We start from the raw sequence: 288,358 nt of genomic DNA on the forward strand, positions 1-288,358 counted from the left end.
TTAACTCAGTTGGCTGAAGGAAACAGCGCAGGAGGCCAAACCATGGCAGAGTGTTGAAGGACAAGTGCAGAAGAAGGAACAAGAGAGGATCAGTCCGCACCTGAAGATGTTCACGCTGTATTATATGGAGTGCAAGGTGCAGCACATCTGGTGCAGCAAGCCAAACTGCTGAATAGGTGACGAGAAAACAGAAGAACGTTTCTTTTTTTTTTGTAAAGATTGAAAGTTGCCATTTGCTGCAACAATTGTTTAAAACAAGTTAAAAAGTCCAAAAAAAGCACAACACCCCAAAAAACAATTTGTCAATCTGTATAACGGTTAAAAAGCACAACCACACAGCGTAGAATGCATCCTCGCCTCCCTCCTGCATACTGCATTCAGTAATATGCCTCGATCAGAACCCCACTCTCAATATTGTCATTTTGTACAGCACGTCAAGGTTGAAGTGTTAAACAAACACCACGTTGTTATTAATGAGCTGCTAATTAGTTATGAAATTCTGCTTCGCTCCCCTCCAGGTTTTAGGGTGGCTCAGATTTGGTGGTGGCATTGGAAACCTAAATGGTAAACTTAAGACAGCCACACGCCATATGGTTGTGCCATTCTGGAATGGTACACATCAAATACAATATAAAGACTTCAATTCAACTGGTGGCAGTATGACGAGTGGACGATGAAGGAAAGGGACAAGAGTTGCAGCACAGAGTTGACTTCCGTCCTTTTTCATACACGGATCTCATGGTGATAAGTGCTGCAGAGGTGTGCATGAAAAGTAGCCACACTTTGAGATTGACTTGATAGGACCAACACAACATGGCCCCTGTTCAGTTTTCATCACTGGTGTTGGGTGCATTTGTAGATAGATATTTTACTTTAAGTTTTAGTATTAATGGCTGGAGTTCTAGTGGGTGATGTATAAGGCGGGTACTTGGTTGGAAACAGGCTAGGTTGTTAAAGAAAGATTCAACATTTCTGGATGCGGAAGTATTGTGAAATCATTATTGCATAATTTTACACCCTACGTGTCAACTGTCAGAACGACCGTCGCATTTCAGTTATCAATGAGGTACTGTTAGAATTAGCATGGACTATAAACATACACATGGTTATTTCTTCATAAATCTAGGGTTGCTTTCCAATGAACATAAACTGATACCACAGATTGAAATGCATGTACTCTTTAGACTAAATGGCTATCTATGTAACTCTGTATAACAAACTTAGCTCCACAATTACAGGCCGTAAAAAATTGCTTTACTGGCATGGCAGCTAGACTACATACTGCAGCATAAGCTATTATCCATCTACATACAAACATTACTAACAGAATGAAACATCTCATCAACGCAGGTATCTATAATTAGCATCACATCTGGAAAACTGTATAATCCTACAATAATCTGAATGAGAACAAGCATGGGCAAAGCCAATAGGTCTCGCCTATGCTAGAGTTATTGGCTTTGCCAATATGTTTTAGCCATGTTGTACACCAATGTGGCTGCTGTTCAACATGGCTAAAAGTTAGTGGGGTGAAGGAGAATGGCGTGACGTGAGTGGAGTGTTATGGAACGGTTTAGAGAGTTGTAGAGTGGTGTAGAGTGTTGTGGAGTGTGAGTAGAGTGGAGTGGCACAGATTGTTGTGGCGCGGCGTAGAGTGCAGCGGCGTAGAGTGGTGAAGCGTAGAGTGGAGAAGCGTAGAGTGGAGTAGTGTGTTGTAGAATAGAGGAGAAAAGTGGCATGGAGTGTCATAGAGGAAGTTGCGTAGAGCATCGTATAGTGGCATAGTGGCGTTGAGTGGCACAGACTTGAGAAGAGTGTTGTAGAGTGGAGTGTCATAGTGGAATACAGTTTAATGTAGTAGAGAGTCACAGAGTGGAGTATTGTGTAGTGTAGTGTCACAGGGTAGAGTAGAGTGGTCAAGAGTGAAGTGGGGTACAGTACAGTGGTGCAGAGTAGATTGCCGTAGAGTACAATGATTTTGAGTAAAGTGTTGTAGAGTGCATTGGCGTATAGTAGAGTGGCACAGCGTAGACTGACTGGCAGAGTGGAATAGAATCGCATAGAGTGCAGTGGCATAGAGTAGATTATTTCAGAGTATAGTGAAGTGGTGCAAAGCGGGGTGGTGTAGTGTACAGTGGAGTGGCACAGCGTACATTGCAGTACTGCATAGTGAAGTAGCATAGAGTAGAATGGCATAGAGAGCAACGGCGTGAGTGTAGTGGTGCAGTGTAGATTAGAGTGGTGTAGAGTGAAGTGGAGTAGCATGGAGTGATGCAATGCAAAGTGGTGTAGAGTGCAGTGGAGAGTGCGATAGTGTAGAGTGAGTCGAGTGATGCTGGGTAGAGTGCAGTATTGCAGAGCAGAATGTTGTAGAGTGCATTGGTGTAGAGTGGTGCAGAATAGAGTGATGCAGAGTAGAGCATAGAGCACAGTGGCACAGAGTAGAAGAGTGGCGTAGCATGCAGTGCGTAAAGTGCAGTGGTATAGTGTTGCAGAGTAGAGTATAGTGGCATAGAGCGCAGAGTACTTGGCGTAGAGTACACTGGTTTTGAGTAAAGTGGGGTAGAATGCATTAGTGTAGAGTGCAGTGGTTTAGAGTAGAGTGGTGCTGTATAGATTGCAGTGGTGCAGAGTGGAATATAGTGTAGTGGCACAGAGTGCACTGGCGTAGAGTGGAGTGGTAAAGAGTAGAGTGCAGTGGCGTAGAGTGCAGTGTTGCAGAGTAGAATGGCAGAGTGAGTGGCGTATAGCGGAGGTGTAAAGAGTAGAGTGGCCTTGATTGGAATGGTGTAGTGCAGTGGTGCATAGCAGAGTGGGATAGAGTGCACTGGGATAGAGTAGTGTAATGTAGAGTAGAGTGGCATAGAGTGCAGTCGTACCCAGTAGATTAGAGTGGCGTACAGTGCACTTGTGCAGAGTGCATTGGTGTAGAGTGCAGTAGAGTAGAATGCAGTGCCACAGAATAGAGTGGCGTAGAGTTCAGAGGTAGAGAGTGCAGCATTGCAGAATAGAGTGGAATAGAGTGCAGTGGTGTAGAGTGGGATAGAGAGCATTGGTGTGCAGTGCAGTGGCATACAGTGGGGCAGAGTAAAGTGGCAGAGTACAGTGGTGCAAAGTAGAATAGTGGCATAGAGTTCAGTGGTGTAGAGTGTTGCAGAGTAGAGTATAGTGGCGTACAGTGCAGTGGTGAAGAGCATATTGGTTTTGAGTAACGTGGCGTAGAGTGCAATGGCGTAGAGTGCAGCTGCATAGAACGGCAGAGTGGTGCAGAGAAGAATGGAGTGGGGCAGGGTAGAATGCAGTGGCACATGGTGGAAGGGCGCATAGTGTAATAGAGTGGCGCAGAGTGTAGTAGCTTAGAATAGATTGTTTCAGAGTAGAGTAAAGTGTCAGAGTGTAGTGGATTACAGTGGCTTAGTGTGAATTGGCATAGAGTGCAGTGGTGTCGAGTGGAGCAATGCATATTAGAGTGTATTGGTGTATAATGCATTGGTACAGAGTGCAGTAGAGTGGCACAGGGTAGAGTGGAGTGGCATAGAGTGCAGTGATGCAGAGTAGAGTGGTGTAGAGTACAGTGGCATATAGTAGAGTGGCGTAGAGTATAGCGGTGCAGAGTAGAGGGGCACAGAGAGCAGTGGCATAGAATACAGTGGTAGAGAGTAGAATAGAGTAGCGGTGACAGAATGTTGCAGAATGCAGTATAGTGGTGTAGAGTACAGTGGTGCACAGTAGACTAGCATACAGAGCATTGGTTTTGAGTAACGTGGTGTAGAGTGCAGTGGTTAGTGTAGAGTGCAGCAGCCTAGAGTACAGTGGTGCAGAGTAGAGTGTTGTGGTGCTGAGTGGAGTGGAGCGGTGCAGTGTGAAGTGGCGTAATGATGGAGTGGGGCAGAGTGGTGTGGAGTGGCGCAGAATGCAGTGGCGTAGAGTAGATTGTTTCACAGTAGTGTTAAGTGGCAGAGTGGAGTGGTGCACGCTAGAGTGGAGTGATGAAGGGTGGAGTGCAGAGGCGAAGCGCAGAGTGGAGTAGAGAGAATTGGTGCAGAGTAGATTAGAATGACGTTGAGTGGAGTAGTAAAGAGTAGAGAGAATTGGCGTAGAGTGCAGTGACATACAGTGCAGTGTTGTAGAGTGGAATGGCATAGAGTGAACTGGTCAAGAGTGGAGTGGCCTAGACTGGAGTGGTGCATAGTAGAGGGCATTGGTACAGGGTAAAGTGGGGCAGAGTAGAGAGGCATGGAGTGGTGCAGAGTAGAGTGCAGTGAAGCAGTGTGGAGTGGCGTAGAGTAGACTGGTATTGTGTGGAGTGGTGCAGGGTAGAGTGGAGTGGGGTAAAGTGGAGTATGCAGGGTGTAGTAGCGCACTGCCATTACAGACAACAGATATTCAACTGAAATGACCATTACATTTGCTCAGACATACAATTTTACTGATAAAAGTAAACAGTGCACAAATGATAATGTATGGAAATGTCATCACCTAGTATATTGATTTGTTTTGATCATATTAGAATATTTGTTTCTATCAAACTTCAGAATTACAAATGCAAGTGCTTTGTTTGTGCTTTCCTAATTCTGATATATTCTGAAATATCTGCATAGTTCATTTACAGATATTTAAATTTTGTTGTGTGCTAGGAAACAAAAATAACATCATAGGCTTCCTCCAACACACCCCCAGTAGTCAGCATGATTGTCACATAAATCCTCTCACATTGAAGTCAGACAAAGAAAAGTAAACACCAAGCTCCCTCGGACGACAGAGCTTGACATTTGACCTCTGTCTTTGAATGCATAGCAAATGTGACAAGATATGAACAGGATTTAAAGGCAAATACTGGCAGAAGAATACAGTAAATGAGGTATGGGCTGGACAGCCTAAATCTAAAACAAATAAAACCAGCAAATAGAAAGCAAGAAAATGTGAGTTACAAACCACAAAGCCAATAGGAAGCAATGAGTGGAATGCATTCCTAGGGAAGCACTCCACATGCCCCAAGATGTCATTAGCAAGTCAGAAAGCTGTTCTTTCTGCTAGGCTTCAACCTAAAAACATAGAAAATTGCATTACATGAAATAGAAATAGCATAACTAACTAGAACCCTTATAATAGACTAGGGGCCTTATTTAGATTCTGGAGAGTGGTAGTCCGTCAGTCAGGATGATCGAGGACATTACTTCTGCCACCCGAAAAGACTGCTGGCCTAGCTGTGGCCTCTGTACCTTCAAAGGAAGTGCAGTCAGGGTAGAAACATTGTGATAGACGGCTGGCGCTAGTTTGTTTACTCAAAAACAAACATCAAAAACTGTGTTTGTTTCTGAAAAACAAATAAATAGTGACCTCTACCGCACAGGGAGTCTTTTTCCCTGGGTGTGAGGGATCATACTTTTTATCTGTCTGTAACTGCCAGGATTTTTCCTGGTAGTGACGGGCAGAAAAACAAGCCATTGCATCGTCATCCCAAAATAAGGTGAGAATCTGATGACCCCTACTCCATCGGAGTACATGCTCTGATGGCCCTTAGTCCATCTGATTATGGTTTCTGACAGTGGAGCCAAATGGAACGGTTATTGTAAACTGATGGTTCACCTGACTCAGAACTGAGCAGGGCGGACTGAGGGTTTGGTGGAAAGCGTATTACTTGGTCACATTGGGAATTTGTTTTTTAAAAACAAAAAATGCTTGGTTGAAAGCCATCAAACCGATGGTGGCCTTCCACCAGACAAACATGATAGCGTACCGGACAGACTGTCAGTTTTCCAACAGCATTGCCCCCGTTGGCACTGCCATCAGAAAACTTACTCCAACGATCAAAAAAACACTGGAAGTCACAGACAGAAAAAACAATAATGACCAACGAAACCCAGGGATGTCGGGAGGTCAATATTTATTTGATTTTCTAAAACATACTTTGGGGTGATCGTGGTTTGTCTGAAGGTACGGAGATAACCATTGGGCCTGCAGTGATCTCTAAATTTGGAAGGTGGCAGTCTGTCAGAGGGGTGGATGTAATGTCCTTTGCCACTCTGATGGAAAGACTACCGCCTACCAAACTCTAACTTTGGCCCAACATCTATGTCCTCTATTCTACAAAATCTGTACAAAATCCACCCCCATGGTCATCACCAAATACTAAATCCAAAATCCACATGCCTCATGTTGCGTGCTTCTTACAAACTGCAGAAAATCTAAATTATATGCTTCTCACACACTACGTTATCTACAGACTATGCTATGTACATGCATTTTACTGAACCCGTTTCCTACTGTCTTCAGACATGGTAATAAATCCTCAACCACGGTCTTCTGCACATTGTCCTACATTCATTAACCTTATTATTCACATTCTCCTACATTCACATCCTAATTCCCTAAAACACTTTATTAAATCCGTGTTCTATGTTCCTACACAGACTTATCAAATTCACACCCAGTGCTTCTTCCTCATTTTACAGCTTATGACACATTGAAATGCTTTTTTTAAATTCAAGTATTTATTGACTACAAATCCAATTCGACTTTGCTGAATGAATTCTAAGATGTGAGATATTGTGAGATTGATGAAACCTTTTTCTGCTATAAAACAGAGACTTGGTTAGAAATTGACACGTATTTCTTGTTTTCACATTGATCTATGTGCCTGTTGTGGGCAGACCCTAAAAGATAAATGATCATTGAGTAATATAGTTAAATATCATTTAAAAAACATCTGAAAGAGAGGCTCCACTACATCAGTTCTGTAAGGTGTCCCTTACTGAGGGTTAGTTGTGTTACTAGGTTCTCTGGATGGTAGATAGGTTCTGTAAAAAATGCATTGTAGTAAGTGTCTATAATGTATTCTCTATGCTAGGTCAAGTATTCACTTTGAATGAGGTATTTACTATGAATGAGGTGTTGTAGGTCAACAAATGGTTCTATAAGATGTCTATAAGATGTATGCAAATCAAGTCTTGGTTCTGAGAAGTGAGTGCTGGACGATGGGTTAGTTTTTTTTTAAAGATGTATAATGGGTTAAGGGCCAGTTTGTTAGAGATGTATAAGGCCAGGGGTTAACTCTCAGGGGTGCACTCTAGTTGTTTCTTAAGAAGCGGTGCGTGCCAAAATGTTGGTTATTAAGACCTGCCTGGTGAGGGGTTGTTTCAGCAAGAGGTGTCCAGGCAGGGGTCTGTTTGTCTAAGATAAGTACTGGTTTAAGGCTGCTTCTGAAAGAGGTCTGCAGGGTCACAGATTTATATATGAGGTGTTGTAGGTGTAAGTGAATTTCTGGACCATGGATTACTTCTGTAAGAAAATGTATTTTTTAAAATATGCTGGGACTTGAGTTGGTGCTGAAAAAGGTACTCTTGGCTCGGACTTAGTCCTGAAAGAGGTACGATGAGGGAAAGGCAACCTCTGTTAGATATGGGCTGGAACAATGGTTGGTTCTGTAAGATGAGTGCTTGGTAGAGGATTGGTTGCAAAAAATGCATAACAGGTGAAAGAGTTCTGTTAGATGTGTGCTGGAACCAAGGTTTGTTCTGGAAGAGGTGGTCTTGTTGGAAGACTAATGCTGTAAGAAATACGATAGGTTCAGAGTCAGTTCTATCACAGAGGTGCTCTGCCCATGCTTGGTTCTACTAGGGTGAAAGGTTGTTTGTATACAATGGATCAAGGTCTGGTTCTTCAACAGTTCATGAGGTGATGGATGAAGTGGTGTTTGTGTGAGTGATTTGCTGTACCATGGGTTAGTTTATATAAGGAAAGATGTGCTGGACCGTATGTTTTGTGCTGCAAAGAGCGTGCAGGGTATAGAGTTGTTTCTCTCAGAGGTGTATTGATTCATGGTTGTTCTGTAAGAATGTTTAGCTCTTTATGTGCTGCCGTGTACCACAGGTTGGTTCTGTCAGAGGTGCATCATAACAATGGTTGGTTCTTTAAATGAATCTGTTGAGGCTTAGAGAGTTCAAATTCAGAATTCTTAGAATGTCTTTGCTTTCAATGTTCTTAAAAGACCTCTCAATGCAGATCCGATTCCTTTTGTTTGGCCAGATTCTCACTGCTTTATCCGCTGAAGAATGACATCCACAGCTTCCGCCAGATTATTCACATAACCATCTGCTGTCACCTCAGGGTGATGCTCATCAGAGGGTCTGAAGAGACAAAATGAACAAAGGTGACAATCTGGGGTTAACTCCACAGATTATTAATGACATCACAGTATACGCCATAAAATCAACCAGTTCAATCTAGGATACATTGTATGAAGTGTGCCCTAGAGCTCCTGTTTCACCTGATATGCCAACTTGGCAGGCAGTATTTAAATCCACATAGTTAATACAAAAACTGAATTCAGGCTTACTGGGTCAGTTATGGGAGAAATGCAACATTTCTAATATATGCCAACCGGTACTCGGAGGACACTGACTAGGCTACTGCCCCCACCAGCTGGATTGCTTCCTGCATGCAGCATTGCTTTCTTGTCCTTTATGTCTCATCACTTTTCAACTTGGTTGATTACAGCCCAAGCAGCATGCACAACAAACATTAAATAATAGAAATCGTGACTCCGTCTCATACACTGTCTCAGTGATATGTGAAATGCTTCCAGATCTGTACTATGATCTTTGTTGTTAAAATGTTGGGCCCCTAGTGGGCAGACTAAGTGCTGGGCGACTAAACTGAGCTGATATTGTTGGTAAACAGGCTGTAAGTTTATGGAATTTTATCTCTGCTCTGCTGGGACTTTTCCCAAGGAGCTGCCAAAGCCTAAAATCCAAAAGGCTGTGCTACTTCCGAGTTTTTTGCCTTATTGCTTGACATCAAACAAACAACCTACTTTTCTCAGTTAAAGCAGTATTTCCCTTTTCACAATTAGTTCCCTTTTTCTATGGAAGAAAATTTAGGGATTATCACACTTAATCCCTAAATTCTTCATATTAAGGTTTTGCAGCCTCTGGCATTGACAGAAACCAGCAAACCATCTTTGACAAGCCCAACGTACTTCCGAATTATGAACACTAAACTTACTTGTAGATATTTTACTGTGATGTATTTAGGGTTTGAGGTTGTACGTGGACAACGTAATCTGGAATAACAGTAGTTGAAAACGTTAACATAAATCCTCAATGTGGAATAAAGCAGGCATTTAATTGATCTGACTGCCATGATTAGAATCATCTGTTTGATGAGAGATGGCAGGCCTGGAGGATCCCCTCCTTCCATCAGTTCTCCCTTCATCAAAAAATTATAACCATCTTACTCTTTGCCTCAGATATTTACAAGAACATGGTATTCTATAGTAAATATAACTTTCCCTATGACAAACCTTATGTGGATTTGGGACTGGAAATTGGTGAGGTAATCTTGAGTTTGATGTGTGGATACAAAATTGTTTGTGAGTAAACAGAGTTTGTCCAATGGCGGTATTATGGAGCGGGACGGCTTTAGCACTAGTGGCGGCCAGAGCAAGAGTCTTTTTTGCGTGCCCCCACCAGTGACCCCCCTGCTCCACAGATCTCTCACTACCACCCTGCAGCAGTGCCGCTCATCTCTCCATAGCCCCTCTCTCACATACATTTTTTTATAAACAATTTTATTGAATTTAGATCAAAAGAAAGTGCAAGACCAGCAGTACGATACAGCACATTGATAATCAAGTCTCACAATTCTCTCACATACATTTAAATTGTTTTATAGCACTGGTCATACTAGCATAGGGTGTCAGAGCACTTTACATCACACACATATTATACAGAGACAATGAATCATACATGTGTAAATTAGTCTATAGTAAATATTGCATATCACAATGAGGATTACAAAGGGTAGGAATCATGTCATCCACTCTAGTAGGCAGTATATTTTAAAAGCGTTTGGTCTGGAAAAGCACAAACACAGGATTTAAAATGTAACTCAATGGTTGAGGTTGGCTTCAGTAACAAGAATGTATTCTACCCAAACAAACCCTTTTCAGCAACATTAGGATAATGAAAGACTGGGGGGGAAAACATAACATTCTAACTTACATTATGTAGTTTGCGTGTAGCTCTTTGATGACACTCCATAGGCCACTGTGCTATATTAGGAATGTACCTTATGAACTACAAGTAACAAAAGGATCTCTGTGACAAAAGAAGTAAACCACTGAGCTATCCGCATAAAATACATTTCTGTGGTCTGCATGGTACACGTTCTTTGCAGCAGGCATATGGACCCTATGTGCTACTTTATGAGGAGTCAAAAATGCCAATAGATCTTTCCAGCATGTATATTAATTACCAGAGTTATTTTTGACATTTTTATTGTTGCCTGAAAGCTGCTGGACACACAAGGAACTCTGCAGCAGGTGCTGTTAAACCCATAAGTTAATTCTAAATGCAGTGCCCCCCTTTGAGCTCAGTGCCAGGTGCGGCTGCACCAGTCACACCACCCTAAAGGCAGCCCTGCATTGACTGAATGCTTGCCTATGACCAGTACAGTGCTCCGCTTACTTTTAGCTAGGCTTATACTACTTAAATACCACATACGTACCCCTGCTTCACAGATCCTTTACTAAAATGGAGCATAATGTCTCACATCCTTTTACATAGCAATACAAGATAAACTTCAAGCACTAACCGCTGATGCACACTGGGACTTTCGAATGAGAGATACTGTGTAGTAAGGTGTGAGACACACAGCCAGTAGGAGGGCCCATGCAGAAGGTGTGAGATTGACACAGAGGCAGAGACTGTGCAGCAAAGATCATAATAAGCCTCCTACCTGAAGCAATCTGCTGAGAGCAGAGCTCACTGCAACATTATCACAGAGGTCGAAGTGGGCAGGATCTTTGAGGAATGATGTGACCACGCTTTTTACATTTTATAAAAACAGTTCCCGTACTTTATGTTAAAGAACTTTGTCCCCTAGGCGGTTGATGCCGACCTTGAAATACCTCCAACTGAAAAGGAAAGGAGGAGGGTCTCCTTTGCTGAGAAGCCAAGGGAGGGCCACAGAGCATAAGGAAAAACAAACCTCCCCAGGGTGCCCGCGACCCGAATAAATGTAAATGTGCGCAATTGGTTAATAAGCAAATCTTAGTCCTGCTTTTTTTTTTTTTTGATGGAGTTCAATATAGTGCGAACTTGACTCGAAGGTATCGGGTATCAGGTCGCTTTATACGAGCACCAGTTGCGCTACATGAGGACACATTCATTTTTAGGTCTCGCCTAACCCAGCGCATGCGCTGGTCTGGCGAGACTTATTGAGAGGGCTCCAAAAAGTGCTACCAGGCCAGCCTAGAGCCACGGTGCATGTGCGCGGGCGCCGCTTTTACCGCGATTACTTTCACTTTCGCGGCCGCACGGCCGCTTGGCATACACAATAGGTCTTGCCTTTGGGACCTTATAAGTGTTTAGTTATGCAACTGTTGCATGGCTAAACACTTATAAATTCCCAAAGGCGAGACCTATTGGCTATGCCAATGCTTGTTTTGTTAGGCACGAGGAGATTAAGTGATTTGCCCAGAATCACAGGATGTTGCACGTCCTTGCCGAGACTCGCACCCTGTTCCCCAGATTTGAGGTCGGGCGCCCTAGCTGTTAGGCCAACTCCTCTCCCCTTGCGAACCACTATATGATTTAACTTATGGAGTCACATGAAGCTTCTTGGTGACAAGTTATTAATTTTAAGACTTAAATGTAAGGGTGCTATCAGCGGAGTACTGGATTGTGCCCTTTTAAAGGACTCAAAAAATATTTGCACTAGATGCAGTCTGATTGCATAATACTAAAATATATATGTTGAAAGTACCTGTTGTTTCTTAAACACCGAATATTTTTGACCATTTTCTGCAGGCTTTCATATGATGTGTATAAAACAATTTTACAATAATGACTTGCATAGTCACAGTGCTTCTGCCACACTTATTTGGTAACCAGCGCGGATTGCAACACTGCCTACTCACCTCTGATTAATTAAAAAATGTGTTAATATCATTAATATCAACAATGAGCCATGTGTCTCCAACTTTAAGTGTGACAAGGGCATTAGATATTCATTAGTAAGGATCTATCGTTTCTGTCGATTTTTATGATGGATATTTTGTATTCTACTGTCGATAGCAGAAATAAATTTCAGGACGCAAACTTCTATTGGCATTTGGGAGGTCGCTTTCATTGAAATGCTTTTTAAAGTAAGGGAGGCAAAACTTGATGTCAACCTTGCACGCCATTGATCAAAACAGAAAAAAGTTACTTTTTTTGTTGCTATTATGAAATTGCAATCTTCCTGTTTTATGTAACTTTGAAGCACAGGTTTATAATTTTACAACATGCAGCAAATCAGAAACCTGCAAGTAAAATGTTACTTTCTATGTAGCTTGTTTCGAGTTGACTTTCAAGTGCAAATTTTTTAAATGGTGTTAAAAAAGAACCAGTTGGATGTCATGTAAAAATCTCTGATGGGACATTTAACATGCCCGAACTGAATGAATGAATGAATGAATTTAACATTTATATAGCGCATGTCTACCGTGAGGCCTCCCAGCGCTGCAGACGTGCAAATAAGGATAGTGAACAGAGAGCTTAGGAGGAGTTTTCAAGCACTGCCTAGAGCGGAGCTCACTTTGTGAGCAAGTGCTATCTAATAACGGAAAGGAGCATAGCTTTTATTTGTCTCTTGAACGGCTCCGATGAGGCAGGTCTTCTGAGAATGCACGGCAGTGTGGAGCGCGGGCTGTCAATAATAGCCATCCAGGATGGCGTCAACACCGTAGTCCCTCTTTTACTTCCATGAGGACCAACGTTGTGAAAATAAAAGAGGGACAACAGTGCAGAAAGCAGGCTTTTAGGTGATGTGAACGGTGCCGAATTTATGAGAACAAATGGCACCCCCGAGCTTGGCGTCTGGTGTAGTGGCATTGTCCGCACTGCCCTAAACTGGTTCTAAAAAGGACAAACTATCCCAGTTTGTGCCATTGCGCACCTTCAAAAGGGCCTGCCGGGAACAAACAGAACAGTGCGCCCTATTACAGATAATGTGCTGCCCCCATTGCAGATGCAAACTCATGGATGACATTAGTGAATGTCAGCAGCTTTTTCAACGGTAGTTCCTATGGCAGGAGGCACCTGACCTTCACCTAAAGGAGAACAGAGATCCTCTCTTGCAGGCAGGTGCAGTAAGGAACAGCACCCATCAGCGGGGGAGGCTTGGGTGTCCATGGGACCACCTTTCCTCCCTTGCAGAGGTTAACCTTGGCAGGGAGGGGGTGGTCACTGACTGATTGCCAACTCTTGTGGCACACAACCAGTATGCCTTCTGATGGCCACTTTGCCCATATCCATAATACGGCCCAGGCACATAGGCAAAGTGTTTTTCCTTCATTATCATAGTGCCACACCCCCACACAAATGAAGGAATGCCACCTTTAGGATAGCACCGGCAATACATGTGCCCCGGCACTATCTGTATTATAGAAGAAGCGCTGCAAGTGTCTGCATTCCCTTCTGTAATTCCAAAGTGCCCCAGGGTGCCACACACCCCTGGTTACTTTATGTTATACGGGTCCAGTCGCTAACCTCAAATTCATACAGCAAAAAACACTGTGGAATTCATGGTAGTCTTCAGCAAAATATTCATGAATTACATCTGTATTGTTAGAAATTGGGTTCCTGGTTGACTGGGGTGTGAGGCCTGGTCAGGCAGTAACCACAATCCTAGTCAGGGTAAGGATCCAGCAACCCCCAAATTAACCTCTGGCCGCTTGGCACTGAGCAGTCAGGCTTAATTTAAAGGCAATATGTAAAGTATTTGTGCAACACTTTAAACAAAAGAAACAGTGAAAATACTGCACAAAAAGATCCTATAACAGTTAGAAAAAGAAAGTATATTTTCAAGACCAAAAAGACAAAAATCCAATCAGGGAAACCAGGGATATTGAATTCTAAAGATTTAAGTTAAAATAGCATCAAAAAGCACAAAGCGCCAACAAGGGATATTTGGTCGTGCCAGACCGGGACAGAGTCACAAGTTCCGGCTGACCGCGATGGAGTGTGGGCCGGCTACAGGGACCGGGTAAAGCCCACTGAACAAAGTACCTTAAATCCTGTTGAGGAGGTTTACGTGGATCCGAGGGAGGTTTACGTGGATCCAGGCAGGAGCGTCAAGCAGTCGAAGTGGTGCATCGGTTCCGAGATGCGCAAGACTGCTTTGTGAGGGCCTGTGCGTCATCGTTAAGGATCCAGTCGCCGGGGGCTTGCGATGCGAAGTCTGGCCATGGAAGATGTGGTGCACAGCTAGGGCGATGCGTCAGTTCTGCTGAGCTGTGAGGCTGCAAGAGGAGGCTGGTGTCGCTGTCAATTGCCATCAATGAGGGATGCGAGGACTTTGGTAGGGAATGTGACATGCCATCAGCAATGCACTGGTACTGAAGATGCGAAGGGCGCTGCGGACCTTCTGCGCCGGGTCCAATCCAATTAATAGCAGTGATGCTTTGGTTTGCCCCATGATGTCCCTCTCAGCAGAGAAGATGCGTCGGTTCTGCTGGTAAGAACCTTAGGCCCAACTCCAAGGGTCCAGGACTGGGGTGAGGTGGCACCACTTGGTGGGGTAGAAGCACAGATAGCAGAGTCCAGGTGCAGATGCAAAGTTGCTGAAGCCTGTTATGTCCCTGAGGCTTCAGATCATGAGGCCAGCCAACTAGCCCCTGGAGTCACTCTGGGTTCTGGGCTCAGAGATGCAGGTTTGGTCCATCTTACACAATCAAGAGGGCAGAAGGCAGCATGTCAGAACAGCGAAGCAGGAGTCAGGCAAAGTAGCAGTCCAGCAGAGTGACCGTCCTTTCAGCAGCACAGCGGTCCTTCTCCCTGGCATAGTATCCACAGGTTCAAAAGCGTACTGAAGTGGTGGTGTCTGAGGTCCGGTAATTATACCAAGTGGTGCCTTTGAACTGGAAAAGACTTCAAAGACATGCCTCTGAAGTTAACAGAGGTCCTCCCTTCCTGCCCTGGCTATAGCCTCGCTACAGGAGGGTATACAGCCATTTGTGTGGGGACAGGACACATCCTATTCAGGCATATGTGAGGCTGTGTCTGGCTCTCCCTTCCTTCCTGCCAAATTGGCCCATCCAGTCACACCTAAACTCCCACTGTGTGTGTCTGTTTAGGGGGAATAAACAAAGCCCAGCTGTCAGCCACCCCAGAAATGTGATCAGAGACAGGCAGCAGGCACCAAATTGCTAAAGTAAGAAAATGTCAACTATATTTCAGAATTGCAATTTAAAATCGGACTTCACAATAAGTTTGGATTTTAAATTGTGATTCCAGAGACAACAGACTTGAAGGGTTTCTCTCTTCCTAATTGGGAATTCCACTGTTAGAATGCAATAAAGTAATCTCAATGTTATCTTATTAGATGGATAGGCCTTGCTGCAGTGAAAAATGAATTTGAGAGTTTTTCACTAACAGGACATGCAAAACTTAAAAGTACTAGCCCTGCCATTTAACTACATAGCACCCTGCCCTCTGGGTTGTCCAGGGCCTACCTTAGGGGTGATTTATGTGTATAAAAGAGGATGATTTGGGCCTGGCAAAAGGGTTTATTTTGCCAGGTCAAAATGGCAGTGTGACTGCATACACAGGCTATGCAATGGTAGGCCTGAGGCATGGTTAAAAGGCTTGTTAAGTGGGTGGCACATTAAGTGTTTCAGGTATTTAATTTACAGGTCCTGGGCACATGTAATGCACTTTACTAGGGACTTGTAAGTAAATTAAATATGCCAGTTGGGGTTAAGCCAATGTTATCATGTTTTAGGGAGAGAGGACATGCACTTTAGCACTGGTTAGCAGCGGTATAGTGCTGAGAGTCCTAAGGTCAACAAAAATCAATAAAGCAAAAAGTAGGAGGAGGAAGGCAAAAGGTTTGGGGGTGATCCTGCAGAAGGGGCCATTCTCCAAACTGTATGATAATGATTGTTGCTGGAAAGCTGCAGCTCTATACCATGCTCTACACCACATACCTATTTGTGTCCCATAGTGTATTATTTTTGGGAGAGGATTGACATTGTAAACATGATTGCTTGACTGAGCTTGTAACCGGGCAAAAAACATTACTTTGCTTAATGATATTGGATCAAAAACTCTGCAATCAACGGAAATGGGTATAGGGATTATTAGAGCTATTAAGGTGGAAAAATTGACACAAATTGGAAAAATATGTTTTTAAATTGCTTTATACGGCAGAGTTTCTTTTTAATGGACTGGGTTGCCGACTAATGTTCCAGATTCACAGGTTCTGTACAATGTGGGAACGGTACAAATGTGCTGTGTTGCTACATGTGGTACGGTATCTGTGTCTGTATATGGTATTTAAACAGCACAAACCTAGTTGAAAGGCAGAGAAGTGCTGTGATGGGTCAAAGGCAAATCTACTGCCAATGAGTGAATGGATGGGTAGCGGGGTTTTGCGACTGGAAGTTGGCTCTTACTGCATATTGATGTAATGTTTTTTGAAGAGGTGTGTGTTCAGCACTTTCCTAAGCTGGATAAGAGTTGTAGCGGTCCCGATGGATACAGGGAAGACGTTTTAGACCCTGGGTGCACAGCCTGAGAAGGCCTGCTGCCTTGTTATGTAATTTGTGCACTTCTTTGCCATCAATCTGATGGTGATTCGGCTGCAGGTGTTCCGAGAGCCACTAAAGTGGTGAGCTTGTTGGCCAAATAGGTGAGAGTGCCTCTTGTGATAGGTTTGTAGAGGATGCTCCTGGTTTTGAAGCTTGGGTGGGTGGTCGAGTTCCATAAGGACTGGGGATAATGTGGTCATATGTCTTTGGCTCTTGAAGAGGCGTGCTATGGTGGGTAGAATGCCAGTGTAGAGTCTGGGAGGTTGTGAAGCAAGGTGTTTCCACCATCCAATATGAGAGCACGACTCTTCGAAAGGCAATTCTAGAATACATTTTCTGTAAGAAATTGTTTCACTTTTTGTAGTAGAGAGAGCTGGGACCAGCTTCTTTTTTTCTTAGTGATGTGTTTCTCAAGGGCATCGTTGGCATCCAGCTTGAATCTCATGGTGTTGGGTGTGTCCAGGATCATGCAGTTGAGCCAACTTTTGACTAGTTGTTGATACCAGGTTCGGACGGGTAACGGTGAATGGAACAAAGGAGCTGCTCATACACAAGGTTGACGCTAAATGTGTCAAGTGAAGGTCAAAAGGTACAGAGTGCAGCCAGGAATGTCATGGTGCTGGTCACATGACCAGAGGGCCAATACAGCCCCACAATCTAGAATCAAATATATTTGTAAAAATTATAAAGATACCATATTTACAAAATATATATTGTGTTATTGCTTGTTTAACTGCAAATGAGCACCCCTTTACCGTCTCTTCTTCCTACATTTTTTGGTAGATAACTATATTCTGGCAGGCTCAACCTGAAGGGTGTGATTTTTCTGGGAGAACTAGGGAGGGCTGAATTAAAAAGTGAAGGTGACTTGGGAAGCAGGAGTACGAAAGAGGGCACCACATTAGACCCAAAAGCTTCCCGGCATAGGAGGGCAGAACTCACCTGTACTTTCCAGTGCGCACCTGCAGCGCTCTCATGCCGCACTGCTGGGCTCCTCCCACATCATTAACAATGTCATCACCAATCATGAGGGCCTATCAATGGAAGAGAAAATAGGATGATATTTTTGAGTAGGAGAGAGGAAACGGGCACACAGACCTTGACACCCTTAAAATACCAACCTTATATCCTCACAAAGGGTAATGTGAGGCTGTTTCCACTCTCTCCCCGGAGAGAAATGGAGCACAGTCATTACAGAACTTGAAAGGGTATAGCATGAACAGTGATAAGCAGGTTGTGGGACAGAAATCCTATATCAGAATGTAACTAAACCAGTTAGGATACTGATGTACAACTCCTCTAGAACTCTTAATCCACATACTCTAGAACCAACTCTTCCCAGTTAAAACTCACCTCCTCACATCCCATAAGGACTCTGACATCTGCTCTCCTCTCCTCCTCCTCCTATTAGAATGCATTATTGTATTTCTCTTGTTCTTTGTACATCACTGAACGGACTCTTGATAAAGTCTGTGCTTTAGCAGTATTCACATGAATCCCAAAGAGATAGAGGGCTATTAGAGGCAGTAAAGAAAGATGATGGATGCACAATTGCATGTGTGAAGGTGATTAGGCAGTGACACGGTTTATGCTGGGACCTGGCTGTGTCACAGCCCGATGGTACCACAGTCTACCCCCAGGAGGGATTCTGGACGTGGACAACCAGAGGAAGGGAGGGATTTGTCTATTGGTAGGTTATAGGGCTATGCTACAGGGCTGCCCTGAAGAACCCATACAAGTTGACCCTAGCTGTACACTGGACTCACAATGTTTGTGATATATTGATGTTCTAATTCCCACTCCCTTGAACCTAATAGTGTTTTGGGGGTTACTCTGTGCATTTGTTGAACTGACTGTATGCCTGCATAGAGGTAGCAAGTATTGGTGGTGTTGTGGAGTGCGACATATAAAAGGAGCTGCTCTTCACCTAAAACTTGGAAAATACACAGAGTTCCCTATCCATATTTTGCTTAATGTATGTGTGACTGAGCCTGAAATGGCATTTATACTGAGTACTTTCTTGTGTCTGGACAAAGCTATGCTTCTCTGACGAGCTCTAAGAAGAGTGCAGCGCATGTATTTGGAGCTGCTTTTACTTATTCCAGGTTGGCTTGGATGGCATTTTATCGATCCAAAGCTGTTGTACGGTGCCTGGAGCAGTAAAATACATTTACTATTTGTTTGGGCTCGGCATGGATAGTACTTACTAATCCTTAACTTAAACACATTGCCAAAAAATTGCACTTTTCTTGCTTGGCTTGGATGGCATTAAGCTTATTATGTGCTTAAATATTCTGCTATAAAAACAGGTATCTGAGGTGAGCAGAATCAGAGTGTCAGTGGTGATGTAAAGCACTTAGTATAAAAGAGTTGCTCCTCATCTACAACTTATGAACCATCCAGAGTTCCCTGTTCCTTTTCAGGATATGCAACCTGATTGCTGGTAAGGTGTTTGTGTCTTCGTCTCATGGACCCAAGCCGAAGGTGCGCTCATAGCATATGCCAATGTTTGTTTTGAGGGACTCTTTGTTTACAACCTGTTTTATTTCTGCTCCTATCCTGAGTCTTGTCACTATTGATGACTATGTCACACACTGCCTTCAGTTAGATCAATGTTGCATTGTAGTAATTGACAGATTCAATATCCCACTTTATTTTTAGGTCTCGCGTGCGTTGCAGGGCAGAGCCCTGCTCTGCCCCGCGAGAGAATTTGTAGGAGAGGATTTTCAGAAGAGGGCTTTAAGCCCCGCCCCTCATTCCCATTGGCCGGCGTCACCGTTTATGTTAAACATTGGCCTGCCATTGGAAATTAGGTGTTTTGGTTGCCTCCCTTTGGACTTGGTGGCCTGCTTCACGGCTGTCATGAAGCACTTTCTTATCTTTATGGGGCCATGTGTTTAAACACATGGCCCCATAAAGATAAGAGATCCCCATTCTCCGGCACGAGCTTGTCTTACTGGAGAAAGCTTGCGCCGAGACATTCCACATCCAACTTTCCTCTTAAATAATGCTTGTTTTAGGAGTTTTTGGAAGGGCTATTTGGAGAGAACGCTTCTGTGCAGAGAGATTAAAAAACATGACTGCAGATTAAAACAAGCGCCTGGTTGTTTCTCGCGCACAAGCACGTCTTCAGAAGCGCGCGGCAGGCCTTGCGAAACAAGGGTCAGTTGTGCTTGGCTCGGATGGCAGCATGCCCCCTACAAGGCGCTTCCTTTCATCCAGCCTGCAGATTTCCAAAGACCTTGGAGCTCGCGCCGAGCTGTCTTTTTATATTAAACATTTTGTGACACTCATATTCCCACGATGTTAGCCATCGTCCTGCGCCTGAAAAGCCATGGCAACTGAGCTGGCTTCAGAGAATCCAAATCTTTATTTTTTTTATCTCCGAAAAGACCTAGGTACACACGCAGGGAACGTTTTCTTCTAGACAGATCGAACATTTTTTAAAGTATTATAAATCAGAGTTTTTTGGGGGGGTCAAGGATTTATGATTTTGATTATTTAATGCTACACAATAGCCCCGTAAAGGTTTTTTTTACTTTTCATCGAGGAAGGTTCTTTATTTTGGCAAAAATATAGTCACGTAATTGTATGGAGTTCAGTATAGCGTGAAAGGAATCCCAAATAGAACGCCCCTACGTCCGTCGCGAAATGTTTGGAGACTATAGAGTGCTGGAAATCGGGGATTATTTGACAAGCACTGGCACCATGTGCGATTCCGCGGCAACTACGGGTGTTAGTGCAGTTCAACTCCCGTAACCCCTCGCAATCGAACAGTTCCATGTCAGCATTTCTACGAAACTTTATAGAGTCATATTTCTGAATGTGTGGGCAATCGTTACTGTTAGATTTCAGCATCTTTGAGAAACAGGTGCTGTCCGATGTCTGCATCTGGGAGCAACATCACAATTAAATTAATTCCTGTGACTCCCACAACGTAGCCAGATTTCTGCTTCCAGGGCATTGCTAGTACACTGCTTAATACGTAAAAGCAAAATAAAAATTAAAAAAAACAAGTGCAGGGAGTGGCACTGCCCACTCCCCCACTGGCACAGGCCACTCTTCTTCAAACACTTAACCCACACAGTGCTTGTATGTAGCTCAAGTTGAACTATAGCGAGCAAGCACGTATTGTCTAAAAAGAGGGCCGAGAGAGTCCCTCCCCAGAAAAGATTGTGAAAAACAAAAATAGCTAAAATGGTGCATTTTACATCCTCATTTCCACTTCGGTTTACAGCGAGCAAGCACGTATTGTCTAAAAAGAGGGCTGAGAGAGTCCCTCCCCAGAAAAGATTGTGAAAAATAAAAATAGCTAAAATGGTGCATTTTACATCCTCATTTCCACTTCAGTTTTCTGCGCAGCCATATGCTCTGAACGGGTACTCAAAAAGACACGCAATACAATTGGCCCATACGTGACCAGACATCTGTAAAGCGGCTGAGGATTGGGTGACCATGTGTTGTTTCAACAACTTATGACCGGGGCCAGTGGAATTATGCGGCAAGGGAGCACCAAACAACGCTGCAATAAAGGTCAAATTATGTGACATGATTTATCACATTTTTGGATAGTATTACTTCATTATTTTGTACTTTTTACACGCTACTACTATCTGAGTAAAGATTTCACCTTATTAGTACCAGTTTAACAACCAAATACAGAAATAGGCAACTGAAAGATGACCAGCTAACCTTTGCGAAGGGGTTTCCATTGCACGTGACTACGTCGCCACATTTTTTGTAACTTATGATTTGTTTGAGTTAGAAACAAATTCTTTCTTTTATAACATCTGCAGATTATGCAGTAGAAGATGGTTTGTGTGGCAAATGTTGCAAATACATAATTATGCAAAAAATGGCACCGGCCACAGAATCACATAAATCCAGTGGTCCTTCTTATGACCCACTGACAAGCATAGAGAAAACTCACACTGCCTTCAGCCTCAGCTCCAGAGGTCTCAATTGTGCCCTCGCAAACCCTGAAGTTACTCAGATACCTGAAAGCAGGGCACTCAAATGATGCTATTCTTTGGCCAGGATGTTTTCCGCATAATTATAGATTTGCAGCACGTCACATAATCCATTATCATCATAATTTACAGATTTTAACAAATAAGGGTTTTTTTGCTACCTCAAATAGCTCCAAATTTACATAAACCGTTAATGTGCTACTGCCGCATAATTTGATCCAAGCGCCATGCGGATGATATCACCACTGAGATTCGCCTGTGCCCAGGGGCTAAAGTGGGGTGAAAAAACTGGGGGGGGGGGGGGGGTCTCTCAAAGGGGCTTGGTCAATGTAATTAAGGGCATGGCTTAAAATCGCCTAAGCTAAAAACATGTGCTTTGCATAGTGTGCCGCCCGACTAAAATGCTGCTGCTTCTGTCATTGCATCCACATATATAATACACCACGTTACATTACACCTACAAGCCAGCACTATTGGCTTTGTCATTGGTTATTATCCGCATAAGATAAATAAGCAACAACTATGGCTTAGTTGTATATAATATTGAAAATGCTGCAGTTCTGAAATGGGACTGTGAAAGAACTAAAGCGAGGCTCTTTGAAGTTACATCAAAGGCAGTGAAGGATGGTACTGATGCAGAGTTGATTTTCTTTTTTCATCCTGAGGGTAAGGTCAAAAATGGAGAGCCTGATAGGGACCAATCTCTGCAACTGCTTTTTAGAACTGCCGGTGCGGTGCTAAGCACCGGCAGGACCAGGCCCACTTAAAGCCCTGCCTCTGCCACACAATAAAATGTCCGGGCTTGTACAGGCAGTCAGTCGGCGGCAGTCATTAAGAGGAAAGAGCAGGCACATTGAGGCCTACTGCTTTTCGTATGTCTTTAAAATAAGTCTGGGCAAGCTAGTGGGAATTTGCTCATTGGAAAGGGCAGCAGAAAAATAAGTGCCGGTTGGGCCAAGGCACTTATTTTTCATATCAAACTTTGACCCAGAGCAAGACAAAGAGAGGAAAAAAAGACAAAAGAAGAAATGTGACAAAGTTAGAACCTTCCAGATGGAGCCATGGAGCGATGAAGTAGGGTGTTGGAAGAGAGGTATGTGGTGGAAATAGACTAGGCAGGCAGCCTTGGTAACCGGCAACCCTGGCATTCGGCAGCAGCAGTGGTGGGCTCTTGAGATACACTGTAGCCCCTCACACTTATTTGTTTTTTTTAAACAAATTGAGCACAAAAGACGACTTCCCTCGGTTTCCCCTGCTGCCTAGACGTGGGTTCTTAGTTGCACAGCGCATCAACCTAACAACAGGCAACCAAGCGGTGGCCGGCATATACAGAACAAGCATTGAAAATGCAATAGGTCTCGCCTTTGATTAAGTTAAAGCCATTTGCTTTTCTAATGGTATTGTATAGCAAAGCATATGGCTTTAACTTAATGAAAGGCGAGACCTATTGCATTTTTAATGCTTGTTCTCATTAGAAGTGGGCCAACTTGTAGAGTGTTTTGAAAATGTTGTAGTAGCTTCCTGACCTACCACATTTAATGTGTCTATTCAGGTCGCTTGAAAGAGGTCAGGAAACACTTCCCTACATGTTTTCCAATCTTAATTTAGAATTCCTAAACATTATAGGCATAGTTATCAAATGTACATAGTAGTCCGTTAACAGTCCCAAAGTCAGTTTCCACTCCTTCCAGATCTTAACACATTAGTTCCCAGTACGGCAATGACTTATTTACTATGTTTTCTACATGGATCATCAGATATCAAAATTATCACTTTGTTCCATACACAACTGCCGAAAAAGAAATTGTTACATGAGAGGATCTTCGTTCCCCAAAGCCCCAACCTGTACCCAGCTACTTCCTGCTGTCCCTTGGGCCCAGCCCAGCAAAGACCACCGCTTCCATCCACTTAAGGCCATTCATCCCTCAGCACTCATAGCCATAGCCAATGCTGCTCATAATTTGTTTCCCTTCAACATACAATGTGAATGGAATGAATGAATGAATGGAAGATTTATATAGCGCATAGTTACCCCTCGGGCATCCCAGTGCTTTCTCCAGAGTGACCAACAAAAAGAAGCTGACAGTTCGACCGCTTTAAGCCGGAAAGAGATAAGTTTTCAGAGGTTTCCGGAAACGTAAGAAACACGTCTCTGTGCGCAAACACAGGGGAAGATTGTTCCACAGGATGGCTATATTAACTGAATATCTCCGCCCCCCGGCCCGAGCCCTTCTAACTCTAGGAACTTGAAGAAGATGTTTTTAGTCCGAACGAAGGGCCCTGTTAGCTTTATAAGGCACAGACAAATTCTGCAGGATAGGAGGTCCCTTCCCCTGAAGAATTTTGTGCGCAGTACAAAGAGCCTCAAATTTGACCCTTTCGCGCACCGGAAGCCAGTGCAAGGCTATCAGAGCAGGTCTGGCTGATTGCGTCCTAGGTGTATTCATAAGAAGCCTAGCCGCACCATTTTGTACTTGCTGAAGTTTATTAAACGTGACTTCAGGGGCACCTAAAAAGATGATATTACTGTAGTCTAATCTAGATACAATAAGCCCCTGAACAAGTAGTTTCCTAGACGGCCAAGGTAACAGGGGGAGAACTTTCCGAGCTGCACGGAGAAGACTAAAGCACACTCCTGCCGTTTTTTTTGCCTGAGTCCTAAAGGACAGGTCACGTTCCAGCCAAAAACCCAAACTTTTAATCTCTTCTTTAGGGCTCGGCAAAGCTCTCATGCAACTGGGCCAGCTGGACAGAGGAAGAGAGGGGGTTTTGCGTCCGAGCAGAATTAGTTCGGTCTTTGAACCATTCAGCTTCAACGCTGAATCGCACATCCAGGTGTGAACCTTAGACATGCAGGAATGCAGCGAGTCGGGATTCTCCACCAGTTGGGATAGGGTGACCACCAACTGCGTGTCGTCGGTATAGCTGACGATCTTAATGCCAAATGGGGCCACCACATCTTCCAGGGGGGCCATGTATACATTAAATAATGTGGGGCTCAGAGAGGAGCCCTGAGGCACGCCACAATGGAGGGGGGTGGAGGCCGAACGTTCGCCACCTTCCCAGACCTGATACGTCCGGTCGCAAAGAAATGACTTGAGCCACTTCAATGCCTCACCTGCCACCCCTATATCTGCCAGCCGTTGGATCAACACTTGATGGTTCACCATGTCGAAAGCAGCACTGAGGTCCAGGAGGATCACTGCCACTGACCCTCCCGAATCTAAAATGCTCCTCGCTTCCTCAACGACTGCCAGAAGAGCAGTGTCAGTGTCAGTGCCCTGCCCTAGCCGGAAGCCGGTTTGGGAACCTCGTAACAAGCCATTCGCCTCCAGGAAGTATGACAGCTGCCGGTTCGCTAGTCTTTCGGCAATCTTACTAAGACCAGGGAGGAGGCAAATAGGCCTGAAATTTTCCAAATCAGACGAATCTAGATTCGGTTTTTTCAACAAAGCCTTTACCACTGCCCTTTTCCAGCTCGATGGTACCAAACCCTGCACAAAGGAGGCATTGATAAGGTCCGCAACTGGGGCTGCGATGGTAGTTGCTACCAATTTCAAAAATCTCATAGGGACCGAGTCCCTAGGAGAACCACTTTTCAACGAACCCAACTCGTTGCGAACTTCATCCACTGAAACTGGCCCGAAAGTATCCAGGTAACCATGGGCACCTCGAGATTGGTTATCTATAAGTGTGGTTCGGGCAACCTGTGGAAGGGTGCTAAGAATATTAACTATTTTCATATTAAAATAGTTTGCAAGCTCCTTACATTTCTCGCCAGGGCTATCAAGGGTTGCCAACGGCTCGGGAACTTTAAGAAGTTCATTTACCACCTTAAAAGTTTCTCTGGAGGAATTAGCAGAACTATATATTCTCTCCTCAAAAAATTGGGCCTTCGCAAGACGAAGAGCAGCTTTATACGCCCTCATTGCCGTGCGATAATCCTTTCGCCTCGCCTCTACCCCCTCCTTTCTCCATGCCCTCTCCAGCCTCTTACAGCCCCTCCTGAGTGATCTCAAGTCGGGCGTATACCATAGAGCCGAAACCGCCCTCTTCTCCCTTATTAACATTCTTTTCCTAGGAATGATAACATCAAGAGAGCTGGTCAGCCACTGGTTGATATTTGCATCTGCGCATACCGGGTCCGCAACATACGAAGGGCGCAAGCCTTCCAAAACATTAGCCCAGCTGTCAGCCGACAGCCTAGACCAGGCTCTCTCCAAAGAATGAGCCTTTGGGAGAGGGATCGTAGCCCGCTTAATATGCCAGGTAAAAGGCACCAGAAAATGATCTGACCACGGAAGGGGCAAAGGAGACATGGTTTTAAGAAAGGGCATGTTAGAAAAGATAGGATCCAACAAATGACCCTTAACATGCGTAGCTCCCAAGTTGGAGAGATTCAGCTCAAAGGCTTTAAAATCGCTCAACAGGTCTACCGCTGTAAGATCATCGGGATCGTTAAAATGGAGGTTGAAGTCTCCTAACGCTAGAAAGTTGGCTGTGGAGGCAGCTAAAGGCATAGCAGTCTCCATCAGCGAACTCACGAAGTTACCCACACACCCTGGGGGGCAGTAGACCAATAGACCTGCCACCGACAGCGTAGATGAAATCCGCAGAGAGAACTGACAGCTCTCACAGTCTAGAACTCCTCCGGGCTGCGCCCTACACACAAAACTGTCTCTATAGATAATGGCAAAGCCGCCCCCTCGCCCCACCGGTCTATCCAGATGGTATACAAGGAAGCCTGGGGGGGAGAGCTTGGACTATGTCAGCTCCAGCACTCGTTGTAATCCAAGTTTCAGTCAAAAACAGGACATCTAAGTTCAGGTCCTGTATCAGAAAGTTAATCTCTAAAGAATTGCTAGGAAGAGATCTACAATTCAGGAGTGCCATAGCTAGGTCATTCCTACGCTTTCCTGACTCAGTTGACTGACAACTCCTACAACCCAGAAACGGTTTGACACATGAGTGCATGTACTTACATAATACATCTTTAGGGGGGCGCAAAGAAAGGAGATCCTCGCCAGAGTAAGTAATCCTTATGGCATGTGCTTTTGCCAAGAGGTCTGGCCCTGAGCCCGGCTGGGCCCGGACGGGCACGACTCTGGCGTGACTCCGGCGGTGCTCCGGCGTACCCGCTGCGCGTAACCGCTGCGCGTCCGCATGGCCTCCTTAAAAGGGGTCAAGCATCCTTGTGATGCTCCCCCGACCAATCCGCTGTCGCCTCCCGCAGTCTAGCAGTCCTATACTGCTCTAAGATGGCCGCCAAAGTTCCCAAATGACGTGGAAAGGACCCGCAAAAGCGCGGTGCAAAAACAATTATAGTGCAGGTGAGTGGGCCGATTTTAAAAACAGGGGAAAAGGCAAAGCAACCTCAAATTAAATATAGCAACAAGGACAGTGTTTAAAACGCCTCTCAACCAGCGAAAAAAGCAGCAAATAGCGCAGCGCGCTCTGACCGCTCCAGGGAGTCAGTCACTCCACCAGCAAGGCTTGACCCTCAGATTTGCCCTCCTTAAAAGGGGTCAAGCGTCCTTGTGACGCTCCCCCGACCAATCCGCTGTCGCCTCCCGCAGTCTAGCAGTCCTATACTGCTCTAAGATGGCCGCCAAAGTTCCCAAATGACGTGGAAAGGACCCGCCAAAGCGCGGTGCAAAAACAATTATAGTGCAGGTGAGTCATGATACAACAGTGTCGTTCTACGAGTCAACTATGGACAGGTGTACGTCCCATCCCCACCCAGACTGCACAGTTCTGAGAGACCAAAAGTACATACGTTCTCATCAGTGCAGCAGAGTAATTTTCGTTAACGTTGCTTAGAACTGCATTTGAAACAGCAAATCGCTATCAATCCTTATCAGACCGTTAACCGCCTATGTCTTGTTGGATTTTAAGTCTTGTGCCGTCCACCAAACAAACATCCACACTCTCCAGAATGAGAACCCTAGAATGTAGGAAAAATTGTTTATAAATATTTTAAAACTCTCAACCCAACTCACCTGATGAGGCTCCACTCCCATGTCTGCCAACGCAGAGAGGAAAAACATTCTTGATGGCTTCCCAACCACCTCCGCTTCGATGTCACATGCGTACTGAGGGCATGGAATGAAAGAAAAGAAATGTGACCATGAGAACTCAAACAGAAGTATACTCCAACGAGCAAACAGCAAGACAGGTCAGTTATTTATACAGTACTTGTGAAAACGATAAGATATCTCACCCAATCACCCACACACTGATTTGTCCAAATTCAGGATCTGTTCATCAATATCTCACACATCATCAATCTGCCACATTCGTGAGAAATGAAAAAACAAAAAACAAAAAACAAGGGGCAATGTCTCCTGCCTATCATGATATAGCACAAGTCTAAAAATACACTGCACGTGCCAGAACATTTCAGCCAATTAAAAATGTCAGCAGCCGTGGTACTGTAAACTCAGTCTTAGAAATATTACAAATTGCATTGCAGTGTCTTCTGGCCCGTCTGTGGTTGTACTGCATTGGAAATACTCCATGAGAACCATTACCAACATATATCTGTGCTGTTGTGCACTGCACATAAATTACATTGTATGTGGGAAATACCTTTTGCACACATACTGAGGCGGCACTGAGACAAGAACTGCTCTGGTGGAAACCAGCCTGCATTCAAATGTGGTCACCTGGGAGCAGAGTACAGCTCTCTGCCCACGAGTGATGTTCGTATGGCAGCAGAAGTTGCACGGCCAGGGGAATGGCATGGCAGAGAGTGCTTGCCCAGATGTTAAGCACAGCAGAAATTGTTTGGTAGGATAGAAAGAGGCTGCAGGTCTGGTCTGTAGCTTTTAAAAGATTGACCGCTGCAGTTCCCACATCTTTTACCTACTCAAGAGCACACACTGGTGTGGTCCCAGATATTCCTCTTTGTCTAGAATACCTTCCCAAGTGTGATGGAAGTGGTTAGGGTGCACGTGGTATAAATGTACAAAATCCCACAGAAACATGTGGTTGTGCTGGGTAGAGTTTGTGCTTGTGCAAATGTTGAGACAGAATAGCGTTTCAAACACTATACAACTCTTTGAACCCAAACCTATATTGGTGGACCTGGCAAGTGTGTGACAATTCTGTAAGCCAATTTAGGGGCCGCACCTGCTGAGCATCAGCATGTAGCTATTTGACTGGAGTACCACCAATCATGATAAAACCTTTATATTAAGTAAGGAAAAACAATGGGGTGTGTTTTGACTATTGATGCTTCAGTTTCACTTTAAGATGTCATTATTCAGCGAACCTCGCTTAGACTCTACTCCCAGGCAGTGGTATCCACGGTTGTAACATTCCAAGGTTGTTTCGAAGAAATGGCAACTTTGACTGCACGTCCGGCACCTACCTAAATGAGCATAAATGTGTCTAAGTATCCTTTTTCTATTGCCTCACACTGCCATATAACCTCCACTGTCCCAGGGGATAGACTGTCTTGCAACTTCGACTTTCCCAGAATGCGACCTGATTCTGGAAACCCCAATGTTGCCATTCCTTCCACTGGTTTGAAATCCGAGCTATCTGATTGTAGCTTTAGTGTCCCTTATTGGTAAAGTTTTGTATAGCGCGAGCAAGACCCTAGAGGGTATCATAGCGCTTTACAGAGGGATGCAACACATATGAGGGAGGGGCAATCGTGGAAGAATCATAGCAATAGACAAATAACAATAGTTACATGACGACATGGTAGTCGAAAAATAGCAATAGATACATAGCGACTTAAATAGTGGGCAAAAAGAAATAGTCAGTCAGTAGGAGAAGGCGAGAGAGTCATCAGCGTGATACAAGATGCGGTGACTCAGGCCCCCATTGGACTTCAGGATAGGCAAGTGTTCATCAGTAGCACTTTCATTTCCTTTTTGAAGGACACTGTTGATGGAATCAGTCTCATTTCCGTTGGAAATGAGTTCCAGATTCTTGGGGCGATTCCTGAGAAAGAATGGTTATAGGTTTTTGTTTTTTTGAATTTCTTTGGTTTAAGGACAAGGGTGCTGGAGCTCGCCATGTGAGCATCACACTGGGAAAATATCCAGTTACATAAACAATAGGAGTGCCATACTCTGGTGTTTATTTACACATTGTCATGTACTTACTAGCAGGGCGAAATGCAACCATTGACAACCCCATGACCGTACAGAAGGTCGGCTAACATCCAGACTCTTGCAAGGAACAAACAAACACAGTGGTCCTTGTTACATGAGTCAGCATGCGTGCACACATACACACACTTGCTCTCCTATGTGAGTTATACACCCCTTCAAGGCTCCATCATGGGCAAGGGCACCGCCCCCCACCCTTGCGATGCCTACTTTAAAGCATCCTACAACAACTCAGGGGTGGTAGCACAAATATTAGAGAGGTGTCACAAACTACAAGTGAGCAGCTTTGAGGTCAGTCCCTCATGTGTATCATCCGGGTTACCTAAATTACATCTAAGTCTTAAATTCCTGTCCTGATGACCTGAGACTGGTTGGCCAAAAGTCTATGAGCATATGGAATGGAGCCCATGACTTGTGACTAGCTAGAAGGGCCTGGGAATAGGCAATGTGCCAGTGATTAGCTGCCTGTGCTGCTACTCTTTTCCCTGCTGCGTCAATATGCTTATTCTCCTTTTCAGGAGGTGGGGTATCGCCAGTTGCTTGGTTGTTGGCTCTTTTACGAGCAGTAGTGGCAACCATGGAGTCTGGTGGTACCGGACTCCGTATGAAGATGGGGTCTGACGAAGCCGTTTGTATTTTTTTATCTACAAGTGGGGTAATAACTCTGGCATGGACTGGCTCTTTGAAGAGGTCGACAGCGTGTCGTAACATGGCAGGAAGCATGGGCAAAATCTATATCTTTGTGGGTGGATGAGAGGGTATCGAAGAGGAAGTCTTGTTCCAAAGACTGCTTGTGTCGCATAACCCCATGATAAGTAGCTGCTCTGGCAATGACCTGTTGAAAAGAACTAACATATTCGGGAGAGGAGGGGCAGGCTGGATAAAGATCCGGATCATTTGGCATCAGGGGATCTGTATCATATGTATCCCATGGGTCAAGATCCTCTAATGGCTCTCCCAATCCCCCAGTGTTTGAGCTTGGTGACCTAGTTGTACCATCGAGAGGGTTGTGATGTGGAGATGTAGTGGAAGGAGGAGGGCATGATGGAGGAGGTGGAGGAGGAGGTGGTAGGACAGGTAGTTTTGTCCTTTGTTCTCTTTTTGGAAAGAACAGGTGTCCAATGCATCCTCAAAGGTTAATTACCTCTTTGGTGGAGGAGAGGCCATTATTTGCTCAGTGCCTTCTTGAATTTGTATCTTCCGTTGTTGAATGTCCATTGTTTCAAGGATAGGCTCGACAGGAGACATGGAAACCGAGGAAGGCTTTGAGGTTCTGGTCTCCGAGAGATTGGAACCGAGGGTTTCAAAACGGATGAATGTTTATTGATCGGCACTAAGGTAGATGGGGTCGGTTGCTGAGTCGGTCCCAAAGATTGGGTGGGGACCGAAGCATGCACTTGATCCCAAGAGGTGGACACCGAGGGCTTAGCCTTGGTGGAAACTTTCAGTGCCGGGCCCAGGGGCGGGGCATCTGAAGGTTTTTTTTTTATCCAGCAGTGGCAGTCCTGCGACCTCTAGTATTGGGAAGGGCGATTGTTTTAAGGTCTGTTTGGGTTGTGGAGCAGGGTCTGGGGCAATAGTACTCACACGCTGCCAGGGTGTACTTCAATTCCTCCTCCACATAAGAGCCGGAGAATTCTTCTAGGGAGAAAGACCCTTCTTCCTCTTCCTCAGGAGGCTCCTCCTGGGTGTTCTCTCTTCCAAAAATGTCACAACTGTCATCTTCACTCTGACAATACATCTCCAACCAATGAGCCCATCGGTAAGGGAGAGTCTTTTTGGAACGGAAAGACTTCCAGGCGTCACAGTCGGCCTTGCAGTGGTCGGGTGAGAGGCAGAGGTTGCACAACGGGTTCTGATCAGTGTGCGGATATTTGGAGTGACACTGCAGGCAAAATCGAAAAGGTGTTTGTTCCATCAGGAACACAACTTCTGCAAAGGGCGATCAGTCAGTGCCTGAACCGATGGAGTTTTAAAGCGGTACAGAATTGGGTAAGTGCTATCGAGACAAACTATACCGTTGAAGTCAGGATAGGACCGAAGACTCATACAGAACAGAGTTGAACATGGAGGAGAGGCACACATGTCCGAACCCGACGGCAAAGAGAAACAATCTAACAAAGGAGTTTGATGCCCATGCGCAGTATCACCAAGAAGAGGAGTCACTCTACCTCGTGACTCGAAAAACTTCTTCGAAGAAAAACAACTTGCACAGCTCCGAACCCAACACTAGATGACAGGAGTAAGCAAGCATGTGTATCTACAGCCACACATGCCATCAAACATAATATTCCTAACAGCATAATTCTTACACAGAGCATAATTACATTTATCTCATATAGACTGTACTCTTCTTGATTTACGCAGGCCTTGGATTGGGAAGAGAGGGCTCTGATGGGTTGTCCTGAGAAATGAAGGACTGTTGGTGTATCCTAGTGTTTTCAATCAAACATATATAATCCGAAAAATAAAAATAAAAGTCCCAGAAAGGAAACTCATGTTAGCAACATGGTATGGGGTAGAGTGAGGCACTGTTGTCTGCCTCAAATACATCAGGAATGGTTCAACTGTGACCTTCCTGGAATGGCTTGTGTGATGTAGATCACCCCTGACATGCAAGTAATGGATTCACTCTGCTGAGCAGGACAAAAACGTTAATTATCGCTATTACACCAGCAGCCTGACACATAGCAACACCAGAAAGGAAGGCGGTAATGAGTCCTAGAGTGGGATCTATTGCCAGGTCTTGGTGTTCCAAATAGAGGCTTCTTCAGGACACAAGGTTCAGTGTATACTCCACAAACACCAGATTCCAGAGTTCATGCGGATTGTCGGACTTCAAGAGGATAATGGTGGTGGTTGTATCATGTCACAGTGCCATTAGCAGAGGAGGAGGGCTGGAGAAACTACAGTGGTTTCTTCCAAATCATTCCATGACCACCTCCAGCCAGGCTCATAACTTTAAGGCAACTGTGCCCTCTAAGAGCATCAGAGAGGGACAGACTGATCTGTAAAAGCAGAGGATGTCATGAAATAGCAGCATTTGCAAACTTGAATGGTCAGACCAGTTATCCAATCGCAGTCTCTTCTGCAGATGGGAATTATTTTAGAACCTTCTCTACAGCGATTTCGTTTCCTCCTCTGGTCTTGTTTTTACCACAGGATTCCAAACCGCCCACCTCCTTTGAGTGTACTGCATGATTATACCATGGGTGTCCCGTGGATGTCTCAAGTCCATGTTTGTCTAGATTACCTTCCAGGGTTGATTCACTTTTCCGTGCTGCTGAGACGCCATCAGGAATGGCTCATCCTAAATCTTCTGTTCTTATGAGACTATTGAGAACGCTCCTGTTTATAATTTCTGCTTTCTTGTCATCCCTGAACCTCCTGCCAAAGTTTGGTATTAGCATCACGCCTCGGTGAAATGAGCCATGAAGGGTGGCCTTCTCAAGACAGACAGTAGTTTTGCAATAAACAGCTTCCCCAGCTGTTCTCTATTGCTCAAAAACTTAAGTAGTAGGTGCACGGACATTATATATTCAATGTATAGCAGGGTCTCCGAAGTAGACGTGGTCTTGGCATTTCCCTTGTTTTTACAGGGCTGGCATCTTCCTCCTATATGAACAGCAAGGTCTTTTTAGAGAGAGACAGAAGATTTCAGTTCCAGAAAGCAGAAAATAAAGTTTCATTAAAAGCCCTTTGGTGTGTTTTACTGGATTATAGCGGTTACTCCTGTGCAATTTCTGATCTCTGGATATTTTTCCTCTCAACCACCGAATATTCCCATCACTGCCTCCTCGAAGATTTTCGGTGCTGAACACCAACTCAACAGTGTCACAAACACAGCGAAGTACTTCTCCCTGTTTAGTTTCAATGCTGTGGCGTTACATCCCCTGGAAGCACTACACATTCCGCAGTCAGGACCCGGAGCAAAATATTGGTGTGTAGATGAAAACCTCCGATCACACCCTGTGTGGAAAGATCGTACATGAAATATTCTCCTTACGTTGATAACGGAAACTTCTTGTGAACATTGAAAAATGTCTAAAGTAGCAAACCTGATCACGTGCCACGATTCGAGAGTGCAATGCTTATCAAGGTAACTCCTCAGCCTTAACCATCATCTGCATCTGGCTGGTGTGAAGTTACCGTAAAAGGCTTTTCCCATTTCCCCTTCTGCCAGATGTGCGCACCCATTTCCTGTGCCGCTTCATAGTCAAAGGCCCCATCAAAGTGCAAACCGCTCTACTCTGAGCTAGTAAGAGCCACAGCTAAAACATTAATCCAACTAGAGGACGGTTTTGCATCATCTACAGCATCTAAGGCCCAGAATGTGTGCAACGACTACAGACTGGCCAAATGAAGTCAACAATAACTCGCACCAACATGCTTAATGTTTTTTTTATATTATGGGATTTTAGGTAGTACCCCTGTGTCGGGGGGCTCCCGGGATGACTGACTCAGGCTCTCATTGACTCGGATGTCCTGCTGCTACAGGTTCAAGAGCACGGCAGGCCCTTTAATTCCCCCTGGACTCGGGGAAGAACCTGCGTGCGTGACGTCTACTCCGGAACACCGATTAGCGAGCAGCTGTGGGGAGAAGAAGGAAGTGCCCGGTCATCCTGGCGCGCACGCCGAGGAGCGAAAGGAAGTAGCCGCGGAGGAGAAGACACTAGAAGAAGACACTGGAGACGTTGCAAAGGCAGCTACGACCAAGGTTCCTGCTTGTGGAGAGTTACCCGGAGGAGGACGGCACCGCGATTCGCCCCACCATGCTCCAGGAGGAGGGTGGCTGGAGCAGGTACGCTACCGCATCCGGGGGCTCACACAGTCACGGGGAGGGTACGGGTAGTTTGTGGGTGGTCACCGCACAGCACTTCTTCTCTGGTCTCCACCTTTCTGTTTTGCCGTTGGTGATCCCTCACGCTCCCCTTCCCTGTGTTTTCAAGATTGACCAACGTCCAATGATCTGTGGCCTATTTTTCTTTTCTTTTATTTCCTGCCATGTCCTGGATGACAGCGGAGGAGAATTAGGAAGCTCCTACCTCCCGACATTCCTGGTACCGGTGAAGAGGAACTGCTCCTGGAACTTGACTCCCTTGGGACTCTTTCTTTATTTTTATTTCTGTGAATAAACGAACCCCAACTTGAGTGTTAAAACGCCTCCTCGCTTCCTTTATGGGCATGCTCCTTCTACCTTTCCCCCTTGCATCCGACACCCTGTGAAATTCCCAAAAACGTAGGTGACATACAAACTGCTGAAGATATAAACAACAGCCAAACAAATTAAACATTCAAAGACTAAGAATAACAAAAAGAACTTACTTGTACTGAATTATCAAACTGCATTTAAATCCCACGATAAAGTTCATAAATTGCAAGGGGAAAGCGTTACAATAAACATCCAGTCTAATGAACAAATCAGTCAGGGAATCACATGTTGGTGGTTTGTTTCAATTAGGCACTGTCACATGATTTCAGAGTCATCTGCACATTGTAGTCAGATATTCAAGAAATGGGGACTGTGTAGGAAATGTACCTTCTTGCACAAAATTAAAATGTCATTTGTCGCCAACAGACACTTGAATGGAGTACGTCACCATTCCAAACATGCATAGTATCACAGTGATGTAACACAAAATGATTGGACCCCGGCACAATAGAGTTACCCATAACTCACAAATATCCATTGGTCTTGGGCTGAATGGAGCCCTCTTAAAGGGTTAGGGGGTCTGAAAGGTCCCACCCCCAAAAGCCGCAGGGGCCTAGACTATGCCCCAGGCTATCAAAGACAGACACTTGTCCCATTCTCCTGCATAGAAACAATTGCATCGTTGGCCCTTTCTGCAGGGTTATACCAAACTTATTGCCTTCCTCCGCCAATTTTTCTGTTTGTTGGCTTTCAGACTCTGGGCACTTTACTACTGCTAATCAGTGCTAAAGTGCATGTGCTCTCTCCTCTAAACAAGATAAGATTGGTTTCCATCTGTTTGGCATATTTGATTCACTTAGAAGCATCTCCTTAAATGGTATACAATATACAGAGGGCCTGTAAATTAAACGCTACCAGTGGGTCCTGCAGCACTGTTTGTGGCACCCACAGAAGTAGCCTTGCAAATCTGAACAGGCCTGTCACCGCAGGGACTGTGTGTGCAGTTCACTGCCACCTTAACTTGGCATTTAAAACAAGGTTTTTTTTTACCACAATTAGGATCCAAGGGAGAGCAACTGGGAACATACCCCTCCCTAACTTAATCTGAAACTCACTCAAGATATGTTCTACCAAACTGGGGATTGGGATGTTGTGTGAGTGGAGATGCAAGGTCCTTAACGGACATGAGCCCTCACTCACCCGAAGGTGACATGCTTCATCATTGGGCTCCCTCCGCACATCGGGGCCAGTCGGTCCCCAATGCGGGCTACAACTCCCCACCTGGTGTAGTTGTGTGGGGAGGAGCTGAGGTGTTTTAAGGTAAAGGGATACCAAAAAGAAGTAAATGGTGAGTGAGGACAGAGTGCTGTGAATCAAGTGTTTAAAAGAGGATTAAAAGAGCAGAGGACAGAGGGGTTCATAACAAATATTCCCCTATGCAGGTCCACTTAATTTAAAACTAGTTGCCAAGTCTTAAACTTCCCTTTTATTACACATAGGGTCACCCTTAAAAGAGGCCCTAGGTTGCCCTACAGGCAAGGTGCTGGGTAAGTAAAAGGTAGGACACATGCCTTAATGTGTGGCATGTACTGGTAGTGACAAACAGCCTATTTTGTTTCTCACTGCTGTGAGGCCTACTCCTGTCATAGGCTAGCGGCTAGCATTGGGAATTCCCTTATATATACTTAAGTGGCAATTGCTGTTCTAAGAGGAGTGACACTGCCATGTTTGGTATGCTTAGAATGGCAGAGATAAATCCTACTTACTGGTGTAGTTAAATTGTACATTACTATATTAGAAATGCCACTTTTAGAAAGTGGGCATTTCTTTGTACTTATGACTCTTTGTGCTTTGCAGCCTGACTACAATCCATGTCTAGGGCTGGGTGACAGCTACACTTAGTGCATACCTTCCAGACAGCCACAACACAGGAAGGGCTGGGTGTGAAATGGGTTTCATCTGCATTCACTGCATACTGATGGTCTTCTTGGGCTGGGAGAGGTCGTTCACACTTTACATTTGTATAAGCTGAGTCCTGCCCTCACACAAAGGGTTGATTGCACCCCTACTTACATCCTAAGCCAGGGCTGGATTGAAAGGGGATTGATGTGCACTTGAAAGGGATCCTTTGAAGACATTTTGGAGTATAAGAACATGGGGCTCTGACCCTATGTTTTTTTAAACACTTTTGGATCTGGAACTGAACCTCTGTCAGAAGGATTGCTGCGCTGCTGAAATGATTCAGCTGGACTGCTTTTCTGTTTGTTGCCCTGCTAACTGCTGTGCTATTTAAATGACTTAACTGGACTGCTCCCTGACTCTGGTCTAACCAGACACTGTGTGGGACTTGAAACCAGACGTTGCTGACTCTACAATCTGCACATTGCCAGAGGGCTGCAGTGCTGCCGGGAGAAGCCGCCATTGTTGTTAAACTGACTCCCGGCCTGCTGCCCGCTACCTCCTTTTGTGCCTTGCATCAAGTGTCCCAGGGCTTGTTGGCTTGCATCCCCCCTCCCTGTTCTGCTAAATCTCAAGGCTAGAAAAGGATTACCTGTCAGTCCTGACAAAGTGGGACTACCTTTTGGGAGTCCAGCAGCCACTGGCTCGTTAAGGAGATGGAATCCACTACTCCTTACTTTACATGCAAAAACTAGCATGTGGTGAGCCCTGCTCCACGTCCACAAGGAAGCAGTTTGCCTCTTTAAGAGAAGCGTGTGCTGAGCACTTTGCTCGGTTTGTGCTCCATGCATCCTGGGAGTGAGACTGGCTACCCCGGTTTCAAATGCGGCGCAATGGTAGCGCGGGCACAATCAACAAGTTGCCTTCTATTTTCGTGTGTTGACTGGATAAAAGGGATTATGGCAACCCCATGTGTCTCACCCACCTGGTTTAGGACGTTGGCTGATCAGAGCTCTGAAACACGAGTCCCGCTCCAGAGAACCGCCGCCATTTCCTACTGTTGAGAGCTGTGAAGAGGCGCCTCTGGCCACCACGTGGCGATGCCGCCACTGCCTCTTCGCAGGTATTGATTGGCTGAGGAGCGGCCCATGGGGTCATGGAGCCTGAGATGCGCTCCTTGCAGCCGGACACCTCGGCTTTTGCTTTAACAAAGAGCCAGCCAGTGGGGTCTTGGAGACTGCTGCGCTCAACGCCACCGACTGCACATGTTTGGCTGGATCAATAACTGGACCTAAGCGGTCCTTCAGATTGGGCGGCTCTGGGGGTATACAAAGGAAGCAGCACTGTGGTTCAGGCAGCTGCACCGCGCACTTGCAGTCAGCTGCATGTGAATGAATGAATGGATTTATTTGTGTGATTACTTAAAACCATTACAGTATGCAACATTAAAACTTGTAGCAAAAAAAAGGGAGCAAATCATTATTAAAATCAAAATTTTAAGTTATGTGTGCACAGGCTGTATAGTCATAATGTTTTAAAAAGAGGAACGTCGGAACAGGATTAAAACACGAAGGATCCCATGATGAATCAACTGTTCAGGGGTAGACTGATCCCAGGGAGGGAGACCCCGGTGTTTTGGAGCCTGTGCAGACATGTCCTTCAAAAGTGTGTGAGTATGGTGTACAAATTTGCCAAAGTTGGCCATGTTCTTCGCGATGTCCAAGGTATAGCGTTGATGAACGGCCTCCTTTGCTGTGCGAGTGCCCAATTGAAGAAGTAAATTCTGCGGACTTGCCGCAAGGCTGCACAGCATAATAAGATGTGAGCCAAAGACACTCTTTTAGAATTGCAAAGACGACACTCTGTAATGCCCGACCGGGTTTTCCAAGATGGAAATAGTTCTTAAGGGGAGTGGATGTAGTCTTGCTGCTAAAATCCGATGTAATGCTCGTCTCCCATGGTCTGCGAAAGGTGGGGCTTGTGAGTGAGCAAAATTTAAGAGAGACAAAGTTTCATGAAAGACTCTGGCTGCATAGGATTCCATGTCCAAATTGCGAGAGCATAAGCGTACTTGCCTTTTTATTGTTGTGTTAATGGTAGCGTAGTTAAATACACTGGGATCTTCGCTAATTGGAGTAGATCTTTGGCTGAGGTGAGACTGGCAGACCAAAGGTTGCTTGGTTGTAAAAAGATGGGTTTTATGAGGGCCTTCATGGAATTATCAGGCGCTGTAGTTATTAAGTAAACGTATTTTGTCATGGCGGCCAGTTCTTCTAGTTTTTGTTGGTTGAGGTCAAATTCAAGGCAGATCAAGGTGTTTCTTGTACAGACTGGCAAGTGAAATATATTTTTGTACGCTGAAACATGTATGGATGTCCAAGAAAAGCTAACCTTGAGGTACAAAAAAGAATAATACTGAGTGCAGACCACTGCTTAGCATTTTTAGGTCTACATGAAGCCAATGCATAATTGTATTGTTTAGTAAATGATGGATGAGTGATAAAACACCCATTTGGTACTGCGTATAAATGAGAAGCCCTGCTGAAGTGAGGCTGAGCTCTACCAGTATCTTCCCTGTAGTAGCTGAATGTTGTAGCTACACTGTGAACACCTAGGCCATACTGAAGAAACGTAGCCGACGCCATCTTTTTTAGCTCATGTGCTACCACCATTACTGGTCTCCACATTTCCACTCCTTGATGAGGGTATATCTGACCATGCTTAGGGATGAACTTCTAGACATGCGGTAGCCGAAGCTAGCTTATGTTGTCCTTTCAGCTGGAATAAATGCTTCGTTCTTGCAGAATCTCCTGCTTTTAGTTAACCACTCTTTCACAAAATTAGGAGCTTCAGAATCGACCCCTCAATACCATCTACTTAACAATGGCTGACCTTGAACCAAATTGGAGACCATACATTAAAGCCTGGATGGCCTTGGTAGTGTATGTAGTGACACCTTGAAAAGAAGCTTCTGTGTTGACTATGACACTTAGATTGATTCTTATAAGGCACGGGAAAGTCACCTTGCTGTAGTAAATGGGACTCCAAGATCGCTTCCTGTTAAAAATGGTTCCAAAGTATCAGTAAGATGCTACTCAAGTTATGTGACTATTTTAATGAGCAAAGCCCCTTAAAAGCAGCATTACAAAAGAGGAAAGGCTGGCTGGTGGCCGGGACTATCTGTTACACTTGAGTAGAAGAATGAAGAAATTAAGCAATTATTAAATGTGATGTCAACTACTACGTTATCCAACATACTGTGTAACACATCTCTCATACTCATGTACATACTGTGGTATTGAAAATACATTAACAATGACAAACCCAGTTTTCATGTACAACATGTCCTCTTCTGCAAACCGATGCATACAATCATCTAGGGTCTTACATGAACTCTGACACACAAAGTAACAAACCTCCAGTGGCAATGTATACAAATACATACTTCAAGTGCTTTCATATACACTCCAACATCGAGCTTCAATCCGTCGGTTTCTTTATAATAGCGTCTGAGAACAGAAAATGCATGTCAGTACCAGACCTTGAGGTTCTAAATGAAGTGTACAGATGAGATTATGCTCAGAGGAAATACCATATATCACAAGGTCCCCGCCGAAAGATCCTAAAAGAGCTTTTTCATTGCTTAATAATGTCCAGTCCATGCACCGCAGAGGCCTCCATTCATCCGATACCAAGAATGGACCTCAATCACGCAATCAATGTGAGGGCGAAATATGTAAATTGCAAAACGTTCCAGTTCCTGGAACTTTTATTTTCTTCTGTTTTATCTATGAAGGCAGAATTGACATTTAAATTGATTATATAGCGTGTGAGCTTGAGATATAATTTCTCTACTTGCTTGTTTAGACTAATCTTAACAGGCAGCGCAAATATCTTCCAGGCTTCTTCTGGGCTGAAACTGCATACCAGTGATACATACCCTTTTAATCACTTTCTAACAAACGAATACGATAAAGGGGTGCCATCTGTATATCGCAATTAAGAGAGCCTCTAAATCTAGAAACTAAAAAAATATCTACCGGTTCAGGTGCTTTTGAAATTTTCCTCATTCATTTATTTCACAACAGTGCCTTTTTACACAGTTTTGCAGTGGGCAAAAGTTTAGATAAAAGGAGCGAAATCACCTGTTCCATGCCGGTACCATCCTTGGCTAGTTTTATATGGATACCTATTATCTATATGCACATAGTTAAAATCATGCTAAATATGAACTTGTTGTCATTGGACATATCAGTTTAGAAATCCTGTTTTGATGGCAGAGGCTCATGTTTCCGTGGTATACAGGTGCCCCATTTTGTCTTTCAGTGTCTCTTTTTACATGTTCATCCCCATTTTGTATGGGCAGATGCTGCTATTAATGTAACCTCTACACACTGGGACATTGCTGTCCAGTCCCCAGTGAATCTGCCTGACCCCTTAAACATGGTCAAATTGTCTAACTCCTAAAAAAGTGAAAAAGTTACATGTCAACTGTTGACTGAAGCACATGTTGTGCTATCCACTAGGTTGAGAAGGAAAGCATGTATTCAAGCCTACCTGTGCTGCCTGCCTCATGCAGCTTTTGAACCTTCAGACAAACCTGTCAAAATAACCCTTTTTGACAGCAAATAAGACACCCTAGTTCGGCCTAGTAGCACACAAGTTAGGGTACCTAGTATTTTCAAAATGGTGCATGCAAGAGTTTAGTGTTGGCATGTACCTACTTCATGTACCTTTGGTTCAGGACCTGGTACCAGCATGATTCACACACTATGTGTAATATTTATTACAAATCCAATTCAGTGGTGAAGTCAGATTTTTAATAAATATTTAGAAACAGTGACTTTAAAAAGTTAGACTATCTGCCTGAACCTCCAGTGGGCTAATTACCATTAGTCTGCCAGAAGCAGACTCCTTTCAATGCTTTCCCTAATGAGGTGTAAAAACTACCCCCAAACCAGAAACAATGGCTAAGGCCTATGGTCAGGAAGATATGGGTTTGAGATATGAGACTCATTTCAGCTAAAGTAGGACAGCTGGAGCGGGTTCAGGAACTTAATTTACTTGAAAGGGACCAGGGGGATGCCTCTCCATTCGTAGTTATGTGTAAAAGGCGACCTGGGTGAAGAGAAGCCTTTTGTTCACCGATGGTCTCTGTAGCCAGCTTGGCACCAGCCTAGTGGGAGGGGGAGCTGGTCCCAGAACAAGTTGGGAGTAGTTGAGGAGGCAGGGACTACTCACTTACCTAAACACATTCCTGGCTGGCACAGCAGCTGCTCCAATGGCAGAAAGATGCTGCCATCTTGGATTTGTCTTACAGTAGTGTACTGTTTGATGTAAGGCTGCGAAAGTGCTAAGGTCGGCACATAGGAACTTTTTTTCTCATTGATTAGGGAGTGTCCACAAGTCACTCCCACCGACTCAGTAATGAGTCTGACAAAAGTGGCCCCTTACCCACAGTTTATCAGAACATATCTGAATCTGTGAAAGAACATAAGAGGACTGGGCCTACACTCTGTGACCTGTGTGGACACCTAAAAGGCTGGATGTGCTTCACTTGTGCCCAGGACTGAGAAGTGGACTCCAAGGGTCAGTTGGGTGACTTCTTATATGGCTATAGGGACACAACAAGCTACAGGAGCCCTTTAGTCCTGGACAGTCCAGCTGACCAGTAGCAACTGAACTGAATCCTACTGGTGGTATCAGCTGGAGTGAGTCCTGGCCCTAAGTGATGTCACAGAGTCCTAGGAGCTTTAGAAGTGATAAAGAGGAGTTACCCCACAAAGTCTGAAAAGTTGGGGCTTAGAAAATGTTTGAACTTCCAAGGCCTTTGAAGCAATGGGGAAACTTTTCTTGCTCCAAATGTGTACTATTGCGAGTAGGTTTCGTTGATACAGCTTCAGGCTTGCCTTACTGGAGGATTTTCAGCTCCATAAAAAAGATGCATGTCCGAATGCAGAAATCTTGACCAGGTGAAGGTGCAAGGAGTATCCGTCCAGCGTGAGGATTTTGGCGGTTGCAAAACTGGAATTTTTCCCACTCTGAGCTTTTCCCGCCAAACCGACAGCTTAACTGGGACCTCATCTTATGGCTATCTGGCTTCGAGAGAACTTCATCGGATACATTCTGCAACCTTGCCTCACTGGAGGATTTCGATTTTCATTTCCGAGACTAAGTCACAAAGTAAAATCTTGGAAAGTGATGAACCGCTTGGTGTCATTGTGCCCATTACATTTGTCTCTATGTTTAGAAACTGGTGTTGCAATTTGTATTGTGATGTTATTTGACTTTTTAAATCTTTTGTTACTGCTAAAGACTTTACATATTTCCCTAAGTCAAGCCGGTCTGCTCTGGACCATATCTATAAGGGCATTGAGCCCATGTTTAAATTACTGAACCCTGACAAGTCTGTGGCCTTATTCCTTGTGGTGGGCTCACATCCACGTCAATTAATAACCCACTTTATTTATTACAGTATCAATGTGTACAACTGCAGCCTTGAAGAAGTCTGAAGAACAAAGTGCATGTTGACTGACAAACAGAGACTGATGTGATAAATACTGTGCATTAATGAATGCAAATAGCAGAACTGATTGGATGAAACAACACAGTATGATTGTAAACAAAAATGCTATATACACGACCGAGAATAAGGACTGATGTTAAGATACTTTATGCTATCAAATTCAAAGAGAAATATTAACTGGACAAACTAAACAGATATGTCATTATAAAGAGTTTTATGTACACACTAAAATGAGTCTGGTATTTTCACTATAAAGGGATTCTTCTCTTGCAACGTATTGTGGTGTACAACCCTTAATGATAAATGTTTAATGAGTACTCCGTCTATATATTTCCTGGCTGGCATCTATGGATAACATAAGCTTTCCAACTAGTATTGAAATCGCTCATTGCAGATGTGCAGTTCACTTGCCCACAATTGCCAGATTATATAGACTACGTATTACCACTTGTGGGGAGTAAACTCTAATGACTGACTGGGGAGCAAACACTCACTGTCGCAAGTGGATATGAACACTCACCATTGGACTCTGGATGAATGCTCTTACCTTTTCCCGCAGGACGTGAACACGCGCTATTACCTGCAGGATGTGCACACTCACCCTCGTCCCAAGGAGATCAGGAGTGGCTTTTGCAATCCCACCAGAACCTGGAAAGCTTTGTTCATGTTACTGTAGGTGAAATTCTCTGCAGCATCCCCAATTACCACGCAGTTTGGGTTCGTCTTATCAATTCGATCAAACTCTGGAATGAGATCTGCAAAGAAAGGAATACAAAGCGTGTTAATTGTGCCAACGACACAGACTACTGCAAGTACTTCGACCCCAATCACATGCCTCCATTTAATGCACCCACCCTCCTACTTACCCCACTCTCTTCCAGCCTGCATACTCTTTCATACATCATCTTCAACTCTCCTTGTACTTCCCTTGCTCCTTCAGGTACCCTGCCCCAACACTTTTTCACATACTCTGCTTACTCCTGCCTTTACTCCACATGTGCAGGCTTTACAGCTACTATGCCCAGTCATCGTAGTATTTCGCCCACTCCTCCAAATATTCTACCCACACTTCTCCAGATACCCTGCTCAGTCCTTCAGGCACTCCACCTACTCTTACAGGTACTCCACTCTTCCAATCCTGCATACTTTCCTGGAGCTATGGCCTGTCCTCGTAGTACCTCACCGACTCCTATTTACTCTCACTGCACTTCTGAAGGTACTCTGCTCATTCCTCCGGGCACTACGCCTACATTACACACTTCTTTCTCCCAGGAACTCTTCCTTGAACTCCCTCCAGACCTCTGACTGCTCTTGCATGTATACTCCACCCACTACTCCAAATGCTCTGTTCACTTCCTCAGAGTTTCACCCACTTTACCTAGTCCCATGTTTTATTCACCAACATACAGAAAATGTATCCTAAGTGCAACTGTTATACATATTCTCAACCAACAGTTACCGAAGTCCCATTTACTCAAGGATTGCGGAGTTTTCCCTTTGCTTTACATGTCCACCTTGAGTAACTCCTTAAGCACCGCGTAGAGTTTGCAAATGGGTGGGCTCTGTTGTATACTGTAAGTGGATTCTTGGATTGTGAGTTATGGCAGTGCAGCTATTTAGATGAAAATTCCATTCTGTTCTGCTGTGACTCATAGGGGCCAAATTCATGGCCAAAGGAAGAATAAATCTTGCTTAATTGTGACACAGCCTAGTACCCTGGATCTCTCTGTCTTGGATAAAGAACTTTAAATTAAAGTTGCCAACCCTAGGGAGCTCACTGGGGTTGCATGCTAGAATTAGGCTGAAAGACATTAGTCACAATATCAGCCCTCTCGCCCAACATGTTCTCCTCGATTCAAGAAAAATGTGAGTTGTGAAACCAACTCTAACATTAGAATGTAGGAGAGATACTCTATAAAGGAAAGCATCAAGAGTCTAAGAAAAGTTGGGTTCACCATTCTCCAGCAGCAATTACAAGGAGAAAGCGTAGCAAGATCCCAAATCAGTTAAAACTTGACCCACGGAAATACTGTGGAGGAGGGGATGCCTCAGCCTGAAGTGATTTCAGTCCACTGAAGGAAGCTGAAAGCAGGTCCAGTCAAATACAGGGATAGCAAATGATAACATATAAAACTAAGAACACCCACTACAAATGATGATCCAAAAAATTAATTGAACTCAGGGAAGAAATATTGAAAACAACCTTTAAAACATGAAAAACACCAACTGGTACACCTAAAATAGAGTCAACTGAAGCTGGTACAAGATCAGCAATTGCAGATGAAATACCTGTTCGTTCCATCCCAGACCAAAGAGAAAAACCTATAAACAGTGACTCAATGGTAGAGCGGGTCAATGGAGAAAAAAATGTAAAACCGTAGCAGTGAAAAGAAAGGTAATCAAATATACAGAGACCCAAAGCACTCTTTCCCTGTGGAAGGAACAAAAAAGTAGCGGCTCAAGGCAGTCCGTGTTTCCTAATACCGGTTGGTCATTGTTGTTCATCACTGCTGTCCCAGCGCCTCAGGTACCACCACTGAGTGCCAGCGGGATAACCAGGTTACTTCCTGTATGTAAGTGAGTATCCAAGGCCAGTGAGTTGAGAGGTCAAGTCTTGTACCAGGAGGTGGTAGGTGGCTTTGAACAAACCTAGATATACTCCAAAAGCAATCACACTCCGAGAAATCAATGTTAAGTCACAGGCACATCTTCGAAAAATAACAGGCCTGTTATGTTAGGCCTGTTATGTTAGGTAGGAAAGCAGGCTAGTTGAGTTAATAAACAGCATAAAAGCAGATGTCCCAATATCACCTTCAGGGGCTGAGATCTGGTGACAAACACCATTGTTGCATGTATAAAGTCCTATAGTACTGACGCCATTGGGCCATGCAACCAATGTTTCCGTGTGGGAAAGGGTATGTGTGTCCTCGGTAGTCTTTGTGAACACTCGGGTTTCCCAAGGGCTTACTTTACGTAGCCAGGCATTAGGCAAAGATGGGGTTCAGACAGAATCCTACAATGTATCAATTTAGACCAGATTAGAGTTTACTTTTGTCAGTGTTTACGTTTTGTAAAATCCCACTTTTCCCCCGGTTTCCCCATTGAGCACACTTCATTGTTTACATAGTCTAACACACAAAGTACAAACAGGAAGGTAGAGTGTTTTTGAGAGTTTACTGAAGATTTGCTGGTGCAAAACGCATTGGGTTTATTTTATTGGGAGTTAAGTGCAAAACAACAGCAACACACACCATAAATCCACACAGTGAGTTGACTGTACCGTGGTTTACAGATGCTAAAAAATATATATTAGTATCAGTGAGACAGTCAGTCAACCACGCAAAATAATACAATTACTATGCATAAAAAAACATCAATAGCATTTGTTAATTTTTTTTTAATAAGAACATTTTTTGTTGATATGAGTGAACATTCAATACTGAGGTTTGTTCATTAAGTATAGCGATCAATCACCAGATACCTCTGTGATTGCCCTAAATATGTGTTTACAATAAACAATCAGAAAGTTTTCTGGTAGCTACATCACCAATGTTGGCACTGAAGCACATCATTTCCAATTACAATTTTATCTCAATCTTGAGCTGTAGCTATGACATGAGAGCATGCCAGACACCTGAAAGACCTAGAAGAAGAAAAGAAGAATCAACAAGCAGTGCCAGGGATTTTTGGTTCCAGTCATTCGGGTGTATCTCTCGTCCCATAACAGCTTTTCAAAGCATTCAAAGTCACCATTTCTAATCCTATAACAGGTCTTTCAGTAGCTAGGTCTGCTGGCCAAGAAGAGAAACTCAATGGATTGGAGCTTAAATGTAGTTTGAATTGAGAAAAAAAGACATTTATATGATCTGAACTGGGGCCTTCCCACCCAATTGGAGAACTATTTTGAGTGGAACTGGAAGGTGGACTCACTAATTAAATGTCGAGTTTATTTGTGCGGGGGCCTTACTCTCAACAGAGGTAAGATGCAGTCTTTGGCTCCAGTGTTTTGCATTAAAGTCCACAATAGTTGGGCAAGACCATCTTTTCCAATTTGACTTGGTTAAACCAACATGAATTTTCCTTGGCACGCTGGCAATGAAACACAAATATCTTAGTTTTCAAACTGTTAACCACTATCTTGTTTACTGATCTGTACTCTTCAAGTGTCTGTAGAGCCCACTGCGGGTCTATACTTGTCCGGTTCAACATAATAGTGTTGTCGGCATACTGCAGAAATAACAGGTGTGTCGCTCCACGTTCTCAGGGAAAAATTAACGTATTGTATAACCCTAAGCCATGGTCAGTTGTATATAAGTTAAAAAAGCAAATATGTGCCCTTACTTTAAGAACAGGGCCTGATTTACATCTCAGCAGACGGCCTACTCCTTCAGAACTGACGAATAACCCGTCTGCCAAAATATAAATGCCGTTATATCCTATGGGATTTATATTTTGGTGGACGGGATATCCGTCACTGTTGTGATGGAGTAACCTGTCCGCCAAGATCTAAATCAGGCCCTTAGTTGGTATAAATCCCATTCAAGAGGCATGATTTCCAGCCAACACAACGCAGACCCAAGTATAGGTGTGCAATGGGTGAATGAAGTGAAGCAAGCCTTAGGGAATGCCACAGTCATTCTTTTCCATAATAAACCCCATCTACATTGAATAAGGCTGCTCCATAGTGTGGAAAATATGCACACGGGATGGCCTTTGTACTGCTCAAGGGATGATCTACCCAGTTGAGACTGCCAAAATGTTGTCGCTGGTGGAACAACTGTGGAAAAATAATTAATGAGGATATGGTAAAAGCTGGACTCTTATGACTCGTTCCACCAGCTCCCCGGGTAGGATACGGGCAAATGATTTCTCTTCACTAACTAGCAACACAATAAGCCGATTTGGTTAAAATTCTTCTTTAGAACAAAGAGGGAGGCGAGAACCTTGCCAAGATTCTGGCACTTCAGAGGAATTTACACATGTATAGAAAAGAGGACTGTTGTCCCCCATTGTCTTGTAGGAGCGATGATCTGAGGTAAAGCATTTAACCTTGAAGTTACCTTCCACGAAATGGGTAACATCTGCAACATATTCACCTCTTGCAATGCTGGATCAGCATATTACCTTACCTCTCTACACGACTAATCTTGTAGTGTGAGGGGAAAAAAACAAAGGTTAAAGTAACGTTATAGTTAGGAGAATATGTCAGAGACAAAATTCACCTGTGGGACCCTGCTTTGGGCAAATACATGTTTTCCAGTGTATATGGGGCTGGAATTTCTGGATCCTCAGAGTGTTCTTCCCAATTATTGCAGGCCATTACACACCAGACCTGGACCTTGATGAGGAGCTGTATGGGATGTGAGCAGTTATTGTCCCCCTCCTGCCCTCTTACCCCAGCAAGGGAAAATAAGAAAAACGCCCCGCCCCTAGCAGAAGTAAAAAACAGAAACCCTGAGCTGCTGTGTTTCCATATCTCCTCGACCCTCCTGGGCTAAGAATAAAAGCACCCTGTAAATTTACCACCTGCACTTGGCAGGTGGTAAATGTCTGTGGATTTGGGATGTTATTTTCTCTTGCTAAAAATAAAACACAACAGGTCGAGAAGCATGAAGTTCAACTAACGTTTAATGCAAAATAGCAAACAACACAGCAAAATGTCAAGGACAACTGTCACTTGAATTGGCCAGAGGTATCACCGGAAAAAGGTCAGTAGGAGCAAACAGCTAAAATTCATAGAAAATCAAACTAGTATATATAGGTTTTCTCTCAAAACAAGTCAATGACGCCTACTCATGTGACAGATATACGATACTTTCAGCGAAAACGTATCTTATGTGGAGGTCGCAGGATCTTCCCCTAAGGAAGCGCTGAACAGCTTTGCGAGGAAGAGATCATTCATATACACATTACTTACTGCCTCCTATTATTCTCACAAACTCCTGCTTCCACTTGCCAGGTTTGAAACCGAGGTTACACTCATAAGAAATGTTCATGGTACAACCAGGAGCCCTGTAGTTAATACTACATACATTAGGGGATATATGTGTAGATATTATCACAACATTATATGAGAATATATCAGCAAACAAGATTTTAATTTCATTAGTGTTGTGAAAGACAGTCAGCAGCCTTGGCTCTTGTTGAAAGAAAATACTTCTGAGAAGTCACAACCACATTTCGTTGACGTCACAGCATCTGAAAGGGTGTACTTTTAAAGAATGAATAGACTGGATGTCGTGCAAGCAATTTGTTAGTTTTGGAATGTGACAGACATTATTATAACTTGCTCTACAGGATGAGGCACAGCCCATGCTATAAGCTGCTGTGCTGGCTGTGCTAAAAAGAAACATCTCCCTGCAAAATACAAATATGAATGGACCCTGGTTTAATATATTACCATATTACCAGCAGTTGCTCTTTGCTTCAATCTGCTCTCCTGTCCTTCTCTGTCATGTCCTCCCTTTTGTAATCAATCCTCTAATCTATTTTCCTACCATACAAATTTCGAAGGGTGGGAAATCTGAGCTTGAGCTGCTACAAAAAGGCATTTCTCTACGGCTCTGCCTGCAAGGTATTTTGTTTAATTTATCAATGTGAAACAGCCTTTGTACTCACAAAACAATGAAAAAGCCAATTTCTTAAGCAGTTTTAAACAAATAAATGCAGGGGTACCTTTCTTAGTCTCAATGATGATACACTATATACCCTAACCCTAGACAGGAACCCAAGTCAAAAACCTCAGAACTAACAGAGCCAACCATCTATAACCCAGCCCCGCACCCAACAAGCTCCCATAGCATTACTTTGCCTCTAGAGACAGCCTAAGATTTTCCCAGATGTTTAATTTTCCTTCCACTCTTCATTAGCAAGTTGGAATCCTCTTCCAATGTAACCTTTTTAATTATGTGCCCATCTTGATGGGTCACTTCATACACCTGTTGGCATCTAATTAGATGCATTTTTAAAGCCATGGCTTGCTGGATGTGATCAATAAACATAATTCAACATCAAGATCTAAGCACACTACAAACAAGCACTGGCAAAGCCAAAAGGTCTGGGGCTGGCTTTGGCAATTCTTGTTTTGTTCTGTCATGGTATTTGTAAAATGTTATTGTTGGGGAATAAACATTGGCTAAAGGCAAAAATATGATTTTGGTCTACAAAAAGCACGCATTACTATAGTAGTACCTGGCACCAAAGAGAACTACTTTGTGTGTGGATGTACTCCTTGTGAAAAAGCAGCATGCTGTAACTTACGTGAAGTAAGCCAATGGCTGAAGGGGGCTGACCCATGGCCCTATGAAGCATGCTGGAGAGAGTGGAAGAAAAATGGGAATGACAACTACAAACTAATGGATAAACTCTAGCTGAAACCCCCCTACAACTAAGTATGCTAAAAAATATAATTGTAGTGAAATCTAAAGGTCTTGCCTAACATCGGACAAAAGCCAATCGATCTGGCTTTGGTTACTAGCCTCACACCTTTGTTAATGCTTATTGTGATTTTTCTATAAATCTTTATTACAAATAGATACAGAGGGTTGAAAAGATGGATAAATAGAAAGGTGTGCAAAGACAGAGAGGTTTGTACAGAGAGATAGTGCTGTATAGCTAGCTACACTGACAGGCCTACAGATAGATAGACACAGATAGACAAATCGACTGTTAACTAGATAGGGATTGTTGCATAGCTAGATAGAGAGGATTGCATATGCAGAGAAGGTTGAAAAGATTAATGGATGGATGGATAGAGTTGCAAAGAGAGATATGGATAGATATGGTTGCCCAGATGAATAAAAACAGACAGTGCTGCTAGGAGATAGGCAGACAGACAGACAGATAGACTGGTTGAAAGACAGAGAGAGGTAGACAGACAGATAGCTTGACAGACATACAAGCTGGCAGATAGACAGATAGGTGACAGGCAGACTGAGACGTAGGTAGATAGACAGATATCTAGGCAGACAGACAGGTAGACAGACAGATAGGGTTGCAAACTAAATAGATAGATAAATAGATAGATCAAAAAAATTGAATAAACAGCAAAGCTTCAATTAGTACTAACACAGTTAAACGTACATAGGCATGACTTACAAGAGAACTTAAAGCAAACTAGAAAGCCATACAAGCAGGACATACAGGCTAAATTGGTATAAAATATACCTATATTCCGTCAATTAAAATACATATCAGCATGACATACAGGAATGCAGTCATTGTGTGCATAGTAAACAGAGGATACGTTTATAAAGAACAGTTGCAAAATGACAGAATTTGGGATGCTCTGAAATTGGAGCCTGATACCACAAGGCCACTCCAAAATGAATTTAAAACAGCATTAGCAGGAGACAGGAACTGATAATCTGGAATGTGTGCCCTGTGCTCATGTCAAAAGTGTCCTGCTTTTACAACAGGATTTTAACACAAATGCAACACTAAAGTAATAATAATATGTTTAAAAAAAACACTGCCACTGAAGGGAACTATCTTGCATGTGGATGTGTTTCTTGTGAAAGAGCAAAATGCAGTCCCTCACAGTGAAGTTAGTCAGTGGCTGATCCACTGCCCCACACTAGATGCTGGAGTGGGCTGAAGAAAAAAGTGAATGGCACAACAATGGACTAATTGATGAAGAGAGCTGGCTTACAGCCCTTTCAAATAAGGGTTTTATACAATTTTAGAAAAATCAAATGGTCTTGGCTAACGGCAGACCTAAAATGTGGCCCAGACAAGACTGTAAAACACAGCACCACAGCCCTAGATGAGGAATAACTGGGGAAAGAAATAGGGACAGTTCTCAAAAGAACATCCCCTAGATTATCCCTTCTTTGCACCGGAAAGGTGAGTGAGCAACGCCCAACAATAGAACTATCTGTAGAGGCCTGGGATTTAGGTTGAAAATTAAAAAGCTTGGATTGCACACATTGAATTTCTGGTATTTGCTATACACTGCAATTTAATATTGTTCATCAGGATGCAAAAATAAGACAGAAAGAAATACCTTCATCTCCAATAAAATCCAAACCTGAGAAATCTGAAATTCCAGCACTGGAACATTTGATACTGTTAAAAAGACCTATTAAGGCAACATTTGTATCATCCAGAATGAGGTGAGAACATTGTGTGTACATGTTACCTATTTAATCATATAAATAAATAAATAATGTTGCCTACATTAATACTGATATATTGCGTGACTTAAAATTGTGTTTTTTTAGAACAGTAACAAACAGTATATATAACCTCTGGATGTTGGAGTTGCCACAGGAAGGAGAGGAAGTTTAATAATTTCGGTGTTTTCTGCACTTAAATATGTCTACGTTTTACTAATTAAGCAAATAGCTCCTCAATGATTATCTATGAATGAAAATGCAGTTTATCACAATATTCTAACGGTGGGCCGGCTGAGCACATTTCTCAAATATTTAAAGAAGTGAGACTTAATACAAATGTTTTACTCTACTATTAAAAATCACTACGAGTCTGCAAAGGAGAAAGTAGCTGTCAGAAAAGAGTTTCCAAGTTCATGCCCTTGACTAAAGTCTTTGGGATATATGTATTGGCTTTTGTGTCAGTTATAAAGGTTACTTTCGACAATCTAATCAAAACATTTTAGAGTCTTAATGACTTTCAAAGATATTTTGATTGGAACCACTTATTAAGCATATTTATGTTTTATTCTGTTTCTTTTATTTGCCAGTTAATGTGATTTTGTGACTTACATTTACATGTTAAATTCAATTCCTCCAGGAATTGAGTCATTATTGTACAGGGTTGTCCTTATTCGTAGATTATGGGCATATTTGAATGCTTTTCCATTTAGTGATGGCTTTGGTTGGATGCTTGGATTTCTCAGAAGTTTTTTGTGCAGTTTACTTAGACTCCTTTATCACATTTTGTGCTCCCTTTGGTATGGTTATGACTAGCTGTTGTACCTGGCCCTTTTTGCCCAGCTTTTTGCCTTCTGTTGCTGAACCCGTTGTTATTGGCATTATGATTGTTTTCCCTGCTAACCAGTGATAAGATCTTGTGCTCTCTACCTAAAACATGGTACCATTGGCATATATCTGATTGGTATATTTAACTGACATGTAAGTGCCTAGTAAATTGTACTACATGTATGCAGGGACTGTAAATTAACGACTACTAGTGAGTCTGCAGTGCTCATTATGCCACACACTAAAGTAGCATTTTAAAACACGTCTCAGGCCTCCCACTGCTGTCTGTAATTTAGTTTTAAACTAGCATTTCGACCTAGCAAAATAAACCTTTTGCCAGGACTAAATGTTTATTTTTAATACTTATAAGTCACCCTTAAGGAAGGCCCTAAAGGCTAATGGGGCAGGGTTCATTGTATTTAAAAGGTAGGGCATGTGTACTTAATTGTTACATGTCCTAGCAGTGAAAAACTCCTAAAGTCATATTTCATGTAAGGTCTATCTTTTCCATTGACTAACACTGGGTTACCTTATTACATTTAATAAATGATAACTTTGGATTGGGAGCAGATATAAATATGCTGTTTACACTCAAATACATTGAAATGGAAAGTCCGCTTTAATGGAAAAGTTGGATTTGAAGTCACACTTCTGAAAATGCCACTTTTAGAAAGTTGGCGTTTTCTTGTCCTAACCACTTGTGCCTTCTGCCAGTGTCCTCTATCACACTACTCTGAATGGCTCTGCTGTTGGACTTTGTGTATTCCTCTTGGACAGTGACACAAAAGGGGATTAGGTGTGGACTGGATGAACCATCCTGCCAGGATGGTTGTGGGTGGAGCTGTACCCAGCCCCACTTATCTTTCAAAGAGCTTTGCCTCCTGCACACACAAAGGAACCTGACACTAGTCTTTTGTCACCCCGGACTTCTTGGAGCATTGACAGGGGAAGGGTAGAACTTTCCACAATCAGATGTGGTGACAGTATAGAGAAGCCCCCCCACCCCTCTTCAAAGGCTGGTACCAAGTATAAGTATTGAACCACCAGTGCCACTATTCAGTACACTCCTGGACCTGTGGACATTATAGAAGAAGGACTGCCTTGTTTACTCAGAGGACTTCCATGCTGCTTGATGCCCCCCCTTGTTCCCCCAGGACTACCCTACTGCTTGAGGACTGTCTTGACCCCCCCCCCCCAGAGATTCTGTCATGCCGCTTGAGGCCTACTCTTCTTGCTGAGAAGGAAGACTGAACCTGCTTTCATCTTCCCAGGCTACCTAAGTGGCTCCAGGGGTCAGCTGGTTGACCTCCTGTCTACGATACAGGCACACAACATGCTCCTGAGGCCTATGCAACTGTTCAGCTAACCTGGTGCAACTGGACCTGCCTGGATCTGCAACTGGACCGTCTGAGCCCTACTGCCCTTTGCTAAAGTGAGTCTCTGATCCCCAAGAGGTGCCTCCCCAGGTTCTGCGCCTTTGTTGGCATCAGAGTGAACTCCTCTTCAAGAAAAATCCTGATGTTTTGAGCTCTTTGTGACCCCGAACAGGTCTGTTTTCACTGAGACTCTGCTGTATATTGCAACCACCAATGTGAACCTTTGGTGAACCCGTCTCTTTGAGCTACAGTGACTGACAGCAATGACCGGCAACACGAAATCTACATTTCGCGCTACAGCAAAGCCTGAGGAGACCACCAACGCAAAGCTCCAGCAACGGCCGTCCACAAAGCCCGAATGGCTCTTCACACTACAGCAACTAAACTTTGCTATTGTTTGTGTGCTGCATACATACTTTACACAGTGCCTCTAGGATAAGCCCAACTGCTTTCTGCCAAGCAATCAGAAGTTTAAGCATGTGCTAATTTAGTGGAATTTGTGGTTCACTCTGGCTATGATTGTTGTTGTTGCTTGATCGGGGCTTCCACCCTTCTCAACCAATAACCCAATTTCTTACACTGCCCTTTTGTTTTAAAATTGCTGTTTTGCATTAATATTTTTGTACACACTTTATTAAATTCTTGTTTACTGTGTGATATGGCAGGAATTCATTGGGTTGTACAAATAAAAATCGGATGGTAACAATTGATAATATAAAATTATTTCATTTAGTGTTAAATACACTGACGCCCATAAAAAAAACTATTGGAATTATTTGAAGCTTTAGAGGAATGCTGTAGGCATGACAGAAGATAACATGGATGAAGGGCAATTATCTTCATAGTTTAATGCCTGCTCTACTAGCGATGTATATAATAGAGCACAGTATTGGGGTTTAGTTGCTGGCCCAGTGCCCCTGTGATAGGGTGATCAGATTTTGACAAACCAAAAACCGTGACATTACACAAATACAGAAATTGGACTACAATTTTGCACCGGGCAGAGAATAACTAAATTAACAGTTCTCACCAACAAGCAAAAAACCCCACATATAATTAAATGCAACTTTTACACACAGTCTCGTCTATGTTGAGTAAGTTGCTTTTGTTTTTTTTTTTTACTATTTTTTTTATTTCAAGTCAGATATGTTCCATGCATAATCAAAATATTCAGATATCCAGACAAAGAAAAGAGAAAAAAAAAACACAAATGAGAAAGAAAAAAATGGAAAAAGAAAGAAAAAAAAGAAAAACAGTTCAACCTACAGAATTTAGAATATAGTCTACAGTATGAAAATCAAGGAAGAGAGCATAATTATGCCCATAATCGACTAATAAACACAGATTCAATCAACATTGTAGTTTAAGAAATCCCAGCTGAGAGCTGCCCAAATTTGATCAAACTTATTCAGGAAGGAAAGACCTCTAGCTTTGGCCAAGGCCAGTTCAGACTCATAAATTTGTCGTAACGAAGCCCATCATTCAGCTGCCTTTGGGGGGGGGAGTGGCAGAAACCCATGACCTAGCAATATACAACTGAGCACAGACTATCATTATTGACATCAAACACTTGATACCCCATCATACTCAAATTTCACTCCCATCAGAATCTCTTAAGGAGATAATGAAACTTAAAAGCCTAAACAAGATGACATTAACTTGTTTGCACCAGCCCATAATCCCTGTAGGGCGGGGCACGTGGCAAACAAGTGTACAATATCCACAGGTAGCAGACCGCATTTAGGGTATTTAGTCTTATCAGTAGCAACATTCGCACCCCATTTAGAGATTTTCTCCGGTGGGTAATACAAAAGGCATACAGCCTAAAGCTGTTGTAATTTCAGCTTGATAGAGTGTACTGAAAAGTCCAAAATCTCCAATGTCCTCTGAATGGATTTCAAAATGAAGCAACTGGCGGCTCGTTTCTGCCAACAATGCACTGTCATTGTGCACATACTGACAGAAGTCTTGATACAACATACTTATCGAAGGGCTTCCTACCTGGCTTATATAAATGTGATATTAACTCAGTGCCTTCAAGATCGATCAAATATTTGCATCCTGAAAAAAATAATCCCTCACTTCTAAGTACTTAAAAAAATGATTGGGAAGATCATAAGTAGCCTGTAACCCAGCAAATGAACAGAAGCCATTTAAATCGTACAACTGCCCCAAGTCCTGCCAGTTGGATCGTGGAATACTGGTGGGAAGGCCGGATTATCCCAGAGCGGTGTATCTTTGTTTAACACTGCTATTGAATATCTAATGCACATGTCCTGCCAAACACGGATGACATCCCTAGCCACCTTAAAACGCACCCACTTGTAGTAATTGCTTTCTGGTAATGGATACTAAGTAATCATGCTTTGGAACACATGAAAACTTGCCCTCCTCTGTGTTCAGTCAACCATCTCTGAAAACAGGTACATGCGCTACATTTACTGAAATCTCTTGGGGCAGATGCTGAAAACTCAGGACCAATCTGGCAATCTGGGAGGCATGGTCATCTTACTCTATGAGCCCCATCCTGCCTGCAGCAGCTTTTCTCAACAGATGACAGCTGAAGCAAAACAAATGCATGCCTTTATGTATAGCACCTACTGTAGCTGTTGCTTACTTTCAGCACCCACAAAGGTAAGTAACGAAGGGGAAAAGGCTCAAACTTTGTAGGAAGCCCAGGGCAGCATTATATTACCAGACCCCTTGAGAAATGCCACTCCCTCTCTCAGAGGCTGCACTCAGGGAATGACTGCTACAGAACATACAGCACACAACTGTGTGCAGACCTTTCTTCAACTCTCATACAGTGATGGCAGTCACCATGGAAGGGTGAAGTAGCATGGTATTCACAGAGAGCAGCAAGTCATGTAAATCATCTCACTGCCCCAAAGCATTCCCAACCCCTTAATTTACCCAATACTAAGAAAGGAAAGAATTGAAAATGCAACACGTGACCTGTCCATAACCTGGCTACCTCTCCTACCACTCAATGACTTTATGCTTGTCTTTGGCCCTGTTCAGTTCTCTGTAAACATGTGGCTACATTTGCGCTATAAAAATACGTCAAAAGAGAAGGGTACGAAGTTCCTTGGTGGTATATTAACCACCCTGTATATGTACTCTACGTAGTGAGGAGGTGGGGTATTCATCCTATCGGAACTAGGGCCCTCACACACCCAGCAAGCTAGATGTCATGCTTCATCATATGGGCCTGCTCCTCGTCGGGCCGGCGCTGCAATGCCTGACGGGCACCCATAGTGGGGCTCTTCATCGGAGATGTTCTGTTCCTTGCTGTATAGGTGCCGTGGGTGTGAGGGACCTAAGTGAGTGTAGATGTGAAAAGTGAGTATTAAAACAGATGAGGGAGTCCGCTATGGTAAACTTTATTCTGAGAGGCTGTTTTGTTATAATGTGACAAAAATTGCGCTCATCCCCCAGATGGTCAACATGTTTCTCGCCTCAGGTTGTCAAAAGTGATCAATGGCGATTCTTCAGGACCGAGTGAATGATAAAGACTATCTACAATGGGTGGCAAGGTGCAACGCTACCTACCACTTACTGTTCCCACGGGACAGTTACCCGAAGAGAAGGAAGCAACCTATTGAAGATATCTAGTTGTGCCTCATAGGTAGCAGCGAAGTGTTAAGACACAGAATGTAGTGTCTCTGCTCCCGCTCGGAGCCTCGTGGCAGACCTACCCGCTCAGCTGCTACTGATGAGGCACAACTAGATACCTTGAATAGGTTGGCTTCCTTCCCTTCGGGTAACTAGGGCCCTAGTTCCGATAGGAGGAATTCCCCACCTCCTCACTACCGAGAGTACATATACAGGGTGGTTAATATACTATCAAGGAACTTCGTACCCTTCTCTTTTGACTTAACTTAGGGCATGTACGTTGGACCTTTATAAGCCCTATTCGTCCCCTCTCTTGTTGACACGCTATAACTAGGCCCTGTGATTCTTTAAATAGGTTCACGATCCCATCTGTCCCTAAACAGCCTGTAGTAGCTCAGCTGGATAGGCCACAGATAGAGGAGATTGCTGTGAGGGATAACTACATTCCGAAGCAGAAATATATGAACTCGCAGATTTCATTAATAAATACATCTACCACCCTTGATTTACCACCAGCGGTGACCCCCTATACAATTATCTTGGCCAATGTACCAGTTTTAGAAGCACAGAAGAATGAAACATGGGAGGCCTTGAGGAATAAGTCACTCTTTTGGCTGGGCGCAAAAACTGGATTAACCGAACCTTTGTTTGCTAAATTTCAAATAGTTAGAAGGGTGTCTTGGGTTGGTCGGGATAAAAAAAAGTTTGCAGGCGACTGTATAGTCCTAACACTTAGTGACCTGTATTTAATACAGGCTATCTTAAGTAGAGCCGGAAGTACAAATATATCATATATGGGTAGTAACATTCTGCCTCTAGGATTTTTTTTTACCAACCTCGTGTGGTTTTCCAACAAAGATACCAAAATATGCCTCCCCAGGACAGTTCAACTTTTGCCTATGAGGACGAGGACTCCAGGTCCCAGAAAGCCTGTGCAGACACCACCTGACGCGCTGCACGTCTATATAGCGCCTTGCCGCACCTGCATCGTGGGTGCCGCTGCGGGAGTTTGAACTTTGCCGCTCAATCCATCACTGACCTGGAACGAGGACTCCAGGTCCCAGAAAGCCTGTGCAGACACCACCTGACGCGCTGCACGTCTATATAGCGCCTTGCCACACCAGCTTCGCGGGTGCCGCTGCGGGAGTTTGAACTTTGCCGCTCAATCCATCACTGACCTGGGACGAGGACTCCAGGTCCCAGAAAGCCTGTGCAGACACCACCTGACGCGCTGCACGTCTATATAGCGCCTTGCCGCACCCGCTTCGTGGGTGCCGCTGCGGGAGTTTGAACTTTGCCGCTCAATCCATCACTGACCTGGGACGAGGACTCCAGGTCCCAGAAAGCCTGTGCAGACACCACCTGACGCGCTGCTCGTCTATATAGCGCCTTGCCGCAGCCGCTTCGCGGGTGCCGCTGCAGGAGTTTGAACTTTGTCGCACAATCCATCACTGACCTGGGACGAGGACTCCAGGTCCCAGAAAGCCTGTGCAGACACCACCTGACGCGCTGCTTGTCTATATAGCGCCTTGCCGCACCCGCTTCGCGGGACGCGTGCGCGCGCGTCAGGCGAAGCCCGGGCCAAGGGCGGGCCCGTCCTTGTCAGTCACAGGCCGGAGGAGGCTGGGCTGGGCCCACTCCCTAACTTTCCACTCTTGGGACTTACAAGTAAGGTATTGCGGCTGAGACCCCAGACTGATGCGTCCCTGGAACTGTGCCCGTTAGATCATCATTTCCCAAGGGGGCCCCCATATTTGAGGTTGTATCTGTATCCCCACTGGTCCAACATTGCTAGAGCTTTAAGCCGCATTAAGCTATCATATAAATCTCTGATCTAGTGGTGGAAAGCAGGTGCTCCCCTTGTAAATTATCAAGTTAGAATATGGGAAAACATACTCCTCCACCTCCTAGAACTAGTACCAGACAGAAAGCGCAACCCCGTATTCCAATGGTAAAGCATACTGCTATAGACAAAATGTTGCAGCAGGCCATTGGTGCCGTAACTAATGAAATCTCACGAACAGAGAGGCGCCTATCGATAACGCCAACACTTCCCCCCATTTCGTCAGCTTTGGAACCAGGTACAACCAGGGAATTCCAACAACTAGATGATACATATAATCCCCATGCCTTGGCAACTCAGGGCGAAGTAGCGCCAATATCAATGCAAGGGGGAGACTATGGGGGAGGTATCGAAAATAACATACCCAAGATTAAAAAGACCCAAAAGAAAAGCAAACCTAATATAGGTAAAAAATACTCATGCAAAATCCCGGTCGTACCACCTGGGAGTCCCACCAACGCTTGTATATTCGACCTAAGCAATAAGGATGGAAGGAATTCCCCAGACTGGGCTATAGAGATGGTAAAAGACCTTAAAGCTTACATAGATCTTGCAATCTCAAATAGTATAGACAAAGTGATGAGTAAAAATAAACTCATTATCAACATTAGTAGATTCCTGGGGCTTTAAACCACCACCTAGTTTGCAAGGGGTCCAGTGTGTCAAAGACACGGCCTCAAGGGTAGCTCCCGAGCAGCCAACTAAAGCAATGGCTCCTTCGATCAATCCACCTACCTTTCCTCACCTTCATCCCAATAGGTCTGGACCATCTACCCCATCAATGGGAGCCAGTGGCCCCCCAAACGGTGAAGTTGCAATCCAAGGAAAGGGCTCTGAAAAATGTCCTGTGGGTATACCTAACCGGGAGAAGGACCATAGGCACCCAAATGAGGGAGCCAAAAACATACACGGTCATTCTCCCTGCCCAATTAAATCCCGTCTCCCATGTATAGATCTGCCACCAGCTTCCTCTCCGTATGTGGTGGTATTAGCTGGAGTTCCTAGCTTACAGACTAGTCGGGTGGAGACATACACAGAACTAAGAAACAAAGTATCATATTGGTTAAATAACAACAGACCCCTTCCACCCTGGGTGCACAGCGAAATTATCCATGTGCGTAGGGTCAGCTGGGTAGGCCAGAGGCAGAAAGACATCCAGGGGGACTGCATTTTGATCAACTTCAGGGACAGACGAACGGTCCAGCATATCCTAGGAGGGCCCACTCTGATGACAAGTAGTAAAATTTAGACACTACCACTTTGCCATTTCTATCCATAGGGCACCTTTGAAGAGAGGATGGGCCTGATACACAAAAAATGGGAAAAAGGGCCCACCCAGGGGAACCACAGCAAGGCGGCTGGGATAGTGATACCATATCATGCTTCAATATCCCTGTAAGCAATAGATATAGCCCCCTTGCGAGCTATCCACACGTAATAGTCGACGAGGGCGGTGGTTATAGGTTTAGGAATCACCACCCACTGATAGGCAGAAACCAAATCACCGCAAATACTAACATAGGTTCTGACAAAGGGACACATGAGATTTTCTATACTACCCTACCATTAAGGCAGGGGGATTTGTTTAAAGATAATCCAGCTAAGGTTCCATTGGAGGATAGCAGGGGCCGGACTCCACATGCATTTAGGAACACTGGAGCACATGGTGCGGGGAAGGGTAGGATATTAAAGGCCCACTCACTGTGCCTGGGGACCCAGCAATCAACTGATCTGATAGTTTCATCCCCAGATCTCTGGACAAAGACTCATGATGTTGGTCAGATGGGCAACAACCCCCTTGGAGTCCCATGCGCCCCCACAACTAACTCGCAGGAAATGTCCAAAAAAGTAGGGGATAGTCTGAAGATCTTATCTTGGAATCTGGCAGGACTTAAAAATAAATTATCCTGCTCAGACTGGGGAGGCTTTATAGATGACCACGACATCTGCCTCTTTAAGGAGACCTGGGCCACGGAGGAATACCATAGGACGGGATTTGCATCGTTTAATATACTGGCCACCTCCGGTGGAAGGGGTAGACCGTCGGGCGGCCTAACTATCTGGCTGGGCACGCATATTGGGGCGCAAGCTGAGTTGATAACTTTGGCAACAAATGATATCTTATGCGTTCTGTTGACATTTCCCACTAAGCTCAAATTAGCCCTTATTAATATATATTCCAGACCTGTAAGCTATAGACAGGAATCAGTGGTCTTGGATAAACTGGGATGTTTCTTACCAACTCTAGACCCAGATACGTTGCTGATTGTAGGGGGCGACTTCAATTGCCAGTATGAGCCACTTACTGATCCAAACCTAGGTGAGCCTTAAGAAGAAGACCGCCACTGGTCTATACCCAAACCACAAATTACCCCTATAAAAACTTGGACACCGCTGGCCATCCAACTCCACTCATTGACTCTGGCACAATCCCTTAGGGCCTGCAATGGGAGAACAGAATCTGACCAACCGGCCCAGCATACATTTAATAGGGAAGGTCAATCATCTCTGATTGACTACATTTTAGTGGAAAATAAATCCTGGGACAAGGTCCTTGATTTTCAGGTACTTGAGAGACAGGACAGCGACCACAATGCTTTGGTACTGTACTTGAACCCAGAGAATATGGGCATCTCTAACCTTCTATCTCCGCCTAGTGTGGGGGCCAACCAACTGTTGCTCTCAAACAACAGACGAAGGGTTAGGTGGTGCTACATACAACAATAACCAACAAAGTTGGCCAAAGTATATGAGCTGGCGACACCACTGATAGAGGAAATGGGGGAACTAGGCCAGATGGAGGTCTGTTATGGGACCTAGAAGAGGGCAGATGAAATTCACGAGCAGCTAGTCGCTAAGCTGATCGAGATAGTCTATCCAACTGCAACATCTAGAGGAGTTAAGTGCAACACCAACTCCTGGTTTAATGCCACCTGCCGAAAAGCAAAGAAGGATCTAATAGCTGCAGTCAAGGCAAAGGATAAAACCCAAATCAAATGTCTCCGGGTAATATACAAAGGGACCCTAAAAAGGGAAAAGAGAAATTGGGAAACTGAGAATTGGGAGGCACTTAGGATTGCCTTGAAGGATAGAGACTTGAAATCATTTTGGACCCTAGTAAGTGTGGGAAATAAGGAAGGTCAATTGGCCCGGGAGCCCAACATATCGCCAGAAGCCTGGGAGAGGCACTTCGGGGCCCTTTATGCCGGGGAAGATTTGGTGGGTGCCAAAACAGCCCTATTGGATTCCCTGCATGAGCTCCATCCAGAAGGATTGTGTGATATCACCTTGACCGAAGTTTGGAACGCTATTAATAGACTATCCCCTAACTAAGCCCCCGGTTTAGCTAAACTTCCCGGGGAGCTTTCTCGTATGGAACCAAAAATCTGGACTCCTTATTTATGTGCTTTATTCAATGCCATCCTGAGGGGCATGGCCCCGCCATATACCTGGTGTGGGGCCGAGATTGTTCCCATCTACAAAAAATGTTGCCCACTTTTACCGTCTAATTACAGACCCATCAGCCTTATTGATATTTCACAAAAACTGATGGGCAGGGTCCTTCTTGATCGCATCCAAAGCTGGATAGAGGAGGAAGGTATTTTAAGCCCCTACCAAGCCGGCTTCAGATCAAACACCTCAACTGTGGACCAGATATTTAGGTTACAATTGTTGTTCTGGAAAACAGCTAAGATGGAGGGTGGCAGCCTCTATCTTATTTTTGTTGATCTGAAGTCGGCTTTTGATCTGGTTCCCAGGGGGAAACTTTGGGATGTTTTAAACGACCTAGGGATTCCACCCTATCTCCTTAAAGTCTTGGTGAGGCTGCATATAGGGACCTACGCGCAAGTTAGAAGCGGGAAACATGGGAAATTATCCGCGCGTTTCCATGTTAAAAAGGAGGTACACCAGGGATGTGTCCTTGCCCCAACCCTATTCTGTCTTTATATCAATGAGCTCATTGACCATCTTAATAACATTAAGGATAATGATCCCCCGAAATTGGGTTTGGGGAAGATACCCGCGCTGGTGTTTGCGGACGACACTTTGTTGTTGTCCAAAACTTTATCAGGCAGTCAACGCATTTTGGATGGATTCGCCGAGTTTTGTACTAAGCGGGGTCTGGAGATCAATGTAATCAAGACAAAATATATGATCTTCAACCCCCCCAAAATTACTCTGTCAAATCCCTCTCTTGATGGTACACCCCTGGAAAGGGTGAGGATATTTGATTACCTAGGCATTACTTTATCAGAAGATTTTGCATGGGAACCCCAAATGGACAAGGCCAGACTAAAACTATCACAGACGGTGGGTGGGATAATGAAATTCCACAGGTCAACCATATATAGGTCAGTGGCCCCCGCAGTAGAAATATATAAAGCCCAGGCAAGAGGGGCTGCCTTATATGGGGCTGAACTGTGGGGACACATATCTGCCGCCAACCTCGCAAAAATAGAAAATAACTTCATGAGACAAGTAGTAGGTCTCCCACTCAGTACCCCCCTAGTCCCCCTTCGTATGGACTTGGGCCTGCTGCCCATAAATGAAGAAATTGCCCTGAGGCCCATTATATTTTGGCGCAGGGTGTGGGTGACCCCAGAACTTTCCGCCTACAGAGACGAGCTGAGGGAGATCCTTTCTATTAAAACCACTAAAAAGATCCTGTGGTTATTGTTCATCAAGGATCTCTTGGCTAGGCTAGGTAGGCTGGATCTCTGGCTAACCCCAGAGTTATCATGCTTATCAACATCTAGGCAAGACCTAGTGCACCTTTATAGACAGGATAACTTGCTGGCTATCCAGGGAAGTGCCACAGGGGGTTCGATGACTGCTGAGTTTTTGCTAGCTAAGGCTGAATATAGGAAAGAAGAGTTCCTGGACCGGATCTATCCCATGCAAGCCAGGAAACTCTATATGCAATTTAGAGTGGGGAACCTCCCTCTAAATGCCCTTACTAGCAAATGGGCACCAGAGAACAAGAAGAACTGTCCTGCATGTACCCACAGGGAAGAGTCCGAAATACATGTACTATTCTTTTGCCCTGCATATACTCTCCCACGTAAACGATGGATAACACAAATATGTCGCAACCATGGGTTTAGGTTACACATAGAGGCCTTCAGGATATTAAAACACGATACCCATCCTCCAATAGTATTTGTAGTCTCTCGATTCTTAAATTCGATGTGGCATTTACGCAGGGGCCTTGTAAAGTGATGTGTGAACCTTTGTGTATACTGTGTAAATCTTTGATTGTGATCTAGGCAGTTTTTAAAAAACTTTTTCTAAGTGTTTTTATCCTATTTTATGACATTTCTAATTTTGAGCCATTTCCAATTTTTAAGATTTATGTGCTGAATATAATATGTCTCTTTGGCCTGAGATGAATTAGCTAAATGTGTTTTTATATTGTAGATATAGTAAGGTTATGTCTTATGGATGATGGATTTCTTGTATAGCCCATCTTGCAGTATTTTTAGATTTGTGTATTCTTAGGTGCTTGATCAATTATGCATACTACAAAGAAATCTCGACAGTATCCATATTTGTATATATTATATGGTAATGATTATGTTTTTGGATGATCAAAACTACACTACTTCATAGGCAACTGGCGGCAGTCTCTCCTTGGCTGTAATGAAATTGTACACTGTAGTGTTTTTTTTATTCTGTGCTTTTATGGTCCTTTGACCGAAATAAAGTTACTATTGATTGATTGATTGACCAAGAGCCCAAGATTCATCATGCTCAAAAGTGGAATCTAGGACTGATATAGTAACCAGTGGTCCCCCGGCTGTTTTAATTATTGCTGAAATACCTAGCTCAATCAGGAAAGAAGGTCCTCCTCAATTACTGAGGCCCATCATAGGTCTGTGTGGGGATAAGAGCATGCCCCTAAACAAGAATGAAACTACCAATTATACTAATGTAACTAATCAGAAGGTTCACACTGAAATCGAATTGCCTAAATCCAATATATTATTTTGGAACGTGGCTGGGCTGCGCCAGAATGTGGAAGATCCACATTGGGTCGCCTTTATTGGAGACTTTTTAATACTATGTTTTCAAGAGACCTGGACAATGAACGAGGTGCACATAAATGGATATAAAACCTACCACACTCCAGCGGTGAACTCAGTGTGTGGTAGAAATAAGGGGAGGTTATGCACCTACATTTCCAGTAGTATAACTGTTAACAGGATTGACTTTAAAATCTGTAAAGGTTTCTATCATGTCTTGCTATGGAATATGGATAAAAAGCGTTCTGTGGCTCTTGTAAATTTTTACAATAATATTCCCAAAGAACAGCTAAGCCATGTACTGGGTGAATTACTGAAAGATATCTGTAACATACAAGAAAGCTCTATGGATGACCTATGCATCATTTGGGGTGGGGATTTTAATGTTAATGTCTGCCAGTATGCTTTGAAGGGTATTTGTGGCCTGTGCTCGCATCAAGATGTAGAGTCTGCACATTTTTCTCATATTACATCTGGCGATCTGCTTAACACTATTGTGTATCAATTTGATCTAGGGTTGGCTAATGAACTTTGCACCCCCACAGTTCCATTTAAGAATACTTTTAATGGCAGAGGTCGAGGCTCTAAAATTGATTTCATTCTGATTACAAAAATTCACACTAACAGGGTGAGCGACTTTGAAACCCATACAAATGCGATGAGTGACCATTTCCCAATAAGTCTCTCTATTTGCCTACCATTTGACACACCATACGGGGGCCCCAGAAATAATTATTCCCTTTTGAACCCACGCTTAAAAGACTAAATGGGTATACCCTGAGTTGGACAAAAACTGACCCAATCTTATTATTCAGTCAAATAATAAATAATTGTAAGAAGGATGTGGCGATTTGCCTTGACGAGTTGGCCACTGACTTGGAGGTCCTAAACTCATTTGGTATCATTACAAAAGAGATTAGGGAGCTATTGACTGTGAATATTAGGGAAAGGAAGACTAAGGAACAGGGATGGTTCGATACAGGCTGCACCAAAGCACATATTAACCTAAAGAAGGTAGTACATAGATAAAGTAGTAGCCAACAGGAAAGCAAATTGGCTAGGGCCACCTACAAACTAGCGCTAAAGAAACGCAAAGAAACACTAAGAATGGAGGCCTGGCAGTCCCTGCGCGAGGCATGTGAACTTGGAGATAATAACACTTTTTGGAAGGTGGTTAATTACCCCTTTTTTAGCACCTAGAGATGCACCCTCAGTAGAATTAGCTATTACTGAAAGCTCTTGGGTTGAACATTATACCAATCTATATAATGAAGCCGAGCAAACTGAGGCTACAACTGAATGGGATTTATCCATTTTAAATGACGATTCTGGTTTGTTCCCTTTGGATCTATGTTTTACTCTGCAAGAAGTTGTATGTGCCATTAATGAAAGAGCTGCGGGTAAAGCCCCTGGACCAGACGGTGTCCCAGTGGACGTGTACAAGTCTAATCTACTGTTCTGGAGACCCCTGCTAACTCATGAACTCATGTATTAAAAGCTTGTTGTCAACAGGGTTTGTTACCAGCATGGTCGGTTTCCATATTGGTCCCTATATTTAAAAAGGGGGACTGCAATAGTCCTTATTGTTACCGACCAATTTCCCTGCGGTAGTCCTTTCTTAAAATTACAGGTCGCATTATTGTAAATGGGCTACAGTCCTGGGTGGAAGAGAAAGGTGTTCTTTCTAAACTTCAATATGGCTTCCGCCAGTGTATGGGGACCATTGAACAGGGTCTGAATCTAAACCTTGTGATTGGTAAATATACACAAGCGAAACAAGGAAAAATATTTTTAGCCTTTGTTGATCTAAATTCTGCTTTTGATTACGTGAGTCACAATAAACTTTGGATGATATTAAAGGAAATGGGTGTGGAACACCTCTTATAAGTTTCATGAGGCAGTTATACAAGGATGCTGGTGCTAGAGTTCGCTATGGTAGGCAGGGCGAATGCACAGCCAAATTTCCTATTAGTAAAGGTGTAAGGCAGGGCTGTGTGCTCGCCCCCTTACTTTTTAGTTTGTACATAAATGATCTAGAATTTTTTTTAGCTGAAAGATGTCAGGACATCCCTATAATTAATAAACAACCTGGGCCGGCATTGTTGTACGCGGATGACGCGGTCTTAATGGCGCGTACCCAGTTAGGCCTGCAGAGAGTTTTAACGAGTTTTACATTATTTATGGGTGCAAGGGGCTTGAAAGTAAATACTTCAAAAACATATGTTATGAAATGTGGTAAAAATAGCGCAAAGTGCCGTGACATTTTTATTGATAATACAAAAGTAGATTGCATTAATAGCTTCCCATACCTTGGAATTCAATTTGATTACAGAGGGACTTGGGGCCCTGCTGTGCAGGCAAGAAAATTGATGTTTATTAAGATGATTGGTGCGTTGACCAATTTTGCCAGGAGGCTAGGTAGAAGACCAGTCCCAGAACTAATATTGATATATAAAGCTAAGTGCTTATCAACAGCTATGTATGGAGCAGGCATCTGGGGCTACAAGGATGTGAACCCCATCCAATTAATAGAAAACGCATTTACAAAGTATCTACTGGCCGTCCCTTTCGAGCACGGCAAACTTTGTTTGTCACTCTGAACTTGGGCTGACACATATAGCAGATCTGGCCAAAATCAAACCGATTTAAATATGGCACAAGGTTTGGGCTACCAAGGAGACTAACTTTAACCGTGAGGTGAATAGGGATTGCCTGAGTATGGAGATGGGGCCCTCTATCCCATGGCTAAATGTCATCGAAAAGTTCACGTGTGATATTGGCCACCCAAAATATTTCGAAAAACCAGACAGTATCATCAAATTGACGAGAAAGTCCTTAAAAACATTTTGCCTGGCACATTTAGAAACTAACAGACTCACCACGGAGATTGTTAAACAATCAGTCATGGAGAATCAATTAATGTTATCATGTTATGCTATCCAGCCTTACCTAGTCTGTGTCCCTGGGCTTTATGAGAGGATGCTTTTAACACGATTCTGCTTGGGGATCTTACATAGATTGGTGTGTTTCCCCATCATTAATGATTGGTGGAAAACCCTAGGTGCCTGCCCATGTGAGGCTATATCACAACAATCCACACTACATGTTACCATATTTTGTCATTTTTATTTGCACCTAAGAAAAAGATTTTTAAAAACAGTTCAAAAAAAGATGGGGATGAGACAATGTCGCACAGCGTTTTGAGCTATGCAAGGTTTAGATGATGAACTGACAATTTTAGACATTGTCTCTTTTTTGAAAAATGTTATGACCTATAGAAAATGTTTATGAAAATAGCTGATGTATGATTATTTTTAATTATCAAGAAATCATTTCTCTGTAAAAATGTGTTTTTAGAATGAATGTCTAGTATAGTGCTTTTATGATTTAGAAACTAAATCGAATAAAGCTATTTTTGATTTGATTTGATTTGACACGCTATAAAAATACCACAAACATATTTGACAAAATGATTGCTGTAGTGGGAGCAGGGTGTATGTAGCTTCTGCTACAGCTGTCATTCAAGGAGGAGGTAAAGGACGGAAAGGAAAAACAGGTATGACTTTGAAGACTTCACAGCATCATTTAGAGTGCATTTACTGTGGGCACTTATAGCTATTTAGTGCCGACATTCCAATTCAGATTGTCTGGAGGGACGCCTTACTCTCTAGAATTCCATTAAAGACTCTTAATACAGGTCAGACAATGCAATTTCTTGTATTAACAAGCACTATATGTGTTACGCACAAATGGGAGTGGTTTGGGACATTCAAATTTAGCTTCCTTCCAATTTCCCATTAATTGGCAAAACTGGGACCTGATCAGCCGTGGCCCGACCACAGGGGATGAGGTGCCACGTCCCCTCACCTTTTGCCCCTCAGGAAGTGTGTCTGTCAAGCTGAGCAAAGGTCAGCCTGACAGACACTCTTCATTTTCAGGACAGGCAGCCAGTAGTTAGAAATGCGCTAAATGCGTAGGCTCCTGCCTGCGTGAGCTAAACTTTGCTGGGTTGAGAATGTTACAGCTCCTGTGGGCGTGCCCTCCTCAGCTCAGCAAAGGCCCTCGAGGCCCTTGCTCTCGTGATGAGGTGGAGTGTCACTCATTGCCTCGGATCTGGGTGCTTCCGTTTTCAGCCCTGAAGTGCCCAGGGCTGAGTGTCAATCAGTGACACCTTGTCACAGAGTGGGGTGGGGTAAGCGGTCTCACTGACCCCATCCCACTCTGTGGCGAGGGACTGCTGCCTTGTCGCCAATGAGGGAAGGCAGCAGGCCCCAACCCTCCTGGTACTTCAGAGGCAGAGCTGCAGGTAAGTGAGATTTTTTTTTTAAGTTAATGTTTGGAGTGTGCATGTATGTTTGAATATTTGGTAATGAGTGTTGTTAATGATTTGTGTGCGAGCATTAGTGTGTGAATGCATGGGTGTGAGCGAGTGTGTCCCATCCGCCCACTTCCTCCTAAAATTACCGGGCTGCACTGGACCGGACGTAGAAAGAGTAGCAAAAACCACAGACTTTGCAACCGCAAATGCACATGATACAATGAACTAAAGGTACTCTGAAAAATGGAAACGGGTTTCCAACTCCCAAGTGCATTTTACAGGAGGATGGGGTGTGAAAGGGGTGAGTTCCTCCTCACTTCATTAGAAGAGCCATTAGGACTGCAAAACGTTGAAAAGATACCTCGCCCAACATGGGATGATAACTCGATTTGCAAAGTGAAAGTTATTTCCATGTGGCAGCATCCACCTTGTGAATGGCCGCAGGCAGCCTTGAGTCAAATTCAGGCAACCGCCATTTACCTACCCCCTAATGTCAAGCTATGCGGGGCGATTTCATTTTTCCCTTCAATGGACAGGAGATGTGTTAAATAAATGTCGTATGGAGGGAGGCCGCTTGAGGGATGGAGGACTGAGGTACCTCGTAGGCCTCCATCCCTGGTATGCAGGCATATGCAGAGGGCTTGCAAAATGTATCCTGCCTCAGACATATTAATGAGACAGGAAGTTGTGTGACATCTTGTGAATGTGCATTTTGCAAAGGGACTGATCATCACCTCAGTTGCATCACAAAATGAGGGGTGGGTCACAATCCAGTTTGCGTGCACAAAAAAGCGACTGGCTTGCGTCCTGCACTCTGAAGATCGTGTCCTTAGTTGTGAAAAGGGAAGGTATTAAGACACAAGATAGTGGAACCGGAGAGGAACTGGAAAATTTATTTGATTGCGAATTGTACATGGCTACTGACATGGTGGCTTGAACAATTAAGTGGAAATTGCAAGCAGAAAGAAATATTAAAATGAGGAAAACCAAAATGACTGCCCATAAAGCCCTCCCTTGGAACACTTGGAAGTGTCACTAAGAATGACGTATTATTGTGCCGCTGTTGCAGAGCTCGCACTAGTGCCATGTCCATAGACTTGGGTGTAACGCAAACTAATGATCCGCTTTCCACTTGCAAAATAGGAGGATTGGCCTTCGAATTTCACGTACACTGCCTGCCACCGGTATGCAAAGGGCTTCTGTCTAGCCAAGAAGAGCGGGCTATCCAAGGCGCCCTCGTTATACAGAAGCATGTCCAGATCTAAGCTAATGGCTTCCTTCGTTCCCCCAGTAAGTCTCTCCGTGATGCACTCAATCTGTGTTCCATGGGCTGTTTTGTCCTCTTTCAACATATTTCAAGTCCCAGTGTACATTACCTGCATTATACTGATTTTAAAAGCCTTGTGGCCATTCTCTCCATTATACAACCCATCAAGTTTTTGATGGATCCCTAATAACTTTCTATTCTATATTATCGAATTTACTGACTCCATTTTACATCGCTGAATAGCTCCAAGTATATTCACCATTGTGTTCAAGAAAAAGAGGCGTATTCCCGCCCTCATGTCCAAGCAGGTGACGACGTGTATTGACCATTGTGTTCCAGCAGGTGAGGATTGAACATTGTGTATAAGCAGGAGTGGAAGGATACTCACCAATGTGCACAAGCAGACAAGGAGGAATGCAGAACATACCATTCTGGACAAGCATGAGAGCATGAATACGCACCATTGTGAACTAGCACATCAAGATGAATTTCCACCATTGTGTACAAGTATGGATACTCGCCATCGTGTACAAGCATGAGAGCATGAGACTCACCAGTGTGAACAAGCAAGTCAGGATGAATTCCCACCATTGTGTACAAGCATGGATTCTCGCCATTGTGTACAATCATGAGACAAGCATGAGAGCATGAGACTCACCAGTGTGAACAAGCAAGTCAGGATGAATTCCCACCATTGTGTACAAGCATGGATTCTCGCCATTGTGTACAAGCATGAGACAAGCATGAAAGCATAGATACTCACCAGTGTGAACGAGCACGTCAGGTTAAATTCCCATCTATTGTGTACAAGCATGGATACTCACCATCGCATACAAGCATGAGATCATGAGACAAGCATGAAAGCATGGAAACTCACCAGTGTGAACAAGCAAGTCAGGATGAATTCCCACCATTGTGTACAGGCCTGGCTACTCACCATCGTGTACAAGCATGAGAGCATGAGACAAGCATAAGGGCATGGATACTCACCATCGTGTAAAAGCATGAGAACATGGCTACTCACCATCGTGCACGAGCAGGTGTGGACGAAGCCCGCGCTCCTGCAGAATTCGACAGGCAGCTGGTGCTGGAGCAATGACTTCATTCTCTGACACATCAAAGCCCAGGCGTTGTAACTTCTTCACAAACTCCCCGCGAGTTGCTTGAGTCTCATTGGTGCAGAAACGGAGCTTCAGCCCTGACTCCTTGATTCTGTCTCCAAAACATAAGGAAGTAAAGAAAACATTGAAGATCAGTAGTTCCAAGAGGCTGTAGTGTGCGAGAAACTCAAACTCATCGCCTGAACCCTGAATGCAGGGGAGAGTGATCTCCTCCCCAGGACACAAGTATCACATTAGAAATGGCCTCCAGAGCCCCTGCCACCAAGCGAGGCTCTACCCTGTACTACAGCTCATACCAAGCTAAGCTGTACGTGCTAACACGGGCGCCAGCGACCCACAACACGTGACACCAGCCTGAACTTACTCAGTACTACAACCTTACGGGGCCCACACTCACTGACACTCAGCACGTTGTCCTTAGCACAGCAGTGTCACAGTCACTCAAACTAAACAAAAAGGTATGGGGTGTTACGTGGTACACTAGACCTGCACTCCCATGGGCCACTGGACCCGTATTCACATGGGCAATGCATCTACATTCACAAGGACACTAACTCCACTCACAAGCACAATGCATCTGAACTCAAATGCACAATGTACCTGCACTAATGGAGCACCATGCCTGCTGTCACATAAGGTACTACATCTGCCAACACAAGTACAATGTACCAGCACTCATAAGGGGACAACAGGTTAAACCTGCGCTCACTAGGGACCCTGTGCCTTCATTCAAATGGACATTATAACTGTAATCACCAGGGGCACTGCTAGTGCACTTACGGGGACATCAGACCAGCACTCGTATAGGATACTGACCCTTTGCTTGCATGGGACACTGCAAAACTCACCTCCTCCACTTACAGGGCCAGTGTGCCTGCAGTCGAACAGGGCACGTATAGAATGATACCTGCATGTACTCACTTAGGTCCTGTGATCAGGGCCGGACTGAGAACCAAAACCGGCCCTGGCAAAGTGCTCGGCAACCCCCCCACCCCCCGGGAGGTTGGGGGTGGGGCCGAGCTGTTTGCCACAGGCCACCGGCTCCCAACCCTGGCGGCCCACCGGGGAAATGCCCGCTGCTGCCAGTCCGGCCCTGCCTGTGGTCGAAGTGGGCAGGCTCTGCAGGGCACGGCGTGTCCCTACTTCTTTGATTCAATAGATTTCGTTACCCTACTTTTTTATTTAAAAAATGCATCGCAGGACGGCAGAAATGGCCAAGGCCGATAGATGAGGCCCGGCAGTTCAGGGGCGGGCAGGACGAGCAGAGAAGGAAAAGGACTCTGTCTCTTTTCCGTCTTGCCCAGAGAAGACAAGGGCAGTGTCCACTTCTCCTGCTCTGCCGCTGTCAGCTGCCCCCCTCTCTTTCTTACTCATTCCCTCTCTTTCTGTCTCACTCCTCCTCACTTATTGAAAACCGTAACTTCAAGAAACGGTTCTCACCCTCTCTTTCCTCCTTTTGTTTATTTGTTTCCGTGTGAAATAGATCCAAAAAAGAAAATCACTTTAGCTGTAAATGTACTCTTTTTCTGACATTGTTCTATTCCAAAGTGCAGCCTCAGGAATAAAAGGTTCCAAATATGAAAAATAAATATCTAAATAAAGCAAGGCAGAGTGGTTGCAAAATGGCCAGATTAATTTTATTCACACCAAAACACATTAGCGCCATTTTACAGAGTTTGCCAGTGAAGCGCTTTCTTTTGTTTTCTTATCTGTATGAACAGCATTGTATTCCCCAGGTGGGGGAGTGCACCAATCCAGGAGGTACTGCAATGTCTGATTGATGGGTGGATTAGAAAATAAAATGTGTACCACGGCTCTGTGTTCACAGATGTGGTCTTTTTAAACTATACTGCTTACGTTTTGTAAGGATAGAAGCAATAGACATTGAAATGGGTCCCTTCTGGGCCCTGTAGTCCTGCCCTTAACTTTTCAGGCAAAAACACTCACTGATTTCTTAATGGTGAGTGTAAAGTTTTAAGGTAACCATGTTGTTCCTTCCTAAATTTCACATGCTTTACCTAATCTTGCATTCCCTAATAGGGTTTGCTTTCCCCAGGATGTTGTTACTTTTTTACCAAGCAGCATATTGCTCTTGTCTAGTGCGTAATTTGAATCGAGTTGCATCCAGGTGTTTATAGCGAGGCACAACTGAGTTGTAGTTGAAGGCAGTGCAACAGTATGATGTTCAGTGGGGGGGGGGGGGGGGGGGGGGATTGTGGCACTATGCCCAGAGCTGACAATTTTTTTTTACTGGGGAACCAGGTTCAGCCTTCATGACCAGTCCCCCAAACCACTCTCCTGGTGGAGCACATTCCCGTGCTAGACCTTAGAAGGCCTGGTGTCTTAGCACCAGCAGGTGAACCCTAGAGGTGGGAAGTGTGGGTTACTCTTGAAGGCCTGTACACTACAATCCATACTGAAGTTCACCTCCAATCTCGCTGGCAGGCCTATGAAGCAACACACCCTAGAGCAGCAGTGACCCTGTCACGGAAGTCACAGGACCCGTGAGAAGGGCCAGTTCTAGAGCGGTGCAACTGGTGTGACTGCACCGGGCGCTGACTTTGGCTGGGGGTGTCTAAAAGCGCTTGCTGCCTCCTTTCTGGCTACCAACAATTTTTGTCAACAATTAAAATGCCATGATAACTCCGGTGATTAATGTTCTTCCTAGAGAGAGATCAGAGTTTTGTCTAGTGTAAGTTTTTTACTCATGGAAAGGTAGCGCAGAGGGGGTAATATGCCAGCTGCAAAGATCATGTACGATGCAGATCACAAAGAGCACAAAATGTAAATAGGTCAGTGGGTTACTGCTTTTGCCAGAGAGATCCTTTTGTTACTTGCAGTTTATAAATTAAAATCCTAACATAGAACAGTGAGCTATTAACTGTCATCTAAGAGCTGCATGCAAACTGCAAGGTATAAATGAGAGCGTTATGCTTCTCCCCCCCCCCCCTGTCTATGATTATCCGATTGTTGGAAAAAGTGTTCTTCTGGATAGAAATCAATTTGGATTATTGAAGAGAGCCTCCCAACCATGGTTTTACGTTTTAAATTCTGAGCTTCTGTTTCTCCAGACCAATCACTATCAAACTATACTGCCTACTAGTATGGTTGTCATGTGACTCATTCATGGTTCTCCATAAAGCTCAAGGCTCCCAAGGTTACCTTCTGAAAGCAATGTTTGTGCACACTATCTAAAAGGATTGGACACTAAACAATTACACCGACCTAGTACGATTTCATCGGAGCTGTCAAATCTGCATGTCCATTGAATAAATTATTGCAATGTTCTTGTCGCCAAAATGAACCTACTGAATGAGATTTAAGGACATCATATGCAGTTTATGTAGTGCTGCTTGTTGCTGTTACTGGCGCAATAAAACAAAAACAATAAAAGATATTTAAAAAAATTGTTGTCATGTGACTCATACACCTTGTAGTCCTTAGTCTTATGTAACATTTCCTAAACAGTGATTTACACAGGTATGATTGATTGTCTCTGTGTAATGTAGAGTGCTCTGACACCCTACATTGGTATGAGTGGACCTATGAATCAAATTAAATGCATCTGAGAAAGGCTGTGGTTATGGAGACTGGAGGGGCACTGTTAAAGGGAGTCAGTGAGGAAATCCATGGCAGAGAGAGTCATTGGGGGGGGGGGGGGGGGGGCACCAACAAAGATTGTTGCACAGGGCGCCACCAGAGCTAAAGCTGGCCCTGCCTCACCCATTGGTACCTCCTTTGGCCTTGATTCAGCAGGAGTAGCTGCAACTCGCCAGGGATCAGCAGTGCAGGGCTTGCACACACACAGCAAACTAGGTTCGCAAACTTCACAGTCTCTCTTCTTCATGCAAAAGCACTTTTAACATGTGCTGCCTGTTTTGGGATCACTGGAATTATGTAAAGGAGGACATAATTATGCCGCAGAGTTGACTAAATTATGCAGCAAAAAAAAAAGCTGCAGCGTAATGCAGTATATTTTCTGATACCTTAATATTTTGACACATTTACACATACTAACAGTCTCTGTAAAGATGTTGCCTTATTAGTACCAGTGTAACATGCAAATACAGCAGTGAGAAAGGTGACCAGTCAACCTTTGCAAACGGCCCTCTACTTTGCAGCACAAGTCAAATTTTGAGTAACTTTTGATCCGTTTAGCTACAAACAATGTATTCGTTAAAATTGTCAGATTATGTATTATGTGGCAAATATGGCTGAGACATATTATGAGGAAAAAAAATTCAAACTAGGATATTTTGCCATTTGTGTTTGAACTTTACTTGTGGAAAGAAGGGAGGCGAAGTGCTGATGATCAACTCCATGGCAAATAGCTTGTGCTTCCATTTTTAAGCCTATTTGGGACATTCTGTGATTGGAAACATATCCCACTCTGTGAATGTATTTTAATGTGAATAACTCATATTAAACCGTGAATAATCATGTGTATTCATTGGTTGAATTGAATAACACAATAAGCTTTAACTAATGAGTAGTGAAATGCCAAACAAATACTAAAAATGGGGATGTTTTGAGCATTCAGGCCACACCTGACTCCACCCACTGATCCAATCCTCAGGTTATTCCCACCCTCCGATTCTCCACCCACAGTTCCCCTACTTTTTTTCCCCACATCGACCTCTGCTTAGGTCACTAGTCTTGAAGTCATATAAAAGAGCGCAGGACGAGTGATGACCCTTCCCTTCCTCTAATAGAAGGGTCACTTGGCTCCAAATGAGGTTTGATTTTGGCCTCAGGACAGTGAGAGCCAGTGAGATAGGGTGACCAGACGTCCCGGATTTCCCCTAACAGTCCCGGTTTTCAAAGGACCGTCTCGGTGTCCCAACCCTTTACTTAATTTTAAATAAATGTTCCGTTTTCGGGACAAGTGTCAGTTCATCCGGCAAAGCAGCATTGCAACATATGGTCGGAGCCTCTGAAGAGTGAAATCACTCATGTCATTTATATTTTCATTCCTAGGCAGCACAGGAAGAGGTCAGCTGCATGTGCCCACAAGAAAGGAGGAAAAGTGGGGAGCAGGCAGGGGTGCTCAAGGGGAAGCTCCTGCCAGGGTTAATGTTTTGTAAATGTAGCCTTCTAAATGAAAGAGTGTGTGTATGTGTGTGTGAGAGAGAGAGAGAGATATATATATATATATATATATATATATATAGAGAGAGAGTGTGTGTGTGTGTGTGTACACACATACATATACATATTCACACACACACACACTTATATATACATACATACATAGCTACGTTTAGAACTGGCCTTCTTTTGCTCTTATACCAGTTAAATGCAGATTTTAGAGGTGCTTGTCAAAAGGAGAATATGCTTTTCCATTCTGCTTTGCAGGATGAGCGGATATATCTCATTATCACTGTAGAAATAAATAAAATTACATACACACACGCACCCTCGCCCCTACATAGAAACCGGGACAGGCAAGAAATCCAGATGTACCGTAAGTATTGGCAGCCATTAGTCCTATTTCTATGTCTGTCCCCTCCCTGTTTCTGCCTATCAAAACCTGGTGTCCCTACAGTGTGAGAGTGTTAGATTTACTGCATAAACGCCCTTCACAGAGCTCGTTGTCCCCTTTGAGCAGGTAGTTAATTCTGTGTGACTAATGGCCACCCAGCACACCACACACACGTCCCGCGGGACGAGCAGTGGTGGGAGAGTCACTCTCAAGGTGAGTTGGCTGGTGCAGGAGAGCAGGCCGGGAAATAATTGCTGCTAATGAACAGTGATGTGCCCTTCTCAGAAGAGTAAGCACTGGGTGGGACAGAAGCACTGAGCGGGCAGATGGCAGCTGTCAGTTCAGACTCAACACCAAAAGCTACCACACCAGAACCATTCCCAGAGACCGACGACCTTCCATTGAAGACACCTTTTGAAGCAGACTGCCCGAAGGCCAGGCTGGGCTGCAGAGGAATCAGAGCATGTGAACTTAGGCCCGAGAGCCCACGCCATGATTGTACAGGCTAGCACAGTTCAACATGGCGACAAACGACTCGCTCCCAAAATGCAACTATCAACCCATTCAAGTACAGTCTGCCTTCAAAATGTACTGCAGGCCAGTGTGGACAATATAAAACACCTGAACACCACCTTTCTGGCACAGACTGATCTTTGGAACCACTTTGTAGGATGTAGGAATCCCCAACACACAACCTAGCCTGGAGGAGTTCGAGTCCATGTAAGACTCAGTGGCACAGCACTGATGCGTACAATACACTTTTGACTCACAGCCTGCTCTACATGAGTACACTACACAACTATTTAGGAGCAGGCGAAGCTGACAAGGACGACTAACATAAGGCCTTATAGGACTGTGGCGGACGAGCGTCCCATTGAAATGCAAGGTCTGCTCTGCACAGAGGACTAGCATCGTCCTGCTGAAGTCTACATAGACAGACACACATCCTGCTGTACGCAAGCTAGGACTAATTGGCCTTAGTGATGTGTAAACGGAGGCACGGTGATAGCCTGGTTCATACAATAAGGAAAAATAAATCAAAATCAGGTCTTTCCTAGCTTTCCAGCCATGCACTATCATACTGTCTCAAGCTACATACGGTATAAGCGGTCATCAGTGACAACGTCTGTTCAACCACGACTTCGAACATCTGCTGAAAGTTACTTGTTCGAGTTTTGAAAACTGAGCAGCAGTCTCTAACAATGGTAGGCAATACTGACTAAAGTTTAGTGTGGTGTGGTATGAAATGGTGTGGTGGGGTGAGGTGTCGTATGTATGCAGAAGCAAGAAAGTAGAAAGGGTCAAGAAATTCGATCACATAACATATTCTGCGGATGCATCATGGTCTGACAAACCAAAACCAATTTGAAGTAGTGCATGATGTGCACATCCCTCCATATCAAGCTATCTCGCTCCCAGGTGCCTTTTTCTCCAGTCAAGAAGTGACTACACTGAGCTCCGCTTCACCCGATTTGAGAACTGTCCCCAATTTTCTTTTCTTTTAGACAAGAGGTGAAAGTACCTCTGACGACTGATACTTTTAACCAAACTTTCCCATAACTCATTCTTGTTTCATAAGAGTTCCTCCACAAGGTCTATGGAAAAAATCAAATCACAGACCCTCAAGTTTTTTAAACAAGTTTGAGGGCAAGTTGAATCTAGACACAAAGTTTGCTGATTAGAGTTTATTAAGATTTTTTTTTGTCCATGACTGTCACAAAATCTTAACAGCTCACCAGTTCCACCACCCGTACCAACAAATTCACCAGATATACCATATCAAATAATACACTCACCAGAGCCACTGCCCTTGAGAAATGCACCTGATACATCTCCAATGAAAAAGAAACTCACCACAGTGATCATTAACAAGACCAAAATCGCCATATCCAGTCCTCACAATAGACTCACTCTGACTCACCACTCATAATAAACCCTCCAATAACAAAACCTCTCCCGATTCACTTCTCATCAGCTCCACCATTCATGACTGCGCACTCACCATATCCTCTCATCATCCATTACTCCTCAGATCCACTGCCCATAAATAACTTTTACAACAAACTCTTCAGATCACTGCCCACAGCAACACTCATTAGATTCAGGTCCAATTCAAATACACAAGATAAACAGCTTCATTCGAAAACGTTTGAGGCTTGGTGACTTTCTACTAAAAACAATTCCATTCTTTTTGTCTCGTTGATGAAGGTTTTACTTTTCTTTCCTCCATCAGTGTACAGAGTCCTTCCACCTCTAGCCTCAAAGTGTGAGAATCACTGGCGTAACAAGCAATCCTTACCTTTACTGCAATAACTGGTTAATGGTCTTGAAAATGCAGACTGACAGTTACTTTTGCAGCTTCGTGGTTCATAAAATACTTATACATATATTCCCGTTAACATTTTTCATACCCACTCTTTTCCTTCTTTATGGTAGACCTTTTGGAGACAGAGGGCAGGTGTAGGAATACCTAGTTGAACAATACTGGTTGCAAACTGCAACCAGTATTTTTGCCACCAGTAAAAACGTTTAAGAGCCGACCTATGTACTAATAGGTTTGTTATTTAAAATCTGAATCATAGTGGTTCAGAATTCTACCTACATCATAATGAGGTAGGTTGCATATCACGATTGGATTCATTACAGCGACGGTGGCCTGCTTGGGTCGGAAGATCATCATGTCTGTGATCAATTTTCAAAAAGGTAAACTTTTTTTTTTTTAATTGCAGCCTCTTTTCCTTAAAGTAATCCAGTCTGCGTTTAAAAAGACAAATGTACTTGTTTTGTTTGTGTTAGAGTTTGCAATAGTCCTGTGGGCCATTGTCCACTCCAAAAGAAACTTTTTTTGACATTCACCACGTAGCAGGCCCCTTCCAAATAGTGATTCCTTATCCATTTCTAAACCCATTTTAGGAGTCTGTAAAAAGGTCTCAACTCTTAAAATAGGTTCAGCATATGGTCAAAAGCTGAATTTTCGGTCGCCAACTCCGAATCGAAATGTTTGTGACTGAAAAACTGCTTTGTACTTTAGGCCCAGAATTATATAAGAATAATGTATGCCGAAAATTCTCTCAGTCTAAAGTTGTGAGAACCAGGCACAGTGATTTGACATGCTGTAGTTTAGCCTTTACTTCGAATGCCATCTTTGAGCCCTTTGTACAGCCATACTCGACTACAGCCCCTGCAAAAGCAACATGATCTTGGCCATAGAATAATAAATTTGCTTCTGCATTCATAGATCCCTTCTACATCTTAAAGTTCAAGATCTACCTCTGTGAACCCATCCCGGGCTGAGGAAGAAGAGGAAGGGCTGCTCACTGTTGAAGATTTCCTTCTCCCACAACCAGTCTCCCCACTGTGGGCCTCTTGCTAAGCTTGCAACTCAATCTTCTGAAACTTACCCCACCTCTGCATAAAGCTCAGACCCGCCACCCCTTCAGACATGGGTGAGACATACCCCTAATACGTTATTTGATGGCTTCAAACATGAACCCAAAGAACACATGCTACTCTGAGTTTCCCCAGCAGAGATCATTCCGTCAGTCTGTTGGACATCATGTCTACCCCACTCAATGTCAGAAAGAAGTCTGCAGATAGTCTATGCATGCAAACAAACGGTTATTAGAACATTGGAATGTGGAGCACTCCATTGTAGACAATGGAGTGCTCCGTGCTTCTACGGGCCGGTAAAGGCCCGCAGAGCAACATTCCAATGTCTTACAAAAGCCTCTCGAAGCTCGAGGGGATTTAAATCCCCTCGAGCTTCGAGAAGCCTTTGTTTAATTTGTTAGAACATTCTGCCCTCTAGTGGCAAAATGTTCTAATAGCCTTATAGCCATTCGTAGCAGGGCTTTACTAAAGTCCCGCTGCTTTTGTTAAAGTCCCTCGCCTTCGGCTCGGGCCTTTAACGCTGCAGCGGGCTTTTAATAGCCGGTATAGCCCGCTACGGCGGGCTATAAGGCTATATTAGTGCACTTAAGCAGCCAGAAAAGAATGTGGAAATTGTAGTATCAGAAAAAGACAATCGCCCATGCCTCAGCAGGCCTGTTGTATGCACTGTAAAAAGGTGGGGACATACATCACTTGAGCCACAGAAGTATACTACACCTGTGTGCGGACAATAATGCAGAGGCCCAAATCCAGAATGGACAACATTTGTAAGAAACCCAAATGGAAAAGCCTGAAACGTTTCTCCTGTTAGGAAGTTTGCCATCGGCGCCAACCAGTCTTTTCCAAAATCCTCCATAATGAAATAAAGATCAACACATCACCTGTAACTGACCAAGGCTGATTCTGCCGACAAATGAGCTTTGAAGAAGGTACTCCTCATCATTAATGTAGGCAAGGCTGGCGACTCATGAGCCCAGTCAGTGTTGAGTGACAATATCAGGCCTGCCATATGTTTCGAGATGGCTTTACATTCTCTGCATGCCTTTCAACATGCAGAGCATTTCGGTGTGTAGCAGGGTAGGTATCAAGATGGTTGTTATACCGTGATTCAAGAAAATGTATTATTTGTGCGTTTTCTTTACTTGATGTTTACACTGTTGCTTTATCTTCATGTACTGATATGCTCCCATGTGTGTTATGTGTGTTCCATGCTAGGTTGGAATGTGGAGGAAACATTGAGCTGCTGTTGGCATTGTGGTCAGTGTGATGCAGCACTGTATACTGTAAATATCCTTGAATCAAAATCCTGGGAATAGGTCTACTCATCACAATGTGGCACAACATAGATCATGTTTGCAGTGTCCAGGAAACCCAGCAGTTAAATGGAAAACATGGCTTAAGATCTTTGAGAATTACCGGGTGACTATAGAAGCTAAAACACTTGAGCCCAAAAAACCACGAAGATTCTACTCTTTTCTCTTTGACCATTTGCTAGAGATTGATCAGCCTCAAAACAATTTTGAGGCAGGGGATGATCGCAAAAAGGCGTTAAGCAGTCTTGCAAAACAATCTGGCAAGTTAACTTGTTTCTCTAGGAAACAAGGAAGCTATGAGTCGTGGATGAATGTCTGACAAATGTATGCATGATGGAAGCTGCGTGCAATTATAACAAGCATTGGCATAGCCAATAGGTCTCGCCTTTGGGAACTTATAAGTGTTTAGCCATGCAACACTTGATGTTGTTGTACCAAGGATATTGTGCTGGATAACTAAACACTTATAAGGTCACAAAGGCGAGACCTATTGGCTATGCCAATGGTTGTTTTGTTAATGCCATTCATCAACTCCCTGGAGCAAGATGTCCCCAGGACCCTGGGGAGCTGCCCAGCTGGCAAGGATGCCAAAAGCCATTCCAGAGGCACTTTCCAATCCAGGGCTCTCCTTCCAGAAATCTTTGATTCCAGGTGAGTTATCCCGACGGGTTTAATTTAGCCAAACCAAGCCTTCAACTCCCACAATGCAGTGCACCAGACTCTCAAATTATACCATCAGGCTGAAAAATGTATAAACCTGTGCAGACCTGCTATAGAAAATGTAACTAACATGAAGATTTATCTAAAATCCCATAGTACCAGTTACAGAAACCCAAGGTGAGATTGGGGTTTAATGGTCAAATGAAAACGTTTTTTAAAAACATTTTTGGTAACTAATTGTTTTACCGTGAACATCCAGAACGCATACAGCCGCACAGGCAGCAGCAGTGCAAGTTCCCTCCCAAAAATGAGGCGAAACACGAATACAGATTAAGGGGCATATTTACAAGCCCTTGCGCCACATTTGCGTAATTTTTAACATGGAAAAAGTGACGCACAAGTGGCGCAAGGGACTTGTAAATAAGCCCCCAAGTATTGGTTTTTAGGTCGAGGACCGCCGGTCTGCCGAAGGCAGAACCGGAAGTCGGAGATTTAATGACTTGGAGAAGAGGGGCTTGAACCCGCCTCTCTTCTCCCCTGTTTTCCATTGGCTGGCCTCTTCAATGCTGGCCAGCCATTGGAGAAGAGGTCCCGTCACTCAGATCAGGCCCCGTCCTTTTCGGATCGGGGGGCGTGTTTTTTGCAGAAAGTCTAATTATCTCCTCCAGCCAATGGCTGGAGGAGATAACAGCAAAACACGCCCCCGAATCCGAAAACGACCTGCGTTTCTCCGAGGCATTTCTGCTCTGCCTCGGAGAAAGGCGGCGGTGTTCGATGACTGCTTGGAAATATGCTTTTTACAAAACGCTGCAAGTACTGAGGTACCGAAGATTCTCTGTTGCAGCAAGGCAATGAGTGGCGGTATATATCCCAAATTATATATAACAGTCGGTAGACGCATGCCTCTACAGTGTTCTCTTATATTTTGAAACCAGAATTGGTCAAGTTCGTATCCTTTCAAAGTTCCCTTTTCAAACAATCATTATCAACGCCAAGTCTGGCCCTGGCACGGTAGTGCGATTTTTGTTTAGTATTAATAAAATTTGACACTTCAGACAGCAGTTTCAGCAGAGAGGACAAAGAAGGAATGGGCATGGAATCCAAATACTAATCATGCATATTAGTCTGGGCCACTGGCATTTTGCGATGCTGCAGCGTTTTCCTCATAATTATGGATTTGCCAAACTTCCCAAATAATGCTCGCATAATAAATCTCGCTTTTGAGAGTGATTAAGCTATTGACATTGTAAATAACAATACCGTTTCTTTAAATGTTTTAAAAATAAAAACATAAACAAAAATAATGTCATGAGCAATGCCAATAGCTCTAACTTTAACAATGCCGAGACCGTTGCATTGTAAATGCTTGTTTAATGTTTTTATAACGCTACACTACATTGCGCCCTTCGCGAGTAGGCTGGAACATTAGTGCAAGCTCCCCTCGCGTCCTGTAAGGCACAGAGGAGGCGGGCGAAAGTGTTACCCCACAGAGAAGGTCACAGCACAGGCAGCAGCAGTGCAGAGCTCCCTGCGCACTGAACAGGAACAGCGGCCGCAGCAGCACCACACGCCCTCGGTTCTCACAGCCACACAAGGCACATGGAACAAAAGCTTCCCCCAGGCACGCTGAACAACAATTCCTCATGTAAACAGAACATATTCAATATTGATAACAGAAGGACAGATACATCCGCAAAACTACAGCCCTCGCACACAAACCGTGCTCCAAAGGCGACAGTTATGGAAGCGTGCAAGGACGCAGCACTACAAATTAGGGTGACCAGAATTTTAAAGTCAAAAACGGGGACATTTCACAAAAATAGAAAAAGGACTACAATTTTACTTCAAGCGATGAAAGCGCTCCTCAGCAGAGAATTACAGAACAGGCTGAAAGAACATACATATAATCAAATTTTTAAACCCAGTAGCTTGCCTGTTAATTGAATTGCTTTCTTGAAACAACTGCTAACTATCCCTGCTTTGTAAAACATAAAAAACACCTCCCACCATTTTCAGCCGACCCTCTCTAAAAACCAGGACAGGAGCTAAATTTCTTGAAATCTGCTGGGACAGGAGGTGAAAAACTGGGACCGTCCTGGCAAAGCGGGGACGCCTGGTCACCCTACTACAAACGCAATTCTGCAAAATGTGAATGAAAGCGGCGGCTCATCTATATATTCTGAAAGTATATGGTAAAAACTGAAGTTAATAATTTACTAAGTATTGGAGCTAATATTTTTGTAAAAAAAATATATATATACAGGAAACAAACAGTTTTTGCAATGTGTACAGGCGAGGAAATGCGTGCAGACAGGAACAGATAAAATACCCCAAAAAGTACATTTTAAATGCGTGGAGACAGGAGGAGCCGAAGAACTTACAACAAATAGTGGTTAACAAGGAGGCCCTAAATGCAGAGCAACAGCGATCAGGGAAATGAGGCTACAACCAGATCAGGCTTCCCCAGGGACGGGAGACTCTTGGGGGTCCACAGCCCTGCGAGGGGGCAGGGGGGTAGAGATGTGTTGGAGTGATTTCTGATAAACGAGTTTGTGAGGCTTCTGCAGCCAAAGCAATAATTAACATAAGGGTAAATGCACGAACTCTGGGAAAGTGAAGAGTAGCGCCTAAATAAAAGTACAAAGCTTCGTATGCTTAAAAACTGCCATTGAAATGTGCAGAAAGCGTTAATAAAAATCAAATAATTTCCCCTCGTAAATATAGCTAGCCCAGGCGTATGGAGTCCGGAGTCCCTGGCAGCCACACCACACAACTCGCCCTGCTGTTATCTTTAGTGGCAGCTGCCATATTCATAATACATTTCTGTTGACCCTCCATGCCCCGCAGGAGAAAAATAGGGAACGGTTGTTTTAATTTTTTTATTCAAATACTAGAGCATTGAAGCAGCGTGCATGCTCAGCACAGCCATTCTCTTCCATATAAAATAACACCATCTTACGCAGCGCTGCTACAGCAAACTGTTTATTGGCGGATAGAGAAGTGTTTAGCCAATACGAGGGCTCAGCACAGCTGTGCTGAGAATGTCAAACATACCGTGTCTTCGCCACACTACTGCATCCGACTGAGCGCATGAAAATAAGAAGCTAAGCTCGTTGTGTCTCCTCAGTTGCACTATAACGGCATACATTTTTAAAAGCAGTAACTCGCATGCATCGGTGTCCTGGCAGCCGCACAACTCATTCTGGTGTTGTGGAGATTCGTTGTGGGCTACTGATCAGCTGCTGCAGGGGAGGAGGGGAGGCGGGCTGATCACCATGGCCAGAAGAGGCTTTTGTCCAGCCACTAATGAAGAGGTGAGAGGAGCGTGAAGTATGCACCTTGTTTTTGGTGGCTGGAGGTGGAGCAGATGCAGCTTTGAAGCTGCAAATAAAATGAAAGCATGGTGCTTTAAAGCTGCACATATAATGAAAGCACAGCGCTTAAAAGATGGAGGAACGCGAGAAATAATGAAAAAAGCTCAGCGCCCGGTATGTGCGTGACTGCCAGTGAAGCAGGCATGCTGAATAAAGCATGGCACCTGGTACGTGCGTGACTGCCAGTGAAGCAGGCATGCTCAAACTAGCTAAACAAACTAAATAATGGACAAGCCTTGAGAGCTTTCACAAACGCGCAGCGAGGATACACCAAGTGTTCAATACTAAAACAAGCGCATACAGGAAGGGGAGTGGCCACGTGAAGAGAGAGGGGGAGCAGGAGGTGAGCCCGGGAGTGGTGCGTGCGTGCACGCGCAGTCTTATCTTTTTGCCCCTGCACGCTCCTGCAAGGTGGATGCCGCCACAAGCACGAGTATGTGCTTCAAAAAAGAGCAGAATGACGGCTAAAGGTCCTCCTATGTAGCGCATGCGTGCTGCGTTGGCGATACCTAAATAAGGTGTTGACACATATTTGGGAGATAAATTGGTTCTATTTTGGTACAAAGAATTCAAGAAAATATTGTTTTCTTGTAATCCCACTCTTAACGTGGTGATTTCTAGGTCTATGCTTTCATCTAGAGCTTTTTTCACAGGGGGTGTTAATATTTAAATTAGTGAGTTGCAAGTTAAAGGGAAACTGTGCTTAATAAGGATGAAATGTTAGTAGAGGGTTAAAAAAAAAACATTTTATTTGGTTATAGATGTGGTTCCAGAATTAAGCTAGGCAACCCAACCACTAGCCTGGAAGCCAATAAGAGATGCCATAGGTGTGAAACAATAGACCATTATGCCAAGGTGTGCAAGGCTATGGAGAATTCTTCATGTTCTATCACCATGAGAAGTGACAAAAACCTGTGTGGATAAACGTGAATGTGGTTATGACAAAGAAATAAAGTCTAATGTAGTGCCAACTATAGTGACCAGCAATATAGAGCAGCCTGGGAACGAGTCATTGTGCAATGTCCATGTAGGGCAGATGGCATTTAGTATAATGGGGGATAAAGGTTCGTTGTTTACCATCAAAACTGTCCACGCTTGTAACAATAGGGTCCGGACTGGGAACCCAAAGCAGTCCTGGAAATTGTTTCAGATCAGCCCCTAGGGAAGCACTTCCCGGCCCCAGGAGGTTGGAAACGCTTGCTTGCTGCTTTTGTTACTGGGGGCTGATATTGCAGCATTGCTGCAAAACCACCCTCTAGTAACAAAACCGACCCCCACCCTTCCAGCCTCCCGGTGAAATACCCGATGCCTGGTATGGCCAGTTCAGCACAGGTAACAATTCTGAAAGAATAAAATGTTAGCTCCCACTGACCTAAAGACCAAAGCTATTTAATGCATGATATTGAAATGATAGGGGTTTTTAAAGAAACTTTCTGTAGCAAAGTGCCTCTTTTGAACTTTAGTACCCCGTGTAAGTCCCTAGTAAATGGTACCTAGGGATTGGCACTGAAGAGGGACCCCAAGGGTAGCAGCACAAATTGTGACACCCTAGGATCCCCTCACTAAGGCCATGCATGCTGCTATTGGTGCAGACAAAACCTAAGAGTCGACATTACTTACATCGCTGTGTGCCATGTCCACAGACACTGTGTGAGATCTAGGTAAGCCACCCCTCCAGCAGGCCTTATACTCCTAAGGCAGGGTGCACTATATCACCTGTGAGGATATTTGCAAGAACAGATATGCCCCTGCAATATCCATGTCGATTCTTGGATACTGTAAGTGAACACGGAAACTATAAGGGGTACATGGGCTGGACAGTCATCATTACGAGTTCCCCAGCTTCATAATGGCTTCACTCTATTATGGGATGTTTGGTACCAAACATCTCGTCTTAATAAACCTGCGCTGATTCCAGTATTGACTTTATTAAAAATTGTACACAGAGGACCCTTGGAGGGGTCCCTAAAAATCTACCAACCCTTAGTGTGGTAACAGACTAGTTTAAGCTAGCCTGTCACCACCAGACCGAGTTCTGACCTCATGGTGTGAGCTCCAGCGTGCTCAGAGGTCGAGAATAAAGTCTGTCCTGGGCAGAGGTTTTCACAGCTCTCCCCGGTCAGAAAGAGCCATCTGTGGCAGGAAGCTTCAACGGCCTTGCCGCCTTTGAAACACGACCCCAGGCTCTCCTGATAGAATGAGCTAACACCCCTCCTTCCTGTCCCCACCCCTTTTGACGGGAAGAAAGGCGGGAAAACTTAGAAAGAATAGTAGGTGTGCCGCCCTCTGCCAACTCCACCACTCATGTGTTGGAGGCAAAGTGAAGCACATTTTTCAGTGACCGCCATCTAAAAGATGGAGAGACTTCACCAATCAGGGCTAAGGCTATGTCCTCCTCCCACAGGAGGTGGACATAATAGATGATGTAGACACCCCAGGTAAGGGGCCCACTGGCCACTATCTGTCACTCCCTTGTAAACACTCCTGAATCTAGTATTTAAGTGGCATCTCCAGAATCTGAACTTAGATTCCACGGACACAAGAAAAAGATGACCGAAGAAACGCTGTTTGACCGAGAACTGCAGACCTTGTGGTGGACTTCAGGAGCAAACGCCTGCTTGCTGCCATAGAACTCAACGATCACCAGCCTCCAGCTCGTCTCATCATTGTGTGGCCTCCACAAATCCCAGAGCATCATCAGCACTTTGAAAATTGCCAAATAACTCCTTTGAGATAGAGGTACTATCTCCCTGCAGCTGCAGGCACCAGAAACAGCAAAGGCTGGTTCAGCGTGTCCAGTTCCCCAGCCTGGTCAACACCTCTGAATGTCATCTGAAGGCATGCCTGCTCTGGAGGGTCAGCTTGGCCTCTGCACCATGTCTTGAGGTATCAGGACTTACAGAAGCTGCAGGGCACCAATACCCGGGGAACCGGAGTCCCTGCTGCAAAAACCTACAGAACTGAGGTCAGGCAGACTCCAACTTTACAGTGAGCCACCACCCAAAGAGGGACTTCCGCACTCCGGAGACCAACCTCAGCAGTAGCCCAGCAGCTTCAGAAACGTCCCCCAAAGGGACAGCCACTGACAACGAGGTTCAACTTTGCGTGCCATTGCCCAGCTGCCCATCTTCACTGCACAAAGCCCGCCAGGCTTGCGTATCTTCAAACCAGCTGTGCTACCGAGGCCCCAGAGCCCTTGCGACCTCTACTGTCCCTTAAGAGACCTCAGACTTGCCGGCAAGTCCCCAATTGCTTTGCTTTTACAGGTGGCCCCCTGAATTCGTAGTGAGCCAGCTACAAAGTCCTCTTTTTCTTCCTTTTCTGAGAAAGCTGGGAAGCTCCTGAGAACTTGGCCTTGGCACTTTGGACCGGCCGGATTTCCAAAAGGGTAACCACACAATAAATGTATAAATAAATAAAAGAAAGAGAAGTCTTAGGATGGTGGGATCAAGGAAGACTGGGTATGGCCTTAAATTAGAAACTTATGTATGGTATACTTAAATGATGAGGTTATGCATTCTGAAAAACATCTTAACCTGAGCAGTATTCTTTCTAGATTTAAAAAAGTGTTTGAGGACAAAGTTAGTTACATGAAGGGTTTTAGTCATAACATTTGTTTGAAAAATGCCACAATTATGGCACACAAAGTGAGAAATGTACAGTGAACAATGCAAAGTAGGTTAAATGATTTACTAGATAAAATGATGGGATTATTGCTCCTGTAGATTTCTCTGAGTGTGTTTTAAGTGTGGTGATTGCATGGAAGAAAACAGGTAACATAAGAGTATAAGTTGACTTAAGCTCTTTAAATAAAAAACATAATTCTCGATGGGCCCGCTTTGCTCAAAATTCAAGAAAGTTGGAGAAGTAAAAATTTTGAGTATAATTAATATTGAAGCTGCATATCATCAAATTAATCTTATAAAGGATTCTAAGGTCTACATGCCATCTATCATGCCTTATGGAGCTTTTCAATATTGAAGGCAACACTTAGGACTTCTGTCAGTAGAAACCGAATATCAAAAGATTCATAGATTTTTTTTTTCAAGCAAAGCACGGGGTGCAAGCCTTCCAGGATGACATTTTAATCTTCGCAGAAACACAAATAGCATGGGACATATTACCAGGTGTTCTCTAGTCTTAAGGATTGCAGAATGTCTTTCAGGCCAGTTTAGTACAGCCAAACTAGATTATCTGGAACACTGCATCACCAGTGAAGGCATCAAACCTCAGGAAGAATTGTTAAAAGCGGTTATTGATGGACCAACGTCCAAAGACAAGGATTTTTGATGCTGTTTTATTGGACTTAGTGAATATTTTTCTGTTTACGTTTGTGGGCATGTGACGATTACAAGTTTGTGAGAGGCAGTATGGAAGAGAAACCTTTCAGAATGGTCAAAAAGTGGACTTTGGATGCAGCAGCGCTTATACCACCTGTGGAAGAGGAAGAATGTTACGCAACGGTGGAGGCCAGTGAAATATATTTGTGTGCTGTGTTGTGTTTAAAAGTGGACAACAGGGAAAGAACGATTGCCTTTTTGTCATGTACACTGAAGGGTGCTGAGGTTTAGTACAGCAGAACTAGCTTGTGGGCTGGTTGTAAAAAAAAATGCTTAAACGTTATCTCTGGGGAGTTGTTTTTCAGATTTACACTGAATCCACAATCTCCTAAAGATATCTCACCCTACCTCAAGGTGCCGTCGGTTTTTAAATCAGTGAGTGTCATCCTATGCAATGAAACAAACCAAATGTTTTTTTGTTAGACCCACACAAATGTGGTTGTCAAGGCTGCTCGGGGTACATAACATGGAGTCTTGTTTATATGAATTAAAAAGTGTTAAAAAAAGGGAACTGGGGAGAAATATTTGGGCCCCTTTAGTTAGCTGGAGAAACCTTAGCTTTTAGCTATATGCTCGGCTCTGGAATGATTTAATTTGAGAGTTTTTCCACTTTGTTTTCTTAACAGGACTGCTTTGGGATCTTTGTTGAACAGCTATTGTATTGTATACTTCTTTTTGTATGACGCCAGAAAAAACTCAATAAAAAAAATAAAAAAAAATAAAAAAGAAACAAACCAAATGTTTTTTGTTAGACCCACACCCACGCTAGTAGTGACATGCATCATCATCAGGTTTCCTTCTGGGCCCTAAAAACCAGTGTGGTTCAACCATATTCCAGGGAGCACTTTTGATATAAATTGCAACCGGGGGCTTCTCAGATTAAAAATACCTAAGACAACTGAGGTATCCCATTTCTTAGCAGTTGTTCAGATATAGTTTAAAACCAATAGGTAGGGGTGTACCAGAAAGACTGTATTCCAGCGCGGCACCTGCCCCACTGTGACAAGGAATAACAATTCCCACTGTTACAGTCACTGAATGGCACCAACAGAGCAAGGCAGGGTGGTTTTACAGTGCAGCCCTGGCCCACCTCAGGCGCACAACCCCCACAAGCACTAGCAGACTATTGAAAACAAGAATCGCACGTGACCTACACGTGTGTTTGGTGGGGGGAACACCTGTCCAGTCATGCCGGTCCGGGCGTGCCCGTTGTCTTTAAAAGGCGGCCGCCCTAAGAGACTGGTGTTGTAGCACCAGTAAGTGCACTCCACTGACCCCTGGGCCGAGAGAGCCTCTCTAGCTGCCTAGCATGGCACTTGAGTGGCGGCCACTAGCAGCACTGAGACCACAACATTTAGAAGGAGAGCAGACAACTCAATGACTTACTGTTGCAGCTGCCAGCACTGAACACAGTTCGACTACCACCACTAAGCCCCTCACAGATTTAGAAAGCGTCTGCTCTGCCTACTATAGCAGCAGCACGGCCATGCTAACACCTGCAGGGTTGAGAGGAGACAACACTTAACAGAGCACAGCAACCATCACTGCTAGAGACAAGTTCCCAGTGGTAAATGGCCAGTCCAGAAGCTAGCTGTGAAGTGGAGAAGTATTAGGAAAGGCTAGATTCCCAAAATGTGGCCTGCGGCAGTCCAGCCCTGTTCTCAGGCTCTTATTCTTGTGGTGAGAGGATTGTTTTATGTGCAGACTGGGCAGCATTTCTGCGGCACTCAGGCCAGCCGGGGCCGGCTCAGAGCATCTTATCATTGTGGCGTGGAAGAGGGGATGTTATAATGTTATAAGATCAGAGCACTGGCTAGCCCAGCCCAGTTGGTAGTGTGCCAGTCCAGCCCTGGAGCGTGATAGCATTGTAGTGGGGAGGAGGCCTAACATTACTCATAAGGTGGCATACGTGTCACAGAGTGGCTTTGAGTGTCACATAGCCCAAGGACTGTAATGGTGGCGATCTGCTGCTGCATGTTGTGCACTTCATCTGATTTCCAACACTGCCAGCCCTGACTTCATAACCGGAATACTTTGCATGCTGCGACTTGTAGTTTTCTCTTTCGTATCATTTAGTATGGGCATCCAAATCCCAGCATTCAAACCACCTGGTTAAACAAAACAGGACTTGTGATCATGTCCAAGCAGATTCTAAAGTTTATGAAACTGCAGGGCACGGCTGACCTGGATGATGATGATGGGCTAGTGAGAAAAAGCACTGGTAAATGCAATCACTTAAGATGTGATGTCTGTGTGTGTAATCAGAGAGAAAAGAAAGGTTCAAGGTTAACAATAACTTGTGTATTTTTAGTTCTAAGGGGCCCCTGCCTGCGACAGAAGGCAGTGTAAATATGCAAGGATCACAGTACAAGATAGGCTGCCACAAAATGTGCAGAGATTGTGCAGTGACTGTGTTTAATATAAACCCAACGGTTCAAAAATATATATTGTTAGTAATACGCTATCAGACTGTAACTAATGCAAACCCCTTTAAGAAGTATCATTAAAAGGAGGGACTTTGCAGCAGTTTCAAAATCTTTTTAGAACTGATCGTTGCTCAAAAGGTGTCATTTCTGATATTTATTTATTTCCATGGACTTCACACGCAAACAAAAATGTCACTCTAAATTTCACACATTTTTTTTTAAATGTCACTCATAAGAACACAAACTATGAAAATGTCATAGTAAGCAAACTGAAAACTTGGCAGCTATGTCATAACTGCGTTTGCACCTTCCCCCCCAACACCTTTCATCAATGTGAAAGTCAGAGAAACCTTTAAGTTCACTGAACGGTGGCAGAAGGTTTGCGTTGGCCGCAGCAAATGTATTTCAATGGCTGGCACCTGTTACTGATGTCCCATTGGGCATTTATCTTTCTGTTTTAATGGGTTTGTTTATGTTCCCTTCCCTTTACGTTGCCTTAATTTTTTGTTGCTCAGGTCAGTAAGAGCTTGCTAATGCTCAGATCAAGTCAACCCACTCGTCACCAGTGTCGTGTGGGAACTTTTAAAGGTGTTAAAGGCAGGTAAGGTCGATAGCACTTTTACTGGGGCCAACTAGTACTTGAGCTTTTGCAAAGACTATTGTGAAACTGTCCACCAGATGGCAGTAGAACGCAAAGAATCTAAAGGTATGACAGGTACGTGCGCCAAACTGGTCTTTACCAGTCCTCAATCTTCTCCTCTCCACACCGGTTTCCGGTGAAAATGTAAACGGGGTTGTTAATGTGAAGCCACAACATCTGTAACCTACCCTAGTATCCGAGAGAGGATCCCGTCTGGCTCTACTGCCTTAACCACCTTTGCATAAGCTACTTCACCACCTTGTTCTGCTCCTCTAGCGTATAGGGCACCTTCCACTTTTTATTCTGTGACACACATGGAAAAGGTCCAAACGGTTGCAGGCCTCAGACTGACTCGTGTTTGGGGTTGATAGCATAAACCAGTTCATACGCCCTTGAACCGCCCATAACCACCAGAATATATGTCTCTCTTGCTCAGGGTTTGGCGCTGCCGGCCTTCCTTAAGAAGGTCATGGCTAACACCTCACAGCTCTCAATTAAGCCTGGGCGGTGAACTCTGCTTCATTCATGGAGTTTGCAGAGTTTTTCGCACTCCGTGCTCTGAAAAATATGCGGAGCAGAGTTTTTATCTCACTCGCCAACTGCAAGTGGGTGAGCGCGAGTGAGGAAAATCCAACGCTAGACCACTTCCCAGCGAGATTTCTCAACGCACGTGGTCCCGGATGACCGCTCGCCTTGAGAAACCTTCCGTTCGAGTTGAGGAAGCTGTCGCTCAAGTAGAACTTCTACTCGAGCTGCAGAAAGAAGCAGCGCCTTCTTGCACTGTGCGAGATGCCGTTCGTGCTGATTTTACAGAGCGGGACAAACACCCGGCACTAAAAATCAGTACGAACGGTGCGAGGTAACACACTCCGCCGCTCGCGGAACTCCGCATAACTTGGCAGGAGGTTTTTTTGCCACTCCCAGGCTTACTCTCAATCTTCAATCCCATCTCAATCCTGACATTCTAACACAGATATCAGAGAAAGCGTTCATGAATTGGTTCCAAACACAAACTGAAGTACTTTCCACAATGTTAAATAGTCAGACCTCCTCTCAATGTCGTAGATGAAGACAGAAACAGCTGATCTTGAATCTGGCGATTTAGGGAGCGGGAGTACTCTACTGCGAGAGAAGGCAAGACTCTTGCTAGATGTCACACAGTTGAGTACAAGCCCTTGACAATGGACTATCAGGTAAATAACGTTTACCACGAAACTTTTTCCCCGTAGGTAATTACAACGCGGTCGTTACAATGACTGCGTTGTACTTCCGCATACCATTGCTCCGCAAGTCGGAACAACGACTTGCGGAAGTGGGGGGAAGGTGTTGGATTTAAAATCCAACACCTTCCCTACTGTCCGCACAGACTAGAGTTGGAATAGAAAATTATACTATTCCAACATCCAGCACCCCCCCTATGGTATGCGGAATTACAACGCGGTCGTTGTAACGACTGTGTTGTAATTCCCTGCGGGGAAAAAGACTGCTTGATAACGAGGTATAGTCTGACTATTAGCGTCCAACAGTGGCCAGGCATATTCTAGCAGACCGCGTCCAAATTTGTGCATGTTGGGACTTCCAGTCATACACACTACTAATTAGATGAAGAGCAGGGCTGGCTTTAGGGCAGTGTGACCGCACTGGGGGCTGACCTGTAAGGTGGGGGGGGGGCGCTGTGTTTACCAATATCTTATGAATAGAGAGATACGAAACATATGGTCTCTGTTCAGTATGCATAAGACACACCAAAGGGTGGGAGAAGGGGGCTAAGGCGTCCCTTGGATATCACAGCTCTTCTGGGACTGGATGAAGAGCACAACAATTGTGCCTAATAAGATTACATTAATATAGCCATTAACTGCCCAAAAAAACACAGTGCAAGTGCACCATACACTTGCTGCTAGCTTCTGTGGCGCTGTGCAAAAAACAGGTACTTGTCATTTCCATCATATATTTTTTACGTAATTAGATTTTTAGAGCCTCGAATTTAGCACCCAATTTAACTGGGAGTACATGCACGTACCTAATTCGCCATTATGTGCCTGCACTCCCAGCATGGACAGTCAGAAAACCAGGCATTCTGTTTATGTCCAAATTCGCACTCAAACCGCAAGTAAAATGAGCCCTAACGATAAACACAAACCATGAATGCATGCATGCATGCAGTAGATTTATGTGTACAAAATGCAGCAGCACTTTTGTTCAGTCTCTTTACATAGGCGACCCCCATCACTGTGCCAATCAAGGAATTGTTTCAGCCATTCCAGTAGGGCAGAGTTTGAAGTCCAAAGCAGGCGGATTTTAGTAAGTCAGTGCCTACTAAGTTCTACACGGTTCGGAATTTCTTTGAGCTTTTCGAAATTCTTTCAGGAGTGGCTACTACCGGACAGGGGTGGTGGGGCGGGGAAGGCGGGGAAGCGGGGCATAAAAAAAAAAAAAAGATACTTACCTGGCTACGGCCAGCCGCTGCCTCTCCTCTGGCATTTTCTTCCTGTCTAGAGTCCCACAGCAGGAAGCACCCAGGCACGGCTCCCCTAAACCAATCACAAAGCTGCAGTGCAGCTTTGTGATTGGTCTGAGAGCTGTGGTTTGGTGCTCGGATGGAGAATGGGAGCCTGGGCATGTTCTACACCCAGGCTGTAATGCAGCCTGGGTAGAGAACATGTAAAGTGTGCATGAATGTTTGGCCGGCCTTAGATGGCCAGCTAAACATTCATGCGCACTGTGAGTGGGCAAAGCACTCTTCCCCCTGGCCCCTGCTCTCTGTCAGCAGAGCAGCCCCGCCCGCACCAGGAAACGGAAAACTAAAATTATAATAACATTGGTTATTATTATTTTAGTTTTCCTTTCACTACTCACCGCAGAGCAGTGGGGCGACGCTCCTCCGCCTTAGAGGAGGATCCGCCGCCGAGTTATTTCCTATAGTATGGGATGGGACAAAAAAATAAAATAAAAAACACACACATATGGCCTAACGGCTAGAGTGGTCGACCTCAAAACTGGGGAACTGGGTTAGAGTCTAGTTAGGGACACTCAACATCCTGTGATTTTGTGCAAATCACTTAATCTCCCCATGCCTAACAAAAATGAATGTGTCCTTCTGTAACGCAACTGGTGCCATTGTAAAGCTCTCTGATACCTTCTGGTCGAGTTCGCGCTATATAAAACTCAAGACAAAAAAAGCAAACAAAACACTGCATATAAATAAACAGGAACAGCACAGACTCTTACAGGATGTGTTAAAGTAGAGTCAGGATGGCCAAACATATAACATTTGTTTACAGTCATGTTCTGTTGGGTAATTGAATCTAATGTCTTACTGAGATCAAAGCACTCTCATGCAGGGAGAGGTACTATTTGTTAACAATCGAGTCGAAGGGTCTCCAAGAAGCACCAGTCCTTGGTGCAGATTTGAATATTTTCCTGAACTTTATTCCTGAACTGTGTTTAGATCCCACTTTGTGGTTGAGGGAATTCCACATTTGTGGTGCGTGAGCACCCAACGATCTGCCTCCATGTTTCACCCCTTGGAGGTGTATTGATTGATTGGAATAGCAGTTGTGGAACAGATTATGTTTAGAGGTGCACAATGAGGACTCACTTCTGCAGACCGCCTCATCCTTTGTCACAAAATACATGCAAATGATGCAAAGGACCTTCAATTTAATGCTGGCTTCAAGCAGGATCCAGTGTAAAGCTTCGGTGTGTGTCGATAAAGTTATGCTTGAGGAAGATGAAGCACAGTCTAGTGGCTTGGTTCTGTGGACTTTGTGGTACTCCTTCTCAGTATTGAGGCCCAATAGGGGGAAAGGGGATGCCTGTGGTCCTGTTTATACAGAATGTGCCCTGACAGCTCAGTATGGACTGTTCACATTGGAACAGAACTGATTTACACATGGTTGCTTCCCATATGGAGTGTGCAAAAATGATAGACTGGAATGCGGCCTGAGAGACTGCTAGTGGCTGAGACTTTTGCAAGTATTCCATCCATCACTTTTTGTTGTTTTATCTGATCCCCCAAGTGTGAATCGTATACCCAGACGAACGTTCCATGTCCTCTGTGCCAGAATCTCCAAACTGCACCTCACTGATGAGACAACACGACTGAATCCATTCTCTGGTTGCTTGTGATGTTGTGCAGAAGGACGTGGCTTGACAGTCTTGTTGGACTGTTCCTGCTGAATAGGACCAAGACTGATTTGCATGTGGTTGCCCCTCATCTGGAGTGACACAGCAGGGAAAAAGTGATGGAATGGAATGTGGCCTTAAGCAGTTGCTGGTGGCCAAGACCTTTGCGAGCATTCCACCCATCACGTCATTGTTTTAATCTGTAGCTTGGTGACAAGGTTTTTTGATAGACCAGTATATATGTTGGGAGAATATTCGAAATGACCCATGCCCAAAGCTTATCGGCTCGACCCAGTGGCTGGTTTGGAACAGTGGTGGCATTTTGCAGAGTGAAAGCTGGTGATACCCTTAACTACTCCAGTAACCCGAGGTCCAAAGGAAAGGTCTTAGCCAAAAATATGCCCACATTTCTTACATTCAGAGAGGATGATGGCTATGTTCTCAGTCTCCGCACATTTCCAAATGGGAACATGATTCGAGAAAGAGGCGAGGTCAGTTGGGTTGTCAAGTGCACTGTTTTGACTGCAGTTGGTGAGGGATAATTCTATCCGTGAGAGAATGGGTCTAGTTATTCCCGCCCATCATTCCAGCCTCCTCAGTAGAAGGGTATGATTGACAGAGTCTTAAGTCATATGTACATACTCAAGGCTGTTTTTCCTCCTTGTCATGGAGAAAAGGAGTTCCTCCCTGAAGTTTGATACGGCTGATTCTTGTTGGTCTGAATCCTGACAGATCACTGTGGAAAAGGTAGTTGAGTTCCATCCATTCTTGTAGCTGTCTCATCGCCTTCCTTTTCATTATCCTGTCGAGAAATTGTATATTAGAGAAGGGTTTACAGTTGTCTGAGGCCTTCGGGTCTACAGATGTTTTTTTTAAATAGTGGGTGATGACTACATGTTTCATGGGACCTGGAACTACGCAAGATCAGAAGGTGGACGTGGCACATTTGATGTAGCCAATGCGATGGCAATGCACTTTACAAGTTCAACTTGTTGACCAGCCTCAGCAGCAGACCTATGTACGGGCTAGCAAGAGGGTACAATGCATCTGTGAGCTGGAGATGGCATTTCAGATATTCTGATTCAACGAAATTAATGAGATCTTAAAAGTGCAGTTAGGTCATGCCGTGGGTTAATTTTCAGGACCTCTGGGTCAGACAGATTAAGATTTCCTGGTTTGAAAGGGTGCCTAAAATTACATTTATTCTAGAAAGCCTTATGGCATGTTTGATGGCTTTATGGTAACCTTGACTTCACATCTTGAATTGGAGTTTACCTTCTGTGACTTCAGATTTGAGACATTTTGTCTCCAGGCGGTGGTTAGCACGTTTTGGCCCTGCTAGGTGACAGATGAACCAGTTGTTAATTGTTGTCAGTGCCCATCTTGGGTTATCTAGTTTTAGGTGGGGCTAAAATGTCAGGGCAGATGATACGTTTTGATTGGTTTTCCAGGTAAGATGCTGCATCTGTTGAATTGGGAGGTAGATTTTAACTGTGTGTGGTGTGAATTGACTCAAACTGCTTAAACCTTTTCTGAAATGTCTGTTCGAGGTGGGGAGGGAAATGTGTGGGATAAGTTTGCAAGTCAAATTGGTCAGATTGCTGGAGATGAATTGGTCTAACCTGATATGCAAATGAGCGGTTTTGAGAATATGCATGACTATGAGACTGAGTGTATCGCCAGTTGAGTGCATTGGGCCTCTCACCTACTGACTGGAGCCAAGGACCTAGCTCACAGAGAGCAGCAGCAGGTTTGGAGGCCCGCATGTCAACCCACAGACCTGAAGTCCCCCATGATCCAACCTTTGTTGGCTTTAGCCATCACTAGGAGTGTCAGCTGAAGGATTTTCTCTAAGAAGATTGGGATGAGATTGTGGGTGCTACATGATTTATACGATTAAAGCGGTATGAGGATTACCTCACAGGCATGTACTCCACAACTTCTAGAATGCACTTCACGTTACAAATGCCTTTTTATTTTAGACACGAGCACAGGTATGCATTTACTACACTGAAATGTACACTTTACATTTACACGTTGCTAAGCAGATCTTTGGCTGAATGTAGAGCATCCAGTAAGGCAATTACATCTGACTTAGCTTCCTTGGAGTAACCAAAATAGCAATGTCCCACACCATGTAAGAAGAGAGTGGTTCAACTGCTCAGGAGTGGAGGCTTATTGGAAGGCTGACGAATAGGAAAAACAAGCACTGGCAAAGCTAGTCTGCCAATTTTTATTATATTGTCTCCACACGGAAGCAAAAAACAATTTGCAATGCAGACCAACAAACCTACACTCATCCACTTTCCTTAAGTCCAACAAACATACAGTCATAGATGGACATGGGTCAAGAGTTATATATAATCCTGTGCAGCAGGAAGCACAGGGTGATGTGCATCGAGGGGCACAGGATGAGTTACAGCAAGGGGCATATGCTGATGTGCACTGGGCCAGGGGAGCACAGAGTGCTGTATTGGTGATGTAAACCAAAGTGATGTGCACCTGCAGAGCATTTGTGTTCCATGTTAGGGGACACTAGGTGCGTTGTTCTTTTTCAGGCATAAGAAGCTCACAAGGTCCTAGTCCTTTACTTTATGTTCTGTCACGTCTTTTCATTTAAGAGGATACAAAGTAAAAGGTATCGGAAGTATCTAAGCTTATGACACCTGGCTGGCATTTAGCAAGAAAAACAACGTCATTTTCAGCTTTCCTTTGTAATTCATGCGAGTGATATTTTTTTACAGACACAATTGCACAGCTCAATAGACAAGAGGCACCATGTTATGTCTATCACATTCAGCCACTTAAGGGTGTTTGTCTGCCAGCACTTGGCATGCTAGGATTGTTAAGCAAAACTATGGTTCCCAGAACGCAGACCTCCTTGTGTTAAAATGCCAGAAGTGGCTGAATCTATTAAGCTATGCACAGGCATATATCCCGGTTTCTCAACACAAAAAATCTTTTACATGACAATTTCACTGATTTTGGTAATTCCAACGTTTTTCATTGCTACTGTTTGCATGTCAAAAGAGACATTAATGGTCCCATGCAATAAATATTTATGATGGGATGTGTAGAAGATAAGCTGTTTGCTTGATTGGTCTTCTTTCAACACGTTCAACTTACTCAAAGCAACCTTCAACAAAGATGAAATGTTTGCCTCCTCCATCTTCAAGTTTCTGCAAGAGGAAACTCTAACATCCCTTCTCCACATTGTCAATGCCTCACTAACCCAGTGCAACGTTCTGGCCATCCTGAAGACCGGACAGATCATATCCAGCCTGGGAAAGCCTACACTAGATCCAACCGACCTGGACAACCTCCATTCTAAAACTCACCTCATTACTGAAATTACAGTATTAAAACCACCATGCTCCAAGTAGTCAACTTGGCCCTCTTCCTGTCCGATTTAGGGTCTTTCTTACCAGTTTTGAGGCGTTGGGACGTTTCCCAGCTTCGGTTATTGTAAGTCCTGGTTTGTCCGAGATAGGGGCAACCCCTTCCGGTAGCCACGGTGCTGCCGACAGTGAAAGCCTAAGCAGCCAGTGCCTTCCAGAAGGAGTCCCAAGAGGTAAACCCCAGAGGGAAAAAAACCTCTGATGATGATGAGACTCCAGGAATGAAGGAGAAGACAAGGAGCTAGAAAACACTGGAAGACCAGGAGCCCAAAAGGAACCAGGAGAAAACGAAGTAAAGCTGGAGCAGAAGTCACAAGGGAACCAGGAGAGCAAACGGAAGGAAGGGATCACCAAAATAAGAGCCAAGGAACGAACAGGAGCGAGGACACACCAGCAGGAAGAAGGAGTGTTGCAACGCAAGGAAGGAAAGGTTCTGATCCCTTATATACAGAAAAAACAGTAAGTGACATACAGGAACGAGAGTCCCATACTGGAAGGAGAGGTGTCGCTATCTTATATAGGGAAAAGAGTGAAGTGCAGTATAGGAAGATCGTCATGTTAGGAAGGAAGGTAGCCCTCCCCCACTGCCTTCTTGGAGCAAGACTAAGAAGAGGAGAGCAACAAAATGGACCCCAAGGAAGAGGGATCACCAAATGCCAACATGAGGTAAGCAACAGGCGTCACGGGTGCTTTCCGTGACGCCACCAAAATGACAACAGCAGGCCGCCTTGCCGCAGCGCGTAACCCCCAAAGAGGAGGGAGGGGCGCCACAGGGTGCACCTCGGCCTGCAAGGAGAAAACGGGCAGCACCGCTAGTCGCGATGCGGCCTGCGGCGTAACATTTGCTCAAGAACAAAAGTGACTCTTGCAGACTGCTGAAGCTCCGCAACCTCTACGCAGCTTTCAACACAGTTGGCCATGCAACATTTATCCACCCTGAAAACTCACATTGGCATCACTAGCACAATCCTACAATGGTTCACACCCTCTCTCGCCAACTGACGGCAACTCATTCAGATGGGAACGATAGGATCTACATCATCTCAGTCTCTCCCAATCAGCTGAAGAGTCACCCAGGACTCCGTTGTGTCAATTTCAACCTTTACATCAAACCCTTGGGAGTCATCTTTGCAGAGAGCAACATCAAGACCCACCAATCTACTGAAAACACCCAACTCTACCTCAAAATCTCCAAAGCCAAAGACATGTGGAAACGTAAAGCCTGGATGTCAACAATCTACCTGATGATAAACCCCATAAAGACAGAATTCTTCCTGATTGCCACCAACACCAAAAATTCTCAAATTCAGTCATAGCTCTCCCAACTTAAACCTAATTGTCTTCACTCCCAAACTGACAGAACAGGACAAATCCCTTACATTTAACCCTGATTTGAACCGTTCACTCAAAGAACACATGTCCAAGATGACCCAAAAAGACTTGTTCCAGCACTCTCATGAAAAAAGTGAAACATTTTCTACCAGGAGAAGACTTCAGAATGACAGTTCAAGTAATAGTTCTCTTTTACGCATATGTAGGCAATGCCCTGCTCATTGACACCCCAGATATGACCCGTACACCCACTGGAAGGGATTGATAGTTATGATGTAGTGATATTTCAGCAGAAACTGAATGACTGATATTGTGAAAACTCTCAAGGTGGTTATGAACTCTCCAACTATTAAAGGTAAACCGGGCAGGTCACTCTCGGGCCTTACTAATTGATGTGTAGCCGCGGGCACTGCAGGGCTTACGCCTGCGGCGCCTGTGGCTACCTTTGGCAGTGACGCTTTACCACGTCACAGATTGAGAAGCGCCGAGGCGTGCCAGGGGCACGAGGCCAGGACAAGAGGTTCCATCAGTCCCGGATAATCTCTGATGAGTGGGGCAGGCGCCTTTGTGCACCTGCGCCAGACATCAGACATTCTCACCAGGGTCTCAGGCTGCTGCTGGATGTTACACCAAGAGTGAATGCAAGATTATTATTCACTCTTGGTGTAACAAGGGAAGGCATACCCCTGGAGCCCTAATGGGATAGCCGTCACTGCCCGAGTGGTTGCTTCCTCAAGGATTGTGCGGCTTGATCAAACCGGTATGGTTTTAGTAGCTCTTGACCTTACATTATGCTTTTTTAGATGTCAGTCTTTTTTCTCAGTACTCCGATTTCCACATTTCAGTCCGTTTCGAAAGTGAGCCTCGCGCTCGGATTCTTCATTTCCCTCTGGTCCTTTGAAAATCCAAGCCCATCGTGCTGGGAGCATCATAGTGTAAACTTAGTGAAGGAGTTTTCAAGTTTACAAGTGGACGTTTAATATGGACTACCAATCAACTCTGTGAGGCTGCTGTGGGGGAAACAATCTGCAAAGTTGGCATCTATTTCAAGTAAATGAAACCTAGCAAGCGCTCGAATATAAGAACACTTATAGAGACAAGTCCTGGAGACAGAGCTCCAGGGCTCTAGTGTAGCAGGTCCTGCCAGTGCTCTGCGCCAGCAGCAATTAAAAACAGACATTGAAACAGGTACTTGCTGTGCTCTTTATTTATGTCTTTAACTTTACGACTAAAAGTGCTATCTTTAGGGACAGTGGTTGTAAGGAACCCTTAGGGGAATCCAAGCCAGTGATGCGGTCTCTTACTTTTCACTTGATGCATAGTATATCCACCCTTTTGTCCTAGATGTATGTCCTTTTCCCATGTACATGTTTCAGCCTTTTTGTTCTTCATGCAACACACTTCCTATATAGTGCACTCTGCAAACTGACTCAACTCTGTGTGCCAAGGTGAGTTCTGGGTGTGGACAGGTGTTTATAACAAACGATTTTAGAGATATGCAGCTGAGGCTGCGAGCAGTAAGAGTTCCTCAAGTCATGAGGTGTCAGTCCACATGCTCATGCAACCCTTGGCTTCTTTGCAGAGCATCCAGAGGGATGCCACATTTAGGGCAGTTATTATGATTCTATGGGAAAGTGTACGAAGGAGATACACAGGTGGCGAAATACATACAGCAGCAAATGAAAAGAAATGCAGCGTTTGTGCATGTGATTGAGAGGAGATGATAAAGTGGGGGAGAGGAAATCAAGTACATGCAGAAGAAGAGAGAGAAAAGTCAGATGGAGAGGAAGGAGAAGGGTGAGGTTTGCAGATGGGAGAGCTGCAGAAAGAGACGTGCGGGTTAAAGGGCAGAAGTAACGCAGAGAGGGAGACTGCAGAGGGTAGTGATGTGAAGGGAAGAATGGGAACTGGTCCTCCTTTAACTGATATTCAATACAAATTAGTGTTAATGTGCCTGCTGCAAAGCACACCGTGTAACAATCCGATTTGTATTTTATGTAGATAGGAAGGTGGGCTACTGCCTCTGACACAGATCATTATGTTACTTAACAGTTCATAATTTTCAGTCCTTCTAATATAGCACAGTGATCTTTATACCAGCATCAAGGAGCTGTGTGCAAACTAAGTCATGGGTTTTGATCCTCATTGTTTTTTTCTCACCCTGTTGTTATTCTAAGAATACAAAAAGGGTTCCTTTGGGAATTAATCAAGTCTTGCATCTACAATCACTGTGTTATGTTTTATAATCCAGACCTTATGTTTCTCCTGACAATTCACTCTTAACATATGTGTACAGTAAGGACAAAATGTGATTCCTGTCCTTTGTAACCCTCATTATTTTATGTAACATTTTCTATACATTAATTTACACACCTGTATGATTCAATTTAATTCAAGAAAACTTTATTTCGGCTGTCAAAAGCCATAAACATATGTGCAAAATACAGCATGGATCGAATTTAAAATAATAAAATACACATTGTGACATAGAAATGTATAAAAACAGCATTCATAAAGATACACTGTAAAATGCAAAACAGGCACAAATATTAGCAGCAAGAAGAAAACGTAGTACATGAGGCAAATTTAAAACTAACTCATATGCAAGGAGAGGGCCCTCCTACGGACCAGCCACATAGCACCCAAATATTTAGCTACAGCACAGGCAAATAATGGCGGCAATCAGATCTAACTACGCGAAAGGTGGTGCTGTGACTTTTCGTGCCTAACTCTTTACATAGAGGCAAAAGCCATAAGGAATGTGCATGGGCATACGCGGAGCAAACAAAAAAGAAATGGGGAAGAGTTTCCATCAAAGAGTGACACACAAGGCAAACCAGGGATTCTGAGCCACCCATTTGGAGGTAAACAATTTTGAAGGTAAGGTGCTCACTCTAAACTGAAAGTACAGCTTCCTGTCCATTGGCACAGTACTAGTGTCCTAAAACTGCTCTTACACACAAAATGATTTGAAATCAAGAAATACGCCAGTCAGGGTAGCACTAGCAGCTTTGTGGGCTTCGTTAGACAATATTTGTGACCAATAGATCATTTTCAAGGATTCTTTGGAAGGGAAAGAGTCCCTAAGAGGGTTCTCCGACATATCAGCTAAACCTTTGGAAATAAGTGACCTAAAGATATAATTAAGCCAATGGATTTTGTGAAAGCAGTCTAATTGAATAACATCCTGAGGTGTAATGGGCTGGCTCAGGAGCAGACCAAAGGTGCCTCCAAAACATCAACAGGCGCGATTCTGCATTTGCCCTATACCCTTTTTACACCCATATCCAAAGTCAGAGGCTAAAGAGGAGTGCTAGATGGCAAATGGGCACTGGTTCTCAGGAATTTATTCTTGGATTTGATTAGCCCGTCAATGTCAGCAAATTCCCACAGCTCCACCCCGTAAAGGGCGGAGCGCAAAGCCTTCGCCTCATAAATCTGAAGGGCCTGTGCTATCGGTTTACTGAAGGAGGCTTGGTGCTCTTTAGAAATGACCCCCACTATCTGTTTGTGCTGAAACTCTGTTTTCCTAACATGAGGCTTCGAAGACATGGTAGGGGCCAGATAAAAACCCAGATAAGCAAAGGATTCTACCCTCTCTAAAGGCCCTCCCTCAAATACCAAATTTTCTTTGAATGATCTTTGTGGATTAAAAAACATCAGCTTGGTCTTAACAGTGTTGATTTCTAACACTTGAGTGCATCAAATCTCACTAAAGTGATTCAGGAGTCTTTGAAGTCGATCTCTTGGAAATCAACAAGGTATCATCTGCAAAGAGCAGAATAGGGGGTTTTACATTGGTCACAGAGTCAGTGTGTGGTTGAGTCAAACAGTGTACTTTGTTATTTAAGAACAGTGAAAACAAAGTTGGAGCCAGCACACAGCAATGGCGAACGCCTCTGGACAATGGGACTCTCTCTGTCGTCTCATTCTGCGTACCCCATCGAATTCTAGCATGATTCATATCATGTAAATGAATTACAATGGACTAAACATCAGAGGGCATACCCATGTCATTAAATACTTGCCAAGTTTTGAACGGGAAACTAAGTCAAAGGCTGATTTTAAATCAACAAAGGCAAAATAAAGGCTCCCCTGACTATTACAACTGTCTTCCAGTAAATTAACAAAAGGTAGGAGACATGATCAATGTTTGACACTCTTTTCCAAAACCCACGCTTTAAAAGGACTTAAAATATTGTTATCATCTATCCATTCCAGGATCTTAAAACATAGGCAAAAACTAAAAATCTTTTGCATATGGTCTATTAGGCTAATAGGCCTATAATTACCTGGATGGGACCTATTGCCTTTTCTAAAAATTGTTAACACAACAGCACCCTTCCAGGAGTCTGGAATTGGGGCTCCCCTGGTAATAGCATTAGCAAGAATAAGGCTTATTTAGACCATGCTTCAAAATAGTGAAGACAAATATCAGCTGGGATGCTGTCTGGGCCAGCACATCGCTTACATGGAGGGATGAACCAAGTCAAAAGTTGTGCCTCCAAGTCATAGTTTCTCTAAAGTACTTGTGAAGTGACAGGCAGTGTGCCTTTGTTTCCTGCCATTGCATTGGCATCTAGGTGTTAGGCTCTAGATGCCTCCGAGCCAGGACGATACTTGAAAAAAGATTGGTGGCCCTTTAAATCAGGCCTCCGTTTGTGTCCGGCTGGAAGTGAAAATAAGAAAGTCCTCTCATTCACTGCAGGTTACTGCTCCAAAGGAATGCATACAAAGTGTGGATGCTGCTGAATGTGTCCCGGTGTCGGGAAATGACACAAATACAAATTCAGCATGTTTCTTTGGGTTGACCGGATCCCAAATCCAGCCCAGAAATAGCTGCCAGAATCCAGCTGAATCCCCCTAGCTTTCAGCACTGTAATTAACGTAATGCTTGTATGATTAAGGTAATTACAATGCCCTACCACTTACATTGGTGGACGGTATAAGAATTTCTTGCTCTGTGCATCCTTCACTGAGTGGAACTAGGAATTCCACTGTTGCTGAGCATTCTGCCTTCATTTCACCTTTTTTTAGTATTCATGGTAAGTGGCTATGAAACCAGTGTAAACTGGAGGAATTACCATACGTTTCATATCTGCTTATGGCAGATTCCACATAGGGATGTCTGAATTCCTTTTTTTAAGCACCAACAAACCAAAGACGGAGGCACCCACATACTTGTTAGTCAGCATGCCCCGTCAAACGCAGGATTCTAATTCACATTATTTAGGTAACTGTCCTAATAACAATGGCCATTAAGCATTCCTAGTTATACTTCTTTGACCACGCCCCTTGATAACTCATTGCCGATATGTTTGGGGCGGTATGCATGGACCTCCAAGTTGCAGACCTGCCAGTAATTAAAGCCTGGCATGTCAGTTTGGACTGAACTGTTCCTACGGAAGCAAGATCAAGGCTGGGTCTAATCTGCATATGGCTGGGTCTAATCTGAAGTGGCAGGGTGGAAATAACTGATGAACTAGGCTGCGCCCCCAAGTGGCTGATATTAATTCAAGCATTCCATCGATTGCTTTTTTGTTTTACTTCAATGTGACACCTTAGTGTGACGGTATGCCCAGATTGGGTCCCGGGCTCACTGTGCCACTGGAACCAAGCTGCACCCAACAGATGAGCCCCCAACTAGGGCCAAACTGGTCTTGGGATGCTTGTGTTCCAGTTCAGAGAGAGTTCGGGCTGGACTGTTCCTATTGGAGCAGGATCAAGGCTGATTTGCATATGGCTGAGTCTAATCTGAGGAGGCATGGCTTGCATTTTCTGCTATAGAGTAATTGTTTAGAAATTACCCAGGGCATTATTTCTACATCTTTGTTTTTTACTGCAAATGAGACTTCAGCACAGTGATACAGTGACAAAGTAACAATGCTAGACATGAGTCCGCAGTACAAACAAAAGAAGCCCTCCCCCCCCCTTCTAAAATGATAATTGAGAACACTGGCAGACTCTGCACAGAGGTGAGGGTCTTGTTGCTATGAGCCTAGGTTGTTGTTCCTGGGATATATTCTTCAGCAACAACTTCGCAGTGTCATCATCAAAGGCATCAACCAATGGCCCACGCTTAACAATGTCCTCCATAGGTTGTGTGCCATTGTCTGTTGTACTGATTCAAGCGGCACAAGAGGATACCAATCGTGATACTTCTTGGTACCTACGCATTTAAAACGTGGACCCTATTGACGGATGGCATAGCATGTGTGCTCCGTGCTGCAGTCAATGCATCACATGCGGCATATTAAGATAGGACCCATGCAGGGATGACGCGCCGCACACAGTAAACGGCCATAAAGCTAAAGCATCTTATTCTGCGACAGGCTGGTAAGGGGCATTGGTTATACAGCCTATGACGAACAGTGTGAGCTACTCCTTCATGTCATCACAATACACGCAGAGTTTGAATGTGAACAGGAATACAAACCCATGGCTGATGTAGGTCTCGTATCACCTAACTGGTCATTTACACTGTGTTATGTGTAGCTGTGCCATCTTACACATGCGCAGAGCTATACGCTTACCTTTCGTGTGACCTCAGCTCTGGGTGTATGTAGTTTTTTCACCCAGTGCGTGTATCCACATCCCGTCAGATGGTTTATACCTTCCAGCATCGAAGCTGAGGAGTACGAGGATGCAAATAAAACGCACACTAGACAAACAAGATATCTACATATGGAATAGTGCTGCATGTAGAAGGGAAGGTGGGGAGTTTGGTGGAAGCTCGAGGGTGTGTGCGTGTGCGCGTGCATGTACGTAAAACAAACACAGATAGTGAATAGTTATGGTTACAAAATAAAACAACTCCCACTGAAATGTCCGTTATGGTTAACTTTCCAAACCATAGCTCACTCACTTGCAGTGCAAACCGTACCTCACACACTGGCATTATGAACATATCAAGTGTGTTTTTCTTTAGTTGGAAAAGCGTTTTGCTGGTGTATGTGTAGATATAGGTGTAGGTGTAGGCTAGGTGTGGGGTTGAAAGATAATCCATCCATTTCATTTTGCAGAATACTCCCCCACGGTTCATAACTTTCACCAGCTGGGTTTATCTGCAGGACTTGGGCCTGCAGAATCCCACCTATGCATGTTGCCTTCAGTCATGTGCAACAGTGGGTTGCAGCCAGCAACCAGCAGTCAGTGTGACTAGTCATCAGCTGCACATGCAGTTTGCAAGTTATGCCCAAATCGGGTATCTCACCATTCGCGCCAATCCATCAAATAGGGCCCCCTTGTCAGATCGGATTGAAAACGGGGTTGCCTGCACTGGATTTAACTTGGCAAGCCAACAGAAATCTAAATATGTTATGTTCTGACAACCTTTGTGTGGATTTGTTAAAAGGTCCCTAAGCTATCAATGAATTAACATTTTACCCCCACCCCTAGCCATGTCCCCATGGCAGGTTTGCATGAAACTCAATATCAAAAAAATGAATTAAACATCCCAAACTTGTGCTGAAATCTCTGCAGAGTTATGAAATGGGAAAAGAACCACAAATATTAATATGTATATTATTATATTATAAATATTTTTCACGCCACGCTTAACTTTGTCCCCCCTTTACTTATTTGATCTCAATGAAACCAGTAATCCCTTTACTGGGATTAACTAGCTAACAGCCTAGAAAATATCATACATACTCATGCATAAATGCTCCAATACAATTAAAAAGCGCCCAACTTATCAGCAAAGAAACATTTTTGACCCCAGCCCTTTTAACCGTGCCCCTAAGTGATGGATCTGCATCAAACTCAAAAGCCAAGTAGCTCTCGAAACAACAACAAAGTTATTTGCAAGTCATTCATTTTCCATCTTTAACTTTGACCCTCTCCCCTTTGGATCTGCGTTAAACCAGAGATCCCTGCTCTGGACCAAACTGCTGACAGCCTTCCTAATTTCAGGCAAATGTATTAAACAGTGCCATGAACATTTTTCAGCCTGCCTTTGACCTAATCACGCCCCTTGGATAATCAGCACCAAACTTGCCATACACACAGAAGACTAAGCCTGCTGAATTTCTGCCAAATTCCATTTACATTTGTCAAAGGATGACACAGTTATTATGAAACATTTTGACCCTCTTTTCCACAGTGCCCCCACTTAACCTGTTCATCCAGCACTGATGACCTCTACTGCCTCATCTGTGAAGCTGTGGCATGTCTGGCCTAGGTGGGGCTCCTCTGGGCAAGCACACCTCTTATATGTTTGGTAGGTTTCTTGGAGGGTCGTATGTTTTATGCTGTTATACATCTTTGCATAACTCTCAGATTTGCACCAGGCCGAGTGTCATATTTGCATGTGCGCAGACACTAATTGTGTGACAGGCATGTAACCTGCACGGTGTATGGGCATGCACCACTCTCCTAAATACCCCAACTGCACATGAAACACATTTTTAAATGAAAACAGACAGTTGGATAGGGCACAGAAGTTGAATACATCTTTAATGCAAAAATTAGCCAGCAAGCATCGAAATAAGCAGTGGCCCCGGTCAGCTGGAAAAGGCAATGCTAAATAAAGTTCATACATTTTGGCGCTGCATTTATACACTTTTTCTCAATGAAAATGAATGGAAGTAGAAATATGTGACAGTGAGAAACCTACAGTAGGCATTAACCAGCAGCTGCCACGCTCTCCTCATGGGAAGAATACAAGGACAGCTTGAGACTCTGATCCAATTTTCATGAGTAAAAAGCTGTGTTTACTATTACCGCCATCCTTGCTTCATTGTGCCAACTTCAGAACGAGGCTGCGCTTACTAAGGAGGTTGAGCTCAAATGTACAGTGTACACGGGATAGTAAAATGGTAGGTATTTTAGAACATTTCTAAGATTCAATAATGCTAAGCTTTAGAATATTTAAGGCGATATACAAAGTAAATCATAGTTGATCAATAAACAGTGTCTAGGCAATCGCGAAAGCATTGTTATAACGAATGTAGAAAATGAAGAAGGCCCACTCATGTCAGAAAGACGCGGTCAGATGTGCGTATTAAAGGTGAAATACAGGCCTAAGCGGTCTTCGGTAGCAGGATAGAAAAGAGAGCACAGATGGAGATAGGACCCCGGGGGGAGGGAAGTAGCTATGAGTTTCAGCAGAATAGAGAAATATAATTAAGCATAGAACAAATATAAGGTCACAGGCCCGCGCATTCCAAGAATACGTATCTGAGAAAATATATAGATACGGTAGCACAAAGTGTAGAATAGGTGGGAGGATAGGTTTTGACAAGCAGTAGATGTGTAGGGAGCACAGCATTGCCCGGCTTCAAGCACGAGACACGCAAGGACACTGGTAGTGTCGCGGTGGTGTGGAAGCGTAACCAGCGATAACATGTGCACCCGAGTCGCATTTCGTAAACATGTGACTAGCTGTTTTTGCAAAAAGTAGAACCTTTTGATGATAATGTTGTGCTTTAGCAGATGTTCATTTAGTATGCATGATGTATTTACGACTACACATGTATAAAAGAAACTGTCTGTGACATTGTAAGTCGAAGCTCAGATTCCAGTTCCACAGAGCGGACTGACCTTCCACATGCGCACTTGCTTTTTACATGAAAGTCTGTACTAATTTGCCAACAGAAGTCATGTCATCTTTACTTTCCATCGGCAACAGCAGCTAAGTGGATTTATGTTCTTACAATGTATTAGAGATGGTTAAAGCAGATTGGTGAATTTGCTTTCTCAGATCTATCCTGATTTTTTACTGGCAAAGCAAACACGCTGATTCGGTGCGCGCTGAGGTCTATGCCAATCTCTGGTAATGCCAAGATCCAGGAATGGCTCTGTAACCTAGAGGGGCATACCAGGCATGCCCTCTTTTGATGATGTGCATCTAGCATCCAGGTCTTGAACTGTTGACATGAAGTGGTGATGGCAGTGCACCGATTTTTGTGAATTAATTGTCCTAACAAGATTTGTTTCTGTGTCAGAAAGGAGCGAGGTTTACCAGCCTCACTCAGATAAAAGTTTTGATTGAATGTGGCACCCAGACTCCTGTGGTGACACTGAGTGTACCTGCTGAGCGCATGCGTACACTGGGCATGTGTGGCAAACACATGACAGTGAGATTGTGTGCAATGTGAGTGTGTTTACTGGGACCAGTGATATCCATTTTGGAGGGCCCCTGGATTAGATTGGTGCAATATAGAGGATAGAAACAGCTTTTCCCAGACAGTGGAAGTGTACTGCTTGCATATCTGAAGCTAAAGGGTGGAGACCCAGACACAGAAGTGAGAAAGGATGGAGAAAGTGCTACTCTCAGACATTTTATGACAAGTATCCACCACTTGACTCTGCCACACTGATACCTGCAGCAGGACAAGAGAGAGGAGAAGCGCTGTTGCCAAGGTAGAGCTATGCCACAGAAGACACCGATGGTGTAAACTGACGCACACCCTCCGATGACAGTAAAGCTGTGTCTCTGCTAAGCAAGTAAACATGAGGCTCGGGTTATAAGGACTGAAAGGCTCGAATGAATATAAGGCGCAATAGAAAGTTGCCCTTATCGATAGGCACTTTGGGCTAAGAACTGTTACAAAACTCGCCTACTAGTTGCCGAGGTGGCGAGCACTTAGTAAAACTTGCACCTGGGCCTAATCTTGCCTAAACTCTACTTGGCCATTTTAGTGGTACTCCAATCGAATGGTTTTATATTCCATACTGCTGAGATCTCCAAAGTATGTTCTTTTACTAATAAAGCAAGCACTGGGCTGGTCAGTGATGTATTATGTCTGATGTTTGCCTTTTAAGCTCCGAGCCTCCTCCCTCCACACACTGCTTCCCTGTAAAGCCTTTGACTGCTTGCTCTCAGTACCATGAGAGTCAAGCGTGGATGAAATGCACCTGTCCCAGTGTGCCCACCCATAATAAGACAACAAGCATTGGCATAGCCAATAGGTCTCGCCTTCGGGACCTTATAAGTGTTTAGCCATGCAACAGTTGCATGACTAAATACTTGTAAGGTCCCAAAAGCGAGATCTATTGGCTATGCAAAGCGGCCATGCGGACGCGAAACTGAAAGTAATCGCGGTAAAGCGCGGCGCGCGCGCCCGCGCACATGCACTGTGTCTCTAGGCTGGCCTGGTAGCACTTTTTGGAGCCCTCTCAATAAGTCTCACCAGACCAGCGCATGCGCTGGGTCAGGCGAGACCTAAAAACCTGTGATTCCGAAGTAGACAACCTAAATCACCAAGGTTTGGCTCAGTAGCCCTCAGTCCTGTGTCCACCCTGGCAAACCAAAGAGGGGATCGCACGGAGATATTAGCCATGGAACACGGTGCAGATCTGACACTACACAGCACACTGATTTTGGAGCAATGTAGATTATTTTTTTGCATTACATTGCTTTGCCCAGGTGTTAGTAAATCTAGGGCAGAGTTAAAGTGTCTATCGTCCATCGTGAGACTTGTGTTTTAATTAAAGTAGGGTGAGGCTGGCAGTATTCAGAGTATCGGCAATGTTCTGCACTGGAAGAGGGTTTCCAATAGAGACAGTAATAGCCCTGCAACCTAGGGATCTGGGCAAATACACCATACCAGAAATGCATTCTGGGAATAATGGCACTGCACACTGTGCAAGTGGTGCAATATAAATTATACCAGCACTGCACTGTGCAAAAGCTGGCAGTATACACCATACCAGCACTGCATTACTAGATGTACAAGAAATGTCACCCAAGACATCGATGTATAATTTGGAACGAAAAGTTGGTGCAGTTTTATTTGACAAGGAAAGGGGAAACTCTTTACCACGTGATTTTTACACTGCAGTGCCTTTACCAGGCATCTATTATCACGCAGGTATTTACCACGTATAGGCCTTTACCACACATTTACGGCAAGTATGGGATTTGGGCCTCCCCCTCCAGAAAGTTAACAATTAAATATACCTATATATACAATTAAACTTACCTCACTAATACTTATCTTAGTTATATAATGCGTGGTAATGGCATGTGAGGTAAAAGCATATGTGTGCTAAAAAAATGTGAAGTACAAAATGTGTGGTAAAGGAACGAATTTTTTTTACCTGCGTTGTACAGCCCAAAGAAACACGTGCTGTAGCTGGCGAATGGGTTTAGCTGAACTCTGCTCAGAAACCCGATACTTAGGACAGCTTTAGCACCGATGAACTATCCAGGCCATGGCTTAGGGTCTGTGAATAGGACGTGGCAGCTGCATTCTCTGTGCACGTGGCTCTGTGTCACTGTTTCACTGTCCCCCTCTCACCCCACTACACACACAGAATGGAATGCAGAAAAGGCTTTGAGAAGACTCCTTAATTGATTTACAATCTGTAGTTCATGGTCAGTATATGGACATCTAATTTGATCGGTTTTCAGAGGATCACACTTCTGGAAGTAAATAAAGTCTGAGTCTATTGAGAAAAACAAAAAGAGAAAGAAGCCTTGAGCAAGAGAAGGAACAAGGAAGACGGGAGAGGACTAAAGATGTAGACAGATGCATTTTTTCCTGACACTTTCTGGTAATCATGGTCGACAGATAATGTCAATGCCCGCTGTGCAACTGAAAAGCTTGCCGTAATGATCTGTGATATGCATTCAGTCTCAAATAGACCTTCTAAGTTCAGATTTATTTATTTATTTAAGCAATTTATAGAGCGCGCAAATACCCTGGGGCGTCTCGGCGCAGATGGCTGACCTGTGGCTTACATCTCACGCTCTGGGAAGTAACATGCCTGCATTAGTTACATGCATCCATGGCTGCGCTGATCTTTAATAAGTTGTGAAACACTTCTTGTGTTTCATGGTGCGCATCATAAAAGAGAGGCTTGCATTTATGTCACACACCCGTTCTTAAGAGAACTGAAAAGTACATCAAGCAGCTCCAAGCACATGCCACCTTTTTAAATACAATTCACCATGCCCTATGGGCTGTTTAGTGCCTACTCTAGGGGTGATTTATATGTAAAAAACATTTAGTTTTAGGCCTTGCAAGGGGTTTATTTTGCGAAGTGGAATTGTCAGCTTAAAACTGCACAAAGACTGCAACGGCAGGCTTGAGACATGTTTAAAAAGGCTACTTCAGGGGGTGGCACGATAAGTGGTGCAGGCCTACTAGCAGCATTTAATTTACAGGCCATGGGTACATGTAGTACCACTTTACTAGGGACTTCTCAGTAAATTAAATGCGCCAATTGGGTGTAAACGAAGTACACAGAGTCCTAAAGCTCGCAAAAACAAATTTAGCAAAACAGGAGGGAAGAAGGAAGAAGGCAAGATGTATTGGGGGTGACCCTGCAAAGAGGGCCAAGTACAACACCCTAGCTAACTCTCTCACCAGTGGGCTTCAGACCTTCATGAAAACCTTAGAACTCCCTTGGATGCTTATGCCAATTTTTATATCCACAACAGAGATCAATATCCAGGCACCTCACTAGCTAATATTTCATGACCTCTGCAACAACTTTTAGTATGTCAACCCAGAGCCATCGATTCTGGTGCAACACTAAATTATGGGAGCTATATTGGCTCTATTCCCTCTCCAGCAGTACTCAGACCATTTGGAACCATTATGTGTAGTCTCGCCTTTATTACATGTTAAATTTCTTTTTCCCCTCATCCAGCTGAATTCCTATTTTTTTCTCCCAAGCAGTTTGGAAGCCAGCCTTGTGGTCTCACCGTCTGTAAAGAGTTTAGTGGTGCGGTTTCACCTTCATCACACATGCATCATTCCAGCGCTGAGAGGTTCCTTGTCACTTCAAGTCTCAACTCCAGCTATAGCACCTAGAGCTTGATCTGTATGTACCGAATGTATGACGATACATTGCGATCATTTAGATCACGGTACATTACATCGCTGTTTTTACAACGCAAGTCGTTACAATGACTTGCGCTGGAGGGCGCTCAAGACTAAGGAATAGTGTGATTTACTATTCCAACTTAAGCCTACGTAACAGTAGGGAAGGTGTTTGAACAGTAAATCACACTATTCCTTAGTCTAGAGCGCCATCCAGCGCAAGTCACGACTTGCGTTGTAAAAACAGCGATGTAAATGTATTGCGGTGTTTTGACCGCGTTGTAAAGGTCGTTTTCTGTATGTACCTAAAATGTGTACCCTCTAGGAGCCCGAGTCTTATTTTGCGGTCCTCAATTTCATTTGATTGCCCTTTAGAAACACGTCCCTAAAACTCAAAACAACAAGCCTCCTTCTATGCCTTAAAGATCTTCTTAATACAAGTGGTAAAATCCTAGCTCCCCCACATGGGTGTGTAAGGCAAAGGGGTAGAAAGTCAGCCCCTCCCCCTCCTTTTACTTTATACATTAGTATAAAAGGTCGGGGTGATCTGCTCTTAGTTGCTGCTTTGGCATCCATGGGACTTCCCATGATAGCCTCCCTGCTACAGTGCAGTCCATCGTGCACCATCCGTTTCTGTCTCCTCCCTCATTAATTCAACCAGGAACCTCAGTTGGGCCGCTTGGCAGTAGTGATGTTCAGGATGGCAAAACCCTCTTACCTGGGTTGCAAAGAGCATTGCATCCTCCTCATTTTAGTTTTCCCTCCTACCCATATGTATTCATCTATGAGCCTCTGCAATTGGAGAACATTCCTTTTTTAGGTCCCGCCTAGCTATTGCGTTTACGCAATCGCTAGGCGAGACTCTAGTAAGAGGGGCATTTCAAAGTGCTCCCAAAAGTGGATTGCATGGCGAGCACGCGCACAATCACGTGCATCGTGCCGCCATGCAATCCGTTTGGGGAAGCGCTTCAGCCCACTGGCGCGTGCACGTGTAGCCACAGCCTCTGCATCATACTTCAAAGGGTCCGCTCCCCCGCCTGGAATGCGCTCCCCCGCCCCGCTACAGCATGTCGAGAGATTGTTTCCTCATGGCGCCTCTCACAACTGTCCCTCCCCCACAACAGGGCTAGTCTCACGGACGCATTGCCATCCATCGATTTCACTTTCATGCCCGTGTTCTCTTTGCCTTTCAGCACACAGCCCGCCCTCCCCCCTCCGTGTTTTCTTGCAGCTTTGCGCAGATCTGAGTCTCAAACAACCAAAATAATAAGTTTGCCCTGCACGCTTTCTGCGCTTACAAAGTTAACATATGCCGCGCTCATTCCCTTTTCATCCTTCTAAGGTCGATAACATTAGCTCCATTAATTCTGCGTCTAAGGATTTAAATAACCATATGTTTTCTTGCAACTTTAGGCACTTCACACACACAGCCCCACTGCTCACACACACAGGCATCAAGGCAGCAACAGAATGCTCTGAGCCCCACCAGTGTTTGCCACACACACATGCCTCTCTCATCTCGTGTTTTCTTCCAGCTTTGGCCCGTGTTCTCTTTGCCTTTCAGCACTCAGCTTCCCCGTAACCACCCTTGAACTAATATCCTGCCACACTCATTCCATTTTCATCCTCGCTTTCACTTTCATGTCCGTGTTCTCTTTGCCTTTCAGCACACAGCTTCTCCGTAGCCACCATTTAACGACCATCCTGCCGTAAACACCATTTAACTACCATCCTTTTAGTTAAAATAAAAGAATTGCCTCTAAGGGTTTAAGGAACCATAGAAATACAAGGCAAGGCAACATACACTCCGAATGCCACTCAGAGCCACATAATTACATGCCACATAACTACAATTCACTCAATACAACAGACACTCCAAAAACCAATCAGTGCCACATAGTTACACACCACATAATTACACAGCGCTCAATGCCACATACACTTCAAATACCACTCAGCGCCACATAATTACACACCACATAATTACACTACACTCAATGCCACATGCACTCCAAATAACACTCAGTGCCAATGAATTACAATGCAAACAATGCAAGATACACTCAAAATAACTCAATGCCACATAATTACACGCCACTACAATCAACATACACTCCACACAAAACCACTCAGAGCCACATAATTATATTCTACATAATTACACTCTTATCTATCTATTGATCTATCTATCTATCTATCTATCTATCTATCTATCTATCTTATCTATCTATCTTATCTATCTATCTTATCTATCTATCGCATCACCACAGCATCACTTAGCACCACCACAGCATCACTCAAGGGCACCACTACATCACTATGCGCTACCACAGCATCAATTAACGCCACAGCATCACTCGACACCACCACAACATCACTCACCGCCACCACAGTATCAGTCTGTACAACCATTCAACAACAACTGGCTCTAATATGTTCTCTCAATATTTAGGCTTTATTACAAATGGCACAAAAAAAATGATAATATTTAACTTCTGTTCTTGGATTTTAGGCGCAATTAAATACACTAAACATAATCTTCACAAGAGTTATTAACAAAAGTTTGAACGATTGCCATTATAATTTACATTAACTTTTATTTAAGTATTAATTATTTGCAAAAATTAAAAGCCATTGTTATTTGTAATATCAATACATCTAAGTCACGTAAATACAACACATATTGCATTACAAATGCTATAGGTGTCACATTTGCAACAGTTAAAACTATTGACATTGTACATGAGAAAGCTAGTAATTTCAATATTTTCAAAACCAACACATAAATAAAAAATTAGTCAATTTACAATACAAAAAGCTCAAACTTTCCTAATGCGAGACCTATTGCATTGCAAATGCTTGTCTGATCTAGAATAGCAGATCCTGGAAGACAAAGTATTTTAGAGAACGCCGACCATCATTTTGCATGTGTACCCCAATCCTGTAAAAACATCCAATAATGCTAAGTGTCTGTCCTTAGCGATATCCCTTTTATACTTGAATGAGCCCCGATTTTTTGTGCCAATGGTTTGAGATAGAGGCTAAAAAGAGTGGAGACGGGAGCACTCCTGTCTCGTAATCTTGCAAATTTAGGTGGGTTTTCTCATGATTTATAATCTGCAGAGCATCCATCTTACATGTGCCTCTGAACCTTCATTATAATTACCTTCAGGAACACCTAATCCACACCATCACCGGCTTCTCCCATGTCCAAAGATAGCAGTACAATTGTTTCGGTTCTTTCTCAACAGTATCAATTAGGAGTAACATCTTTTCGGCATTGCCACTGGTGTGTCTCCCTTGATCTGTATGCACTAGTTTTGGCTTTTTTAAATCTTGTCTTGATGCGGAGATCCCTGTAAATAGTTTAAAGTCTATGTTTAGTATGGTTATCATCTGATAACCTGCTGATAACCAGCAGGCACCTGGGGCTATCTCCGGTTTCGGCATCAGGCCCACATCGGTGTCCTTCATGCTTAGCGTTATCTAAGTTGTGTTCAGGAAACTGTTAAATAGTTCTAGAAGGATTCCTTGCAGGTGTGGAGCAAACGTTTTGTGAGAACTACCAAAGCACCCCAGTGCATTTCCTATTTTGAGGCATCAGACAGCAGGAATTCTTCTGTTGGCTGTTGCAGCTTTTCTCTCTTTCCCACTAATAATTTGGGTAGGGACACTAGCTCCGGTAATGTCTCCTCAGATCCTCTTTTCTGTTTAACTAAACCTTCCATTCTCTTATTGTGGGGTAGTCCAGTGGCCCTGGCTATCTCAGATTTCACTGATGCAATTGCGTAATTTTGAACCTTTAGGTTGATTAGTGAACAGATCCCCTACTCTGCTGCATCCCTTGGAATAAATGAAGTGTAGGCGGATAAGAACATGTTCTGCCTTTTCCCAGGTTCTGATCTGGTCCTACAATGCAGTGACCTCGCACCAAGTATTCTGTGACTGCGTTCTTCGTGTTGTTCCACCAACATCAGTAGCTCGTGTTTCAGGGATAGTAGCCTCCCGCTCTCGCTTTTCAGCCTCACTGGCTCTTTTATGAAATATCTTCTGATCTCTGTATTAGTGTGTCCAACTTTATTCTTATGAATACCTGTAATGTCCTGTTATCGTGCACGTATTCCCTTGACACTCTGTAGAATTGCCGTCTCTTTTGGTAAATAGTAATTACGTTTCCATCCAGTAGTTCTTCTGGTCACTGGCTGGCCCCTGTTTTGTGACAGACACAGACCCAAGTCCATACAGTGTCATCAGTTCCTGTGGAGCTTGTCTCAAGGACCCAAACAAACTCTTCTCCAGTTAAATATGACCTATGCATGGGTAAGAGGTGTACACCTGTGAGCAATGTGAATAGTCTTGGAGCAGGTGGGGTTTACGCCCTCAACTATCCACCAAACAAAGGTCCTCCAGCAGTCCCTTTCAGTTTGCTGTAGTAACACGCCTCCCATGCCTCTGGTTTTTATCTCCTTCTGCGTTCGTGGCTGGCTTGAGGTCCTTTCCTTTTACGAGTGGTCCCACAGCTTTCTCCGCCACCATTAGTAAAGTTGACAAAAGGAGCACATCCTAGATCACATCTGCACCTATATTAACATGCCAGGCTTTGATGCTTTAAGAGGACTCGTACAGTGTTGACCACGTGATTAACATCTGGATAAACAGGCAGTAGGGTCACCATTGTTATTGATCATAATATGCAGTTTGGTGTTCTGGGAAGGCATCATCATATGAGCGGATGATGTTTGTCAGGGGTTTGACATGTGGGGACACAAAAAGAGCTTTGGGGAACTCTGATAGCACAGCCAGACTTTTTTAATTGTGAAGGACTTTTGGTGAATGAAATGCATCTGATTGGATGATCTGATCCAGTAAAGAATTCTGCCTTAAATGACCTTACAATCATGCACTCGTGGCAGGGGTCTCCCACTCTTGGGGGAGACCCCACAGTCGTGGCGGAGGGCTCACACTCGTGGAGGTGGTCCCACAGTCGTGGCGGGGTGGGCCTCACACTCATGGGGGAAGCCCTGCAGTCGTGGCGTGGGGCTCGCACTTGTGGGGGAGGCCCTGCAGATGGGGCCTCGCACTCGAGGGGTAGGCCCCACAGTCATGGTAGGGAGCTCGCACTTGTGGGAGGGGACCCATAGTCAAGGCAGGAGGGCTCGTACTTGTGGCAGAACCTCGGCAATGAGAAACTGCAATGTAGCAGTCAAGCCACGATTGCCTGGCCCCCGCCACGACTATGGGGCCTTTGCCACGAGTGCAGAGGCCCATGGTGAATTGGGCCCCAAGCATTAGTTGAGCGCTTTATAGATGGTAAAGTGCTGTTTGGCTGCGTTTCTTGCTTCCAGTACCACAGGACTGTAGGAGCCTCTGGGTTAAGATTTTATAGCCCTTGTGAATTGAAACGGTCTTCCGTCTTTACGAAGTGTAATCTATGGTTCTAGCACTTTGGGGGATCATTTATCTTTTTTTTGCTGCACGGTGTGAATATGTGAGGCAGTGACACTGCAGCTTGAAACCAATGTTTTATTTGATGTGGAAGGATGCCACCTTTGTGCCCACATTTAGAGGTGGTCACGGATTTTCATTTCATTCTCGGTTGACTTTTTTCCAGTTTGCATATAAACTGGAGGAAAACACCAAAGGTGACCGCGATTCTCTCTTTGGTGAGAAGGAGGGAACAGTGGAGGTGAGACAAGAAGGGTCATACCAGGAGAATGAAGTAGGTGCATGGCAAACACTTGTCATGAGAGCATTAAATCAAGGGTGTGGTGTGACCCTTCTTCTTGAGTTGTAATTAAAAAGGGAGTGTTGAAGCCCTGGGGCTCCAACGAGCATAGTAACTTTTAGTTTTGAACCTTGTTACAGTGTACTACCAAAAGGTTCTAGTTGACAAGTATGAGAATTCTGCTTGCCATCGTCCAGAGATGGCCAGTGAGGTCTGGAAGGCTTTCAGTGAACGCTGAGGTGTCCTATAAATGATAGCAGTGAGAAGGAAATGGGTCTGGCTTTGGCCTAAGAGCCAAAACATGGGCGAGTCATCAAAAGATGTAAAAATGGTGTTAAAGCTTTTGCTGTCCGCTAGTGGTCCGGTCCGTGTTTTCGCGTCTATCGGGGAGACGCGAGGAGGACGCCGGCTGCTCTCGGCGATTCTTGACTCTAACTCCCCACGCTCTGCTCCCGGTTTGCGGCCCCCTCCCTGTATTTTACACACAGCGGGGGGGCCGCTTCGGGTCCACGGAAGCAGGCGAGGTGCAGAGTGGCCGCCCCTCCTGTGCGGCGGTGCGGAGGCCTTGCACAGTGTGTGGAGCCCGTGTGGAGCCAGAACTGCCCACAACTGCTCCGGGGGCAGTGGGAGATTACAGCCAGGAGCGAGTCCCCCTGCAGCAGGCAGGCAGGCAGGCATCGTTGTGACAGCAATAAAAGTGGCAGGCAGCAAGCGGTAAGTGGAAATCTGCAGCGCGTGGGAAAGACTCGGCTAATACCAGATTAAGAACAGGTGCATGTGGCGCCGCCCACTTTCCTTGCTCGGCCACCCTGCTTGCCCGCCCAAAACTCGCCCTTCAGTTGCCCCTCAGCTGCCCTCTTGCTACGTCATGCGGCTGGGGAAGAAAGGAGGGAAGAGAGAAAAAGAAAATAAACTAACCTCACGCCCCAGGGAGTGACCAACAACCGTGCCTTCCTCTGAAGGCTTCATCCCAGTAAATTCAACTAAATTAAGGACCCCATTTTTTTCAATCATCGTTAAGCAAACTCAGTTCAGCTCGTCGCGCAGATACACAATTGTTCAGTGTCTAGTGCTCAGAGTCCCGGCCCGGACTCAGCTACCTGCTTAACTGTTTACCGTGGCTGGTTAGACGCTGCAGTCCGTTTAGAGTGTTGGCCCCAATAAACTCGGTAAAAACCAGGAATCCGGTCAGGGAAAATAAGAGGAGGGGACAAGAAAGATGACCACTTGCAAGCCCCAGCCGCAGCCAAAAATGGAAAAGATGAGGACAAGGAAGGAGCCCTGACTGATATCACAGCCCAAAAGCGTAACCCTTCTGATATGTCCTCGGTAAATCTTGGCACGCGAAACATAGAGGGCACAGAAGTAACAGAAGCAATAGCAGGAGGAGCAAGAGAAGCATGGCATGAGTGCGGACCAATAATAGATGTACCATATTCCATGGCAAAAGTCTTGGAAACAACAGAAACAACCTCCACAGAGGCAGCCCCACAAGCTAAGTGCGTCGGTAGTAAGAAGGCAAACCGCACGACCCTTAATAGGCATAACTCGTGCCCGAATAGCAGCAAACGGGCATTGATAACGGACTTCTTAAAGGTTGCTACTAAAACAACGGAGGAAATCCGGAGTCGTCATGTCACGAAAGCAACCAACCCTACTAATTTAATCAACAACGACAAAGCCTTCCAAAATAAAAAAGGTTTAAACCCAACCCCACCAGGGGACAGAAACACAACAAACAGTGAGGTAGAATGGAAAGAAAAGAAAGACCTCCGGTACGCGGGATTGGGTATCTCGGGCGACGAAAATCAAGAAAACCAGAGCCTCCAACTACTATCTCCTAAAATATTCTGCCCCCTGGAGTTCCATCAAAGGAAAAATCCCCAGGTAACCGAGGTTCTAATCCATCATCATCGGTCTCACCCGGATTTGCCTTACCAGTCTCAAGAACACCAATCTTCACCCGGACACAGTGGTCATAATGGCCATAATGCTCAAGTTTATCCCATTGAAAGTAACCCAGCATATCAGTATAATAAAATCACTTCTAGTCCCGTGGGCACGCTCGATCCACTGAAGGAGGGCTACCACCCCACCAGTCAGGGGATAGCCAACTCAAGTTTCGACACCCAAGCTCCCTCCGATTCACCGTTCCACATGCTGGAAATAGTAGAACACCTTCGGCAGGATAAACAAAATGATGCACCGAACCGCCATCTAAACCATTCCGGATCAGTCTCCAAGACATTATTTAATCAAAACAAGGCATCACCCATCAGGTCCTCAGGTCGTTTGAGCGAACCACTCCACTGGGACCACTGTGCCAACTCACCTTCATTAACACCCACCTGCAAAGTACAATGGACACAAATCGGCAAAGCAATGATCCTTCACGCAGATAAAATGGACACTCAAGTAGACCTCCTAAATATCCTTGCAACTCACGTTCAGGGGGTCGAACAAAAGCTGCATAGCTTCAATGAGATGATCCTGAAGGTACAGTGAGACTGGGAAACTGCTTTTCAAATGTGCCACTGTCATTGTACCCGAATAATCGATAAACTAGCCTCTGTTCCAACTATACTTACCGAACTACTGGGTACAACAAGGGAAGTCGCAATTAAGCCCGCAACATTAACCAAGAAAGAAAAAGCAATAATATTAGAGAAAGAAAACGCAGCCTCAATGGATATCGATTTGGAATGTTCCAATTCCTCTGTGGGACAAAAAAGAACCGAAACAGAGTCAACACCCATACCGATTAAATTTACCAAGCCAATATCACCTACACTCATGCCATCAAGTGTTCCCGACAACCTAGGCGCCCAGGATCCCCCATTCCAAGATCTATGCAACAAGTAGTTTGAAAGACAGCTAAAAGTCCCCAAGATTTTATCAAAGCGGGAGCGTAAACGACTGAAAAAGTCCATAAAGCGCAAACAAACAAGCCAGGTACAAGACCCATCACTGGCAACATCAATTCAAAACAGAACACTTCAAGAAGACAACGTAATCCATAGCAGCATGGAAGTAGTAACCCTCAAGGAGCAATCGATTCCTCCCCCTAATCCGCCCGTCATGTCCAACACTTCAAACAACAATACAAGGGAGTCGCTCCCGCTAGAAAAAATATACAGCTTATTCAAACCCGGAGTTGGGAAGGAAAAACATAATTCAAAAACTCAGGCTACACAATTTATCGGCGAGATGCTCCAAGTCGGCAGCAAGGAAAACAAAACAGGCTGCGTCTACCTCGGCTGAAGAAATCGGTACAGACGTAAGGCGACCTGTGGAAATAAATAGGGGAGGCGTAAACCACCCACAAAAAAACACTCCGGAACCCCGAGATTCATCCCAGACCTTCCGAGAGCCAATGGTGGTGAAAAACACGGAAAGGACCTTAGATAATGATTTGGAGTACAATCCCCCAGTTAACAACAAAGTGGTTTTTAATCCACAATATGTTTCAAGGGGAACGCATGACATACTAAATAGAAACGTCTTGCTTAAATTATTTCAAGCTCTTCCATCTCTAAGCCACATAAACACCAATGATATTGAAAGTATCGAATTTAATCAAAACCTGAGTCTCACCGGTCAAGAAGCAAATGGGGAATCGAGTTAAAAAAGATAATCCCCCCTCGTTACCCCAGCCCACTACAACCACCTTCTTACACCACGAGTCTTCTAAAAGGGGCAAAAGGCCCGGATCACCTCAGTCAAACAAGGGCTAAAGAGTACCCGGCCAGTAAAATAACTATCACTTTTGACTACCCTGAAGCCGGCAAGTTTTTGACCCCTCGGGACTTAAACACCGAAGGCACATCATTGGGAATGGCATGAATAACCTCACCAATAGCTCCACACTTACACCAAGGTTGTAACATCTGTTCCTGGAACGTGCACGGCCTCCACTCAAAATTAGAAGACCCCGATTTCATGGACTTTATCACACAATACAACATTCTCCTTTTTCAAGAATCCTGGCAGACAACCTCATCTCCAATAATCGGCTTTAAAGAATTCCTGAACCCAGCCAAGAGAGCCACAAAATACGGAAGAGCAAAAGGGGGTCTCTAAAATCTTTATTTCAACAGAAATTCCATGGCACACTTCCACCATAGATTTAGATTGCTCCTGGATGTTGTGCGTCAAAAGAGACGTCCCGGAGTCCTACACCCTGCTCATACTCAACATCTACATTCACCCCGCATCCAAACTAAAGAAATCAAGAATCGAACAATTAATCACCTCATTAAAAACATTAAAACTCACCTATCCAGATGCCAAAACCAGCCTGTTGGGTGATTTTAACATGAATCTACAACACGCCAGGTGTAAGGGTAAAACGGAGCCCACACCAGCCCTTAACCGACAGGACACATCTGGTAAGAAATGCGCAGGCCGCTTGAAAGACCTCTCAATGTGCATACTTAATGGTCAAGGCTCGACCGAATAGCCCGCAGCATACACCAGGGTTACACAAAAAACATGCTCTACTATTGATTATACCTTCACGGATCACGACCTCCTCCTGTACATTGCGAACTTCCAGATAAAAGCCAGGGCGGAAAGTGACCACCAGCCGCAATCTTTTACTTTATTAAAATCTTTCACAACCTCAGAGAAAGCAAAGGCGATATCATCTTTAGCACAATGCTATAACCTAAAACGCCTCCGCTGGAATAAGGATAACATTGAGGACATCATAAGTACCTATACTAGTCTTTTGGAAAGATCCAACTCTGAAACATTGACCATAAAAGCTTGGGAGTCCTTTACTTATTAAATTAATAAGAAATTCTCAAAAAATGCCCATGTCCGCAAAGCAGGAAACGTAAAAGGGGCCGCCTGGTTCAACAATAACCTGAGGAAACAAAAACAATAACTAAACAAATACCTCAGACAACTACGATCTCGGGGACCAGAATGCCACCAGGAACTCCTGCTTCTAATTTCTAAAACAAGAAAACAGTTAAAAAAGGACATAAAACTCAACAAAAAGGGGTATCGAAAACACATTTGGGCGAAACTCCATTATGCTTGCAAATTGGGGGACTCCAGGCTCTCTTGGGAACAAATCAACCAACTAACCAATGGCCGGAATCAACATCACTATTCGGATATACTGGAGGACACATGGAGAGCTCACATCGAACTCCGATATAATGAAACAACACCCCTATCATCCCCAAACTGCGAATCATCAACAGGGAAGGAGGCTGGAGGTCAAGATAAAGTCAATGATACCAAGAACCACAAATCCATTGAGGATTTAGTGTTGTTTTCAGAATCTCAAGTGCTAAAAACTATTAAAAAAATTAGGAGCCCAAGGTCCAAACGGACTACCAAATGCCCTTTTTCGGCATGACCCCGCATTCTGGTCTCAAGTCCTGACTCCTCTTTTTTCCAAAGTTACAGCTGACAGTTTGATCCCTGAGTCCTGGAGAGGAAGCATCCTTAATCCAATCTATAAGTCAGGTTCCCGTTCGGATCCCTCCAACTACAGATTGATTGCGCTGATAGACGTAGAGGCGAAAATGTATGCATCTAATCTCCTGGTAGAGTTAGAGGCTTGGGTCAGTAAAATAAACCTAATACCTCCTACGCAAACTGGATTTCGGGCGGGGATGGGCACCCTAACGAACATCTCCGCGGTCACTCTTTTAGCCAATCAAGCCTTTGCAAAATCAAGGCCCCTGTATGCCTGCTTCGTAGACCTCAAAGCGGCTTTCGACAAAGTTTCAAGAGCTTCTCTATGGGTTAAAATGCAAGCCTGGGGGGTCCAGCCCAGACTCCTGGATGCCATTATCAATCTGTATTCTCACACGTGGGTGCAAATCAAGAAAGGAGACGGGTCCAGCGTAACCTGTAAGATTCCAACATTAAATGGGCTAAAACAAGGTTGCACTTTAGCACCTTGTCTGTTTAACATTTACATGTCAGATCTTGACAAGTGCCTTCAGTCAATTCCGGCTGACCCCCCAAAACTGGGCAAAATACCGACACTGTGCCTTCAATACGCAGAGGACATTGTGTTGCTAGCAGAAACACCAGCTGAACTGCAGAAACTGATAACAGGACTAGGAGCCTATACCACCTTAAACCAACTCACGATTAACCATCAAAAGACAAAAGTCATGCGTTTTTCTAAACATAATAAAACATTGTACAGGCACACCTTCTCCTGGAAATTGGGCGAACAACCATTGGCCCGCGTTGCCTCTAGACTTCTTGCTAGACTGCAAGCTCAACTTTAAGCAACACGTGGAACAAGGATGCACAAAAGCAAAACAATTGTTATTCGCCTTCAAAATCTGGAAGAAAAAGCTCATAGGTTGCTCCACCGGTCATCTGCTACAAGTGATCACCGCAAAATTCCTACCCTCCATCTCGTATGGCTCAGAAATCCTAAATACTAAAGATGCTACAACATTAAATACAGCACAATCTACATTTTTCAAAGGACTGTTCTCAATACTGTTACACATCACACAAGAACAAATCAGTTTAGAATTCGGACTAAAAAAAAAAAATCAGATCATGGCCAGACAAGGTGCCTTAGTAAAGTATTACTGGAGGATGAGGGAGGCAAAAGATAACACTCTAGCCCACCGTTGTTGGGTTGAGCTTGAAAGTCAAGCAAGACAAGCTAACTCGACCATGACAATCCTGCAGGAATCTTTGTTGGCATTACAGCTAGAGGAGGTCTGGTCAATACCAGTAACGTATTCTGGACTCAAAAGCGTGGTGAACACCGCAATCAAGCGGATCTCTTTGTTAACTGATAAAATTATTTTTGCAAAAAAACATCACGCCTGGGCTGTGATACAGGCCTATCAGAGGCTAAAGCCGCAACAGTATTTGATTGAACACCTTTCCTATCACAAAAAGCATTACCTGATGTTGTTACGACTGGGATCATTCCCCTCAAAGGATTTGACCCCTAAATGGAAATTCACATGGCCATCGAAGGAATGCCACCTCTGTTGTCAAGGGGAGGAGTCACTACTACATTTATTATGTACATGCCCTTTTTTTTTTTTTTTTGAAACCGTTTATTACAAAACTCAAAAAATATACAAAGATGGGCCTACAACCTTCCGGCCGGCCGCTAGTAGACAAAAGGAGCATATGATACACATTGTAGAGCGTGCGTTGCGGCTGAGGAAGATGCACAGGAGTTAGCAGCGTTGATAGCCACCCCATCCGGACCCCACTGTACGGTTTCATTTTAAACTGAACAAACAACCAGAAAAAACAAACCCACAAGGCAATCCACAATCCGAAATAGCAGCATGTGCTCCCCTGAGAGGGGGACCCTACCAGTCCATAGGAGTATCAAGAAGGGGAAGAGATCAGGACTAGGGCTGGGTAAACTCGATGTCCGGAACAAGGAAAATGGGTCGGCTAAGGGGATGGGGCAGGCGACGGATCGGGCAATAACGGCGGAGCACAAATTCCCCCTCGGTAGGCGTTCCAGGGGCCCCATACTTTCACCCATGTCCCAGGCTTACCTCTCGCCACATACACCCCCTTTTCCCGAAACATGCACCAATCCATATGTTCCTTCCAGGCCGAGACAGTCGGGGACCTCTGGGATCCCCACAGTTGAGCAATATCACGCTTGGCCACCATATATCCCAGAGTCACCCACCACGTCTGTGGCGCCGAGTAGTCAGCAGGTTCCCACACATTCAACAGGCATCTCCTCGCTGCGGGTAGCAGCACCACATGCGTAACCACACGCAGGACCTCATGCACACCACGCCAGAATCGCTCCACCTCCGGGCATTCCCACAGTATATGTAGAAAGGTCCCCAAAGCGCCACACCCACGCTTACACAACCCGTCCACAGCATAACCCATACGTAGGAGCCTTGGCCCCGTCATGTAGACTCTGTGGAGTATCTTGAGCTGGACGAAGCGAAGGCGGGCCGGTATGGCCACCTCTTTCGGGGAGGCCACCGCAGAGGTCCAGTCCTCGTCGTCCAGCTCCAGTCCATCGGCAACCCAAGCCTCACGAAGGGCAGTCAGCAATCCCGAGCGGTCATTGATCAGTTTTTTGTAGATCAGTGAGATCGTGCTGTCCGGGACGTGTCCATCCAGCACTCTATCCTCCAGGGGGGAATACTCCGGGATGGATGCAACGTCTGGGAAGACGGAGCCCAGTGCATGACGGATCTGCAAATACCGAAAGTACTCCCTGTCATGCAACTGGAATTCCGTCTGCAGCATCTCGAACGTTTTAAATCCTCCCCTCGTCCAGAGATCCCCCACTTTGCTGATGCCTATCATGTCCCACTTCTCAAAGCCCTTCGAGGTCCACAGGGAGCCCAACTGCTCAGACGCGTATAGTGGCGATGCCCGGGTCAAACGGTCCTTCCACCCCATCGCCACATTGGCCGCGTGCCACACTCGCACCATGACACGCGTGGGGACGGTCAGCCGAGCGTCGGGCGCGCTGGAGTAGAGCGCTCGATTATAGTCCCCACCCGGGAGTAGCATCTTATCCATTGCGAATGCCGGGTTTAAGGCGGGCCCGTACAGGCCGTGATTAATCGCAGCCAGCTGGGAGGCCCAATAGTACCGTTTGATATCCGGGAGGGCGACCCCTCCGTCATACCATGGGAGCGTCAGCTTCGCCAGCGCGATACGCGGCCGCCCGTCCCAGAACAGGTGGCGCTGCAAACTCTCCACCTCACGGAAGTAGCGCGCTGGGACGAGGTCCATGGTGTTCTGCAAGGCGTACAGGAAACGCGGCAGAGACATCATCTTAAACAATGCCGCCCGGCCGAGCTGCGAAAGCGGCAAGCGCCGCCAGCGCGTGACATCTTCCCTCAGGCGCAGGAGGGGGGGGAAGCAAGTTCCGATCATACCGGGCCTCCGGGTTCAGAGTAATGAAGGCACCCAGGTACCGAAATCCCTGCGGGGCGATCTGGATCGGACAGCCCCGCGGGAGAATAGGAGCCTCCCCAGAGAGAACATACACACACGATTTAGCCCAGTTGATGACAAGGCCGGAGTTACGACCAAATGAATGCAAAACATCAACCAGTACTATCAGTGATTTACGTGGGGAAGCTAGGTACAGGAGGATGTCATCAGCGTATAGGGATACGCGGTCCTCATACTCGGGGGTCCAACGGAGACCACGGATGGAAGGCTCCCACCGCAGCCACTCCGCCAGGGGCTCCAAGGCAAGTGCAAAAAGGAGCGGCGATAAGGGGCAACCCTGCCTCGTGCCCCGGCCCAGCTCGAACGGAGCCGATACTCTACCGTTCACCACCACCTGCGCCAATGGGCCCGAATACAGCAATTTGACCCAACTGATGAACCCAGCGCCAAAGCCAAACTTCGCAAGCATCGCCCAGATGTATGGCCATTCAAGCCTGTCAAACGCCATGGTGGCGTCCAAGGACGCCAAAATGGCCGGCTCCCGGATGTACTGAACACGTGCGAGCACCCCATGCAAACGCCGCAAGTTAAGGGCCGTGCTACGATGGGGAATAAAGCCGGACTGATCCTGGTGAACCAGTTCGCCCACCACGCCGACCAGCCGATTGGCCAGGACCTTGGCGAGAATTTTGGGCTCCGCATTCAGTAGCGAAATGGGCCGATAGGATGTAACCCGGTCCCGAGGTCTCCCCTCCTTGTGGATAACCACGATTGTAGCCAGACGCTGGTCCAGCGGGAGAGAGCCCACCGAATGAGCCTCCAGGAACATCGATCGGAGATGTGGAGCCAGCGTATCCGGTCGCAACTTGTACAACTCGATGGGGAGACCATTAGGACCCATGGCCTTGCCGGAAGCGACCGAGCGTATGGCGAGGGCGATTTCGTCAGAGGTTGGAGCGGCGTCCAACGACACTCTGTCCTCCTCCGAAAGGGAAGGCAGCGCGATATCCCTGAGCAGGGCACGGGAATCCTCTTCAGAGCGGGAAGACACCGGGGAATACACCCCACGGAGATAGTCCGCGAAGCAGGAGACGATTTCTTCCGGCTCAGTAACACACACACCATCTGTTTTCTCAAGCAGCGGGACTACACGACTCGCTCTCTCCCTTTTGTCCAGCCACGCAATCAATTTACCAGCCTTATCACCCACATCATACAGTCTCCCCTGTTGTTCTCTACTGAGGCCCCTGGCCGCCTCCGTGACGAGGGCCCTATAGGCCGCTTGCTTGAGTTGGAGGACATGTAATACGGCATCCGTCACCCCACATTCTAGGTTACCCTCCAACTCGGCTATCTCAGCTTCCACCCGGGTCACCTCCTCCCGCTCGCGCCTCCGGGTGTGGGAAATGAGGGACAGGGCCTCTCCTCGTAGAACTGTCTTGAATGCCTCCCACAGTGAGACAGCCGACGGCACGGACCCCACATTCTCGTCAAAATAGCCCTGGAGGGTTTTAATCAATTCAGCGCGAATGGTGGGGTCGCGCAGGTACCAGGGATTGATCGGGACCACCCTACCCTCACCCCTCGGAAAAAGATCCAGGTGTAACAGGAGCGGGGAATGGTCCGAGATACCCCGTGCCAAATGACGCACCTCTCCCACCCTCCCAACATGCGCCGCCGGGACCAGGACATAATCTAGTCGTGAGAGACTACCATGGGCCCCCGAATGGAAGGTATACTGTAACTGCGTGGGATGTTTTAAACGCCAGCAATCCACCAATCCCAAGGTGTCCAATAGACCAGATAGCCACGCTTGAGCCCGGGGGAGGTCCCTAGGGGAGTGACGATCCACAGTCCCGGAAACCACCGCATTGAAATCCCCCCCCACCACCAGAATCCCCCCCGGAAGGTCAAGGAGGAGGCGCCCCAGGTCCGCAAAGGTAGTCGACTGCAGCCCCGGCGGGACGTATACTGACACAAAAACGACCACTTTGCCCTCCATCCTTCCCACTAAGACCGCGTAACGTCCCCTGTCGTCATGGAGCACCTCATCAATCTCCAACGGGAGCGAGTTCTTAACCATGATGCCCACACCCCTTGAGCCAGACGTGAAGCCCGAATGGGCCACTAGGCGATAGCCACGCCGATTCATGGCGCAGAAGGAGTTGCCAATGAGGTGTGTCTCCTGCAGAAAAACTACATCGGGCGAGATTCGCTTCAAAAACTGCAGGACCACACCTCGTTTTATCCTGTCCCCCAGTCCATTCACGTTCCAGGACAACAAAGTTAGTTCCCTACCCCCCATCGTAAACAGAAGCGACCATTTGTCCCCCGGAGAGCACTATAGAGCTAGCACAATAATACTTTTGCCTTGTGGTAAAAACGAACAACACCCCCCCATCCCTGCCCACCCGCCCCAACAAAACTCCCCCCTCCCTGCACCCCTGCATGAGCCCGAACAGCCCCCCCAACGTGCAGTGTGCCTGTCGCCCCATATATATAGCAAAAAACTAGCTAAACCCCCTAGAGGAGGAAGGAGAACCCCCAGTAGACCCCACACAACCTCCATAGGAGGGGGAATTATACAGACAAACGCTTAATCTAGAGCGGCATCATTTTTGTCCAGAGTGAAGCAGAATATTACCCCCTCAGTCCCGATCCAGTGTGCCGTCTCCCCCCGCCGCCCCCCCCCCCCCCCAGATCACGATCCCCAGACAGAGTGTCCAGCCAGTCTCCGGCCGCTTCGGGACGGTCAAAAAAGTGCGTGCGACCCTCTACCTCCACTCGCAGCTTGGCTGGGAAGAGCATAGCGTATTTAAGGTTCAAGTCCCGAAGACGGCGCTTGACGCCTTGGAAGCTCAGTCTCTGCTTCTGGACCGCTGGGGTGAAATCAGGATAAAAGTTCACCTCCATATTGTCAAGCTGAACCGGCCCATGCAGTCTGGAGGCTTGCAGGATAGCGTCTCTGTCCCGAAAATTGAAAATCCGGGCAATGAGAGGCCGCGGAGGGGCTCCGACCTTCGGCCTTCCCCCGGGAACCCTGTGAGCCCGCTTCACCGCGAAGAATTTACTCAGCCCCCGTGGCTGGAGATGGGTAGCGATCAGGTCCTCCACAAATAGGTCCGCCGCCGCTTCCTCCCGTCCCTCGGGCACCCCGATGATGCGAATGTTGTTCCTCCGGGCCCGACTCTCGGAGTCCTCCAGGCGCCGATCCATAAGGGCGCTCGCCTGACTAAGCCGGCGCACCTCCCTTTGTAGTGCCGCCACCTCAGTAGTAAGGCCCGATGCGGTGTGGGCCAAAGAATCAACTCGGTCGTTGGTCTTGGAAAGATCGGCCCTCACCAGGCCAACATCCACGAGAACCGAGTCGATCTTCTGTGCCAGTGTGTCGAACCGCTGGCCCACCGAGGCCTTCATCTCGGCAATGGCACCCATGACATCACGCAGAGTCAGATCCGTGGGCAGGTCCGGGGCATCAGGAGGGCCCTCAGGGGATTTGAGCGGTCCGCCAGGAGATCCCTTCTGGAGGGTATAGCGGTCCATACTGTTGGCCTGATGGGTGGTGCCACGCCGGGTCGATTTGGTCTTTGCCCGGTCTCCATCTTGTTTCGTGGCCATGGCCACCAGTCCCCCGATCGCACCAGCCACGACGTGAAGAGCAGGCAATCAGGGCCACAAGCTCCGGGGGGGGCCACCTCAGATCGGCGGGGTGGGTCACAGCCGGCGGGCAGGCCGAGTCTCCCCGCGAGACCACACCAACACAAAGAGCCCCGCGACCCAACCCTGCAGAGACAGCAAGGGGGTGCGAAAGTGAAAGCGAAAGTGCGGGGTACGCGACTCGCCAGGCCCGGCCCGCCGCTGTTGTTCACTTCGTCACTGGGTCGCCCCTCAGTGCAAATCCGGGGTCTGGCGAGGAGAAGGCCGCAGACTTCAATCGGTGCTCACTCCGGTGTCCGAGGTCAGCTTTGACAACGGGAAACGGGTGCCACCTCAGCTCAGGCTCACCAACACATTCCCCTCGTCCGAGACAGGATAAATTCAGGATAGTCGTAGGAGGTTGCGGAGGTCCTCGGGAGCCTCGCACCTACGCGGCCATCTTGGTTGCGCGCTAGGCTCCTCCCCTACATGCCCTTTTTTACTGAAAACACGCAAATCCAATCTTCGGGAGAATTTAAGGAATGAACAGATTAGAACATGTAGAGCTGCGGTCATCAGGTGTCTTGGAGGGTTTTCGATTCCTCTCTCCTGTAGCGCCATAAAATTCTGCAAAATAGCAGCAAAGGAACTGGAAAAAATTGATTCAAGCCAAGCAGCTAATAAATAACCAGCTGGCTGACTTTTTTTTTTCTTTTCTTTTAAATGCATCGTTCTACTTGCCAGCTTTTTAACTGTGGTCACGACTTCTTTTCTCTCTTATGTTTTAAAAAAAAAAGCTCATTTAATGTTTTGCGTTTTATGATGGTTTGCCATCCTTTTACGATTTTTAAAGAATCAATAAAAGTATTTTTTTACTTGAACTGGCAAAAAATTTCATGAAAAATGGAATATATACTTTAAAATGAAAAAATAATCATTTTTCAGTGTCTCAAGTAGGTACGATTATATTACTGAACTGAGTGACATTTATTGGAAGTAATAGTCTCTTTAAATCTGAAACATTCAAGAATATCCAAATGCCCTGATAACGTTGCCATGAGTTACTCGAAAATGCCTCTCATGCTCTCTATTTCTATAGTCTATATGGTTATTAAATGTGAAACAGGATTATTTTATATTAAGAATATATAAGTGAGGTTTTAGTAGAGTGTGTATCCTGTACTGAATTACTTCAATGTGCAAACTGGATGGTTAAGGAAAATGATACATAAGAGGAGTAAAGCAATAGGCCGTGGATCTCACAATTTGGTCACGTGAGGAAGCTGGGATTTACGTTTCAAACAGCATATTGTGCAGTTCAGAGACTGTACGGTTGCAACCTTCTTTAACACCACACACTGCTTTGTGTTCATTTATTGTTGTTCAATTAGTATGTGGAGTTCAGTAAATACATACTTATCACACCACACACACACACAAGATTAAAGTTGTGCTTTTGTGTTTGGGAAGTTTCCACAGACAGTGCTGATCAAACACAGTGACAGAACATGCTGTCTATGATGATGCTGTACTCTTCAAGTGCAAAAGGAACAAATGACGGATGGAACAATGCAAAACATTCAGCCCCATTCACAAGGCTCTGGGTTTAACCCATTGTTCTTTTGCTCACCATGCCACCTCAGTTTAGACCCAGGCATATGCAAGTCAGCCTGGACCCTGCTCCTCATGGGAATAGTCCAGCCCGAACTGCCAAGCCAGGTCGTCCCTGGACCAGAAACAAGCATCCTGTGACTGGTTTCGGGGCATTACCCCCTCATCCGCCAGGCTAGCTTGAATCATATGGCTGGATTTAAACTGGAATGTCATGGGGAGCATACAAACAATGGATTTAGGACCAGATCTCTGTACTGGGGTGAAAGTCTGACATTGTTCAACATAGTGTTCATTAATTGATCTTTTTGCATTTGTTGGCCCGAGTGGGACAGGTATGCACAGACATGGGTCCTGTGCTCTCCATGCCACTGAAGTCAAGCTAGTCTGGCTGATGAAGGGCGAAACCCCAAAACCGGTCCCAGGATGCTTGTTTCTAACGCATGCACCAAACATTAATTTACATTTTTTTTTTTTTTTTAAATCACTCTTACCTACAGCTTTGCTTTGGAGGTCCCAGGAGGCTTGGAACTGATGCCTTCCCAGGGAAGGCAGCAGTCACAACGTCATCAGAGTGGGACGGGGTCAGTGGGACTGCTGACCCCCACCACGCTCTGTGCTAAAGTGTCACTGATTGACACTCGACCCTAGGTGCTTCAGGGCTTAAAACTGAAGCGCCTAGGTGAGAGTTAATGAGTGGCGCAACCCCTCATCACAGAAGGAGGGCCTCAAGGACCTTTGCTGAGCTGAGGAAGTCACACCCACTAGAGCTGTGACATCTTCAGCCCAGTGAAGTTCAGCTCAGGTAGCAAGGAGCCTGCGCATTTAGTGCATGTCTAGCTCCTGGCTGCCTGACCTGAAAATGAAGTGTCTGTCAGGCTGACCTTTGCTCAGCCTGACACTGTTCTTGAGGGGCAAAAGGTGAGGGGGCGTGGCCCCTCAGCCCCAATAGATCCAGCCGCCGCTGGAACACACTCTTTCCACATTGGCGCAGCAACAGAGGATGGCAATAGCGGCTGGTGAAGGAGGATATTTTGCGATTGGGGAGATGGTCATCTGACTGCTTTAGGAGATACATGTGCGTTGCAGGGGAGGGAGGGAATGTTTCTGGGATTTCTGTGTGAATATTTACTGTGCTTTTCTGTTTCAGGTTCAGTGGCTGGCCCGACAGCGGAAGGCATGGCTATCTGGGTAGTGGGCTATTCATTTATCAAGTGGGCAGAGCAACAGGCAACACAGAGAGGTTATGGAGAGAATTTGGGCTTTGATTGGCGATGATTTACCATTACGTGGAGGGGCAAAGGGGTATGCGGTGGCATGAATTGTTGAGGTGTTTGAATCGTTTGCTGGTGGGTGGTAGATACCCGGTTGTTTTGGTGCTTCGTTTAGGGGAGAACAAGCTTGTGTTGAAAAAAGGTGTGGTGCTGCTGTGGGCGTTGAAACAGGATTTGCTACAAATTAAGGAAAGGTGGTCAGGTTGTTTTGTTCTCTTGGCAATAGTTTATGCTACACAGAAATTAAAGAGGGGCCAGCAAGCCCTCTGCCACTGACAGGGCCTGACAGGGACCACTGAGAGATGAGTAAGGAGATTAGTAGGTTCTGTAGGGACATCAATTTTGGTTGCATTAGGCAGCCAGACAATGAGTATGACAACTTGGAGGTTTTTTTAGGGGTGATGGTGTTCACCTTTCAAGGATAGGAATGGAACTGCACTTGTTGTAACTCAGAGAAGTGGTAACAGTGCTCAACATCCGAGGATAAAGGACTGGCATGAAGAGTTAGGCTAGGGTTTTAGAGGGGCACAAAAAGTCAGCATAGGGAGCCTTTAAGTTTTGCATGGGTTTACAGAAGTTAGATTGGCGTTGCCATTGGTGAATCATGTGAAAGGGAGGGTAGGCATGAAGCTCAGGGTTAAGGATAGGAGCTTGGTAGTTTAGAGGTTAATATGTGCAGTCATATAGGCTGTAGGAAAAAGGAAGGGTTGCAAACCATTGAAATGTGGAACAAAAAGAATGAGATAGTTGCGGGGTGTGGTATGTGAGCGGGACCTTAGAGGTGGGGGTAAGATATTGCATAGTTCAATGGATCTATAGTGAGGTTTTACTTCTGTATGGTAGATTGACCAGGTAAAGTTTATTATCTGCACCTGCTTCAATAAAGCGCCATTTTTCACACAAGTGGGCAGTGGTGGTCTGTGCGGTGCCCCTCTCTCCCAAAATCCTCGTTCTGTACCAAGGGCCGCCAGAGTGCGGTCTGTGGACCGTCCACCTCATTAGCTTTCCACTTCTCGACTCTCGCCCAGAACCTCCCCTCCAGGTGGAACGGTGATGCTCCCTTCCACCACCTTTTATGGGACTGTTTAATTTGGGTTTCACAGATCTTTTGCCAACTCGATCTATGTAGAGCACTTTACAAAGTAAAGAAATAAATACTGGCAGCCTGAAGGCACTGTAGCTTTATTCTGTTCCTGCACGGTTTGTGAACAGGCCTTTCGAGCACACGGCTGCCCACTGACAAGACAGGTAAGAAATACCAGAGGGAAAGGAGGCAGACAAAGTACCAGAAAGGAAAGTGAGGCAAGAAGAGACTTTCTTAAATGTTATTTATATTAATGATTTGTATATCTCACACCACCTCATATATAAGCAAAGGTACTGAGGAAGAAAGTCAGAGAATAAAAGAGAGCACAGTGAGTCATTTGAGCAACTGAGTTATAAAGAGAAACTTCATAGGTTAGACAAGTGAAAAGATGAAATTGTGATTTACGAGGGGAAGCGGTGGGGTGGATTTCAGCAGAATCAACTCGAAAAATGTTATCATTGCAGATGGACCAGGGTAGTGCATATTTTTGCTTGTTGTGGCAGGAAATCCCGCTTTCCATTCCCAGATTTCACACTTGTTCGCCTTGTGTGATCCTGGGCAAGCTTTCCCTTATGCCTGTTCCTGGGCAAGCTTCCCTCTGTGTGACAATTTCTTTTTGTCCCCAAATAAGGACAGCTAGCAAACAAGTTAAACCTCTGGTGCGAAGGTTAATCTGCGCAACTACGTGAAAACATATTTGGCTGTATGCTGTGAGGAAAGCATTCTGCCACTGAAAAAGCAGTTTGGCATAGTTAAATGGATACATAAATTGTCTGCTCTGACCATGCACTGTGCGTGTGTTTGATTGGAGGGAGCTTACGAGTCACGTTACGCTTTCTTTTGAAGTGCAAACAAAATCGGAGTTTGTATGTTTTTAAAGCTAAGTTCTCAGCCTTTGCCAACTGACTGTATGAGTTGCAGGTCCACGTGTGTAGTAGTTTCCACTTGTACATCATTTTATAAAGAGTTCAACTTGTATGGCCACCAATACACAGCACTGAAGAGGTGCTAATATTCTAATATATGTTTGTTACTGAACCATCAGGGTTAAGTTAAGGGTTGAGCTCTTGATTTCCAGCTTACAGTCCTTGAGATTCAGCTATTAAGTTAGTCCTGTGGGTTCAACTCCGATTGCTGAAATAAGTGTGTGTCACAGATGAAAGTACGGCCGATTTGTCATCACAGTAGACTGCACCTTCCCCAAACTTGCCAGTTTTTTTAGAGACACACCATACTTTGGGACCTTGATACTAATTAGGTGGGGTACTGTAGAACACTTTTGTGTTTGTCCAAAGCCTCATCCGCTCCCTCCCTGGCCAGGCAGATGGCACCTTGCCATCAGCTTAAACATGAGACTTATGGGAGCCAGTCACAGGCAAAGCGATCTGTTGGAAGGCGGACCCCGGGGGAGTCGGAGAGACCACCCAGGGGGCCCCCACACTGTACGAAGTAGCCGAGCGCTGCTGAGAAGCCTCCTAGGCGAGGTCCTTCTCCTATACCGTACCAGCACAGTAACACCACCACACAGGACTCGAGGATGTTTATCACGATGAGCAATTCTTTATCAGCATTTAGGAAGTTACGGTTATCGATATATACAAGGGGGGATCGAGGGATCCGCAAGAGTCTCAAAGTCTTTGGTAGGGACGGGGTAGCGGGACAGTCTTTGGTAGCAGCTGGGTACGAGGGTACCTTAGGCCCAGTTCTTGTTCCTCAAGCTGGAGGGACTCCGTGTCCCGGAGTGGTCGAGCCGCGACGGCGCCAGCAGGGCTCTGGTGATCAGTTCGTGGAGCTTGAGCCGCGACTAGGTCAGCAGGGCTCTTAAGGTGGTTCAGTTCAGCTCGAGCCGCGACGGCGTCAGCAGGGCTCTGGTGATCAGTTCGTGGAGCTTGAGCCGCGACTAGGTCAGCAGGGCTCTTAAGGTGGTTCAGTTCAGCTCGAGCCGCGACGGCGTCAGCAGGGCTCTGGGGGAGGCTTCAGCGAGGTTGGGCCGTGACAGCGTCAGCAGGGCCCCGATGTTCCGTGAGGTTCCTTGTCTCAATAAGGTGGAGCCGCGACGCAGTCAGCTGGGCTCGTGGTATAGGGTCAAGCAAGAGTTCTTCTCCGTAGGGTCAGCCGCGATTCCATCAGCAGGGCTCTTGACTCCGGGATACAACTGCTGTTCCATTGCGGGGTTGCCCCAGATATAGGTCTGGAGCCCTTTGATGTCCGGACCCTTGCGCCTGGGGGGCGTGGAGAGACCGGGCTGGGAGAGGCCAGACGCCCAGTGGGAGAGGCGCCAGGCCTGGAGAGGCCGGAGGACGATCGCACCTAGGTGTGGAGGGACGGTGGGGGTCCCATCGAAACTCTCCTCCTCCGGGAGAGGTGAAGTGGCCATGCGGTGCCCCCTGGCCAGATCGTGGTGCCTCGATGTCGTGGCTTCGCTGGGGCCGAGGCCGGGGGGAGCCGGGTCGCGTGGGCTGGTGCGTGGAGCAAGCATGGGGGGAACCCCGAAGAGATGAGGGGTTCCTGTGCGGCCTGGAAAAGGGGGCCGCTGAGGCGGGTGTAGGCAAATGGGTACAATCCAAGGGGGACCTCGAAGGGAGGAGGGGTCCCTGGCGGCCTGAAAGGGCGGCCCGTGTAGGCCGGTGCGGGGGACGAGCACAATCCAAGAGGGTTAAGACCACGCCACGAGGCCGGGTCCAACAGGCGTCCCCCCCAGCCGAAGGCAGGGAGAGTCACCCATTTCCTTGGGGGTTCTCCTCGTCGAGGCGGAAGAAGCGGGACAGGCCGTCGGCGTTGGCGTGGTCACTTCCGGGCCGGTGTTCAACAGAGAAGTCCATCCCTTGCAGCGAGATGGACCATCGCAGCAGCTTGGGGTTCTCGCCCCTCATTTGCATTAACCACCGCAAGGGCCGGTGGTCTGTCTGGACCCGGAAGTGGGTGCCGAAGAGATAGGGCCGGAGCTTTTTGAGGGCCCACACTACAGCGAAGGCCTCCCGCTCGATGGTGCTCCACCGCTGCTCCCGGGGCAGCAGCCGTCGGCTGATGAAGGCCACGGGTCTGTCGAGTCCCTCCGAATCTACCTGGGACAGGACGGCCCCAATTCCATATTCGGAGGCGTCCGTCTGCACCACAAACTCCTTGCTGTAGTCAGGGGCCTGTAGCACGGGGGCAGTGCACATTGTCGTTTTGAGAGTCTCAAAGGCCGCCTGGCAGCGGGGGGTCCAGTGTACCTTCTTGGGCTGCTTTTTTGACGTGAGCTCTGTGAGGGGGCCGACAATGCTCCCATAGTCTCTGATGAATCGCCGGTAGTACCCGGTGAGGCCCAGGAAGGCCCGGACAGCTGTCTGGGTGGTGGGTGGTTCCCACGCCTGGATGGCATCAACTTTCGGTTGGAGGGGAGCCACCTGACCGCTCCCTACTTGATGGCCCAGATAGGTCACCGATCCTTGGCCTATCTGGCATTTGCTGGCCTTGATCGTGAGCCCGGCCCTTTGGAGGGCGGTCAGGACTGCTTTGAGGTGCCCCAGGTGCTCAGCCCAGTGGCTGCTGTATACGGCAATGTCATCTAAATAAGCCGCGCTGAAGGCCTCTAGCCCGGCCAGGATCTTGTTCACTAGTCTCTGGAAGGTGGCCGGGGCGTTCTTCATGCCGAAGGGCATCACCCGAAAGTGGTAGTGCCCGTCAGGGGTGGAGAAAGCGGATATTTCTTGGGCACCGGGGGTGAGCTGGATCTGCCAGTACCCGGCGGTGAGGTCAAAAGTGCTCAGGTAGCGGGCTGCCCCTAAGCGGTCGATGAGCTCGTCGGCCCGGGGAAGAGGATGGGCATCGGTCTTGGTAACGGTGTTCAGGGCCCGGTAGTCCACACAAAATCATAGCTCCGGGGGGGTGCCTGGTGCGGCGGCTTTTGGCACCAGGACGACGGGACTGGCCCACGGGCTGTCGGAGGGCTCGATGACCCCGAGGGCCAGCATTTTCGCCACCTCAGCCTGGATGCAGGCCCGCACCCGGTCGGGTACTCTGTAGGCTCTGTGTCGCACGGGGGGACTGTCCCCAGTGTCGACGTCGTGGACACACCATGGAGTCACCCCCGGAGTAAGGGAGAAGAGGGCCGCAAAGGGCTGCAACAGTTGCTGACAGTCGTGGTGCTGTTCCGGGGTCAGGGAGGGGGCGAGTTGGACGCCTTCGATGGTCCCGTCGTGGTCGCTGGTCCGCAGGAGGTCAGGTAGGGGCTCGGAGTCGCCTTCGCCCCCGTCGTCGGTCGCTAGCAGTAGGCTTAGTTCGGTCCGGGCAAAGTGGGGTTTGAGCCGGTTAGCGTGCAGAACCCGGAGGGGGTTCCGGGGAGACTCCATGTCGATCAGGTAGGTGACAGGGCTCTTCTTTTCCACCACCTTGAAGGGCCCGGTCCATTTGTCCAGGAGGGCGCAGGGGTCAACCGGTGACATGACCCAGACTTGCTGGCCCGGCTCAAACTCGATGGTAGAGGCGTTTTGATCGTACCATCTTTTCATGTCCTCTTGGCTGGCCTCGAGGTTGGCTTCGGCCAGGGCTCGGAACCTTCGTGTCTGGTTGCGGAGGGTCAGGCGGTATCTGTAGACGTCGGGAGGGGCATCTCGGGGCTTCGTCTCCCAGCCCTCCTTGACCAGGCTGAGGGGTCCTCGGACTGGATGCCCGTACAACAATTCGAAAGGGCTGAACCCCAGGGACTTCTGCGGGACCTCCCGATAGGCAAACAGGAGGCACGGCAGCAGGACATCCCATCTCCGCCGTAGGGGCTCTTCCAGGCCCTTGATCATGCCTTTTAAGGTTCTGTTGAACCGCTCGACCAGTCCGTTCCCCTGAGGGTGGTATGGGGTGGTGAACTTGTACGTGACCCCGCACTGCTGCCACAGGGACCGCATGTATTTAGAGATGAAGTTCATACCTCGGTCGCTCACCACTTCTCGGGGGAACCCCACTCTCGAGAAGATCCCCATTAAGGCCCGGCCCACTACGGGGGCTGTCACAGTACGAAGCGGGATGGCCTCAGGGTACCTGGTTGCGTGGTCTACGAGGACCAGGATGAAGCGGTGACCCAGGGCAGTCTGGGGGTCCAGGGGCCCTACGATGTCTATTCCGACCCGTTCGAATGGGGTGTTGACTGCTGGGAAGGGCTGGAGAGGGGCTTTGACCCGTCCCCCCGTCTTGCCGCTGGCTTGGCAGGTCTGGCAGGACTGGCAGTGGTTGTCCACGTCCCTCCGCATCCGGGGCCAGTAGAAGTGGGTCACCAGGCGGCTGTAGGTTTTGTCCTGCCCCAGGTGCCCAGCGAGGGGCACATCATGTGCCAGGTTAAGGAGGAACTGCCGGAATCGGAGGGGGACCACCAGCACTCGACTGGCCCCTAGTTCTGCAATCTTCTGCTCGCTGTACAGTAGTCCTTCAGCCCAATAGACCCAGTGGGTTCCGGTCTGGTCACCGTTGGCCTGCGAGGCCGCTTGTTGCCGGACTCCTTCAAGGGAGGGGCAGGTCTTCTGTTCCTGAAAGAACTGTTCTCTGGTGGGGCCCCCATCGTGGCGCCATTGGGCAAGTTCCGGGAGTGTGCCGAGAGGCGATCTCGTCCGGGGGGGGGGGGGGGCACCGTGGATCTGGCATCGGTGTCCGCTTCTCCCTCGCTGGAGGCAGGTGGTGGCACGGGCCCCTCGGACTCGACGGTGTCGGCGACCATGGACGCACGGGGGGCCTGGGCGGCCATGGACCGGGTGGTGGCGCAGGCCCATTCGGGTAGTCCTAGCATTCGGAGATGCTCTCGCCGCTCCACTTGAGCCCAGGGGGAACTCTCGAGGTCGTTCCCCAGGAGGCAGTCCACCGGAGCGTCGTCGCGGACAGTCACCTTCAGTATGCCCGTCACCCCTTCCCATTCGAAGGGAATCTGTGCCATCTGGCACAGGCTCTCGCTGTTGTCGGCCGTCCGGACGGGGCATAGCACATTCGGCAGGATCTGTTCGGGGGCCACCAGGTGGCAGCGGACAGCGGTGACACTGGCTCCGGTGTCACGGAGGGCTTCGGCCCGTCGTCCATTGATAGTGACCCACTGTTGGTACTTCTGGGTGTTGCTCGGGATGGGTGTTCAGGGCACCATTTCTCGGTTGCCCAGGCAGACCAGGGACATGGCCGCCGGCTCCCACTCAGTGGACCCCCCGTTGAGGGGTTCTTCCTCTTCCTCCCCTTCTCCCAGGGCGGCAGCCACTAGTTGTCGGGGCGGGGGCCCGCTGGTCCCACTTCGTCGGTTCATGGGGCAGGCAGGGTCGCTGGCATAGTGTCCTGTTTGTTGGCAGCCGTAGCACGTTATCGTCGGCCGGGGTCCGGTTTTGGCTGGCGCCGTCCCTCTTCGGGCTAGGCTCGGGGAGGTGTGTTGCTGAGGCGGCCCCCGCGGCGGACTCCGGGGCGGCCCGGCTGGGATGTCCCGATTCCTGTTCGACCCTCCTCCCCCGCCGCGCTGGCGGGGGGGGTCCGGTGGGGTTTCGCTGGTACTCCCCCATCGAGCTCCGGGGGACTCGGGTGTTGACCCATCGATCGGCCTCGGCGGCGAGCTTCCGCGGCTCGGTCAGCTTGCTGTCGAGGAGGTGTTGTCTTAGCTCCACGAAGCAGTTGTTGGAGAGGTGTTCCCAAATAATGAGGTCGACCAGCTGCCCGTAGGTGGTGACCTTGCTCCCCTTGATCCAACCTTCTAGGGCCCTACTGAAAAAGTCAACATACTCTACCCACGTGGTACCGGGGATTTTCTTGCAGTCTCTGAAACGCTGGCGGTACATTTCCGCGGTTAGTCCATAGCGGGTGAGCAGGGCCTCCTTCATATCGTCATACAAGGTCATCACCTCTTCCGGGAGCTGGAGTAGGGTGTCTCGGCCCTCGCTAAGGAACCGACCCCATAGGCCGGCACCCCAATCCTTCCGGGGTACCCGATGGGAGGTCATGGCCACCTCGTACGCCTTAAACCACTGCTGGATGTCGTCGTTTTTATAGTACTCCTTGACGACATCTTTAGGAATATGGACCTTGGCTTTGGTGGGCGGCAGAGCGTCTCTATTGCTGGGGGTGCCGGTCTCCCCCTTCTGGGCCTAGAGCTCGAGTTCTTTGAGGCCCCGCTCATGTTCGAGGGTCAGCTTTTTCTCCTCCAGCTCTCGATGCCGTTTCTTCTCCTCTCTCTCCTCTTGTAGCCGTAGCTGTTCCATGGCCAATTTCTTTTCGGCCAGCAAGAGTTCGCCGTCCAGCCGAAGTCGTGCGAGCTCTAGCTCATGGGTCCAGACCTTCTCCCGCTCTTGTATTTCTTCCGCGGAGAGGCCGGTTTCCAGGCTGTTTCTCCCTCCGTTCGCGGGGGTCGGTGCTGGTGGCGTGGCTGCATTCAGGGGCAGGGGACCTTCACTCAGGGAGGGACCCGCCTCGGACTCTATCCAGGTTCTCAGGGCTTCCTGCATCTCTTCCTTGGTACCTAGGCCGGTGGTCGCAATGCCCTTGTCCTTGCAGAACTGTTTTAACTCTTTGTGCGTGTACTCTTCCAATCGTTCTGGTTGGAACTCCATGGTCTCTGTTCGTCTGGATGGATAGCGAGTGGGTTACTTGCTTGTACGCTCTGCGTTCGGCTCGGATCCCGTCGCTGGCCACCAAATGTTGGAAGGCGGACCCCGGGGGAGTCGGAGAGACCACCCAGGGGGGCCCCCACACTGTACGAAGTAGCCGAGCGCTGCCGAGAAGCCTCCTAGGCGAGGTCCTTCTCCTATACCGTACCAGCACAGTAACACCACCACACAGGACTCGAGGATGTTTATCACGATGAGCAATTCTTTATCAGCATTTAGGAAGTTACGGTTATCGATATATACAAGGGGGGATCGAGGGATCCGCAAGAGTCTCAAAGTCTTTGGTAGGGACGGGGTAGCGGGACAGTCTTTGGTAGCAGCTGGGTACGAGGGTACCTTAGGCCCAGTTCTTGTTCCTCAAGCTGGAGGGACTCCGTGTCCCGGAGTGGTCGAGCCGCGACGGTGTCAGCAGGGCTCTGGTGATCAGTTTGTGGAGCTTGAGCCGCGACTATGTCAGCAGGGCTCTTAAGGTGGTTCAGTTCAGCTCGAGCCGCGACGACGTCAGCAGGGCTCTGGTGATCAGTTCGTGGAGCTTGAGCCGCGACTAGGTCAGCAGGGCTCTTAAGGTGGTTCAGTTCAGCTCGAGCCGCGACGGGGTCAGCAGGGCTCTGGGGGAGGCTTCAGCGAGGTTGGGCCGCGTCAGCGTCAGCAGGGCCCCGATGTTCCGTGAGGTTCCTTGTCTCAATAAGGTGGAGCAGCGACGCAGTCAGCTGGGCTCGTGGTATAGGGTCAAGCAAGAGTTCTTCTCCGTAGGGTCAGCCGCGATTCCATCAGCAGGGCTCTTGACTCCGGGATACAACTGCTGTTCCATTGCGGGGTTGCCCCAGATATAGGTCTGGAGCCCTTTGATGTCCGGACCCTTGCGCCTGGGGGGGGCGGAGAGGCTGGGTTGGGAGAGGCCAGACGCCCAGCGGGAGAGGCGCCAGTCCCGGAGAGGCCGGAGGACGATCGCACCTAGGTGTGGAGGGACGGTGGGGGTCCCATTGAAACTCTCCTCCTCCGGGAGAGGTGAAGTGGCCATGCGGTGCCCCCTGGCCAGATCGTGGTGCCTCGATGTCGTGGCTTCGCTGGGGCCGAGGCCGGGGGGAGCCGGGTCGCGTGGGCTGGTGCGTGGAGCAAGCATGGGGGGAACCGAGATGAGGGGTTCCTGTGCGGCCTGGAAAAGGAGGCCGCTGAGGCGGGTGTAGGCAAACGGGTACAATCCAAGGGGGACCTCGAAGGGAGGAGGGGTCCCTGGCGGCCTGAAAGGGCGACCCGTGTAGGCCGGTGCGGGGGACGAGCACAATCCAAGAGGGTTAAGACCACGCCACGAGGCCGGGTCCAACATGATCCAACCACGGATACCAATGATCCCCTTGGACTGCTTTTATTCTCTTCTGTGTTGCCCTTCTATACGTTTTTGAGTATAGCACTCCTACCGTCCCTTTTTACAAGTAAAGGTGTGTGCTTCTGCTGCCATTGGGTGATCAGCACAGAGTATGACCGCAGTACCAGTAGAGTTGTATTTGTCAATACTTGAATGGCTCGTGGATGCAGACGAAATCACCGAAGATGTGCTGCTAAAAGCACCTTTAGCGATGCAAACAAGGAAGAAACGAATAACGAAAGTGAAGCCGCCCTAAGGTCACCCGTATCAACAACACCCAAAAAGTCGAGATAATGCATTTGCATTTAGCGCTAACGAAAATTCTTTCAACTTCCCTGTGACTAGGGGGTTGCGTGCCTGTGGCTGGTTTTCAAACTTTCTCCCTACTTTATTTACAATGGCACTGACGCTTTTAATTATAAGACAGTCCTTCATTTTCCGCTTTATTTTTTATTTGACATTTTCTAAAGAACTGGTTTCTGCTTCCTGCAAAACAGTTATATGTTATGATTGAGCTCCTGTGGTAGTTAACCTGTTCTCATTAAATGTTAATAAACTTAAACAACAACTTATAGGTGGCCATTTGGCAACCCTGATATATGTCGGCTCAATGAAGCTGCAGCAGACACCAAGTCTCCATTTTCTACATGCAGGTAAGGTCTCACCTTGTGCCCGCAGGTCTGGAGCAGTCAGGTTTGTTCCGCAAACCTTTGAAAATGCCTGTATAAGTAAGGCATTGCGCTTTTCTCAAAGAAACTGTGATGGGAAATCCACCATTTACTCAATTTAAAAAAAAATCTCTGGGGGAGACCACCTTCACCCACTTTATTACTTTCGCTCATAAAAATAATAGTTTTGGCGCCCACCACTTTCAGACTTCACTAGCCATCAATGACCAGACACCTCTCGTCAGAACCGGGAGGGGAACCCATGACACTCGAGAGCTCAATCTAGGGCAGACCCGGGGCCACTTGCAGCAGGGGAACAGAGGCAGAGAAGGCGCCTAACTCCACACTGCGGAGAGCCAGAGACAGCCGCAGAGAATATTGGAGCGGAGACTCATAAACAGGCCTCTGTGCTGGGTATTGCTATGGGAGGGTGAGGCGGGACACTGCGGAGCAGAACGTCAAGACAGGGAACGACTCCAGGGCTCGTGGGCAGGTACAGGGGGAGGATCGTGGGTGGACAAGCCTCTCTGAACGGCTCTGGGCTGAGACTGGTGAGGACAAACCCCAGACCACCGCGGGTTGTGGGGGAGACCGGAGACCCCTAAGCACCTGAGGGGGCAGTGACAGAGCGCCTGAGCACCTCGGGGCTGACAAACGGACCCCCGGGTGCCTCAGACCAGGGCAGGCGCTTCTGAGCGTGAGGTCCGAGCACCCGCGCCGCGGCTACTGGTGGCTGTAGGGCAGTAAAAGTCCCAAAAGCAAGCGCGTCGGGTTCGAGGCGCGTGGCAATGTTCCTCCTGTGTTAAGACAGCGCCTTCAGGAAAAGACGACCTCACTTTAGCACTCAAATGGCGGAATTCCGCTTAAAGAAGAGGTACAAAACTTGTGTATAGTTGTATATGGAAGCTTTTAATTCATCTGTCGTGACGTATGATAATTCTCATACTCAAAAGAGAATTTCCATGTGGGTTAACAACACTGTTGGATATTTCACAGTTATTTAAGTAGTCTTTTCAGATGTCCCCGATGCATTTCGGGACTCGCCCTTCGTCAGGGGGGTGTATTTCTACAAGAAAAATGAGGAAATTGGCAAGGGTCCAGGACATAAGCAAAATGTATTAAGTAGAGTGAATGAACCCGAGTGTCGAGTTACGAAGGTAAATATGACGTGATAGGTAATAGCAATGGTGAGTATTAGTCAACCAAGATGTGGACCGTAGGCAAACAAAAAACAAGAAAAGTGAAACACGGTATCCATTGTGATAGCGTCGGGAAGGTGAAAAAATGAATAAACAGCGAAAAGTATAGAGTGAACCAGGTAGCGCGGTGATAAGTTCCCAATACAAATCGTAAACCACAGCATAGAAGTATATCAGTGCAAGGTAAGCAGTGGAGAGAGGAAAGAACATGCGAAGAGTCAATGGTGAAATACCTGAAAAAACCCATCGAAGTTTCTGGGATGAAGTTTCATCAAGAGGTGATAGAAATCCGAGTGGGGACCGCGGAATAAATGTGCTGTTAACCCGGAAATGATACCTACGTAACGTACGTGAGGTGACGTGTGACTAAAAGAGAGTGAAGAAAGACTTAGTGCGTGCAGTAGTCATAGTAGCTTCGGGTGAATACTATGATATAGGGAAAAGTGGATGAGAGTTATATCAAAGTCATAAACTAAAAGATGAACAGACTGGGAGTAAACAGCGGTAAAAGTGGCCTAAAAAAATAATAATGAAAAAAGTACACAGTCGTAAAAAACAAGAAGATACAATAGAGCACAAGAGGGTACAATAAAGCACGAGAAGGTACAATAAAGCATGATAGCTAAAACATGAAAGCAAATAAGTACTACAATGTTCAGGAGTCATAACACGAATATGACGTATTACAAATAGCAACTGTATTCAACACGTTCATTCATTCCAGAAGGATAAACTGAATTGAGTTTGTTGATCCAAAACATTTCACGTTGTAATAGGAAAGCATTATTGTCTCTTCCTCTTAGTAATGGAACTTGTTCCAAAATGAGAAATCTCAATTGGCTGCAATTATGTCTGTTCTCAAGAAAATGTTTTGCAACAGTTGACTTGGTGTTGTGAGTTCTTATGTTGCTTTTGTGTTCAATTAGTCGAGTTTTCATTTTTCTTTCGGTTTTGCCTACATACGGGAGTCCACATGGGCATTTGAGAAGGTAAATTAAGTTGCTGGAATCGCATGTCGCAGTTACTCTGAGATTGATGGGGGTTCCTTTAGAGGGATGCATGATATTGGTTCCCTTAATGATGTTATTGCAGCCACCACAATTGTGACATGGGATAGTTCCTTTATAAATCTTGTCAGAATCGGAGGAGGTCTTGTTCAAAAGTTGTTGTAAGTTGGGTGTTCTCTGATAAGCGAAGATGGGCAATTGGTTGAAAATGCCTTTAAAATCTGTTTCTGACTGTAATAGTGGCCAATATTTTTTTATCGTGTTTTTAATTCTGTAACTTTGTTTAGAAAACTTAGACACAAATACCAGTCTTTCATTGGAAGTCTTGTGGGTAAGTTTTTGTAGGAGATCAGCTCTGTCTTTGGTTTCAGCTCGATTTATGGCATCCTGGAGAATTGGTGCAGGGTATGCTCTCTTTTTAAATTTGTCAATGAGGATATCACTTTGTTTCTTGAAGATCTCTTCATTGGACGAGATTTGTTTGATTCTCAATAGCTGTGAGTAAGGCAGGTGTTTTTTCAAGGATTTTTGATGGAAACTAGAGAAATGTAAAAGATTATTACGATCAGTTATTTTGGTGAACACTGAGGTAATGATCTCGTTGTTTTGTATTGTGATGTCTACATCCAAGAATGTGGTATGTTCCCGATCAATTTCATGCGTAAATTGGATGCGGTCATTGATGGTGTTCAGATAGGTAATCTCAGTCAATAGTTCCATTTGTGTACCTTTCCAAATCAGGAAGATATCGTCGATATACCTGTAAAATATTAGTACATTTTTTGACCAACTTTCCCGTGACAAAATGTGATCAAGCTCGAAGCGATGCATGAACAGATTGGCGTAGGCAGGTGCGGCACAATTGCCCATTGAAGTTCCGGACAATTGCATGTAGTAATTGTCATTCCAAATAAAATAGCTGTGGTATAATGAGAAGTGCATAAGTTCAAGTACAAAAACTTTCAAATCTTCATCCATGTTGTCCTTGACGAGAAAAGATTCAATCGCTTGTATGCCCAAGTCATGTGGGATGGAGGTGTACAGGGATTTAACGTCGATGGTACACAAAAGCAATTGATCCTGGTGTGTCATTTCGATTTGACTGAGTTTGATAAGAAAGTCTGTGGTATCCTTGAGATATGTGGACATGGCTTGAACTATCGGTTGTAGGTGTTTGTCAATATATTTACCAACAGGTTCATGAATTGTATTTCTGGTGCTCACGATTGGTCTGAATGGAGGCTTCTCCAGGTTCTTATGAATTTTGGGTATCATATATAAATATGGTACCTTGGGATGGTCTGTAATAAGAAAACGTTTGTCTCTGTCGTTGATGGTGCCTTGTTCAAGAGCTTTGTTGATGATCTGAAGTAAGATAGCAGAAAATTCTTGAGTAGGGTCTGATGGCAATTTCAAGTATGTGCCTTGATCATTCACATGTGCTTCAACATTTTCTGTGTAGAAAGCGGTATCTAAAATAACAAGAGCCCCTCCTTTATCAGCCTTGCTGAAGGTGATGTCTTTATCTGCTGCCAATTTTTTAATGATGTTACGTTCATTACGGGTCAGGTTGCTGGATTTCACTGGTTGTTCCAGGAGTAGATTGGAAATCTCCTTGCCAACGATAATCTCGAAAGTGTCCAAAACTTTGTGGCTCACAGGAGCCATAAATTTGCTTTTGGGCCTTAAGCCCATTAAGGTGTCTTTGTCTTGAATCGTAGAAGATTCTACGATATTAGTGAAGAAACGTTTTAAGCGAAGGTTGCGCATGAACTTGAATAAACACACTTGAGTTTCCAAATGATTGGTGTTGTAAGTAGGTACGAATGAAGTACCTTTCTGTAAGGTCTGGATTTGTTGTGGTGTGAGTTGTTTTTGGGAAATGTTAATAACTAGGTTTTCTGACTCCGTGTTGTCCTTGCTACAGAAGTGTCTTTTGCTTTTGAACTTTGCCCTCCTGGTTCGTCCGGAGTTTTTCGGCCTCTTCCTAAAAAAGGAATTGTTTCGTTGGTACTCTCTGTAGAAGTCGAAGGTTGACTCACAGTTGGGCCATCGGATGGTTTTGCTATAGGTCTTCTAGGTTGGGTCTGTGCATCATCGGATGACGACGTTTCTCCTTCTGTGGAGCGGTTGTATGGTCTCTGTTGTCTGCGTGCAGCGTATGCATCCGCCCATGTATACACCTCCCCAAGCTTGTAATCCACTGTGTCCCTTTTAAATTTCCGTAGTTTCCTGTCGTTGATTTCTTTTTGGTATTTATCAAGTTGGCTGTTAACATCTTCAAGAGTTTTGGTCATTTCTTCAGGAGTCATTTTGGCGCTTAGATCTGTTTTTAACTGCGTAACTTCTTTTCCAAGTTCGTCTAAGAGGATAGATAATTCTTCCACAATTAAAAGAATAAGGTCTAAGGAACATCTGTTTAAGATGGCATACCAGCGTTCTGTAAATCTCGTATTATTTTTGCAGAGGGTAGACTTCAGAGGGATGCGTAATCCCCTGGGTATTCGTTGGACTTTGTGGTAGCGGATCAGGGTGCTAGCATGCAGTCTCTGGTTGATCTCACGTTTGGCGGTGAATAATAGTTGTTTGATGATGGATTGGGTTGAAGCAGTAGTTGAAGTAAAACATTCTGTGTCCTGAATCAATGCGTATATCCGATTAGTTTCTTCTGTTGAAAAACCAAAGGTGTCTGCTCTGTTTGCCGTAAGGTTTGCGATGTCGTCATAAGACATGTTTGAGTAGGTGCAGACCGTGTTGGTTAGGGAGACAAATAATGGAATAAGATGTACGGTTGCACTCAATTGTAAGGAGAAAATTCAGTAATTAATCCTGGTAGGAAAACTTTGGTGCTGGTGAGTCCACCTCCTAACCTTAGAGGTGTGAGCGAAATAATATTAAGACAGCGCCTTCAGGAAAAGACGACCTCACTTTAGCACTCAAATGGCGGAATTCCGCTTAAGGAAGAGGTACAAAACTTGTGTATAGTTGTATATGGAAGCTTTTAATTCATCTGTCGTGACGTATGATAATTCTCATACTCAAAAGAGAATTTCCATGTGGGTTAACAACACTGTTGGATATTTCACAGTTATTTAAGTAGTCTTTTCAGATGTCCCCGATGCATTTCGGGACTCGCCCTTCGTCAGGGGGGTGTATTTCTACAAGAAAAATGAGGAAATTGGCAAGGGTCCAGGACATAAGCAAAATGTATTAAGTAGAGTGAATGAACCCGAGTGTCGAGTTACGAAGGTAAATATGACGTGATAGGTAATAGCAATGGTGAGTATTAGTCAACCAAGATGTGGACCGTAGGCAAACAAAAAACAAGAAAAGTGAAACACGGTATCCATTGTGATAGCGTCGGGAAGGTGAAAAAATGAATAAACAGCGCAAAGTATAGAGTGAACCAGGTAGCGCGGTGATAAGTTCCCAATACAAATCGTAAACCACAGCATAGAAGTATATCAGTGCAAGGTAAGCAGTGGAGAGAGGAAAGAACATGCGAAGAGTCAATGGTGAAATACCTGAAAAAAACCATCGAAGTTTCTGGGATGAAGTTTCATCAAGAGGTGATAGAAATCCGAGTGGGGACCGCGGAATAAATGTGCTGTTAACCCGGAAATGATACCTACGTAACGTACGTGAGGTGACGTGTGACTAAAAGAGAGTGAAGAAAGACTTAGTGCGTGCAGTAGTCATAGTAGCTTCGGGTGAATACTATGATATAGGGAAAAGTGGATGAGAGTTATATCAAAGTAATAAACTAAAAGATGAACAGACTGGGAGTAAACAGCGGTAAAAGTGGCCTAAAAAAAAAATAATGAAAAAAGTACACAGTCGTAAAAAACAAGAAGATACAATAGAGCACAAGAGGGTACAATAAAGCACGAGAAGGTACAATAAAGCATGATAGCTAAAACATGAAAGCAAATAAGTACTACAATGTTCAGGAGTCATAACACGAATATGACGTATTACAAATAGCAACTGTATTCAACACGTTCATTCATTCCAGAAGGATAAACTGAATTTATGTTCTTATGTTGCTTTTGTGTTCAATTAGTCGAGTTTTCATTTTTCTTTCGGTTTTGCCTACATACGGGAGTCCACATGGGCATTTGAGAAGGTAAATTAAGTTGCTGGAATCGCATGTCGCAGTTACTCTGAGATCAATCTCAAAGCAAAACCGAAAGAAAAATGAAAACTCGACTAATTGAACACAAAAGCAACATAAGAACTCACAACACCAAGTCAACTGTTGCAAAACATTTTCTTGAGAACAGACATAATTGCAGCCAATTGAGATTTCTCATTTTGGAACAAGTTCCATTACTAAGAGGAAGAGACAATAATGCTTTCCTATTACAACGTGAAATGTTTTGGATCAACAAACTCAATTCAGTTTATCCTTCTGGAATGAATGAACGAACGTGTTGAATACAGTTGCTATTTGTAATACGTCATATTCGTGTTATGACTCCTGAACATTGTAGTACCTATTTGCTTTCATGTTTTAGCTATCATGCTTTATTGTACCTTCTCGTGCTTTATTGTACCCTCTTGTGCTCTATTGTATCTTCTTGTTTTTTACGACTGTGTACTTTTTTCATTATTATTTTTTTAGGCCACTTTTACCGCTGTTTACTCCCAGTCTGTTCATCTTTTAGTTTATGACTTTGATATAACTCTCATCCACTTTTCCCTATATCATAGTATTCACCCGAAGCTACTATGACTACTGCACGCACTAAGTCTTTCTTCACTCTCTTTTAGTCACACGTCACCTCACGTACGTTACGTAGGTATCATTTCCGGGTTAACAGCACATTTATTCCGCGGTCCCACTCGGATTTCTATCACCTCTTGATGAAACTTCATCCCAGAAACTTCGATGGTTTTTTTCAGGTATTTCACCATTGACTCTTCGCATGTTCTTTCCTCTCTCCACTGCTTACCTTGCACTGATATACTTCTATGCTGTGGTTTACGATTTGTATTGGGAACTTATCACCGCGCTACCTGGTTCACTCTATACTTTTCGCTGTTTATTCATTTTTTCACCTTCCCGACGCTATCACAATGGATACCGTGTTTCACTTTTCTTGTTTTTTGTTTGCCTACGGTCCACATCTTGGTTGACTAATACTCACCATTGCTATTACCTATCACGTCATATTTACCTTCGTAACTCGACACTCGGGTTCATTCACTCTACTTAATACATTTTGCTTATGTCCTGGACCCTTGCCAATTTCCTCATTTTTCTTGTAGAAATACACCCCCCTGACGAAGGGCGAGTCCCGAAATGCATCGGGGACATCTGAAAAGACTACTTAAATAACTGTGAAATATCCAACAGTGTTGTTAACCCACATGGAAATTCTCTTTTGAGTATGAGAATTATCATACGTCACGACAGATGAATTAAAAGCTTCCATATACAACTATACACAAGTTTTGTACCTCTTCCTTAAGCGGAATTCCGCCATTTGAGTGCTAAAGTGAGGTCGTCTTTTCCTGAAGGCGCTGTCTTAATATTATTTCGCTCACACCTCTAAGGTTAGGAGGTGGACTCACCAGCACCAAAGTTTTCCTACCAGGATTAATTACTGAATTTTCTCCTTACAATTGAGTGCAACCGTACAGCTTATTCCATTATTTGTCTCCCTAACCAACACGGTCTGCACCTACTCAAACATGTCTTATGACGACATCGCAAACCTTACGGCAAACAGAGCAGACACCTTTGGTTTTTCAACAGAAGAAACTAATCGGATATACGCATTGATTCAGGACACAGAATGTTTTACTTCAACTACTGCTTCAACCCAATCCATCATCAAACAACTATTATTCACCGCCAAACGTGAGATCAACCAGAGACTGCATGCTAGCACCCTGATCCGCTACCACAAAGTCCAACGAATACCCAGGGGATTACGCATCCCTCTGAAGTCTACCCTCTGCAAAAATAATACGAGATTTACAGAACGCTGGTATGCCATCTTAAACAGATGTTCCTTAGACCTTATTCTTTTAATTGTGGAAGAATTATCTATCCTCTTAGACGAACTTGGAAAAGAAGTTACGCAGTTAAAAACAGATCTAAGCGCCAAAATGACTCCTGAAGAAATGACCAAAACTCTTGAAGATGTTAACAGCCAACTTGATAAATACCAAAAAGAAATCAACGACAGGAAACTACGGAAATTTAAAAGGGACACAGTGGATTACAAGCTTGGGGAGGTGTATACATGGGCGGATGCATACGCTGCACGCAGACAACAGAGACCATACAACCGCTCCACAGAAGGAGAAACGTCGCCATCCGATGATGCACAGACCCAACCTAGAAGACCTATAGCAAAACCATCCGATGGCCCAACTGTGAGTCAACCTTCGACTTCTACAGAGAGTACCAACGAAACAATTCCTTTTTTAGGAAGAGGCCGAAAAACTCCGGACGAACCAGGAGGGCAAAGTTCAAAAGCAAAAGACACTTCTGTAGCAAGGACAACACGGAGTCAGAAAACCTAGTTATTAACATTTCCCAAAAACAACTCACACCACAACAAATCCAGACCTTACAGAAAGGTACTTCATTCGTACCTACTTACAACACCAATGATTTGGAAACTCAAGTGTGTTTATTCAAGTTCATGCGCAACCTTCGCTTAAAACATTTCTTCACTAATATCGTAGAATCTTCTACGATTCAAGACAAAGACACCTTAATGGGCTTAAGGCCCAAAAGCAAATTTATGGCTCCTGTGAGCCACAAAGTTTTGGACACTTTCGAGATTATCGTTGGCAAGGAGATTTCCAATCTACTCCTGGAACAACCAGTGAAATCCAGCAACCTGACCCGTAATGAACGTAACATCATTAAAAAATTGGCAGCAGATAAAGACATCACCTTCAGCAAGGCTGATAAAGGAGGGACTCTTGTTATTTTAGATACCGCTTTCTACACAGAAAATGTTGAAGCACATGTGAATGATCAAGGCACATACTTGAAATTGCCATCAGACCCTACTCAAGAATTTTCTGCTATCTTACTTCAGATCATCAACAAAGCTCTTGAACAAGGCACCATCAACGACAGAGACAAACGTTTTCTTATTACAGACCATCCCAAGGTACCATATTTATATATGATACCCAAAATTCATAAGAACCTGGAGAAGCCTCCATTCAGACCAATCGTGAGCACCAGAAATACAATTCATGAACCTGTTGGTAAATATATTGACAAACACCTACAACCGATAGTTCAAGCCATGTCCACATATCTCAAGGATACCACAGACTTTCTTATCAAACTCAGTCAAATCGAAATGACACACCAGGATCAATTGCTTTTGTGTACCATCGACGTTAAATCCCTGTACACCTCCATCCCACATGACTTGGGCATACAAGCGATTGAATCTTTTCTCGTCAAGGACAACATGGATGAAGATTTGAAAGTTTTTGTACTTGAACTTATGCACTTCTCATTATACCACAGCTATTTTATTTGGAATGACAATTACTACATGCAATTGTCCGGAACTTCAATGGGCAATTGTGCCGCACCTGCCTACGCCAATCTGTTCATGCATCGCTTCGAGCTTGATCACATTTTGTCACGGGAAAGTTGGTCAAAAAATGTACTAATATTTTACAGGTATATCGACGATATCTTCCTGATTTGGAAAGGTACACAAATGGAACTATTGACTGAGATTACCTATCTGAACACCATCAATGACCGCATTCAATTTACGCATGAAATTGATCGGGAACATACCACATTCTTGGATGTAGACATCACAATACAAAACAACGAGATCATTACCTCAGTGTTCACCAAAATAACTGATCGTAATAATCTTTTACATTTCTCTAGTTTCCATCAAAAATCCTTGAAAAAACACCTGTCTTACTCACAGCTATTGAGAATCAAACGAATCTCGTCCAATGAAGAGATCTTCAAGAAACAAAGTGATATCCTCATTGACAAATTTAAAAAGAGAGCATACCCTGCACCAATTCTCCAGGATGCCATAAATCGAGCTGAAACCAAAGACAGAGCTGATCTCCTACAAACATTTACCCACAAGACTTCCAATGAAAGACTGGTATTTGTGTCTAAGTTTTCTAAACAAAGTTACAGAATTAAAAACACGATAAAAAAATATTGGCCACTATTACAGTCAGAAACAGATTTTAAAGGCATTTTCAACCAATTGCCCATCTTCGCTTATCAGAGAACACCCAACTTACAACAACTTTTGAACAAGACCTCCTCCGATTCTGACAAGATTTATAAAGGAACTATCCCATGTCACAATTGTGGTGGCTGCAATAACATCATTAAGGGAACCAATATCATGCATCCCTCTAAAGGAACCCCCATCAATCTCAGAGTACCTGCGACATGCGATTCCAGCAACTTAATTTACCTTCTCAAATGCCCATGTGGACTCCCGTATGTAGGCAAAACCGAAAGAAAAATGAAAACTCGACTAATTGAACACAAAAGCAACATAAGAACTCACAACACCAAGTCAACTGTTGCAAAACATTTTCTTGAGAACGGACATAATTGCAGCCAATTGAGATTTCTCATTTTGGAACAAGTTCCATTACTAAGAGGAAGAGACAATAATGCTTTCCTATTACAACGTGAAATGTTTTGGATCAACAAACTCAATTCAGTTTATCCTTCTGGAATGAATGAACGTGTTGAATACAGTTGCTATTTGTAATACGTCATATTCGTGTTATGACTCCTGAACATTGTAGTACTTATTTGCTTTCATGTTTTAGCTATCATGCTTTATTGTACCTTCTCGTGCTTTATTGTACCCTCTTGTGCTCTATTGTATCTTCTTGTTTTTTACGACTGTGTACTTTTTTCATTATTTTTTTTTTAGGCCACTTTTACCGCTGTTTACTCCCAGTCTGTTCATCTTTTAGTTTATGACTTTGATATAACTCTCATCCACTTTTCCCTATATCATAGTATTCACCCGAAGCTACTATGACTACTGCACGCACTAAGTCTTTCTTCACTCTCTTTTAGTCACACGTCACCTCACGTACGTTACGTAGGTATCATTTCCGGGTTAACAGCACATTTATTCCGCGGTCCCCACTCGGATTTCTATCACCTCTTGATGAAACTTCATCCCAGAAACTTCGATGGTTTTTTTCAGGTATTTCACCATTGACTCTTCGCATGTTCTTTCCTCTCTCCACTGCTTACCTTGCACTGATATACTTCTATGCTGTGGTTTACGATTTGTATTGGGAACTTATCACCGCGCTACCTGGTTCACTCTATACTTTTCGCTGTTTATTCATTTTTTCACCTTCCCGACGCTATCACAATGGATACCGTGTTTCACTTTTCTTGTTTTTTGTTTGCCTACGGTCCACATCTTGGTTGACTAATACTCACCATTGCTATTACCTATCACGTCATATTTACCTTCGTAACTCGACACTCGGGTTCATTCACTCTACCTAATACATTTTGCTTATGTCCTGGACCCTTGCCAATTTCCTCATTTTTCTTGTAGAAATACACCCCCTGACGAAGGGCGAGTCCCGAAATGCATCGGGGACATCTGAAAAGACTACTTAAATAACTGTGAAATATCCAACAGTGTTGTTAACCCACATGGAAATTCTCTTTTGAGTATGAGAATTATCATACGTCACGACAGATGAATTAAAAGCTTCCATATACAACTATACACAAGTTTTGTACCTCTGCCTTAAGCGGAATTCCGCCATTTGAGTGCTAAAGTGAGGTCGTCTTTTCCTGAAGGCGCTGTCTTAATATTATTTCGCTCACACCTCTAAGGTTAGGAGGTGGACTCACCAGCACCAAAGTTTTCCTACCAGGATTAATTACTGAATTTTCTCCTTACAATTGAGTGCAACCGTACATCTTATTCCATTAAATGTTCCTCCTGTGGAAATTGATTATTCACTCCGGGTAGTGATCATACACGTACTGGACGTTCACTGATCAACAGCACAGATGGCCGTTGTAAATATACTGTAAGTATCGCCCAGCAGCAGAAAACGTCGAGCGAAGGGCCTCGCCCCACACACACCCCGAGTAACGATGAGGGCGGGGTGAGGTCATATGGTCAGTGAAGGCCACGTCAGAGCCTCGGACAACATGTCTTCGGAGACGAGTACGTGGCCTTTCAATTATGGAGAATCTGTCAAGCGGCGGCGGCGGCTTCACGGAGCCCAGAGCGCGAGGTAGACTCGGACAGACTGAAGGTAGAGGCCAGTCCTTGAAAGAGCCCGCGGGAGCCTCGAAATATCCCTCTGAAAAGCCTGATGCTGGAGTCCAGGGCCTCAAATTCAGGGTTGGACACGTAGGGTCCCGACAACATGGAGCTAGTTATGCGGCAACGCAATGCTGGAACCTCGAGCATGCCTGTCTGGAGCCAATAAAACATGCTCTTCAGGTGCAAGGCGAGAGGGACCTTGCCCTGGCCCTGTTATCAGTTCCAAGACCCTCTTATCTAGGTATAGCTGGCGGGGGGGAGTTGTGGGGGGGGGGGGGGTTTAGAGGGAGGGCTTATCTCACACTTTAAGACAAGAGTTTGCCTAAGGCTCTTCTCTTTCATTGCAAGATGCAAACGCTTGGCCGGAAGGTTGTGACTTTAATAAACACACCAGAATCCGACCCGCACCTGTTTGCGCCATGGCTGCTCTGAGACCTTGGCTTCCTGCACACCCATTTGTGCGGGCACATTGTTAAACTCGGTGGCCACAACCAGCGACCCAAGCGTCCTCCTCTGCTAGATAAAACAGAATAAACTAACAAGTCCCACCAAAGATTCACCCGTTTTAGCACCACCTCAGACACTCCGCGTTAGCGCTTGACAGTCCTTCCAATAGGAAAAAATATCATCTGAGACGCTCAAAGTGAACAATCCATCTATCGCCTCCAACAGCACTGGCTGGCATCCCTTGGAAACACAACATGCACAGAACACAGCATGAGACCAGTCCCTGAAGCACCACACCATAGCCACCTTGTCACAGCTCAACCACAGTATTTGCCCCGGAAGTACAACTGCCTCATTGTAAACAAGCCATGTATTAGGAGTTCTTCCTCCTAACCTGCGTCATGTATGATCACTTTTCAGTCCTAAATGTGAAAGTACATTTCCCATCATCCTAAGTGCTGCTGGCTGGCATGTGCCAACTTTTTAGTTTTGCACCCAAGGCCCCAGTAGATCCATTTGATCTATCCTCCTAAAGACAACCACCTGAAGGATAACCCAACACCCCGAGCAGGCAGCAGCACTACCAGTCACTCACTCCCATTCACAGAAGCATATTAGGGGGCTCTGGCACGACACTTGACAACCCCTAGCCTGGACACCTAGGTGCAGACTCAATGGAGCGAAACACAAAATAGCTAATTTTGATCAACCTGCAAAGTAGAGTTAACTGTAGCTCTTGGACTCTGCGACCCCACACCTACCCAATGGGTTGTTCTGCACTTTCATGTACAGGAGAGGGTTCACAAGTGCTTCGGGTCGTAAATCAGAGGCACATTTAGTGGTGATGGAGGCCTCATGACCAGCCTAAGCTGCAGATGTTAATTGGCTCCACCTCTTTTCTAGAAGAGTCCGGTGCTACAAAAATGGACCAGAACAAGGCTGGCCCTGTTGAACCTGACCACCTGTAGCTCAGGACCTGTATAAGTCCTGGTTTTCCAGGGTCCTGTTTCATATTCCTGCAAAAACCCATTCGAGGCTGGGAATCCTGCAGCAGGACCAACTTGCATCTGACCCCATCTCCTGGAGTTGCATGACCAAAGCCCACAGGGCCATCAGAATCTGGTGTGCTAGTGGGGGCATTATTTCAGAGGCCTCATACTTTTTCGGGGCTCTGTGCATGTACGGTTAAACATAGTTATTGACTATGCAGCAAACCTGCCCTCTTTATTAACGATGAGGCGGCTAACACAGCTATTCCACTAGATGATGCCAGATACTGGAGCTGCCATACTTTCTCTTTCTCTACAGGATACCTTTTAATCTTAGGAACAGGTGTTTGTACCATGCATAAACTTGTTGACCTAAGTCCCACAAAAACATGACATGCTTGTAGCCCAGCACTTCAGGTCTAACCTATGTAGGCCATTTCATCACACGCATAATCTCCTGGAACATTTCCACTCTATGTGACAGCTACGACAACACACATACTGTGACATGCAGCCAGGGGAAAAACAGGCCTACTGGGACACAGCAAGGGTAATACATGGCCTGACGTGGGGACACAGCTAAGGCAATAAAACACAACCGATGCCATACAGGCTTACCACATAACCCCACGTCATAAGGTGGCCATTTTCTTGTCTTAAGTTATCATTCAATGACTCTGTCCAGACTGGGAGTTATAGGCTCAAGTGGGTTCAATTGAAACAACTGTACACCTGGTAGTAATGATCTGGAAAAGGCAAGCCATAACCGGAAAGTGGTATGCCAGTGAGATAAAGTCATGTGGAAACTCATACAAGGCATATTGGGGTTCACAATTAGGGCAATATACAGCTAGATCAATACATGGCCTATTGGAAAACAAACATGGGGTGCTATAAAGCTTACAGGAAGGCCATCTAGAGTAATATAAGTGGCTACCTGGAGATGAAGCTAGGGTAAACCATGACTACTAGTAGACACGTCCGGGGACAAAACACTGCTTTTTAGGTCTCGCCTGACCCAGCGCATGCGCTGGTCTGGCGAGGCTTTTTGTGAGGGCTCAAAAAAATGCTACCATGGCCAGCCTAGAGCTACAGTGCATGTGCGCGGGCGCGCGTTTAGGAGCAGAGGCTGGCAAACCTCGTCATGCTCATTAAGCGCCCGCAATCACTTTCACTTTCGCCCGTGAACACTTTCGCGGCGCCCCTTTGATGTTCTCGTCCAAAGAACATCAAACATCAAAGAACAGGTTGTTGTGTTAATGCTTTGCTGCGCCCGTTTGACTTACAATTAGCTTTCTCTTTCCACAAACTCTATGTTTGTGTTCCTTTATTTTGAGATGCTTTTAGTATTACTGTTTTGTGACTTAAAGAACATTAAGGAAATGTTACTGTGAAACTGGACAACGTTCACAGTGTTTATTTCTGATCGCAGCGGCTGCTTCATGTCCGTTGCACCATTCAGGGAGTCCTTTCGTTGGCGCTTTCATGAGGACATGAAGAGGAAGCTGGAAACTTTTGGCACATTCTCTTTAAAAGCACAGCATGTTGGTGACTGGTTAATCGATTAGACCTATGTAGCGCTTTAGATCTCAAAGCGCTATGGTGATTGCAGCAGTTACAACTCGTGAAATATGGGGTGCAACTCACAAGGAGGGGGCAGGATTGAGTGCACATTGCCTGCAATCGAACTCTTAAGATGATGGGCTGTGTGTATCTATTATTAGCACCCAGTCTTCGCTAAGTGATCTTGTTTGTTTTGTTTTTGTGTTAATACTTTGCTGCGCCCGTTTGACTTACGTGCTTTCTCTTTCCACAAACTCGATGTTTGTGTTCCTTTATTTTGAGACGCTTTTAGTATTACTGTCACACACACAACCACACACACAACCACACACACACAACCACCCACAACCACACACACACAACCACCCACAACCACACACACAACCACACACATACAACCACACACATAACCACAAGCACAACCACACGCACAACCACACCCACAACCACACACACCACACACACAACCCCCTACACACACCCACACACAACCACAACCACACACACCCACACCCATTAACAACCACACAACCACACAAAACCACACATACATAACCACACACACAATCACAACCACACACACACACAACCACACACACAATCACAACCACACACACACACACAACCACACACACAATCACAAACACACACAACCACAACCACACACACAACCACACACAACCACCCCCAGACAACCACAACCAACCACACAACCACACCCACACCCATTAACAACCACACACAACCATACACCCACAACCATACACACACAGCCACACACACTTCACACACACACAACCATACACACACACAACCACACACACTTCACACACACAACCACACAACCACACACACACACACAACCACACACACGTCACACACACAACCACACAACCATACACACACACAACCACACACACTTCACACACAACCACACACACAACCACAACCACACACACACAACCACAACCACACACAAACACAACCACACACAAACACAACCACCCACACAACCACACAACCACACACACCACAACCACACACACACAACCACACACAAACACAACCACACACACAACCACACAGACACACAACCCACAACCACACACACACAACCACAACCACACAACCACACACAAACACAACCACCACACACACACAACCACCCACACAACCACACACACACACAACTACCCACACAACCACACACACACACACACACCTACCCACACAACCACACACACCCACAACCACACACACAACCACACCCATTAACAACCACACACACAACCACAACCACACAAGCACACACAACCACACACAGCCACAACCACACACATAACCACAAGCACACACACAACCACAACCACACAACCACACACAGCCACAACCACAACCACACACACAACCACACACACACAGCCAGAACCACACACACAACCATACACAACCACACACCACACACAAACACCCACACAACCACACCCACACCCACACACAACCACAGACACAACCACACACACACCACACACACAAACACACACAAAACCACACACACAACCACACACACAACCACACACACAACCACACACACAATCGCAACCACACACAACCACACACACAACCACACACAACCAAACACAAACCCCACACACAACCACACCAAGCATTGGCATAGCCAATAGGTCTCGCCTTTGGGACCTTATAAGTGTTTAGCCATGCAACAGTTGATGTGGTTGCACCAAGGATATTGTGCTGCATAACTAAATACTTAGAAGGTCCCAAAAGCAAGACCTATTGGCTATGCCAATGCTTGTTGAAAATGCATGTAGGGAATAACACGCTCTACTGGGGTATTGTAAAATATAAATTGGATAACAATACAGGGATTACTGGGAGAAGGAGCTAGGGAAATACAGGCCATAATGACAGGGCGGCACAGCTAGGACAAAAGTGGACCTACTGGGAAATACTCCTGTGGGCAATACTGGGCTTTCTGCAAAACACCGCTAGGGCAACACAACTAGTGCAATATTGAGCTTAGTGACATATATATGGACCACTAAAAGCCCACGGAGAGATGCACCTAGGACAATATAGCCACTACTTGGAAACATGCCGGGGCAATGCATGGTGCAGGGGAAGACAGAACTCTACAAATACACCGCCTAATGGCAGACTGTCACTGAACCATGGCAAAAAAGAGATTACCAGGAGTTACTGTGAGGGCAAAACAGACTCAAATCGGAGAAATAGTGAGAGCAATATAGAGAAATTCCCATCAGCAAACACAGGCACAGGAAATGGGAGGCCGACGCGGGACAGATTGCGGGCAACATGTCCTCAACATGCTGGACATGTTATCCCACTTGAATAGCCGCCCGAGAAAGCCATCCAGGTATTGTTGCTGTCAAAGAAGATGGCGGACTGAGCACCTAAATCAGATAACTGATATGCTATCATGTTTAGTAATTTCATGTTAGGAATGGCAATAAGGACACCAAACAAACCCTTTGTGTGTGTGTGTGTGTGTGGGGGGGGGGGGGGCAATTCCTCATCGCGTACATCGGCCTTTCGATGCCCTCCTGGCAGGGTGGGGTAACTTTGAGGAGGGCAGACAGGGCCAACCCTGCCATTGTTACGTTATCCCATTATACTGAATATGGACCATATGCTGCGAACCCGGTGATATTCTGTGGCACAAATGCGTCATAAATTGGTGATCCTGTCCCTCCTCGCCCCCACCCCGTCCCCCCGTCGGTGATACCTACATGACCCGCCTGCCTCTTACGTGCACGCTCGTGACTGTGGCATACTCCAATGCCCACACATACATATTGTGTGCTGGGGGAACAGTTCGATCTCCCCCTCTAGCTCTGCGTGCCCCGAGTCCTGCCATGGCAGCAGGTGGAATGTGGCTCCTGTCAATAGCAGCCCTCCTGGAGAGGAGGCCTTAGGCCCCCCGCCAGGACTGATGTTGTCCGAACACGACTGACCAGCTGCTCTGGAGCACCAGTCCACCCCCGCCCTTGTTCCAAGCCCCCGCCAGAGTGCTGCTAACAGATGCAGGCCCCTCAAACTGCAGGATGTAGTAAATGTCCACCCAGCCCCCCATTCATATGTACATGTTAATGGCGGGGCTCTGCACACAGCTATGAATGAGCAGGGGAGGTCTTAATGGAACATTAACAGCCCCCTGTCTGCCCTACGCCTCACTGCCCGGGACACGAGGCCTGAATAACCCACCTCATGTTACTGCTCATAAAACAAGGAGGGGAGGGGCGCTTCCAGGGAAGGCCGCAACAATGAGCGCACATGCCAGCTAAACAACGCGCAATTCAACACAGACCAAGCATGGACGAGGATTACAAAACCAGCGCTCAATCAGTGCTGGGGGTGCAGCTGCTCGGCACTTGTACTCGGTTTTCGGGGCCGGGATTTATTTTCATTAAACACCAGGCTAAGTTGGAGCGAGAAAGAGAGGATGGTGGAAAAAGAGAAAGATAGTTAAACAACTGTGACAAAGGCAGAAATAGGGATTAAAAAGAACCTGCAGGAGTGAAACTGAGACAAGTGGCACGAGGTGGACATAACACACCACAACTTTGGTCAACGAGGCATTCAGCAAGAGAGGCGGCCAGCCCGTAAGAAAAACTGTCAACACCTGAGATTTTCCACCCAAAATGATTATTAAAAGGGAAAACACATTCTGCAACAATAATAACTCACATGATTGATTAAAAAATACACTACAAGATCTAATACAACAAAAATATATATATAGAGTGCTGTACAGTGGAGCGGCACAGAGAGTCATGGAGTGTCAGAGTGGAGTGCAGTACGGTAGAGTGGCGTAGAGTGGAGGGGCATAGAGCAGAGCAGCGTAGAGTGGAGTGGCATAAAGTGGTGTGGAGTGGCGTAGAGGGAGTTGCGTAGAGTGTGGTAAAGTGTCATGGAGTGGCACCGAGTAGAGTGTCGTAAGGTGGAGGAGCATAGCATGTCATGGAGTAGAGAGGAGTGGAGTGGAGTGGAGTGGAGTGTGGTGCAGTGGAGTAGGGTGTCGTAGAGTGGAGAGGAGTGTCGTACAGTGGAGAGAAGTGTTGTGGAATGGAGTGTCATAGAATGGAGTAGAGTGGCCTAGAGTGAAATAACACAGAGTAGAGTAAAGTTGAGTAAACTGTTGTAGAGTAGAGTGGCATAGAGTGTTGTAGAGTGGAATAGAGGTAGTACAGTGGAGTTCTTAGAGTATTGTGTCGGTGAGTGGAATGTCGGTACAATAGAGGGGCGTAGAGTGGAGGAGTATATAGTGGAGTGGTAAAGAGAGGAGAGGAATAGAGTGGAGCGGCATCGAGCGAAGGGGGTCAGAGTGGCATAGCGTAGAGTGGAGTACATTATCGTAGAGTGAAGTGGTGCAGCGTGGATTGAAGTGGCGTAGAGTGGAGTGGTGTACAGTGGCATAGAGTGTCATGTCATAGAGTGCAGTATCACACAGTGGAGTAGAGCCGTAGACTGGGGTGGAGTGATATAGAGTGGAGTGGCATAGAGTGGAGGAAAGTGGCCTAGAGTTAAGAGGCATGGAGTGGCAAAGAGTGCAGTAGAGTGTCAAAGAGTGGAGTGACGTAGAGTGGAGCGGCATAAAGTGGGGCATAGCGTACAGTGGCATAGCGTACAGTGGAATAAAGTGTTGTAGAGTGGAATAAAGTGTTGTAAAATGGGTTAGAGTGGAGAAGGGTGGAGTGAATTGTAGAGTGGAGTGGCAAAGCAAAGAGTGCAGTATAGTGTCAGAGTGGAGTTGAGTGTAGTAGAGTGGCATAGAGTGTTGTAGAGGGTCGTGTTGTGGAATTTCAAGTGGAGTACCGTAGAGTGGAGTAGAGTGGCATAGATTGGAGTGGCAAATGGTGCAGAGGCATAGAGTGGAGTGGTGTAGACATCATAGAGTGGCAGAGTGGCATGCAGTGTTGTCGAGTGGAGAGCAGAGTGGAGTGGGGCAGAGTGGCATGGAGGGGCATAGAGTGGATGGACGTAGAGTGGCATAGAGTGGAGTATGCATGGTATGTTAGCGCACTGCCATTACAGACAACACATTATGAATTGAAATGACTATTACAGTTGCACAGACAAACAGGTTGACTGATAAAACTATACAGCACACAAATGATAATGTGTGGAAATGGCATCACCAAGTGTATTGATTTGTTTTTAAATCATCATATTAAAGTATTTGTTTCCACCACACTTCCGAATTACAAAATAATTTGCTTAATTTGTGCTTTTCTAATTCTGTTATATTTTGAAATATTTGTACAGTTAATTTACAGACATTTAAATGTTGTTGTGTGGTAGAAAAAAGCCTTTCTGTTCACCCCACTCCCAGATTGTCAAATAAACCATCTCACTTTAAAGAAAGAGAACGAAAACTAAACACCAAGCTCCCTGGAAGGCAGAGCCTGACATTTGACCTCTGTCTTTGAATGCACAACAAATGTGACAAAATAAGAAAAAAAAATAAAACACTGTTTACAGAAAGCGTGTGTAGGAAGGTGGCTTTGTATATACTATACCAAAGTGAGGTATAGTGTGGACAGAGTCCAGTGGAACCCAAAAGGTAGGCAGACGTAAAGTTAGATAGTATCACACTTTCTATTTGTGGTAGTGTGGTCGAGCAGTAAGGCAGTATCAGAGGACAGTGTTAAGCATTTGTTGTACACACTCAGTCAGCAAATTAATTCACACACTCAAAGACTGAACTTCAGACCAATTGTTTTTGTATACAAATATTCTTTTAGTTATTTTATTTCCTAGAACCAAGCAAGTCTGGCACAGGTAAGTGATAATTACTTTGCAGTAAATATACCATTTGCAACACAGTTTGGATTGCATTTATACATGCACTTTGAGTTGACTTACAGTATTGTTTCTGAGAAATGCAATGCCTTGTAAATACAATACATATACTTTGTATAGGATTCTCAGTAAGATTACAGGTAAGTTACTTTTGAGATTACTTTTCTTACACAGAGTAGTATACCTGGATACTACTCTGGGACATTTCCTGTAAACAGGTAAGTAAAATCGTTGTATTCAGCACAATTTTAAAGAAAGAATTTCTTTAGGTTTTCAAACTCAACACTTGGAAACTTTTCCAAGAAAAACCGTCAATGTTATCCTATGTAGGAAAATAGTGTTATCGGTTTTAAGGTAAGTATTTGGTAGTGGGAGTTGAGGTTCTGGGGGTAGACTCAGGGGTCCCCCAGGGTCAGGGATGCACTCGTTACACCCTTAGCGGCACTAGGGCGGCCGGGTGCAGAGTGCTGACGCCCAATGTTATCCAACGGGGGACAGGTGGCCTCTGGTTGGTGGCTGCTGACGAGCAGGTAACTTAGTTGTGGGAGCAAAGCTCCTGGACTTTAGCTCAGGGCAAATGGGGAAACAAAGTAGCACCAAAGATGCACCCTCAGCAGCACTAGGGCGGCCGGGTGCAGGGTGCTTTTTCGACATCGGGCGCCCTGTTGTTTGCAATGGGGAACCTCCGGTTTGCAAAGGCACTGCAGGCTTGGAGACGAAGGTCTTCTGGGTGGACCACCACTTCGAGAGGTAAGTTGGGAAGTTGGGGGTTGGTTAGGCACCATCGGTTTGGCCACCCAAGGCTGTGGGGCGTCGGATGCAGGGGTGCCTTTTGGGGTCGAATCTTCTTACCAGCTCCTGGTCGCGGTTGGGGGGACCTTCCGGATTTAGGCTGAAGGCGTCGGCTGGAGGTTTGAGGCAGGTCAGGGATCGCCGGATCTCGGGTTAGGATCACCGGCGAGACCTCCTCGTGGTGTTTGCCCACTCGAGCTCGGGCCATGGACGGCGGGTACAGAGTGGTGCGGATTCGCGGTGTCCGGCCAGAGGTTGCAGATGAACAAATTCAGTGTTCACTGGAGACACAGTCTTTGTGGTTGAAGACAGGCAGGTCCTCCAGGGTTTTCGAGGTTGCTGGCTGCAGGACACACTGGGATTTTGCAGGAGCAGGTTAGAGGTGGAGACAGGCCGGTAGGGCTGGGGCCAAGTCAATGGGTGTCTTCCTCTTGTTAGCTTCGGCACGGCTGTTCGGTCCTTCTTCCTCTTTTATTGTTGCAGGTTCTGCTCTGAGGAAGCAAGGTTCAGGGGTGCTCCTAAATACTAGATTTAGGGGCGTTACAGGTAGGTAAAAGGTAGGGACCAATTCGTCCCTTCCCTGGGGTGGGTACCCCCCCATTATGCCACCCTCCAGTGAGAGGGGGGCATAACCCTATCCCTGGTTGGCTGAGTTGCCCATCTGCAAGATGGTGGGGACTGAGATTTGTCCTTCATCTCACCTCCCCCACCTGAGGGGTGGAGTTGGTAGAGGCGGGCACACCTCTCTTCCTCACTTGTTTTCCCCGCTGGTTCTCCCGCCCAAAGTGGGGGTCAGAAGCAGTGGGGACCAGTTGCTGAAAGCAGCAAGTGGCCTGGGGAAGCTCACAAAGGCAGCAAGCCTTCGACGATTCCCCTCCGTGAATCTTGCCCATCCTGGGGGAGTAGGCTTGACACCTCGTCTCAGGATGTGCATTGTTTCAGGCCCCAGAAAGCTGCAGGCTCTCGACCCAGGGGTCCAGAAACATGTCTGGTGGTGGCAGCTGAAAGCAACCACTCAGCCTGGATACTAGTGGTAGGTTAGTTTTTAGGGGGCATCTCTAAGATGCCCTCTGTGTGCGTTTTTCATTAAATCCCACACTTGCATCAGTGTGGGTTTAATGTGCTGAGAAGTTTGATACCAAACTTCTCAGTTTTCGGTGTAGCCATTATGGTGCTGTGGAGTTTGTAATGACAAACTCCCAGCACCATATACTCTAGTTGCAGCTGTTAAGCAATAAATGTGATCGGGCGTAATATTTTCCCAAACTCCAACAAGTCAGCTAGGCGTACTCTGGAAGTGCTCGATGGGAAAATAAAGCGCAATATTCACATACATTTGCTAAAAAACCATTTAATCTGAAAGGACACTTAAGAAATGTCCCATTACTTTCATAGTGTGCTTGGAGGTTTGACACTCGGTAAGACTTTACCTCATTTTAAAAAAGTTTGGTCAGGGTTCCCCCTGGTCATGAATGACCTCCAGTATGCCTTGGCCTGTATTTTAACATGGGTAAAACTCTCTATTAGCTAAGGGTGCTCTCCCCCGTATGCCAACTATTACCTCCAGTATGCAATATTTACAATCATAGCACACAATCTTTAAGTCTCAGATAAATTCATTTTCACACTCTTTAATACGGTCACACTCCCATCCTTCAATCCATTTAGGGAGCTAAATTAGGCAATGAAAACCACTGAAATCCACTCTGCATTGAACCTGTGAAACACCAGATTTGATTATGTGGATTGGAATGCAATGGTTTGTTGTGGAATTGTGTGGTGTGGAGTTGTGGGGCGGAATTACGTGGCAAATTATGTGGCATGGTGTGCAGTGGAATAATGTGGATATGTGAAATTGCATTGTGTGTCATGGAGTGTTATTATGAGGAATGGAATTGTGTATTTGGGAATGACATGCAGTGGAGTTGAATTGTGTGGTGTGCTGTTGAATTTTGTGGCATGATAAGAATGTATTTGTCGTAATACTGCTGTTTCTCCATGTTTTTTACTTTTGTCTTTCAAAAATTGATCTTGGCAATGCAAATCAAGATTATGTTCTATTAACAATGATTTGAATGCCTCGGTGTTGCCATTAGGCTATATTAACGACAATATAGCACTATACAATATTTGTTACCATAACTTAACATTGACTTGCATTGGAAAGAGGAATATTTTTGGAAAGCAGATGTAAAGCAAGCGGACAAATGGCAAACTTTCTGGACTGTCCTGCTGCTAAACAAGGAGAGTTGGCATGTGCGCCAATGGGAAAAGACTGACCGCTCCGGATCTGAGACTAAGGTCTTCCCAAGATGTAGAACAACATAGGTGCATTGTTTGTATACTCGGTCTGCCCGGTACATGTCCTGAAAAGGAATTCCTCCTATGTGTGCAACTTTCACTTCACTATACCATCTTCCTTCTAATAAATGAAAACGGTCTGAAGGAAATATGACATTTTAATGCTTGAAAGTTTTCTTTTGTACTATTAGTAGCCATCATCCGACTACCGCTTATGTGCAGCCTATGGGACATTCTAAGATTACATTAGAAGCTTTTTGTTTTTGAATATCGACCTTCACAGTTTTACATGCCAAACTGTTGATAAAGGTATCACATATCATTTATATTTATTTATCATAATCCAGGTGACCTTCCTTTCCAGGGTCAAAACGGCTTTTTTCACCGAAAATAAATATTTAACTGCCGTCGCTAATTGTTTTTTCAATTAAAAACGAGATCTGTATTTTATAGTCACTTGGCCCTCGCTGAAAAGTTTGGATGCATTACATTAGCAACGCATTCGATGCATGATTTTATTCTAGCTGGTATTCACTCTGGTGAACTAAAAGCGATAATTAGTGGTGCACTTATCACACGGGGCATTTATGTGTACAAAAGACCTAGGCGAGAGGATGGGGGGAGTGCGCATCGTAAACTCAGTAGCAAGTAAACTTGCACCCACATTTTGCGGGGGTCCGGATGCCTCACTTCCGTCTTCCACACCACCAACAGTCCTGGTTTCTAACCACATCTGACAACACATAAATGCATCGCAAAGGGGAATATTTTGCTCCTCCTTTTTGCACGATGACATATGGTTCTCTGCGGAAGTGCTATAGAAAGTTTACTTCACTCACGCATCCATGAGCTGTTGATTCGGGGGGAAATGCATGCATTGTAGACCAGAAGTGTAACTAGAGTCACATTTTTTTTTTTGGGGGGGGGGGGGGATGTCTTGGAGGTGGGGGGGTAATACAAATTTCGGGGGGTGGGGTATTTTCTTTCAGAAATCGGTAGAGTGGAGAGAAGGGGCTCTATGAAGGGGTGAAAGAACAACAAAGCCTCATTAACAAGTAAATGGTCTTTTAAGGACCTGTGAGGTACTCGGGTGCGGCTGCAGTAAGACGGACGCCGGACCACAACAGCTCAAAGACTGTCTGTGTGTGTGTCGGTAAGCTGTCTGAGCCCGGGTTGACACACCATAGCTGCACAGGTTTCAGATTTCTATGAGTGACATTTTCATAATTTCAGTGTAATTATGAGTGACATTTCAACAACTACGAGTGACACTTTCTCGCAAGCAAAATCAAGCAATGAAGACACGGGAAACATATAAATATCAGAAGTTATATCCTGATTTGAGCAACGAGAAACTCTCATAGCCTAAAACTGCTGCAAAGCACCAGAAATGGAAAGGCATTAACCGTGACTGCAGCCCTTAGTAACAGAGGGCATGCAGGCACTGCGTCTGCTCAGAACTGCCAAGCCTTTTGTGTGTTAAATGAAAAAGATGCCTCGCTGGTTTGGGCCATACAAACATACCTCTGTGCTGGACGTTTGAGCTCTCCCACATCTGCTTCTGATGTGGAGAAAACCGGCGCTAGCAGTTTTGAACATTGCAAGAGGCTTTAGACAGTTAATGACACTGTGAGGTGCGGAGGATTAGGATATTGGAGGCATGGGGCAACCAAGAGCCTGCAGTGGACTCTGGAAGGAAGGCTCAGGCCACGAGCCACCGCGGCAACCGCCTCCTTTGTTCAGTGCGTTCCGCGGCTGTCATCTTCTCCAAGCACATCTTGGCCTTTCTTAGGTAGGAGCAGGTGCTGGGTATCTCTGCAACTACCTCACTGAGACAAAACCGTGCAAGGGTCACGGATTCCTGACCCGGGAGTCACTCTGGTCTAAATGGGAAGGGGAAACCGAAAACAAGAGGTTGATTGTGGGCACCCAGAACATTCTCTAGCCTTAGGAGACATGTTCATTTGAAGCAGAGAGTGGGAGGCCCATTTGCCAGCCTGCCTCCTGACAGTGGCCTTCATGATCGCTGGAACTGAAAACATGTCAAGAAGGCTCTAGCCTGTCCTTGGTGAGTCTGCTGTCCAGGGACAGAAGTCTCTCTTGAGCGACCGCTGCAAACGCGGTTACTGGCTCCGTGACGTGATGCCAGGCAATGACTGAATGCCATGCGGGCAATTTTGACAGGACGAGCGGAAGGCAGTTCGGCGAGCGGCATAATTGCGGAGCTCTTTGACCAGCAATCAGGCCCTCGCTGCTTACTGTTCCTTCCAAAACAAACTCCCCGCCTTCGGCAGGCGCAGCAGGATGTGATGTCACCTGGCGGCGCCAGGTATGGCTTGATCTCACTGGGGCCACCCTGGCAGTGATGTTAGTAGCCTTTGCGCACTACCGTGCGAGAGCTGAGAGCCGCGCAGCGGACATAATTATGATACATTGTAGCAGCCAGTGAGCTGCCTAGCAGCACCCAGCCTAGCTCAGCTACAGCACCAAGCTGGCAGGAGCAGCCCGCGCTGCAGTGCTAGCTGCCACACTCCATAATATTACCATTTTAGGCAGCGCTTCACTGACGCTCAGACACTATACAAATGTGTGACAATGCATTTCAGTGCGGTGATGCGGATCACCACACTGAAATGCGTTAGGGTCACGCCTGATGCGTGATACTTGGCAGGACTAACACACACGATGGGGGGGGGACTCAATCCCTTTGAGCCCAATGGGCGTAGTGCGCCTGTTGTAGACAGCAGCACGTTCTTTAAAGCACGGCACGTGAAATATGCCCCGGATTGAAAGACCGAAAACACTGCACTTTAACCCACGCATTCCCTAAAATATTGGAGAACGTGCGTGGGGGAAGCAAAGGAAAGGGATGAGGAAAAGAGCTGCACAAAATCATACCATACCTCAGACAGCAAGTTCAAATAAAAAACAAAGAAGGGTTACAGAAACCGGACAGCATGTCCTGCAAATAAATACAAATGTAGCTTCCAGAGAGCCATAGATAAATTCATGGTGGATTTCGACAGAGGAGCCCTGGCTCTCTCAAACAGAGGCTGGGGAGAAGGATCTAGTGTTAAGGGCGGGTCTACCGATACTGCTTGGAGCGCAGCCAGATGGAGGAGGGCAGGAAAACATCGGATAAGATGTGCAGCTTTATTTTATGTTCATAAATGTATAACAAAGTGTTCACCCACCAGGAGCTTCTTTCAAATAAATAAACTAACAGCTAACAGTAATGATTGTTGTTGTTCTTTTAAATTAAAAAGGTTCGTAAAAATGCATGCAATGTAGACAGAAGCATGTCACTTAGAGTACCGCGCGCAAAATATGCCCCTGGCTTTCTTGGCGTGTGCGTTGTTGTTCTTCTTGAGGGGGCTATGATGTTGGCTGTCGGAGATCCATCTGTGCAGAGTTCAGGCTGCAGTGTTGGGGTCGTCTTCCGCGGTGGTTGGGGTGGAGTTGTTGAGTGAGGAGGTGAGCTGGTCGTCGGTGACTTTGGTCCTCTTTCTTCGTGGGAGCAGGTGCTGGTGTCTGTGGATGGTGGGTGTTCTGAAGGTTTAATGGACGCATCGGTGGTCTGTCCATGGGAATTCGGTGGTGTGGCTGAAAGAGATGGAGTTTCCTGTTGTGAAGAGGGGGTTGAGGGTGTGTCCTGCTGAGTGCATGGGTTCGGTCACGTTCTGGCGGAGTCCAATGTTGTGGAGGTTGTCCAGGAGGGATTGGGTCTAGTTGGTTGTCGAGGTGGAAGTTGAGGTCTCCCAGCAGGGTGTACTTGGTGGATGCGATGGCTTGCGGGGAGATGCTATCCGTGATGGAGTTGGTGAAAGTTTAGCGGGGTGCAGGGGGTTCGGTAGATGAGGGTTCCTCGGAGGGTGGTGGTAGGGTTGGCCTGTATCTTGAAGTGTAGGTGTTCCATCAGGTCTGTTGGCTTGTCGGAAGGTGTGCTCCGGGAGATCTTGTATCCTTGGGGAATGGCAAAGGCGATGTCCAGTCCCGAGGTGGTGCTGGTCCAGGTTTCGGTGAAGAATGCCAAGTCCGGGGTGGTGCTGTCTGAGCAGGTGAGCGACGCTGGGGAACGGCGCTCTGGTAAAAAAATTTGTTTACTGTGTGCACGGAAGCATAGCTGCTTTTGAACTTTACCACAAGAAAGAGCCAGCCGGAAGCCTGTAGTGCAACACCCAGTATGGCTGGCAAACAGAGGAGCTTGATGGGGGGACGGCAAGCACATATCAATCCTCTGACAGCAAGTATAAATAAAATAGGAACGGGGGAGGTAGTAAACATGGACAACGGGAGGGGGCAGGAGTGAAGGCAACAAGACAAGGGTAACGCTTACATTCGGAGCAGATCATAAATATGCTAAAGGGAAAAAGAGAGAGAGCGGACAAGCGAGAAACAGCACAGGAGCACTGAATGGCAAAAAAGTAAAGAGTCCAACGGACAAAGGATACATAAAGCCGACAGTAAGGGTACTTGTAACAGGGGGAGTCACCACGAAAGTGAAAGCACGCCCAAAGGCGGGACAAAGAACACCGTTTCATGAATAGAAAGAAAGCAATTTTGAAACAACAAATGTAAAGTGGTGGATGTGACCTTTACACAGAGGGATTATAGCAGGCCTCGCAGAGCAGCACATGCGCGCTGCCTCTGGGCTCGACCTAATAAAAATGGGGCCTGCAAAAAACATTTACACAATGACAGCCCATATGGGGTGTGGGCACTATAGCTTCACACACCAATCCCCTCAGTCCTCTTGATCTTGTGGCATAGAAGCAGTAGGGGTTTAAAGTGTAAAAGTTTATAAACTGAAAATAATGCCTCACCGGTCATATCTGTTCCTGAGCAAAGCTCAGGATTGGGTTTCCTTTTAGGACTCCTTCAGATGAAATATTGATGGGGCTCGAGTCTCGATGCCCCAAAGAACTTGACGCACATGGAAAGGGTGATGGGTCACAGGCAATAGACCCCTCCTATTTAAGAGAGGAAGAACTTCAGCCACTAGTTTTCTCTGCATAGGTAACCATGGGGCATGATGGATGTGGGGAGGGAAAACAAACAATTTCACTGACGCCCAGCGAGAAAACTCCATGTCCATCTGGTTTGTTGTTTTTTTGCATCTCTAAAACAAACACTCACTTCGGGTGTTTATTTAAAAAAAATAACAAGCATTGGCATAGCCAATAGGTCTCGCCTTTGAGACCATATAAGTATTTAGTTATGCAGCACAATATCATTGGTACAACAGCATCAACTGTTGCATGGCTAAACTCTTATAAGGTCCCAAAGGCAAGACCTATTGGCTACGCCAATGCTTGTTTTGTTATGGGGGCATAAATAAGAGGAGGGTGAAGGTTAGTCAGTTAGTGAGAGTGAGTGAGAAAGTCTGTCAGTGAGAGAGAGTCGGTCAGTAAGAGAGTCAGTTAGTGAGAGTCAGTTAGTGAGAGTGAGTCAGTCAGTCAGTGAGTTAGTCAGTCAGTCAGTGAGAGTGTCAGTTAGTCAGTGAGGGAAAGAGAGTGAGTCAGTGGGATAGTCAGTCAGTGAGAGTGAGTCAGTCTTTTAGCGAGAGTCAATCAGTCAGTGAGATAGTCAGTCAGTGAGAGAGAGAGGGAGTCAGTCAGTGAGAGAGTGACAGAGTGTCAGTGAGAGTCTGTCAGTGAGAGTAAGTGAGTCAGTCACAGTCATTTAGAGTGAGTCAGTCAGTCAGTGAGAAAGTGGGAGAGTCAGTCAGTGATAGACAGTCAGTGAGAGAGTGAGTCAGTGAGAGAGAGTGAGTCAGTGAAAGTGAGTGATTCAGTGAGTGAGCGAGTCAGTCAGTGAGTGAGTCAGTCAGTCAGTGAGTGAGTGAGTCAGTCAGTCAGTGAGTGAGTCAGTGAGTGAGTCAGTCAGTTAATCAGTCAGTCAGTGAATCAGTCAGTCAGTGAGTCTGTCAGTCAGTGAGTCTGTCAGTCAGTGAGTCTGTCAGTCAGTGAGTCTGTCAGTCAGTGAGCCTGTCAGTCAGTGAGTCTGTCAGTCAGTGAGTCTGTCAGTCAGTCAGTCAGTGAGTCTGTCAGTCAGTCAGTCAGTGAGTCTGTCAGTCAGTCAGTCAGTGAGCGTGAGTCAGTCAGTCAGTGAGCATGAGTCAGTCAGTCAGTGAGCGTGAGCCAGTCAGTGAGAGTGAGTCTGTCAGTCAGTGAGAGTGAGTCTGTCAGTCAGTGAGAGTGAGTCTGTCAGTCAGTGAGAGTGAGTCGGTCAGTCAGTGAGAGTGAGTCGGTCAGTCAGTGAGAGTGAGTCGGTCAGTCAGTGAGAGTGAGTCTGTCAGTCAGTGAGAGTGAGTCTGTCAGTCAGTGAGAGTGAGTCTGTCAGTCAGTGAGAGTGAGTCTGTCAGTCAGTGAGTGAGAGAGAGTGGGAGAGTCTGTCAGTGAGAGTATGTCAGTGAGAGGGAGTCAGTGAGAGGGAGTCAGTGAGAGGGAGTCAGTGAGAGGGAGTCAGTCAGTCAGTGAGAGAGAGAGAGAGTCAGTGAGAGTGAGTGAGTCAGTGAGAGTGAGTGAGTCAGTGAGAGTGAGTCTGTCAGTCAGTGAGAGTGAGTCTGTCAGTCAGTGAGAGTGAGTCTGTCAGTCAGTGAGAGTGAGTCTGTCAGTCAGTGAGAGTGAGTCTGTCAGTCAGTGAGTGAGACAGAGTGGGAGAGTCTGTCACTGAGAGTATGTCAGCGAGAGGGTCCCAAAGGCAAGACCTATTGGCTACGCCAATGCTTGTTTTGGTATGGGGGCATAAATAAGAGGAGGGTGAAGGTTAGTCAGTTAGTGAGAGTGAGTGAGAAAGTCTGTCAGTGAGAGAGAGTCGGTCAGTAAGAGAGTCAGTTATTCAGTTAGTGAGAGTCAGTTAGTTAGTGAGAGTGAGTCAGTCAGTCAGTGAGAGAGTTAGTCAGTCAGTCAGTGAGAGTGTCAGTTAGTCAGTGAGGGAAAGAGAGTGAGTCAGTGGGATAGTCAGTCAGTGAGAGTGAGTCAGTCTTTTAGCGAGAGTCAATCAGTCAGTGAGATAGTCAGTCAGTGAGAGAGAGAGGGAGTCAGTCAGTGAGAGAGTGACAGAGTGTCAGTGAGAGTCTGTCAGTGAGAGTAAGTGAGTCAGTCACAGTCATTTAGAGTGAGTCAGTCAGTCAGTGAGAAAGTGGGAGAGTCAGTCAGTGATAGACAGTCAGTGAGAGAGTGAGTCAGTGAGAGAGAGTGAGTCAGTGAAAGTGAGTGATTCAGTGAGTGAGTGAGTCAGTGAGTGAGTGAGTCAGTCAGTGAGTGAGTCAGTCAGTCAGTCAGTGAGTGAGTGAGTCAGTCAGTGAGTGAGTCAGTGAGTGAGTCAGTCAGTGAGTTAATCAGTCAGTCAGTGAGTCTGTCAGTCAGTGAGTCTGTCAGTCAGTGAGTCTGTCAGTCAGTGAGTCTGTCAGTCAGTGAGTCAGTGAGCGTGAGTCAGTCAGTCAGTGAGCATGAGTCAGTCAGTCAGTGAGCGTGAGCCAGTCAGTGAGAGTGAATCTGTCAGTCAGTGAGAGTGAGTCTGTCAGTCAGTGAGAGTGAGTCTGTCAGTCAGTGAGAGTGAGTCTGTCAGTCAGTGAGAGTGAGTCTGTCAGTCAGTGAGAGTGAGTCTGTCAGTCAGTGAGAGTGAGTCTGTCAGTCAGTGAGTGAGAGAGAGAGAGTGGGAGAGTCTGTCAGTGAGAGTATGTCAGTGAGAGGGAGTCAGTGAGAGGGAGTCAGTGAGAGGGAGTCAGTGAGAGGGAGTCAGTCAGTCAGTGAGAGAGAGAGAGAGTCAGTGAGAGTGAGTGAGTCAGTGAGTCAGTGAGAGTGAGTGAGTCAGTGAGAGTGAGTCTGTCAGTCAGTGAGAGTGAGTCTGTCAGTCAGTGAGAGTGAGTCTGTCAGTCAGTGAGAGTGAGTCTGTCAGTCAGTGAGTGAGACAGAGTGGGAGAGTCTGTCAGTGAGAGTATGTCAGCGAGAGGGTCCCAAAGGCAAGACCTATTGGCTACGCCAATGCTTGTTTTGTTATGGGGGCATAAATAAGAGGAGGGTGAAGGTTAGTCAGTTAGTGAGAGTGAGTGAGAAAGTCTGTCAGTGAGAGAGAGTCGGTCAGTAAGAGAGTCAGTTAGTCAGTTAGTGAGAGTCAGTTAGTCAGTTAGTGAGAGTGAGTCAGTCAGTCAGTGAGAGAGTTAGTCAGTCAGTCAGTGAGAGTGTCAGTCAGTGAGAGTGAGAGTGTCAGTTAGTCAGTGAGGGAAAGAGAGTGAGTCAGTGGGATAGTCAGTCAGTGAGAGCGAGTCAGTCTTTTAGCGAGAGTCAGTCAGTGAGATAGTCAGTCATTGAGAGAGAGTCAGTGAGAGAGTCAGTGAGAGAGAGTCAATCATTCAATGAGAGTCAGTCAGTCAGTGAGAGAGAGAGGGAGTCAGTTAGTGAGAGAGTGACAGAGTGTCAGTGAGAGTCTGTCAGTGAGAGTAAGTGAGTCAGTCACAGTCATTTAGAGAGTCAGTCAGTCAGTGAGAAAGTGGGAGAGTCAGTCAGTGAGAGAGTCAGTCAGTGATAGACAGTCAGTGAGAGAGTGAGTCAGTGAGAGAGAGTGAGTCAGTGAAAGTGAGTGATTCAGTGAGTGAGTCAGTCAGTGAGGGAGTCAGTGAGTGAGTCAGTGAGTGAGTGAGTGAGTGAGTCAGTGAGTGAGTGAGTGAGTCAGTGAGTGAGTCAGTGAGTCAGTCAGTGAGTCAGTCAGTGAGTCAGTCAGTGAGTCAGTCAGTGAGTCAGTCAGTGAGTCAGTCAGTGAGTCAGTCAGTCAGTGAGTCTGTCAGTCAGTGAGTCTGTCAGTCAGTGAGTCTGTCAGTCAGTGAGTCAGTCAGTCAGTGAGCGCGAGTCAGTCAGTCAGTGAGCGTGAGTCAGTCAGTGAGAGTGAGTCTGTCAGTCAGTGAGAGTGAGTCTGTCAGTCAGTGAGAGGGAGTCTGTCAGTCAGTGAGAGGGAGTCTGTCAGTCAGTGAGAGGGAGTCTGTCAGTCAGTGAGAGGGAGTCTGTCAGTCAGTGAGAGGGAGTCTGTCAGTCAGTGAGAGGGAGTCTGTCAGTCAGTGAGAGTGAGTCTATCAGTCAGTGAGAGTGAGTCTGTCAGTGAGTGAGTGAGAGAGAGTGGGAAAGTGTCAGTGAGAGTATGTCAGTGACAGGGAGTCAGTGAGAGGGAGTCAGTGAGAGGGAGTCAGTCAGTCAGTGAGAGAGAGAGATCAGTGAGAGTGAGTGAGTCAGTGAGTCAGTGAGAGTGAGTCAGTGAGAGTGTGTCTGTCAGTCAGTGAGAGTGAGTCTGTCAGTCAGTGAGAGTGAGTCTGTCAGTCAGTGAGAGTGAGTCTGTCAGTCAGTGAGAGTGAGTCTGTCAGTCAGTGAGATTGAGTCTGTCAGTCAGTGAGAGTGAGTCTGTCAGTCAGTGAGTGAGAGAGAGTGGGAGAGTCTGTCAGTGAGAGTATGTCAGCGAGAGGGAGTCAGTGAGAGGGAGTCAGTGAGAGGGAGTCAGTGAGAGGGAGTCAGTCAGTCAGTCAGTGAGAGTGAGTCAGTCAGTCAGTCAGTGAGAGTGAGTCAGTGAGAGAGTGAGAGAGTCAGTGAGATAGTGAGAGAGTCTGTCAGAGAGAGTGAGTCAGTGAGAGTGAGTCAGTGAGAGTGAGTCAGTGAGAGTGAGTCAGTGAGAGTGAGTCAGTGAGAGTGAGTCAGTGGGAGAGTCAGTCAGTGAGTGGGAGAGTCAGTCAGTGAGTGGGAGAGTCAGTCAGTGAGTGGGAGAGTCAGTCTGTGAGTGAGAGTGAGTGGGAGAGTCTGTCAGTGAGAGTGAGTGAGTCAGTCAGTGAGAGAGAGAGAGAGGGAGAGTCAGTGAGAAAGAGAGGGAGAGTCAGTCAGTGAGAGAGTGTCAGGGAGAGTGAGTCAGTCAGTGAGAGTGTTAGTGAGAGTGAGTCAGTCAGTCAGTGAGAGTGAGTCAGTGAGTGAGAGAGTGTCAGTGAGAGTCTGTCAGTCAGTGAGAGTCTGTCAGTGAGTCAGTCAGTGAGAGTCTGTCAATGAGAGTGAGTCAGTGAGAGTGAGTCAGTGAGAGTGAGTCAGTGAGAGTGAGTCAGTGAGAGTGAGTCAGTGAGAGTGAGTCAGTGAGTGAGAAAGTGGGAGAGTCAGTCAGTGAGAGAGTCAGTCAGTGATAGACAGTCAGTGAGAGAGTGAGTCAGTGAGAGAGTGAGTCAGTGAAAGTGAGTGAGTCAGTGAGTCAGTCAGTCAGTGAGTGAGTCAGTGAGTGAGTCAGTCAGTCAGTGAATCAGTCAGGCAGTGAGTCTGTCAGTCAGTGAGTCTGTCAGTCAGTGAGTCTGTCAGTCAGTGAGTCCGTCAGTCAGTGAGCGTGAGTCAGTCAGTCAGTGAGCGTGAGTCAGTCAGTGAGAGTGAGTCTGTCAGTCAGTGAGAGTGAGTCTGTCAGTCAGTGAGTGAGAGAGAGTGGGAGAGTCTGTCAATGAGAGTATGTCAGTGAGAGGGAGTCAGTGAGAGGGAGTCAGTGAGAGGGAGTCAGTGAGAGGGAGTCAGTCAGTCAGTGAGAGAGAGAGAGTCGGTGAGAGTGAGTGAGTCAGTGAGAGTGAGTGAGTCAGTGAGAGTGAGTGAGTCAGTGAGAGTGAGTGTATCAGTCAGTGAGAGTGAGTGTGTCAGTCAGTGAGAGTGAGTGTGTCAGTCAGTGAGAGTGAGTGTGTCAGTCAGTGAGAGTGAGTGTGTCAGTCAGTGAGAGTGAGTGTCAGTCAGTCAGTGAGAGAGAGTGGGAGAGTCTGTCAGTGAGAGTATGTCAGTGAGAGGGAGTCAGTGAGAGGGAGTCAGTGAGAGGGAGTCAGTCAGTCAGTGAGAGGGAGTCAGTCAGTCAGTGAGAGTGAGTCTGTCAGTCAGTGAGTGAGAGAGAGTGGGAGAGTCTGTCAGTGAGAGTATGTCAGCGAGAGGGAGTCAGTGAGAGGGAGTCAGTGAGAGGGAGTCAGTGAGAGGGAGTCAGTGAGAGGGAGTGAGTCAGTCAGTCAGTCAGTGAGAGTGAGTCAGTGAGAGAGTGAGAGAGTCAGTGAGATAGTGAGAGAGTCTGTCAGAGAGAGTGAGTCAGTGAGAGTGAGTCAGTGAGAGTGAGTCAGTGAGAGTGAGTCAGTGAGAGTGAGTGAGTGAGTCAGTGAGAGTGAGTGAGTGGGAGAGTCAGTCAGTGAGTGGGAGAGTCAGTCAGTGAGTGGGAGAGTCAGTCAGTGAGTGGGAGAGTCAGTCAGTGAGTGGGAGAGTCAGTCAGTGAGTGGGAGAGTCAGTCAGTGAGTGGGAGAGTCAGTCTGTGAGTGAGAGTGAGTGGGAGAGTCTGTCAGTGAGAGTGAGTGAGTCAGTCAGTGAGAGAGAGAGGGAGAGTCAGTGAGAAAGAGAGGGAGAGTGAGTCAGTCAGTGAGAGTGTTAGTGAGAGTGAGTCAGTCAGTCAGTGAGAGTGAGTCAGTGAGTGAGAGAGTGTCAGTGAGAGTCTGTCAGTCAGTGAGAGTCTGTCAGTGAGTCAGTCAGTGAGAGTCTGTCAATGAGAGTGAGTAAGTGAGAGTGAGTCAGTGAGAGAGTGAGAGAGTCAGTGAGAGAGTGAGAGTCTGTCAGTGAGAGTGAGTCAGTGAGAGTGAGTCAGTGAGAGTGAGTCAGTGAGAGTAAGTGAGTGGGAGAGTCAGTCAGTGATTGGGAGAGTCAGTCAGTGATTGGGAGAGTCAGTCAGTGAGTGGGAGAGTCAGTCAGTGAGTGGGAGAGTCAGTCAGTGAGTGGGAGAGTCAGTCAGTGAGTGGGAGAGTCAGTCAGTGAGTGGGAGAGTCAGTCAGTGAGTGGGAGAGTCAGTCAGTGAGTGAGAGTGAGTGGGAGAGTCTGTCAGTGAGAGTGAGTGAGTGGGAGAGTCAGTGAGAGAGAGAGGGAGAGTCAGCGAGAAAGAGAGAGGGAGAGTCAGTGAGAAAGAGAGTCTGTCAGGGAGAGTGAGTCAGTCAGTGAGAGTGTTAGTGAGAGTGAGTCAGTCAGTCAGTGAGAGTGAGTCAGTGAGTGAGAGAGTGTCAGTGAGAGTCTGTCAGTCAGTGAGTCTGTCAGTGAGTCAGTCAGTGAGAGTCTGTCAATGAGAGTGAGTCAGTGAGAGTCAGTCAGTCAGTGAGTGAGAGTGAGTGAGTCAATCAGTGAGTCAGTCAGTCAGTGAGAGAGAGTGGGAGTCAATTAGTGAGAGAGTGGAAGAGTCAGTCAGTGAGAGTGAGTCAGCGAGAGTCTGTCAGTGAGTCTGTCAGTGAGAGAGTGAGTGAGTCAGTGAGAGTCTGTCAGTGAGAGTGAGAGTCAGTGAGAGTGAGTCAGTGAGAGTGAGTCAGTGAGAGTCAGTGAGAGAGTGAGAGTCTGTGAGAGTGTCTGTGAGAGTGAGAGTCTGTGAGTGTCAGTGAGAGTGTGATAGTGTGAGTGAGTCAGCCATTAATGCAAGGCATTTGCAGTTAGGGTGAGTACTCTAGAGCTCAACTTTCATTGTGACAATGGTTCGAATATAAAACCCGTACATGTTTGCAGGGTTTAACGATTTGTGGCTATTCCTAATGCTTCGAGGATACTACATTATTATATGGAAATAAATACATGAAGAACAAATAAAAGAAACAATTATAGTGAAGACTTGAATCCGCATGTTCTGAAAACATGTATTTTCCCATCTTTTAAAGAGCACAAGCAGCAACTGTTTTAAAGCACTCGTGCTTGTGCTCGCCATTGCTATTAATCGATTTCATTTTAAAGTAATTCAATTAAGATAGACAGCACATCGGGTAAGGATTACAACGCACCTGAGACAACACGTTAAACTCTTATCTTATCAACCCCGGGAGTGGTGCGTGCATGCGCGCAGTCTTCACTTTTTCAAGCACTGCACTCGTGCTTGTGGCGCGCCGCTGCGCGCTCCTGCAAGGTGGATGCCGCCACAAGCACGAGTGCAGTGCTTGAAAAAGTGAAGAACGACGGCGAAAGGCCCTCCTGTGCAGCGTATGCGCGCTGCGTAGGCGAGACCTAAAACATGACTGCTTAGTGAGTTAAACAAACGTGGAGTCCACTTTGCACTGGCAGATGCACTGAAGGCTCAGAGGTCACCACCAAGTATGAAGGATCTCTAGATATGTCCAGGGGGGTTGCCCACCAGGTCTTACTCAACCTGCAAGTCTTTATTTAATTGCGAAATCCAAAGTAAGTTTAGGTGAGACAAGTGAAGGACGTGCTATTCCAAAAGAAATGTGCGATGTACACGACGGCTTGATTTGCTTATCATTCAGTTAGAGCATGGGATTTCTACCTGTGACACTCATTTCCTTCTGGCAACTCACAACTTGTTCACAAGCCATTTATGCTTTCCCGGTAGGAGGCTTTATATACAATATAGCCCAGTTGGACAAAATGGCAGCAGCAGAATGAAGTCATTAAAGAGAATGTACAGAGTGAAGTATGTTCATATTACCCAACTTCTACAAGCAACTTTCTTGTTGCACTAAATCATGCCAGAGGAGGGTACGAGAAGGAAGGGTGGGTGCAGCTCATTTTTGAGGAGTCTCAGAGGAACAGATACAATGTCCAACTCACAGTTTGGAAAGCGCCTGGTGGTCCAGTGTAATGAAAATGTACATTCACCACAGAAGGCAAAGTTGGTACTAGCCTAACTATTCTCGTCCGGCAATATTGATCCTCAAGGTTGTTCGTCAAGCCACAATTCGAATGAGTTAGCTTTCGTAAGGATAGTGGGAGTACAAAAACCATCAGACTCTGGAATCACAGGCCATGGCAGAAACTCTGATTAATGAAGCATCTGGATCTGATTTCAAATAAGCATAGCTAAAGCCATTGGCAAGCTATTTTTTTTTTTATATAAATCTTTATTTATAAATGTACTATGATACATCAGTCAAAATATTGGAAGGTTCCAATTTTTGTACCATTCATGTATTTAGTTAAGCTGAAAAGAAACATAAGGAGGAGGAGGGGATGAGGAAGCACAGCCCTCAAGAAAGACCTAAACCTTCTGAGTCACCAGAAAAAGATCCCAAAAAATGTCAAACATACAATAGTCACGTTCAGTGCCCAGTGGGGGATTAGAATAGCGCGATCACACAAGGAATATTATACCAAAAGACATGATGAGGGGGTAAGGAGGCACATCATGGACCCAACTAAACAGTAAGATATAAATACAATTATCACCACCACAATATACAGAAGCTACAAACTTCAAGGTCACAAAATTGGTCACAGCCTCTCATCTAATTTTGGACTAGATCCATTAACAGCGGGTCCCAGTTTGTGACCAATCGCTTAGTGCGCCTCATTTGCCAGCGTTACCCATTTAAAAAATTCAGTTTTCCAAGTTCCCACTAGGAGAGGTCGTGGTAAATGCCATTTCATTGCTAGAAGCCTGTGTGCTATAAAGATGGCTGATTTACAAATCTACAGTTAGGTCTTTTGGTCTTGCACAGCGCATCAATCCTAAAAGACACATCTCTTGAATACATAAATTCCTTCAACCCATTACGTAAGTAATTAGAGTAGTCATATCTGACTAAAATGTACAAAACTGGGTGAAAGTCCAAACCAGGTGAATAATTGGCTTTGTCAGCAGCACATCACGGGCAGTGTGTAGGACCATTGCCAGCATTTTGAGCAGTTATTTGGGGGTTAAATAGGCCTAGTGTGTAGAATGAATTTTTCAGAGTTTGAACCTGTGTTTTTCAAGACAATCTGTATATACCCTAGTAGTAGTACCGAACCCCATCTATTAGCTGAAAGCTCGCTACCCAGATTGACCTTCCATTTCATGTCTTCCAAATGGATCTTTTGACTGCTGGGCACAGCAAAGTAACCAATCCCCCGCAAGCCCCCCCCCCCCACGCCCCTCATGAGCAAATAACGCATCCAGCACCCCACTGGCTTCAGTTGGAAAGGATCTGCACCCCACACTGGTTTTTGCATCTCACTGCTTTCTGAGTGTACAGAAATGTGATGTAAGAATTTAGAATCATACAAATCCTCTACACAAGTTCAAACTTATACATCATTACTAAATACATGGTGCATATGTCACTCCAGAACGCATCGACAGATTTCTCCCAGACACGATAGCAGAATGCCCCATGTGCGGAGAAGCAGGCTGACTTCCTCTACATGGTCTGGAACGGCCAAGCTCAGCGTGTATGAAGCTGGTCGTTGGGTCAGGTAACGCAACAACTAGTCCAGGTAATGGCATACAAACGAAACTCGAGACTCGTTTACTTGGCCTAATCACCCGTGCTAAGGACACAAACAGGATTACCGATCTTGCTTTGATCCTTGCAAAGCAACAGATAAGCATGATTTGGAAATCTAACAAAGGTCTCAATTTTGCAAACCTGCACAAATGGGAAGAAAGTGAAAGTACCTCCCTACACAGGGAAGCAAGGCTCAATCCGAGTGGGCGCACACACACTTGCGTACAGTGCTGGAATTGGGAAACAATTTCTCCAGAAACCCATAAATTGGGGGTCATGGTGTGTCAGCGGAAAGGGGTTGGAATCACTAGAGGCAGAGCTTGAAAAGAAGAGTCTTACAGTCAACTTCTACACGTATTCAAAAATAAATCTGCTGCAAAGAAAGTGCAACAAGGACAAATATTATTGCCAGTCTGTCCTAACTTACATAGTTGGTCACAAACAGGTTGCATTTTAAAACACCATAAAGAGGTTAAGACACCTTCTGCAGAGACCTTTGTGTGCCACAGCAATTTTGAGGGTATCATAATCGCAGTAAAATAACTCTGGTGGTTAATGTAGTTTGGGAGTGTACCGTGTTTTCTCCAGTCACAGTTTTGACTTATAAATTAGCACAGAGGGTGAATGTGCCTGCTGCAAAGCACAGCATGTAACATGAAAATCCATTTTAGTATTTTATGCAGACAGGTAACTGAGCTACTGCATTTGACACTGAGAATATTTTGTTACTTCAATTTTATAAATTGCAATACTTCTAATAAAGAACAGTGGTCTATAATCCGGCATTAAGGTGCTGCATACAAACTGTAAGTCATGGATTTAGATTCTTATTTTTTTCTCTATCTGTAGTTCTCAGATTGCAAAGAAGGGTTCCTCTGGGAATTAATGAGGTCTTTTTAGTACAGACAACCCCTTCCACTGCGTTACATTTTGTATCCTAAATTTGTGTTTCTCCCGACCATTCACTCTTTACTTATAATGCGCACATGGATGGATGGATGATGCGTGACTCCTACACCTTATAACCCTCAATAGTTTAAGTAATATTTCCTATGCATTAATTTACACACTTGTTTGATTGATTACATCTCTATGTGTGATGTAAAGAGCGGACGTCCTATACTTGCATGAGTAGCACTATAAAAGAACTAAATCAAAAAGAAATTAGGTGTCTTTTAAATGATTATTAGTGTAATTACTCATACAGACAGATAAATCTTGAATTCCTACAGTGAATACACATCTCTTACATGGTGAGTTTGAACAAAGTCAGAAACCTGCCTCCAAGTCATAGTTTTTTTAATGTACGTGTAAAGTGAGAAGCCATATGCCTTTGCTTTCCTTCCATTGCATGGCTATCTAGGTGTTGGGCTCCACATGCCTGCCTGATACTTGAACAAAAGAAGGAGTGATGGCCCATTAAATCAGGCCTTTGTTTTTGGGCACAACTGGAAGTGTAAATATGAACGTTCCTCCCTGCCCGCAGGTTGCTGCAACAAATGGAGTTCCACAAGCTTGCAGGCGCTGCTGAATCGTGACCCGGTGTCTGAAAATGACACCAGGATAAACTCTGCATATTTCCCTGGATCCTCCTGATCCAGAGCAAGGATCCAGCACGATCTCCCTACTTTCAAGCACTGCCTGCATTAGGCTGCTTTAGCATGGCAGCTCCACTCACATGTTTGTTGGGCGGCTCTTTTAGGTATGCAAAAGCGTCTGACAGTCATTCCGGTCAGTCGTTGGTTTTGATTACTGTGCTGAGATGGCAAAGCCAACAGTGCCACCCAGCCTCCCCTTGAATGACAGTCTTGAAGTAACAATTGGAGTGCCAGGGGTGAGGTAGGGCAGGCCCTAAATCGGATTGACCGGAAAAGCACCCTGGGCGCAAAGAAGATGTGGGGTTTGTTGTGGAGGGCGGGGGATCATTGTGGTGTGACGCAGGAGGTGTGAGGAAGATAGGAGGAGAGCAGGAGGCTGATGGGGAACTAACAATTATGCTGAGGTACATTACGGAAAGATGACAATATCTTCAATGGGACCCGATTGAGACCAAGTGTGATGGATGAGCTGCTGTTTGCATAACATTAGATTAGACAGCTCCCTACCATGCCCCTCAGAATATCGGGGCCCTGGGCATGGGACCAGCTCGCCCATGCCCAAGGTCGGCCCTGGCTGGAGGCTTATTTAAATTTTACTGGGTAGAAAGTCACAGCGTTGTGCTAACTGTTGATAGAGCAAATATGTCAAAACCACATTACATGACACTTTACTGATTTAGACACAAAAATCTGAATGTGAACATTGTACAAAGTACACAAAGTAATACAACATTAGAGACAAGTGAAGTAACAGCACTGTAAAAGTCTGCTTGAAAGAGTTAGAAAAGTAACAAGCATTGGCATAGCCAATAGGTCTCGCTTTTGGGACCTTATAAGTATTTAGTTATGCAGCACAATATCCATGGTGCAACAACATCAACTGTTGCATGGCTAAACACTTATAAGGTCCCAAAAGCGAGACCTATTGGCTATGCCAATGCTTGTTCTTCTATGACACTGGATGAGAATGTTCCTATTGCCATTGGGGAATTTGCTGCCCCTGGGGTGGTGGTGGGTTTGTTCCGGATAGGACGTCAATAAATTTTGGGGGTTGGAGGGTATTCATGTTTGTGGGCACAATCAAGTCCCCTGTTTCGAGAGGGACAGGTTTTTGTTGGGTTGGGTTTGGGTGGTAGGGGCAGGAACTGGGCTGGGGGTGTTCAGGGAGGTTTAGGAGTGGGGGTGGTTAGTGGGAAGAGGATAACAAAGGGTTAATGCTGGGCCATGAAGCTCAGGTGGGTGCTTTGGGGTGTAAGTGGCTAAAAAGAGAAGTTATGGAGGTGGCAATTGAACTGAACCCTCAACACCGGCAAAAGAGTCTATCTCATTTTAATAATGGTTAATGCTACTTGTTGCTATAATCTAGGTCTCAAGATTCTTAGTTGGAACATAAATGGGATAAGCTCTAGTGCAAAGACAAAGTATGTAAGGAGGAACTTGGCACACACAACCTGCAGCCAGTCTGCCTCCAGGAGACCCATCCCGCCGGGGGGAGAGCTATCCAAGCGAAGTGCCTTAGGTGATTAAATCCTGGCCGCTGCGGGGACCGATGCTCCTAAGATGGGGGTAGCCTTGATCTCAAGAGGGAGGAACTGGGCCACGTGCCAGGCTAAATCAGATGGCATGGGAGATGGATTGTCGCCTGTGTAAATAATAGTTGGGGTCTCTCTGAATATGCCAAAAACTGTGTGTGAGTTATGGGAATGGAGAAAGCACTGGGACTAGGGTGGGAGATGAAGGTTTCAAATGGCATTTTACTTCTAACCTTACTCATGCGCCTTTCACTCTCGGCATGTAGGTAACCGGGACAAGCATGTGTTGGAGATGCCAGGGAAATAACAGCCAGATAGGGGGGAGAAGACTCAGAAGGAGAAAGAAGAACCTAGTGCTGTGAGACATGGACAAGAAGAACTCAAAGAAGACCCTGGGGTCAGAAACCAGAGCAGATAGAAGTATATATTTTCTCAAATGATGCTTATTCAGATGTAACCCTTTTTATGAGGCAGAACATGGCACTCTGGCTCACCAGGAAGTTGTCAAGAGGTGGTTTGCATACATGTATTTGATCTAACCTTCTCCCACACAATCTGGTGGTTGATGTCTTTCTCAAGTGCACCTAAATGTATTCTTTGCCACAGGATGCTCACTCTCCAAAGCTCAATAAAGTATTTATGTGCTTCGCAGACTTTAACCGATCTACTGTGGTCAAATACCTTATTTTTGACTGAATTTAATCTCTGGATTTATTTCAATGCATGTTTTTTTTTTTGATTTCAAAAGAATTTTATTAAATTAAAGGAGTAAATAAGGACATAAGATACAAGCCAAAGTGATACAATTGATATCAGACAAGGATAAACAATATGATAAAATGAAATTAAATAAGAAGAAATACACCATTAGCAATCATTATTATCCAGAGTATCACCATCAGATAGCAAAATAGAGATAAGAGGAAGAAAGAAAGGAAGGAAGAAAAGACGGAGAAAGTAGGAAAGAGATGAAGAAAGAGAAAGAAAGACAGGGAGGAGTGAAGGAAGAGGAGAAGATTTCCAAAGGATTCATCCGACACAGAAGACAACAGTAACCAGACAACATTAACCAGACAAATCAAAAGGATATTGATCCACCAACCCCTCTGAAACCAGGTCCATGTACGTATCCAAGGCTTTCCAAACACCAGCAGATATAGACGGAGAGAGATGAGCATGATCAACTGACGTATGAGCACTTCGTAAAAAGGAAACCCAAGCCCACCAAGTATGGTAAGAGACAGAAGAGAAGGATTTCCACTCCATGAGAATAACTTTGACTGCAACAGTCAATAACAGATCCAACAATTGTAATTCCATGGAGTCTAAAGGCAAAGGGACCGGGGCCGCCAACGGACCTAATATAATTAATGGAAAAGAGAGTTGAAACTCAATGTTAAAGATATGGTGTTTGTGTATTAAATTCCAAAAGGGTTGGAGAAGGGAACGATCAAAGAACATATGCTGAAAATCACCTGGTAAAAGCCTACAACTTCAACATAAATTATCCTCTTTGAGATTCAACGAATACAAACGAATGGGAGTCCAATGAAGAAGATTAATAGAGAAATTTTACTACGAAGAGAAAGTTTACCAATGTCTTGCCATGTTTCTGAAGAAATATGATCGGTAACACTATGATCAAAATGATGTAGCCATTTTTGCTGTGCGACCGTTTGGGAAAGAAGTGTAGAGGACGATAAGAATTTGTAAATCCTGGACGCTACATGACCAGACCTGATCCATAATTGAAAAAGCGTAATCGTAGGGGACGAGGGGTGAAGGTGCATTTTAGCAAGTGCTACCTTAATCTTAAGAAAGGTATAAAAGTCTAAGTTTGATAAAGCAAATTGTTGAGCTAGGGAAGAGAAAGGGAAAGGATCATTATTGGAGTCATAGAGATGTTTAACAAGCGAGATACCTTTCCCAGCCCAATAAGACATCAACTGTGGCTCAATATTAATTTTGATTCTAGAATTGCGCCAAATAGACGACCATCTAGTTTTATGCAGTGGAGTTGCCACTTTCTTATCAACCTTGCGAATCGCAGCAATAGTGTCTAAAATAATAGATCGAGAGAATGGAATAGAAAGGGTACTCGCGGTTAAAAAAGAAGCCGTCGGCAGCGGGGAGGCCAATTCTTGTTCAATTAGCAACCAAGATGGAACATGAGTAGAGGGAGAAGAAAACCAAAGAGCACCTTGAGACGACAGGAAAGCAGTTTGATATTTCCCCCAATCAGGAAGATTACAGCCTCCCAGATCAAAAGATTTCCGTAAGAATTTATAAGCAATTCTAGCTCTTTTATTATTCCATAAAAATTTGGAAGTAAGTATGTCAAGCTCGTGAAAAAAGGAATCAGAGAGCTTTACCGGAAGCATAGAGGAAACAAAATTAATAATAGGTGTTATCATCATTTTAAGAGTCTGCAATCGACCCCACCATGAAATATGTTTCGGAGACCAAGTTTCTAAAAGACGTCGCACCTTAAGAATAGTTTGAGATTCATTATAAGTAGCCGTAGCATAAAGGGTGGAACAAAAATAAATACCCAGATATTTTAGTTGCTTAGATTGCCACTTAAAGCCCGCCGAACCCATATGAGAAGAAAAACAATAAGCATTTAAGGGGACCATCTCTGTCTTATCTTTGTTCAGGGTATATCCTGAAACCTTCGAGAAGAGAGAAATCGTATCAGAGATAACAGGGATGGCCAGTGCAATATCATCAGAGAAAATAAGAACATCATCCGCATACCCAGCTGTTTTTATCTGATGAGACCCAAAAGAGAACCCCTTAATGTCTATGTAAATCAATCATTCTGAGAAGAGGATCAATGGATAACAAAAATAACAGAGGAGACAAGGGGCACCCTTGCCTAGTACCCTGGCGAAGATTGAAAAAGGACGACGTAGCTCCATTTACTCTTATGTTAGCTCTAGAACGGGAATAAAGAGACATAACCATACGAATAAAGGAATCACCAAGATTGTGAGCACATAAAACCGCTCGTAAAAAAGGCCAAGAGACCTTATCAAAGGCCTTTTCAGCATCAAGGGCCAAGGCCGCCGCCGGAAGATTGGATCGCTTGGCTGAACCGAGAATGTGACAAAAAGTACGAATATTATCACGTGCAAGACGACCCTTTACAAACCCTGTTTGGGAAGGATGAACCAATTGCGGAATAAAGGATTCTAAGCGTTTAGCTAAGATTTTAGCAAAAATCTTAGCTTCCATGTTAAGAAGGGAAATAGGGCGAAAATTTTTGGGGTCCGAATGATCTTTTCCTTCTTTGGGGATTACTACAATAGTAGCATCAGCAGCAGAACCAGATACAGAACCATCTTTAATAAAAGCATCAAAGACAGATTGAAGATGCGGCACAATCACAGATAAAAAGGTTTTATAAAACAAAATAGGATATCCATGAGGACCTGGAGCTTTACCGGAGCGAGTAGCTTTAATTGCAGAAATAATTTCATCAGAGGTAATCGGGCCATTCAAAGAGTTATTATCATCCTCCGATACAGTTTTCACAGGAACTGTTTTTAAGAACTCTTGGCATTGTTCAAAAGAAGATTGATTAGAGGGGGTATATAAATTATTATAAAAATCTCGAAAGACCTCAAGAATTCCTTCAGTCTGAAACTTTTTCTTACCAAGATGGTCATTAATAGAAGAAATTTGGGAAGATTTATAAGAAGATTCCTGGAACTTTAATGTAGCTGCAAGCATCTTGCCAGCACCGTTTTTTAACAACTTCTTAGATTTCTGAGCCTGAAGACCTATATGAGCTCTCTTAGTGACTATAGTATTGTATGTATATTTTAAATTCTTAATAGATTGTAGGCAAGATTTATCTTTGGATTGTCGAAAAAGAGATTCCTGACTCTTAATCTCAGCTGCTAAGTCAGTGAGTTCCTTTCTAATGGCAGCGTTCCTCCTTGACATACATTTGATGATCTGACCACGGAAAGTGCATTTAAAAGAGTCCCAGAGAACAACAGGGGAGTCGACTGAACCGATATTCTCAAGGAAAAACGTCTCAATATCATTGGAAAACTCTCGAACCTGGGAAACATCATGTAGGATTTCTGTGTTGAGTCTCCAAGATCGAGATCTCGCTCTAGGGGCAAAAGACAAAAGTGTGAAAGTCACCGCTGCATGGTCTGAAATCAAAATAGGATGAATAAGCGGAGATGAAGAAGATTGAACAAGAGATGAATGAACCAAAAGATAATCAATGCGCGAAAAAGACGAATGGGGGGAAGAAAAAAAAGGAGAAATCACTGCCAGTGGGATAATGAAGATGCCAGACATCCTGCAGATGGATAATAGAGCACATATTAATCATTTGTTGATGTGATTTAGGAGGACGAAAATGAAAGGCAGAATTCCTATCTAAAATGGGATCCATTGGTAGATTAAAGTCCCCACCTACAATCAGATTACCAGAATGAGGTGTGTCATTTAGCTTTTTGGTGATTGCTTTCCAAAAAGACGGATCATCCTTGTTAGGGGCATAAATATTCATGACAAAGATCAATATTACCATCAGACAACTTAGATAATAACCAACGGCCCTCCGTTTCCTGTTCAGAGGAAACAATAGACAAACCAGAATGTTTAGAAACTAAAGTAATTACCCCATTTCTTTTGCCACAAGCATCTGAACAAGCGACATCAGCAACCCAATCTTTCTTCAAAAAAAGCGCCTCTCTGGCAGAGACCTTCGTCTCTTGAAAAAGGACTAGATCCGAAGAAAGAGATTTGCAGTAGTCTAATATCTTTGACCTTTTAACTGGGTGATTTAATCCTTTCACATTAAGGGAAAGTATATTCAATCCAGACATAGAACCAATAATAGGAAAAAATGAAGCACCAAAAATGATAGAGAATATACAACAACCATAGAAATGCACCCCCACACACTAGCCAACAACACGAAACAGGAAGAATCCAAAGAGGAAATCCGAAGAGAAAAAGAGAAAGAAGAGAAAAAAGAAAGAAGGAAAGTAGAAAGAAGAAGAAAGAGAAGAACCAACAAGAAATGTCTGAAAGAGACCAAATTCATACTAGGGGGAACATGGGAAGATGAGCAAGAAGACCATCACGAGGACTTAATGCAATCAGCATAAAAGGCCCCAATACAATACATAACGGATTATACTTATTTAAGAAAGAGAAATGTCTGAAATATGAACTAGCATTAATTATAGCATTCTAAAAATAGTTCATCATATAAGACTATAAAGGCGACTTGTATATACCAATGAGAAAAGAAATCGAAGCAGACATCATGAAAAGCCGTAGAGACTCAAGAGAGAGAAATATATTCAAAAGAAGACTATAAGATAAAATATGAAGAGAATAAATGAGACATAATAGAGAAAGGCATGAAATAACTGAACCGTTATAACAATCAAGGAAGCCATCTGGCAGAGAAATAGAAGAAACAAGTATATATTTAAATATATAAAAAATCTAAAGATAGACATCTAGTTGACTGTCCGTAAATATATAAAACCTGTTATACTAATGTAATTCAAAGAGGAAGAATATCATAAATATAGAACCATAGAAGTAAAAAACCTGAGACTATAAAGTGCAATATACCAATATGAATTTAGAACTAGTAAAGAGAGGCAGTTAATAATAATAAATACAGAAATCAATCAATGATATAGCAATAAAATAGATATAAAAGATAACAATACAGAAATTAGAATTAGCTCTATATACAACAATTAATAAGTATCTATGAGGCCATTTATGTAAGTAATCCATAAAAAATAATCAATGAAGCTCTTATGGAAGATAAATATAAGAAACAAATAAATATTTAAATATGTAAAATCTAAGGACAGACATCTAGTTGACCATCCACAAATATAAAACTTGTTATACTAGTTTAACTTAAAGAGATAAGAATATCGTAAACATATAACCATAGAAGCAAAAAACATGAGATTATAAAATGCAATATACATAAATAATTAGAACTAGTAAAGAGAGGCAATTAATAATAATAAGTAAGCAAACCAATCAGTGATATATCAATAAAATAGATATAAAAATTTCTGTACAGCAATTAAAATGAACTCTATATATAGCAATTAATAAGTATCTATGAGCAGATTATATAACCAATCCAGAAAATATTAACATTTAATACTCAATGACGTACTCCATGGAAACAGAACACCAGAGAAAAACAACACGCGAACAGACCAAATAAAAAATACGGCAATGGAAGTAACAATAATTGGAGTCAGAGAGAAAGGAAGACCAAGTCTACACAAAAATTCTAAGGAAATAAAAGAAGTCATAAAGTGAGATAAAAAGATCCGAAACCTGACATGGACAACAAAACAACAAGCAGGAGTGAGGAAAACCTATGAAGCAATAATACTACGAAATAATAGAAAATACAAAAAGGAGAGATATCGGAGATAATGGTCCACTACAACATAAAGATATGAAGGTAGAACAGATAAGGAAAAGGAGAAAAGAACACAGCCCATCACATAGCTTACAAAGCCACGCACAAAAACACAGCAAAAGCACACCAACAACAGTGGACAGTAAGACCACCATGCAGATCTAAAAAAGACAGACTTAATAGATCTGGAAAAGAGAAAATTCATTGCAGTTATATGAAACCACATCAGGTGCCAGAGGGACCAGGAACACGCGAGGCTTCCATTTGAAGATCCATCTGCAGTTCCATCTGATTATCCAAAAACGAGGCCAAATCCGCAGGTTCATCGAAAATTCTAGAGCGACCTTTGAAAGTAATGCGGAATTTTGAAGGACCAGAAAAAGAGAAGGGGATATTCATCTCAGAGAGACACTTCCGGAGATTAAGAAAACCTTTCCTCCTTATTACCGTGTCTCTGGCAAAGTCCTGAGAAATTGAAATGCGATGGCCATTCCATGAGACAACTTTAACCTTTCGCATATGAGCCAGAATTTGTTCCGTATGTTGATGGCGCAGTGGCTTAAAAATTATCGCTCTTGGTTGCGTGGCTGATTTAGATCGAAAGGTGGGAACCCGGTGTGCCCATTCCAACTCAAAGTCTCTTTGGAACGAAATTTGCAGCGTAGAAGGAATCCATTTATATAAGAAATCAATCATAGAGGGTGCATCTTTCTCAACTTCCTCTGGAAGACCAAAAATGGGCAGATTGGATCTGCGATTACGATCTTCTTGTTCAGTGAGATCCCTCTGCAATGCCGCCATTGAGCGCTCAAACTGGCAAAGAGACCTAGATTGCTTTTGCATAGTGTCTTCTGCACCACCAATACGTGTTTCTGTGGCTGAAACACGAAGGGACAAAGCTTTGAAATCATTCCTGATGGCTGACACCTCCACTTGCAACAAATCTGTGTTAGTCTTAGTAGACTGCACAATTGCATAAACATCATTAAGGCGTGTCAGAATAGACCCAAGAGTGGAATTGGTGTCTTTTTGAGCAGCCTCAGGTGTAGGCGACACTTGTTTGGACCTTTTAAGAGAAGCTTTAGAATCTTTGGCGTCAAGCCCATATTCGCAGCCATAGAGCCCACAGCCACAGCGGGAGCAAAATACCCTACTTCAGAGAAATGAAGGGAAGGAAAAAGCCAGAGGAAACTAGTATACACTATATGTAAAACAGAAATGCGCAAAAAGTGGAAAGAGCACTGTCAGCAATCAATCCAGGATAATAATAATGGCGGGCTTACATGACAAAGGAGAGAATAACCATCACAAAAATACCATGCCCTGCAGATAACAAAAAGACGTCATCCGAAAAAAAAAGTAAAATCAAGAAGCAGGGTATCATCAATCATAGAAGCGCCATACAACGGAATTGAAGGCGCTCTGAAGAGAGGTATGGTAGAGTAAAATCCAAACTGCTCTCACCGTAGGCAGCAATGTAAATGAGGAAAGAGAGAAATCCAAAATACACTTTATAAATAAGGAAATAGTCACCAGCACCTGTTTATCCTCATTCCTGGCCAGGTCATGTGAAAAAACGCCGTCGTGTTATGGAGAACAGCCAGTTCCTTCAGTGAGGAAAAAAGAAAAAAACAAAATGGCGGCCGCTCGTGTAAACACCGAGCACCACCATAAAACGACATAAATATAGTCACCGGCAGTGACAGAGAGCAGAAAAGTCTCTCAAGCAGCACACTACAACTTCAAAAGCATGAGTCCGACGTTCAGCAGGTGTGGGGCACTTCGAAGCAGCATAAAATCCTCCTACGGCCCTCGCTCGTCACGGAGCTCAAGCGCAAACCGCCATCCCGTAGCGGCGCGCAAGCCACGCCCCCTCAATGCATGTTTTTTTGATTACGGAATGACTTCTGTGATTGACATGTAAAATGAGCATTTGCTTATTTGATGACTGCCTCTGAACATCGTAAGTAATCTATGTGGGCTTGAGGCAGCATATCCTTCCTAAATGTAAGTAAAGTAAATATATTTAACTATGGTAAATGGCATGATTTGTTAAAGCATTAGCATACAATGCATAATGGGTGTTTATTTTTACATGGGAGCAAAATTGCTTCATGTACTTTTAGGTGATAAAATAGATCCATAATCGATTGGGAAGCTTTTATTGAAGTGGTGGTAAAATTAAAGCAAAAGAGCTCCTAGAAATCCATGTCCACCTCCACTCTACACACGTTTGTAAGGGTGGATCGGAGATGAAGCAAAATGACTTAATCTAATTCAGTGAAATGGAAGCGCAAGATTTTAAAAACGATATTGGGGATTTGCGATAAAAACTGAAATTATCTAATGCTTAGAAATGTTAGCTAAAATCTTCAAATATAGCTGCCTTTTTTATAAGCTGGTGGGTTTGATGTTTGATTTGTCTGAAATGCGTCTCTTTCATCATAAATCTTTCAAACATTTTCAGTTGGGTTTGCACCGGAGGCATGGATGTTTTCCCCCACATTCTTCATGTGCTTGTAATTAGATCGATTTGTAAATATAATAAACCTCACCTCCTTTATGATCTTCTAGACTCTTGTTACAGGTTTTGAGTCCAAGATTTGGTTAGGGACGCCAGCCATCTCAGTTCATCGAATTTACCTTTCTAACAGTACCAAAAGTTTTACAAAACAAGGGGCAGTGAGACAGCAGAGGGTAGAACATAGACTTGTGAGAGACCATCAGTGGGAGAGAGACTTCATGGAGCAGTGAGACAGTAGCAGGGGGCAGTGACAGTAGAACAAGGTTCAGTCCGAGAGCAACCGAGAAAAACTGCTTGGGGCAGTGAGAGACTAGCAAAAGTCAGGGAGAGGGGACAGGAGAGACTCAATGGAGCAGGGAGATACCAGTATGGGCAGGAAGGGAGACTACATTGGACAGTGAGAGAGGAGCAGGGAAAGAGACCTCATGAAGCATTGTGACACTGAGGAGAGAAACTGAATGGGCGGTGTTGAAGGTTACGAGACTTATTAGGCCAGTGTAACAGTGATTAGAGAGACTGAATGGGGAAGTAAGAGCATCATAAAAGAGTGCACAAAGCAGTGTCAAAGTGATGAGAGACTGACTGGGTAGTGTGAAAGCGAAAGAGACTGTATGGGGCACTGTGAGAGAGCACCAGTGAGAACGACTGTATGGGACAGTGAGAGGGCAGCAAGGAAAGAGACTACATGGGGTAGTGATAAAACATCAGGAGGAGAGAATTAAGGGGCAGCGCGGGTCTCATGAGAGAGACTGCATGGGGCAATGTAAAGGTGAGGAGAGAGACTGCATGGGGCACTGAGTGATAAGAGAGAAAACCGAGCAGTAAAGAGAGTGAGGTGAAAGTGCACGAAGGAGGGCTTGTTATGAGGAGACTGCATAGAGTGGTGTAAGAGGAAGGAGACACTGTGTGGGACAGTGTGAGAGTCAGGAATACAGTGCAGTAAGCGTGAGAGCAATGAAAGAAAACCAAAAGACAATACATGAAATGGAGACTGTAAAGACAAGTAAAATACATCAAACCAGGCACAAATTGCGAATGAGTGCAAGTTCAAAAGAAAACAAGCAATAGCCGCGCGGCCGTGAAAGTGACATGGCCGCACGAAAGTGAAAGGAAAATGAAGCCGATAGCCGCGCGGCCGTGAAAGTGACACGGCCGCGCAAAAGTGAAAGGAAACCAGGATCGCGGCACCGGCGCTTTACTTTGAACATTAAAAGTAAAGCGCAGGTGCCGCGATAATAGCAAAAGTAAAGAAATAGATGTTTTTTTCTATTCTTTACTTTTGCGAAAGTGAAAGTCATCACGGTTCTAATGACCCATGAGAGACTGCTGGTGGCCGGCTGCGCGCGTGCACGCTCGCGTGTACGCAAGCGCTAGGCCAGCCAGCAGCACTTTGAAAACTCATCTACTAAATGTCTCTCCGAGCAGCGCATACGCGCTGACTCAGCGAGACCTAAAAATGTCATTGCTAAATAGTTTTAACACTTATTGATAGATTTTCATAATAAGATTACTTATGAAATGATGCTTAATTATTCACGTACTGATGAAAACTAATGAATCTACTGATGAGGCCTAACAGTTCTACTGCCTTTCATTGCAAATGCATTATAATTGGATTATGGTGCAATTATGCGATACAATTAGCTAGAAAGTTGAAACTTACAGAGATGATAGTAGAGACTTTAATGATACTAAAAATGTAGAAACGATTTTGGTAAATGGTTTTTAAGAATAATTTACATGTATGGATGTTGAAAATTTGTAGCAGTCGACCATAGCTAACGCTAATAAACTTTGTGTAATAATACATTGGTGAAACATGTATTAGTCTTTTTTATGAAATAACAATTTCATGCATTATATTAGGGCTCCCGATTTTATGGTATTTATTTTTTTAACATTTCCGTCTGTATTTATCCATTTTTATTTTTTTGCCATTTTATCTGTATTTTTCCAAATTTATTTAGTGTTTTGCGGATAAATGAAGTTGGAAAACTGTACATTTCCATATTTATTTAACTGATAGACACGCAGACATACTTTGATGTCTGTTCTGTTTTAGCTATTTAAGGAGCAAAATATTGCATAACAATACATCCACAGGTAAATATTAGCATTATACCACAAACGTATGTTGAAATATGTCGTTATTTAAAGAAATGTCATCCTGTTTTTTAACTTCCCATGCTGCTCAGCTGTTGGACTATAATTCATGAAAGACAGCACAGAGTCACCTAAAAGAAGGCCAGTTTTCTGTATTTACCCACTTTTAAAAATAAATGCAGACAGAAAACACATTGCTTTCTGCCTGTATTTATCTGTAAAAATGGCAAACCGGGAACCTTAATTATATATGATTCCACTTAAGTTTAATTCATTTCAAGCTGATGTATGCATTTTAGGTTTTAAACATGTTCTTTCTTGAGCTGCAATTTTCCCTTAGTAAGCATAATAATTAATTGACAATTTTGCAAATGTTGCTTTATTTGTTCGGTGTACTGTACTATTGTTGATCTTGTGTATTGCCTCTCATCAGCCTTTTCTTCTGTATTCATTTGTGGTCATGTGGCAGCTGGCCATATGAGGTGGGCAATACGAGTGTAAATCACTCTTGTGACTAGCCTAGGTAGTGCAGTTACCGTTTACCCTGCTGCCTTTTGCCTTTGTTGATATTTATTTGTTCTGTGCATGTTTCAGTATACATACAAAAGAAATTCTTTTGAAGTTCACGGTGAAATGGCTTTGGTGGCAAAATCAACTCTCACTGATGCCATAATCTGTTACATTATATATTTTTCTCACAATTGACAAACATGTGAGGCCCGGAAAATGACTTTGTTCCCATGAAATGCTTAGGAAAGAATACAGGAGTAACTAAATGTATTTTGTGACTACATATGTAAACTAATCATACGATGGACTGACTACTGGAGTGACACCACATCATTAAAGTGTCTTAAGGGCTATAAAAGAAGAAACCCCAAAGGAGGGGCAACGCAATACTATTTTATTCCTTTGGTAACGAAACCTTATACTATCTTTTCCTTTGGGGTAACGCAATGCTCACATTTTTCCACTACTGGACTGCCTTTTTGCTGATGCTGCTTCAGTTATGCAGTCAAATAAAAATTCTTCTTTCTGAACAAATTGGTTTTTGCTTCTTAGTTTCCTTTTGCCAATGCTCATGGACTCGCCCTTAAGGACTTTAAACCGACACCTTTACCCTTTCGCGTTGAATCTTAGATAGGACTGAACTATTCTTCTGCCTCTAATGGTGGAAGAAGCCTGTAATCTTGCATCTGATGTTTGTTTAAACTATCCTTTTCGATTTGAATTCCTGATTAAATGTGTGGTCAAATACTACACGTTTTAATATTCTTGACTGAGATGCTTAAGAAATGTCTTATTTGTATACATTTTGGAACATTAATACTATAACTATCTAAATTTCCTGAGCCTATTATTGTGTCCCCGATGTTCTTTATTTGAAACTATACTGAATTACTCTCTCAATTTAAATGTGCTTTCTGGGAAAATCAGTGAATCTTTTCAGAATATCAAATTCGACTTCTTCTATTCCGTGTTGCAGTCGGAGAGCTTCTAGTTTGTGTTATTCTGGTTAGACTTAATTTCTTTAGGAGATTGGGCCTCCCCATTGCGATACTTTACTTTCACAGCACGGTCTTGAGAGTAGTGTATTTCAACCTTATTTCAAATCTGTGAGTTGGTCACCAATTAATGGTCCTCATTGGGTGACTAAAGTTGATGTTTTGGACACCTTAATTCCCACCCCTCCAATCGGCAGAGAAAGATCCACCAGAGGACAATTCGCATCTGTGGTGAGGGTAATGTTGAAATTCATCTAACTGTAGGGGGCCCAGTGCAATTAGAGGGATAGATGAGTACGTAGTCAAGTGAAAGTTAAAATGTTAAATATTTTTACCGCTTACGCTGGATCACTGTCTTGCTGCAGCTGATAAAATATCACTGTTTACAGCAGAACAGCTTCTCTTATAGATCTCTTATTGCAGCTTTCACTTTTAACTCCGTAGCATTTAAAGGAGTCTCTCGCATGTAGGGCACACACCTGCCACTGCTGCTATTATCTAAGGAAATGAACATTGTGGTAAGAGAGCAGCGCTGAACTCAAGAGGTGACTCAGATCTACAGGTTTTATGGACATTTGCAGGTTTCATGGAATACAGCAATGTGGCTCAGACAGACCCTGCTTCTGGACTCAGTGGCCTGTTTACACTATAATCCACGTCACACTGTGGCAAGGTGAAAAGGGCATCGCTTTAGAAGATAAACAAGCACTCCAAACACAAAACACACACGTCACTGGTTCATTCCTCGGTTTAAGATGTGTTTACTGCTGCACAGTAACACTGATATTATGAATTTCTCCAGCATGACGTTGTTGAAGGTTTGCAACAAAACACATAGTAGCACCTCATAATCTCTGTAAGTAAACACAAAATATGCCTTGTCTGTAGTAGTGCACGCGGATTATTTTTTTTAACAGTCGGAGGCCAAATGTTACATCTAGTATTCATTTGCCAATGTGAAAAGCAACATAGCAGTTATGCTTTTGGCAACAAACTATTGAGATTGAATAACAAAGAAGCACATCAAAAACACAGATTACGTGTAGGGAAACCATGGGCCTAATTTACATTTTGGCGGAAGAGTTACTCCATCACGATGAAGAATATCCCCCCGCTGAAATATAAATTCCAAGAATTTCGATGCGATATATATTTTAGCGAATTCGGATATTGGCCATCGTTGTGGCGGTGTAACCCGTCCGCCAAGATCTAGATCAGACCCCTTGTCTTATTTAGTTATAACTGTATGGCTAAATAACAGTTTAGTAGGAAGAATGAAAAAGAAAATACACAAGAAATTATAAGTTTCAACAACTGTGACCACTACCACCATCATCATTACTACCAATGCAATTACCATCCACCATTACCCCTCCCTTTATCAACACTACCACTAGTGTCACTGCCATCACCAACATTACAAAACAACCGTCACCACCATTACTACTTAAGTCACCACTGCCATTATCACCATTGCCATTTTCAGCATTACCCCACAACACCAGCACAATTTTCTGCCCCCACCATTAAAATCAAATTTGCTAACATTTCCATCATCACTATTACTACTAACATTACTGCTATCAACCCCACCATTGCCATCCCCACTAATATCACTATCATTGTAGGAAGGCAGAATCTGACTGCATGGTTGCCACCACTTTTTTCCTGGTGTTTTGCTGGTTTCTGACTTATTCTGGCTGGGATCCTGCTATTCAGGACCCCCGCCTATATGCTTTCTCCCTTAAATTGATTCCATGTACTTTAGGTATACTCCAGATTGGATTCTGGGGTACCCTTATAAGTCCCTAGTATATGGTATACTATGTACCCAGGGCATAGGTTCCCCAGAGGCCTACCAGGGGCTGCAGCATGTATTATGCCACCCCGGGAAGCCTTCCAAAATGACACCACAGGACTGCTACTGCAGCCTGGGTAAGGTGGTGCATGCACCCCTTACTAAGATATAGGTTCACTTTATCTCTCAATATCACTGCACATATAAACCTATCAGTCACCCCTTTGGCAGGCCTTATCAATCCTGAAAGCATGGTGCTGGGTTTTATGTGAGAGGGTGCCCATGCATGAGCAGATCCCCTCTGCAGCCTTCGGAACCTTTATTCCGATTGTTTGTGATGAAGCCAAAACAAATTCTCTTAAGTGCATTATAACCAAACGGTAAATGCTAACTTTGGGTTGGCTGCACGGAAACATGTCATGTTTGGTGTCAAACACCTTGGAATCATACCCCCACACCAGTAACTGGTGTGGGAATATGATCCCACCCTTCCAGAGGGAGAGACATGACAGCACCGGTATACCCGGTACCAGCTAACAGAGCCAAAATGGATGCTGCCAGCCACAGACACGAGTCTGTCCTCCTGCTGCTGAACAAAACTCCGGCAGGGGAGGCCTGGACAATAGATTTCCTGTCACAGGGAGGTGTCACCACCTCCCAGACAGGCTTTAGTATATTGGGGCTGGGTGGGTGCACACCAAGAGAGCTTTGAAGTTCAGCACTGGGGGCACATTTGGTGTCCCTGTGCATAGTCCAGTTCAAACCGGTTGCAGGGGCTACCAGCCCCTGCTCTGGCGCGAAACTGGACAAAGGAAATGGGTGTAGCCACACCTCTTTCCTGACCCTCCCATAGGTGGGTCCCTAGAGTTTGTCCAACCCCTTCCTTGGGTATACGAAAGGAACCCCTGGCTACAGGACTTTAGATTACACCTGGACGAAACTCTGATACTGAATCCTGGAACTTCGACGATCTACACTGAACTAGATGACTGAAGAATCTCCGTTGGAGTAAAGGAGTTACTCCCCTGCTTGGCAGGCACCAAAGACACATCTGTCCGGTTTGCATCTCCGAAGCTCCCGCTGGACTCTGAAGAATTTTGCAACACAGGAGGTGGGTTTTCGTGGTGTCTGAGGCCGATCTGTGCACTCAGCAATTCTGAGGCCCATATCCCTCGTGGAAGACCGTGCAACCCGAACCCCTGGACACCGCCACCATTTGCAGAAGAATCAGCTTTCCAACGACTCCTACAGCTGAGCTTTGGGTTACTTGTAGCCCTGACCCGAGCAGCACTTGCACTGAAGATTGCCCGCCTACACTCCACGGGTGTTCCGTGAGCTGGCCCTTTGTGTTTTCTCTCGAGGTCTCTTCGCGATCCCTGGTCCGTCGACTGGTGGGTCCCTGTGAAGGTAACTTTAACTTTAATTGGGCTTACCTGGTTGCTCAAGACTTGCCCTGACTCTCCATCACTTGGGGAGTCCCCCGCACCTTGCTGGTCCGCACCGAAGCATCTTTTCTTTTCCGGCGTTGGTTGCTGTTGCCAAGGCTTGTTGGGTCCAATCCGGGCACCGACATCGCAGCACTAGACATCCTGCATGGGACAGCTCGAATCCAGCTCCTGGTCGTCGTCGACGCCTCCTGGTCCTCGTGGCTGCAGAGTCAAGCTTCACCTCTTCGCACCTGAAATCGGTGGGCATTCGTCTATCGTGCCCCTGGTCACTGGCAAGTGACCCAGACTCTGTCCCCTCTGCTTTCAGGTTCTTCTGATCTTAGATCCAGGCTTGGATCACACTAGACACTTCTCTCCTTCCCGGCAGCAGCACTTTGCAGCAGATCGCCATTGAAATCAACGACGATTCCCGACACCATTTGACACCTATGCACCCAGCTTCCCTGGGTGAGGTAACTTGCGTACTACGGTGCTCCCGTGGGTGCTGGCCCTAGAACCTCCTAAGTCTAAAGGGGTTTGCTCAAAGTCCTCTCCTAACGTCCTTAACTTCTAAAATTTCAACCACGACTTTCCCATAGAATAATACGGGGCTCATGACTATGTTCTCACACTGCACTCGTCCCCCGTGGGTCTCCTGTGTCACTACCTTGGGTGGTTCCTTGGGGTCCCAGCGATTCTATGTGCTCTAGGCACTGTGTCTAGTCAAGTCGTGGTTCTTATACCACTTTCGTAATATATGGTTTGGTCCGCCCCTAGGGCCCATTGTATGTTGTGCTATTTACTGTTGTTTTAGAACTGTATTATTGTGTGCCTGGCTCTCTAATCTCATAAAGTGATTAGTAGAGAGGGTTTAGAAATAAATACATATATTTATACCTTGTGTGGTTCTCCTTTCATTTAGTGACTCAGGAGGTTATAATCTGGTAAACCCAGCTGCGTTACACTCCTTCAAGACTTAGCCTGAAGGCTGCTCTCCATAGCTACCACTAGGATAGCTTTCAATAAAGGTTGTCTTTAAACCTATCATCAATGAGGGTTGTTTGGACTGGTGCAAGGTGCCCACTATAACTAGTGGACAGCATATGCCAGGCCAACTTCTCGCATTCATCCCCTGCATTGCCTATTCCAAAACCAACATTAGCATCAACACTGCCTTCATTACCGCTACCATTACAATTACCATTACCATTGTAAGGAGAAACTTCTTTTGGTATGCACCCTGCCCCTCAGTTTTTGGGGTGATGCTGCTGTTTTTCAACTCTGTTGCGCCCGGGCACTGCTAACCATGCTCCAGTGCCTTTGCTCTGATCCCTAAAATATGTAAAATTGGCTAATCTCTGATTGGCATATTTATTCAAGTCTGATTTTAATTCACTATTTTGGCAATGCCACTTTTGGAAATATGGTATTTTCCTGCCTAAGCCTCCAGTGGCCTTTTCAGAGTGAATACCCAACTGTCACATGACAGGCAGACCGTTGGGAGGTGTGAATGGATTACAGGAAAGGGAACAACAGGGCCTGACTGTGAGGAAGTGTGCCCTCCTCCTGACAGGATGGCCGGTGGGGGGTGGAGGGGGGGGGAGGGGGTGGTATCATCTGCACAAACTTCAAAGGGGCTTCCACTGTCACAGGCAAACTGAACTTACACTTAAGCATGTCCCTGCTATAGTCCTAGTAGTCAGAATGGCAGCCATCTTAGTGGGGGCGAAACCCAGAACTGGTTTGCAGGAGGAGTTCCTCAATTCCCTAGACACACTTTAAGGGAGTGCCCAGAGCTCTGGTGAAGAGAAAAAAGATTCTGCCACGTTGGTCTTTGGCAGAGCAGGGCACTGTGCGATTGTTTAGGGAAACCTTTTTCTTATTGGACAGGGAGTTTCCCCCACACTCAAGATAGTGCCAGGCATAAAAGTGGCATCCCTGGATACCTTTTTCCGAACACTGCTGGACCTGAGGAAGACAGAAGAAGGACTGCACCTGCTGTATGCCTTTTGGACTTCAGAATGAGGACTGTGCCTACTGAACCCTGTGGAGAGAAACCCCAAGGGCTGGGCCGGCTCCCAATTGAACGAAGGACAGAAGAGTAGACTCCAAGGAATAGTTGTCTAGCCTCCTGTTAAGCAAAAGGGACACAAAAGCTGCAAAAAGCCCCCACTTCCTGAAGAGCCCAGATGACCAGTACCAACAGGACTTGCCCTTGACCCTGCTGATGGCTTCCCCTGAAGTGAGTTTTGATCCCCAGTGGTGTCCCTAGGAATAAGTGTCAGACCGTATTACTACTGCCTAACCATAAAAGCTGGGAAAGAAAACTTTTTCAAGGATTTTTGCCAAAAGAACAAGAGGCTATCAATAGACCATGGCCGAGCTGCAGCCAGTCGGACTCAACATGCAGGTCTGCCCCACTGAAAGAATCCTGACTCCCCAAAAAGTTTCCAAGTCCAAATGTAGAAATCTTCATTAGGCGAAGGCACCAAAAGTATCCAGCCAGCAACAGACTTGAGTGTGAATTTCAGACTCTTCCCACTCAGAGCTTTCCTGACAAACGTCAATTGCTTCCTGGGACCTGAATGTACTCATCTTGGCCACATCCTGCTGCCTTGCCTCACTGAGGATGTTCGACTTCCGTTCCGGAGACTAAGTCAGAAGGTAAAACTTTAAACTGGACGAAACCTGGTCCCTCTATCTGACCAAAGCTCTATCATGGTTGGCCTTAACTTTTGACTGTGAAATGGTTAAGTGCGATCAGACACCTGTGGTTGGGGCTTTGTACTTTGCACCTCTAAACACATCTAAAACTTTGAGAAATCATATCTCCAGATCCCTATGTATAATTTTGTATCATTTTTGGTGTATATTTGCTTATTAACATTTTCTCTATTTTTATCAATTGGACTGGGAATTGTAGTGTGGTGTTTTCTACTTTTTAACTGTTTTGGTACTGATAAATGATTTACAGCATTACCAACATGATTTCCTCTACCACCTCCATCACTGTCACCAAAATGACTGCCACCACTATCAGCATCACCAGCATTACCACTACCATTTCGACTATTACTACCATTATCAGCAGTACTATCACCACACCTGCAACTATTACCATACCAAATAACACCGTCTCGACTATCCCCGCAGCCACTTCGGCCACCATCACCACTACAACCAACACTTTCACTATAACCACAACTACCACAATTACACACATCAAACACCTGAAATCCACGGACTGTACAAACAGGGTTCTCCTGCGAAAATCTGAGAACCATTTCAGGACAATCGTATGTGACGAGAATAGATGACAGTGCTCCATGCTCCACGGTATCCAAAGCTACAGAGAGCTCCAAAAACACATGCACTCCCACCATCAGCATACTAGAGAGGTGTTATCCCCTGCTTGAAGTATGGCCATTTCAACACACATTGAACTAAAAGTCCGAATAACATGATTGCAGGGGACTTTGACAGTTAAAGTGTGATAGACAATGTGCAGCCGTAGCTGCAAAGACACGTCTCCATAAGAGGAAGCTCAGAGAAAGGAAGATAGTTTGCAAAATTCTGGCTATCCAAATTATATTTGGCAAAGGTGTAACCTATTAAATCTTTAAACTAGTGGGTTATGTTCCCTCCTTAAGAGACACTTTTACAACAGTGTAAAAACTATCACGATAATGAGGCAAACCCATCTTACGCACACATGCTGGACCAAAAAAGTGGGTTTGAGGGATTGAAATATAGATAAGACGAGATCTTTACTTAATTGGAGGCTGTCCATGAAGGAATAGCGCAAATGATCATCTCCTTAAGTGGTAGTATAGTATCCTTGCCTTTGCATCCTTCTCGATATTGGTGATGTCCTCTTAAAACAAAGGTGTTAATTTAGTAATCTTATCCAAAGTGTAAGTCACAGAGGGCAGGTGTCAAGGGTTCACACAAGGAATGCTAGCCTGCTTTAGGTTCGATTTACTAACAGTGTTTAATGTTGTCTTATATTATAAAGAACCATTCTGGCAGGTAAATCCCTAATTTTTGCCAGAAATGTCTTTTTGATGAAAGGTGAATCCCTTTAAGGAGGATCCCCTACCTGTGGAACATTACAGGCACACACGATGGCAGGCTTCCTGACCTTGCGGCATTCCAAATTCCTTGTGACGTCTCGCCCTTTGGTGTTTATCATGACATAACATGCACGCAATAGCCCCGTGGAGACTGTGCACTATGCACTGCTTAAAAAATAGGGATGACATAGTTCTCAAATCCCATCCTTGTGAGCGACACCTTTGTGTCTCTTCTGGGTCTCTCAAGCGCGGGCAGTGTGTTTTCATGATGGTATTCAGTGCGCCCAGCCGACGTCGAGCCCGTTATTCAAATAGCTTTATTGCTGCACTAGACTGCGAGAAAAAGATCCATGTAAGTCCTCATACTCCACGGCAGTGGTCCTTAGGATGATCCAAACACCGACTAGGATACTTTCTACTAAGCCACACAAGCAGCAGAAAGGTGAGATGATTAACATGTTCCATGCATGTCTCAGGTGCAGTCACCATGAGGGAGTTGCTGATGCAAGCATGGTGGTAAGGTGAAAATTATACAAACATACTTCTAATCTGAGCAGGGGCAGTTCAATCTACATGAGCAAAGTGTGTCCCTACAGAAGATCCTTGAGTACTGCATTATTTGCAATTGTCATGTGCAAATACTGTGCACATGGAGGAGGAGTTGGCCATGATCATATAACTGAGGAACCAAGCTGCAGCATAAATCCCCTATGATGGAAGCACCGCACTTGAACGTGAATGCCCTGCCCATGGCCGGAAGTTCTCCAAAAGTGGAAAGCGAACCACTTTGCATAGATCTCCCCAAAGAAAAAAACTTTCAAAAGGCAAAGGAAGAGGAACTCACAAAATGGCCAAATAAAGAGTATTATGAAGGATAGGCATCATCGCGCTGATGAGCAGTGGGCCTGTGAAATGGTGCGGTATCAACGAGAGGTGTGTAGTTCCTACAGGGTGAAAAGTCGAAGGGAAATAAAGTTTTCCGATAGCAGACTTTCACCTAGTGAATGTAAGTGCACAAGGGAAGGGGATCCCTTAAGGGTGGAACTGAAACCCTCACACACCCAGCAAGCTAGGTGTCATGCTTCATCATCTGGGTTTTGCTCCTCGTCGGGTCGGCGGTGCAATACCCGACGGGCACCCATACAGGGGCTCTTTATCGGAGATCTTTTGTTCCCTGCCGTATGGTGCATGCGTGTGAGGGCCCGGGAGTGTAGATGTATGTGGATTAAAAAAGGTTGGTTAATCTGAAATGTAACTTTATTGGCTCAGTCAACCACCTTGTTAAAAAGGGGTGAGTGGCGTCAAAGCTATATTTGCTCACAAAAGGGGGAGTGGCTAGCTACGCTCTACTCTTCTGGTCAACATGTTTCGCGCCCAGTCGGTCAGAAGGATCTCATGGCGCTTCGTCAGGACCTATAATACTAAAGTGAAATGTGCTAAAAACTATCTACAGTGTGGTGTGAAAACAAGGGTGAAAATAGTTTGTTAGTCAACCCTTAATAGGTGCCCCTACCTTATGTATTGTTTATAAAAGGGGGTCACCAATTCTTTTTATAAAAACCTCATCATCAGGTGCATGGCGCGTCAACAGGGGGAGAAACACATTCGTTCCACGGCAAGATTCCCCTGGAGGTTAGTAAACCTGCCCGCGTCGCCGAACCCGGAAGATGAAATGGTGAACACACCCAAAGTGCAGATTCAGGGGCTGCAATGTGGTGGCTCTACTATACGCTAGCGCAATGACTAGCCTGATGGCTTATTAAACCAGTTTAAAAATCCGAGACCTGGTCCAGATCCCTCCCCCCACCCCCACATATCGCGGCGCGTGGCCAATGCTTGTTAACCCATTCAGTGCTGGGGTGTTTACATTTTCGCTTGTTCTTTATCAACCTTATTGTAATACACAAGGAAAACATTTGTCGCTTTCTAGACACAAGTTGGTGATTGCGATTAGTATTTAGGATTTGTAGTGGTTCATAAATGTCCACCCTTCCTCAACATCTTACGTTTTCTCAACAAATGCAATAAAAGGTGGTTACAAAAATGTATTGTTTTCTTTACCTGGCAGCAACAAAACCTGCACGCGTATGGTACATAAAGAAAAGCCAAGGATCTGCTTGGATAAATGCCAAAGCTCTGTGGGCTGTATTGGGAAAGTGGAAATGTGTGCAGTAACATCAACATAAATAGAACAAAAGCATGTCCGTAATAGTTACGCACATGAGTTTATTTGGCACCCAAAGAAATGATGAATGCCTGTCTCACGTGACGCACAAACATTTATGCCCTAAATACGAGTGTCTTCTTAATTCCACTGGGTCAGTGACAACAGTGACCAGCTTCTTTGGTATTATGACATCCGCCGTATGCTTCATTGGATCTGTTTAATTTTCACTAACTCATACTTTATCGTTCACACTCATCTGCACTCACTCTAACTCCCAATCACTCATTTTCACTTATTTTCACTCCGTTACATTCCCTCACTGCCACTCACTCATTCTCACTCACATTCATTCTCGCTCACAGTCCCTCTCTCTAACACGCTTCATACTCATTTCATATTCATTCTCTCTCAATCACACTCACTTTCACTTCACATATACAAGCATCTTCACACACACAATCAGACACATGGTCCCACTTACACAGGCCCGTTCTCTCACACAAACACACTCTCCCTGCCTGCACTGACACAACATACATTTAAAGAATTGTATTTAACTTACCTTGGCTGTCAGCAAATGTCATATTACAACTCTGGAGCGCCACGTTTTTACACAAGTGGTAGTAATGGACTACTATACATTGTTGGTATAGTAAAAACATATGCAGAAAACATGGAAAGAGGAGCACTGACACCCACAAGGGGTCTGTTTAAGTGTTCTTGCCATTGATTTTGCCATTTCAGAGGTCAGGGGATTGCAAAGGCAGTGCCAAGGGTTGCAAAGGGCAATCCACAAGTAGAAAACGTGACGTGTGGCCAACCCTCATCAATGTTCATCTGTCCATTCCCTCATCTCTCAGCTATTCTTTCTATCCTGTTTGTCTTGTTCCTTCTCTCTAAGTTCCCGCCCCGTCTCTCTTTATCACTTTCCTTATATTAGTCTCCTACACTTCTGATCTGTATTTTTCTTTCTCACCTGTCTCTCACCTATCTCTTCTTTCTCCCAGATGTCTCTTTTTACCCTATTGGCTGCCTCTTTCTAGACTTTTCTTAATCACCTTTGCCAAACCTGTCTCCCCCTCTATTTCTATTGCCCTAGGCAGTGTCTTTCTCACCTGCCCTCCCTCTCTACAGTCTCTTTTTCGCCTGTCTCATATGCCAACTCTCTCATCTGATTCGCCCTCTCTCAAATCAGTCTATATCTATCTTTCCAACATCTTCACACACAGACACATGCCCACACATACATGTATCTTCTCTGTGTTTCACCATTCGTGTCTTCTTCCTCTCTTCTAGTCTCTCTGTTGTCTCTGGTCGTTAACTCCTTTTCTCTCTCGCCTGCCAGGCCCTTGTTGAGATTGTTATTTTCCGTTTAAAAAGCACACCATCTTCACAACATGCTGCAAAGACAGCTTAGGCCAGAGCCATCATTTCAGGAATGGTGGCAACATCTTGTTTCACTGAATTATTTTATGGTTTCTAAATGTTGGCAAGAGGTTTAACAAGCATTGGCATAGCCAATAGGTCTTGCCTTTGGGGCCTTATATGTGTTTAGCCTTGCAACAGTTGTTGTTGCACCAAGAATATTGTGCTGCATAACTAAATACTGATAGGGTCCCAAAAGCGAGACCTATCAGCTATGCCAATGCTTGTTTTCTTTGAATTCTGGGACTAGTTTTGCGTATTCCTTTATGAAACAGAACTACAAGTCACAAAATTCAAAGAAAAAAACCTTGAACAGGGTAGTACTTCGAGCATGGACCTAGGAAACTTGCAGGTATGCAGCTTGACAAATTCTTAGGTGTACTCTTTACACTTAAGTAACTATAGTTGTGTTTTCCGTATTTTAAATGCAGGCCTACATATCCCAAAAATTAAGAAAAACAGAAATGGCGAGTTAATCACGCGGAACATGGGGGCAATGTGTGAACACTATCCTTACAGAATACTGACTGCCAACAGAAACAGCAGTTGGCCTTTATACAGCATATCTCTGATTTAGAAATGATATGATATATATATGTTTTCGCAGAGCAAAGTATCAACACAAAATTCCAGCTAATTCATCTATCTAATTGCTTCAAAGCGTCTGTTAACTTTGTAAAGATGGTTACGACACTGGCATGCATACCAATAAAGTTCCATTGAGTTTGAAAGTCTGCCTCAATCTCAGCCCCGCCCTCCCTGTGCAGCCAACCATCTCCTCACCTGCTGACTGCCTCCTTGCTGCCCTCAATGGGCTGCCCCCCTCCGGCCCCGCCGCTGTCATAAAGCACCCCACTGACGTCCAGCAGCAGCGCCCGGAGCCCCCGCAGCTCCCCCGCCCAAGCCTGAGCCGCCATCACAGTGAGAGCCCGAAACCGGCCTCTCTCCCGAACCCGCCCACAGCTCCTCCCCTTGTCACTCGACCTCTGCCAGCCCGCCCTCGTATCTCCCACATCCGGCTGTCACCCATCGTGCGTGCCGGGTCCCTTCTGAAAGCACCTGTCACGCTCTTCGGTGACCAGACCGTAGTCTGGCATTATTGGCGGCGGCTCCTCTCACCCAAAGCTACGCGGCCCGGTGCGAGCCTGGCAGACATGCGAGGTCTGCTGCTTTACCACCATCTGCGTTTCGAGAGAGCGGTGAACATTTTTCTACAGCGAAGTCAAACGCGATCGATGTTTGCGAACAAAAATAACCAACCATTTACAATGCAAAAGGTCTCGCATTTACGCGAGTTTCAGCTATTGGCATTGTAAATTACAATGCCTTTTATTCATGTTTTAAAAACAGAAAAAAATAAAAGGCATTGTCATTTGCAATGTCAATCGCTCAAACTCACGTAAATGCGGGACCTATTGCATTACAAACGCTTGGTTTTTTTTTCTCCTCCTCGCCTGACCACACTTATCGAAGTTGTGTGAAAGAGTTTCGAACAATTTATAATGTGGTTGTAATGCAAATGAAAGTGCTAGATTGAGCGGACTAAGCTTCTTGCAGTTCCAGCCTGCGCACCTCGGTCCAGACTTTCTGCTCATTGAATTTGTGGCCTGCCTGCCTTCCATTGCTGGAGGAATTCAAATGTATTATCAACCTAGTGAAAAATAATGAAGAGGGCGTATATCAATCGGAACACAGTCTGTTCGCAGACTAGATGTAGTTCTGGTTACAGCTCAGTCCAAATTGTCCAGCGGAGAACTAGAGGTGGGTAAGCCAACCAATTAATAGGGAGATCAGAGTCAAGGATCTGGTTTGGCTCTTAAAGCCTGTGCATGCAGGGCCATGAAAATATTTTGGATATAAATAATGCGACAAATGCCATTCAACAAAAATAAGAAAAAACCTCTTCAAAAGTCAAAGTATTGCTTTAACATGCTGAAGTGTTTTGCCATAGTACATAAAATTATATCACAGCATCGAGAGGAGTTTATTAAAAGTGATAGATTATAAACATGACCTTGAAAACATTTGTGCCTCGCACCCACGACAATGCCATTAAGAGGCAAGTCAGTTGTCTTATGTACCCTATACGTGGCCTATATATTCTTATTATACATGGAGCACGATTACATTTATTGAATAAAACATAAAAGGCTTTTCTGCAGCACTTATCCCGAACTTGCATATTTGAATGTGATTTCCTATGTGATAATGGAAGAAAGGAGGTTCGGTGAAAAAAGCGTGCCTAGGAACACACAGTTTTGTCAAGCAAAGAAGCCAGGATTGAGCCAAGGCTTTCTTGATTAACATATTGCAATACAGACACTACATACATGGGTCTCTCTCTCTCTCTTACAGCATATGTTAATGCTGTGGCTTTATTCATGGCACCGTTAGACCATGGGTGTCAGGCAGGAACCTCCTTGAAAGCGTGGCTCGTTTTGGGCAGAGAGTTGAAGAGGACCTCGAGCTGAGCCGGAAGCTAAGCATCTGGCTCGGGCTCTTAGTTGCTCACCCAACTTTGTACAGAACCGGTAAATCTTGCTTTTTGTTGCAGTTAGAGAGCAGATTGCTCAGCCTCGCAGAAGCTGCTGAATGTGCACTGTCGGCATGTTGCCCATTTTTAGCCTGCGTAGAAGGATACGTAGTGTTTTTGCGCTGTCCGTTTAATGTAACGTTGTCCGCGTGCTTGTAATATCCATCAGGCTTCTTAGCCCAGCACATAATGGTCTCTCTGTGCTGACCCGGGGTATGTTCCCAGATAGATGACGGCGCTGTGCTGCCCTGGGATGTGTGCCCAGAAGAAGTCCGGCCTTGCCGCCCTCCCCACCCCACATACCCCGCTTCTCACATCTTGTTATTCCCTTTATACAAAGCGCCAATGTGTTTCGGTGCCAGTTCCGATTGGTCACTGGCGAGACTTCGTTGTCCCCATCTCACCGGAGAGAAACGTGTCTAGAAGTCATGGTTTTTTAAAACTGCAGGATCAGTCAAGAACAAGGTTTAAATAAATATCACAAGCTTTGTTCGGCACAACCCGAACAAGGACGAACGAGCCCCTTGTTTGTGGAGGGTCAGCTTGCAGTGCTGGGGCGTCGAGGGCGTTTTGTGTTTTTAAAAGCTGCTCTGGGTTAGTCGCCTCTGGTGCAGATTCAGCAACAAGCACGGTCCGCTTTCAATTTCGTCCGTTGTGAAAGCTTTCTTGTCTTTATGGGGCCATGTGTATGAAACACATGGCCCCATAAAGATAAGAAAGCTATCACGACGCACGGAAGTCAGACGAGCCCGTCCAAATGGGTCGGCTCAAAAAGCCAAACGAAAACGTCACTACCAGCTCTTTTCCAATGGCTGGCCACCGTTTAGCATAAACGGTGACGCCAGCCAATGGAAAAGAGGGGCGGGGCTTAAAGCCCTTTACAGAAAATACTTAAAAACGTTAAATCTCACCAGCGAGACTGCGCATGTGCGCAGGCCATGCAGGTGAGACCTAAACAGAACAAGCCTGGAGACTGTATACTGTACTTTCGGGTGCAAATAAAACAACCGGAATTAGTAAACATTCTTAGTACAAAACAAATGTAAGTACAACACCCCTGATTGAAAATAAGAGTGCGAATTGTAAAAACGCAGCCCCTAGTTGTAAATACAACACTGTGTGCTTCACAGATCCCTGTCAGTGAATCGGAAGAGAGCACTAACCATTGAAGGGTGAGCGGGCGTTCTCAGCTGCCCACAGCTCTTTCAGAGTCACCTCCGTAGGCAGCTTCTAAGGCAACCATGTATTTTTTGCTGTTTCATATAGCGCAAACTTGGCCCAAAGGCGTCAGAGCGCTCTACATGTGCTCTAGATTATTTTTAAACAAAGTCTTATAGGGGAATAGGGAGAGGAAGGAGCACGGACCACTGACACCGGATTTGTGTGAAACGGGCACTTTTATTGAAACAGGTGCACATCACTTATTTAAACCCTGGGCCTTTCGCTTTACAAAATTAAAACCTCACTATACATATATGTTATCTATGTTAAACTACCCTCAAGCCTTCAAAAGTCCCCCCCACATAACTTAACCTGCAAGTCTCTACCTCCTCCTGTGCTGATCTTCTGCAATAGAGACCTTAAACCTCCAATACATTTTCCCTGCAACTCTGAACCTCTATCTAAGTCAACTTTCTAATGAACCTTAAACTTCCTGCCTCGTCCAGGCGTGAGCTTGTCTATCCGTTCATTAACATTCTGTATTGCCTTAGTCTTCAACAACAAACTTGGGTAACTAATGCCAACTTCTCGGCCAACCGCTCCTGCACATGCTTCAAAGCGACAACCATACTTGGTTTTTCTTAACCCCTGTACACCTGTTCCAACTAGAGCCCACTCAGTAAGCCAAATACCAACCAAACAAGACTTAGAAAGCAAGGAGAGGGAGGATGGGGAAAACTCTCTAAATCTGCTACCAACCACCGTGTCACCACTATGAAATGGTGGCTGATAACAGAAAATGGCGCATATGTTCCCCATGGCTACATTACAGCTCAATACCAGCCCAGAAAGTGCAGCAGTCTCTGGACTGCTCCACTCCCCAAACTATCCCAGGGGCAGACCCTATGGTTGGCTGCCCCCCAGATCCGATTTTCTTTTCTCTAGGCCCAGGGAAATTAGGTGACAACCAGAATTACAGGATTTGGAGGAGATGACGTTCGGTCAGGAAACAGATTCCCTGAGTTCCAATGCCGCCTGCTCTGGCTGTCAGGCCACATTTCCCCTCTTTTATTTTTGAGCTTAATTTCTAAAAGTGTGGGTTGTCTAACAACAAGTGTTAGACTCTCACAACAATGATATTCATTTGGGCCAGGCAGAGACGTTTTAATGCATGGGCAAAGTGGGCTCTGGCCCAGGGCCCCAGCCTTTCAGGGGGCCCCCTGACAGTCAGCTCCATTCTCCAGAGTTTTGCCCTAATGACCTTGAATATTTCCTAAACAGTTTTGTTTTAAATTCTGTTTTCCTTTCATTTATTTCTTATGTACCTGATGTGTGAGAGTCTAGTACAGCCATTTTGCAGAGAAATTTTGTGTTTATGTTTCATGCAATATACATAAACGTTTATTTTAGATCAAAACAAGGCCTAACATATAAGAAATGGGAGGGCGTCACAGAGATTATTTGCAGTAATATTGGTGAGCTGCTGCTGTGTTACAATATTGAAAACACACATAACTATCCCTGAATATTAGATGTAAACACATTCAGGGCCTTATTTATGAGAAGTGATGCATCGCTGTGTGAAAACAGGGATGCGTCACTTCTTAGTGCGCCCTTGTTGCGACAAGATGGATGTGTCATATTTACTGTATGACGCATCATGTCGCAAGGAGTTACAGATATGTCAGTATTTCTGACGAATCTGTATGCGCAAAAGTGATGCATTGCTGGGGTGTGTCTGAAAATAGACGCAACTCCAGCAATGTGTCCTTTCACATGGGGCAAGCCCCATGTGAAAGGGCCTGCATCAGTCTTATGCCTGCTGTGTGGCAGGTGTAAGATATTGACGCAATGGCGTCCTAGAAGTGGCGCACTGAGTTCTCATAGATTTTAATGCACCACTTCTACGAGGCATTTTGCGGGGCAACACCCACCCTGCATACATTATGCCTGGCGCAGGTATAATGCGGTGCAGGGGTTTACAAAGTGAAGCATCTTCCTAGATGCGTCACTTTGTAAATAGGGCGTAACATTGCACATATTTTATGCTGCCGGTGCGTCACAAAAAGTGACGCACCAGCGGCATAAAAGTGAAGCAAAGCCTCATAAATAAGGCACTTAGAATTTGGACGAGTGTTCCTTTGCACTGTCAGGAACCTAATGAAATGAAATTGTGTATTTAATAAAGCGTGCAGCTACTCAGACTAGAGTGTCCTGGCGCATGACAGTGGGAGGAAAACATGCGTAAAAGACCCATCAGTTATCAAAAAGCCAGGTTTTTGAAGTTCTTTCATGAAAGAGAGTAGGTCTGTGGTTAGTCTCAGAGACTCAGGGAGGCTATTCCACAATTTTGGGCCTAGAAAGCCGTGGGATCTGCCTCCAGTGCGGGCACTGCATATTTTAGGCATGATGGCCAGGTTGGCATTGGAAGAATTTAGGGGTCTAGCTGTTGTGTAGCGATTAACGCGCTTATTTATGTAGCCGGCTCCTAAGCCATGGAAAGCTTTAAAGAAGATGGTCATCGCTTTGAAGCCGATCCGTTCTTTTATGCGGAGAGACTTAAGAATAGGGGTCAAACTAGATCTGGGTTTAGGTCTCAGGATGGCTCTGGCCGCCGCGTATTGTACCACTTGTAGGCGCTGGATAAGGGATTTGGGAAGACAGAGGTACAAGCTGTTGACATAGTCAAGCTTTGATGTCACCAGAGTCTGCACCACGATCTTTCTGCTCTCAAGCGGGAACAGTGGCAGGAGTTTTTTTTAGCATCCAGAGTATGCCAAAGCAAGTGCCATTTAGATTTTGAATTTGAAAGCACATGGAGAGTGTCTTGTCTATGACAATTCCTACGTTTTTGACTTTCTCCTTTTCAGCGGGTGGGTGCGGCATATCTTTTGGCCACCAAGCGCTCCTGTCAGGCGTTTCTGGATTACCAGAGAAAACAACTTCAGTTTTGTCAGGATTACACTTCAGCTGATTGATCTTAAGCCAGTTAAAAACCTTTGTGAGGCAAGACCTAATCATTGCCCCGTCACAGTCTGTTCCTTTTTCACACGTAAAAATCAGCTAGGTGTCATCAGCATAGGAAACAATTTTGGCGCCCTCTTCCTCTACCAGAAATGCAAGGGGGATAGATATATATTAAAAAAGGTAGGACTGAGAATGGAGCCCTGAGGGACACCTACATTCATGGCCGGAACTGGGGATGAGAAAGGGGGGAGCCAGATGTCCTGACATCTATTTGCCAAGAAGGATGACATCCATGTTAAGGCGGTCCCCCACAGACCAATGTTAGCAAGTCTCTCCAGGAGCCTCTCATGTGGGACCATATCAAAGACCGCGGACGTATCGAGCAGTATCAGAACAGTCTTCCCTCCCTAGTCCAGCTTACCCTTGAGAAATTCAGTCACTTCCAGCAGAGCGAACTCCATACTGTAGTTAGCCCTAAAACCGGATTGGGACTCATGAAGGAGCTTCCCATCTTCAATGTGTTTTTGGAGGGCCTTGTTTACATGCTTCTCTAGTACTCTGGAGAGGGTAGATTGGCCTGTAGTTGGCAGTGTCCATCGGTTTGGCGTTAGCCTTTTTTATCAGTTGAAGAATCTTAGCATTCTTCCATAATTTCTGCATGTTGCCTGAGGAGAGAGAAGCATTAAAGAGCTGGTTTACTGTGTGGTTATGGTGGGAGCTAATAGGTTCAAGATATTCCCTGGACATGGATCAGTAGGAGAGCCAGACTTAATGCTTTGGAGAGGGGTCAGTGACTCTTCAAGCTGAAACTCAGGGAAAGCTAGTAAAGATGGAGGATCCAAGAGGTGAAATTTGCTATTAGAACTAAGGTAGATGGTCAGTTCTTCCTCTGAGATGTTAGTGAAGGCTTGTTGGATCATGGAGATCTTTTTGTGGAAAAATTCAACTATTTACTTAGACCATTCTTCAGTGCATGGCCCTTCCTTTGTGCTGTCTCTCAGGGCAGTAAAGGATTTAACTATGCTAAGGATTTCCTTACTCTTAGTTTGGGCATTTTCCATCTTGGTTTGAAAGAGGTTTTTCTTGGCTGCCTTCACGAGAATGTAATGAGCTTTTAAGGTGTCTTTATACACCTTCCTGTCCTCAGGTAGATAGGATTTACGCCATTTCCGTTCAATTGTGCCACAATTTCTGTTGCGAGATCTAAGGGAATCGTTAAACCATGGAGCTGGTGGGGCTGACCTCTTTGAGGAGCAGCAAACAACCAGTACCACTGCATCAATGTTGGTTCGGAGCCATGAATCTATTGATAGGGCGTCTGAGTCGTGGCAGCCAGACAGCTCTGGTGAGGAACGACCGAGGGCGTCTGCTAACATCGGGATGGATATTTTATGGAAGTCCTGTAATTAGAGACCCTATGCCCTGTGTTAGCTCAAGGGGCTGTGGCAGAGTTGGGAATGACGAATTTTAATAGGAGGTGGCCAGACCAGGTAATGGGAAGAGGTAGGCTTACTGATATGTCAAAGTTGTGAACGATTTGGTCTAGGGTATGGCCCTTCTCATGGGTGGCCAAAGAAACAGATGGAAACATGTTGCAGGCCTGCAGCGCCTCCAACAAGGAAATTGTTTGAGGGTCTTTTCCATTGTCCATATGTATATTGAAATATCCCAGAATGAGGCAGTTGTTGTATTTTAAGGCCAGGGAGGTGGTGGCTGTATTAAGCGTAGTAATAACATTTCCAATAGCACTGGAAGGTCTGTAAATCCGAAATCCAGCTATGCTATGATGGGGGGATAAGGTACAGCAGAAGCCTAAGCAGTCTAGTTTTTTATTGTAAATTATGGCAAAACCTCCCTCCTTCCCATTCGATCAGTCCCTCCTAAGAATGTTATAACCCGTAGGGATGGCCGAGGCGATAGTAGGGTTGGAGGCTTCAGACAGCCAGGTCTCAGTGAGAAATAAAAGATCAGACTGTTAGTCTAAAAGTAGGCCATAAATGTATGGTTCATGCGTTTGTATAGAGCGACAATTTAAAAGGGTGGCCTTTAAGTCCTCTGTTTTCTTATTGTTTTTACACTTATTGTTGCGTGGGAGGATATTGGGTGCGAGTTTCCTGGGCTGGAGGAGAGTCCAGTTGCACTTATTGCATCGAAAGTCTACCTCCAACCTCGGATCAGCGGCTGTACAGTGACATAATGGTAGCCGCCTAAGGCTAAGCAGTTTTTCCCTATTGCAATATAGTGGAAGAAACTCACCGGAGGGGAACTGGGCAGCTTGGCCGGCGCCGAACGCCTCCGGGCGCAGACAGGCTTACCTTCGGCGCCAGCGGCGCGCCCGCTGTGCACGTCGACTTTGCGCGTCCGTTTGCATCGGGAATATATAGGTTAATGCCTATGATGCAAACTGGATCGCCAACGCAGCTGAGGAAGCGGAAACTGCATAGGCATAAGTGAGGAACCCGATAGTAGCCCCAGCCCTCCGCACATTTGGCGTATCAGCCTCGGCGGACCAGGACTGGAGGAAAAGCGAGATGCGAATCGAAGCAGCTAAGGAGGTGTAGGCAAGCAGAATCAAGTAAAGTGCAAGTGCGCATAGGGAAGAGAAATTGTTAAAAAGCACAGAGTAATTCAGCCAGACATATACAATTTAAAAAGTAATAAAAACCTAGTAGCAGGGCAGGAAACACTAAATCCTACAGCTATCAGCTGCGCGCATCCATTTGCATCGGGAATAAATAGGCTGATGCCTATGATACAAACTGGATCGCTAGCACAGCTGAGGAAGTGGAAACTGCGTGGGCGGAAGTGAGTAGCCCGATAGTAGCCCCAGCCCTCCACACAATCGGCGTATCGGCAGCAGCGGACCAGGACCGGAGGAAAACCGAAATGCGAATCGGAGCAGCTAAGGAGGTGTTGGCAAGCAGAATCAAGTAAAGTGCAAGGGCGCATAGGTAGGAGAAATTGTTAAAAAGCACAGAGTAATTCAGCCACACATATACAATTTAAAAAGTATTAAAAACATAGTAGCAGGGCAGGAAACCCTGAATCCTACACCTGTAAGCTGCACATGTCCATTTACATCGGGAATATATAGGCTAATGCCTATGATGCAAACTGGATCGCTAGCGCAGCTGAGGAAGCGGAAACTGCGTGGGAAACAGGGGCTCAAATTAGATCATAAATTCAAAGGTGTCCTGAACAGGGGCCCCCAAAATATGTTTGGCCCAGGGCCCCCCAAATCCTTAAGATGTCCCTGGGGCCAGGCTCTCACACATCTGATTGCCGCCTCACTGATGTTAGTTATAAAACATTACGGACCCCAGGCCATCAAATGTGATCCGTGTGAACTCTTGTAGCTTCAGATCTCTGCAGCAGTGGAACAAAAGGAACTGCTAGAGCTCTCCCAAAAATGTAAGGGACAGAACTCTGTAAAAGCATGTTGACTTTTTAATGAGCACAGTGTAAAAGCAGAGCCTTCCTACCCAAACTGCAGTTACTGCAAATTGCAATCTGCAAGTAAAGTGCCTTGTCTCTGGGTAGAGACAGTGATGGGGCGCAGTACTCCCAGATAGATAGAGGAGGGTGCCCGAGGCTGTAAGCTCTTGCAAGTCCAGGACCCTGCACAGAGGGCAGAATGTTTCACGCTAATATCTTATAGCTCCTGGTAAGGGTGGAAGAAAACACAACTTCGAGAGGCCTACTGAATCTTATAGATCTCAGGTAGCAAACATTAATCTAGAAATAAAATATTCTAAGTGCAAATTTACAAATTAACAAACCAGCGGGAAGTCCCACTAGACCCAAAATTACATTTGCTTCATAACACTGAGGGAATAGGAGGTAACCGATATAAAAGACATTTATTATTTCTGGGCCTTACTTTAGTGAAAAGAGATATCACCAGACTGTGGAAAGCCACCACATCACCCTTAGTGGGTGGCCTGAAAGAAAGGGATAGATCATTGTATGGAGCTAAAGGCTTCAGTGTTTCAAGCCCGAGGATGCCCGCAAAAACACTCAAACATATGGCCGCGTTGGGCGGATTACAGAGGCATCACCCTAGCCCCGTTTCACACCATTGATTCCCAACTTGAAGCTGAAATACAACATTTTGGTGCCGGGACTTGAGGGATTACAGGGGGTTTGGGGCTGTCTTTGAACGCTGATTTTACTGCTGTACTGTGCGATGTGGGGGGATGGTCGGGGACCAACTTTGCAGGTTGTAGTGTTTTCATTGTTCATGGGAATTTGCTTTATAATTTCTAATTTCTGGATGTAGGCCATAACGGCCTGGATATTTTGCTAGAACCCCATACATTTTGTTGTGAAAAAAAAGCAAGCCAGTGCTTCACCATCTTAGCCATTGGAGCATGTGATGCTAAATGCACTTCAATTGCACATTTCTTTTTTTACAGTTTCCCTAATGTAGCAAGCCGGGGTGGGAGCATGTTATTTTATGTAAACTCTGGATAGCACTTAACAAGCAAGTTCCTACTCTGCTCATAGGAATAATGTGATGAGACCTTGAAGACTTAAAAAAAACATTTTTATTGTCATTTCGATGGAAAAGTACAGCACACATATTGCCAACATACATATCCAATGATCTTCATTTCACAGCTTCCTTATGAGAGCCCGATGTGTTCCCACCTCCCTGAATCCCAGTGTATATTACTGGAATGAAGCGGGTAGGCCCTGGTCTCCACTCTTTGCCACAGTACTAATGTACAAGCTGAACTTGCCTGACGACCTGTCCATGTGTTCAAAAAATGCCGGGCCATGGCGCTTTGTACGCATTTAAAGACGCCAGTGGAGGGGTCTATCCCTCGTGTGTGTCCTATATGTAGATGCCTAGTGGCTGACCACTTGGTTTGCCCTAAACTATAACATACTAACTGTCCTAGGGGAGATCAGTGTCGCAGACCTTGGAGACGGTAGAAAGCTGATTTCACTAAACCTATTGTTCTTGCTTGTCTATGCCAACTTCAAAACAAGACAATGCTTACTCGAACAGCCAGGCTAAATGTGCAGTTTACAACACTGGAATACGAGATGGCACTACGTTTAAAATGCTTGTTAATGTGCTATAATGCAAAGGCTTCTGCACTACTTTAAGCGGGTATAAAAAATGATTTAACATAAGGATGCATTCGTTCAGGCCCCAGCATGGCTGGCATTCATTGGCTTCTCGGTCCTGCACTTGCCACTTGTCAGTGGTCTTTGTGAATGATGTAAAGATTCTGTAAAATGTAGGAACTTAAACATCCAAATGGCTTTATATCTTTCGCAGTGACTTTGGTTGGCCTCTGGAGTAAAGCTTTCAGCCACAGGAGACAGAAAAGCCTTCACATTTGGCTTGTGCACAATCAAGCCAGTAATGCTCCTGTGTTCAGCTGATCACTACAGCACGGTGTAGGGATCTCTTCCATACCGGTATTACACAGTGCACATGAAGAGTGGCCCGGTATTGATGGCATATTTATTGCACCTGACAAAATAAATCTTCTCTGAGTTGGACTTTATCAGGTGTGATAATTACCACCCAATTAAGATTCTTTAGAGAGTAGCACAAAGATTTTGGTGCTTATTTGTCTTATTTGGCCATTGGCGCCAATTGTCCCTCCCGAAGGGTGGACAGAAAGTCATTAAACATCAAGGATTTCTCTTATACAGATGGCAAATCAATAAGTTGACAGTCGACCCACCCAAGCATCAGGCAAAGCACCCACCCCATAAAAGACCAAGCAGTCTGTGTGTCTTTTTACCACCCCCAGGGGGGTGATTTACCCTGGAGGAAGATGGTAGATTTTTCTCGATTGGCAAGTGTGCCCTGAATCTGGCCTCAGGTGCGGTAGAAGGCCCACTAGACGCCAGGTATTTTACATTAGGGACAAAAAAGCGGTGGGAGCATCCCAACCTGGCATTGAGCGATGTTCCCAGCCAAAAAGTGGCGGTAAAATCTTTCTGCCCGCCAAGGGGCAAAGGAGGGGTTTTCCTCCAATTTGCTCCTGTAGACAAAAAGCCCACTGTACACTAGGGATGTCAAAATTGCACCAACTCAAATAAAAGAATAGGGTCGACACACCCTGGCATTGGGCCATACCTCCACCGCAGAAGTGGTAAGAGTTTTCTGCCCACCCTGGGGAGCAGATATGTGTGCCATGATTGGTAATCGTCCCTAATCTGTCCCCGGTAGGGGTGAAAAGCCTACTAGACACCAGGGCTTTTACAATTAGGAAAGAATTTGATGGAGGAGTCCCCCCCTCGCAGTAGACCGTACACCAACCTGAAAGGATCAACCCAGTCTTTCTGCACTTCCCATCACGAGGGCAGAAATAGGGGGATGCTACACTTTGGCTCTGTGGCAGGGGGTAGGGGCGACAAGCTCACTGGATGCTAGAAATTATTTTGTTTTTAAATAACTGGGTGGGGTCAGACCAATTCTGACATCAGGTCACACTCCTAAAGCTTCAGCAAGTTTTCTGCTCCCCCATGTACCAAAAGCATCCCCATTCCTATAGAAAGCAAGAAGAAATTATGATTCCTTAGTGTATAGTTTTTCATAGGGGCCAGTAGAGTGTGGGAAAATCCCAATTTCTTCTCACTTGTCATATTGAATAGCTGCACTATTGAAGTGGTTTTCTAGAAGGCCTTGCAAATCTCAAACTTTGGCTAAAACACACAATCACATTTGCTGTGCATTTCTGTGAGGGAAAGATCCAGAAACTGTAGGTATCCACAAAATTCCTACCACCCAGCATTCCTACACTTCTCTCGATACAAAAAGGCCTCCTATCTGCCCCCAAGTGGGGGCTGAACGACTGCTGTGCCACCGGCAAATGATAGCACTAACTCTTTTCCTGGGCTTTGCCTACATCTTCAAAAAGTGGTCCCTGGTGTCTACAGGATGTAACAGTGCTTCGGCATCTCCTTCCTGCAGCAATCCTCAAGCAGGGATCCCATTTCCAACGATACCTCCCCCATCCAAATCTGTTTTCTGGGGCCTGATTTACCACCAAGCTCTAATGCAAGTGAAAGTGTATTTTACTTTCACTTGTGCAGTAATTACGTCTGCGCGCGATGTATGCTGACTGTCATTCTAAAAATAACAGCCTCAGGCTGCTGGAGAGGATCCTCCCTAGCAGCTCGACCTGAAAAAACAAACAAGCATTGGCATAGCCAATAGGTCTCGCTTTTGGGACCTTATAAGTATTTAGTTATGCAGCACAATATCCTTGGTGCAATAACATCATGCATATCGTAAATAGTTCAATCTCCATGAAGAATGACATCTGCCGCCAATTGATACAGTATAAACCTTAGGCAACTGCCCAATTGGGCCTACACCAGGAGAATGTGATAGAGTCAATTTGATGGCATTAGCAAGAAAGGCTTGACCTGCCCGCCAACCCCCGCATCTCCAGAGGAGGCCACCCAAGAATCTTCGAGCATCCCTCAGGGCCTTGCTGCTGCATTATCACCTGAACAGATCTGAAATGAGGGAGGGAGCGGAGGGCGTCCTCCAAACCTGAGTACCCTCAGACGGGCAGGGTTGGCTGCCGGCAACAGGGGCGGGTCTGGGGGAGCAGATAGCCTTCCTCAGCCACTCCAGGCTGGAGTCTGCGACTGCCGGCCGCAGAGGCCTTATCAGTCTGCTCACTTCCTCCAGGATTAGCCTTTATTGCTTCAGATACCAGCCAGGGGGGTCCTGAGCCGGTGGCCGAGCTGTGGCTCCTGCGCCCGCGGAAGGTGGCAGCCGGAGCACCAGGTGCAGGTGCCTTAGCCGCCAGGTCCGGGCGGCAGAGCAGGCGACCTGTCCTGCCTCTGCTCCACTGCCACCCTGTTCTGGCAGGCTCACACTTAAGAGCCAGACGACGGCTCAGCCTCCACACTCCCTTTAATGTCGGTCCCTTTGATAAAGGCGACCCCTGGGAGTCTCTGACAGATGGGAAATTATACCAAGACAAACATACATTGCGCAAAGTCTACGTGACAAAATAAGGCGAGGTTTCCGAGGCTTTTAACAACACTTTAGTCATCCAGGTGCCTTCCTTCTGGGAGCACACTTAAACGGGCATTCAGAGATCAAACTGTGCGCCTAGCATGTTTGACGCACTTAGGAGTGAAGCCCACGTACCAGACGGTTGGAGAAAGGGCAATGTATTTTATACAACGCCAACGGATATGGGAAGCTGCTTCAAAGCGTTCTTGAAGGTAGATGGTACACCGGAAAGGATGGCAGGCTACTGGCTTGTGGGAGTTTAATCCGTTTTCAGATCAAAAGAAATAGTCCTAGACAGGTAAAGCTGAATTAAATTAAGAATAATCGCCACTGTGAATATTACCTTGAAAAGTAAAACACAGTTCTGCATTGCGAAGTTTTCCGATCACCGATTTGAACCATACAGTGTTATTGCACCTCAACACAGTTTCATCCCATAGCACCGATAGAACAGTGAGTAGCAGAAGGAGCACCCAGCAAGCACTTTAGAACCAATCAGTGTGGCGTATTGGCATTGCTGTCATAGCTTACATCAGACGCAGTGAAGCGACGTACGAAGGGGAGATGAAGACAGACAATTTTTGAAAGGGCTTTTTTTTAGGGGACACTGTTGTGCGCCTCATTTACACATCATTGTGTAAATTGATTATGCTATAAAATCCACAGTCACAATACTCAAAAATAAGACTCACTAGCTTACTGATATACCACCAGGTTTCCTGCCCTGGCAGAAGGGGTGAACAACGTGCCCAAGAAAAAGTTGAAATTTCCCGATATCAAGATGAGGTGACGTAAAATGACGTCACTCAGAAACTGGCCAACCCCAGCCTTCAACTCTCTGCAGTAGAGGCTAGACTGTCACATTTAAGGAAGAGACAAAGAGCAGTCAATAGGTGTAACGTTTATTCAAATAGCACAATTTAATGGAGCGCAGTGGAATTTTGAGAAAGAAAGAAACCTCAACCCCCATAGCCAAGAAAGTCATTACCACACAATTAAAATAACCAAGAACACCATAAACTTCATCGCTTTTAGTGGTAGGGGAGAGCCGCAGGAATCTTGGGGGTTGTATAGATTAATGATCTTCTTTCTCGGTAACAAACAGGATATAAAAACGACCGGGCTAATCGTTCCTTGGTAAAGTATTTTTTGTGAACTGGTTAATTTTCACACACATCCATCGAGCCAGAACAATTAGCAGCGTTTACATAAACATTGCTCCGATCACTGGCTGCAGTCTTCGTTTTTCTGCATTCGTGGCCTTGTAGGCTAGGCGGAGGTTGCATGGTAACGCGGCCCTCATCCCACGAACTGCTGTAATCCCAACTCTGATGCAAACAAGAGTTTGGGCCTAATCAGGATTACAGTTTATCTCTAATACCTCTCCGTTTCATCCTCACAAAGTTCGTCAGGTAACATCTAATGGAATTTCTGCAGAGAAATAGCAGTAGTTGGCAGTTTGAAATGGAAAAAGTGGAAATTACCACAGCATGCCCCATTCTAAAGTCAGGAACTAGGAAGGCACGGTAAAGGTGCACCCTACCACGGTAATGGTATTTACTGGATGCGCTATTTACCGCCATAATAAGGGCGACTCCACTGTAGCCAAATGGGGAGGGCCAAGATGCAAAAACCTATTGGCTGCCAAAAACCCACTAGGAATAGCCAAACAAGTGACAGACTTCCAACTTACAATTAGGTTTCAGTTGACGAAATATGTACAGCCTGATCACAGCAAAGGTAAATCACTCAACACAAATAAAGAGGCCAAACTGCACTCAGAAAAAAAAAGTCAGAAGGTGAGAAAAGCCAGATGGCGCCGGGAGCAGCAGCAGCCAGTGGGAGGAGCGGGACGCGGTCTGTGGTGGGAGAGAGGTGGCGCGTCCAACGGCAAAAGTGAAAGCAGGCTGGCAAGTGGTGTGCGATGTGCGTGCACCATGACGAGAGAGGAAAGCCAGATGGCACCTCTGCTCCTCATTGTGCGCATAACCACACGCTCTATGCCAGCCAAAAAGCTGTGGTAGCACTTTTAAAAGCCCACAGACTAAATGTCTCGCCAAACCAGCGCATGCGCTGGCTCAGGCGAGACCTAAAAAGGAATCCCTCAGTTCCCAGTGCCAGAGGAATTTCCTATCCTGGGAACTTTAATGTGACCTCCAAGTCCATAGCGACCAGTTGTGAGCTCTATTGACGTGGAGGTCATAGCCAGTGCTCCCATGTGTTTAAGCAATACAGCATCAGATCTTCTCATCGGAACTGAACCTCACTTCCAGGTTGTAATTATTGTCCCCTCTGTGGCCTCACTGCTGCCCACCCCCATCATGACATGGGGTCCCCCCCATCCTCTTGCTCCTTGGGGATAATCTGTCTGCCACAGGGCAGGTGAGTGAGTTGGGGAGGAGGAGGTGAGGATCCATGTAACACACTGGAGGGAGGCAGGTGTACTGGGGTCTGTGTAACACAGTCAGAGAGCTGTGAGTGAGGATCAGTGTAAGACCGAGAGAGGGCTGTGTGGGGATTAGTGTAACAGCAGTCAAAGTGAATAAAGAAAAAGATGAGAACTGTGATCCTGAGTAAAATGGGGGCGTGGTCAGGGAGTGTGTGGGCAGGACCAGAGATTTGATTAAAAAGAACAAATATTCTGTAACTTTTTTGTTGGCCTTACACATACAGGTAACTGCATATACACACATTAAATGAAAAAATATAAGCAACTTAAATTTATCTGTGGGAAAAGCATTTCCTGATTGGTGGACTGGGAAAATATAGAAGTATATTTTTTAGTTCTATGAGGTCCAAGCCTGCAACAGAAAGCACTTTGAATAAGTAGGTCATTAGTTTAAAAAATGTATTACACCGAGTGGACACTAATGACCTACTTATTCACAGTGCTTTCTGTTGCAAGATTGGACCCCATAGCACACAAAAATAGACTTCTATATTTTACCAGTGCACCAATCAGGATTCAAATCAGTGACCATCTGATTACACCCAGACATGTGAAGTGATTTCATCAACCAAACGAGCTGTCCTATAGGAAAAATGTTTTTTCCACCGATAAATTTAAGTTGCTTCTATTTTTTCATTGAGAGGAGCAAGTCGGGGCGTCACAGATGGTCGCTGTTGTTGCATGAAGAGTCAGTCATCGCTGGAGGTTCGCGATGGCAGTTGGCTTGGGCTGTCAGCAGGCAATGCGGGTCTTGCTGGAACTTCACATTTGGGGTCGCTGCTGTCACCACAAAGCATGTTGGTGGTTGTCGTGAATGATCATTGTTCAGCATGAAGAGTACATATCACAATCACAAGGAGCCCGAACTTATGGATTTTTTTTATCTGGGGTTCAGTAGGAGTACACTCCGATGCCAGCCAAGGGTCCAGGACCTGGGGGGCACCTCTTGGGGATCAGGACTTGCTCCAGGAGAGACCAGCAGCAGGCCTCAGGCAGGTCCAGTTGGTGCTGTTCTGCTGGATAGTTGCAGGGGGTCATTTGGAAGTTAGTTGTGTCATTGTAGCTAAAACATCAGGTCAGCCAACTGACCCTTGAAGTCACTTCTGGGGAGCCTTGGTTAAAAGCAAGCAGGTCCAGTCTTCCGTCTTCAGAGAGCAGGTAAGTCCTTCTTCAGAATCTTCCACTGGTCCAAGAGTGTTTTGATGAGAGATTCTGAGGGTGCTACTTTTATCCCCAGTGCCAGCCTGTGGGTAGAGAATGCTGCTTTTGTCTAATCTTCCCCATTTCTTGGGCTTGGCCACAAACCCTCTAAGGTAACAAAGGGCAGATAGGCCTAGGTGTGAGCTGCATTTGTCAGTGGCAGGCCAGGCAACTCTTAGAGGCCAGGAAGGGTGTTGGCAAACCCTTTGGCTACGCTTTGAAGTGCTGGAAGACTGGGTACAACCATCCAGGACATTCTGCTTGTGAGAGCAACACCCTGCCCCACACCCAAGACTATTTTGTCCCCATGTTTGTCTTCCAGGAATACACAAATACCACAGGATAGCCATTCACAGTCATGTGAACCAGACACTGGCAGAAGGCAAACTTGGTTTTGATAGAAACATGCCAACTTTTTAAAGTGGCATTTTCAGAATAGTAACTTAAATGCAACTTTACCAATAAAGAGGATTTTAAAGTGCAATTCATTTGAGTGGAAGACATATTTCCCTTTCTGTTCCTGCAGGCCCTCCCAGTGCCTTGTATCTTGATGCAGCCCCCCCCCCTGCTGCTAGGTCGCACACGCAGCTACACAAGAGTGCTGCCCTTGGCGACGTGCACTGCTCAGCACAGTGTCCGCTACGAGTCCCATACACAGGATCCCTAGAACACATGGGGCTGGGATATAGAAGGCAGGTACAAAGGGAACCCAGCAAAGTAGAAGAGTGAAAAGAAAAAAAAAGTAATAAGGAAATAAAACAAAAGACAATAGACACTCTTCAATAAAGTGTCAAGAACTGTAGGGGAGCAACCACAAGAGCATCACACCAAAGTGTGCTGTCACATGAAAACAGAATTATAAGAGACAGCATGACTGACACGGCAGCACAGGTAGCCCCACTACAGCAACAGTTACCATTAGGACTACAGGCCGGCCACCAGCATATCCAACTCAACACACAACACACCCAGATTAACGCATTACCACCCTTCAGCAAACTGATAGACTCGCCTACAGCATCTCCAAGGTGGAAAGTATGGATCAGCCGCTTAGACAACTATTTCACCGCGATGCGGGAGACAGGCGACACCGTGAGTAGGTCGCATTTTGCGAGTGAGGAGATATACAAATTATTTGCGCACCTGCCTAACATCGGAGCCGCAAATGACTACAATGCTGCTGTCAGGGCTCTCAATGCACACTTCGACCATCAGTTGAATCCTGATTACGAGAGATTCAAACTGCGCCAAGCACGGCAAAAAGAAGGAGAATCCATGGACACATTCCATGCACGCCTACGGGAGCTAGCCAGCACATGCGTAGCCGATGATTAGGAGGTGAGAGCGCAAGTCATACAGGCATGCCGCAATAAGACCCTGTCGTACTTTAGAATTTGGGACCGCGTAGGAGATAGGGCCCTACCCCTGTCTATCTCGGTAATAGTGAACCGCGAATGGTTAATGCGGTATGTACGAGTGCTTTCTGTAACGTTTTAGCTATGAATGCACTGCGTATACGCTATTTCACATCACTGCGTGGGTTCCATTTTGTATCGGTGGCCATCTTATGATTGCCCTCACATAGGCTATATAGTATGAAGCTAAAACGGGCCTTTTAGAGCACATGTGCCTTTCCTTGACTTTTCTATGACCTGGGCAGCTTGGCTCCGCTGCCCCAGGTCAAACTGGTCTCACGAGTTCCCCGTCCTCTGGCCACCTGTGATTAGCATCAGGGCTTGACACACCATAAAGTCTTTTCATCCTACATAAGCCTCCAGCTAATCTCTTTCACACCTGACTGTTCCTGCTTTATGGCTTGTTTCCCAAAACAGGAGATGCTCATGTTTATTGGGGCCTATCGATATCTGATGTGGGATCTGAGCTTTGCTGTGTAAATAATTGCGGGCTGGCTTCACTGGAATGTGGGATGGTCATCATGACTCTGCTTTTTCGTTTGTAATGTACACTTTATATGACCATACCATAAACCCAAGAATGTATGCCTGAGGCAAGAAAATCTGTACTTAAGGAGAAGCTCGTTTCTGTGATTTTTAGCAGTCTCCTGAGAACATACACGCTGTTGTACTTCTAGGACGCCTGTACTTGGTCTGCAGCCAATAAACTGATCTTTGACTTCACCCAGAAGACTCTGTGTTTCTGTAGGTCTGAAACAGGAAGAACCCCGAAGTCATAGGGTGTGTTCCCCTGCACCGCTGGGCTTAAAATACCCAGTACTTCAGTTGGCGCCCAACTCGGGACGATTTCAGCGGTACCGGTCCAAGCCAGAGGTTCGTGAGGAGCTTCGTGTGGAAATTCTGGAGGAAGGCCGCCACTTCATCGACCCCTGCATGTCGACGTGGTCCGAAAGTCTTTTCTGCGAGGTTCTCTGCGTCCCGACGGCTATGAAGGACTGCTGCCCTGATTAATCGCCCTGTTTTGGACCCTTGACAATTTTGGTAGAGCGAAACAATCGAGAGAGTCTTCTGGTGACGCCATCGATCTCCAATATTCAGTTAAGTATAAGTGGAGCGTCTCCCAGTTTGAATTTGGTATCCTTCGGGATCATTTCAATTTGGTGCTTGCAAGTCCCAAAGCCAGAGGACTCGTGTATTCACGAGACTATCGTATTCGATAATCCTTTGACGTTTGAAACTAGACTAGTGAGCGAAGATGCCTGGTTCTAGTGTATTTTGTAGATTGTTTTGTTTGGGTTGTGGAAGGGATTTCCAGTTAGAGGATTCATGTCCGGTTCCTCCAATTGGAACTCCAACTTATGAGCTTTATGTAAAACATGGCGTGGGCCCCATTGCATATAATGAAATATGGATCCGATACACCAGAAAGGACGGTGTTTTAAAATGGCCCCAAAATGGTAGTTTCGATACAGATATCTTAGATAATTTGGAAGTTAAATTGTTTAAAAAGAAAGCCCGGCCGGCGATGTTTGATTCTTTCCGCCTATGGCGAAAGGAAGCCAAACAGAAGGAAATAAAGCTAGCGAAAAGGGATAAGAGAGAGAGAGGTATGTCAGTGATGCAAGCAGCTGTGCAATTTAAAGATAATGAGGAGGAACAAATGAAGGAACAGTTACATAGACAGCGCAAACTAGGGATTGATAAATGTTATCCTGTTTTGTCACCCCTTGTGCAAGATGAGACAAAAGAGAAGGAGAAAGATTCCCTAATGTCCCATTTATTAAGTTCGCCACCCCCATATGCGCAAAATGCCACCGCACCTCCACAGCTTGTAAATGCGCAGCCTCTAGTAAATATGCCGCAAGCCTTCCCGCAGCCGCCAGCTCCTCCTCAGCTGGCTCCTATCCCTGCAGTGCAGCCCTCTCAAGGGCCGCCAGTTTTGCCACCTGTTACCCCCGCGCTTCCTGCGACTTTGCCTAGCGCGCCAGCAGCTTCCCCTGGTGCTCCTTCTTACACTACCCCGGTACCTGTATCTGAATCTGTTTTTCTTCCCTCTGTCTATCCCCCTGTTTTCGCCTCAACTTCTCCTTCAGCGCGACAACGACTGGCTAATGTGGTTACTAGTTTAATGTCGCCTCTCTTTGGGTAATCTAGTGCGACTCCTGCCTTACAGCGTAAGCAATTGCGCAGTCAACTGCCTGATTCTGACGAGAAAGAGGTGTTAGATCATCTGGCGCGCAGGTGGATTGGTTTCCCTTCATGCTATGATGTGGAATCGGTTGTTAATGTTTTTCATCAATGGGATGCCCCAAAACAGAGGTATGTTTTTGATAAAATGTGTGAATTCCTCTGTGAGGAATTGGAGGATAAGGGTGCAAACCCAAACCCACAGGAATTGTGTCGAGTACGATTTGATTTCGGAACAGGTGTAATTGTGGGCCCTAATGTAGATAAAGCAGTTGCGACTTTACTGTCCCTCAGAAATGGCGATTGTCAGCAATCATTGTTTGACCAGGATTTCCCTGTAGGGAAGGAGGTAAAAGCGCGCCAATATCCGATGCGCGAGGTTCCTCCAGTTTGGAGACCTGGTGATCCAGCTGCTAACCCACCTGTTCAGCCATATTTTCAGCGTGTTTGGGTGCATGTCCCGTGGAAGCGATCTGAGGTGTTAGCACTTAAGCAGACATTGCCTGATCCCCGTAAAAACCCTGCAGGATATTATAAGGAGTTGTCACAAACTGCAGAATCATGTGTAATGAATCTAGCCGACATAGATATGCTGTTTGGGAATGTGGTTCCACAGCCTTTATGGGGATCCATTCGTAATGTAGATCACGCTGCAGAACTAGGTGATACATGGGCTAATATCATTGCCGCAGACGCTAGACAAGTTGGTGGTGCAAAACCTGAGCCCCTCATAGCAGCGCTCCCTGGTAGAATTATTACCTACATGAAAACTATAATGCCTGCGATGCGCGTAAATTGGGACAAACTATCCGCATGCAAGCAGAAGAAAGATGAGACAGTGTCAGATTTCTTTACCAGGTTTGAGGAAACGTTTATCGACCACAGTGGTCAAGACATGAGTACTGAAGGTGGCCAACGCTTATTCGTTGATAAGTTTGTGCAGAATCTACTCCCCGAGTTGTGTAAGAAATTAAAAGACTCAGAAAGTTCTTGGGCTGTTTCCTCTTCAGCGCAAATACTGGCTACTGCACAGTATTATGAGAATAGAGACAAAGATGAGAAGGATAGAACAGATAAGAAAACGAAGGAACTAAAGACAAAGGTCCTTTTGCAGCAGGCCTACCCGCCACGTGGAGGACAGAATAATTATAGGCAAACACAAGGTGTCTATCACCAGCCCCAACAGTTTCAGAATAGTCAGCAAATGAATGGGTATTATCAACCACGAATCCCTGTAGGTCCCAACCAATGTTCCTATTGCAAAGAGGAAGGACATTTCAAATATAGTTGCCCTAGATTAATGCAGCGTAACAGTAATGCGTATGGTGCAAGAGGTAGAGGTGGTCAGCAAGCTCCTAGAGGCAGAGGGCGTGGAAACGTTCTCCAGAACGCGCGTCCTCTTCCGCCTCAAAATACCATGAATAGCTTTGATCAGCAAGCCAACGCGACTGGTAATACAGCTCAGTATTACAATAATGATTATTATGCAGATGATGGCAATGTAGAAGATGATGATTACTAGGACAGCCGTAGACAGAGAGAGGGAGTTGTTTCAGTGCCAGTGGATCAGAGCGGACCTTATGTTAAAGTAACTACAGCAAATGTAACGGAGGGAGCCCTTTCTGCTGGACACTGGTGCTGCAAAGAGTTCGATCATGCATTCAAAACTCCCTGGCGCGCCTTTGTCTGGCGAAATCAATGTCTCAGTAGGTTTTTCTGGCGCCCCAGTTAGGAACCCGATTTCTAGTCCTATGTCTCTTTCTGTTGGACCTTGCGAGCTAAAAGCACCTCTCATTCTAACGACAGGTTGTGGTGAAAATTTGCTTGGCTTAGATTTGCTAAAAAGATTGCATGCAACGCTATATTGTTCTCCCTCAGGAGTACAACTTACATTAGGCAAGAAAGTGATTTCCCCGATGTATTTGTCTAAAAATACAATGCCACCTGAATTGTCATCCCTTCCGGATGCCCTTTGGGCTACTGGTCCCAATGATGTGGGTCTCCTGGAAATACCGCCATATGTGGTCACTTTAAAAGCCAACGTCAGATTGCCACGTATTCCCCAGTATAAGATCTCCAATGAAGGTCAGAAAGCATTGTTAGCAATTGTCAGTGATTTGATTAAGAAGGGTGTAATTGAAGAGACAAGAGGTAACGTTTGCAATAGTCCGGTTTTACCTGTCTTAAAACGAACGGACTCTTCACAGCCACCTGTTTACAGATTTGTGATTGATCTTAGAGAGGTTAATAAGATTGTTGTACCACAGTTCCCAGTTGCCCCTGATATAACTACCTTGTTAACTATGATTCCAGCCTCCGCTGCATGGTTCTCAGTGATCGATCTAAAGAATGCTTTCTTTAGCATCCCAATTGCAGAGGAGAGCAGAGACATTTTTGGCTTCAGTTTAGGAGGTCGAAGCTTCCGCTTTAAACGCGCTCCCCAGGGCTACTGTGAGAGTCCATCGATATACAGTCAGGCTTTAAAAGCGCAGCTTGATGCACTTGTTTTACCTAATGGCGCTATCCTCATTCAGTACGTCGACGATTTACTGATCGCCGCGGATACTGAAAAGATTTGCAAACACGCTACCTTGTTATTGTTGCGTCATTTGTCTGCCTTCCATCACAAAGTGTCTCTCTCAAAGCTGCAATATTGTCGACAAGAAGTGACCTACTTAGGTCATCTCTTATCGAAGGAGGGAAGGAAACTGACCCCAGAACGAATTCAAGCCATTGCACAGTTGAGTGTGCCAAGAACACAGAGAGAAGTGCGTGCTTTCTTGGGCATTACTTCATACTGTAGGCATTGGATTCCTAATTTTTCCTTGTTGGCAAAACCTTTGTTGGCATTAACATGCAAAGACACACCGAATCCTATTCCATGGTCTGAAGAGTGTCAGAAAAGTTTTTTGGAATTGCGTAATGCATTGTGTTCAGCTCCTGTGTTGGGTACCCCTGACTACAGCAAGCCTTTTACATTGTATGTTCACGAGAAAGATGGTTGTGCATTATCAGTGTTAACACAGCCTTTTGGCGACAGACCGCGTCCATGCGCGTATTTTTCATCAACCTTGGACCCTGTAGCGAGGGCATTGCCAAGTTGTCTGAGAGCCACAGCCGCTGCAGCTATGTCTATTCGACAGTCTGCTGGCCTAGTAATGGATAATACGTTGATTGTCATGGTTCCACATGCCGTGGACACATTGTTAAACAGGACCAAGACACAGCACTTAACTAGTGCGCGATTATCTGGCTATGAGCTGACATTGTTAGCAAATCATATACACATAAAGAGATGTAACACGTTGAATCCAGCTACACTATTACCAATTCCAGCAGACCTAGATGAGATTGAGCAACATGATTGTCTGTTCAGAACAGAGGAAGAAACGAAAGGGAGAGTAGATCTCAAAGATACTCCCCTGACTGAGTGTGATGGTACTTTATGGGTGGATGGTTCGTGTTTCAAGCTTCCGAATGGTGATACGACTGCTGCATATGCTATCACAACTTTGCACACGATTGTTGAAACTGCGCGTGTGCCACAGAATTCGGCTCAAGCAGCAGAATTGATTGCCCTTACGAGAGCATGCGTGTTGTCTGAAGGAATGAAAGTGAATATATACACTGATAGCCAATACGCCTTTGGCGTGGCTCATAGTTTTGGGCGATTGTGGAAGGAACGTGGGTTCCTGACTTCGCATGGAGCTAAGATTCAGAATGGCAAGTTGGTGAATGATCTTCTTGAGTCGCTGACCCTACCGTTACAAGTTGCGATTATGAAATGCAGTGCGCACAAGAAAATCACTGATGATGTTGGTCGTGGTAATGCGTTTGCTGATGAAGTCGCGAAAGAAACAGCAAAAGATGTGAAGACTCGAATGTATGTTGCAGGCCCTGCCAGATGGGTTGATGAGGTTGGAATGTGTGAAAACACAATAGAAAGTGTGAAGTCCCTTCAAGCTGAAGCCACAGAGAAAGAATTGAGCAAGTGGAGAGAAAGTATGGGTAAGTTGGATGAGAATGGTTGTTGGATTGATTTGTCAGAACATAGGCGATGGTTGTTGCCTGATGCATATGTGCTTCCAGTGGTTACTATGGCACATGGAATGGCACACATCAGTACGAAAGGAATCTGTAAGTTGTTGGCTCCAGTATGGCAGAATGCTGGAATTCCTAAGTGTGCAGAGAATGTGGTCAAGAATTGTATGGTATGTTTGAAGTACAACCCTGGTAGGGGAACCCCAACTCCAGCTGGTCATTTTGCGCCTCCATCATATCCATTTGAAGTTTTGCAGTTGGATTTTATCCACATGGAAAGATGCAACAACCTGAAAAATGTATTGGTGGTTGTTTGCGCTTTCTCAAAATGGATAGAGGCCTACCCTCTAAAAGATAACACTGCTCTGTCCACAGCCAAAGCCCTTGTGAAGGAATTTTTCCCTAGGTTTGGAATGCCAAGAATGGTGTGGAGTGATAATGGAAGTGAGTTTGTGGGTAAAGTGATGAAGAATGTGTGTGAGGGACTAGGTATAAGGCAGAAGTTTCACGCTGCAAACCACCCCCAATCAGCTGGACTAGTAGAGCGCTACAATGGCGCTCTCAAACTTAAGCTGGCCAAAATCCAGGCGAGCACCGGTCTTAAATGGCCTGACGCCCTGCCTTTAGCACTCCTGTCCACCAGAATGAGTGTACACTTACGGGTGGGACTTAGTCCCCACGAGGTCGTTTTTGGCCGCCCGGCCAATGTATGGGGTGTGCCAAGACCGACGAAATTCAGTGAAATCGAGCATCCGGTACTGTTTGATTACTTGCACGAATTGACAGCTAAACTGCGTGTTTTACACCAACAGGTGCATGATACTCTCCCCCCGGCTTCCGAGGCTCCAGGACACCCTATCGATCCTGGCACGTGGAACTTGGTAAAATATTTTCAGCGCAAGAGCAACGATGAGCCTCGTTGGATTGGCTCTCATCTCGTGCTCCTATCTACGAGATCAGCGGTTCGAGTAAAGGGGAAGAAAAACTGGATCCACGGCGCCCACATCAAAAGGATCCCTTTGCCTCTGCCGTATGACCAGTGGGTCCAGGAGGGTATCGCAGACTCTGAAACAGACACTGTACCTCGTTTTGTGCCGTTCAGTGATGCACGCATAAAAGGCACAGCTTCAGCGCAAGAAAGTGACGATATTTTGCAAGAAGCTGTGCCACCGTCAGCTCGATTGGACACTACAGAGCCTGAACTCTTGTTTCAAGATCAAACAGGGCCTGGCCGTTTTCGTTACAATCTGAGGCCAAGGCCCACGGACAAATAAATATTCTTTTCCTTTTTTTCCTTTTTATTTTTTGATAACCAGAGCTCTCCCATCTGAAGGACTTTCTTGATTTTTGTTTTTCGAACCACCATCCGGGTTCAGCCGCAGGGTCGCGGTGCCAAGACTTTGGGGTACAGGCCGAAGACGTTAGGTCTACGGTTCTGGTTGGTCTAGGGCGTTCCCTGGACTGACAGGCGTACTCCTTAGCAGAAGATACTCACCCGCCGCGAGCGGCACGATTAGAGGATGGAGTTTTGTAAGATGGAGAGACTCACTGAGGAAATGAACTTTAAATCAAGAATGTGTAAAATCATGACACGCAAACGTTTTGTATTATTATGCCTGTTTGTATTATGTAGTATGGTAGTCTTTACTATAGGATTTGTATTCTTCTCCTCTCAAGAGCCTATTGCCCCCACTGTACAGCCTATACCTCCTCCTACTACGTCCTCACACTCTTTTCACCCTCTGCCTGAGCATGAACAAGCTAGACGATCAGAGTTTGTGAATAACTCGTTTATTCAGCTCCTGCACCAGCACCAACTAGTTATGAAAACAACAAATTGCTGGGTGTGTGGTTTGATGCCGCATACCATTAATAAGGGTATTCCTTATCTAGTGCTGCCGTATAGATACAATGGATCGTCATGGGCATTCCAGACCATGTTTCTCTATGCACTAGATGCGTACTCCCCGCGACAACCGCGTTCCATCAGACCTAGCACCAATAACAAAGCTTTAGTGAAAGGAATTGCCGATATGAGTAGAGATATCGATGCATACTCATCCATTCCCAAAGAAGAGCTGAGAGCTTATGTAGGGTGGAACGCGACGGGGTATAGTATTAGTCTGGGTGAAAGACAGCGGAAAATCTCATCCCCAATCTGGGTCGTACCCCACATAGGTCGGTTCTGTTTGCAAGGTAATGGTCAGAATCCTAGAGCTCAACTGGGAAGAAGTGACTGTACTGAAACGTACACTTTTCCGTCGCAGTTTTCCCCTGCGTTTTTGGCTGCCAAGGGTACATATTTTATCTGCAATGACCGAGCATATACATGGTTGCCCCCTGATTTCTCGGGCACATGTTATATTGCAAATCTGCTACCGCCAACATTTACTGCCGCCTCTGACTATCACAAGACCAGAGTTGTGAGAGGCGTGATTAGTAAGGAGGATACTGCCGGTCAGGAAGCGGGAGGTTTCTTTTTGGGTTTCCTGCCGTTTTGGGGACCTATGGTCAATAGTAGGAACCTGAGACAACTGACTCGTGTGGTTGAATCCACTGTTAATGTTACGGCTGGTGCCCTTGGTAATTTGACAGCTGAGCTCCAAGCGGATCGCCTCATGACTTTGCAGAACCGCATGGTTCTAGACGTCATACTTGCAGACCGTGGTGGGGTATGCAAGGTTATCCAATCCAGTTGTTGCATTTTCATACCAGACAACGCTCCAACAGTCTATCAAGCCATCTCCAAATTGCATAAAATATCTGAGTCCATACACGTGGATAAAGGAGATTGGTCACTGGTGGGATGGTTCTGGGAACTGATATCTGCCTGGGGTTGGAAAGTTCTGATGGTCATTGGAATGATCTTAGCCATCCTTTTCCTGTTCTGTCTGTGCATACAGTGTGCTCCTGCGATATGTGGCCTCTGTGCTACATTATGTGTAAGGAAACCTGTATCGAGGGACGAGCTAAGTAATAGGATGATGCTACAGCAACATCTCCATGACTTCGTGAATATTGACCTAGACTAGGATTGAAATGAGTATAGTTATTGCCTATGTAAGGGCAAAAGGAGGGTCTGTCGTACTTTAGAATTTGGGACCGCGTAGGAGATAGGGCCCTACCCCTGTCTATCTCGGTAATAGTGAACCGCGAATGGTTAATGCGGTATGTACGAGTGCTTTCTGTAACGTTTTAGCTATGAATGCACTGCGTATACGCTATTTCACATCACTGCGTGGGTTCCATTTTGTATCGGTGGCCATCTTATGATTGCCCTCACATAGGCTATATAGTATGAAGCTAAAACGGGCCTTTTAGAGCACATGTGCCTTTCCTTGACTTTTCTATGACCTGGGCAGCTTGGCTCCGCTGCCCCAGGTCAAACTGGTCTCACGAGTTCCCCGTCCTCTGGCCACCTGTGATTAGCATCAGGGCTTGACACACCATAAAGTCTTTTCATCCTACATAAGCCTCCAGCTAATCTCTTTCACACCTGACTGTTCCTGCTTTATGGCTTGTTTCCCAAAACAGGAGATGCTCATGTTTATTGGGGCCTATCGATATCTGATGTGGGATCTGAGCTTTGCTGTGTAAATAATTGCGGGCTGGCTTCACTGGAATGTGGGATGGTCATCATGACTCTGCTATTTCGTTTGTAATGTACACTTTATATGACCATACCATAAACCCAAGAATGTATGCCTGAGGCAAGAAAATCTGTACTTAAGGAGAAGCTCGTTTCTGTGATTTTTAGCAGTCTCCTGAGAACATACACGCTGTTGTACTTCTAGGACGCCTGTAATTGGTCTGCAGCCAATAAACTGATCTTTGACTTCACCCAGAAGACTCTGTGTTTCTGTAGGTCTGAAACAGGAAGAACCCCGAAGTCATAGGGTGTGTTCCCCTGCACCGTTGGGCTTAAAATACCCAGTACTTCAACCCTTCGAACCCTCATCCTCCATCAGCTCTGAATCTCGCTAGAGGAAATCCTCATCATGTCAAGATCACATGACTTGTTGTACGCAAGGGCGACAGAAATGGATATGGCCATTACCCAACAGCCAGAAAAATCAACAACCATCAAGACAGAGCATGCCGACGTACCCCATACTCCGAATAAAGGAAAGCCGAGGACGATGGCCAGCAAAGAGCACAGCAGGATCATGATGCGGATACTGCGGAAGAGAGGAACACCCGCAGGAAGAATGCCCAGCTCAAGGGCTGACATGCTCAAAATGTGGCACCCCCAACCACTTCGCCGTGGCGTGCAGAGGTGGTCCGAGAAGCAGAGGTGCCCGCGAAAGGAGACTGCCCTCGAAGGCAGTAAGACAACTGGCCCTTGAGGAGCCCGAAAACGTGAGAAAACAGCGAGGACCTTGTAACGGCAACGGTATCATCTAGAAGACTAGTCAACAGATGACCTAAAATGGAGGAGACACTCACAACCCATGTGCGTCATAGATGTCGCTGGATCCCGGGTGGGTCACTGCACTGATCGATACAGGGGCTTGGTCACTGCACTGATTGATACAGGGGCATCCGTGAATGTCACAAGTACAAACAACTTCAGCCCAAACCCCTGCTGACCCCTTCACATATCAAGATCCTTACCTATGGAAGCCTGTAAGATCAGAAGGTTAAGAGATCACAACAACGTTCCACATAGTAGACCGAGTAGGAAGCCACACAGCCGAAGATCTAGGCCTCTTCACGTTTGCCCCGGCCGTCAAGGCTTTGCAAACAGAAGAAATCCTGGAGCTGTTCCCCCAGCTGTTCAGAGGACTAGGGAGCATGAAGAGGCCACCCGTCAAAACTACACATAGACAGGGCCGTCAAGCCAGTAGCACTGCATCACAGACGCATACTGTTCCACCTACGCCCACTAGTAAAACAGAAACTTCACAGTCTGGAACAACAAGGGGTGATTGAGAAGGTTACTGGGCTAACCCTGTGGGTCTTGCATATGGTGATAGCCCAGAAGCCAATGCGACCCAGGACGATAAGACTGTGCATTGATATGCGCCTACCCAACCAAGCGATCAAAAGAGAAAGGCACATCATACCAAAAGTTGATGACATAGTAGCCGACCTCAATGGATCCCAATGATTTTCTAAATTTGATCTCAATGCCGGCTATCACCAGTTGAAGCTGGCAGAGGAGAGGTGGAACTTCACGACCTTCTCAACCCACATAGGATTGCGTCGCTACAAGAGGTTAAACTTTGGGATTTCATCTGCAGTCGAAATATTCCAAAAAGCAGTGTGAGAGATGCTGTAAGGTCTTCAAGGAGTATTGAATGTAAGTGATGACATCTTAAAACACTCTGCAACCATTGAAGAACACCACCACCACCTTCGGGCTACTTTACAGCAACTTTCTGACCATGGAGTAACTCTCCACAAAGACAAATGCTCGTTTTTCCAGAACACAATCGAATTCTTCGGATATGTTTTCAGGCAAGACGGTGTCCGAGTTGACCCCCAGAAATCCCATGCCATCCAGCAAGCACCGGCCCCAACTACTGCATCCGAAGTACGAAGCTTCCTTTGAATGGCCACGTACAGTGGGTGGTTTATACCCAATCTTACCACGATCGCAGAGCCATTACGAGCACTCACGGAGAAAGATGCTGCTTGGAAAAGGAGCAACGAAGAAGACAGACCATTTCAGATAGTAAAAGAAGCACTGTTGAGCAAGACCACCATGGCGTATTTTGATGCAGCCCGAATGACCGAACGCCTAGTGGATACCAGCCCGGTGGGCCTCGGAGTGCTCCTAATCCAGGAAATCGAACCATGCAAAGGGGCACTTCTTGCTTTCGCGAGTAAAGCCCTTACCCCGACCAACGCATGCTATTCCCAAATTAAGAGAGAAGAAGCGCTAGCAATTAAATGGGCATGCAACCATTTCCATTTATACATAGGCGGCCTCCCATTCCGAATTGTGACTGACCACCAGCCACTACTTCCCTTATTCAAAGGTACAGCTCCTCCTCCCCCACCAAGGATTGAACGGTGGGCCATACAACTACAACACTACCAGATAGAACTGGTGTACCGCCCCGGAGTGAAAAACCCAGCTGACTTCGTCTCGCGGCATCCACCCAGCTGAGGCAAGAAGACAGTGATCAAGATGTAACAACCGAAGAATATGTCGACATGATTTCACAATGGCCATGTCCCCATGCTCTCACCATCGAAAGGATCAAAGTAGCCACTGAAGAAGACCCAGTTCTAAGCAATGTGATGGCCTCACTGCAGAAAGGATCCTGGGAAGATTTTCTGCGTGACACCAGCAAGTGGGACGGACAAGAGAGGGAACGCTTAGGGAAACTATGGTGGGTGCAAGGTGAGCTGAGCACGGCGGCAGAAGGCCTGGTGCTGGTAGGATCCCAAATCGTCATTCCGGTGAGCCTCCAAGAAAGAGCGACAGCCCTTGCCCACGAGGGGCACCAAGGGACTATGCGCATGAAGTCGCGCATGAGAGAAAAGATATGGTTCCCTGGGCTAGAGACAGTTGTAAATGCCCTGGTCAGAAACTGTCGACCCTCCCAGCTCACTAGCGGGCAGGAATGTGATAACCGAGGTGCCGGCCACCACACCCTGGTCACAAGTCAGCCTCAACTTCGGGAGTTTTCCTGACCGAAAGTAACTGCCCTGATCATCGACAGCTATTCCAAGTTTCCTTTAGTGGAAGTGATCGCATCCACCGCCTTCACACATTTACAACCTGTCTCAGAAAAGGCATTTGCACTTTTCGGCCTACTCCACAAATTAAAGACCAACAACGGCCCTCTCTTTCAAGGAGGAGAGTTCAAAGAGTTGCTCACGCTCCTGGGGGTGCGCCATCTTCGTATCACTCCACAGTGGCCGCAAACTAACCGCAAAATTGAGCGCTTCATGAGGAGACTAAACAAAATCCCACGAATTGCAGTGGCTGAACAATCCGACCCTGAGACAGCACTCTAACGTTTCCTGCACGAATACCGCAGCACTCCACACTGCATGACCCAGAGGTTACCATGGTCCCTGATGCTCGCTGGCCATCGTAGAGACACCATCCCTGTAGCCGAAGCCTGATCCCCAGAGCCATATGAACTAAACGAAACCCAGGTTTGCCGGAAGAATAATGGCCACGCCAGTCGATGACAGGGCGCCAAGACTCGCATCATTATACCAGGGAGCCTTGTGTTGGTTCGGAACCAATGCAGTGGAGGGAAGTTCAGGACAGCCTATAAACCAGGGCTGTGAACTGTTCAAAAAGCATACGGCACCGCTATCACTGCCCAAAAGGGTACAGACATAATAACCAGGAATGTCTCATGGTTCCGGAAGGTGTCACAACCTGATCGAGAAGAATGTGAACCCAGGTATATCAGAAATGAAGAACAGCCTGCGAGTGGAATGTCATCCATCCCCACAGGAGATCACAGTGCATCAAACCTCTCCCAAATATCAGCCTTGAATACCAACCCAAGCACTGACATAGTTATACCATCACCACAAGGCCAGCCCATGAGCCAGCGGTCCAGCCAGGAGAGGTATAACTTGAGACCACATCCCCCTCCTAGTTGGAGGCTCCAAGTCTTTATTTGTTGATTTCGCAATTTTGTTTGAACACTAACTTGGGGAGGGATGTAACGACCCGAGTCCCGTGGAGGCGGGACCCGGAACGTGGCCCGGAAGCAAACCCACACAATGTATCACTTTCTGGCCAGGCGTGCCCAGAGGGCTTAAATAAACGGGCCGGGCCTCTAGTGACTGCCCGCTCACACTGTGAACGTGAGTGGTGTGTGTCTTTCCTTGCAGTTAGTCTGAAACCTGATAGTTCTGACCATAGGTCACCCGGAACAGAGGTCACTATTGAAAGAATAGAACATTTCTTAGGAACCCATTTGCTGGATGACTGTGTTCCCTTCTCCAAGTATTATGATTTGCCGGTGCAAAATCACAAAAAGTGACACAAAGTGGCATACATTTTTTAGATGGCATTTACTTTCCTGCACAAAACTGTATTTGCCCTGGTAGGTTGCCTAAAAGCAACGCAAAGTTGTGTGCTACTTTGGATTCCCTTGCGTCAAGGGTGCAATCCCATTGGGTTACATGGGCGTTCCCATGATAACTCTCACAATTTCTGATGCAAAACCCTATATACTGAGATTGTAGAAAGGGCTTTGTGCCAAAAGATAGCTCCTTCTTAAGGCTGGCGTTAATAACATAATTTCTCCAACCTTTTCAAAGTTTGCATTTGTTCTCTACTGTTCAACACACATTCAATGTTTCAAAAGTTTAAAAGTATGTTTTAGCAGTTTATTGAACACAAAGGATATCCTTCAAGTACAAACCCTATGCTAGACATCATGCACACTATGGTGCAAAGATGTTTGCTTGGGGCTACGCAGCCGGTTTAAGCCATCGCTCAGCTCACCCTGACACTATTTTCTAAACTTGTACTGTATAACAGATCTGCCCCAGTTGGGATTATTTGCTGGATATTTTAACAGGTCTGTTGAAATGTTGGTTTCAATTAACCTAGAATTGTGCACACAATGACCGTGACTAAATTCATAATCGGTCTATATTTCAATGTGTTTATATTAATGTACTATGAGCTTTATGGATGTTTTTGCAGGTATTTTGTACATTTGCACTATCTTGGAATAATATTGAATAGATGTCTTATCTCTTTGTATGGGAGTGACCAGTAGGCCTGGGAGAAATGTTAATTAGGCCAGAGTATTTTCAGTAATTATACATTACTCTTGTGATGCAAGATTATCAAAATTACGTGATTACTCCAGCTTGAGTAATAAAGAGTAATTTTGGGCAAAACTGCTACCGCAGGAGCACAGAAATAATGAACTAAGAGAGCACGAGTGGCTGCTGGCTACTGCTGTTCATGTCTTGTAGCATTTAATGCTATTTTCTTAGCACAAAATGCATCCTCTGGCCTATTTTGGAAAAAGGGTGCATTTGCACTGAGAAATTAGTGCTAAAGTCTAGATTACGCTTCTCACACAATAATGCATAATTACGAGTAATTTCACGGAAATTGTGCTAGAGAGAAATACACCAGTTATGCCCATCCCTAGTGAACACCTTGTGTTTCAGCCACCGTCCCTGCTTCTATTTGTTTTGCTTGGCGTACATCTCTAAATCACCCACCCATTCAATGTGATACACAACCTTAGACACCTTAACTGACTGCGTCAATATTGAGTGAAACAATTATTTTTAAAAAAGGGTAAAGAAAACGTCTCACAACTACTCTAAACAGGTCAGCACACAAAAGCATATGATGAGAGCAATGGAATATAAATAGAGGAAGCGCCCATCCGACTAAAAGCTCACTAAACATGAGGCTCCAAGATAGCTAAAAAGCTCATCTACACAGGTAAAAAAATATCTTACCTGACAATTAGTCTAAATAATATGAAGAACCACCCCAGAGACTTTTCCATATTCTATAGCAACAATCCTCTACCAACCTGAATAAGAATTTGCCAGCTTTTTCCTGAGAAAGATTACCAGTCTTAAGCAAGATGGCAATATACACCCCACTAAAGAACCTCAGTAGTGGCTCCTACTGGGCAGTAGTGGTGAGGCGGGGAGGGAGGAGGAAAAAATAACACCTTCCTGGTGGCCGCTTTCCTCTGTCTTCGTCTTCATCCTCTTAAGGTCAACAAACCAGGAAGCACCCAGGCTCCCGACTACCCTGACCAGTCACAATGTTGCAGTGCAATGTTGTGATTGGTCTGAGTGCCTTGCTTCAGCTCTCAGCCAGGAAATGGAGGCTGGGCATGTTCTCCATCGAGCTGTTCCACGCAGCCCAGTGGAGAACATGCCAAGTGCGCTTGATGGTTTGGCCGGCCAGAGACAGCCAGCCAAACCCTCATGCGCACTTAGGAGAGTGCCACCACTCCTTCCCCTGCTCTGCGGGAAGCGCAGTCCTGCCCCGCCCGCACTGGGTTTACAAAGCCAATAAGGAAAAATAAAATGATAATAACATTGTTATTATCATTTTATTTTTCTTGTGGGCTACGCTCCTCCGCCTTAGCGGAGGAGCCGCCACTGAAGAAACTACCAATTTACTCGCCCAGAACAGTGCGGTCACAGCGGAACACACTTGAACGCATCACCCCTCAATCCGGTAAAAAAGCCATCCCTGGGACTTAGCCTTCTCACCATGTATGTGATCTGATTTCTTTTTCTAAGGCCAACTCAGAGAAGTTGTCTTTCTCCTATGGCTAAACTGCAGTCAATGTCTCACTTCAAACACACACAGTACCTAACCCTTTCAAGAATGGTCATGTGAGGCTTCTATTGAAAAAGAGAGATGCTGAACCCAGAGGAAACCCTTTGACAGGTACAAATATCTGAACTTGAGCATCTAACCGCAGATCAGCTAAATCCCCAGGCGTCATACTGGATTCAAAACTCACCCTGAACTCTCACATAAAGAGCAGCCAAAAGCGACAATTGCCATTTTATAAACAAGTCTCCTATATTTTCTTCCTGGATCTGACCGAGTAAATCGAATTTATCCAGGACCGAAATCAGTAAATCTCAACTCATCGGACTCCCAAAGCCTTGACTTTTTCCACTAAAAGTAGCCCTCCATTGTGCTGCCAGACTAATCTCTGGTAAGAAGAAATTTGACCATGTCACCCTAATAGCGCTTCTCTGTACTGGTTACATTTTGATGTTCAAAGCACCTATAACACTGCTTTCATGACATTCAAAGCCCTCTATACGGTCACCTACACCTACTTAGCTGCCAAACTGACTTTAGCCAGGGGGAGTGGGGGGGGGGGGGGGGGTAAAAACGTAAACGGGCGGTCTCTTTTTGCATCAGACTACCCATGCCCTAAAACCTGGCCTTCTCTCCCTTCCAAACTGTGTATGGCCACTTCCTTCGTGTTCACAATTGGGATAAAAAAGCATCCACTAGCCACAGGCTGTTGAAGGTTTTTCAAATGTTCTTACTCTCACATATAATGGATCCTAGATTCACCTTTCTCTAGCTCTGTACTTGCGGTGTTCTGAGTGGCTATTGTGTGTGACTTATTTAAGAGTCTAGTCTGCTTTTGGGTGTAACATGATAGTCAACTTGACACAAATGTAAAGTAATGCATACTTTACTTTACTTAGATGTATAACTTCCATGACATGACTATCGTTTAATTATGAAGCAAATTGTAGGAAACACGTGAATAGTCCTTTCACATGAAGAAATGTGGATTAACAGGAACTAAGAAGCTGGTATGCTCTGATACTCTGCGGCTGTATCTGTACTAGAGGGTAATCAGTTCTCTGCACAGCTCGCGTCCAGTCGGGGTTGTATGCGCTCTATGTTTTGCAGTGAGCAGAGTCTCAGGTTGCACTGGGGCAGGCGTGGTGTTCTAGAGGTCCAAGTGGTAGGCATGAGCTTGTCAGAGGCCCAGGTCTCCTTCTTTCTGGGGCAATGGCAGAAATTCAGAGAGTGGTGTGAGGAAGACCTCTTGGGGAAGAAGACCAGGGCCCGAGGGAAAGAGGGAATGACTGAGGGGTCACCTTACAATTAACTATTCTAGGGAGCCTTCCAATGAGGCATCATTGGGATGGAGGATCAGAGAAGCTATGTGGTACAACCAGATTATAATGCAGAGATATACAGAGGTCGCTGAGTATTACTCAGAGCAGACATTCGCTCTGTGGACAACTCGTGACTTAACATTATTCAGAGAGGTCATCCCAAAAGATGTAAACATTTATATACAGAATTATTCAGAACAAATATCACTAATGAGGAAAAAAGAGCTAGGTAGAGGCAGCTTAACCTTACTCAGAGCCCACACTCTATTGCGGTGGTCTTCAAACTTTTTAATGGCGTGCCCCTCACCCCGCCCCCCCCCCCCATAAAATGAAAATCACAATTCTGTTAACCTGGCAATGTTTAAATATGTCTAGACGTATTTATACATTGCAGTTAAGTTCTGTTCCCGTTTTAAAAATTCTATCAAATACGTGATTGTCAAAAATACTACTCTAGTCAGGTAGGTCTTACTTGCCTGTAAAAGTAAACACAGTGTGATTATTAGAAATTGGGGAAGGGGGGGGTGGGTTTGTAGTAAGTTTAGAGTCCCTTCCCTTTTGACACCTCTCCCAGCTGGGAAATAAATGACAAAAGATGCTAGTGGCCTATTACAGAACCGCTTACTGCCTCTCATTTGTTTTCTGCTAAAAACAAAGCACTGTTATCAGCATAATGTTTCTTTTGGACAGAGCATGGTGCCCCCACCCCTCTGGGATCACTTGAGGCTCCCCTAGGGGGGCGCACCAACCAGTTTGAAGACCCCTGCTGTATTGTAATGTCTACCAACTTAAGAGACACAGATAATTTTATCTGAAAGGTGTTCAGCGGGTAGGTGGTGAGGTGAGGTGATGCCACCCATTACAGCCACAACAGGGAGTCGTCAATCACCTCAGCCAGCTTTATCGGAGGACATTCAGGCAAGAGCGCCCTTTCAGAAAGGAAGACCCAACATTTTGGGGAGCAATTGATGATCTGTGCAAACCCAAAGCCCTTACAACAAAAGCCTCCTATTTTTAACGTCACTCCGTCTTCAGGCAAGTGGATCTTTGCCACTGCGTTATAATGAAGCTATAATCAGATGCATTTCAAATAAAATCATCAACTTTGAATTTTAATGTTCAGTCAGTGATGAGAGTTTTTAGTAATTTTTAAAAGTTTTTATTTTCTAATTAATTTTTTCGATGTTTCAATTTTTGTATTCATTAGTCAAATATCAGTCAGGTTACAGAACTGATAATAGAAAAGTATAATTTGTGCAGATCGTAATAAAATATTGCATTTAGCTTGTTCCATAAAGGAAAGAATCCATATTCTGAGAAATGGGGCGCAAATGATGTCAGATATCACACAGAACCCATGAAGAGCTAAGAAATAAAGGCAAGAGTGATATTAACATGAAGGTAAAAATCAATAATTAATAATTGCGCAATTTCCCATGAAGAAAAATAAAGCATAGAACAACCAAGCATTTGCAAAGCCAATTAGTTAAAGTATAACGTTTGGGTGTTTAATAAATGTCAAAAGGATTCAGCCTGTCCTTTCTGCTCGGAATATCCCTTTCCAGCTGAATCTCTGCAACTCTGAATCTATCTTTCCTCATCGGAGCTGATCTGCCTCCCCTCTCTTGATTCTCTAATTCTCATCTGCTCTCAGCTCTATGCTCCCAATCTTCATCTCTCTTCTCTGTCCAGCTGCTGTCATCTCGATCCTCTTCCTCCACTAAATCTGAAGTCCTGTTTTAAGAACACGCATTTAAGACAGTCAATCGTAGTTGCAAGCATATGGTTTGTTCTATGGCAACTATAACTCACGCGACCGCAATCCTCTGCTGATGACGTCAGATATTACATCACTGATTACATATGTGTCTTTCTGAAAAATAAATATTTGTAATATATGTATAGCTAAAGATTAATGGAAGAAGACATGGGTAAATAGGTGTCTAAATACAGTGATGTAATATCTGACGTCATCAGCAGAGGATTGCGGTCGCGTGAGTTATAGTTGCCTGCACTAACTATAACGGGGGAATTTCATTGTTTTTTTACGAGGGAAATGTCCAGCTAACTATAACATGTGTGAAACCTATGGTTTTTTAAGTGAATTTGCAAGGTTTTTTAAATGCTAATTCCTAACTATAACGTGTGTGAAACCTATGGTTTTTTAAGTGAATTTGTACGTTTTTTTAAATGCTAAGTTATGTATTTATTAATATTTTTTTTTCAGGTTTTTCACTGTGCGCGCACCGTGCGCGCTCGGTGCGCGCACGTGCACCGAGCGCCCACGATGCGTTGTGCGTGCCGTGCACGCTCGGTGCGCGCACCCTGCGCTTTTTCGTAAAAAAAATAAATATTTTTTTCACCCTTGGGGGTCCTTCAGTTACCCTCTGACAAAGGCTAGGGGTCAGGAACTGTCCACCCTGCACCCTTTTCACGTTCTCCACCTTTGTTTTTCACTGCCTCAGACTGCGAGAGACAAAATGGCGGACGACACTTCCTGATTTCGACCGATTCGAATGTTTACTGACATCTAACAACCAATCAGAATTGCGCTCGCGCACGTCACCGTGCGCGCACGGTGCGCGCTTATAGATATATATGTACTTTTAACTGAAATTTTCTCAGGAACTACTGAACAGATTGACTCCAGATATTCAAAAGGCACATCCCTGACCTGAGGACTACCACTCTGCCAAATTTCAAGTAATTCTGTTCAGCCGTTCGGGCTGTACCTTGGACTAAAGGACCCTATGGAAAAATGCATGGGGAAAACGCGTTTTGGGACCCCCCTTTTTTCTCGGCCCCCGCTTGACTAATCACCCCGAGACTTTCAGGGTAGGAGCGAAGCGGAGCGCCCCACCTATTTTGAAAAATTCGCGAGGATTCGTCAACCGGCGCCAAAGTTATTCAAAATAGAATTTTCAGATTTCCTATGGAAACACGGTCCTAACTATAACTATCTACTGGCGACCGCCAGTAGATAATATATATATATGATCCAACAAAGTGTCCAATGAGCTTTCGCGAGGGCACACAACTGAAAAACCTCCTTCCGGTCTGCACTTCAGGCTCCCCTCAGTGCCCCTCATTTACATTTTGCTGCCTTACGCGTTTCAATGCAGTTTGCATCTTCGTCAAAGGCTTGCTTCCCACATGTTCAATAGAGCTGGCTCTCTTTTATTTCTATCAGTGTACTCGTTTTTTTCAATTATCCTAAGTGGGTGTGTGCATAGTGCACTCCTTTATGTTGCATGCTGGGACTTTTAGTTCCATAACAGAGCCAAACAATAATCCCTAAGTGGGTCTCTATCGTAATTGTCTTTTAAAAGCATGGATTTTCCTTCGTAGGATTCAGGGCATGTTGGAGAGTTTCCTTACTCTGTCCCAGTTAGAGTCAATGAAGGATCACCGCACCACGTTCAGATGGTTTTCAAGTACGTGCAATTTTATTTAACCTTAGGGAAAAATAAAAAAATGGTAGAGGACGGTGTACGCGTTTCCAATACATATATATCTATATCACACACATGAAAAATAAGAATTGTCTGCGCTCTCAGGCGGTGCAGAAGTGAAGTTAATGTGCATTAAACTTCACCTCTGCACCTCCTGAGAGCGTGGACAATTCTTCTTTTTCATGTGTGAGGCATTACTCATCGGCCGGCTTCGCAAACATTCCACGCCACCTACCCTGGGCCAGGGATCCTTTGGTAGGAGCACTTTGTGTGGGAAATGTATATATACATATATACGGTCTCAGGAAGGACATCATGTTTTCACAGGAAGCTGCGTCGGTGTGAAGTCCGGGGGCCACAGTGAAGGGACACCACCTGGTGTTTGGATTTCCCACTTACTCAAGGGGGATCCGCTCACAGACTTCAAATACCAGCATGCAGCAGCCTGTCCCATTAGCGCGAGATGAAATATTGCTTTAAGGCAGAGGGGTGGCCTCAACAAAGACTCTATGGGGAGTTGCCAAGAGAACATCTAAATGGCCACCAGCTGTGAGGACCTGCCATTGTAACAGGCACTGAGGAAAGCAAAACCGCTGAAACGCGTCTGCCAAAATGTTACACTGCTTGCGCTATGAATTCATTCTGAAATAAATCCTCTTTATTCCATCCCGGCAGATATATATTCAGTGAATAGTTCTGTAAGTAGCTTCTTAGAGTGGTTAGGTTTGAGCAGTTCAGATTTCTAAATAGACATCCTTAAACCTACTCTGTGTTCTTCTGAAATATGTTATCCCTAATTCTTCTTGTGCTTCTCGGACCTAGGTTGATTTTTGTAAAATAAGTAACTAAAATAGTCTAACAGGACAGTTCTTTTCATAGATGAGTTATTGTTGTCTTTTTAGCTTTTGAAAGTTCTCTGTTATTTGTTTCAGCTTTCCCCAGTTTTTTTAAAGTTTGAAATCAGGGTGTCTCATACAGTTCAAATCTTACATCCCACAGATCACCTAGTGTGACGTACAGTACTTTGTCCATGTAAAATTCCCACTCAGGTGCTGAATACCTCCGACAAGGCACTTTTGCTCTTTTTGATCTTCTGTGTTTCTGTTCATCTTGTTTTGTGTCACTTTCATCCCTCAATTCTTTTTCTTTAGTGATAGTCCTTGATTTTCGTTCAACTGACACACTTGTTTTCTATCTGTTTTAAACACTGATTTGTGGAAGATATATATATATATATATAGAAATTCACTGAAAAAACCATAGGTTTCAGGGGTGTTATAGTTAGCTGGACTTTTCACTTGTACAAAACCATTGAAATTCCCCCGTTATAGTTAGTTCAGCTAACTATAACTCGCGCGCCCGCAATGCACTGCTGATGACGTCACATATTACATCACTCATGACATGGTCAGTGACATCACTCATGACATCACTGATGACATCTCAAATGACATCACTGATGACATCACTGATGACATCATCCTTGTGATAGAGTGGCAGACCTCCTCTCACCCTAATATAACCTTCGATACACACATTCAAAAATAGAGACTAAACTTTTCAAAACAATGGACATACCAATACCAGTTACAACAACCTCTTCAGTAATTCTAAGATCCACATACACATCCACTCATTCACCAACAGTCCTATACAGTCACTCATACATGTATTCACTCATCATATGTACTCATACACCTATACATCCTGTTACACAATGCCACTCATCCATAGAGTTACTCACACACATAGTCACTCATGCTAATAAAGAATCAAACATACATTTATTTGCATATACAGTTATACACACACCACCACACTTACTTATACGGAAACTTACACATACTTAGTCTTTTAAACAATCACTTATAGAAACAAATACTTATTCATACAGGAACTCTTTCAATCTCTCACTCTCACATATACTCACTTATATACACCAATAGTCACATATACTAGTTTAAACATATGTAGTTACTCATAAAGACACTACATGTTTAAACATTACTCACTAAGCCATGTATTCACTATGATACACTTAATCAGTCAGTTACACAATCAATTTTTCAAAAACAAATCATCCATTTAGACACTTATATACCCATTTATTCTTCCATCGACCTTGAGATATACATATATAAAACATATTTAATTTTCAGAAAAACACACATTCACTGGATGATGTCATCATTGATGTCATTTGAGATGTCATCAGTGATGTCATGAGTGATGTCACTGACCATGCAGTGAATGTGTGTTTTTCTGAAAATTAAATATGTTTTATATATGTATATCTCAAGGTGTAAATATCTGTATCAGTCTCTCACTTTGTGTATAAGTGGCTGCATGGGTTGATGAGTAGCTACATGGGGGTCTATATAGGTTATTAGTTGGTTTTTTGAGTATCAGTCTGAGTGTCTGCATGGTTCGGTGGGGGTATTACGTAGTGCATAGGTGCATGAATGAGTGACTCACTCTTTGTATGTGTTGAAGACAGCATGTGTGCAGGACTGTATGGGTGTATGAGTGTGTGTATGGGTGTGTTAGTGAGTGAATGACTGTCTCAATAGTGTCTTTATGAGTAACTACATATGTTTTAAACTAGTATATGTGACTATTGGTGTATGTAAGTGAGTATATTGAGAGCGAGAGATTGAAAGAGTTCCTGTATGAATAAGTATTTGTTTCTATAAGTGATTGTTTAAAAGACTAAGTATGTGTAAGTTTCCGTAGAAGTAAGTGTGGTGGTGTGTGTATAACTGTATATGCAAATAAATGTATGTTTGATTCTTTATTAGCATGAGTGACTATGTGTGTGAGTAACTCTATGGATGAGTGGCATTGAGTAACAGGATGTATAGGTGTATGAGTACATATGATGAGTGAATACATGTATGAGTGACTGTATAGGACTGTTGGTGAATGAGTGGATGTGTATGTGGATCTTAGAATTACTGAAGAGGTTGTTGTAACTGGTATTGGTATGTCCATTATTTTGAAAAGTTTAGTCTCTATTTTTGAATGTGTGTATCGAAGGTTATATTAGGGTGAGAGGAGGTCTGCCACTCTATCACAGGGATGATGTCATCAGTGATGTCATCAGTGATGTCATTTGAGATGTCATCAGTGATGTCATGAGTGATGTCACTGACCATGTCATGTGTGATGTAATATGTGACGTCATCAGCAGTGCATTGCGGGCGCACGAGTTATAGTTAGCTGAACTAACTATGACGGGGGAATTTCAATGGTTTTGTACAAGTGAAAAGTACAGCTAACTATAACACCCCTGAAACCTATGTTTTTTTCTGTGAATTTCAAAGGTTTTTTAAATGCTAATTTCTAACTATGCCTACAGAGATAGGACATGTGAAGAAAGAAGAAAAAATGCACAGAAAGAAAAAAAAGAAGTGCAGAAAGAAGCAACAGAAGTCCTCAAAGACGAAGAAAAGTGCAGGAAGAAGGATAACGTGCAGAAAGAACAAAAAGAAGAGCAGAAAGAAGCCTTGTTGCAAAATCATCCTATACCCTCAACTTTTTCAGACGGATACTGGTGGTAACCAGTCCTAGAGCCAGTGCTATGTTAAAAAACACTTAGAAAACAGTGAAAACACCTACATACACTAGGGAACATTATGCGTTGGGGTCCCCCTGTGATTAGCATGACCTCCTCTGTAAGCCCCTAGTATATAATAGGGCAGGGGGATTAAAACTACCTCTTAAAACAGGCCACAGGGCGTTTTTGCACACGTTAACTCAGGCCCCGTCCCCTCCCTTCACCACTGTGTAAACACGCCCTGTGTCCGTTTTTAGTTGGGAGATTAAGTTCATTTGAATCCTGAGGGTCCCTAGGGTCCAACTAGCCCACTAGGTACCTCCAGTAAGTGCCACAGAGCTGCGTTGCAGAGAGGTGAAAAAGGGGCATGGCCTGGACCACCTCTCTGCAATGCAGCTCAGTGGCGCTTACTGGAAGCACTTGGTGGGCTAGTTAGCCCCCAGGGGCCCTCAGTATTGAAGGAAAATTATATCCCCAATTTAAAACGTGCCATAGTGCGTGTTTACACACGTCACCTCAGGCCCCGTCCCCTCCCTTCACCACTGTGTAAACGCGCCCTGTGGCTGTTCTAAGTTGAGAGATAAAGTCCCCTTGAATCCTAAGGATCCCTAGGGTCAAACTAGACCACTAGGTACCTCCAGTAAGCGCCACAGAGCTGCGTTGCAGAGAGGTGTAAAAAGGGGCTTGGCCTCAGAACACCTGTCTGCAGTGCAGCTCCCTGGTGCATACTGGAGATGCCTGTTGGGCTAGTTGGCCCTCAGGGAACCTCAGTATTGAAGAGGAATTAATTCCCCAACTTACAACTCGCCAGGGGGCGCGTTTGCAGAGTGCTGCAAGGAGGGGGCGTGGCCTCCGGCACGATGCCAGTCTTTTATTTATTTTAATTTTTTAAGAAGGGGGGCTGTGTGGTTCCCCTTCTTATTCTAATTTATTGGCCCTGATGATCCCATCCCCCAGGGCCTGTCTCCTAATTATATTTTTTTGACCCCAATCCCCAGGGCCGGCCACTGTTTTTTATTATTTTTAAAAAATATATATTTATAGACACACCTAGGACATGCTGGACAAACCATACGTACCTATCACCATGACGATTTGCGTGATATTCATTAAAAGGCGACTATGCATACAATGAATCCACATGGAATGTATTTACACCACTATTGAAGCTCTGACATGTCTGATGCCCTACCGTGCCTAATCCCGGTAGACTACCTTGTCATTTATTTATACAAACATGGGTAGCTATTGACGGGTACATTTAATACACATGCACACCAAGCCATTCAAAGGGGATTCGACAAAAATTCGACCAAAACTATGCAAGAAACCCCCCTCACGGTTAATAAAACACACATCCACTGCCGGATGTGTAATACTTTTTATTTTACTCTCTGGAAAGGGGACGAACATCCCTTGAGAGTCACAGCGCGCTCCTGGCAGAGCCCAATGCTGTGTTACACCCACCATTGCCTGCTGAGTGCCACACACCTCTGTGTTGTATTCCACTAGCTAGTGCATATGCTATGACACTCTCTAGCCCATGTGCACTGTAACACCACCCCGTGAATATGTCATGCCACACTTGTCTTCGCACGGGTTTTATTGCCCCATCTAACGTGCCTTCCTCGATGCCTATGTTATAACGCACAGTGCTATGCCATACATATTACAATCTGGGATCCATATCTTTGTCACAGTGCATATGCAACGTTACACTCCCCAGCACATATTTTATATTACAACTTTAGAGACTAGTTAGGTTACACAACACTGCCCTGTGCATATTACACTCCAAGGCGCATATCGCATAGCACGCGCTAGTGCCTGTGCTATCTCGCGCTCTCCAATGAATCTGTCATTGCGCACAATGTATTGCATATTATATTTCACGCCCGGTTCATCTTATATCACACTTTTTGGTGCATAGTTTATACCATACACTATATCTAGTTTTCATTTTCAATCGTGCTCTCAGGACTATGTTCTATATAACACTGTGTTCACCTACCCTTTTCACGGGCATTACATTTTGCGATAGGGGGTGGAGGGTCAGGGGGTGTTTCTCCCAAGTGAGCCCGGAGTCACAGTCACAAACCTCCTCTTCTTCCTGAATAAAAGTGAGATTATGCTGCATACTTGTTCATATTTTAAGTAGTTCGCACAGACACACGTTTTAAAAACAATAAAGTTCCTAATACCCGCCTTCTCTGAACAGTTAGCTTGCTGCCCCATCCCCCTCCTCCCTATCCTCTGTTGTGTGAATCCATGGACTAGCCTCCTCCCTCCTGCCATGCATGGTCTGATGTGCTGCCACTGCCCTCAATTTAGTATGATGTACCAGTTCACTCCTCCTGCCCTCCATTGCCCAATTCTATGCCCCATCATTGACCTCCTGCTTAAACTCTGTGCTTAGCTTGCTGCCCCTATTCTCCTTCCCCCTGCCCTCCGATGTCTATGTGTATGCCCCTGCTCCATCCTTTTTGCACACCATGTTCCATGGACCTGCCACTCCTATCTACTCTGAGTGTTCTGTTGAGCTGCCACTCCCCTCCCACCTGCCTAGCATTGTCAGATGACGGTAACCTGTCCCTGCCACCTCCACCCTGCCTGTCCACATGCCATGCCCCTATCCTCTTCCTCCTGTACTACATGGTCCATTGTACTGCCACACCCTTCTGCCCTCCCTGGTCTGTTGTGCTGCAACTGCTCCTCCTGCCTGCCCCGTGCGGTCTGTTGTGAGGCCCCTTCCCCTGAACTTTCTTGTCTGTGCACAGGTCCTGACCCTCCCTTCTATCCTCCATCGTCCTTTGTGCATGCCCCTGCACCCTCCTTCTTGCCCATCATAGCCATTGTGCTACCACTAACCCTCCTACTTGCCATGCATGGTCTTCTGTGCTGCCATGGCCCCTCCCACCTTCCCTGTGTGGTCAGTTAGCTGCCCCTGAACCCCTCCCACCTTCCCTCCATGGTCTGTGTGTATGCCATCACAGTCTCACTGTTGCTCTTCATGGTGTGTCTTGCTTCTAGTGCCCATCCTGCCTGACCTCCATGGCTATCTTGCTGCTCCTGCCCTGCCCCCTTGCCCCCAGCCCTCTGTTTACATGTGCAGACCCCTACTCCCTCCCTCCTGGCTTGTCTGTTCCATTGTAATGCCCCTGATCCATCCCTTCTGCCCTTTATGGTCTGTTATGCTGCAGCTTTCTCTCCTGTCTGTCCATTATGGTCCTGCCTCTTGCCCCTCTGTTCTGTGTTGTCCATGTGCATGGTCCTGTCCCCTCCCTCTTGCTTTCTATGGATTGTTGTGCTGCACTCCCGTCCCGCATGCCCTGTGTGGTGTATTGTGCTGCTGCAAACCCTGATGCCTGCCCTGCAGGGTCAGTTTGGTGCACCTCTCCATGTCCCTCCTGTCCTCTGTTATCCAAGTCCATGTCCCTACCCCATTTCGTTCCATGATCCAATGTACTATACTTGCGAACATTTTGAACTTGGTAAGAGGGAAATTTTGAAAAAAACCTGGGGTATTGATTTTCCCCTTTGAGTTACATTGAAAAAGAGGAGATTGTAGACAGGAGACAGATAAAATAAAGCCCATTTGAGCTTAAAAACATTGGACGTTTCCTGGCTGAATCGGGTCTGTTGGCATGTATGGTTGTACTACCATTGCCTCTTCCTTCTGCCCACAATGGTCTATTACATTGCCACAGCCTCTCTTGCAAGTCCTGTATTGTTGGTTTGTTGCCCCTGCCCCCCTTTCCACTGCCCTCCATAGTCTGTTGTGCTGCCACGGCCCTTCCTGCCTGCTCAGTGTGGTTAAATTGTTGCCTTTGCACCCTCCTACCTGCCTTCAATTTTCAGAGTCCGTGCCCCTGGCCTCTGCCTCTTAACAGTATCCTAATGAACAACTAGATTGCTAACATTCTATATTTATTACAAAAGTGTGGAACGCCTGACGTCATCTTGATGTAATCAAAACTGTAATACCTAGAGCATTTCCTTTAGAAATTACATATATGAGAGGGTCTTATTGGCATCAAAATTATGGTTAGTGCTCTAAAAGACTAAAATAAGGACATATTTTCTGAGTTTTCAAATAGCGAGAAAGCACTTTTAAATTATTTGTTACCTTTATGTTTTTTTATCCAGTTGACCACTTGATTAAATGTTGCACTTAGGGGAGAGGATGTGGTGTTACTTCCAGAACTGCAGACTTTGCAACTGGGGAACCAGGTTGGAGTTTCTGCTTCAGCTCGACATTCTGTGATTCTGGTCAAATCACTTAGTCTCCCCATGTCTACAACCAAAATGAATTTGTTCTTGTGTGATGTAACCAATGCTCATGTAAAGCACTCCAATACCTGACAAGTCTGCAGTATATAACACTGCAAAAACACAAAATAATAAGTGTTTTGCACACTTCTGTCATTGGGCTATATTTGGGCTACATCTGGGTGATTTTGGGCTACATTTGGGCTCTTTTGTCTCCGGTGGCCATCTCGGGAGATTTATTTGTTATGAAGTTTCCTAATTTCCTCATGTACTGCAGTGTCCTCAGTAGGAAATGCTTTCAGTTTTTTACTTTGATTCCATCATGAAGGTATTCAGATATGTCACACATTTGCCATAAATGCTGAATGTTAGCACTCTAGTTGCTCATTAGATCCCTGTAGTAAAACTACTGTTCACCATGGCAGTCTGCTCCTGGTATTAAAAGTGCATGTTTCAGTCTGCATGTCAGAATTTTTTAATGAAATAGAAGAGGATTTGAGAAGTCACTCAAAATGTGCCCTCATTTTCTTTCTTCAGCATTAATCATAATTTCTATGGCAAAATGAACCCCCTCATTGTGTCCCTTTTTAAATTAAATGTTTTAAGTGTTACCAGTTTATTCCAATCAAGATAGCTTCAGGTGTGCCATACTTTTGTCATAATGAAGACAGTAAGCGCTCTAGTTGTTTTTATGAACACTCTGGGACATTCTGTCATTGGGCTATACTTGGGCTACATCTGGGTGATATTTGGGCTACATTTGGGCTCTTTTGTCTCTGGTGGCCATATTGGCAGACTTATTTGTTATGAAGTTTCCTAATTTCCTCATTTACTGCAGTCTCCTCAGTAGGAAATACTTTCAGTTTTTTTACTTTGATTCCAAAGGCATTCAGATGTGTCACACATTTGCCATAAATTCAGAATGTTAGCACTCTTTTTGCTCATTAGATCACTGTAGTAAAGCTACTGCTCACCAGGGAAAACTGCTGCTGGTATTTTAGCACTCTAGTTGCTCATTAGATCCCTGTAGTAAAACTACTGTTCACCATGGCAGTCTGCTGCTGGTATTGAAAGTGCATGTTTCAGTCTGCATGTCAGAATTTTTTAATGAAATAGAAGAGGATTTGAGAAGTCACTCAAAATGTGCCCTAATTTTTCTTTCTGCAGCACTAACCATACTTTTTATGGAAAATGAACCCCCTCATTTTGTTCCTTTTTAAATTAAATGTTTAAAGAGTTACCACTTTAATCCAAGCAAGATGGCTTCAGGTGTGCCATACGTTTATCATAAGTAGGACTGTTAGCGCTCTAGTTGTTCTTTGGAACACTCTGGGAAGCTGCAGTAGAACACAAAGGAATCAACTGACAGTCTCTGCCCTTGTTGGATGTACATGTTTTACTGAGAATGTCAGACTTCATTCTCACATGACTGAGAAAGAAAATGTGAATTTACAGAAAATAAGCTCTCAGATCACCTTCCAAACCTCTGTGGAAAAAGCATGAGAAAATATTTTTCTCTCAATCATGATATCCCAGCAGAAGGCTTTTTCACATGGTGAAATCACCTTAGAACATACCACAATTCCTAAAATGAGTATGGTACCATCAACAAATGATTTATAATGTAACTAAAGTCTTAAAACCTTCTATTAACTGCAATGCTTTTTAATGAGGTGCTATCATGTATATTGGTCCCAAGATGGCTGCCAACACTTCTTGGATGAAGTGCTGACAGCCAATCAGATCTCAGGATGAGATGTGTGGTTAGGCTCCGCCCACATATATATCTGATTTTACTTTTGATTTTCTCAGGAACTACTGCACAGATTGACACCAGACCTGCGAAAGGCACATCCCTGACCTGAGGACTACCTCTCTGCCAAATTTCAAGTAATTCTGTTCAGCCGTTCGGGCTGTACCTTGGACTAAAGGTCCTTATGGAAAAGTGCATGGGGAAAACGCGTTTTGGGACCCCCCTTTTTTCTCAGCCCCCGCTTGACGAATCCCCCCGAGACTTTCAGGGTAGGAGCGGAGCGGAACGCCCCACCTATTTTGAAAATTTCGCGAGGATTCGTCAACCGGCGCCAAAGTTATTCCAAATTGAATGTTGCGGATTTCATATGGAAACACGGTCCTAACTATAACTATCTACTGGCGACCGCCAGTAGATAATATATATATATATATATATATATATATATATATATATATATATATATATATATATATATATATATATATATATATATATATCACAAAAACTTTACGGTTGACTCTTCTTGTTTCAGTGCTTGTTTCTTCACCCAAGAAATCTTCAGTATCTACTGATGTTGTCTCAGTAGACTTTGCAGCTTGACGTGTCTTTTCTTCTTTGTCAGAAACTTCAATGACAATTTATGTGCTCACAGGAACTTGGCACTGGTGCAACTGAATGCAAATCTTCACCCCTTTCTTCACCTTGCTGTAGTGATCTTGCTGCAGATCGGCGCATATAAATTCTCCCTACTTCCACGGACAGAGTAAATCTACAGTCGCACGCACATACACTCATCATACACTAGGGCCCATCATACTAACATTCATTACTATTACTCTATCCACACTGTATATAAGAGCAAACCCTATACCAATCTACATCCAATGCGAGGTCAATGTGACCATAGAGATATGTCCTGAGTCATGATCTTAAACACAAGAAATACATTTGAAACTCAATAAATGACAAAGAAATAACCACCCGACACTGATATTCAAACAAAGATCATTTTTTATCTAAATTAGTTCAATGAAAGTCAATCAATAGCAAGATCATTATTCTCATAATTACCTATTCTAGCTAAATGGGTTAGGACAGGTCTCTCAGTAAAGTCTCCCGAGTCGCCGTCCTCTCGATCAGCATCGATCCTCACGAGCATAGGTTCAGGAAGAAGTGGCCTTAGACCCTCTCTAGTCTAACATTATTTATAACAAAACTAACGAAATAAAAGTAACAAACAAACTCTGTACGTCCGTTGAGCTGCTGAGCAGAGCGAGCAGGAAAGGATGTTGTCTGGCAACATTCAGAAAAACCTCCGCTCAGAAAAAATCACAAAAATAAAAACACGGAAGAAGGAAACTCGAGTTGGAAAGCGATACATTCATGAATGCTCTTCCTTGGTACCATAGCGAAGCCACCGCAGGTTTATCTTAGTTCATTGTGGCCTTATTCTTTTCCAAGGGCAATTGGAAGCATGCCCGGAGCTGCTGTCCTCACGGAAACTTTAAATTCAGACAGAGGCTGTGGTCAGGTGACTTCCAACCATGTTCAGCAAGGCCTCTCGTCACGTCTCAATCACTCGAGCGCAGGCTGTAAACAGCAGCCATTTTAATGTAGGCCAAAACGGACCATCTTAATTAAAAAGAAACACAAAACAACGTTACCACATCATAATGATTATACAGTGTTAATTCCCACTAATGCCCTTATGTGTATGTAATTACCTAGCCATCTGCGACACAAGAAAGCATCATAGCACATTATTTAAAAAGCATAAACACGAAACAAATAGCACTCTAACAACACTTATTTAATTAAATTGCACATATTATTAAGCAACATATATGCATTCCCACGTGTAGTTTCTCTCATTAGTAATGTTGGTTAATCAAGACTTTTAACAAAACTAATAATTAGTGATTATAAATCAGTAATTTTAATCATAACATATAAACAAAACTAGAGCATAAAACTCAATAAATTTTCAACAGAAAACTCTGCTCCAGCAATCCCCCCTTTGGTGATATATTATCACCACAAAAACCAACCCAAAAAAAAATTTCGTCCCAATTTGTAAGAGAAATTCAAATGTCTTTTCGTTTTGAACAACATGAACATGTTACACACCAGTCTCTCTTTCATCATCCCTCTTTGACTCCAAGTAAACACTCTCCCTCAATTCTTCTAATTCTATCTCTTGTGGGTCTCTCTTTGACCTCTTTTGTTTCTTTTCAGTATTCTGTCTTATTATTTTCTTTTTCCCTCCCCTGTTTTTACAACACAAACACCCTAATCTAAGTATCAATAAAGCGACAATCACACATGTCAAAGGAAACAATATCTTACCAATAATAGTACTACCTATCTTAGCAACAAAACTCTTAACAGCAACTATCTTATTAGCTAATTTAGTCCAAATACTTTCAGCTTCTAGTGGTACTAATTCTTCATGCAAATCAGTAATATTTTTGATATAGACCTTTAGATCTTTGCTTTCATCAGGAATGTAAGTGCAACAATGTTGAACTTTCAGCATTCCACAAACTCCACCCTCAATGGCTAATAAAATATCAAGGGCAAATCGATTTTGCATAGACATGGCACGTACGGCAATCATCTCCGTATTTACCAAAAGAAACCCTCCAGCGGTACTTGTCGATAAACGATCCACCATTGTTGACAATTTCCGAATTCCGTATGCATTTAAAGAAATTCCCACTGCTGGAATTAAAGCTCCAAAAATATCACCCACAATTTCTGACCAAGTTTCTCTCTTAAATCGTGTTAGTAAATTAATGTGTTCTACATCTTCTATCTTATCTATATGAAAAATCTTCGGAAAGACCAGGCCCACATAACACGTGCCATACCAATGGTCAGGCAACTTGTAATAAGCCTTGTTCCCACAAACATAATACACTCCTGGGAAAACTTGATCTTCTCCACCTTTAAAACCCCATCCTGTTGCAATAAAGTATGTATCATGACACTCACTAGTCCCAACAAAATACCTATCATATTGGGATTTCTTTCTGGTAATGCATAGTTTACCCTTCTGTGGTGCATCTAAAGCCAAAGTTGGACTGGCCCCATTCCTCAACTCCTTTCCCATCTCAATATCCCATATTGTCTCACTCACTTTGTATTTCCCTGCCTTCTCATGCATACTCATTCTCCTTTCCTCTACCATGTCTAGGAAAGCCCTCTCTTCTTCTTTCAAACTACAAGTTAAATTGTTTCTAAAAATGTAATCTAATGTTAATTCTTCTCTCTCAATAAAAATCTCACCAAAAATGTTAGCTTCTTTAGCTGGATTCAGCTCTTTATTCATAGGCAATTGCCCAAAAATATTATCTTTGTTAGACATCTCATAATCTATTTTCCCTAACAAATAAAAAACACTACTTAACACACTACATGAAATCCCATACGTAGCTGGTAAATGGTGATAAGTAACACCTTCTGAAACGGATGCAGGTAATTGCATACAGACGTAGCAATCCCTAACTTCCATTGTCTTTACGTATTCATACAACAACTTTGAAAAAACATTGCTAGAAAAATCATTAATTGACCTATCTTTATGTATGTAAATGTTACTACTTCTAGTTGGAACTACTTTCTGTGAACTCTTCTCTATGTTAGTCACATTTTCAGCATGTATTCCAAAAGTGTCTATCGTAACTCTAAAAGTAACTAGTATAGCTAATACACCCCATAATAGCATTAATAATCCAGTACAGCAGCAGCACATTCTACACCATCTTTTCAAGAAGGCACATCTACTTTGATTATTTTCTGTGTTAGCCATTTTATTACTTCGGCAGTGTCTTTTGACTTAGCCTCTACTACTCCACTACTGAATTTCTAGAACTCTAGATTATTTCAAGCAGCTAATTTTAGATTTTCTTCTTTTCACTCCTCTCCAAGTGACTCCTTCAGGTCACTCAATTTGGATTTTCATCACTTTTCACTTCTTCTTCAGCAACATCAAATTGTATCAGATCTTCAACAACACCCTGAGCATCTGACTCTTCTCCAATGTCAGTCAAGATAACTTTCAGGATTCCAACAGTTTTCTCCTCAACCACTTCTCGTACAGACCCCTCTGGATTTCCTTGACTTTCTGCCTCTTCACCTTCAGACAGTGCCACATACGTCCATTCCGGTGACCTATACTTCTGGTTAGGTTTTCTGATTCTCTTGATCTCCTCTGGTTCTTTTGAGACCTTTTGTTTATCACCCTTTGCTTGATTCTGACTGGACACTTCGTTCACCTGTTCAGCTTTCGATGAATTTGCTCGTGTCAGTCTGTACCTTAGCCTCTTTATCCTGTTAGGCCAAAGATCTCCTCTTACAACCCTCTTTGGTCTCACTTCTTTATTATTTCTTTCTCTGATCCAAGTTCTCTTTCTCAGAACTTGACCCTCTGATTTCTCATTCTCACTTTCATCTGATTCTGTCTCATTTGCCCCTTGTTCTTCAACAATTTTCTTTCGTTCCACAGTCTTTTCCACCACTGATTGAGATTTCCCTAATCCTTTCCCTCCTCGGGTCTCCGACACGCAATCTTCTTGCTGTCTACTTGTCCCTTCACCTAGCTTATCAGGAATGTTCCCTACACCTCCTCGGGGGTCTTCCGCAATCTGTCCCTCTCTATCTTCTTCTGACCCTGCCTCTTCAGGTGTAATCTCAAGTGGATTTTCAACCTCCTCATCTGATTCAGGTGTAGTCTCTGTGGAATTGCTCTTTTCTCTTCTTTCTTCTCTACCGCTTGTTGGAACTTCAGGCACTCTTACAGAATCCGATCTCTCCTCTGAGTCTCAAAATGTTTCTCTTGAAGCCTCTCTTGGAAAGAAAAAAGAATCACCTGACTCTCTTTCTCCTTCACCCCTTTCAGGATTCTTTTTTCTTCTCACTGGTTCAGTTTCTGCATCATCACTGGAATCTGACTCTTCAAAATACTCTTTACCAGTCCCTTCTTTTGGATTTGGAACTCTCAGAGTATGACTTGCATGCACCCAGTTTTTCACACCAGCACACTTTACTGCAGTCGTTGTAGTCAAAATAACTTGTCTTGGCCTTGGAACCAAGCAATTTCTTCTTCTGTGTACTTTAATCCTCACCCAATCTCCTGGACTCAGATCATGAGCTTGCTTCTTTTCAAGTGTAGTAGCATCTTCTCCAACCTGGTGAAACACAGAATGAACTGCGTCAGCCAGGCCTTTACAGTAATCCAAAATCATGTCATCAGTTATTGTCATCAACTTGTTGACAGGCACAAATGCATGTCTCATTGCACGTCCCATTAATATTTCATGTGGACTCAACCCTTTGGTTCTATCTGGAGTAGATCTAATAGTCATTAGCACTAGAGGCAAGACATCAGGCCATTTCATTCCAGTGGCTAAACACATCTTACCAATTCGGTTTTTGATTGTGCCATTCATCTGCTCAACAACTCCAGAAGCCTCTGGTCTATATGCACAATGTAGCTTCTGCTGTATGCTCAATGCTTCACAAATTAAACCTATGAGCTCATTGTAGAAGTGTCCACCTCTGTCTGACTCAATTGTCACTGGGAACCCGTACCTAGGAATCAATTCTTTTAACAGTAACTTTGCCACTGTTATTCCATCATTTCTCCTAGTCGGATAGGCCTCCACCCATCTTGAGAACAAACAGACTACCACTAGAACATACCTCAATCTGTTCACTTGGGGCATTTCAATGAAATCTATTTGCATCCTGGTAAAAGGACCTCCTTCTCTGCCTATAGTTCCTAGGCTCACCACTGTCTTCTTTCCAGTATTGAACTGCTGACAAATCAAACATCTCTGACAGATGCTCTCTGCAATTAGCCTGAACTTTGCATTGCACCAGGTTTGTTTGAAGGACCTAATCATCGCATCCCTCCCCAGATGTCCCTGACCATGATACATTCTTGCCATTGTCGACAGCATGGAATTAGGCATGACTGGTCTACCATCTCTATAGATCCAAACATGATCTGTCTCTCTTGGGGCACAACCTGCCTTAATCCAATCTCTCATTTCCTCATCTCCTGCCTCATCCTGCAACTGTTTCACTTCATCCCACGTTTCTAGGACATTAGTAAACATCACAGAACAAAAAGACATCTCCCTTTCTCGTGCCCTATTAATCGAATGATTGTTCTTTGCACAATACTGTGCTATGTCATTGGCAAAACGATTACCAAGAGTAACAAAATCATCTCCTTGTCCATGAGCAGCACACTTCACAACTGCTAATTCTTTAGGCAGCTGTATCGCCTCAAGCAACTTTCCAATCACTTCAGCATTCTTTATTGGAGTCCCACTCGACGTCAAGAAACCTCTCTGTAGCCAAAGTTGGCCAAAATCATGAACGACTCCAAATCCATACTGACTATCAGTCATCACAGTCACTCTCAGATTCTTCCCAATCTTGCAAGTTTTCGTCAATGCCACCAATTCAGCCACTTGAGCAGATCTTACTCCTTTCAAAGGCGAAGCTTCCATAACTTCTGATACCTTGCACACTGCATATGCTGCACTCAGCACACCATCATCAGTCCTTAGACATGATCCATCCACAAACAGCACATGATCACTCTCAGGTAATGGCAGATCTCTTATGTCTGGTCTTGGTTTTGTGCAGTAATCAAGCACATCCAAACAATCATGATCAACATCATCTCCCACATTCACATTCTCAGTATCTGGTAGAAGTGTCGCTGGATTCACATTCACACATCTCTCAAGAGTCACATTTGATGCTCCCAGAATGATTTTCTCATATTTAGTCAGCCGACTATGTGACATGTACTGGGTCCTGCTTCTTGTCAAAAGAATTGCCACATCATGAGGTACGAATACCCTTACAGGATATCCCATTATTATATCCTCACTCTGTTCCAAGCTTCTGCATGTAGCAGCTACTGCTTTCAGGCAACCTGGCAAACCCACAGCTACGGGGTCAAGGGTTGATGAGAAGTACGCAATTGGTCTCCTCAATTGTCCATGTTTCTGAATTAACACTGAAAGTGCACATCCATTTCTCTCACTGCAGTACAACTCAAACTCTTTCTCATAGTCTGGCATTCCCAAAGCAGGGGCTTCACACATTCTGCTCTTCAACTCCTCAAATGCTGCCATTTGTTCTCCATCCAATTCCAATGGGTCTCTCACCTCACTTTTAGTCAACTTAATCAGTGGCTTTGCTATCAGGGAGAAATTACTTATCGACTGACGACAATAACCCACCATCCCCAGAAACATCCTCACTTCTCTCTGGGTCATCGGGGCTCTCATGCCTCTGATAATTTTGATCCTGTCATCGGTCACCTTTCTCAGACCCTTTTCAATATTGTGTCCAAGATAATGCACCTCTTTCTTGCAAAATTGCAATTTGGCTGGAGATACCTTTAACCCTCCATCTGCCAGATGATTCAGTAAAGCTATGGTATCTACTTCACAAGCTTCACGTGTCTTCGATGCCACAAGTAAGTCATCGATGTACTGCACTAGTACTGAGCTTTCAGGCATGATCAAACTCTCCAATGATTACTTCAATAATTGATTGAATATTGAAGGACTCTCTGTATACCCCTTTGGGATACGACACCATGCTAAAATACGCTGTCCAAACCGAAATGCAAAAATCGGCTGGCTGTCGTGATGCAATGGAATTGAAAAGAAAGCATGACACAAATCAATTACCGTGTACCACTCAGCATCATGAGGAATTTGATACAAAATCACTGACGGATTTGGCACAATGGGACAACATGCCACCACAATTTTGTTAACCTTTCTCAAATCTTGTACAATCCTGAACTTTCCATTAGGTTTCTTTAGCCCCATTATCGGTGAATTACACGGGCTACTCAGTAACTCTCTCAAAACACCCTGTTGAATCATCTTGTCAATTATAGGGGTTATTCCCTCAATTATTTCTGGTGTCAATCTGTACTGAGGAATATTAGGATAAACAATCCCCTCTTTCACTGAAATCTTCACTGGATCTACATTATTCATCAATCCCACATCTTCTCCAGTAAAATCCCAGACTGCCGTTTTCACCGTGTGTCTCAACTCCTGAGGCAAATCATCTGGGTTAAACACTGCATATGTACCAACAATCTCACTCTCTCTATTATCTAGAGTCATCCTGTACAAAACATCCTCATCTGGTGTTTCAAAAGCTATTCCATCCGGAGTACAAAAAATTGTACAGTTCATCTTACACAATAAGTCCCTACCTAACAAGTTCACTGGACTGGTGTCGCAGACCACAAACCTGTGCATGTCTGAAAATTTCCCTATTCTTACCCTTACTGGTTCAGTAAGACGAGTCTTAATCTGTGTATTGGCTACACCAACCACTTGGATTGCTTCTTCCGAGAGAGGAAGATTTCTAATATCTGCTGACCTGACAGTTGATCTCGTCGCTCCTGTGTCTACCAAAAAAGTAACACTCTCCCCATTTATTTTCCCATCTACAAATGGTCCTGCCTGGTCTATTTCTAGAGTTGCACCAAGTATGCACTCTTCCTCCTCTCTTCGGCACCGTCAATAGTCCCCTTCAGACTCACTCCCCTCATTCTTTAACCAGTACTGCTGTACCGGGTTTGAACGTCTCGGTTTGTTTACCTGCTCATCATTGTAGAATCCTGAGTCCTGGTTATACTTTTGGGACCCTCTATTCTGCGGCAAGGGCAGTTTTGGCTCTTGGCTCTGCTGTCTGACAACCTTCTGCTGTTGCTGCTGATGATTACACCCCTCGTTCTGCACCTGTTGATTCAAGGGTTTATTCTCATTACTCACTAATGGTGGATTGGTACACTCGGATCTCCAATGCCCCAATTGTCCACAGTTGTGACAAGGGAACTTTTTCTTTGCTTCTTCTAGATTCCCCTTTCCTTTTCCTGCATATCTGGGTCTATTTCCTGGATTATTTGCCTGCTCCACCAACTGTGCTTCTTGTCTTTCAGCAACCTTCACCTGTGCCCACATTGCTTTTTCTTTCAGCTTTCTCTGTTTTGCTTCAATCTCATCACTGAAGTACTTTGCATGTCTCAAGATTTCATCAATCTTTTTACTCTGCCAATCAACTGTATGCTCACGAATTCTTTCACTGATGTCACGTCTCAAGCCATATACAAATCTGTATACAAAATGACTCAAATCCTTGTCACCCAGGTGTTCATCTCCACTAAACTGTTTAAAAGCCAGTATCAGCCTTTCATAGAAAGCATGAACTGATTCTGTCGCTTCCTGATGTGTTTGATCTATCTTAACCCAGTCTGTCTCTTTCGGTGGTACTTTATTTTTCAGAAACACAATAACCTGATCATATTTCTTCATTACCTCTGGATCTGGTGCTCCTGTTTTCGGATCTCTTGGATACTCCTTTGCAGGCCAATCTACAACTATTTTACACTCTGCCCACAAGTCTGCTGGAACAATTATATCAAACAGACTATTCAGGTCAATCCACAGCACTTTTGACAATTTCACAAACCTGTCTACCTGCCTATACCACTCGACGGGCTTTTCTCTCAGTCGAGGAAAATCATTCGTAAATGACAAAATATCCTGTCTAGTCCATGGGACATGTACATATCCTCCTCCAGGAATCTCTCTCATAGGATAAGCATCCACTGTTTTTTCTTTTTCTCTCATAGGAAAAGCTGAGTAAGTCCTGTCCACTGAATCTTCCCTTTTCTTATACCATCTATCCTTCCATTTTTCCACATCACCCCATTTTCGCAATAAGGCAATCATTTCCTTAATCTGTCCTGTTCTACAAGCACCATTTAGATTCTCAATATCTTTATCGGAGAAATCCACCCTGTAAGGCTTCTGCAAAGCTTTTACCTTATCCATGTCAACTCCTTGTTCACTCGCAATTGCTCCTAACCTGTCATGTGTACTTTTAGCCCTCCAGGTGATACTCTTGCACATGAATAACAACTCTCCATCATGATGATTTTTCAGTATATCTGTAGGAATTGTTCCTGCAATAAGCTCCTCCAATTCTATGCGCAACCTGGCTACATCAATTGCCTGTGAATCTTTATCCTTCTTTTGAAGAACTTTCAACCAATCATTCAAATCTTCAGCTGTTATTTCAGTAGATCTTTTCACTGCACCCACTTGTTCCGCCATCGTCTGTGGTCCCAAAATCGTTCCTCCCAAACAACCATTATTCAATCCTGAATTAGGCTGCACTTCTGATCCCCCACTACATATGTCAGGTCTCGACTGTCTCATATTATTTCCTCCTGTCCCCATTCTTGATTCCTCCAAAGTGCAAGAACCAACCAAACCATTTCCAACATAGGGAACTGTCAAACCATTTTCACCCATTCTTTGCTTATCAAAAATAGGCACAACCGGACCTATTGTTACAGGCACTGTAACAGCTTCCAGATTTTTCGTCAGCTCTCTAATTTTCTCAGTCAGTTCAGATGTGGTTCTGGCTAATTCTCTTGTTTTCTCGTCACTGACTCGATTCTCTCTCTCTCGCTCTCTCTCTTTCTCCCTTTCCGTGAAAGAGCTACCACTTTTCAGATCAGGTGTCATAACCTCAGTTTTAATCATTCGCAAAGTATCTCTTACAGGAGTAGCAACTGGCGTGCTCTCTTCTGGTTCTGGTCTATATGGAGGTGGTCTCTTATAAATCATGTCATCCAAAACCTCATCCTCATAATCATTAGCCCCATACCTTCTCACTTCTGTATCAGGCACCTTTTCTGCACCTTTCCTCTCTTCCTTCTCTTCAACTGTCCTCATAGGATATAATCCCTCTGACATACTAGCATCTCGCCATCTCCTCATTCGATCATGATGAGTTTCACGATCATATTTCCTCCCGAACATATACCTATAATTGCCTCCACTCCTCTGCTTTTCTCGCTCATGCACCTCATCTTCCCATTCCACCAACGCCTCAAACTGTGTCGGCCTTGGTCTAGGCTCTAGACACATCATTTTTTCCCGTAAATTTCTCAACACGGCCAGATTAAATGAACCATGTTCCGGGAACGCTAAAACACCATCATCCTTGGTATATTTAGCCCAGTTATCTAACCATATACAGGTATGATACCCATATTTCGCAACCATGAAGGATGCAGGAGTTCTCGTCGGAGGTAACAATTCACCTTCTCTAGTTATTATGTTTTTATCCTTATCAAACCACCTTTTAATTTTACCGAACAAGGATTCCTTCTTCTTTTCCTCCGGTTGGTAATACATTTTAACGTTTACCAATATTCTCTAGTCCCTTCCGCAACTGTACGATCTTTTGTCCAATAACAGCGCGATTCACACCAACGCACCAATCCTGGAGCGTCTACGTCACCCTGTACTCCTTCCAATCCCTGCGCAGCTCACACTAACGCACCAATCCCAGCGCGAGCACTGTTCTGATCCACTACCCAATCACAGCGCGGTCTGTATGACGTCAGTAGTCGCTGCAGTCGCTTCTGCTCTGTCTCCTGTCACTCGTCTACCCCTCCTTTACAAAAGCCTCCTCAGTAGACTTCATTTCAGATTCCACAAAATCTATTAGTTACAACATATAAACATCCCCATTGTCTGCTTCGCTAACCACAGAATAGTAAAGAAAATCTTTCTCACAAGAATCCCGCTTCTCTCTAGAACAGCGCTTACCTATGCTCTACCACGGAATAATTACTTTCGTTGACACAGTAGCACATCCCTCTACTCTGCCCTTCTAACATGCATCCATTAACTGTTTCCTCTAGGACTGCTCCAAAGAGTCTTACAATCAACTAAATGCTCATACATTCACGCACTTTCACACCAGAAAATGTAGCACATGCACACAGAATCCTGCCTTTCCCGAGAACAGCGAACAGTCTGTCCTACTACAAAATTATAACACACGTTAACCAAGCAGCGCTTACCTCTGCCCAGTCCTTCAGACAAGCTCAGAGAATACCTATTACTTCTCCAGCAGTAAGCTTTAACGGCAAACCTTACGGATCCCTGGGACTTAAGACCAGAGTTTCACAGATAACCTTCGCTACCATACACACTCCTTTTATACTGAAAATGTATCCCTAATAGTAACACACAACGATGTCACTGATTCCGAATCCAGACAATGTGACGCGCAACTTCAATTGTCACACGTTTTTCCTGCATACGTACAGGTAATTCCAACAATCCCGTCTTTCCCGAGAGCAGCACTCACTTCCCTCTGCCCTACTATGGAACCGTCACCAGCTCCCCACGTTCCAGAAGCCGTACACACTACATAAAACTCAACACGACGACTTCAACATATAGTATTAGTACATATACCAACATCAATCAATAAATCAAGGAATCAATCAAAAGCCTATGTACAAGCAATCTATCAGATCAGATCAAGACAATAATCTCTAACCATCATACTGCTACCAGGAAACTGCTGCAGATCAGCGCAAATAAATTCTCCCTACTTCCACGGACAGAGTAAATCTACAGTCGCACGCACATACACTCATCATACACTAGGGCCCATCATACTAACATTCATTACTATTACTCTATCCACACTGTATATAAGAGCAAACCCTATACCAATCTACATCCAATGCGAGGTCAATGTGACCATAGAGATATGTCCTGAGTCATGATCTTAAACACAAGAAATACATTTGAAACTCAATAAATGACAAAGAAATAACCACCCGACACTGATATTCAAACAAAGATCATTTTTTATCTAAATTAGTTCAATGAAAGTCAATCAATAGCAAGATCATTATTCTCATAATTACCTATTCTAGCTAAATGGGTTAGGACAGGTCTCTCAGTAAAGTCTCCCGAGTCGCCGTCCTCTCGATCAGCATCGATCCTCACGAGCATAGGTTCAGGAAGAAGTGGCCTTAGACCCTCTCTAGTCTAACATTATTTATAACAAAACTAACGAAATAAAAGTAACAAACAAACTCTGTACGTCCGTTAAGCCGCTGAGCAGAGCGAGCAGGAAAGGATGTTGTCTGGCAACATTCAGAAAAACCTTCGCTCAGAAAAAATCACAAAAATAAAAACACCGAAGAAGGAAACTCGAGTTGGAAAGTGATACATTCATGAATGCTCTTCCTTGGTACCATAGCGAAGCCACCGCAGGTTTATCTTAGTTCATTGTGGCCTTATTCTTTTCCAAGGGCAATTGGAAGTATGCCCGGAGCTGCTGTCCTCACGGAAACTTTAAATTCAGACAGAGGCTGTGGTCAGGTGACTTCCAACCATGTTCAGCAAGGCCTCTCGTCACGTCTCAATCACTCGAGCGCAGGCTGTAAACAGCAGCCATTTTAATGTAGGCCAAAACGGACCATCTTAATTAAAAAGAAACACAAAACAACGTTACCACATCATAATGATTATACAGTGTTAATTCCCACTAATACCCTTATGTGTATGTAATTACCTAGCCATCTGCGACACAAGAAAGCATCATAGCACATTATTTAAAAAGCATAAACACGAAACAAATAGCACTCTAACAACACTTATTTAATTAAATTGCACATATTATTAAGCAACATATATGCATTCCCACGTGTAGTTTCTCTCATTAGTAATGTTGGTTAATCAAGACTTTTAACAAAACTAATAATTAGTGATTATAAATCAGTAATTTTAATCATAACATATAAACAAAACTGGAGCATAAAACTCAATAAATTTTCAACAGAAAACTCTGCTCCAGCAATCTTTGGGTCACTGCTTCTTTCTGTTGTGTAACTTGAGACAAAGCTGCCACCAGTGCTCTCTGTTCTATCTCTGATGGCACTTCTTCTCCATGCAGATTTATTACTTTTTGTGTACAATGCATACACCCAGTTTAGTACTCCAGCACATTTAACAACAGTATTTGTGACTAGAATAATATGTGAGGGGCCTTTTCATCTTGATTTCAATTAAGTCTTCTGAACATGCTTCTTGATCACAACTCCATTTCCCAGACTGAGGTCGTGGCACTGTTCACTATGTTAGTCTTGTGTAGTAGCTGCAACCTGGTGAGAAACTGTATGCACCACATCATCCAATCCTTTGCAGAAATCGATTATGTTCTCATCTGTGATGTTCACAAGTGCATTTGCAGGTTCAGCAGGCAATCTCATGTCCCGTTTCATGAGAACTTTACGCGGCGACAAACCAGTTCTTCTGTCCGAAATACTTAGAATATTCATCAACACAAAAAGCAAAGTTGCAGGGTACTTCAGTGTTTTTGAAGCACAGATTTCCGCTAAGCAAGACTTTATACTTGAAACTTCAGGTCGTTAGCTAAAGTTCAATCTTTGTTCAGTCTGTAGTGCTTCACACATCATCTTCAGGTCCTCATTGATAGAGTGGGTCTTTTGGTCTGATGTCAGAGAAACTGGCAATCTATACCGGGGGATCCATTCCTGCAATAGCAGTTTTGCCACAGTTTTTATGGTTGTGTAGGCTTTCACCCATCTCGTGAAGATGCACACTATGACTAGGATGTATTTCAGCTCATTGTAATCAGGCATTTCGATGATGTTCTTTGGCATTCTATTGAAGGGACCTTCTGGTCTCCCTATGTGACTCAGTGTAACATGTTCTTTTTCCTGTATTTATTTGTTGATATGTCACATATCAATGTCACTCTTTTGCAAGTTTCCTAAACTTTGGTTTGTACCTAATTTGGCTAAAGAGATGTGCCATAGAAACTCTGCCTAAGTGCGTGCCAGTCAAAGTGTTGTGTCATTGAAAACAACACTCTATTATGTAACGCTAGTCTCCCATCAGCTGACATTTGAATGTCATTTGTGTTTTTCTCAAAACTTGCCATCATCCAACCATGTTGTTCTGCCTCTGAAAGATTTCCTTGTATCCCTTTTAACTCCTCCCAAGTGTACGTTATTGACATCAACATTGAGTAGACAGTATCCTTCTCAGATTCACATGTGAAAATTCCATTAAATGTGGAGGCTAACAGGGCACAATACTGTGCAACTGAATTAGCATCTCCCTTTCCCATGACAATAGTCACTCCCATTTGAGCAGTTAAATTGAATGATCTGGTAAAGGCAGTCAATTCTGTAACTTGTGGTGAGGTAACCCCTTGAAACCATGCAGCTTCAACAACATAATTTATACTGCACACGGCATATGCTGCTCTTGATGTGCTACCATTACCTCTTTAACATGAGCCATCTACAAAAAGAACACAGTCAGGCTCAATCAGGGGTTCATCATTAACATCTCACCTTGGCTTCATGTATTGTTTAATGACACCTGGACATTCATGTTCAACTTCATCACACAAATTCTCGTTTACTGGCGGTAGACTTGATTCTTTTACAATTAGGCATCTTTTGATCACAACATTTTTCAATATAAACTCCACATAGTAAGCAACCATTTCAGTTATTGGACATTCTATCATTATGTTCTCACTCTTTTTGTGACTGACACAAACCGCAGCTACTAATTTAAGGCAGCCGGGCATTTCTGTCACGATATGGCCAAGGGTTGTTGGGAAATGCACCATAGACTTTTGAGCATCTTTCTGTACTTGAGTAGGCACCGAGAGAGTACAGCCCTCCCTCTCACTGCAAATTAGTGTAAACTCTTTTAAGTGGTCTGGCTTTCCTAGTGCCGGAGCACAAAACACTTTCTCTTTCAACTCTAGGATTGCTTTTCTGCAATTGTTCTCCCATGGAAGCAAATCAGACACATCTTTGTATGGCAGCCTCAGTAAAAGGTTTAGCCACTAGGAAAAAGTTTGGTATCCACTGTCTACTGTAGCCAACCATTGCCAAAGTCATCCTGGCTTCTCTTTGAGTGTGAGGTGGATTTGTCTGAAGGTTTGCTTCCACTCTCTCTGATGACACCTTACTAGCTCCTTTTTCAATTATGTGTCCCAGGTATTGAACTTCTTTTTGACAGTACTCTTGAATATTCTCATGTAATGGCACTGAGAAATAAACCTAACAAAGATCAATAACAGTAAACCATTCTTTAGTAAACAGAATTTGAAAAAGTAGGGCTGGGCTTTGTACCATTGGACAACATGCTACTAATCTCCTGCACTATTCTATACTTCTCATTGGGTTGCTCTAAACCCACGATCGGAGAGTTATATTGTAAAAAAGTAGGATCTGCTTCTATGATGACCCCCACTTTTTGCCTGGTGCTAAGCTGTATTTGACTAGTCTGACTGGGATCCTGCTAATCAGGACCCCAGACTATCTGCTTTCTCCCTAAATTGTTATGTTCAGTACTTAGATACACCCCAGATTGGATACTGGGGTACGCTTATAAGTTCCTAGTATATGGTACCCATGTACCCAGGGTATAGGTAACCCCAGAGGTCTCCCATGGGCTGAAGCAGGTATTATCAGAAAAAAGAGAGAGTTACCCAGGTTAGACCAAAGGGAACCGGGTCATTTCACACTAGTGAATATAAAAATTCCCTTTTGTGTCGTAGTATACTTCCAGTGAGAATGTCTCTATTAGTTTACACTGAACCAAAAGATTACAATTAGTTATTAATCATCATCATACACCGTAATTAAAATCATAAATTCTTTTTACTTTATTGTTCGCATTACAAGCCCAAATTTCAGCCTTGGATCACAAATCAGTTAAAAATACATTTATAAGCACATTTATAAAAACTCTTTATACACGCTGGTTTACAATCACAATTTATCAAAACCTTTTGTCACTTTCCTAAGACAGGATGAATATTAATTTGACAATTATTGCGTGGGATGCATAAGGCTACCAGAAACCCCGGCAAGGCGAATCGCTGATTCAAGTAATAAGGAATACGAACCCGACCCAATTGAAAAAAGGCGGCTGTATCCTTATAACGGGAATAACAAAAAATACTGAGACGATTCCCTAATAAAAAGTCCTGGAATTAACACAGGGGCAGTTTTTAAAGGAAGGGAAAATCTAGTTAATTGGATATGGAAGGCAACACTAATTGTTAATCCATCAGGAGTACGCGAAAACAATAGCTTGCTGAATCTGCGGAGTATCTTCGGTAAATCAGAAATACCTGAGAAGTTAACATAGAACAATACATTTAAATCCATTAACTCTATCGAGATTCCCTTGTGAAGACAATTAAGGATATTTGGTCTGGTTTTATGGAAAAAGTCTTGTTTTTAATCTGAGTCCTGAAGAAGGTGTTTAAGAAATCACAAGATACACTGAAATGCGTTGACATATGGACAAAATTATGTATTGTTTTTAATGGATTTGTATGTTGTATACACACTGGAGTATAATATACTATATGAAGGAGTGTATATAAAGTAGAGTGGTTGCGCTAACAATATTTGAAATTACAGCATGAGAGTATTAAAATATCCTATGTCGTAGAATTCTCTATGCATGAAGTTTAATAGAAATATCTGTTATGCATCCCACGCAATAATTGTCAAATTAATATTTATCCTGTCTTAGGAAAGTGAAAAAAGGTTTTGATAAATTGTGATTGTAAACCAGCGTGTATAAAGAGTTTTTATAAATGTGCTTATAAATGTATTTTTAACTGATTTGTGATCCAAGGCTGAAATTTGGGCTTGTAATGCGAACAATAAAGTAAACAGAATTTATGATTTTAATTATGTTGTGTGATGATGATTAATAACTAATTGTAATCTTTTGATTCAGTGTAAACTAATAGAGACATTCTTACTGGAAGTATACTACGACACAAAAGGGAATTTTTATTTTCACTAGTGAAGCAGATATTATGCCACCTATGAGAGACCATTGAAAATGGAACTACAGCCCTGCCATTGCAGCCTGTGTAAGTTGGTGCTAGCACCCCTTATGAAAGATATAGGTTTCCTATATCTAGAGTCATTGCACTTAAAACCTATAAGTCATCCCTTTGGAACAGTGGTCCTCAAACTTTCTCGACCCGTGGCTCCCATGACCCATTGGCCATGGCCCGTGGCTCCCAACTTTTATTTTTCTTGGAGGAGGGGGGGATGTAAGCCTGGCCTCGGGAGTACTTACATTTTTCTCCCTGAAAATAATTGGGATGAAGCTAATAAAGGTATTATAATCATATACGTAGGGTGTTTCATATTACTAAGTCAGCGCCTCTAATAAAATATTCCTAGTTACAATTCTTTACCCATGCCTTTTTAAGAGTACCCTGTCAACCATATTTATCCCACTTACAGTGCTGGATAGCACCCTTATGCATGTAAGCCCCATTGCCAAAGTGTTTCTGCGCTTGAAGAATATTTCAATGCGGTTCCATTTCTACCCATGTCATACGTGCCAACACACCTGTCTCAGCAGTGTGACTCCTGAGTTTTTTAAACCTCTTACAGCTTTATTTTTGCTGGCTCCTCCCTCAAATTGCCTCCAAATCAATGCAAGCCAAATAAATTCCTCTGATTTTTTTTTTTAAAACGTCCCTATGCCAAATGTTAGCATTATGCTGTATATGGTGTTTTGCTTCCCTGTGCTCAAGGAGAGAGCAGGCCTGTCTCGAAATGTGTGTGTACTGAAGGAAATATGTACTGGAAGTGTCTATGGTTCAAGTACAAGTATCAATATATTAATAATACTTAATGTGTTTAATAGACAGGACAACTGTACTTTCCTGATAACTTGCATTGGTGTCAAATGCATTTGGAAAAAAACAAAACTTTTTACGTGTCCCACTGCTGAGAGCAATGGGTAGAGTAGTGGGGAGGAGGCATCTGAAAAAGGACCACAATGTAGGATGATGTATAGGAGTGGGAATTGCAGACGTGTTGCTGACTAGAAGCTACTGCAGGCTCGGGTGAGGGTGGGGAGGGAGTTGGGCGTTTTGTATAAGTATATTAACTGAGAAAATTGTGATTTATGATAGAGAGTATTATATAGCAATGATGTGCTGTGCTGAACTATTGGCTGTGCATAGCACACTGCAAATTCGACGGCTGCATTAACAGGTTGCCGGGATTTGGGATGAGTCGTGCTGCAATAAATTTCATGAAGCAGGTGACCGACGGCCTCCGGGTTGTAGGCGAGAAGCAATGTACATCACTGTGAGTTGTTAGTACAAAAATAAAATAAATTTAAAAAAACAAAACTTTTTATGTGTCTCACAAAATTAATCATGCATCTTCCGCTTACTTTGGGAGTGTTGGAACGTGGGGATCCAGTGAAATATGGAGGTCATCTCCCTCGACATCTATCAATTAAGCACTACGCATGTCACATCATGTGCTTACATGAAATTAGTTTAACTGAAGCCAACTGACTCTTCAACATTCAAAGCATTAAAGTGCTTGGTGCGCGGCTCCCCTGGCTAGGTTTGGCGGCTCCCCAGGGAGCCACAGCGCACAGTTTGGGAACCACTGCTATAGCAGGCTTTTGCAATCCTGAAGGCAGGGTGCTTGGTTCTAAGTGAGAGTGTGCCCCTGCGGAATCCATTTTCCCGGGTTGTCGGTGAAGCAGTCATATACTAATAGAGGGGCACCGCACAATTACGTGATTACCATCTCGAAACTGGCTGCAATGAATCCTATCATGTTTGGTATCCAACATGTTGGAGTCATGTGGAAGGTATGATTCCAAGCACTGGAAGAGCCCTCTGTTAGGCTCTCAGTGTTTCTGGTACCAGCATTCTTGACCTGGACAGCACAAAAGGGTTGCTGCCGACCAGAGACACGATTCTGCCCTCCTGCTGCTGAGCCAAGCTCGAACAGGGGAAGGCAGAACAATAGACATCTGTCACAGGGGGGTGTGACCACCTTCCAGACAGGATTTATTGTATTGGGGTAGGGTGGGTGCACTTGCCAGTGCCACTCAGTCTGCATGAGGGGCACATTTGGTGTCTGTGTTCATAGTCCAGTTCAAACCGGTCCTGGGAGCCATTGGCTTTTGCTCTGGACAAAGTACATGGGAGTAACCTCCCCCCTGTCCAGACCATCCCCTGGGAGGGTCCAATGAATCTTCCCAAACCCTTTCCCTAGGGTACTTAAGGGCCTACCTGGCTGTAGGTCCCTAGATTCGCCGTGGAATAAGATTCAGATTAGAGACCACTTTTTCTACTACCGTCTGGGCACTCTGGACTTCGTTTGGGCCTGACTTCGTCTCTCTTCCAGTCTGCTGCATCATAAAACATAACATAACATGTGTATTTGTAAAGCGCACGTTCACCACTACGGGTAACTTGGCGCAGAATAACAAATGTTTGTTGTTACCCAACTCAATGGTACTCATTTTATTGACCTCAGATGGATGAAAGGCTGAGTGGCCCGCCGGGATTTGAACCTGTGACCATGAGGTCGAACACAGGCCCCTGCAGTAGAAGCATTAGTCCACTGAGCCACCAGACCCGGCAATCATCTGTGATTGTGCATCATACAGGAACCTTCCAAGGCCTGTGAAGCATCAAAGACACTTGAAGGAATCTCCCTTGGAGTGAAGGAGTCACTCTCCTGCAATCGCAGGTACTGCAACTAAGTCTCACCAAGTTTGGGGCCAGTATCCCTCTTGGGGGTTGCAATAACCAAACCCCTGTGCACCATGTCAACTTGCAGTTGCAAAGGCTTGTTGGCTTCCTTCCAAGAAGATCTTCGGGCTCCAAGTAGCCCAAAACCTCGAGTACCTCCAGTGACCATAATCTTCAGCCACAGCACATTGTGTGCATCATGGCTTGCATCTTTTGGTGAGCTGCTTGAGGTCCTCTTGCAACTCCAGTGCCTCTAGCTTGTGGGTCCACTTGAGGGTCACACTTGTTTCTTTCAGGCTCCCCTGATTGCTCATGGCCTGCCCTGACTCCCCTGCTTGTGGTGAGTCCCCTGGACCTTGCTGGCCCCTACGTTGCTCCTTCTTCACTTCCTGCGTTGGTTGCATTTGTCAAGGCTTGTTGGTGCTCGCGCCGGTCACCGACTCCTCAGCACTCAACATAATTCATAGGACAGCTTGTGCATGGCTCCTGGTCCTCCTCAGTGTCGTCTGGTCCTCACAGCTGCAGAGTCAAGGTCATCGTCACCCATCCTGCAAAACCTGACATCGGAGGGCTTTCGTCTTCAAAGTCTCCTGGTCACTCCTTAATGACATAGGCTCTGTCCTCTCTGGTTGCGGGTAATTCTCATCTCGGGGAGGGGTGCCAACAACGACCTTAGTCACAAAGAAAACCCCCCTTGGATAAATTCACACTTCACACACCGTTAATACACAAACAGCCTCACACCAGTAGAGTGAGAATGGACAGTAAGGATATGATCAAAAAACAAAGTATATAAAAAAAAGATTTTTGCAAATGTATTCACGATTCACAGATATCACATAAATCACAAAGCATAAAAAATTCCATAAAAACCTGACAATCTCAGGAACTTGTGCAAAAAGGTTTAAAAACATCAGAGAATCATACAGGACATTAAAACCAAGCACATTGGTACACACTGCAATTCAAAGTATTCACAAATTGGGAACAAGAAAAGGAAAAATGGATCCTATTGCCAGAGAAGAAACCACTAAATCAAGAATTAATCAATTGTGACTCCTTGTGGAGTCATTTGTGTTTTTCTCAAAACTTGCCATCATCCAACCTTGTTGTTCTGCCTCTGAAAGATTTCCTTGTATCCCTTTTAACTCCTCCCAAGTGTACGTTATTGACATCAACATTGAGTAGACAGTATCCTTCTCAGATTCACATGTGAAAATTCTATTAAATGTGGAGGCTAACAGGGCACAATACTGTGCAACTGAATTAGCATCTCCCTTTCCCATGACAATAGTCACTCCCATTTGAGCAGTTAAATTGAATGATCTGGTAAAGGCAGTCAATTCTGTAACTTGTGGTGAGGTAACCCCTTGAAACCATGCAGCTTCAACAACATAATTTATACTGCACACGGCATATGCTGCTCTTGATGTGCTACCATTACCTCTTTAACATGAGCCATCTACAAAAAGAACACAGTCAGGCTCAATCAGGGGTTCATCATTAACATCTCACCTTGGCTTCATGTATTGTTTAATGACACCTGGACATTCATGTTCAACTTCATCACACAAATTCTCGTTTACTGGCAGTAGACTTGATTCTTTTACAATTAGGCATCTTTTGATCACAACATTTTTCAATATAAACTCCACATAGTAAGCAACCATTTCAGTTATTGGACATTCTATCATTATGTTCTCACTCTTTTTGTGACTGACACAAACCGCAGCTACTAATTTAAGGCAGCCGGGCATTTCTGTCACGATATGGCCAAGGGTTGTTGGGAAATGCACCATAGACTTTTGAGCATCTTTCTGTACTTGAGTAGGCACCGAGAGAGTACAGCCCTCCCTCTCACTGCAAATTAGTGTAAACTCTTTTAAGTGGTCTGGCTTTCCTAGTGCCGGAGCACAAAACACTTTCTCTTTCAACTCTAGGATTGCTTTTCTGCAATTGTTCTCCCATGGAAGCAAATCAGACACATCTTTGTATGGCAGCCTCAGTAAAAGGTTTAGCCACTAGGAAAAAGTTTGGTATCCACTGTCTACTGTAGCCAACCATTGCCAAAGTCATCCTGGCTTCTCTTTGAGTGTGAGGTGGATTTGTCTGAAGGTTTGCTTCCACTCTCTCTGATGACACCTTACTAGCTCCTTTTTCAATTATGTGTCCCAGGTATTGAACTTCTTTTTGACA

The 288,358-nt window shown here is 44.9% G+C and overlaps 1 protein-coding gene across 1 annotated transcript; it reads right to left on the reverse strand.

The window, feature by feature from the left end:
• Positions 1-5,870: 5,870 nt before the first annotated feature.
• LHPP (phospholysine phosphohistidine inorganic pyrophosphate phosphatase) lies at positions 5,871-216,093 on the reverse strand. Its single transcript, XM_085601586.1, has 7 exons — positions 215,906-216,093; positions 72,654-72,841; positions 43,848-44,001; positions 40,166-40,229; positions 27,546-27,638; positions 17,519-17,610; positions 5,871-8,129 (listed from the first exon to the last, which is right to left on the reverse strand). Exons 1-7 carry the CDS (start codon positions 216,037-216,039, stop codon positions 8,033-8,035), a joined length of 822 nt encoding a protein of 273 aa, XP_085457712.1. The 5' UTR covers positions 216,040-216,093; the 3' UTR covers positions 5,871-8,032.
• Positions 216,094-288,358: the final 72,265 nt, after the last annotated feature.

Source organism: Triturus cristatus, chromosome 1_2 (genome assembly GCF_964204655.1).
Source record: "Triturus cristatus chromosome 1_2, aTriCri1.1, whole genome shotgun sequence".
NCBI classification, from domain to species: domain Eukaryota; kingdom Metazoa; phylum Chordata; class Amphibia; order Caudata; family Salamandridae; genus Triturus; species Triturus cristatus.

Excerpts from the sequence above, each read along its gene's own strand:
- LHPP (XM_085601586.1), bottom strand. The coding sequence starts at position 216,039 with ATGGCGGCTCAGGCTTGGGCGGGGGAGCTGCGGGGGCTCCGGGCGCTG. Across the intron at positions 72,842-215,905 it reads AGCAAGGAGGCAGTCAGCAG|AATCAAGGAGTCAGGGCTGA; the intron begins GTGAGGAGATGG and ends TTTTGGAGACAG. Across the intron at positions 40,230-43,847 it reads CTGATCTCCTTGGGACGAGG|ACGCTATTATAAAGAAACCG; the intron begins GTGAGTGTGCAC and ends TTCTGTTCTCAG.